The following is a 243611-nucleotide window of genomic DNA, read 5'->3' as shown; positions in this document are numbered from 1 at the left end:
TCGGCAGCTTTCAATACCATCAACCACGGTATCCTTCTACACCACCTCCAGAGCTTGGAAATTGAGGGCACCATTTTAGGATGGTTCTCTTCCTTCCTTCAGGGCCAGTGTCAGTGTTGACAGAGGCAGAGGTCGCTTCCAGGGCCCCTCCTTTGCGGGGTGCCACGGGGCTTGACACACCCTCCCCTCCTATTTAACATCCACATGAAACTGCTGGATAAGGTGATCCACCGGTTTGGAGTTCAGTATCATCGGTATGCTGATGACGCCCAATTATATTTCTCAACACTGGGTGGGTCAAGTGAGGCTGTCATGGTTCGGTCCCAGTGCCTGGAGGTTTTGCAGGCTGGGATGGGGAGGAACGGTCTCCAACTCAGCCTTACCAAGACTGAGTGGCTGGGGTATTCAGGCAACCTAGATCCAGGGATACCCTGGGTGGGGTTGCACTTCCCTGTTTTAGGGTGATGCACAATCTGGGGGTCGTCTTGGCTTCACAGCTCCTGCTCAATGAGCAGGTGGCCAGGAAGGCCTTTGCACAGTTCCATCTTGTGTGACAGGTGTGCCCTGTCCTGGATCAAGAGGCCCTTCAGACAGTCACTCATGCCCTAGTCACCTGTTGGCTTGACTACTGCAATGCACTCTACATGGGGCTGCCCTTGAAGACCACCCAGAAGCTTCAGCAGCGCAGGCAGTGATGGGCGTGCTCGGTATGCCCATGTGACAACTCTGCTCTGCCAGCTGGCCTGGTTGCCAGTATGTTACAAAGTCCTAAATAGCATACAGACTAGTTATTTGATGGACTGCTTATATCTTGTGTCTGCCTGGCCAATACAAGCTGACAGGGTCAGCGCACCCTGGGTTCCTTCTATCAAACAGTGTCATCTATCAGGACCCTGGAAGTGCGCCTTCTCTGCCATGGCCCCTGCCCTCTGGAATGAGGATGCCCCTGAGATCTGTGTGGCGTTCCAGAAACTGTTCTCCCAAGCCTTGGGCTTGAGCAACTGGAGCCCCTCTCTGCATGTTGATTGTATATGTTCTTGTGTTGTCAACCCACTTTGTCATCATTTCCTTCTGGTTTGTTTTTTTCTCTATATTATCTTGTTCCTATTTACGTTGTTTTTTATTCTGCTGTACTGGGAACCACCCAGAATCATTCTGGAATCGGGCAGCATCAAACTGAATAAAATAAATAAATCTGTATGAAACACACACCTCAGTCCAGCATCTTCACCAACTTATACCCCACCCTGATTCTTGGGCTAAGAGGGAGGAACTGACCCAATGTCAGCCAAATGGTTTCAGTGGCTGAGGGTGGACTCGAATCCGAGTCTCGCCAGTCCTACTCCAGCCCCTTTCCCACTACATCTGATTGGTTCTTGGTTTAGAGGGAGAGACTGGCCCAAAGTCAGCCAATGAGCTTCTGTGCCTGAGGGAGGACTAGAACCCAGGTCTTTATTAAGTCTAGCCACTTAATAAAGTAGATTTTTTTTTAAGTGGCAAACGTCAAGTTGGTTTAAAAGATTATGGAGGGATTTGATTTGATTGTTTTTACAGCCCACACTAGAAATCACTTCCTTTTCACTGGAAATGTCTAGACCAGTGTTTCTCAGCCTCAGCAGCTTTAAGATGGGTGGACTTCAACTCCCAGAATTCCCCCAGCCAGTATACTGGTTGGAGGAATTCTGGGAGTTGAAGTCCACCCATCTTAAAGCTGCTGAGGCTGAGAAACACTGGTCTAGACATTTCCTTGTCTGGACCTTTCCTTGCTCCAAGAAGAGTTCAGTGCATATGGAAGATAAATTATTTATTCTTTTTGACCTTTTTTCAAGATTATATCCCCACCTGCCATCTAAAATTCTTCCTGCTCAATTGAGTAGAATTTGGGCTTCTATAGCATTATAACTGTTCCTTGGTCATCTCTGCCAACCGCATCTTATATTCTGACATCTAGATAAAACAAAAGTTTTTACTAGTCAAAACAATCATACGGGCTGTTAAGTGTCTCAGATAATCAGAAAAGCCCCTTTTCTTTTTTTCTCCAACCTTTTCTCAGCATTTTTCATTTATTTGAAACATTTTTAATCTTTTTCTTCCGCTGAAAACGTTTCTAGACTAGCTTGCAATCGGTAAAATAATGGAATATCTATCAGCAGCAATCTAAAACACATGACATGAAAAGGAATGGGACTGGTAGGGAAGAAGAAATCAGCAAATTCAGCTTTCAGAGACCTTTCATCTTCTGTGCATTCAGATCCAGATTAGTCTTTTAACTTAAGGATTATTTAAAAAAAAAAATTATGCTTCTGCTACGTGTCTTGATCTCTTAAGTCTACTGTTACACACACACACTTTTTTTTTGTATGTGGGTAATACAAAATTCGGGAAACTTTTTTATCAGATTTTTTATCCTGCCTTTATTATTTTTATAAATAACTCAAGGCGGCGAACATACCTAATACTCCTTCCTCCTACTATTTTACCCACAACAACAACCCTGTGAGGTGGGTTGGGCTGAGAGAGAGGGACTGGCCCAAGGACACCCAGCCAGCTTTCAGGTCTAAGGCGGGACTAGAACTCTCCTACCACTCCTGATCGGCTCTTGGGCTGAGAGAGGGGGACTCGCTCAAGGTCACCCAGCCGGCTTTTGTGCCTGAGACAGGACTAGAACTCACAGTCTCCTGGTTTCTAGCCTAGCACCTTCACCACAAGACCAAACTAAGTGGTTTTAACCATCTTCTGTCAGACTTCTCCACAAACAGCAGTCTCCTAAGGCTCCCTTGGTCATTTAATGGAAGCTTTCTCTGTACTGACATCTTAAGAGATTCATCTTTCAAATCCCCTTGTTTTGACACGATAGAGGTATATGCACTCATGCAGTGCATGGGAAACATTAGAACCATAGGATGACCTTTCACTTGGTTACAACTTGGGGGCATTCACTGCGTGGAAATTCAGTTTCAGACTGATGTAAGAAAATGTTGTGAGGTGCCCAGAGTCACTGGGAGTTGGGTGGCATATGTTGTTGTTTATTCTTTTAGTCGCTTCCAACTCTTTGTGACTTCACGGACCAGCCCACGCCAGAGCTTCCTGTCGGTCGTCAACACCCCCAGCTCCCCCAGGGACGAGTCCGTCACCTCTAGAATGTCATCCGTCCATCTTGCCCTTGGTCGGCCCCTCTTCCTTTTGCCCTCCACTCTCCCCAGCATCAGCATCTTCTCCTGGGTGTCCTGTCTTCTCATTATGTGGCCAAAGTATTTCAGTTTTGCCTTGAATATCGTTCCCTCAAGTGAGCAGTCTGGCTGTATTTCCTGGAGGATGGACTGGTTTGATCTTCTGGCAGTCCGAGGCACTCTCAGAATTTTCCTCCAACACCACAGTTCAAAAGCATCGATCTTCTCTCAGCCTTCCTTATGGTCCAGCTCTTGCAGCCATATGTTACTATGGGTAATATGGTGGCATATAAATTTAATTAATTATGATTAATTATGATTATTAAATAAAAACAGTGGTGAATTCAGAGGCAGGATGTTGCAATCTGATTTAGCCCCTTCCCCTGTACAGAGTAACCAAAATGTAGAGAATTGCACTGTGGTTGTGTGCCCTCAAGTCATTTTCAACTCTGGCAACCGCATGGATGGATAGATTTTCTCTATGAAGTATTGCACTGTAGCATATTTATCCTGGCGTAACTTGATTGATCATATGCTAAGGGTAAAGCAATCCCCTTTAAACGTCTGAAGGGCGACAAAAAAATTGAAGTAACAGCTTTTGGAAAGCATCTTGAGAGGATAACGTCAACATTTTTCCACATAGCTCTTGGGAACTGTAGTTTTCTCATTTCGTTTTCTGAGCGTTACTTTACTTCGCAACCTCCGTGTGTATTTGGTGGTGGTCGGTAACTAAATAATGGAGTTCCCTGAGGAGCTTCACCGCCTCTCTACGAGATCTGGGATCTGATGCTGCTCATTCCCCCGAAACTAAACCAACACGTTTGGCGGAGCGCCGCCCGTTGCTTCCTCTACAACTGAAAACATCTCGGTCGCTTTCCGTGCATAAAACAACCTCCAAAGGAGACCCAGGAAACATCTCAGGGATTACTAAAACCATTTAAGAGGGGGGGAAAGTTTGGCGCGCTTTGTAGACCCGAAATTAACAAACGTTTTTGTCTCGGCGGGTTTAGACGCTACGGTACGTCTGAACGTACTGTAAATGCGGTAAAGTCAGCCGAGCTGCGCGTGAGACCGTGAGATGCACCAGCACACGCGCACAAGGTGTGATGACGCACAGCAGCTTAACAGGGCCAGTTAAAAGATGGAATTATTGCATTCCTGCTAAAGCTCCTTAATTGTAACTTTGCGTAGCCTTTTGTTGTATAGAGTTGTGCGGATCTAGCCCGCTTAGTTCATGTAGGAACCTATTCAGCAATTTTCATGCGTGTTGGGTGAATATTGTCAAAATATCTCTATATGTTGTACAGGTATGGCACACACATCCTTGTGATACACGTTGCACACACGGGGCACGGGTTTACTGTCTGATGCTGTGAAAGTCTAAATCAGTGTTTCTCAACCTTGGCGACTGTAAGATGTGTAGACTTCAACTCCCATGCTGGCTGGGGAATTCTGGGAGTTGGAGTCCACCCGTCTTAAAGTTGCCAAGGTTGAGCAACACTGGTTTAAATAAACAACTTGGACCTGGATTCCCAAGCCGAGCGAATTTTCTCATCAGCGCGCGTCCGTGTTCAAGTTCCACCCCTGCCCCGTTTGCTATCGGGAATTGTAGTCCAACACAGCCGCCCCAAGTTGGGTGGAGGAGGCTACGTGGAAAGCTCTTATCCCAAGGGTTGCTGGGAAGTGTAGTCCTCTCCACGCTCTCCGGGCCACCCTCTCCGGAAATCCGGCTCTCATTGGTGGTTGCGGGTGGAGGAAGGCGGGTCTGGCGGCGGTTTCCCCTCCCTCCCCTGGAGAACTACGCCTCCCAGGGAGCACCGCGCGAGCGGTCTGGGTTGTCGTGCCGCCGCCTTTCAGTGGTGCGGTTGTTCGTGGCGCTCTTTCGGGTCCGCGGCGCCTCCGTTCTTTCTCCCTTCCTCTGCCGGGCCCGGCGCTGCTTCCCGCCCGCTTCCCCCCTCCCCCCTCGCGGCCGGCGCGTTCACGCGAGTCCCCGGCTTCGCTCGAGGCCTACGTCCCTTTCCACCCCCTCCGTCAGCCGGTGACATGGCGCGGCTGTCTGTGCCCAGCTCGCAGAAGGCCCTGCTGCTGGAGCTGAAGGGGCTTCAGGAGGAGCCCGTGGAGGGGTTCCGAGTCAGCCTGGTGGACGAGGGGGATCTCTACAACTGGGAGGTGGCCATCTTCGGGCCCCCCAATACGCATTACGAGGGTGGCTATTTCAAGGTAAGGAGAGGGGCTGCCTTTCTGGGGGGTGGCTGGTAGGGAGGGCATCCTTCCCCACTTGGTGGCCTCCAGACGGGTGGGATCACAGCTCCCATCGTCCCCGGCCAGCCCGGCGGGAGCTTGATCGTCAGTCTTGGTCTTGCCACGGGAGAGATCAAGTCCGGAGACCATATTCGGGGACGGTACAGACCGTGCTGGGTCAAAATGGCAGATTTCTGTGAACGGGGCAGGAAGGAAGAGGCGACCATCCCCGAAGTACAAAACAGGAAGCAGCGGCGTCAGATCCCGGCAGGGTGGCCAGCTGAAAAGGGGTCAATGAGGGAGTAAGAAGGTGGCAGGGAAAAGAGCAGAGCGGGGAAAGGTCTGCTGAAAATCTCGGTGTGGACTCCCCAGCTGGGATGCCTGCCATCCGGTGTCCCATCTGAGGAGGAGGAAACGGAGGGACTTTCTCCTGAGTACACACATACACGGCGGCGTTATAAATCCGTCGGTCTAGAAGTAAACAAAACACCGCAGTCCTGGCTTGGTTCCTGTTGAGAAAGTGCCACCAAACTCAGGAGATCAAACCCTGTTCTGAGAATCGAATTTCCAGGAATAAATCTTCCACCGGGTACCAAATTACTCCTGATAAACATGTGCACAGTTGTTCTGGCTGCTGCTCATTTTTACGTTGGATTAAATCGGGGGTGTTCCTTGTGACAATAATGACACTTTTCATTGCACGAGGGTTTTCAGGTGTTGTGTTGGCCAGGATTACTGTATGAGTGTTTGATTTCCCCCCCCCCTTTTCCTAATTTGTACCTCTCCTTAAAAGACTCATGGGCAATAACAGGAGCAAGTGGCGGGGCGTGTGTGTGTGTGTGTGTGTTCCTGTCCCATTTCCTGTTTACCGGATTGCTTTCCAGATGTATGGGTCATTGTATGAGAGAGGGAGTGATAGTCCAACATTGAGGGAATAATGTTGAGGAAGACTGAAAAAGGTTTAGCTATTTAAACTCCTCCCCCACTTTCCATAAAAAAATTTGAATTATTGAAAGAGTTGCTTTGGATTACCACAGTGTCTCCCAACAGTACTAGAAATTGAGCAGGATAATTCTTTTTACTTCTTATACCCCCACCCCAGTTTTGTTTCTCCTCAAAGCACAAACATTTTTTAGGGTAACTTTGCAAGGTTTAGAATCATTCCTTCAATAATAGAAGCAATTTTATTTATTTATTTATTTATTATCAAATCTTTACAACAATAATCAATAAAACAATAAATATGCAATAAGTATACAATCTATAAAAACACAATATTTAAAAACAGTTACAAATAAACGGTAATTATAGATAAAAGGGGTAAATGGGGGAGTAAAAAGATGAAAGGGAAAAGAGCTGGTAGTAGATATACTATACCTTTTCCTCTTCTCTTAATTAATAACTAACTAACTAACTAACTAACTAACTAACTAACTGAAGGAAATGGTGTCCTGTAAATCATAAGGATGTGAATAAGCTATTATCTTGTCCGTATTGAAATAAAGAGCATTGACTTATATGTCTTCAAAATAATGAATTGCTGGAACTTTTCTGTACCTTCATTATAGAAATCTTGTGCAAGTTTCATGCTGATGTTTGCTGTTTTTATGAGATCTTGTTTATGGTTTTTATTGTTAGCCATCATGAGTGGCCCACGGGTTTACTCAGAAATCCATTTTCAGGAGAACTTTGCTCCAGCGTGTATAAACTTTCAACCTTTCGTTTTCTACGAAAGGTTTTCATATCATTTATGAGTAACTTCTCCTTCTTCCTTTACAGGAACTAGGATGATGGTATCTGATTACCACAAATTAAATAAGATTTTTAAAGCAATTTTAAAAACTGCTTTATTAACAACCAGATTAGGATGGCTTTTAATTACTGAAAGAGTAGTTAATTCTGGACACCTTTTAATGGGTGACACCTTGTTAACATGGTGAATTCTGCATGTGGTTAACATCCTTTAATGATTAGGGTCAGTTGATTAAAGGACAGCAGGGCCTGCATCACTGGGGTGATGGGTGGAATTATAGCAGGAAGAGGAAGAACTCCTGGTGACTTAATGGACAAATCTGTGTAATTTTCTTGGCCCCCTACCTTCCTACTTCTGGGAACTATCTGGCCGACAACCTGGGATTTCCATTTCATTCCCCACCCAAGTACTAACTAGGTCCAGTCCTGTGTTGCTTTTTTGAGATCAGCCAAGATCAACTAGGTGCTGCCAGTGCTGTGGCATTTTAGCTGGTAACAGTAAAAAAATAATTTCTGGATTTCGAACATCCACTCCCAAACCCAAATGGCATTTCTGGCCAATAGTTCCCCTAAACCCCAACTATTGGCTAGAAAGAGTGTGGAATCATCATCACCACCACCCTTCAAACTGCCTGAAAAACATCACATCATATGCTCTGATGCTGAACTATGCTGAAGTGCAGCCAGCAAGTCAAGAAGGCATTAGATTGGTGATGGTGCACCAGCAGTAGGTATGAAACGACCTTTTGTTTCATTACCTGTCTGGTAAGAGGACTAGAGTTATGAGTAAGCGAAGGCTTGTTTTCTGGGCAAACAGGTACTAGGTCATAGAAGAATCTAAGGGAAGTAAAATACGGGCTCTTCCTCTGAATAAAATCTGACTGAGAAGGACCTGATTTCCAGGGTTTATAGGCTTCTTTTGCAATTCCCTACTTCCTGCCATGGTCTCATTTCCTTTCTCCCAGGCCTAGGTGGAGTAACGGATGAATCACCCCAGAGTCGGTTGTGATCAACTAATAAAGGCAGGTGCTGTTTTCCCTCAACTGTCTCAGCTTAAGCCTCAGGGCACACAGCAACCTGTGGTGATCCGATAGGTATCATGATGGCTCCTCTCATTTGGCTGGGCAAGGAAGATATATTTTGCACATTGATACATTGCTTCAGTCGTTTCATGTGCACTAAAGAGCATTCAAAGGTCCTATAAAGTAGGCCAGGTACATCACCCTGATGTAGCAGGGAGGAAGGCTGGGTCTGAGCCATAACCCTGCCTGAGGTCATCTAAACGACCTAGTGTTTGTTGCAGAGTAGTGCCTTTATTATAACCAATATAATCAACCTGAAGGATGTACAGAAGAGTGGAAGGGCGGAGTTCTCCAGAAGCTCCTCAAGCAAGATGTTGAAAGAAACAGGATGGGAAAGAAGCAAGAACATTCAAAACTAGCCCAGATGTTTCAACCATGAGGTCCCAGGATCTTGATGGGAAGTCACCTCTTAGAATGGTGATTGGAAATTGAATACATTGGTCAATAGGACACGTGGTTGGTGTCAGGTACATCCTGATATTCAGGGACAAAGAACAGTGCCTGACTCCAGTCTAGTCTAACTGTAGCTGCAGTGAAACCGAGATTTCCTAGTTCACCCATTCTCACTGTAGTCTGTTGATGTTTTATTTTGGGGATGGGAAGTGGGGCAGCTGTCTCTGTAGCCTGATTAATTTACTGCAATCATCCAGAGCTGGCCTCTTCAATATGAGAAGAGCTATAGCCCAGGGTTCAAACACCTCCAGAAGATCCCAGATTGTCATCTCATTATCCACCCACCCCATTGCCTTGGGACCAAGAAAGACCATTTGAAATCCTACTGGCCTGCTGCTAATTGTGGAGCTCCATGTCCAAAGAGGTGAAGTCAGCCACTCACTTCTGAATGTAGAGGGGGAATTGTACAGAGGCATTTGCCTGTGGCTTCCTGTTAACAACCACATTAAATCTTTAGATTCAAAGCCAGCCTGCCATTGCACACCAGCTTGTTGTTGTTTATTCGTTTAGTCGCTTCCGACTCTTCGTGACTTCATGGACCAGCCCACGCCAGAGCTTCCTGTCGGTCGTCAACACCCCCAGCTCCCCCAGGGATGAGTCCATCACCTCTAGAATATCATCCGTCCATCTTGCCCTTGGTCGGCCCCTCTTCCTTTTGCCTTCCACTCTCCCTAGCATCAGCATCTTCTCCAGGGTGTCCTGTCTTCTTATTATGTGGCCAAAGTATTTCAGTTTTGCCTTTAATATCATTCCCTCAAGTGAGCAGTCTGGCTTTATTTCCTGGAGTATGGACTGGTTTGATCTCCTTGCAGTCCAAGGCACTCTCAGAATTTTCCTCCAACGCCACAATTCCAAAGCATCGATCTTCCTTCTCTCAGCCTTCCTTATGGTCCAGCTCTCGCAGCCATATGTTACTACGGGGAACACCATTGCTTTAACTATATGGACCTGTGTTGTCAGTGTGATGTCTCTGCTCTTAACTATTTTATCAAGATTTGTCATTGCTCTTCTCCCAAGGATTAAGCGTCTTCTGATTTCCTGACTGCAGTCAGCATCTGCAGTAATCTTTGCACCTAGGAATACAAAGTCTTTCACTGCTTCTACATTTTCTCCCTCTATTTGCCAGTTATCAATCAAGCTGGTTGCCATAATCTTGGTTTTTTTGAGGTTTAGCTGCAAGCCAGCTTTTGCACTTTCTTCTTTCACCTTCATCATAAGGCTCCTCAGTTCCTCTTCGCTTTCAGCCATCAAAGTGGTATCATCTGCATATCTGAGATTGTTAATGTTTCTTCCAGCGATTTTAACTCCAGCCTTGGATTCCTCAAGGCCAGCTTGTCGCATGATGTGTTCTGCGTACAAGTTGAATAGGTAGGGTGAGAGGATACAGCCCTGCCGTACTCCTTTCCCAGCACACCAGCTACTGAAAAATAAAGACAGGAGGAAGCTGGTGCTTGTTGTTGTCTTCCCAAAGGTCTTTAGAAGTGTAGAGAGGGTTGTTTTCCTGTTGCTTCTCTGACAACAAAGGATTGTTGTTGTTTTTTGCCAACTGCGTCTTTTGTTGTATTTATTGGGCCTGTGGTCTTTTTCTCACACTGGAGAAGATCTGTCTAACAGCTGACATCGATCTGATGGCCCATAATCGAGCTGTGGTCTTTTTTACTCCTGTGCAGGATTGGGCACACTCCCAACCATCACAAAACATTTTAGAAACATTAGAGAGAAAAAAATCAAATTTACAAAAAGTTGTGGCTTCTGACTTTGAACAGCAAGGATATACAAAAATTTCCTTTATCTATCTATCTATCTATCTATCTATCTATCTATCTATCTATCTATCTATCTATCTATCTATCTATCAAATTTGTCACTGCCCATCTCCTCCCACCAGAGGGACTGTCAGATTGTACAATCTTACAACAGATTGTAAGGGACAATCTCTTATTCTATATTAAACCAAAACACCACATATAGAAATAAGTCATTCCATTTTAACACATAAAAATCACTAAGTACAGTTACTCCTCCCCCTTACATTAAAATAAAGAAAACAGAATTCATATAAGCCTCCTAAACATCTTTCTCCCCTCCAAAAGATAGAACATATTTAATTATTCCCTTCCTACCACTATTCTATACATTTCTGTCTACTATAATAAGAAGCAAATTAAAAAGCACATAAGTTGTCTGCTATTATACTTAATAGTACAACAATTTTAATAATTCCAGTCTTAATGAACCCAAAAAACAAAGAATTCGAAACAGTAATGCCATATCTTCAAAAGGGAATAACATCAATCAAATCCTTAAAGCAAACCAGATAAACATTCTTTAACCCTAATATAACAGTTTTAATCATTTTCATCTTCATAAACCCAAAAAACAAAGCCAGTTCAAAACAGCAAATCCAAATCTTTAAAGGCATCAATCAAATCCTTAAAGCAAACCAGATGAACATTCTTCAACTCTTACCCCACTTCAAAATAAACCAAAGCAGTTACGTATTCCCCACAGTGTGCACAGAGCTTTTATTCTTCTCTTGAAACCTAATAAAATTTACTATAACAAAACATTTTAGAAAAATTGGCTTTCTCACTCCCACTCAAGCCAGGTAGTCTTCATTCATCTGGTCCTACCCCTCTCCCAAAGTGTTTGTGGCAAATGGACAGGTCTTGATCCTCAAAAAGGTACGTGAGGTAGATACCCAGGAACATTGAAGCGCATTCAGAACTAAAGGCTTCTATGAACTTGATTGTTTATTCACACAGATCTGGTTCACACAGTGTGGTGGAGTGTGGTGGCTCATCCATTACATTTAATTAATTCATATATCCCATTAAGCCAGGCCTGCTGAATTCACTAGAGTTTGCTGCATTCACCCAACCTCATACAGTAAAACCCAAAGCTGTGATTACAAGCCGCAGCGGCCTGCATCATGTGGAAATTTTACATGGGTGCTCTTCTTAAATTAATAAATGTGCAGCTAACAACCAACCCAGAAGAAAAAACAATATAATAAACAGAAGAAAAATGCAATTTAAAATAATCATAATATCAGCAAAGGTCTGCTTAGAGTATGAGAGTCTTTACCCTCATGTTTTGGGGCAATGAATTCATTATGAATTTGAAGTACTGTCGTTCGGCGGCTGAGATTCTCCTAATCTCATCTTAATGAAATTGGTTAAAGAAGTTCCCGAGAATCTTGCTTGGAAATAAATGATTAATTCTGGTTGAGGCAGTGGCCGAAGAGCCTGACGTCGCCCTTTCGAAGGATCCTAGGATTGGGAGACAGACATTGGCTCACCTAATGGTACAGAACGGTAGAATATTCAGGACAGACGGAACAATCTTCACATAGCATGTTGCTAATTTCTATGAAATTAGAACCAAAACTTCTGCCAAATGTTAGAACTCTCCTGCACTGTGATCCTTGGCTATCTAAGGCTGTGGTGTCTTTTGATTTGAACGTTCAGGCTCAGAGGCAGTCAGCTATTAAATATCAGGTGCTCAGCAGACATGGGAAGAAAGAACTGAAGCCTCCAGTCTCTTAATGGGATATATTAATTAATTAAATGTAATGGATGGGAGCTGGTCTGATGACTCATCTGCATAGTCACAGTGGTTAGATTAAAGAGTAGCTGCTGTAATTCAGTAGGATTTTTATTCACCCAGGTTCCTTTCTCACTGAAAACCTGAAACTTTGGCAATGATTAACAGATCTGATTTTTTAAAAAATTATGCCTCCCCCGTATACCTGCAGTACATTGCTGTTATACCACATTGATAGTTGGTACAGGGAGATGAGAAAAGAATCAACTCTCTCTTAATTAATGAAAGCTTGGTTGCCCGATCTGTTTGCCACAGGCAACTAGGTGTGTTGACAAGCCTGGGCAGTGTATATAATTGACAGAAGTTGAGAGAACCCTGGGTGGTGCTCGAAACTTAAAAATACTAAGGTTAGGAGGAAGTCAAAAAGTGTTGTGTTGGTGTTTTCTCTGTGTGACTCACTGTGTTTTTGAATTTCGGATCTCAGCCCTGTGTTAAGGTAAAAACAGGAGGGCTCCTGGAAGTCTATCCATAGATTGAGCTGCTGTGATGTCATAGAACGTTTACAAATAGCCAGCAAATAGTATTCAGGTAGTCCTCGACTTACAACCATTTGTTTAGCGACCATTTGAAGTTATGATGGCGCTGACAAAAGTGACTTATGTTCAGTCCTTGCACTTATGACTGTCTCGGCATCTGCACAGTCACATGATCAAAATTTGGGCGCTTGGCAACCAGCATGTATTTATGACGGTTGCAACATCCTGGGGTCACATCATCGCCATTTGTGACCTTCCCGGAAGGCTTCCGACAAGCAAATTCAGTGGGGAACTGTGTGATTTACTTAACGACTACTGCAAAAATAAAATAAAATCAGGTGCAGTCACGTGATGCCTTGCTTAATGACCATACTACTTAACGATGAATTTTCCAGCCCCTATTGTGGTCGTAAGTCGAGGACTACCTGTAGTTTGCTTTCAGAACAGTGTATCACAAGCTCTGAGAACAGATGCTGTTGGCACAAAATTAGATGCTGGGTCAGAGGAGTTTAGAAAACTGGGGAATATGAGAATAAGTGCACAATACATTAAAAAAATCTCAAGTCATTTTTTCTACCGGAACTATATTTCAATTATCCAAAAAATAGGAGCCAGGCTTTGTCAGCCTTTCAAGGTAGGCGTGGTCTGGAAGCAGCAAAAGAGATACTAGAACTCTCCTTTATTGATATGGGCTATAATAACAGTATCTTGAAAGCCTGCAGTGTTTTCCCTACCCTCCCTCCTCTACCTAAGAGAATCAAGGTGGGGCGGTCTTGAGTTTTTTTCTCACGCTTTCCTGCTTTCCCGGACGAAGCTCATATTTTGCTAACAGTTGCTGTGTATTTCCTCTAAGGTCATCTCTGCCCCTTTACCCATTTTCTGGGAAAGTCTGTACAGGTTTTGTTTCTTTAACCCTAAAGCGATTTCTGACTGATGACTCTCTTTAACAGCATTGTATCTGACATCTTTTTTTCCGCTATCAGTTGATGGTACGACAATTTGCCAGATCTACTTGTACCTCACCGTATAGTTTACTATTCTTGTATACTCCTTAGGCACCTATTTTTCATTGCCTCCTGACAATATAAGTAAAGGTAAAGGTTTCCCTTGACATTAAGTCCAGTCGTGTCCAACTCTAGGGGGCGGTGCTCATCTCCGTTTCAAAGCCGAAGAGCCGGCATTTGTCCGTAGACACTTCCGTGGTCATGTGGCCAGCATGACTACACGGAACGCCGTTACCTGCCCGCCGAAGCGGTACCTATTAATGGACTCACATTGGCATGTTTTCGAACTGCTAGGTTGGCAGGAGCTGGGACTAGCAATGGGAGCTCACCCCGTCACACGGATTCGAACCGCCGACCTTCCGATCAGCAAGCTCAGCAGCTCAGCAGTTTAACCCGCAGCACCACCGCGTCCCTCCCTGACAGTATAGTTAGTAACAATATAGTAGACAACGTAGTGGGCTGAGATCCTGTGCTCCGAATGTGTTTTTTTTTTTCAAAATTTATGATATAACCCTTTACTAAACTGTAGTAAAATTGCGTCTGTTCTTTTGTGCAAGACAAACTTGAAGTTGATGGGCACTTTTTAAGGATGCCAGTTGGTATGTAGCACTTTACATGCCTCTTACATACACTTTTTTCTACTAGTCAAGGAATATACAGTATGTTTTCCCTTGGCACAGAGTTCATGATATTGCATTATATCATTACTGAGAGCCAGTGTGGTGTAGTGGTTAAAGGCACCAGGCTAGAAACCAAGAGGTTGTGAATTTTAGCCCTCCCTTAGGCAGTGAAGCCAGCTGGGTGACTTTGGGCCAGTCCCCCTCTCGCAGCCCTAGGAAGGAGGCAATGGCAAACCACTTCCAAAAAACATTGCCAGGAAAACTGCAGGGATTTGTCTATGTAGCTGCCAAGAGTGACTTGAAGGCACCCCCCCCCCAAAATAATTGCTAGTAATGAAGCTGTGTAGGACTTTCATTTTCTTTGTAATGTTTCAATTGCACTTTCACTGATGAGCAGCCACAGAGCAAGGAAGCTACAGTACAAATCTTTCTTTAGGACTTAATTGCTGTCATAGGGTTTTTTTTTAATTACTCCACCTCAATTCTTTTCTGGTTGGATGTTATTTCATGGCAAGGGTGTGCAAAACCTTTCATTTTAAACCAAGCGGAGCCTGAAACATCAGAAAATGTCCACTGGGCCAAACAGGCCTCTGGAGCGTTTGAGAAGTGGCCAAGCTCCAGCCACTTCCAAAATACCCAAGCAGGACATTCCACAAAGCTGGAAATGGTTCAGACTGAAACATTTTGCACAGACCTGTTTCTGAGACACTTTGAGCAGAAACAAGGAATTCTTAAAGAGCGTAATAATCTTTGTTAGAACCACACGTCCCAGTCCCAAATTCATTGGTTAAAGTAGTTGATAGCAGGCTACATTCGTTCCAAACTGTGATGTTTCCTCCTATGCTATTCCCAAAGGCCTCCTAACACCCATATGAGCACAGAGACAAGGAAGTAGGCTCCTGTAGGGTGTGGCTAGACAAACTGGAGGCTGGGCTGCTCCAACTCAAAAATAGCTTTTTCTGCTTGTGTTGGGTGGCAGGATCACCGGCTGAGGAGAAGTGGGTTCACCCAGCTCGACAGGCTGAGCAGGGACAGCAAAACCTGCTAGTGAGGTTCTCCAGAGGAGCATTCACAGCTCCAGAGAGTGTGGCTGGTGGGGGCAAGCAGTTGTCAAGGACCTGTTTTGACGTTCACGGCCCCTAACGTTGGCAGACAAGCAAAATGTGTCTTTGGTTTAAACCAGGGTTTCTCAACCGGGGTTCTGTGGTCACTAGGGGTTCCCTGGGAGATCAAGGTTTATTTAAAAAATTATTTCCAATTTGGGCAACTTCACTTCCCACAAAAAGAGGGGTGTTTCGTTCTTTATTTTGAGTTTAAGAACACTGTTAGTGCATCTGTACAGGCCTACCCATGAAACAAATGCAATCGTTTTGTAACTTCTGGCCTGTATTTTGAGCCTGGGGTCAGAAAGTTGAGAAAGTCTGGTTTAAACCTTGCACAGACTTAAGCCTGGCCTGTTTTCCTGGAGGCTGGAAATATTTGCAACGCAAGGTATGGCTAAGGGAGTGTCAAGCCATCTGGGAAATTAATCTGGGTTACAGGAGCTTTTACTAGCAAGCCCATTAATCAGAGACACACAGGCTTTTGGTCTGCGTGTGTTTACACTGTGCACGTGTTATGTGTGTGCGTTTACATTAGAATGTCAGGAGCTAAGTCCAAGGGCAAAACAGCATCAAAGAAGGAGTGCCTATTCCTTAGCTCAGATTCACACATTACGATATGCCATAATGTGATGCCTTTGTTCTGGCTCAGTGTGTTGCCTGAATCCAGCCAGGTTGCTTCTCAAATCCAGTTTATGGCTTAGCATGGTATCCATCTGTGTGGTCCCTAGGAGTTGAAAATGACTTGACGGCTCACGATCACCAATCACGGTGTGACAATGCAGGCAGTTTGATTTATTCAGCACACCTTGGTTAAATAAGCCGTGGTTTATTGTGTTGTATGAATCTAGCCATAGAAGGGAGCAACAGGGTGCCTCTAAACCAGCGTTTCTCAACCTTGGCAACTTTAAGATGTGTGGACTTCAATTCCCAGAATTCCCCAGCCTCCTGGTGACTTCCTGGGCAGAGGCACCCACAAGATCCAAAGGTTTTGTCAAAATGACGAAAGCAGCATTGTGCTGTCAAGAACACAGACAGCACCCCTTTTGTTTGTGTGTACAAAAGGGGCAGAGCTGAGGACAGAATGCTGCTTTTTTAATCTGCACCTCCTTGGCCTTCCCAAGGACACCCCTGTTCATGGGCAGGGCTTCGTGGTTTCCTCGTCAGCAACAGAAGGTGTTGCATTGCATTCTTCTCCGATGGACAATTTTCCAACTTCCCGGTCTGACCTACGGCCATAAGATTTCCTGGTGGTCTCCCATCCAGGGACTAACCAGGCCTGAGCCTACCTATCCAGGGGCTGCCACCAACCCAGATAATCTTTCTACAGGAAACCTCTGTACAAGTATTTGAAAGGCCTGTTAAAGATGGCCGTCAAGTTTCCTCCCCACCCCTTTTTCCGAGAAGTTAATGAAGCAAAGCTTTGAATGCCAGATCTCTCCTTCCTGGGAAAGCTGGAGGCAAATTGCTCATTCTTCGGCCTAAGCATCTTGCAAGGATCACCGCTGCAATGCTGCTGTACAACTGGGATGGTTTAATTCTGGGCTGCCAGGCTTGGCAGCTGAGCTGGCTTAATACCCTGTACTAGGCCAAGCTCTGATTGGCTGGCTGGATTATGGCTGTGGTGGATTATGGCTTTAGTGCATTGTGTGAATCGGACTGCACTTTTAAGTCATTGTCTCCTTTATTGGTTTGGGCGCAGCGTGTGCTGCAGAAACTGTGTTTTGTTACCCAAAGTTGAGAGTTTAGCGTATTATGGGAATGCAGCCGGTATGTTTTGAAGGGAGAGGTTCTGCCTTCGGGCAGGATGCAGAGTCTGATGAAAGAGCCAGCGTGGGCAGGAGGGGGTCTCAGGCTGTTCTTAGATTAAGGGGCTCAGGCATTTGGCAGGATGGGTTATGCCCATATTGCAAGCACCTGGGATTGCTTTCCTCCCTTTGTTACTCCCACGTGCCTCAGCATAAGGACGGCAGGGCTGCTGTTAAAAAAGCCCTGTGTTTGGAACAGCTGAGTGAGTGGGTGGGTGAGGAGGAGGAGGTAAGAGGCAGGAGGGAAAAAGCAGTAAAGGTCTACAGAAACGTGAGAGAGAAAGAACAGGTGATTCTGTCCTCTGAAAGGAATATTGTATTCAGGAGCAGAATAGTAGTAGAAGTGTTAGTGTGTAGTAGCTACTGCAGTAGAGATTAGTTGTAGTAGAAACTACTCTAAGCAGTGCTTATTCCTAACTAATACATTATATCACTAATATAGGTCAGGAGACAGGAAATCATATAATGTATTAGTTGGTCACTTAGATAGGCAGAGCATTTTTATACTACAAATAGTTGGTTACAAGTAAAGAACCCCCCCCCCCAATATAAAAGGGGAGAACCAAAGTTTTTTCTTGACAAGATTTTTCAAAAGTGGTTTGCCCTTGCCCCCTTCCTAGGGCTGAGAGAGAGTGACTGGCCCAAGGTCACCCAGCTGGCTTTGTGCCTAAGGCAGGACTAGAACTCACGGTCTCCCGGTTTCTAGCCCAGAGCCTTAACCACTACACCAGACTGGCTCTCACAGTAACTGTAGAAGGTTGTTAAAGAGATTAACTGACTGCTCTGTCTGTTGCTGAACAAGGACAAGATTGACCACCAGCACTTACCAACTGCACCCAAAAAGAAAGAAATAACTTCTGCTTTATTTAGTAACCCCATCACACTTTTTTTTCAGGAAACACTAGACCTCTTGTGTGTCATCCCCAGCTAGCATGGTGTAAGACACTGGGTTAGAAGGTTGCTCAGTGTTGCAGACAGTTCTCTTTTCCATCCTTTTTATATTCTCCTAAACACCCTGCGAGGTGGGCTAAGCAGAGATCAAGACTGGCTTGATGGATTCTGAGGTCTTTGCATTCCTAAGCACCCGCCTGCCTTGGCTGGCAACCTCTTTGGCATCTGCCTAAAAGCAACAGTGATTCTTTTACAAGCCTAATTCTTGCAGAGTTGTCTTTAGCAAGTTTTACTGAGAGAAAAGGGAGGGTGTTACACAAATCCCAGCAACTGAATTTGTTCCCATTTAGAACCTGTGTTATCACCCTGTATATTACGGCACAGTTGCTGATTCTCCTAACTGATTCTGCGAGGAGGCTGGTCTCTCCACTGATAACCGGAAAGCTGGTCTCCTGAATCTTCATCAGTCTGAGGATCAAATCTTATTCTGGCTGATGGGCTTAGGTCTGATTACGACCTAGAAGGGGTTGTTGTGAGCAGGGGCCAAGATGAGTAACTGGAGGTTACAGGACCCCCTGTGCCCCAAAGACCTCCAAATCTGCTGCCAAATTGTAACCTCAGTGGGATAAATGGGGGTAAAATGACTCAGTAGATGACTGCAAGGTAACTCTGAAGTATATTTAGTTGGAATGAAATGTACATGTAAATGAAACAAAAGTGTGTTCAGTATTCCCCCCCCCCCACCTGGCTCTGGCATGTCTCTACGGCCTAATGCAGCCCGTGGCCCCAAAGAAGCTGCAATGTCACCTTCACTCTAGATGTTTTGCTGGCAGGATGTCTGGTGCTGCTACTCCGCTCTTGACATGTCTTCTCCCTTCCTTCTTCCTCCCTAGGCTCGGCTCAGATTTCCCATTGATTACCCTTATTCGCCGCCTGCCTTCAGATTCCTGACCAAAATGTGGCATCCCAACATATACGAGGTACGCTGTTGTGCCAGGGCTGGGCACGAGCCAGACGTCGTCCACGGTCTTCTCTTGCAACGTGGATAAAGGACCTTAGTCCCTTTGGCTTTCTCATGCCCAAGTATCCTACTAGAATGCCTGGTCAATCTTCAGTTCCATGTCTCATTATGTCTCTTGGTGGCCCGGGTGGTTGACCCAAATTTTGCCCTGCACATAGTACCCTCCTCAGGCAGGGCCTCCCAGCAGGCTTTTCCAGCACCGTGGTAAACCTTCCCACCCAATGCCATGGACCGGTGGGTGGTTGGAAGTTCCTGTCTGCCATCTTAATTTCCTACAATGCCCTAGAGAAGAATACAGGGGATTGTGGGAAATGGAAGCTGCTTGGATACTGGGCTTGAATGTCTGTTTTTTTTCTCCAATGTGTTTTGAAGCTGACCGTGTTAATCAGCATAGAGCTCTGTTAACCCTTAGTTCTCTTCTTCAAAATAAATTCCCGGCTCCTTGATTTTGGTTTCTAACACGCTTTGATCAGAGGTCAGTTGCTGGATTTCTGAGTTCCCATGAGCAGAATTTTGCTCACTCCAAATGGACACGTGAAGGATATTTAGCAGCTGTAGGTAGGAAGGAATTGCATGCAAGTAAATATATGTGGAGCTACAAGTGATCCTTCCAGCCCCACCAAGCCAGTGAAAATGGCCCACTTACAAGCTAGTAAGTTCTCTGAAGTTCTTTATAAAGCTGTTGCAGCTGCTTTCATGGCTTCTTAAAAAGGATGCTTCTGGTAATGGTGGTTTTCGTCTTCCCCCTTTTGATGTGGTCAGCTGTTTGTTAAGCAACTTTGTACAGCCAGATATCTTCCAGAATCCAGCGCCCCTGGAGGGCTCCAGCCTAAGGAAGGCGGGCTGGAAGATGTTCTGGACAATCAGGGAAAGTGCAAAACGGGACACGCTAATACTTTCCAGTTTATGAATCGAGCCAACGTGGGGGGAAAGGTGGCTTTTTAGCAGAAAGGGCATTGTAGGAATAGTAATAATGAAAATGCAGTGATTTATTTATCACGTTCTTAGGACTTTGGGTGGCATGATAGAATCTTCTCCAGGTACACATACTCCAAAATATTCTCACAGCACTGCTGTCGGCTGTCCGGAGAACTTGGTGGGAAAGGCAGGGATTTGAACGTGCTTCCCACCATCCAGGCCCTTGTGCCTTTTCCCCCATAAGCAGCTGAGAGAGGAAGGCTGGCCTGGTGGGCCCAACCTCACAGAACACATAAAAAAGTTGGAGAGGAAGGGATCTGACCCGTTCATACTTTCTGCTGGGAGCAGCCTACCCTTCCTTTTGCCATATACAGGCTGAGTTCACACAACAGGCTAGGCTACAATGGGGCTTTTAGCTGGTTTGTGGCCTAGCCTGATATGCAGACGCATCCACTGAGAACACAGTGAGGGATACCCAGCTTTCCAGCTGCCGTGGCCATCAACTACACGGCCACTGTGGGGAGGGTTGCTCCAGCATTAAACCCCACAGAATTTAGGGTCAGGATTTCCACAATTCTCAACGAAGCACTTTCTCAAGATGCTTGTTCAAGAAGATAGGAAAATCCCTGCACTCTTCTTCTTGGCTAGCGTTGGCTAGAACAGTGTTTTTCAAACTTGGCAACTTTAAGATGTGTGGACTTCAGCTCCCAGAATTCCTCAGTCAACTTTAAGATAGGTGGACTTCAACTCCCAGAATTCCCCAGCCAGCATGCTTGAAGATGTGTGGACTTCTACTCCCAGAATTCCCCAGCCAGCATGCTTGAAGATGTGTGGACTTCAACTCTGGGAGCTAAAGTCCACACATCTTAAAGTTGCCAAGTTTGAAAAAACACTGATCTAGAAGGAGACAATAGTCCTGATCTTTGCTTACTGATGAAGGGGGGCTTTTAAAATCCTGCCTTTAAAGATGTGCAGGGAGATTCGCTCATTTTACCAGTCTTGGGGGACAAGCAACTTCTTCTTACTTCCCTTAATAATATAGTTGAAGGCTGAAGTATACACTTAAAATGTAAAATCCCCAAAACTTTGGCTCTCTCCCACCCCATCACCACTTTTCCAGCGGGGGGAGATCCCACCACACCCTCCCCTACAAAGTTCTCTGCACACTCCCCAAAGCGGAGAGTGGACCCTCACTCAGGAAATAGAGGAGAGAGCCCAAGTGTTGTCCTCTTGTGCCCTGAGGGGCCCAAATCAAGACAGGGTCTTTCTTCCCTTTTAGAAATGCCTTTGCAGGCTAAACCTTTGCTCATTATGAGCCACAATCTCCATTCCCACCCTGACTTATCAAAAAGTAGGAGTCAGATTTTGCAATGCCAGCAACTGGATCTGTATTAACTTACAGCACAATAATATATTATTAAAATACAGTATTTTAATATATAGTATTAGCTGCCTTGGATTCTCTCTGGGCCAAGGAAAACTGGCTGGGCTCACACATAAACACTAGACCAGGCAGAAGTGTGGCTGGGTAAATTTGGGGTCTGAGCCTTGTGAGAACCTGGCCATTCTCTTAGCACAAGGTATAACCTGGTCCATCCCCTTAAGCCATCATACTTGGACATTGCATGTTCTGTGAATCACGTCGGGTAAATCATCTGGATTTAGAAGTAATGTGAGAATGCAGCCTGTGTGTGTGTGTGTGCAGAGCAGACACATGTGATTTATGTGTTTCAGACAGGCGATGTCTGCATTTCAATTCTACATCCTCCAGTGGATGACCCACAGAGCGGGGAGCTGCCTTCAGAAAGGTGGAACCCTACCCAGAATGTACGGTGAGTTTCCTTTCCTCTTTCCTTCTCCCTCCTCAGCCACGTTTAAAAAATATTTACAGAAAAATGGATCCCTCAGTTTGCTACGGAACAATACTGTAACCGGAAAAAGTGGGATATTAGTAGCTGGAATGCAACTGCAGAAATGAAAACCGTGCCAACATCTAGCCACTTTTTTCCCAATTTAAGCCCTACGTAGCTGAATACGTTAATAAAGCCCACAGAGCAGAGGGGCACAGCTTTCGTGGGCCAAGGGTCCAAAGTCTCTTGGGTTGTATATTGAACAGGTGATCACAATCCAGGAACTAAGCAGGGCTAGGACAAAATCTAAATTTGATTTAATTAAACTTACAGTTAGGATGCATTGATTTAATACCGTTACTAAAATTCATCCCCATGTTCTGAATAGTTTTCCCCTTCTGAAAATTACAATTTGATCACCGCTTTTAGCAGGGACCTGAGGCCCAGGTATTGGATGTCTAATACACCCTGCGTGGGGCAACAGCAAACTCTGTTCTTTGTGCACAGAAGGTGTATATATGTCACAGAAACCAGAATTATTTCCACTTAGTTGGTGTAGAGGGAAGAAGGAATGGCCTTGAGGGACAGGAGGAGGAACTGTTACCAAGAGAATGGTCAAATAAAAGAAGACTAAGTCCAGGGCAGGAATGTAACCTGAGTAGATCTCTCAAAAAGATTCCAAAAAGGTGAGGAAGGGGGAAGCACATTCAGACTTGCAAGATTCTGTTACTGTAGGTAAAGGTTTCCCTTGACGTAAAGTCCAGTCGTGTCCGACTCTAGGGGGCGATGCTCATCTCCGTTTATAAGCCTTAGAGCCGGCGTTGTCCGTAGACACTTCCGGGTCATGTGGCCAGCATGACGACTCGGAACGCCGTTACCTTCCCGCCGAAGCAGTACCTATTGATCTACTCACATTTGCATGTTTTCGAACTGACCTAACTGACATTGGATTCCCAGTCTGATCAACCTTGAAGGAGTGACAGTAGGTAAGGGCTGTGTAATGGTATGTGGGAATGACCTTGGGAGGGTGTGTGTGGAAGAGATGCTGCCTAGGGAACAATCAGATAAGAGAGGGCACAGCCCACAGCTGCATAATGGGTGAAGAAAGAGGCTCAGGAGGGACCCTTCTTAGTTTTTTGGGCTGTAAAGGAGATGGAGGGGATGAGTCTGAAGGGGAGGATGATGTCATGGTATGTGGGAATGACCTTGGTAGACTGAGCCCAGAGACACTGTCTAGGGAATGGTCAGATAAGAGGGGGGGGGGAGCCCACAGCTGTATAGTGGGAGGTGAAAGAGGCTCAGAAGGGACCCCCCCTAGTTTCTCAGGCTGTAAAGGAGACGGGGGGATGAGTCTGAAGGGGAGGGTGATGTCATGGTATGTGGGAAAGACCTTGGGAGACTGGCGAAGAGATGCTGCCTAGGGAACAGTCAGATAAGAGCCGGCTTAGCCTACAGCTGCATAATGGGCGGAGAAAGAGGCTCAGAAGGGACCCTCCCTAGTTTTTTCAGGCTGTAAAGGAGACGGTGGGAGATTTGTACTTTCAGACTCACAAGATTCTGTTGATGTAGCCTCACAATAAAGTAGAACTAGCTCATCTATCTGGTCTACTTGGGAAGGCTGCTGGGTTGTGTGTTGCTTACCTGAGGATTTTTTGGTGCAGGCAATACTGCCACAACCTACCGTAAGCTGCCTTCACTATCCTTTCACGTGCCTTCAAAATTAAGGCCAAGCTGTAGTTGATTGATCCCCAACGCCAACGCTCTCTAAGCATTTATGATCCCTAACCCGTGAGGCAGGCCTTCCTCTATGCCTATTTGCAGTTCTTCCAGGGTTCCCCTTTCAGTAAACGTAACTTTTATAAAAGTAGGGCATCTCCAGATCTTAACAAGCGATCCTACCAGTTTTACCAACTGCTTGTGGGATAACTTTGGGCCAGCCGTTATCTCTCAGCCCTGTATACCTCACAGCCCTTTTTTTAACTGTGTGGTAATCGCCAACACAGCTCTTTTCAGGAGGGAACTTTCTTCAGAGGCTTTGCTTGATTAGAATCCTCCAAATCTGCATTTCGCTTTCGGTGATGTGTCTGCAGATTGGTTTCTAAAAATCAAAGCGAAGGATTTTAGGATTCTGGGCCTGGTTTTCAGAATGCTCTAATCTGATTTAGGAATGTTTGGCGGGATTCCGTTTGTGTCGTTTCCCACTTTTCTGCTTCAGGAATTTCCAGCCAGATTGTTGTTTATTCGTTCAGTCGCTTCCGACTCTTCGTGACTTCATGGACCAGCCCACGCCAGAGCTTCCTGTCGGTCGTCAACACCCCCAGCTCCCCCAGGGACGAGTCTGTCCCCTCTAGAATGTCATCCGTCCACCTTGCCCTTGGTCGGCCCCTCTTCCTTTTGCCCTCCACTCTCCCCAGCATCAGCATCTTCTCCAGGCTGTCCTGCCTTCTCATTATGTGGCCAAAGTATTTCAGTTTTGCCTTTAGTATAATTCCCTCAAGGGAGCAGTCTGGCTTAATTTCCTGGAGGATGGACTGGTTTGATCTTCTTGCAGTCCGAGGCACTCTCAGAATTTTCCTCCAACACCACAGTTCAAAAGCATCGATCTTCCTTCTCTCAGCCTTCCTTATGGTCCAGCTCTCACAGCCATGTTACTACGGGGAACACCATTGCTTTAACTATGCAGACCTTAGTCCTGCACAAATTTGGAAGGGTATAGGCTTCCAAGATAACCATATTCTGTCAGGTTGCAATTACACACACACACACACACAGTATGGTGAAGCAGAAGATATTCCTTTACAGTTTTGTATCCAAGTGAAGGGAATGTAAATCTGCCATAAAATCATAAAATGTAGAGTTGGAAGAGACCACGAGGATCATCCAGGTCAACCATCTGCAGTGTGCAGAAAAAACAATTAAGCCATCCAAGGGAGGAGGCTGTGTACTGTGAAAGTTTGTGTGACACCAGCGCAATGAGATTATTACCCCACCTTGAGCAGGTTTAGGCTCATAATTCTGTCTCAGCAATTGCCCTTGCTCGGATGCCTCTCACAGAGGGGCTAACCTGAGAATACATCCCATCTCCAGATGTTGCCTGCACAAAAGCGTAACGTTGAGAGCTTCCACCGTGGGTCTAATACGTGCCTTTGCAAAGGGTCCCATTGATTTGAGCCAGATATGTAGACTTTCAATTAAGGTCAAATAACTACAGTGTGTTACATACATAATTGTACCTGTTCTCCAGCCACTAAGCTCCGGGTCCAATTCAAAGGGATGGTTTTGACTTTAACACCCTGAATGGTTTGCTCTCCTCCAGGTGGAATCTGCCTGGTCCGTATTTATAGGCAGGAAAGGGTATATTGTGGGCCCTGTCCCTACAAAACTTCAGGGGGGGGGGGGGCTGAAGACTGTCCTTCTGGGTGGTACCCCCGTGGTCTGGAACACCTTGCCCCAATGGTTTGCTGGCACCTTCTGTTCTGTCCTTCTGCAAGTTGGTGAAAACTTGTCTCATTTGAGCAGGCATTTGGGGTTCAGTTGGTTGGCTGATTGTGTGAGTGGCTATTTTTGTTCCATATCACTTCGATTGATTCCTATATTTTCTATAACTTTCAGGAGTCATGACTGGGCTGGGCAGTATAAAAATGCTGTCCATAAAATAAAAATAAAATAAAGGTAGTCCTCGACTTACAACCATTCGTTTAACGATGGTCTGAAGTTACGACGGCCTCGGAATGGGTGCTTTACAGCCTGTAAAGCACTTCCGAGCATCACAAAATGTTGCACCACCACCCCCGCGGTCACACAATTGCATTTTGGGCAGTTGGCAACCGGCTCGCATTTACGACTAGTTGCAATGTCCTGTGGTCACGTGATCATGTTTTGCGACGTTTTTTGCTGTTTTCTGGCAAAAAACGCCCATGGGGGAAGTTGGATTCGCTTAACGACTGCCATAAAAATGGTCGTAAAATCGGGGGCGGTCATATGGTGACTCGCCTTACGACTGCAGCAACTTACGATGGAAATCCCAGTCCCAACTCTGGTTGTAAGTTGAGGACTACCTGTATGTGTTGCAACTTTGCAGAAGCCTCTGCTGGAACTGGCCAAGCTCATAATGATTCTCCTGCCTTTTTTTTTCTTTGTTTGCTTTTCTTTTTCTTTTTCCCATATCAGAACAATTCTTCTTAGTGTGATCTCACTCCTCAATGAACCAAACACATTCTCTCCTGCAAACGTCGACGCTTCGGTGATGTACAGAAAGTGGAAAGAAAGCAAAGGGAAGGATCAGGAATATACGGACATCATCAGGTTGGTGGACCACCTAGCTTTGGGGATGAGCTGGTTTCCTTGGATTTATCCCAGTCCCAGCTGCGCATCCCTACAGCTGTCTTGGAGGCAGGTTATCAAGGTGTGTGGTAAAAAGGGGGACTTCAACTCCCAGAATTCCCCAGCTAGCCATTAAGTCCACACATCTTAAACTTGGCTGGGGAATTCTGGGAGTTGAAGTCCACACATCTTAAAGTGGCCAAGGTTGAGGAACCCCGGTTTAAGGTAAAGCCACCAATAAGCCAGAGGATACGCCACCTTCTTCCGCCAGAGCATCAGATCTCCCCTAGACTTGCACCAACCAACTTTTCCTCCCCCTTCCAGGAAACAAGTCCTGGGCACCAAGGTGGACGCCGAAAGGGATGGAGTCAAAGTCCCCACAACGCTAGCCGAGTACTGCGTCAAGACCAAGACGCCCGCCCCAGACGAAGGCTCCGACCTTTTCTACGACGACTACTACGAAGACGATGAGATGGATGACGAAGTGGAAAGCTGCTACGGGGATGAGGACGACTCCGGGAATGAAGAGTCTTGACGAGGGATACCCTGCCCAGCCCCCTCCTCCCCTTTTCCAACCCCCCAGCCCCCTCCCTCCACCGCTGCCTCCTGCTGCTGCACCCGATAGTAGCAATAAACTACCTGACTCATACTTGAACCCCGGATGCGACCGGCTGAGACGTGGAACCCCGTTTGACCCTGAGACAAAAAGAAAGCAAAAACTCTACCTCAAAAGGGAGACTCGGCTTCTGTTTGGCGGAGGGAGGGGGTGGGACATCTCCCGTTTGGCTTCAAGTGCTGTGTGTTTGGGCTTCGTTTGCTTTTTTTTTTAAAAAAAATTTTATGGCGGGGCGGGGGGCGGATGGAAGCGATTTCTGCTCCATCCTGAGCTGTTCGTTGGCCCTGCTGTCTGGCAGGGAGCTCCGCACCCTTGAAGACCAGTGCCAAGGAGGTTGCGGGAACTGAGTGCGAGGTTTGGGATGGCTTTTGTGATGTTGTTGGGTTCCCCCCCCCATTTAAAAAAAAGAAATTAGGCCAAGGGATTGGGGGACAGTTCCCAGCAAGGGTTTCCTAGCTGCACCCGATGGGCCGGGGGGAGGGAGGCCTTGGGGACAGCCTGGGCCAGACTGTGTTTCTCCAGCAGAGGCAGGGGTTGTCAAGCGGGTGTTTCCCTCGCGTTCTCTCCGGAGACGGGGCCCAAAAGTCTGCGGATGTTTGCTCCACAGGAGAAGAAGGCTTTCTTCCTTCGTCCCAGCCCCACCTTGCTCCAGAGCACAGGCGTGTTGGCTCAGGGGCTCCGCCACCCTTCCGCATGACCAGGAGCCCCTCGATCATAGAATATCCGCTTTTTCCCCCCTGTCTTTTGCCTGACCGCCCTCCCTCCCCCATCTTCCCTTCCACAAAGTCTTGGATGCTGAGTTGGGGGTGGCTGCCTCCTGCCCACCGAGCTTTGACTTTCAGCTTCTTGTTGGGGAGTCCCCCGCCCCCTGGCCCAGCAAACGAACAGAGATCAAGGCCCTGCCCTGGGATCCCTGGAGCTTCCCAGCAACAGGGAGCAAATGAGGAGGGTGGCCGTCAGTTGCACAGCATTGTGCATTCTCGGTCTACCCTTGAGGGTACGGCTAAAACAGTTCTCGAATCAGCAGCCATGCCCCTCAGTCACTAGAGAGCTCACTGCTGGACGGCACGGGCACTGGAGTGGACAGAAGGCTAGTGGTACAGGGTGCACTCCGGCCTCTGCACCGGCTTCACCAGTAGTATCTCCTCCTGAAGCCTCAGCCCCCCCCCCCATTTCCAGACACATCAGGCAAAAGCCACGTAGTTCCTTAGCAGGCCTCAGCTCTGCTTGAGCAGGCCCATACCTGCAGCCACACATCCACGTTTGGGGCCCTCCAGCCAGGAGAAACTGGGGGGGGGGAGGCATGGAAGGGGAAGTGGCCTTGGTCCCTGTCCTCCTCTTCCTCTTCAGGGGATTCCTCTTCTGATCCCCGTTGCAGAGAGAAAAGACCAGGCCACTTTCGCAGATGGAAAAAACAAGCCACTGGTGGAAGAGAGACACTCTGTCCAACTTGGGTGTCTTCCCTTGAGCCCCAAGAGGGAGGATGGAGAGCAGATCAGCAAGACCAGGAGCCAATCCTTGAATCCATCAGACGCTCCAAAAAGCAGATGTTCCACAGCTGCTCAGGAACATCTGCAAGGCCCTGGCCCTGAAAGGCTCCCTGAGAGACCCACTGGTGGCAGAGGTTACCATAGCTAAAAACAGCCCGACCACTCTTCCTGTCTTGCCTTTGACAAAGTCTTTCACGCTGAGTTGGGGGCGACTGCTTTCTGACCACCAAACTTTATGCCTTCCCTCAGCAAGCTCTCGGGCTGTTCAACTCCTCTCTGGTGGATGGAGGTCCTGCAGGGCAGAGCATAGCCATAATCACAAAGGCCACCTCAGGATCTACCAGGGCTTCTGTCCTCTGGATCAAAGAACTAGCTCAGCTCATCCCTCCAGAGCACAGGGAACTCAGATGGGATGAACAAGCTAGCCAAGACCACCATCGTTGCTGCTGGTCTGAATGCCCAAATCTCAGCCAGAGGCCTGGTGGATAGCATAGCCGCTAACAGACAACTTTGGCCGGAGATCTGAAGAACTGGAACTTGGTCCTTTGACCTGTTTGAGGAAAACAAGCCATGCCAGGGTCTTCAGGAATGGGAGGCCTGCAAGCAAAGTAAATAAGTATATGAAGGCAAGGGCAGCCGAACAAGCTATGCTTCCCATTCCTTTCGTTGCTACCTCACTCAGAACGGAATCTTGGACTGCAAGTCACAGACTACTCTAGGAGAGAACAAGGGCCCCAAAACAAGCCACATCAGCTGCCACCCAGTTGGAAGTCTTCCCAGGAGAAGAAAGAAAGAATGACTGTCTGAGCCTCTCTGTGGGTGGGAGGACCTGCAGACTCAACATCAGACTCATGGTACCTAAAGGCCATCTTACATAGTTCCACCATCAAATTTTCCTGGCCCCAGAAGACTGTTTCACCTCTTTCTCCAAGTCACACGAAGGGACCAAATGTTGGTTAGTCCTGAGAGCGATAAATCACCTTCAGAGCATCAAACAAGTCCCATGTGGCAGCTGATTATCTGGTTCCTATTCCATATTCTTCATCCTCAAGAAGAGCAAGGAATGGCATGTCATCCTGGACCTCGAGGGAGTGAACAACTAGAACAAATACAACCAATACTGTAAGCTTTGGATGGAATGAGATCCTTTGTAGAGACACCAGGGGAAAAAAAGCCCTATCTTAGAGGAGCCTTATCTGCACATTCTAATCCAGCCATCGCACAAGACATTGCTTGGGTTCAAGTGCTAAGATGGCTGTTGCCAATTCGAGGCCCTCCCATTTAGTCCCATAATTGCAAATGTGTTGGTGGCTGTTGTAGTCCTCAGATCTCAGGGAATACACATGTACCCAACCCAGATCTGGTTATTCAATCATTTTACAGCACATTTGGTCTGCTGCACCAGGGAGTGATTTTCTCTTTCTTTTTTTGCCAGTCCCAAGAACAGGGACTGACTCAATGCAATGTCAGATGAATTATCAAAAGGTACCTGAGCAGGAATTCCATGTTTTGGACAGTCTCCTGGTTGCCTATCAGCAGCCACAACTGAGCCACAAAGCCTTCCCAGTCATGATCTCCAGGGGGATCAAGCCAGCCTACAAGACTCAAGTAGCAGGTTCTAGAATAGCCCACAAGAGATTGTAAGCCATTCTAGGAATGCAGCCACCTCAGCTGCCCTCAACACTAACGTCCCCCAGGGAAGATCTGCAGGGCCTCCACATGGTAGTCCCATGTCTTATAAAAGTAACTATTGCACCTTGCTTGAAGTCTCTCTCAGCAGGAGGTTACCACAGAAAATAGTGCCCAGCAAGAGGTAGGATATCCTAGAAGATAGGATTCCACCCCAAGGACATCTCTTGCTGTGTTCTATTCAGTGCCATGCCTCCATTGTAGGAAAACGTCATACCAGATGTAGCCGTGAGCGTCCTTTCTACAATGGAAAAATAGGGGACCTGCCAGCACCAGCACGTTGTATGGAATCTAATATCTTCTATGTTCCTACCTTTCTAAGTTTTATTTCTTTCAGCTCTCTCCTGGCTTGTCCCTCCCATTGGTCTTGATGTCCATCTTTTCAGGCCTTGCCTCTTGGGTGAACGGGAGGGAAATGCCTGCTTCAAAATGTCCTCTCTGCTGTAGAAAAAGGGACTGTCCGCTAAATCCAATGTACTGTTCTCCTTTTTGTGAGCAAATACTTGGGGGGGGGTCTTTTTTATTTATTTATTTTTACTGGTCAGTGTCCTGCCAAGCACTGAAACCAAATCCACCCTGCTTGCCTTTGACTTCACTTTCCTGTTTTGTGAGATTACACCCCTTTCTTTGGGGTGGAATTTGCTAGAGTTTGCACCTCGGGGGGCTGATAGGAAGTGGTGGGAGTCTATGGGCAGAAATTGACTGTTTTGTAGAATTGGTGGGGAAATGGGAGGGGGGAAATGGGTTGGCAGGGGGTGGGATATATACTTTTTGCTTTTTTTCTGTTTTGTTTTTCTGGTTTTGAAGCTATTTAATAAAAGGATTTTGAAAGGAAGCGTCGTATCATGTTCGACAGCGTTGCCAGATTGCAACCTCTTGATTCTGGTGTAAGAAAAAACAGTTGATCTAAAATGGTAGCATAGAATCAGTTGTGAGCAACAGGTTTTTGCCAGCTAAAAACTTAAAGAAAGACCTTAGTCCCTAGTCCCCCAAAGGCCTGAAATCTTGGGGGGCTGCCAAGTCTCATGTGAGAATGGTGAAATCTCATGAGACCTTGGTATATGCAAGCCCTTGCAAGCTGTTTGAGATTTCTCAGCCATGTGAAATTAACTATTTATTGGAGGGCATTTGTGACGTAGGAAGCCCTGAGTTTCCTAATGCCAGCCTTTAACCTACAGTACTGAAGGAGATTGTAAGGACTATGCACTTATACAAATATCTTTGAAAGATGTCCATCCAGCTTCTTGTTGAGGGAGGCACCCTTTTCCTGAGCTGGTTTTCTGCACTGCTGGGCTGCCCCAGCACTTCAGATGTTTCTCTGAATGTTTCACTGCAGCCTGCCAAAAAGACCACATGACGGACCACTGTGTTTTGCCAACCGGGTCATGCTCTGATCTGGTTTAATGCAGCCTCTGAATTACTAGGAGAAAACAGGCTCTTTTGAGACTGACAGATCCATAACACACAGAAAAGGAGAAGGGGAAGATGGTAAAGAAGGAACAAAAGGGATACAAGTAGTCCTCGCTTAACAACCATTCATTTAGTGATGGTTTGGACTTACAACGGTGCTTGAAAAACCAACTTGCAGCCAGTCCTCACACTTAACAACCGTTGCGACATCCCCACGGTCATATGATCAGAATTTGGGCGCTTGGCAACCAGTTTGCATTTATGACCCTCGCAGCATCCCGTGGTCACATTATTGCCATTTTTCGCCTTCCTGGCCGGCTACTGGCAGGCAAAATCAATGGGGACTGCATGATTCACTTGATGACCATATGGTTATGCCTGCGGTGATTTGCTTAACAACTGCCACAAAAAGTAAAATTGGATTGGATTTGCTTAATTACCGCTTTGCTTAGCAACTGAAATTCCAGTCCTAGTTGTGGTCGTTAAGTGAGGACTGCCTGTAAATTCAGGCAAAATGGAAAGTCGACTGGGGAACTGTCCTGAATGCTTAGCATCTGTAACTCTTCGCCTAATTCCAACTGTGTCTGCAAGTGATCAGATTTCTCATGGGAGAGCTTTCTCCTGTTGGTTCATGGGGTCTAGAGTGTCCTAACAACCAGGAAACACAGAGACAAGTCTCTAATATTTATTGCTAGTACTTAACAGGAATCCTAACAAACTGAAGAAGCGTGGGAAAACCCAGCCATATAAACCCCAAGGGTTAAGGCGGTCCCGATCTGTGTCTCTTTGAATGGCTGACCAATTCCTCAGTGCTACGCATGCGCTTGACAGGCTGGATGGGAGCCCCCTGCGCGCCATCCTTACTCATGACATAGAGTGACCCAATCATAATGTGATTGGTTGTGGAAATACAGCCAATTGTGCCTTGTATGTTTTATGTTTAGTGTGCTATGCAAACCTAGCTAACTGAGAGTTATCGCAAACCATGTTTAAGCAAACGAGATTTGTGCAATGATGTGAACCTGGTCCCAAAGTCACCTTCCTGTGGACTTTGGTGTTAATCTTACTCTGTATTGGACCCCCAGCTCCATTTCATAGGCTTATGCCCCTTTAGGAAAGTGCAATTAAGATGGGAATATTTGGAGTGTGGGCAACAGGCATCAACCTGTTTGAAGGAAGTTTTTGAAGAATTGCCACCTTTAGAAGAATTAAGACAAAACAGGTAGTCCTCGTTTAACGACCACAATTGAGACTGGAATTTTGGTTGCTAAGCAAAGCAGTCATTAAGTGAATCCAACCCGATTTAACTACCATTTTTGCAGCAGTCATTAGGCGAATCACCGCAGTCGTTATGCGAAGCATGTGGTCATTAAGCGAATCACATGGTTCCCCATTGATTTTGCTTGCCAGAAGCCGGCCAGGAAGGTTGAAAATGGTGGTCACATGACCACAGGATGCTGAGACAGTCATAAATGTGAACTGGTTGCCAAGTGCCCAAATCACAACTACTTGACTGCAGGGATGCTGCAACGGTCCTAAGTGTGAGCACTGGTTGTTTTTTTTTTCAGCACTGGTGTAAGTCTGAACCATCACTAAACGAATGGTCATTAAGTGAGGACTACCTGTAAGGCATGTTTGAATGTGGCATGAAAGGCACATGGTTGCCGAGAGTGGGGTCTCTGAGAGACAGCTACTTAAGCCTTGGCAAGGATATATGCATTTTGCAATGCCTGCACTACGGGAGTTGTTATGGGCTGGGCTCATGCATCCAGGCCCACAACTGGGGGGGGCAAGCGAGGCATGTGCCCCAGGCACTGTGCTGGGGGGGCACCAAAATGACAAAATAGTATTTGTATACTGAATGTTTCCTGGCACTTATAATAATTCCCACAATAAAACTTGCTAACACCTCCCCCACCAACCCATGGGGGGGGTGCAGAATCCATGTTTGCCCTGGGTGACACAGACCCTAGTTGCGGGCCTGCATGCATCACACTCAGCCATAATGTTCGTGTGTGAAGCCAGCAGCTTGTGGTTTGTTATCCATAGATCATGGTTTGGTGCCTTGTATGTAAGCCCAGCCTATTTTGGTTTGTTCAACAAGTCAGGGTTTAAACATGGCTTAGCAAAATATGTGAAGACAGTTACGTTTGTCTGTTGCCTTATAACACAAAATGGTGTGTTCTAATAGGATCTTTCCCTGCAGCATAGCTAGAACTGGGAAATAAAATGTTTTTCCAGTTACGGAAAAGAGTTATGCAAATCAACAGCAATGCAATGAAAATGGTCTTGATATACAATACGGCTTAGTTTTGTGCGGAAATGTATAACCTGACATTGCAAGTTGGATTAATCAAAGAGATTAATCCAACTTGCAATGCCAGGTTATACATTTCTGCACAAATGTATATACTTCAACCGAGTCAATGGGGATAGAAGCATTTGTGTGCTTTTGCTACAAACAAGATTTGGACTCCCCTCTTGAGCTAGTCAGTCTCTGGAAGCAGTGTCTGTGATCGCAGGTTGGCAGAGGTAGACTGCTCCTAAACACAGAGGCTCTCTGAAACTGCAGTCGTTTGAAAGCTTTTCTCCTTCGTGGATGTATCTTACCATTGTTTTTTTACATCTTTCTAAGGCTGAGCTGGCTTATGAAATCATAGTTCCTTTTCGCTGATTTTATTAAGCTTCGTGGTCGCTGAGCAGTGTGATTTTTATATGCAGCTAAAACCTCTTAATTTGATGTTCATTTGAATAAGTTTATTTTTATGAACTTGATCGACGTGTAATTTCATAATTATTAATTACAGTAATTTCCATGCAGCGTGATAAACATTACGCAACGCCCCGGTATCACCCCACTCGCTCGTGCTTAATAACCTCCAGCGAGGTCAACGCAGCGCCTTTGACAGTCGCGTGTCCTTCCGCGCGACCCATAGTAAACAGCAAGGGAGGTGCTAGTGAGCGGGCGGGGCCGCTATTTCCTCGCCTTCTGGTTGGCAGTTAACATCCGTTGATAGGCGGGAGTAGGCTGTACTTGTAATATGGGCGTACTTGTTTCAGTGGAGAACGCTGTTTGGTCCGGGCAGCTATCAGTCTGCAGAAGACATGCCTTGATTGGGCGGCACAGGTGAAGGCCCAGGAACCTTATTGGTCGTTGCTGTTGGTCGTTGCCTGTCCCTTTGCGTACGTGATAACCTAGAGGTCAGTAGTTTGACTCGCGAAATCATGAACATTTTGAAGAGTTAAGGCCTGCTCTGTCCGGAGGGCCTTTCGAGGGCCTTTCCTCCTCAATCTCACTCTTTCTGATCGCTTCCCTCTGCGCCGATCCTCTTTCGTCGCTGCACCACACAATCGCTTACTTCTCCTCAAGCTTCACCTTCTCCGTCAGCGTCCAATCATCAGCCAGGCCGATCTCCCCGTCATCTTTGATTGGCTTTGGCGCATGGCCATCATCTTAATGTCGTCTAACCGACTCCTGCTCGCCCAACCGACTATCCCCGCCCTCTCGAATCCCCGCGCGCTCTCGAATTCTGACTGGGCAGCCTTTGTGTCCTTTCAACGGGCTTGGGCCAATGGTTAACTCCGGGATCCTCGCGCTCGTCCGCTATTGGCTGCCGCCTCGTTGGCTCGCCCCTTTCGTTCTCTTGAAGGGTGAGTGCCTCGGGCAGACGGAGCGAGTCCGGTTGGAGTGGCGGGGACGTGTTCGGAGTGCGCGAGGCACCGACGGCGGAGCGGTCATGGCGGCCAGGCTGCTGATGCTGATGCTGGGCTCCTTGCTCTGCGCCATCGGAGGGGCCTCAGCGGCAGGTACGGCAGAAAAAAGGCCTGTCTGAGGGGGCTCCACGACGACCTCCAAGCTCGACATACTGGGGAGGGGGTTAGTTGTTCCCACTTCAGTCCCGAGAGGGAGAAGTGGGGGGAATCTTTAATAAAGAGGGTCGGGTAAGGAAGCCCTCGGTCGCTGTTGGGGAGAAGGGGAAAAGAACCGCCTCATACGTTACTGGGGAGGGAAAAGGGCCCCTCTCACGTTAATGAGGGGAGGGGGACTCTCCTTGCTCGGTATTGGGGGGAGGGAAATGCCCCCCGCATGTTAATGAGGAGAGGGGGAGCGTCCCTCGTATATGGGGGGCGGGTGGAGTTGGAGAAACTCCCTGAAGGGCTGGGGGGGCATTGCCCCATTGCACACTAATGGGGGAAGAGGTCCCCTGGTGCGTTGGTGGGAAAAGTTGGGGAAGTCCCCTCATTCCTTCAGGGGTGGGGGAGTAAGTCCTATCATGCATTAATGGGGAAGGGGCTGAAGAATCCCCCTCCTCCATTAATGGGGAGCGGAGAAGTACAGGGGTAGCCCAAGCTGACATACAGTCTGTTCTCAGGCAGCACCCCAAGCTGAAGTAGAGTTGTGTCGTTTGTGCTTCAGCGTACTGTGGGAATCAGTCAAGTGTGTCAGGCTCTACTGTTGTTTATTTTGGGTGGCCCATTAATCTTGGTGTAAGCCTAGCTGTGTTGTGGGAAGAGGTGTTGGAAGGAGCAGTGGAAGAGATTGGCCTTGTGCTACGTACGGGGCCTGTTTACGGTCTCACATACTTTTTCTATGGAAAGAGAATAGCTGAGAAGCTGATACTTCCTTGTATGGGGAGGTGGGAATGCTGAAAGGGAGGGGAAGAAGTTGAAATGTGTGAATGGGTTTCTGTGCATAGAGGATATGTTCATAGTATGGGATGGGAGAGGCTGGAGAATACAGATGCTGTGGTTTATGCTGACCACTAAGAAAATTTCCCTGCTCGTTTATTATTTGCTTTTCTCTTTGATACTTGTTTGATTGGCTTAAATATTAACAAGGTATTTGTATTTTTAAAAAGAAGTTATGAAATCAAGGGAGGTTTTTTAAAAACACCTATTTTTTAAATTTGAATTTGATTACTTTCCAGACTCTCTTCAGTATTGTAAAGCGATTTTTCCCAACAGCCTTCCAGTCATAGATAAAATATTATAAAATGCTTTCCAGAATTACCCATGGAGAAAAACAAACCAAAAATATTGTACAATAATTACCAGTAATAAAATGTCTTAAGAATGAATTGAAAAATTGAAATGAATTTCAGAAACAGCGACAATGTATAAAATATAGTATACAAGGAAACATATTGTCTTCTCCCTGATGTGCAGATTTCTGTATGTAAGGATTTTGGGTTTTTTTTTAATCCTGGACTGTTTGACATGTAGTTCTCATCAGAGCTATCTCTGACTACCATGCTTGCTGGCAATGGAGGAGTTCCTAGAGTTGGGAGCCACTGCAGGTAGGATATGCAAAACTAAAGCAGTATTATGTCTTCATCTGCGGTCTTCTTTCCCCCATGCCCCATTTCCTATTCCAGTTTTGGATAACCCTGTGAATGAATTTAGAACTGATAGCTTATATTAACTAATGGAATGTAAAGGAATTTGTGCAATAAATTCATACAGGTCTTTTGTACAGAAAATTTCTAAGCAAGTAAAAGCTATATTATATCTTTGCTATTTGGTTCCTATTGCAAAGATAGCACACACAGTGGGGTGGCTTGTGGAGGTGATGAAAGAAAAAGGTTAATTTTTTCCCTTTTTCAGATTCTGAGGGAATGTTTGTGGGTGCTGATAAGGAAATAAAATATTATTCTAAGGGTAATTGTTTGAAGTATGAGAACAAGGAAGGAGACTGAGAAGCCCAAAGTTCTGGATGCACTAGGAAACCGTGTGGGTGCAAAAAGAAGTAATACGCTACATGGGTGAAGTAAAAGTTCATCTGAATCAGAGTTCAGGTTGCCTTTTGAAAATAATGCTAGATCTTTGGCACATGGATGTGGGGAGAATTAGGATATATTTGTCTACCATCAAAATTTAAATGTAAAGGACATAATTAATTAGTGTGCCTGTAAAACAAAGGAAGGGTAAGAACTTTTATTATGAGCTTCATAGGGTACAGTAGTGTGAAACTGCATGGAGGAATATTAGGAGAGATTCCCCAAGTCAGGGTTAGATCTGAGATAACTGGCTATGTTGGTACAGCATACCTACTTCTGAATTGGTTGCTGCATCTTAGTTTAAAGAGATGTGTAAACCACAGAAGAATGGTACATTTGTGGCTCAATGACTTGTATGAACCGCCAACATTGGGCTAATTCTGTAAACCATGAGTAATTGGCTTGTGCAAATAGATGTAGTGAAGCACTAGGGAAAAGTGTGTTGCCCTAGAATCTTACCTAGAAGGAGGAGGGGAATAAAGGAGGATGACAATAATGGTAAGGGTAAGCATACCTCTTTTTTAGATGCTTAAAAGAAAACAGTAATGGGATGAGGCAAGTTTAGATGGCTTTGTGATGAGGGATGTGTCTCATACATCTTAATTGTTCATTCATTGATAAAAATTGTCCCCCTGATGTGAATCATGACTAACTTTTCATTTTAATTTAAAACTGCTTTGATGTTTTTCTCTCCTCTTGTCTCCCAGTGTAGAATTTATTTTCCTTCCCACCTTCCAAATAATAAAATAAACAACATTTTAGCCTCTTGTTAATAGTTTAACAACTAGGCAGGATGATTTCATCAAACAGTATAAAGTTTGAACAACAATAAAAAGCAAAATAAACTCTTCGAACTTCTTTTTGATATATTCATGTAGGGTTTCATGGCTGGTATCTTTTGGACAGTATTGGACTTCAGGGTTTGATGACTGTGGTCTAGAGCAGTGGTTCCCAACCTTTTTGGCACCAGGGACCAGTTTTGTAGAAGACAATTTTTCCATGGACCAAGGGGGGATGGTTTTGGGATGATCCAAGCGCTTCCTCTTTTTCCCGACCTTTTATTCTTTTTTCTTCGCACCGTTTGGAGATAGCAAGCAGCCGATGGGCTTGCTTTCTCTGACAGGAGGCGGAGCTCAGGCGGTGATGCGAGCGATGGGGAACAGCTGTAAACACTCAGGCTGTAAATTTGCTCGCTCACCCACTGCTCACCTCCTGTGCGGCCCGGTTCCTAACAGGCCACGGACAGGTACCGGTCCGCGGCCCGAGGGTTGGGGACCCCTGATCTAGAGAACAGATTTCCTGATGTTTCACCGGCAACTGTGGCCAGCATCTTCAGAGGGGGCACCGATGAAGCGTCAGGAAAACTGTTCTCTAGACCAGTCACTAAACCCTGAAGCCCAATACTGCCCGGCAGTCTTTCTGATGCTTGCACAATCCTTCCTAATCTAACGGAAGAATGTTCCATTCCCATATCGTGGATACTGTTAATGTGTTCTTGGTTTCATCAAAATTCCTGTCCAGTGCTACTAGCTCTACAGGCATATGCTAATATGGTTTTTAAATTAGAAACTGCAGATCTTGTAGTTCTTACACCAGCTATCTTTGGTATTTCATATATTTTTATTGTTTTTCAGCTTGCATTGAAGGTAGAGAAGTGAAAGGAGTCTTGCAGTACAAATAAGTTCCATCTTCCCACAGTTCTTTTATTTTTCAGACTAAACACAGCTGGGAAATGAAATGGGCAGAAGTCTTTTGCCTCATGAAGTTCCCTGCAGGATTGGGTCAGACTTAACAGTACGTTCTTCCTCAGTTTAGACAATACTGCTCTTGAAAATTGATTTCCTGAAATATAGGTGGATCTGAAAAAACATGATGCTAACCATTTCTCTTCATTTTTTTTAGTTTAGAAAACCATTAATTCTTTACTCATATCTTTGGTAACTATGTTTTTGTTGAATTAAGTGTTTTTGTTCTCAATTTTTTAATTTTCAAGGAACAAGATACTGTTCAGAAAAGTCCCTATTGCAGTTATCTCTGACTGTTATATCTTGGGTCAAAAGTTGGCAGCCTATATATGCAGGTCTCAAAGCCTTCCAAGATCTTCCCACTGAAATCTGATGACAAACTGCCAACACCAGCAGTCCAGCTTCTGGTGCAAAATAAAATGAAAACTGCTCGAAGAGTAGGGAACCTTCCTCCCCAAAATACAGCAAATAGCTGGAAATAATTAATGATATAATTGTATCATTACACTTTGGCCTGTAGCTACTGGTTAAAAACAACAAAATTGTTATCGTTAAAATACTGCAGCCTTAATTTAATGCTCTGTTGTTTGTTTTGTCTAATACTGTTGCTTTTTAGATTTTATAAACTCTGTTGATGTTGAACTTAAATACTAATCATTCATATATATATATATATATATATATATATATATATATATATATAATTTTGATTAAGAATTTTGATGCTTAATTTATTGATTTGATTTATTTATCATATTCCTATGACCGCCCAGGGTCCCCTGTGCAGGGGAGATGGGTGGTCATAGAAATATGATAAATAAATAAATAATACAAGCTAAACTTAAAGGAAAGAAAATGGAGTGGAGTAGGAAGTGCAAGGAAGAAGAGAAGAAAGAGAAAAGAATATAATAAAAAGAAATATATAAAGAAGTGACTTCCAAACTTCATCACAGATACAAGCAAATTTAGTGACCCTTCACCCCCTCTAAGGCTACAAACATTTATCTCTTCATCTCATATCCCAACATTTAACTATAAACAAATACATAAAACACCATCTTTTCAGTTCTGGCATCAACAGAAAGTCCGTAAAGGGTTGCCAGAAGTAACATATCTCATTTCAACCTTGATCAGATAAACCAACTTTATACTCCTTCCTTTTATTTCTAACGAGGATGATCAAAATTTTGTTCAGGGTTGAAGGCAGACTCACCTGGCATTTTCAGACTTGTCGGTCTGAAGGTCTTTAATAGCTAGAAGTAGTTAATGAGCAATTTCCAAAAATGCTTAGAAAGTGAGGTTTGGGAACTTGGTGTCCTTTAAAAATCTCTGCCACAGCTGCAAGCAAGATGGCTAGTCCCATCCTGGTGGCTCAGACCTGTGGAAAGCTGCTGTCCTGTGGTTGTCTCGTAAGGAGCAGCTGCCCAGAGCTCGTGTGGATGATCTTCCACCCTCTCCTTTCTGCTCCCTGGGTCCTTGGTTTTTGCAGTGGTCACCTGCTCCACTTTCCCAGAGCTGTCTTCGGTGTGCCGTTCCTCCCCTGCAAGCCTGAATTTAGATAACAATCCAGAGAAGCTCTCTGAAATTTCAGAATGTGTAAATGTCACTCGGTTTTTCATATCTTAAATAGTTCTGCTTCTAGAAGGTTAGAGCCTGCCTGATGTTGGGAAACCTAGTGTGGTATTTCTAGAGGTACACCGGATTTGTTGAGGTTGAAACACTTCCAGTGAGATCAGGATAACTCCTTTCAAGTTTGAGATAGCTGATTGGCCTCAAGATATTTTATGTGCCTCTTTTGTTCCTCCAGAGGCTTCACAGGATATCTCAAAATCTCTAACTGACATTTCTGCTCTTGCTGTTAGACCTGTGTGAAACTCTGGTATCTAAAGCAGAGTTACAACGTGAAACGATGACCGTGCTTTCATTTAATCAATGTGTCTTACAGCATTAGTATATCGTAATAACTTTTTAACATTCAAGGTCAAAGTGGATTGAGAAATGGGAGTTCCTGATGAAGTGCTTTACAGCAGTATTGCATAATGTTTCTTCATTGTACTTTTGCACATGCAATGTTTAACTTGTCAAATTTGATATGTGTTTTGTGAGATGGCCAAAGATTTATCCTTGATTCACTTAGGCATTTGTTTAAGCAATGCTTAGCCCTTTCTTTTCGCATTAGAACTCTGGATCATGCAGTGAAACCAGTGGGTGATAGATTCAAGGCTGATTTGCAGAATTCATAATTAAGGTGAATGATTCGTAGTTATAAAGTTCTGTGATGACACCCCATCAAGATAACCTTAACAAACTATGATGGAAACAACTATCAGTGCATAAGGTTCCTGGTTTATCTCTGAAGTGGTGCTAGAAATTTGCAACCAGAGATGATCTTCGTGCCATGGTATAAGTAGTTTTGTAATATTAGAAGACATTGATGTAGCACTGGCAGGTTACAAAGTGCTTAACGTTCATGTTTTTGTGCACACACAGTTTGAAGTAAAGTCTGCATCTGAGATCTCTTGTATTATTTTGGTTAGAGTCAGAACAAGGCATTGATTGGCAACAAGAAGTTGAGATCTGTAGTTGAGTAGGACTTGAGAATGACAAGTGATGCTGTTGACAAGCCATAAGTGGTAGAATAACGCCACTGTATCAAAGATGTAACAGAGAATTGAGAACTTTTAAAAACATGTTTATTAATTTGTGATCTAAACTGATTTCTTAACATACCTCAGATGGTTTTCTTTGCCTCATTCAGGGTCATTTTTCTGTTTATGCTTCTCTCCCTGCCCCAAGTCCAAATGCTGCTGATAGATTGACTGATTTTGAGATTTCTAGGGCTGTTTCATGTATGTTTTCTGCTAGCTTGGAGGAAGACGAGAAGTGGTTCCTTGAGTTGGCATCTTCTCTCAAAAATATTTGATGGCGTACTAGAATGTTCATTTCCACATATCCCCACAGTCCATTTCCAACTACACACACACACAGGCATATGCAAAAGCTATCCATGCTTCCGCAAGATTAATAGATATGCATATGTGAAACATTTGAAGACCTAGCAGTAGGCCACATGCCACTTCAGATTCAAAGGCAAAAAAGATGCTTCAGAGTGCGTATGTAACACCTGTTAGTAGCTTCTTAAACCAAAATGCCCCCTTTTTTTGACATTGCACTGCAGTTTAGATTATCATTTCCCCTTTAAATCCAAAGCATAAAAAAGATTGAAGAGAGAAATAACAAAGCAATGACAGAAAGAAAAAGAAAAAAAAAATCTGTGTGTGTGTATAAATATTTAAGCTTCTTGAATAGAAGTTTTACATAACCTTTAATAAAGGTTGGCCATATTTCATTGTAATTGTCTATACTAATCTAGTCTATAAGCAGCTGATTCATAGGTGTCAGTTAACGTAAAGTCTTCAATCCACTGAGTAATTAGAGCCAGAAATTTGTCTGTCCAATGCTGAAAGACTAGCTTCTTAGTTGGTAGTGTAGATGCTGACCTCTGTCTATAAACAGATTAATGTTTGATTGGACTAATCTTCGAATAGATCATTAGCTTAGCAGCCCTGGGAATGTTCATGTGACACATCTTTAGAGCTGCCATCCGGCTTTTACTGGACATGCTAGAGATGCAAACTGGAAGCAAAGAGCAGCAGTCTTGTGAAATGTTCCTCTTTATCTGTGCAATTTAGGTTACAGTTGGCTTGCGTAGTAGCTTACCTGCTTCAAAAACACCCTATTATCCTTACCACTTCTTTGGAAAGCCTTAGGTCTACCTTATTTATACTGGACATAGAACAGATGAAGCTGCTTTATGTACTAGATTTTTAAGTTAATCCAGCCCAATGTTACCTTAGCTCTGCAATGTTAGAAGAAAATTGCACTTACGGGAAAATGCTAGGAAGAAAAAAAGTTTAGACATCAGTGTCTAAATAAAGCTAAAATTCTAATCCAAAGTAGTGAAGACTTGTGTTATTAAGGCTTAAGATGCATTGCTTATGGCAGCCAAGTACCTTTTTAAAAAAAAATGGGATGTGGTGACATTGTTTAGTGAATGGAATGTCTTTTAAAAAGCCAGTGCTTTCTGCTGTAAAAGAGCATTTTTCTTGGCCAAAACCAGCAGCCTAAAGATGAGTAGTTAGTTGTATGTGCCGGGTATTATATACAGCCCTGTAGTTCCACCCTCTGGTCAGAGGAATGTTTTTTAGTTGAAGGCGATTTTGGCGCAAAGGAGGAATGAGGTCTCGTGTTTTTCCTTTGGGCAAATTATACTGAACTAGGTACAAACAGCTGAAAAATTGGTTGTCTGCCTCTGTCTTCAGACAGTGCCCTGCTGTTTTAGTATAGCTCTTTTTCTCCGTCCTAATTAAGGGTCTTAATTGAAAACTAAGCAGGCTTTTAATGTAATCGTTTACTTCACTGCCATCTTACATTCAGAAGACTACTACTATTTCTTCTCTGCTTTTAATTGGAAATATAAATATCGCAAATGTGATTAAAGTTAATATGTGACGGCTAAGCGTAGAACCGTTGTCAGGACTTAATATATCTGTGTTTCCTTGTTGATTTCTGCTGCTTCTCTCCTATCTAACAATCTCTTGGGGCATCCTTGGAAACATTCCTGATAGCTTGGCCCTTGTTTCAATTCATCTTGTACTTTATATAGAAGTGCTATTTTAAATTGTCTTCCATGTGAATTCTAAGTTTTATTGAGAATGTGAACCAGCAACTGAACCAGTGACTAAGCTGTCTAGGCAGTTTGACCTATAAAGGAACTGAAGGTTTTAACAGCTTGCTTATTTATTTAATGCATCTGTCTACCTCCCTTTAGCCAAAAACTGTTTCCAAAGTGCTGCAGAAATAATATAATAAAAATAAGCTTTGTAGATTATACTGTGAGCTATGCTTGCTTTGAAAGCTAAATATCAGTTATGGCTGCAATTAAAATATAGTAATTTCACATGAAGAGACAATCTTCAAAAGTGGAAGATTACAGAATGCATATTTGTAACATACATTACAGATTTTCTATTTTTACCGACTTTTTTTGTATATCCTTTGTCCTAGAAGCTATCCCAAAGAGCTATACTCTGCACTAATCTTTGCTTCAATATTTGCTTCTCTTACTAATTGATACCTGTCGTAAAACCATCCAATGCCACATACTGTATATCGCATATTAAAACAAAAATAAAACAGTTTAAAATAACCAGTATTCAAACTCATCTGGACAAATATCTGAGGTGCTAGTATAAAAACAGAGAAATAACCATTAAAAAGCCTGTTGACATAACATGTTAAATGTTAACACATAATGTTAAAAGTCCAAATTTTCATTCAATGGGAATTCACCCTTTGCCTTGCTTCCAAAATGCCCTGTACTTATCAGTCAGATCATAGCTGGTTATGGGTCAGAGTGCAAGGTAATTTTTCCTTCTTGTGGCCTCTTTGAAGGAAGTCCTAAAAACAGATTTTGGTAGGGTTTCCATGGGTTGCTGTGGTGGGCACAAACTATGTTTACCAGCTTGAAAAAGTGAGTGAGAAATGAAGAGCAGAAAGTACGGTAATTTGTAATTAATAGGAATCTTTCCCCGAATACTTGCTTCGTGTTGCTGAGTGAGTTTATGCGTAGAGCCTTCTGAATTTTCCCTCCACAAGCCATAGGAGATCGGTGTTTTTGTGAACTGCGGTTCAGGTGTTCTCTGACACAGTCTCTTTTCAGGATTCCTTGTTCAAAAATAGTTATTTCTGAGGTTGATCATGGAATGTCCCAGGCGGTTGCACATACATTACTTAAATCCCCTCTGTATGTGCGCACGTGCACACCCACAGAATAGCAGCAGGTGATCTTTTGTGTGTGGTAGACTTACTTGGAGTACAGAGTATATCATGATTATCTCACAAAATGGCTGCCGGTGGGGAGGGTGCTTGTCTGTTCCTAAATGGCTTGAAAGATAAATCACAAAACACATGTTTTTTCAGAATTTCATGAGCCATGTATCATATGAAATAGTACTTTATCTTTCCCAATGATTTTATTTCATGACCTGAGTCCCTGCATCTCTTTTTTTTTTTGCTCCGAAATGCAGCAGTTTCCTTATTGTTCATGCATACTCCTTCCCAAATGCTTGTGATTAGTTGGTGTCTATTTTAAAAGCAGTGTTTTTATGACTGATTAGGATCCTGCACGAGGTAACCTCAGCGTGGCATGCTGTTTTAGATCAAGGCACCGCATTTATGATGGCTTTAAGTGTGCGGATTCTTGTTTGTATTAACCTGGTATTATGGGGTTGCATTTTATAAACGGTAGAAACAGCCCTTTGGACATCTCTGGCAAGTTTGCCCTTTGCAGGAGTTCTCTGGGAGCGGCCATGCCCGAGTTCTACTCCTATATAGGCATGACTGGGCAGAATACAATGTATCTGAAGCAATTTAAGTTTCTCTTGGAAGGTGGAGGGAAAATATGGCTCAGTTTTACCTAAATTTCATTAAGCAGATTGTGACGGGAGGGGGGTTATAAAGAGGTGGATCGAGGCAACATTTATGAGGGCATCACTGCATTAAGAAAATCAAATTCTGTGTTTGAAATCACATAAGCATATGAGATAAATACTGTGTAGAGTAATTAAGATACAGGGGTAGCAGTGAACTAGAGTGGCTAAACAGTGGTGGTTTCCCTTCTCTTGAGGTAGTCCTCAATCAAACATTCTGAGTTTTAACGGCAATCTTTTTATCGCCATTTGGAGCAATGTAACCTTGGCTCTGACTGTGGAAAAAAAAGAACAACCCCGGCCCTTGAAACAAACTTACTTATTTCTTACTATGCCTCATCATTCCAGATTCTGAATGGCTAATTTAGAAATGTTACTTCAGCCTCAGCACACACAAGAAATTCTCCCCCACGTTTCATGTCACTTTCTGATCTTCTTAAAGGGCTTCAGCGGATCCTGTCGCAAAATCTCAGAGCTGGTTGTGGCTTCTCTTTTTCCTTCTGCAAAGCCTTGTGTTTACAGAACCATCGTTAACAGGGAGCCGATAGAATAAGCGAACGCTCTGAGCACAACAGAAATGAACTATAAATCTAATTGCTTCATTAGTGTGGTGCTCTCCTACTGTTCTTGGTAGGACTATCTAAACTGTGCCATGTTTTGATTTTAACGCTAATTGCTTTAGGAAAGGGGTGCATTACATTTTGCAAGGCATGTGGATCTAGTTATGTTCCTGAGCGCGTGACGTTTTAAAGGCCCAGAAAGCAAATCGCATTAGCTAGTCCAGAAAAAGGAGGCTTAATCCATGTGTTTTAAAGGAAACCGGTGCAATGCGACTCAGTTTCCAATTCCTATGGCCAGGAATTACTGAGTTTGGATCAGCTGACCGTGTGATTACAGTGAGGGTGAGCAAGGAAACGATGCTTTTGGGTGGTGCACGTGAGGACCTGTTCCTTTGTGACATGCACCATCTCTATAATTTTATGAAAGGCCTTATATTTGTATTTTTGCATACTTAGAAAGAAAAACTGACTGGATTTGCCATGAGAACAAATTCTCTTGACAGTAGCATGATTGGCAGAGACAGCACTGCAGATGTGCTGTTCATTAACATTTCTCTCAATTCCCTACATTGCTGTTCTTTCCCCCTTTCATGGAGAAGAGAAAGGAGACAAATAGTCTGAACTGTTGCACAGGTTTAAGCAGGAGTGTAAACCAGTAATACATTGTCACAATCCTGATATACCTGCACATCATCGTTACTCAAGATAACTACATCCAAAATTGGAATTGAGTTTGTGTGATGCTCTGTGCAGATCAAGTGGGTGTTACACTGGGGCAAAATGCTCAGTCCCAGGCCTTCCTTACCAGCCTTTTGCTGGAAGCAGTCTCCTGTACGGAAGGGTGACACTTTAAGAGGACTCACTGGGTTTACTAAACTGCCTGTCTTGATCATGCTTTAATGGCGGTACACAAATACACATAAAAGGTTGGTCTGTGCCTTTTCCATTTCTGCAAGATTCTTTTGAGAGCTCTGTAGATGCCTCTGAGACTACATTGCTTTAGGACGTGGTGATGCAGCAGAGACTGAACTGTTACTTACTAAATATCCAGTATTGCTTTAAACCAGATACAACAGTATTGTAGCCGCCATGTATGAAAGTTAAACACCAAAGTAAATGGATTCTGGTGCACCTCTTAGCTGGAATATTTATTTTAAAAGAAAATTTTTTATTCTGACCATAGGCAAAGAATATGAATGGAACATATTAATATCTCTAGTGATACTTTTTGCTGGAAATTTGGTCCATCCTCAGCCATTCACTAAGGAGGAGGAGAAGCTTTCCATGCTGTGCTGTTTCATTGCTTTCTATTTCTTGTAATGTAAGCAACCATTAAGGAATGAGTGAGTTACTATTATCCCTTTTTAAAAGCACAAGTATCTTCTCTTTGAATGCCCTTTTTTTGCACTAACCCTTTGTACTAATGCCTCTTCAACTCATAGCTGGCTTTATAAAGTCACCTCTCTCCCAAAAGAAACTGACAGAGGAAAGTGTGGAACTGCACTGTGAGGCTGTCGGCAGCCCCATCCCAGAAATCCAGTGGTGGTTTGAAGGAGCCGGTCCCAATGATACTGCCACACAGCTATGGGATGGTGCCTGGCAGGACCGGGTCAAAATCAGCGCAACCTACCAGCAGCTCTCCTCAAGCACTGTCTGCATCACTAACCTCACGACTGAAGACTCCGGCACGTACGAATGCCGGGCCAGCAACGACCCTGACCGCAACCACTTGTCGAAGAGCCCCAAAGTCAAATGGATCCGTTCCCAGGCGAATGTCATTGTCACTGAGCGTGAGTGGCAGCCCTAAGTGTTGGCGTCCACTTGGACACAGAATGTCTCAAATGTTACCATCCCTGTGCCCACCTCCCTTTCCGTCCGTGTCCTGTGGCTTCCCAAGACCCTCTGTGCGCCTCTCCCCCCAAGCTTTCCAACCCTTGTGAATCCCACAGGGATCTGCTATGGCCTTGCTCAAAATGGAGTTGTAACCTCTCCATTAAAATGTTTCTCCCAATGGTCCTGCCCTTTTGAAGTCTGTTTGAATGCTGCCTCTTTCAACCCAGTGTTCCTATTAGAAACACGGAATAGGCTGCTTTGGCTCTGCTCCCACCGGTCATTTCCAAGCCTAGTTTTTCCTTCTGCTTTGATTTTCCTTGCTGCACATACGTGGTTAATGCTTTTTTGCTTTCTTACTTAACAAGGAGCAGAGTTTGTGGGGTGAGTTAAAACTGTATTTGTGCTTGTTGTAATTGCAACCATTTCTGAAATGGCTGAACTTTCTCTTTGTCACGCCGGTCATATGCTTAGTTCTTCTTGGCTATGGAATGACCAGTCAGTTGTCTTCCTTATGCAGAGCTGCAAGTCAAATTTCTTTAAAAAAATAAAATAAAATTATATGGCTAATGGCTGAAATACTGAACTTGCATTTACAGGCTTCAATTTGGATTTATATGCAAGAGTGTTTTCACTCTTGGTTTTCAAATTCTCCTGAGGTTTCTTGAAAGCTTATCAAGGATTTCTTCATGAGATCAGGAATGACTTTCTCATTCCTGATGCTAGGATATGTCCTTGGTTCATATGATGTGATGGTGCAGCCCAACAAGCCTAGCCAGCGCATCATATGAACAAGGTCCATGCTGTAGAATGTGCTTCAAAATCCTTTGCAGTAGATTGGCTTCACTAGTAGATGTTCAAGGTGTCTGTGTGAGAGACTGTTCCGTAACTGAAGGAAGTTTGCAAATCGCTATTCCATTAATGGCTTATTTTTTAAAAATGAAATAATTATTGATAAATGGAAGCTCTAATTTTTAGGAAACAGGTTTCAGGAGTGTCTTTCACCTTATACTCTATCCCATGGGAAATGGCTGAGTTGGATGAATTGGCTTGATTATGTGGTGGAAAATATTTGTCTTTTGAAATGAAAATGGTGATTAAATATGACAGCTTGGATAAACTTCTTTCAGTGCTCAAAATCTTTGTTTAGATGGTCAGGTGAAAGCTCAGTGCCTCTTTTGAAGGTATAGGTTGCACACTCACTACATTTCATACTGTTTACTTGTAATTGAGGGGAGTTGGGTCTAGTGGTTAAGGCAACCGGCTAGAAACCAGGAGACTGAGAGTTCTAGTCCTGCCTGAGGCATGAAAGCCGGCTGGGTGACCTTGGGCCGGTCCCCCTCTCTCGGCCCAACTCACCTCACAGGAATGTTGTTGTGGGGAAAACAGGAGAAGGAAGGAGTATTAGGTACGTTCGCCACCTTGAGTTATTTATAAAAATAATGAAGGCGGGATAGAAAATAAAATATATAATAATTAATTATTGAACTCCAAAAGAAACCAAGCATGAAAATAGCCACATGCGCCTCTTGGGTACTCTGTGCATACAAACTGGGGTGCTGTAGTTCTATTGTTTCTCCCCAAAACAATGCCAAGAAAATAGCTATGACAGCTATGACTGACTCGTGTTTATACCTCATCAGGTGAGAACTTCTCCTTCGTGGCTGGTGAAGGCTGATATACGGTCTTCTGCCATTATTAAACCTGTGAACCTCATGTAAGCACATGCCTTTCCTAGGAGGCAAAGAAGCCTATAGGAAATTTGCAGTTTCCCCAGTCTCTGTGGTTGAGCTGGGGTCAACTTCTTTACGGGGTCAGGAAGAAATACCACCCACTGGCTGCTGATTGCTGCTTTTATTTCTCTTCTAGAACTGGCTAAAGAACCTTGATGCAGTTTCTGCTGCTGTCCTGAAATAGAACTATATCGCCATTTAAGTTTATTAAAAAATATACACCATTAGTGCACATCACTAGTGGTGATGGTGAGAGAATGCAGCTAAGTGTTTCTCCCTGGCGATTGTTCAGAAAGGAGAAGACTGTGCACATGTATTTGCTTTATTTTTCTGCTTAATACATTTACTCCAAAACCACAAATAAAGCACCCAGAATGTTTGAACCATTCAGTAGGTCTGTATGCATACAGTAGATACACTGTTTTATTTATTCTGATAGATGTATTTGTCGTTAGTTAAGATTAGAATAACGATACACATAGAAGACGTTGTGCTGCTTAGAAACCATTGTTACCTCTGTTTCCTAATCTCTTTCCCTTCAAATCCATCTGGTAGTTGTATGGATGTTAACTCCATGGTGTTTCATGATTTGTACAACTGACCGCATTGTTTAAAATCTCAGAACCTTGATGTTAATATTAGGAGTTAAGTTACTATGCTACAATCAGGCTGTTTTTCCCAGGCATGCAGGTGACTGAACCCTGTGTCAAAAGCCAGGGCTCTTTTCTTCTTTTAAGAGGTGTTAAAAATGTGCTGACATCTCCATGACATCCTAACCTAGTTTTATTTTCTTCTTCACAACCAGAGCCCAAAATCTCCACCTCTCCTGAAGTAACTGCTGGATCAGATGTGGTTATTTCATGTAACCTAACAGAAGCACCCACAGCTATCAAAGGCCATTACTGGATGAAAGGGGAGACAAAGCTTGACTCCAATGACACTGCTCTGGACTTTACCTCATACATGTAGGTGGCTTTGAAGTAAGGCATACATGAATGGAGTGTGATGTATCTTGGGTCAGCAACATCCTCCAAATGCAGAAGGGGGAACCAGTTGCTTTGGCCTGCATAACAACGGCCAATATTCAGCGAATCCTTTTTCACAGTGTTGCAAGACGTACCTAAAGTCAAACAGAAATCTGACTGCAGGACAATCACTCGGAAGTAAATTGCTGTCTGTTTAATGGAGATTATTCCCTAGCAAGTATGCGCAGGATTATAATCTGTCCTTGGCAGTAAAAGACGTTAACCATCATTTCCTGCTCCCCTCCCTGGAATCTTGCCAGCTGGGTGGAGAAGGGAGCAGTATGAGTTCGCCTAACAGCAAGCCTGAAATGCATTGCCTGCAGAAACAACAGTTCTTAGCTGACTGGCACTGCATAGAAATCTCTGGTTCTTACCTCAAATGTTGGATGGTGCTGGCTTCTTTCTGAACTAGAGAGGACGTGGGGCTGGGTAGGTGTTCTTCGCCTGAGAACGGTGTAGCACTCAGTGGCCGGTGTAGCACACAGAATGGGGAAGTGCAGTCTGCGATGAATTGATTTTGTTGATCTGGTTTCAATCCAACTGGTAAATACTGCAAAAGCCCACGGTATTTCAAAGGTATACATCTCCTGAAAAGGAGGAAGCACACTTTAGCCAGCCGCTTATAACGAGAACAGTAGCTACTGTATATAGTATTAATTACTGAAGATTTATCCATCAAACTTAGTAAAACAAAGAGAAACCCCTTGGGAAGAGGGCGGTATTCCACCGGGCAGGCAATCCGTAGAGATTTGCCCATCAGGCCACCTCGAAGAACAGTGCCTTGTGCAGTGAACAAGAGGCACAGTCTTAGGAGGAGCGACTGGTTTGCTCTCCAAACAAACCAGATTGCTTCCGGTTTGTTGTTCTTCGGTTACATCTGCCCATGGAAGGTTCTCGGACATCCAGGATCACTCTGTCCACTGTTTTGTTTTACTGTGATAACTTCCTGGAAAGTTTCCTCTCAAGAGTCACAGACCTGTACCAGAAAGTTTTAATTAGGTGTGGCTCTGCCGGTTTCAGGGTGTCGGTTATACCCTCTGGTAGAAAATCTAATCCAGCATTTCCTCCGAGATGATTGTGGAATGTAGCTCCCATCACTCCCTGACCCCATTGTGTTTGCTGGCTGAAGCTGTGGTTGGGCAGTATCCATTCCCAGTCCTCCCCACTGTAACGGCTCATGTGTTCTGCTCTTTACCTCCTGGTGTGTTATTTTTTGTCCTAGGATCCCCAAAGTGGATCATCAGACCTCGGGAGAGTACCACTGCATCTTTGAAACGGTGCCCATCGCAAAAGGAACCGTGTACGTGAAAGGTAACTGCTGTGGATGCTTCAGCTCTTTGCCTTTCCTCTTTCTGTTGGCGAAGCTGTATGTAGAAGGGAAGGGCTTATCTCTTCGTGTTGCCAAATCCATGGGGAACAAGCCTCTGTTCATTGTTTCTCCTGGCTTCCTCTCTAGTCTGAGAAGGAAAGCAGCACCCCATTTTTCATCACCTGGGGGGACCATAAAGGTACCCAAATATTTTTCCCCTGGAAGACCTGAGGAAACCCAAGCATTCCCAGGTACAGCCCCCACCCCCACCCCCCAAAAAAATTTGTGGAAATTTCCATTGATGTAGGCCAGCCTGGTATCCTCTAGGTGAATTGGATTACAACTTCCATACTGGAATTACAGGATTCATATCCCAATAATCCTGAGGACACTAAAATGGGGAAGGTTGGTATGATAACGAGCTAGATGAACGTCCTGGGTTTTCCCGGCATTGTGCAAGTCTGTCCCCAAGAGCCAACTCCCAGAGCTTGCAGAGCAATCCCCTTGTTGTCACCTTCTGGCAAATCTTGTTCGCGGTAGATGAGTTTCTGGGCCGGCGTGTTTGCCTGACCAGCATCTCCTCTGACCCCTCTTTGAACTGATTACAATCTGCTGGCCTGTCTGTCTCCTGCTGCAGTTCCACCCCACGTGGTGGCCCACAAGAAGACGGAACATGGAGGCGAGGGGGATGCTATAATGCTGGCTTGCAAATGCAGTTCTTACCCGACTGTCACCCAGTGGACTTGGTACAAGGTGACGGATGAGGGGTTTCAGGTTAGTGTCTTTTTTGTCATGAGCCCTGCATCTCTCTAGCTCACCCCAAACAGAAACCATGTTAAGAAACCACACGCAGCCCCTCCAGTTAGTGGCCTTGCTTCAGGGATTGCGTGTTGAAGAGATCAGCATGCAAACCTCTAAAAAGAAAAACACACTTGAAATCAGGAAATACAGCATTTGCTGCCCCCTGCTGATGGCCAGAAACTTGGTGCCTGTTTTCAAACAACATTACTCTGAACTTAAGAGCTAGAGATGGCTTTGGTGTAAAAAGCCAAAATACTTTCCTTTTGTTGAAGGGATCTGACTGGCCACCAACAGAGCCTTGACCCAGTTGATTCCTTTCTCTGGTTATACAACTGGCTGGCAATTTTTCCCAACTGGCGGTGTCAGAGCGCGTAGGGCTGTGGAGCGCATGCGAGCAAAAAGGGCCCCAGTTTCAACTCTTGTCATGTCCTTGGAAGGGCTAGGAAGCCCCTCTCGAAGAGCTGGTGCAGTCAGTGCCATGAATACTGAGCTAGGCGGGGCGGTGATTTGACTTGCCATCAGGAAGCTTCCAGACTCAGATTTTCAGGTTTGGTGCCCAGAATGGATTGGACATTTTGAGAAAGCGACTGCTGTGGGCTGTTCGTTCTGCAACCGTGAGTCATCTTCAAGAGCAGCTCTTCGCAAGGCTCTGTCTCTGTGGCTGGTGATACCCCCCTTCTCTCCCCTCTCCTCCAGCCCATTGTCAACGGCACTGAGGACCGGTTCTACATCACATCCAACAAAACCAGGACAGATCTTTGGATCCTCTCCTTGAATCTCGAGAAGGACCCTGGAAATTACGTGTGCAACGCCACCAACCAATTGGGTGACGGGAGCGCCGTGGTGGACCTGCGGGTGCGGAGCCGCCTGGCTGCTTTGTGGCCATTCCTGGGAATTGTGGCAGAGGTGCTGGTCCTTGTCACAATTATCTTCATCTATGAGAAGAGGAGAAAGCCCAATGAGATTCCTGACGGTGAGGCGCTGGGGGTGGGGAAGGAAGATGAATGTGTGAGTAGAGGAAATACCTGGTTTCCTCCCAAATGGCTCTGTGAGCCCAGCCTTAATTATTGAAGACTCTTTTAGCAGGTTTTGGTGCCTGTGTAAGGTAGTCCTCGCTTAACGACAGTAATTGGACCAGAATTTCCATTGCTAAGCGATGTAGTCGTAAAGCGCAACGTCATGTGACTGGATCACTTAACAATGGCAATCCTGACAGTCCCCATTGCTGCTGTTAAGCAAAAATCACAGGTCATTAAGCGAGGACTTCACATGACTGCGACTTGCGACTTCCTGCTGGCTTCCCACAAGCAAAGTCAGTGGGGAAGCTGGGTGGAAGTTGCAAGTCCCAGGCAGCTTGTAAGCAGGCCAGAGGGTGGGTGAATATTACAGAGCGAGGCAGGAGGGTGCTACAGCGAGTGCATGCAGGCTGGGGAGGGGTTGCTGAGGCGCGCGTGTGCTACGTCGTATGAAATCCCTGGGATCTCATACTCGATAGGGGGCTCCGTGGGAGAAAAAGCGGGAGCGACTTGCAACCTTCCCTGCCGGCTTCCCCATTGACTTTGCTTGTGGGAAGCCGGCAGGGAAGGTCACAAATGGTGATCACATAACCTCAGGATCCTGCAACCATTGTAAATGTGAGCCGGTTGCCAAGTGCCCAGATTGCAGTCACTTGACTGTGGGGGTGGTGTGATAGCCAGAACTTCGAGGACCAGTTGTAAGTACCACTCGTTCAGCGCCGTCACAACTTTGAAGAGTTGCTGAATGAGTGGTCATTAACAGAGGACTACTTGTAGCTTTCAGTGACAGGAATTGAAACTGAGGAGAGAGGTGCATGGTATAGTCCTCCTCAGAGTCCTGCTGGTCCTATTCCTGAATAGTTCTGTTAAATTTACCAGCTGAGAGATGATCCCATCATCTCTGTCTCCCACGTCCTGAGTGGAGGATTTGTGAGATCCTTGTGTGGTTTCACTTAATACAGATCACTCCTTCCAGGGGAGCCCAGCCCTGTTAATCTCTCTTTCTTCTTCATGTGACCACTGCCCACATATCCCAGGTATAGAGGAAGCTTCCTTCTTATGCATTATGGTGCCAAATCAACTAATGTCTAACAATATAAAAGACTTTCAAACCTGGTCCTGCTTTTGACTTTGGGGATTTCATTCTTCAGTGAGTAAATCAATCCAGAGTTTAGAAAATCATGCATGATCACTGCTGGCCAAGTATCATCTGGCTGGATTAGGCAGAAGTCTGCTTCTTTCAGCATTCTTGAAAGCGTCCCCACAAGCAGCTGGTGCAAAGGTGCTCTTATTTTCATCTGAGGATTTCTCTGCTAGTGGAAGTTACAAAAGTGCCATGAATTACAGTGGCTGAAAGTGGAAAGCTTTTTGTAAATTTGCTGTTGATAATTTTCCCCGGGGCGGGGAAACGGCTTTTCTGTGAGTTGAATCATTCTAAGTTAAATAAATACCACCCAGAGTCATTCCATGCAAGATGGGCGGTAGAGAAATATGACAAACAAATAAGTTGCCGCTTATAATTTGGAGAAAGTTGTTTGAGTCTGTCTCTTAAGATGACAGGTGATTCTGCCATGGGTTGAAGGTCTGTAAGGAGTCAGGTTCTCTAGGGTTGAGACGCATTAAGAGGCTTCTCCAGGTTCTCCCATTACCACGCTGGCTTTGTGACTGACTTAAATTGCCTGATTATGCTGAGTGTGGGTTGGACTCCTCACCAGTGGTCTGAAATTAAGACAAGCAGGAAATTGGTCTCACTTGGGCCATGGCCGTTCACTGGTCTTAGGCGTTGTGGAAATGCTGCTGAATGAGACTTTATCTGTTCCCCTTGTTCCTCGTCTCATGGGGGGTGGGGGGAACCCCTGCTGCATAAGTCAATTGGCAGGAATGCTTTAAGTCCCTATAGGAGTCTCTTGGTCATTGTCAGCCTTCTCATTTCACTGCTGTCAGCATCTAACATTTTAATTTATTTCTGCTGTTACGGAGCATTCTTGTTAAATGTTTTTCCCCTCCACATGTTTGCCATTGTTTAAAATACTTTACTGAAATACCTGAGATGCCTAAGCTTCTAAATGCTTCTACCTATTTCAGAAATCCAGGATCTCTTCCTGCCCCACCCCCCACTCTTTCCTTTTAAAAAGTGCCTTCTTTGGTGCAGAGATCTAAATCGTTACATTTTTCTTGGTAAATAGCAAGACGTTCCTCACTTTCTCCACCCTTACATGCCTTCCCCAAAGAAACAACTGAAGGAACAGTTCCCACCCATCCCGCAGTGGAACTCTGTCTCTCGTGGGTTTGTGGGGGAGTCCAGTATGCCCTCTGCAGCGGGTGTCCATTCCAGGTAGCCTAGAATAGCTTGTGACAGATGAATTGGGGCTGAGGAAGGGTAAGCTGGGGCGGTGCGATGTGCCCATCAACCAGAACCTGCTTTCTGACTTCCGCCTTTCTTGTTCTCTCTTCCTCTGCTCAAAGATGACGATGGAGGCTCCGCACCCCTGTGAGTATAGACGGCCTTTTCTTTTCCTCCTGGGAAACCACCTCCTGAGGCCTCTTGTGGGTGGGAAATTAGCCATCCAGCTGGAGGTGCCCAAGTGGGACTACTTGAGCAGGCGTGGAAGCTCTCCAGGAGGCTGCATCATTCCTGACGGAGCCAGAGTTAAGCCGGATGCTGCTTACTGACGCTGGCGGGTCATGGAAGACAAGCAGCAGGAAGCACAGAGGGGAGGAAAGATCTCCCCACGTGGCCTAAAGTGAGGGTGGCAGCGTTAGTGGGTGCTTGGGTGGTGAAGACTGGGAAGCCCAAGGGCTTGATTGGCCACTGCCCGAGCAGATTGCCTTAACCCTGGCTCAGGGACATCCGGGGGCTGCCTGCTGTCTCCAATGGCTGCTGTTCAGAGCGTTGTGGGAGAGGGAGACCTTTCTGAATTGGCGGGCAGGGGGGTGTCAAGTATCAGCACACGTCCTGGACTCAGCCTACTTACTGCTCTCAGTTAGGGTTTCTCGCAGATGTTCTTTAAGATCTCTCGCATGGAACTGACTGACTTTTCCCCTTGCCTCCCAGAAAAGGCAACACTGCAAATAATAAGGACAAGAATGTGCGTCAGAGGAATGCAAATTAAGCACATGGCAAGGTAGGGTTCCTGCAAGGGCTGGGCAGGGGTGGTGGGAGCCCCGAAACGAGCCTGAAGGTCCAAAGACAAAAAAGAAACCTGTCCTTGAAACTCTCTGGTTTTGCTTTAGAAAATGACAGTGACCAAGAAGGGAGTCTTCTCAGTCAGGGTGTGTCACGGTTCTCACTGATGCACCCTCCAGAAGTGCTGGACTGCAACTCCCATTATCTACAACAAGTGGGATGAAAGTTGCAGTCCAACACATCTGGAGGGGTCCAAGTTGGGGAAGGTTCATATAGATGGAGCATCTGACAGGACCACGAAGGCCCAATTTGAACCACCATTTGTGTATTGTATCTACTCAGCCAGGTAATGGTCACCAGGTGTTACTGCCCCATCCAGCCTACCTCACCAGGAATATTGTGAAGATTCAATGTATTGATCCCATAATCAGTGTTATCCAGAACCTGTCCATATAAGAGGTGTCATGGTTCAGCATTTTTAAATTGTTTTCCCCTAATCTACTTCCTTTTTTTTTTTTAGTACACAGGAACTTTAGTGTTTGAAACTTGCATACAGCTAGTCCTTGACTTACAACCACAATTGGGACTGTAACTTCTGTCGCTAAGTGAGGTGTTCATTAACTCACACTGATTTTATGACTTTTTTGCCATAGTCGTTAAGCGAATCACCACAGCCATTAAGTGAATTGCATGGTCATTAAGCGAACCTGGCTTCCCCCATTGACTTTGCCTGTTGGAAACTGGCTGGGAAGGTCACAAATAGCAATCACATGACCCCGGGACACTGCAACCGTTGTAAATACATGCTGGTTGCCAAGCACCTGGATGTTGGTCATGTGACTGCGGGGACACCATGACGGTCGTAAGTGCAAGGACTAGTCATAAGTCATTTTTTTCAGCGCCATCATAACTTCAAGTGGTTGCTAAATGAATGGTCATAAGTTGGGGACTGCCTGTGGTTTCCAGTCAGCATTCTTTCATGCTGTACTTCGAAGTCATCCTTTGTTGGGGTTTAGATATTAGGATTTGCCCCTAACTATATTATGCCTCTTCGTATATAAACTCCAGCGACTTTAGTGTTAATTGTGCCTAATTACATATTGTGTCTCTCTCCTCTCTCTCTCTCTCAGGTGACACGAGAGCTAAGCAGATGGCTTAGATGTTTCTTCTGACTCTCTTGTGCTGTAACACCAATATTCTAGAGCAGCCTTGCCAAGATTGGTCAAATTCCCTTTTTAAGAGAAACTTTTGTAGAGTAAAAGTGATTTCCTTTTTTAAAAGGGAAAAAACAGTGAGAGATGTTTTTACCCATTACGTTTTAACCACACATACAGTTTTTCTTCTAGTCCTCACTGTTGAATCTTGAGAGTTGGGGGAAGGAAATGTAAAGAGTGAGGAGATTGTATTGCACAAAAACGTTGCAGGTTAGTTTAAGATCTATCATCCACCGCTCAAGAACGTGCTCCTTTTTTAGCAGCAGGCCAGAGGGGAAGCTAGTAGATCTGTCCCGTTTAATGTCGCAGTAGTGTGAAGCAGCGCGGAGTTTAAAGCGGCCCTCAGCTTTAGGAAGGACCCTGCTTCAGCACCGAGTGCGTTCGGCCAGTAGAAGACTTTGCATCTCCTCCTCTTCCTTACTTGGTCTTCCTAGACCAGAAAGGCCTAGATCTCACACACCGTCTTTTCCAAATCACGGAGGGAAGATGCCAAGAAACAAGTGGTGCTGCTGCTTGTGTGTGTGTGTGTGTGTGTGTGTGTGTTTCCTGTCTGGCTTCTTGAGCCCAGAAGACAACACCAGCTTTGCCTCCTTCTTCTTCTCTTGTCACTGGTTCCCTAGGCAGCATTTCTCTCTCCAGCCACTTGGGCCTTTGGCGGCTTTCTGGAGACACTTCCTGTGCACTCACACACAAACAATGATGGTGCCATAATTGCCCAGAAAAGAAACACAAGGACAGTGGCTTCTTTTCTCCTGCCTCCCCACCCTCCCCTCCCCACCCCACCCCACTTACATCAGAGTGTAAAGCCAGAGCTGAGGCAAGAGGCTGAGGCTAATGTAAGTAGGGTTAATCTTCCTGCCTATCTGGTGGTGTCTCCTTTGAGTCTATCAACACATTAAAAGGCAATTAATTGCAGAGGTGGAAAGACGGGGGTGTAACACCCACGCAGCTACTCCGTCTCTTCCCAACAGCCGCTGGAGTCTGCCAAGGAAGGGAATGTCCTTATAGCCTGTTGGCCACCCTTGTTTTGGTTACTGTTGGAATAGGTTGTTATTTTAAATAAGCCAGCTTTCTCTCAATAAAGCAGACTCACTTGTTTCAGTTTCTTCCCCTATTCTTGTTTCTCATTTTGAATGATTGTTAGCTCTGGTTTGGGATTTTCTCCTTGGTGTGAAACTTAAGGCAGTGTTCCTCAACCTTGGCAGCTTGAAGATGTGTGGACTTCAACTCCCAGAATTCCCCAGCCAGCTAGCAAGCTGGCTGGGGAATTCTGGGAGTTGAAGTCCACACATCTTCAAGCTGCCAAGGTTGAGAAACACTGGACTAAGGGCTTGCCTTGTTCTTCCCTCAAGAGGGTTACCCTGCAATAGGTGAGGCTGGTGCGAAGGTTCACAGTGAAGGGCAGCCAAGGCAGAGAAAGGAAGATGGTGGTATGGAGTTGCTGCTCTGTGTGGGCCTTTAAAGGTACCTGCCAAGGTTGTGATTTGGGCCTTGGAGTCTGCCAGTGGCCCTGCTGTCACTTTGAAATAGGCATTGTTCCGCACTGGTGGGCTTGTCCTGCTCGGGGTCTCCCTGCTGCATTTGGTGCCAGCAGCAGTTCCTGAGGAGACTCCAAAGAGCACATTGTGGTGGTCCAGCCAACTTCCCAGTATTGATTACAGGTAGTCCTTGACTTGCGGTCACAATTGGGACCAGAATTTCCATCGTAAGTCGTCGTGGTTGTAAGTCTACTTGCCACGTGACTGGACCCAATTTTACCACCATTTTTACGATGGCCGTTAAGCAAATCACGGTCATTAAGTGAATCCAGCTTCCCCAGTGGACGTTTTTTGCCAGAAACCAGCAAAAAAGGTCACAAATTGTGGTCATGTGACCTCAAGACACTGCAACCTGTTGTAAACGCAAGCCAGTTGCCAAGCGCCCGAATTGTAGTCATGTGACCGCGGGGGGCGGTACAATGGTCATAAGTGCAAGTACAGGTGGTAAAGCACTTTTTCCGAGTCTGTCATAATTTTGAACCATCGTTAAAAGAACGGCCGTAAGTCGAGGACTACCTGTAGCCTGATAGCAAAATTAATGCAAGCTAAGGCCCACAACACTGTCGACGCAGCTTCCTTTCTGAGGGCCGATCGAAGCTGCATCTCCAAAGTCATCTGAAGCTTTCCTCTGCCTGTGGATCTCGATGACATTCTTAACTGGGCCTCGCCCAGGCCCTCCGCACAAGCCAGGATCCTGCCGCCTGCTGTGTTGTGGGCATTGTTTGCAGCAGTAACTTCCTCAGCCACCTGCTGTGAATGAGTGGAACTGTTAAGAGCTGAACCTGTCAGGAATGTAAGAAAAGAAGATGCGTGGCAACGCGGGGATGTCTGAATACAGACGGAGAAACGGCTGCCCCCTCTTCCGTAAGGGGAGGCGCGTATGCTGGGACTGGTCCTTGTTCTGCTTTTTAAGAAGAGAGAGAGGCCAGGGAGGTGGCAGCTGGCCTGGCCCAGTATAGAACAGGTCATCCGTCGCTGGGAGTCAGGCGGCGTAAACATTTATTTATAAATTATCATTATTTATTGTCTTCACCTTAGGAAAAATGTCTCTGGAGCAAATGCACTAGAAAATAAGTGCTTACAACTCCCATTCCCCCACCCACTTGCCGACATATGCTTTTTCTTTAACATTTACCTGGATTGTGTATTTTATGCTGCGTGCAATATTTTTTGCACCACGAAAAATTGGGTGCTGAGTGCCTGAGGGCGTTGTTCGAGTTAAATGAGCTTAGACCACTTCTCTTCCATGCAAGATGCGGAGGAGCAAAAAACCCAAGATCCTGCAGGTCAAAATTAGTTCAGAAGACGCATTTGCTTTGCATTGCTTACTGCCCTGGAGCAGGCTCCCAGGGCTCTTTGTTTGCTTTTTTTTTTTTTTCTGTAATGCGAGGAAATGTGCTTGCATGCTTGAAGAGGAGAGCACAAAGGGGGGGGGGGGAGAAACCAGATCAAAGGAGGAAAATGGATTGCTCTTGGCAGCTCTGCCCCCTACAACGAAGTTGGAAAGCCTGCAATTGCTGAACTAGCCCTTGCGCTCGCTGCAGTTGCCCCAAAACCCACTCAGAGCAGAGATGATACTCGGCTTTTGTCATCCATGCTTTTCAGTCAACGGCTAGTAGGGTTTTAGTGACAGAAACACTGGATTTAGGCTGGGCTTTGCTTCTGCCTAGTCCTGGTGTCACCAGCTTCAGGGGAAGGTTTAGGATGTGACGAGAACAGTCCAAAACGCTTCCTTGGGCATTTTTTTCTTAACAAAAATAGCATTGAGCAAAACCGGTCTCTGCTTTCAGCAGCGTTCCTCCGCAAGAGCGAGGTTTTTACTTACGTAAGCCAACAGTGGGATTTTACTGATAACCAGGCAGGGAAGGAACCAGCCACGCCTGGAGATTTCAAAGGCCTCATTGAGGGTACGTTTTATCTCTGTGGAACACGATGCAGCTTACACACACTAATGATACCTACGTGTGTGGCAGTCCTGCTGTCACACCAAAGCCGGCCCCGCGTTCAAGAGCCGAACTCCCCGCCCCCAGATTTTGAAAGCCAAGTCTCCAGCTCCTGGTGTCGCTCCTTCCATCCCACAGGGGGGTTTCTAAGGGGTGTTCCTCGCCCCTCCCCAGAGCCAGGCCCCCAGACCCTTCTAGCTATGAACAAACTTTTAAATAATGACTGCTTTTTGACGTGTTCATTGCTTTATATCGTGGTCGTATGCCGCCCAGAGTCACCTCTTGTGAGGTGGGAGGCCATACAAATTTGATAAATATTTTGCATTCAGAATCAAGGGTGGGTACAGCCACATTAAACAATTGCCCTCTTGATCAGTGTTTCTCAACCTCAGCAACTTTAAGGTGGGTGCACTTCCACTCCCAGAATCCCCCCCCCCGTGTCTTAAAGTTGCACAGGTTGAGAATCACAGCTTTAGTTCTGTAAAGCTTGACATCCAGATGTAGACTCTTCTCAGAGTGCAATAATTAATTTACACAATAGTAGCAATTAAATTACATGTAGTGGTTAAGGCAGCAGGCTAGAAACTGGGAGACTGTGAGTCCTAGTCCCCCCTTAGGCACAAAGCCAGCTGGGTGACCTTGGGCCAGTCACACACACTCAGCCCTAGGAAGGAGGCAATGGCAAACCACTTCTGAAAAACATTGCCAAGAAAACTGCAGGGAGTTTGTCCAGGCAGTCCCTGAGAATCAGACACGACTGAACAGATTAAAAAAAAATCCTAACTAAGCTAGCTGCTACTTACCTGGGAATAATTCCTATGGTTCTCAGCTTGCTAGAGGAAGGTGTTTGTACCTGGGTATTTCCAAATTTCTGGTTTGTGGGAATAAGAAAGAGGTGATGTATTTTTGAGAGCAGTAAGGGTTGAGAGAAACCAGAGTCAATTCTGGCCTTGCTGAACTGGAACAGTTTGTACCAAATAAAATGGCATTGATCGGCCAATTCTCTGCAACCTAATGCATCAGCTACTGGGCTTCAATGTTATTGCTACAGCATTGGTTTTTCCATGGTGTGGAGAAGATATATCAAGTATCCCTGTTCGACAGCAGCCACTTAGGAATTACTGTTCCTACTCCCAAGCCGGTGACTGTGTGCCATGCAGAAAGGAGGAGAGAATAATTCTCTGTGGGTAGCTATTTCCAAAATGCACAGATCCTTTTTTGGCCCCTTCTTCGAGCTAGTCTTGCATCTCCATCAGGCCAACAGCAAACGCTATGCCGATGGTGGGTATAGGTATCTTTTCCGGAACAGAAAGGACTTGCAGATCTATCGATTCCAGGGTAAGCTGAGTTTCAGCCTGCAACCTCTTCAGCTACAAGACTCCAGTGGCCAGGTGCAAGAACCGCTTTCTTCCCTGCAACGGTGGATGCTGGAGAACTCCTGGCAGTCGGAAGTGCTGGAGAAATAGCACTTGATGGCTGCAAAGTCTTCTGATAATGAGCCGTTCCCTTTTTATCACCTGAAAATTAACAGGTTCTGGAGTCCTTGGTGCTCTCTGAGCCTGGTTGCTTGCTTGCAAATGTTTCATTACCCAGCCAGGTAACATCATCAGGGTGAAGGAGGGTGGGGTTGGCTGCCATTTATATATAGTAGCTTGCACGTCCCCACCAACACTGGCAGGGCAAGCTGCTGTATATAAACGGGGCCAACCCCACCTTCCCTCGCCCTGATGATGTTACCAAGCTGGGTAATGAAACGTCTGTGAGAAAACAACCAGGCTCGGAGAACACCAAAGACTTCACAGTTGAACCCTGAGCTATGGATATTCCCTTTAACTGGAATTAAGAGGGTATGGAATTGCATTCCAAGCCACAGCCCTATAGGATATATAACCCTATAGGATATATAGGATCCTCTCCATAGAAAAGCATTGGGGGGGATTTTTTTCCTGGATTTTTCCCTCCACAGTCCCAAGATGGATGCAGCCCATTTTTTACTCTGGTCTTTCTCTGCGCAGATCCAGATTTAGTCCTATTTTGTTAAGTTTTTGGAGCGTTAGCCTGCTGATGGACAGTGCTAGGCCCTTTTATGATTCCTTTATGCTGAAAAGACTAAAAAAGGTGGTATTACAGTAAATTTGCTCCTTTTGTGATCATGTTTAACATGGCGTTTATCAGTCTTGTGTAGGGTAGGAAATTTGGGCACCACAAGATGGCAGCAAAGAGTCAGGATAGGTGCAGCTTTTAGTATATTCTTACTTCTTTCTTTTTCCTTGCACTTTTTACTCCTCTCTATTCTCCTTCCTTTAAATTTAGTTCATATTAGATTTTACCATTATAATCAAAATTCTTAATAAAAATTACACACACACACACACACACACACAAAGATAGGTGCAGCTCAGATTTGCTGGCCCTCCGTGAAACATGGGCCAATTTGTGATTGATGGGAAACACTAGAGGGCACCCTTTGGCTGTTTCAGTCTCTCTTTGGATCATCTGGAAGCATCCTGGACATATCTGCCCTTTTTCTAGAAAGCATCAAGATTCAGTTGGGGGAGCGGGTGATGGTAAGCTTTTGCATATTACTGTTTCTGGAAGGAAACCCAAAACAGAACTCATTATAAGTTATGTAAATTATAATGCAGGTAGTCCTCACTTAACAACCATTCATTTAATGATGGTTTGGACTTACGACAGTGCTGAAAAAACAGCTTATGACTGGTCCTCACACTTATAACTGTTGCAGCATCCCCACTGTCACGTAACCACAATTTGGGCGCTTGGCAGCCAGTTTGCATTTATGACCGTCGCAGTGTCCCGTGGTGATGTGATTGCCATTTTTGACCTTCCTGGCCAGCTTCTGGCAAGCAAAATCTGGGGAACCATGTGATTTGTTTAATGACTGTATGCTTTGCTTAACGACTGCCACAAAAAAGGTGGTGGAATCAGGTCAGGTTCACTTAACTGCTTCACTTAGCAACCAAAATTCCTGTCCCAATTGTGGTCATTAAGCAAGGACTACCTGTACACACTTCTTATGCTGATGGAATGAGGAACATTTTCAATCACTAATTGGGAGGTGACTGGGATTTTTAGCAGTAACACACTCTGGAAAAGGCTGGTAGCTCCCTGAATGCGCCCCCCTTTCCCAACCCCCCTTGGGACCAGTCTTTCTTGAGGGCCTCTTCCCAGATGCATGCCTCAACTCTCCTTCCTCAAGATGCTTTTATCTTAACTGGGTGGCACGGTGCACAGATGTCTGCAGGGGAGGGCCAAGCAATGACACGGTCATCTGAACACCATCATGCAAATGACAAGATTCAAAACATTTGCATGATTACATCATGAGGCACATCAAGGCTTGTTCCAGAGGCCTCTGCCAGCATGTCCCTGAAGGCACACTGGAACAATGCAGAGGATTGTTGCACCTCGTGGCTCTTCCTGAATGCGCAGATCCTGCAGCTGAGCATCTGGCGTCTCAGGCTGTCTCACTGCCTTTGGCATACTAGCCCTCCCCCCACCAACTCCTGGGTCCCCACTTAAGCCCCCTACTCTGATTCTTGGTCCTAAGAGGGCTGGAGCAATGCTGAGCAACACAGAGGCAAGATGCACTGTGGGTGCCAAGCTAGGGAGAGGCGGTCACTTCTCAAAGCATGCTCTCCTGTGACTCAGACAGACGCAGCACTCGGGTGCCCTTGCACGTGAAACGGTTGACTCAGTGTCAAGTGTGCGCGCAGGAGTTTTCCTTGCCCGGTGTTGCTGCGACTTTTCCAGAAAACTTCATCGCCAGTGGGAGATGGCATGACTCACTCCTCCAGGCCCCTCTTCTTCCTCCGCCTCCTCCTTTTCAGTTCTCACTTGTAAAGAAATGGAAAATGTGCACGCACAGAGACACGTGCTTGATACTTTTAAGGATATGATGATGATTTATTAAATGTATATGCCGCCCTGGGGGGTTGGTCTTATAATACTTGATGGTTTTTGAATCGGTAAAAGTGTGTATTAGCTTAGTATGATGATAATAATACAAAAATAAGGCAGAAAATAAACACTAAAGCAGTGTTTGTCAACCTTGGCAACTGTAAGAAGTGTGGACTTCAACCCCCAGAACTCTCCAGCCACCTATATGTTGGCTGCGGAATTCTGGGAGTTGAAGTCCACACTTCTTACAGTTGCCAAGGTTGACAAACACTGCCCTAGATCTGAATTTAATTCAGATTCAATTTTTAACAGGGCAAGGCATTGTTCTAGATAGAGGTGTTCTAGAACTGATTTTTAATATCTAGAACACTGAAAAGAAGGCTGCATCCCCCCAGATTCAGCATTATTCAGGCCTCCAACAATCTAGATCAGTGTTCCTCAACCTTGGCAACTTGAAGATGTGTGGACTTCAACTTCCAGAATTCCCCAGCCATGTTGGCTGGAGAATTCTGGGAATTTAAGTCGACACGTCTTCAAGTTGCCAAGGTTGAGGAACACTGATCTAGATCCTCACCTCTCTTATTAGCTGTTCTCTGTTGCTTAAAACAGTTGGAACAAATCGGAAGGACTGAAACCTGGGGACCGAGGACGTGTTTTGCATGCTGACAGGGCCTGGCTCAGGCCACATCACAGCTGTTGGATGACCAGCTGGGAAAACCTTCTTGAAGAAGTTTGGTCTCCAAAGCAGATGGCCAAGTGGAGTGTCAATAATTCAGCCATCTGCAGGCAGCTTCCTTTGCAAACGGAAATGACGAGCCGCCACTTAACAGAAATACAGCTGCCTTGCGCTCTTCCACAGTGGTCAAGAACATGTTGATAATTAAAATGCCACCCATGTTTTTAATTAACCAAACAAGGCCCCCCCCCCATAGGCCTGTGTTTCTGCCTGCCCCGCTCCCCCCCCCCCCACCATGGCAAGTTCATTTAAAGGTTGACTTACTGCGTGGCAAACACCAGGTGTGCAAGATAGTGAGTGGGGGGGGCAGATTCTACTTATTAATGGCATTTAGCAACAGGCTCTTGAAGTGCGTCTCCCCAAAGAAATACGGTTTATTTATAGCTCTCAGGGTTGTCTTCCGCTCTCTGGGCATCATCCTCACTGTCCCCATGCTGTTGCTCATTTGGGCCAGCTAGACTCCCTCAGATGTGGGAGAATCATAGAATCATAAAGATGGAAGGGACCTCAGAGGTCATCTAGCCCAACCCTCTGCCAAGTGTTTTGGACAAATGGCTACCCTGCCTTAGTCCAAAGATGAGAGGAACATATCACTTCAGGTGGCAACCTGTACTACTACTGGATCACTTTTAGCATGAGGTTTCCTCCTAATACTGTAGTCTGCATCTATTTCCATGCAGTTTCAATTTGTTTATTTATATATTTATTAGACAAATTTATAAGGCCACCCAACTCACACACGGTGACTCCGGGTGGCTCACAGAATTAAACATCATAACACAGTACACACCCTTTGGCGGGAGCAAACACATTCATACCAGCCACCTGATTGGCTCTGAAGCAGCCTGGGGTCCCCAGGTCCGCTGACGAAACCATGTCTTCAGGGCCTTCCGGAAAAGGAGCAAGGAGGGGGCCAACCTTATCTCTGGGGGAATGATGTTCCAAAGGGAGGGAGCCACCACAGAGAAGGCCCTTCTCCTGGGCCCCACTAGATGTACCTAACTGAAGGGACCTGCCACACACCCTGCCTCCTGGCTCTGGTGGGCCGGGTGGATGTCACTGGGAAAAGGCGGTCCTGCACATAACCTGGCCCCAACCCATGTAGGGCTTTAAAGGTGATAACCAGCACCTTGAACTGGACCCAGAAGCAGATTGGCAACCAATGCAGAGGTGGCACATGGGCAAATCTAGACTTGCTGCCGCATTTTGAACCAGCTGAAGCTTCCGGATACTCTTCAAGGGCAGCCCCATGTAAAGCACATTGCAGTAGTCCAAATGGGAGATGACCAGGGCGTGGGTGACTGAGCGATCCATGGTTTCTGATCCTGTCTCCCTCTGTTATGTGACACTCAGGAGAGTGTTCTCCTATCCCCCCTCCCTCTTCTTTTCTGCAAGATAAACCCACCCAGAGGGTTTAACTGTTCCTAGCAGGGCTTCATTTCCAGACCCTTCACCAGGTTGGGAGCTGCCTTCCGGACCTGCTCCAACCTGTCACTTTTTTTGTTGAACTGTCTTGTCCCAAACGGGGCATCATATTCCACACAAAGCCTGGTCAAGACAAAGCAAAGCAAGACAATTGCTCCCTGTGCACGAAATCAAAGTCGGGGTGTCTGCAGGATATGATCAAGAGTTAAGACAGCAGTCATGATAGTGTGATCGAAACCCTGCCTGTTTTTTATGCGCGTGGCTACGATAGGTTGCTGGTCTCTGCCATTAGCCTGCCCTTCCATTCAATTCTGCCATGCCTGGCCCTGGCCTTTGCTCCTGGCCTTCAGATGCATGGCCCAGGCTGGCTAAGAATTGTGGGAGCTGAAACCCCAACACATGTGGAAAACATCTGGTGACTGGCCTCAAAATATGGTGCTTTGCTCTTAGGATCCTGCTGATGATGAATGACTGCAGTGTTCAGTTGTAGTTGTAAGCAGATTGCTACGCAGACAAGGTCTTGTAGGTTTTTTGGCAACAGCCATTGTCCCCTTCCTTCCAGGATGCAATTGCAACTTCTTGCTCTAGCCCACAAGCCTGGGATTCTCTTGTGACCTAGTCCTAAGTACAGGTAGTCCTCGCTTAACAATCATTTGTTTAGTGACGGTTCAGATTTACGATGGTGCTGAAAAAAGACGACTTGCAACCAGTCCTCACACTTATGATGACTGCAGTGTCCCAGCAATCACATGATCACGATTTGGGTGCTTGGCAACCAGTTTGCATTTATGGCTGTCACAGTGTCCTGTAGTCACACAATTGCCATTTTTGACTTTCCTGGCCAGCTTCTGTCAAGTAAAATCAATGGGGAACCGCATGATTTGCTTAATGACAGGTGCAAAAAAGGTCATGAAATCGGGTCAGATTCGCTTAATGACTGTTTTGCTTAGCAACCAAAATTCTGGTCCCGATTGTGGCCATTAGCAAGGACTACCTGTATTAACCAGGAACCTAGCTTTTGAATGGGTAGGGGGGCATCAGCCAAGGGTGCTAAGTGCTGCCCCCTGCTGTAGAGAAAACAAACCTGTCCATGGCAGGGGGCGGCACCTAGCATCCTTGGCTGACGCCCCCCTCCCTGTAATGCTGGAGGGGACGGACCTTAGAGACCATCTGCTGGAGGTAGGCAATGCAGAATGAACTCACCCCTGGCAGATTGCACTCAAAGTACTATTTATTTAGATCAGTGTTTCTTAAAGGATGGTCCTAGGACCCCCTGGGGATCCCCCAAGAGCCTCTCAGGGGTCCTCAAAATCAAAATTATTTGCCAGTCTATGCTGAAAAATAATACAATACTAAAATCCCACCAAACAATCCTGAGAAGCAGCAGCGACAGCGAATGTTTATTTTAATTTTTAATATGGTAAATATCAATAAATATAACCCAGACAAACCAAAGTTCTTTTGGGATCCTGCATAATTTTTAAAAGTGGAAAGGGGTCCTGAGAGAAAAAAGAAACACTGATTTAGATTATTACTATTTAACCTAATTATTCGATTTATATCCCAACTTTTGTTCCGGAGCACAAGGCAGCCAATACAGGCCTCCCTCCTCCTATTTTAACAAAAGTATGAAAACAGTAAATACATTAATAAAAAGTAAAAGTCAATTTTTTTTTCTGCCCAGCAGCTCTGGACAAAGTACGCAGGGCTAAGAGAAAAGGATTGGCCTAAAGTCCTCCAGGGAAGCTCCATGACTTGAGGAAGGATTCAGACCTGGGTCTCCTGATTCTAGTCCAGCACCTTCACCTTTACACCCCCTGGTCCTCTACATCAGAGGTCCCCAACCCCTGGGCCGTGGACTGGTACCGGTCCGGGCCTGTTAGGAGCCGGGCTGCACAGCAGGAGGTGAGCGGTGGGCCAGCGAGCAAATTTACAGCCTGAGTATTTACAGCTGCTCCCCATCGCTCGCATCACCGCCTGAGCTCCGCCTCCTGTCAGAGAAAGCAAGCCCATTGGCTGCTATCTCCAAACGGCGCAAAGAAAAAAGAATAAAAGGTCGGGAAAAAGAGGAAGTGCTTGAATCATCCCGAAACCATCCTCAACTCCCAGCCCGTGGAAAAATTGTCTTCCATGAAACCAGTCCTTGGCGCCAAAAAGGTTGGGGACCGCTGCTCTGCATCTTTGTTTCCAAATAATTTCAGGACAGCTAGGCTTTTCCCCACAGCTAAATGGTGGAATTTCCTACAGGCACATGCGGTGATCAGTCCAGAGGGCATTTAGACCAGTGTTTCTCAACCTTGTCAACTTTCAGATGCGTGGACTTCAACTCCCAGAATTCCCCAGCCAGCAAGCTGGCTGGGGAATTCTGGGAGTTGAAATCCACGCATCTGAAAGTTGACAAGGTTGAGAAACACTGATTTAAAGAAGTCACAAAGGAGAAGACAGTTGGAGGTCCTTGGTGGCCAAAAGCTATTCCCAGGAACCTGCTGCAAATCTCAGGTGGGAAACCCAATGGCCCAGCAGCCATAGGCGAGCCACTGTGTCCCCACATCTTAAAATTGCCAAGTTTCTGTTCTAGGCCTTTGAGATGACTGTTGGGTACCTCTTAAACCCTCAGGAAAACTCATTTTTCACCTTCTGAGCGGTCCTGAGTTCCATCCTGTCTTCTGTGGATCAGCCTGCCTAGAATTTGAGAGAAGCTGTTATATCTTTCTTGCATCTCCAGCCCAAACATATCCACTTCCTTAACTTTTTCTGCCAGGACTTCTTTCCATATTCCAGACTGCCTTCACTCTCTTCTTTGAAATGGTTCGAGTTTATCTACTTCTTCCAAGTGGCCAGCTCAAAATGGACATTTAATCCAGACGATTAAAGAAAGAGAACCAGTCAAAGGGAAGTGATTCTCCCCTTTACTGGATGGATTTAAGTAGAGGCTGGGTGGCTCTCATTTGGAGATGTTTTAATTTGGATTCCTGCATGAGCAGGAGTTGGACTGGATGACCTCAAGGGGACCTGCCAGTCTATGATTTTATGACTTGGCAATCTAGGAATTCTGGAAATATGTTGATCCACTTGGGCTGTCATCAGCTGCAATAATCTGACTGACTCCCTGGATCATTTGAAGGAAAAAAAAATCTTCCTTTTTCCAAATGTTTTTGGAAAGCTGCTGGCTTGAAGTCCTGATTCAGAGAGACCCCAGTACCAGGCTAGAAAACAGAGGCATCCCTAGGGGAGTCAGAAAAGTCAAGATGGTGGCTGTGGACCATGCAATGCATCACCTATGGAAAAGGAGCAAGTCTTTGACTGAACTGTCTTGGCTGTCATTGTGACTTCTTTGACTCCCTCTGCAGATGCCAGAAGACTGCTTGGAAAGGAAGCGGGAGAGGAACAGAGAAGGGAATTGATTAGCCAGAGACTCTGTTACCAGGAAGCTCCTCTTCTAATTATTTGCTGGTGACACGGAGAAAACCCAGCAGCGCTTTCCCCTGCCGTTCTCCCATGCACACAGATTCTTTTGCACCGGAAAATAGCTGTTGGTGTAACATAGATAAGGATAGTAAAAATAAAGAGATAAATCTGTTAAATTAAACTTGCTCAACAAGGAGGGTTGGGGAAAAGGATAGTGTAGGGCTGGGGTTGAGGGTATAATACATCAGATATATTACCTTTCTGGGGTGGGGGCAAAAATCTAGACAACCATAGCAAAGAAATACAGAAATCTTTCTTTTCTGCCATTTTATAGTTGTCAGCCCAGGTACCACACCCTTAAGCCCGTCACTATTTTGAACACCCAGTCTCTGTCCCCCTTCTCTGGAAGGGCTTAGTCTCCCATAAGCCCTTGCACCAGGAGCGTACAGGTGGTCCTCAGATAATGACTGCTCATTCAGCGACCGTTCAAAATCACGGCAGTGTTGAACGAGTGATGGCTACGGCCAGTGCTCAAAGTTCCAGCCATCCCAGCCCCCCTGTGGTCATGTGATCCCGATCTGGACACTTGGCCACTGGCTTGCATTTACGACCGTTGCAGTGTCCCATGGTCACGTGATCGCAGTCTGTGACCTTCCCTGCCGGCTTCCCACAAGCAAAGTTAATAGGGAAGCCGGCAGGGAAGGTCACGAGGAGGTGCTTGCTTAACCCGGGATTCTTGCTTAACGACGGCAACAGGGACTGCAGGATTGCTGTCGCTAAGCAATGCGGTCACATGATGTCACACTTGATGACCGCATTGCTAAGCAAAGGAAATTCTAGTCCCAATTGCTGCTGTAACTTGAGGACTACCTGTCCTGTTACATCACTGGCCCTTCCCCACTGCAATAAACCAGCGTTTGTATTTGTGGAGTATGTTCTGGGCTGCCAGGCCATGGCAGTTGAGTTCTGTATCCAAAAGTTTCCCTTTCAACCACTCCCTCTCCCCCCCGCAACTCTTTCTCCTGGAAGACTAAGTAGGCAAACTAGGGCAATGGACTAGTTTAGATGTTCCTTTCACATGGCTGTGTTATGTGCCATCAAGTCCTCATCAGCCCTTGGCAACCACAGGGGTAGGCCAGAGAGATGGCTGACTGCAGTCACGTTTTTAGTCCGGTACAGGACTGGATTTGCCTGGGGCTAAATGTAAGCTCTGGCCATTAATTCACTGATTTGACGGTCCCCCACTATTTATTTTTTTTTTGCTTTTGTTGTATGTTTCCATGGACCCCGCTGAGCATCTTGTGAGAATAGGGCAATATCAGGCTTTTCTGAGAATCTTACATAGATGCCTGCGCAAAATCTTACTTTTATTTTTTTGTTAGGTTTATATCTCACCATTCAGGAGCTCAAGACTGTGTACCTAGACACCCTCCTCTTCCTCCTACCCTCTACCCCATCAGTAATAATTCTGCAACTGGCCCAAAGTCCCCCGGGCTGAGGAGGGACTGGAACCCGGGTCTCCTCCCTCCTAGTCCAGCACCTTCTCCATTGCACCCGATTGGCCCTTGGGCCAAGAGGGAGGGACTGGCCCAAAGTCAGCCAATGAGCTTCTGTGGCTGAGGCAGGACTCGAACCTGGGTCTCCCTACTCCTAGTCCAGCCCCTTCCCCACTACACCTGATTGGCTCTTGGGCTGAGAGGGAGGGGCTGGCCCAAATTCAGCCAATGAGCATCTGTGGCTGAAAACCCAGGTCTACCCCTTAGTCCAGCACTTTAACTGCTGTGTACAAACATGCAAAACTCAGCTTTCCTGAGAATTTTTGCAAAAATCAGATAGGCAGTCCCTATGTCACATCTGTCTTTTAGCTCAGTTGCTATTTAATTTAAAACAGACATCGATCGGAATAATTGTAGGCCCCACATAAACCCTAGAGCTGCCGTTAGAAAAACTGCAGGTACATGAAACCCAGGGCTTCCTTTGAAAATGTGAACGCCTGTGCAGTAAAAAGAATGACAAACTGTGGTAGGAATCATCCAGACATCATTGCTAGAGGGGAACGTCCCTTCTGGTAAATGGGAGTTTTATGAAATTGGCCATTAAGTGCCCACTTTACCCCTGACAAAATTCCAAATCTGCCCGCTGGTGCCAAAATGTTTCCTAATCCATCTTCTAGATAATTGGAGGGCAAAATGCAGTGGAAAGTATATGCAGAAAACGACTACTGAAATCTTGGTTTCTTTTCGTATCAATCTTATCCAGCTTGGCATCTTTCAGATGCACAGAGACGGGGTTTCCCAGAATTCCTCAGAAGGCATGACTTGGAATTCTGGGATTTGCAGTCCCCACCCGTCTGGAATATACCAGTTTACGGAAGACCTTCCAAGTTCCTTCCTCCCAGTTCCTCTCTCCTTCCCTTTGCAACAGGTAGAATCAAAGCAGAGAACAATGGAATTGCTTATCCTAAACCAGATAAGCCACATTCAGGCGATAGATAACTTGCATTTGAGCACCTACTTGCTTCAGACTGGAGGGAGGGTTTTCTGGGCTGAGAGGGAGGGACTGGCCCAAATTATTATATGGATACCCTTGCTGTGTCCCACCACCCTGTTGGGAAAAATGAAAGATAACACCATAATGCATCATTCAGCTCGGTCATGTTTATTACGTAGGATGGGTCCAGATGAACAGCTGTTCTGGGACAAAAAGCAGCCAGTTTGGGGGAGCCAGAGCCCCACCCCTTAACCACCAAACATTCAATCAATTATTGGTTGCACATTCAACATAAAAATGGACACAAGTGCACAGGAGGGCTCCCAAAGACAAGGACCTCAATTTGGTTTCCATGAAAGAGATCAGATTTGCCCACCTACAGCCATCAGCCATTTACCCTGCCCTTGCGACAGGGGGACAAATATTTAAGAGAGAGAAATGCCATCCATTTCCCCGGCAGGCTAGGCCAGAACGGGCAGAGCCCAAGGAGTATGTGTGTGTGTGCATGTGTGTGTGCACATAACGCAAGGATGAACACAAGGGCTGGGGTTGGCGCACAGCAACATTCAATGTCCAATCCCCCGAGCAAGTCAAGTGGAATCACAGAATCCCACATATCTTTACTCAAAAGTAAGTCTTATTGGGGTCATTGAAGGCTTGGCCCCCCCTTTCGAAATCCATCATTCCCACATGTAATCCAGGCGCGAAACAACAGTTGCTCACCAAGAGTGAAAGCTGATTGGGATGAAGCTTAAACCAGCCTGAAATGTGCAGATGCAATGACAGTACGAAGTATACCTCCCTCTCGCCAACTAGATTCAACCAATTCTCCAGAGTTTTGAATGGTTTCCAAGGTCTACCCTTCTTGCTCTTCCCACCTGCCCATCTTCAGAAGTTGACCAGGATCTCAAAGTTTATCTTGCATGCTCAAAACAGTTTATCTTGTAAGAAGCTTTCTCTTCCAGGCTCATGACAAGTGAATCTTCCGACTCTTACCTTCTATAATTCTGTGAAATTATGAGATTTTGGCTGGCCATCAGATGTAGTTTTCTAACAGCTGCTAGGGGCTGGACTAAGAGGGGGGAGACCAAATCCACCCTCAGCCACAGAGGCTCAGTGGGTGAGTTTGGCCTAGCATGCCTCTCTCAACCCAGCCTACCTCGCAGGGTTGCTGTTGTAGGGACAAAGAGGAAGAAGCACTATGTACACTGCCTTGAGCTCTGTACACTGTAGAAAAGTTAGAATATAAATCTGAATCAAATATACAGGTAGTCCTCGACTTACAACCACAATTGGGACTGGAACTTTGGTTGCTAAGAAGACAGTCATTAAGTGAGGCATCACGTGACCGTGACCGATTTCATGACCTTTTTTGCCACGGTTGTTAAGCAAATCTGACTTTCCCCATTGATTTTGCTTGTCAGAAGCCTGCTGGGAAGGTCGCAAATGGTGAGCAGGTAATCCCAGGTCGCTGCAACTGTCATAAATACAGGCCAGCTGCCAAGCGCCTGATCATGTAACCGCAGGGATGCTGTGATGGCCATAAGTGCGAGAACTGGTCACAAGTCACTTTTCCCAGCACTGTTGTAACTTTGAACAGTCACTAAACGAATGGTCATAAGTCGAGGACTTCCTGTAAATCTAACCAGTACGTGTAATTTTTAATACCTTTCCTTCTGTGAATGAGGCCTCTCCTCCTGGCTTGTGCTACAAAAGTTCCGCAGTTGTGCAAAACCCGCACCTCCACACAGTGACAGTTTGTCCAACGTATTTAACTCAGGTTATCAAATTAACCCCTTTTTGAGTGTGCAGAGTACACAGAAACCTAAGCTTCTCTCTCAGATTTACACAGCTGTTGTGCATTTTATAAGTTCTCACACCACACCCCCCCATGATCTCAAAAGTGAGCTTCAAGCACGTCCTCCTCCTGAGCTACATTTCTCTCTGCCATCAAATAGAACAATAAATGAGGACTGATGCCCCTTTTCTTCCCTGTTCCCAACCCGTTTTGTTTTGCCAACAATACAAAAAACACTAAAAAACCATTTGTTTTGGGTTGTGTTTTTGTGTGTTTGTGTTTTTTGTATCGTTATTCGTTTTTTAAATCTTTTTAATGATTTGTAAACTGCCCAGAGTCACAAGGAGTTGGGTGACATACGAATATAATGTATTATTATTGTTATTATTAGCTGAAAGATGGGACAACATGGATCTTGGGGGAGGACTGATTCAGGCAGGCCAGCTCAATCCACAGGTTTCAGTAATTTCCTGGTGCAGCAAAGTGCTAAATGCAATCAGAGTGACAGTTCTTATGACTAGCAGGGGAAATGATGTCTCTCTAGAGCAGTGTTTCTCAACCTTTGGAACTTTAAGATGTGTGGACTTCAACTCCCAGAATTCCCCAGCCAGCATGGCTGGCTGGGGAATTCTGGGAGTTGAAGTCCACACATCTTAAAGTTCCAAAGGTTGAGAAACATTGGTCCAGACAAAAACACAGAACCTGAGGCTTCGGGGAACCTGGAATTTGATACCAGCTTCTAGGGCAGTTCCTCAATAAACACACTGTTGCTGAATTGTCCCACAAAGGAAAATGTATCAAATACACAGGAATAATCATGCCAACCACAGCTAGGTGACAGGACCCAACTGGCCTTGCTGGAGTTCCAAAAAGCAAAGCAGAATCGGTCTGGGTTGATACTTGGATGGGAGACCACCAGGAATGCTAGGATGGCAGGCTAAATATTGGGAGTTGAAAAGAAATCCTGGTTGGAGGCCACAGCAAACCACTTCTGGATCGTTGCCAAGAAAACGGCATGGGTGTCTCCAAGTCGTCGGCAGTTTCGCTCGACTCCAAGGCATCTTTGCCTTTCATCATACAGAGGGTCTAATTACATCTAAAATTCAAAGGAAGTCTAAAAATTTTTCTTCCGCCCACCCATTTCTTTGTCCTGGAGACTGTGCATGGCCCAGTTGGTCCATGAGAGGCCGAGCCCCCTGCTTGGCAAAAACATCAGAAAAAAGCCCGTCCCTCTTAGCCCACCATTCCCAGGATGTCTTGACCGGCATTTCCTCTTCCCAACCCGGAAAACACATATGCACACACAGTGTTTTGTTCTGTTCCACCTACAGAACCACATCAATCCCAAAGCTGCAGAGGAGCAACGGGAAGACACATTTGTACACCAAACGCACCCCCTTATGACTCAATGCTGGCAGGACCAAAGCTGATGATCAGAAACACACAGGGGTCTTGCGCGGTGCAGCCACGGCATGACTGTAACTCCTGCAGAACCACGATTTTGCTTCCTCCCTATTCTTGGCTGGCAGGAGCACAGATGTGAGCATGGAGGAGCATCTGTCTTATTGCCCCACACCTGCCAACGGACATTCCCACTTTACACAAGGCCTGTTTCTTTTCAGATCTCCCAAGAACGACCGGCAAAGGAATACTGGGATTCACGTGTTGCACAAGGACCGCAGAGCTCCACGTCCATGACGTTCCCTAACGAAGCCTGAGAAAGGGACAGATCCCTCAGCCAAGCCCACCTCCCGGGCTATTCGCAGGATAAAGGAGACGCAACTAGTCCATTCTGAATTCTTTTAAGGGAAAGTCATTTGAAAAATATAACACTTTAATAAATAAATAGAACTATCTTTTTTCCCTGAAATATATACACATCCTGGAAAGAAGTTCATTCACGCGCTGTCCACGGAGACGCCCTTCATTGTGGGAGGGGGGGGCACTTGAGAGAAGCAAGAGAGTGTTTAATTTGCTATTTCTACTTGAACCCAGAGTCCAACTGAAGAGTGGTGCAAAATGGGCTTGAGCAGAGCATGGTATGGAACAAATAGGGAAGTGGGGATTTGGACAGCTGCAGCACATACGGCAAAGGATGCTTTATAGGAACACTGATTCGCATTCCTCATGTGCCCCTTGAGAGGCAGGAGGAGAAAATGAGGAAACCTGGAACAGATATAGAGCAGAATATGCAAAACGGAATGGAGAACCTGGAATTAGGGGACCACTAGGTACAGAAGTTACATTCCTTAAGTTACAGAAGTTGTATTTCATACTTCTTGCTGGCCACCCAGCGTGAGAGGGGCAGCCATATAAATCTCAACAAATAAACAACCCACATTTTGGTCAACCCCCCTTTGACTACTGTAATGCGCTCTACGTGGGGCTGCTCTTGGAGACTGTTCAGATGGCAATTTCCCGAACATGCAGCGGCATGCGCAGTTCTGGCATTCCATGATTTTCCAGGGGTAATTCAAGGTGCTGGTTATTCACCTTAAAGCCAGGTTATTTGAGGAAGCACCTGCCTCCAATTGTTTCTGCTCGCCCCAGCCCAGGTCCCTTTTGATAAGCAATGCCATCTCGTGGCACCCAGGAAACATGCCTTCTCAATCCACACCTGCCCTGTGGAAAAGCATCCTGCCAGAGATCTGATGGCCCCAACTCTGCTAGGCTTTCGTAAGGCACGCAAGGCCTGCCTCTTCCCTCTGGCATTTTTTTAGATGAGCTTGATTTGTGTCTTTAACTGGGTAGAAGATGATTTTTTGGATCTCTAGCATGCAATGTATTCACTGATTGTGGATGTAATTTCTCGGTAATTAATTGTTCTGTTTTCTGATTTCTTGTTCACCATTCAGAGTCACAATTGTGAGGAGGATTGCCATAGACATTGTTTAAAGCAGTGTTTCTCAACCTCAGCAACTTTAAGCTGTGTGGACTTCAACTCCCAGAATTCCCCAGCTGGGAAGCTTGCCAAGGTTGAGAAACGTTGATCTAGACTAAAGTCAAACGTGCCTGGAAAAAACTCCCCCAAGCTGGTATGTGAAAGGAACAGCCCATTTCCACTGCTTCTCCCAATGTCTGGGCCATTTTAATGTACAGGTAGTCCTCGTTTAGCGACCACAATTGGGAATGGCAATTCAGTCATTAAGCAAAGCGGTCACTAGGTGAAACTGCCCCTGTGCTTACAATCTTACTTCAGCTTTCCTTTGCTTTACAGACCTGCAAAGGTCGTAAACGCATGGATTGGTTGTAAAGTTACTTTTTCATCACCGTTGAAATTGTGAACGGTCACTGTACAAGTTGGTCGCTAAATGAGGATGACCTGCATTGAGTGTGTGGATTGCTCGTGCATACTGCCCAGAATTGTTCGGACTGGGGTCACTTATGAAAGACTGTCAAATAAATAAACGTTCAGAAGTAGATTGCTTCTAAACACAGAGGCATCCGTTATTATCTTCCCCTCCTGCAAATAAATAAAGATATGCAAAACTGAAAATGAAGAGTATGATTCTGACCAGTAATGGTTGGGTCTTCCTTCCCTCCCTTATTCAAGCTTTATTCAAGCTTTTTCCCCCACAAAGTTTTGCTGAGGAATGCCGAAGTATGAAGAGGGTGCTTTTCCCCTGCCTACCAAAGGCCTTTTTTCTTCAGACCCTGCCAAGTGAGCAGGACTCTGCACATGTTTAGGAAAGTCTCTTCCAGACACCGATGCTAAGTCTGGATTCCGAAACTTAATCCAAAAGGCACAAGGGCCTCCCCTTTAAAAGGAACCTTAGTTCAAAATTAAGGGAAAAGACCACATAATAACCACAATCACATAAAATACCCTTTCTCCTGGGGATATCAGGCGTTTGATTTTGGAAAGCAACTTCTAAAATCCAGGCAATCCGCTGACCGCCAACCTAGCGAAGGGCAAACACCTATAGCACATGTTCTCCCATTTCTTTATGGCCAAGTTCAATCATGCCGGACCCGGATCAGCACTGAGAGCCACAAGGAAAACCATTCCACTTGGTGAGGAGAGGGAAAGGGGGCCGCTCCAGAATGAAGGAAAAAAGGAATCCATTGGTAGGCACCACGGGATAGCAAAAAGGAACAGGAGCGAAGGGAAAATTGGGGAGGGGGGATGCTTCAAGGCCAGCAAAACTTTTTGTGGCTTAGCCACTACTTCTGTCTACACAGCATGGGGAGCCATGAAATGTCAGTCCTGGGGCATCTGGAGGGCAGCCGATTCCCTTCTAAAGCGGGGGATATCACCTCCATGTGTGCACGTCTTCCTCCGTGCCGCCTTGCCTGCTTCCAACAGCCGTGCGACCAGGTGAGGATCGAATTCCTCTGAGCCCATTGCTTCAAACAGAACCACCCCCGCACCCCAGAAAGCATCTCTCCAATTTGAGTGCTGGGTGTCCGTTGCATTTATGCTAAAAGTACTTTTACAAAAGGAAGAGGCGCAGCACAGGCGCTGAAGGGTTAGATGGGTGAATAGCGCCAACGTTGCAAAACAGGGCCACAGAAACGGAGTTGATGGGAAGGATCAAAAAGGAGCTGCTTGGCCATCTAGATTTTCATTGGCACGAACATGTCTTTTATTTAGGGATGCTAGCTTGGATGGGCAGCATAGGCTTGGCTGCAAGATTTGGGCTGCCCAAATCCAGACAGCCACTAACAGCAGCAAAGAGATACTATTTATTTTTATTATTATTATTATGACATATAGTCCTCATTTAGGGACTGCCTCGCTTAGCAACCATTTGCAGTTACGACAGTGATGAAAAACTTAGCATGCAACCCTCGTGTTTATGGCCTTTGCAGGTCTGTAAAGCAAAGGAAAGATGAAGTCAGATCGTAAGCAGTCGCCGTTTCACTTAAGTGACCATTTTGCTTAGCAACAAAGTTGCTGGTCCCAATTATGGTTGCTAAATGAGTACTATGAAATAATAGTACTACTGTACTATTATTTCAAAATTTATTGGCCACCCAACTTCAGTGGATTCTGGGCAGTGTATAAAAAATTCTTCTTTACTGCAACCAGTGGCCACCTATTTTTTTGCAGTGCATAGCGGATGGCCCAACATACACACTTGACACGTCCAAGGCCCCAGGTTCAACTCTTGTCATTCCAGGGAGGATCCCAGAGAATCACAGCCAGCCCCCGACTGCATTCCCGCAACACAATCTCCGTCCTGAATTCACCCATTTTCAGATTCACCCAATACACCATAAAGTAACGAAGCAGGCTGAAACGGGACAACAGAGTAAAGACAGCAAATAGGGAATGGCTATCTAAGTGCTTCCCTGGTCCTGGAGAATGAAGTCAGGACTCTCTGCCGAAGGCTGCTTGGTGGCCATGTGGTGTAGTGGTGCTGGACCAGGAGGGGGGAGACCCGGGTGCTAGTCCCCCCTCAGCCAGAGTAGCTCATTGGCAGATTTTGTGCCAGTCCCTCCCCCTCAGCCCAAGCCAATCAGGTTTAGTGGGGAAGGGGCTGGACTAGGAGTGGGGAGGCCCCAGTTCTAGTCCCCCCTCAGCCATGGAAGCTTGTTGGCTGAAAGTGGGCCAGTCCCTCCCTCTCAGCCCAAGCCTGAGCCCAGCTGTTGTGGGGAAAAAGCAGGTCTAAGGTGTCAACGAAATGCTAATCTTCAAATGATCCTCAGAGCAATGGCTGCCAGGCTCACCAAAGCATCCTTCCTTCCTTCTTGGGAAAAAAGCGTCTAACTAAGGATTAGCATTCACAGCTGCTTTCTTTTCACTAGTCGACCTGACGGCAAGGGGAACTGTGACGAATGATCTCTGCAACTCTCCCCCAAAGCTTTTGGGGGGATGAAAATTAAAATGCTATGCTCCCTCCCTCTGATCTCCCTTAATTCCCTCGTCCTTTCCACAAAGACACGGAGGCTAGTTGGCCAATGCCACGTCTTGCCGCAATGAATGACAGGTTCCGCAGAAAAAGGCACCATAGGGGAAATGAAGAATTAAGCAACTGCCCCAGGGAAGCAAAATGCAAACTGATCTTTCACATAACAGAAACCAGCAGGAAAGAAAGAGAACTCCACAAAATGGTGGCTTTAATCCTGAGCTCCAACTCCCTTTTGGTCCTATGGTGTAGCCTTTCACACTGCGCATACTTTAAGACGGGTGGACTTCAACTCCCAGAATTCTCCAGCCAGCATTCACAGTCTTCAACTCCCAGAATTCCCCAGCCAGCATTTGTGGAATTTAACTCCCAGAATTCCCAGAGAGCATTCGTGGACTTCAACTCCCAGAATTCCCCATTCTGATTTCCCCATGCTGGCTGGGGAATTCTGGGAGTTGAAGTCCACACGTCTTAAAGTAATCAACGTTAAGAAACACTGCTCTAGTGGGTGAGCAAAGATTGGCCTTAAAGCTTGACAAAATGCTCTCTTCCACACTGTTCTCGTCTCCCCTAACCTGCCCCTCCCCTTTGGGTTCAGCACGGAACGTGGCATATAAGGCATTGCGTATGTGGTTTATCTCCTAGATATATATAATTTCTCTGTCAGTATTTTATATATATATGTATATATTTTACACACACTGGATTAAATTGCATGATAATCTAGATATGGCTTTCCACGGAATGGTCACGGCAGGGCGAGGCGGGATGACGATGATGGCAAGACAGGAGCCAAACTTTGGTCAGGAAGTGGATGGGGCGGATGGCTCCCTCGTCCCTGGCTAGAAAAAAACACCCACGCGTGTCGCTCCTCCTGCAGAGGCAGAAATCCCGCTGAGCTTCCCTGAGCCCAGATCCGATGTGCCTCAGTCCCACCTGGTGAAGCACGTGACTGCAAGGCTCTGGAGCCCCTCCCCCCTCCCCCCCAGTATTGCAGAGCAAGTGATGGTCAGCATGAGAGAAAGGGAGCCAAGAGGGGTGCTGCAGAACTGCCCCCTTACCAGTTCATGCTGCCCCACAGCTAGGGTGATTGGGGTGCTGCCCTCCCCGCCCTACAAGGCCCCTTGCTGATTAAATCGAGGGTCACAAATTGGACGGAAGCTTAGACTTTGCTGAGTCCGTATCAGGGGCACTAATGATGGAATCCTTCCGGGCACTACCCGAGTCCTGCTGGATGCCCGCCGTGGCAGCTGTCCCAGGGTATGCTGCAGCCATGGACATCTGGTGGGGCACCCGGGCAGCTGGCCGCGATGGGGCTTGCGGGGTGTTACCAGCATTCTGGGTCGAAGTGGCAGGTGACGACGGGGAGGCTCCCTGCCCAGTGGCGATCGAGGCGGTGGACTCGTGAGCCGAGGACGGCGGGCTCTGGCTCAGGGTCTGAGAAACGCCGTGGGGAAGGGAGGGTTGGGAGGCAGAGAGCGGCCGAGTCTCCTGGCTGAGACTGCTTGTGTGAAGGGCCTGGGTGCTCTTGTGGGCTGCCAGCCGCTGTGGCGAACCGGGCGGCTTCTGCTGAGTTAGCGAGAGCTGGGAACCCGACTGACCCTTGGCACCCCCATATGGGAACGTCCGGCTTGCGTGAGGGCTTTGGGAAGGGGGACTGGACACTACGGAGGGGAAGGGGCCGGCGGAAGAGGCTGGCGGAGGCTGGGGAGGGGGGGGCTGCTGCTGGAGTGGGGCATTCTGCTGCAGGGGCCGTGGCACGTTCTGTGGCATTGGGCCACCCTGCTGCTGCTGCTGCTGCTGCTGCTGCTGCTGGTGCTGGTGGTGCTGCTGGAGCAACGCCGGCGAGATGGAGAAGGCCCCGGAGATACCTCCCTGGTATTGGAGCCGGCGGACCATCCGTGGGGACCCGAGGCTGATTGGGCCGACCAGCGGGCTGGCCATCTGGGGGCAGAAGCTCATGGCCACCGCCTGCTGGAGCGTGGCGATTGCCGAGGTCACCTGGGGCTGAGCTGGGGCGTACATGGCGGTGTGCTGCTGGAGCTCAGCCTGCTGAACCATCTCCCGGTCGTACTTGACGATCTCCTGGATGATCTCGTTCTCCTGGTTGTTGAAGACTCCTGAATTGAGGTCGTGCTGCACCTTGTGCAGGAGGGTGGAATTCTTCTTCCCTGCAGGGAGAGGAGCAACGCGGCATGGTTTCCTCGCAGTCCAAGTCCACTGGCATCGGACCTACTTCTGCTCGCATAGCTCTTCCCACAGCTATGAAGGCTATGCAGCACACCCACAGAAGCCAAAATGGCAATACAGGTAGTCCTCGCTTAACAACCATTGGTTTAACAATGGTCCAAAGTTACGACCGCCCTGGAAAAAGTGCTTAACGGCCTGTACTCGCACTTACGAGTGTCGCAAACCTTCGCACCACCCGTGGTCACATGATCGCAATTTGGGCACTTGGCAGCCGGCTCGCATTTATGACCAGTCGCAGCGCCCTGCGGTCATGTGATCGCAATTTGCAACCTTTTTTTGCCGGTTTCCAGCAAGAAACGTCCATTGGGGAAGCTGGATTCGCTTAACAACTGCAGTGATTCACTTAACAACCATTGCAAAAATGGTCATAAAATCAGGTCTGGTCACATGGTGACTCACTTAACGACTACACCACTTAACAATAATTTTTTTCTGGTCCCTATTGAGGTTGTTACGTGAGGACTACCTGTAGCTACCTAGCTATCATTTCTTCACTCAGGTTTTTAGCCAAGTTTCAAGTCATGTTTCCTAAGATGACCTACAAAAGTTAACAAAACATGCAGCTGATAGAGAAGAGCTGCTCCTTTCCATGTGGAAGGAATGCTTCTTCCAAGATAGCATGCTCCCAACTATTTGGACAGTGAATCATTCAAAACAGTAAGAACTATTGTTTAATATATATATTAAGTGCAGAACTGTAGTCTGAGATATCTTAGAAGAGGCATTCCAGGAAAAGGAGAATCTTTTTCTGAGTTGTTGTGCACCGATGTATATATGAAGCTTTGCGCAGATATAGATGTCATGTTTGAAGAGGCATGCCTTCCTGCCCTAGAGAAAGAATATCTTCTGCTGCAACATAAGCTTATACCATAATATACTCACCAGTAAGTAGGTGCTGGAACCCTCTTAGAAAAGGCATTCCCTCTTACATGACAGCAAAGAGGGAATGCCTCTTCTAGGATACGTGCACTTCTTCTGATATATCTTCTGATATATTAGAAAAGGGAGAGGTGCGGACTTCCGTTGGAGGAAGTTGGCGGAGTGATCCGTCCTACCGAATTCTGGGTTTAGGACTGACAACGCGGCATTCGTCTGGTGGCTCAGGCAGGACCTTAGAGCCCCAAAATACTCTCCAGGAAAGGAGAATTCAAGGAATTATTTCCTGTGCCCTCTGGACATCTGCTCCTTGCTGGAGGATTGCAAAATGGTATTCCAGTGACCAAACAGTGAGTGATCAGCTGAGAGGTGGGATTGCCATCTCTTCCAAGCCACGCTGAAGCCAAAACACGGACATTAACTCTGACTACCCCACTTCTAAAATCACCTTTTCGCTCTTTTTGAAGAGGCTTTCTCCAGTATAGAAGTATTGATTCTCTTGGATGATCTTTCATTATTTTGGGGACTTCTTTTTTGTATGTTTTAACTGCTTTAAAGGATTAAAGTTTGAGCAAGGAAGCTGAAAGTTGAACCGCTTTACTAAAATTCTTTTTTAAGGGAATAAATGTTGTGAGTATTTTCTATTAAAAAAAAATTAAGTAAAAGATTTTGTTCGATTTGGGACTTTTTTTTTTTAGTCGCTGTGGGAAAGTATTTGCTGCGGTCATTTTTTCAAGCTGGGATCGGTTACTTTCTTTAAACACTGATAAAGAAAGACTTCCAATTTCAACTTGTGGTTTTGTAACGGGATATTTTGTAATTGGAAACTTTCTCCCCCCTTCAACTACTTTCTATTACTGGAGTCATCTTTCATTATAAATACTATTGTTGGACACTAAAGGGAGCCAAAGTATTAAATTTTAAAGCATTAAAGCTTTAAATCAATATGTATGCATGCATGCATGCATGCATGGGGGAGAAATTTATTTATTTAATTTTTATTTCATTTCTATCCCTTTATTATTTTTATAAATAACACAAAGTGGCAAGCGTACTTAATACTCCTTCCTCCTCCTATTTTCCCCACAACCACGACCCTGCGAGGTGGGCTGGGCTGAGAGAAAGGGACTTGTCCAAGGTCACCCAGCCGGCTTTCATGCCTGAGGCGGGACTGGAACTCTCCTACCACGCCCGATTGGCTCTTGGGCTGAGAGAGAGGAACTGGCCCAAGGTCACCCAGCTGGCTTTCATGCCTGAGGCGGGACTGGAACTCTCCTATCACGCCCGATTGGCTCTTGGGCTGAGAGGGAGGGACTGGCCTAAGGTCACCCAGCCGGCTTTCATGCCTGAGGCGGGACTGGAACTCTCCTACCACGCCCGATTGGCTCTTGGGCTGAGAGGGAGGGACTGGCCCAAGGTCACCCAGCCGGCTTTCATGCCTGAGGCGGGACTAGAACTCTCCTACCATGCCTGATTGGCTCTTGGGCTGAGAGGGAGGGACTGGCCCAAGGTCACCCAGCTGGCTCTCATGCCTGAGGCAGGACTGGAACTCACAGCCTCCTGGTTTCCAGCCCAGCACTAGAAGAGTACAAAGACAAGCCTCTGGCGAATTTGAGGGACTAAAGAGCATGTTTGAGGAGTTCACGGCTAAATGTACATAGTCTATTGCCCAATCTTTTGAGGTTCTTGACAAAAAGGTGGATACAAGATTTACTGACTTTGAAAAAAGATTGGAACAGAAATTAGAGAAAACGCAAGGAGGTGTGAAACAAGTAACTAGCAGAGTTGATGTATTGGAAAGTGAAAGGGAAAACAGAATTGCACTGCTCGAATTAAGGATTAAAGAATTTTGCTTAAGGCTCAGGGGGATTCCTGAAGCCAAGGAGGAGAATCTTAAAGATAAGATTTCACAAGCTCTGGCAGCCTTACTTGAATGGGAGGATGACAAAATGATGGAAGAAATAGAAAAAGTCTTTCGCATTAACTTAAGGTATGCAACTACCGCCCAGAGTCCCTCTTTTGGGGGAGATAGGCGGTAATTAAATTTGAATAATAAATAAAACTAAAAATAAATAAATAACAAGCTGAGAGATGTTCTGGTCCAGTCTGCTAAGAGGAAAACAAGAGAATTGGTCCTACAAGGTCACTTTGACTCTAAACTTAATATTGACAAAGTGGATATAATTGTACTGAAAGAAAGGCTTTTTTTACCAAAGATTTTCTCTGGTCATAATCCTGTAAGTATGACAATAAAGAAAACATTTAGGGTATACGGATGGAGACTGAACGAATTAATTTTAAGGTCGGAAGTCACTTTCTGTTTCTGTTCTCTCTCTGTTCCGCACTTTTATAGGGTTTTTTTTTCTTTTTTCTTGTGTCCTGTAGACTCTCTCTTCTATATTCTATATTCTGTACTTTAATTATATTCTGAAAACTAATAAAGTTCTTTAAAAAAAAGCAAAGCAAAGGGACAGCTGCTTAAATTAGATGGGCAGCCATACAATTGGAAGAAATCAACATCAGCATCATCTCTAATGGTGTCCGGTACCTCTCATTTTGATAAGTACCTTGTACCCCCACAGTGGGAAAAGTGGAAATTAAAGGGGACATACGAAACAAGCAGGAAGCATTGTTATAGAAGCACTGCGCTTCCTCTCCTGCAAAGACCAGGGAATGTCTGCTTTTTAAAAAAAAATAGCATGAACCATATGTAGATTTTACAAGTAGCTGAATAAAAATAGTTATTCACCATATTTTAAACTGGAACATATTTTAAATCAAAGTATTTGCAGAGACGGCAGGTGGTAGGTCTGTCTCACGACTGGGTCCTCTCTGTCTACACTCTTTCAAACACCATGTTCATTGTTACAAGCATTAGAGGGATGCACACTGACATGTATTCACTTCTTTAACAGGTTGAAGCCCTCCAAAACTCAAGAGAGTTTTAAAAATCAAAACCTTAAATTGCTAAATACTAAATTTAGTACATCCAGCTAAATCCAGCACCGTGATTCTCAGTGGAGGGTGATATCCCTCATATATATTTTTGCATGAATATTTACCTGCATTGACCATTTTACAGAAAGGAACACTCCTCTTTAATAATTCCAGAAGAATCTATGACGACATACATGCGTCTATATGTATGGGCATGCTGGAAGAGACCTTTGCGAAATTCACTCTTCTTGAATGTCCTAGAAGCCATGTAGCCTCAAGATAAGAGGTTTCCTGCTTTGGAATAGCTGCTTTGCCTTAAGATACTTTCAAAGTGTTTGAAACAAGCTGTTTCACACTCGAGTTGTGCTGGAAAAAGTGAAACCTCTCAAATACCTCTAACAGGCAGCTTATCCCTTCCAAATGATAAAATCTGGATGCCTTTTCCAGAGTTTTGAACTGGGACATTGTGGCCCATCAGGCCCCCGCCCCATTCCAGGTCTCCCAACGTACCAATGCGATCCAAGCGATCCAGGGCAACTGTTTCGAAAGCCCGCCTCATCATGGGGTATTCCTCCAGGACTTCATTAAAATTGTCCACCGAGAGGGAATACAAACGACAATACGTGTCCGCCCGGACACTTGCGGTTCGCCGCCCTCTGGTCAGGAGGCAGATCTCTGGAGAAAAGATAGAAAAGTGAATCCAAAGCCAAAAGCTAACGCTGGATTCCAAACAGATTTCCCCTCAATGATAGAAGAATAGATACATCCCTTGTAGGGTTAAACGCAACGTCTTCCTGTTCTTCACAAAGCCCAACTAGATGTCTCCTGGATCCAACAAAGACACTGCCTTCCTTTCCTTCAACTATTTCCAGTCAAGCTGGTTGTTATGAATACCATATAATTTTAAACTCAGTTCTTATTTTTCTTTTTCCTTCCTTCACCTGACGATCAAGATTCTCTGAGGCTACTTTGTCTTCTGGACAGTTTGAGAACTATCATAGCGGCCATTCTGGGAAGAGTCAAGACTACTGTGGCAGCCATTTTGGAAGCACACCCAACACCTGCTCTCCAAATGCCAAATGTGCCTCCTCTTAGGAAGAAAGCCTACCCCTGCCCCTTAGAATGCCACAAATACGTGAATAAATGAAGGCTGCCTCGATCCACCTCACCTCCAAAGTAGGAACCATCCAAAAGCTTCATCTCTTTATTGCCTTTTGTGAGGACACTGACCACACCATGCTGGATGAAGTACATCTTTTTCCCAATGGTGCCCTCTCGGATGATGTAGTCGCCCGGTTGGAATACTTCAAACCTCAGTTTGGTGAGCATGGCTGTGACAAAATTGGGGTCAGCGTTGGCAAAGAGGGGCATGGAGGCCACCAGTTTCCGACAATTGAAGTTGACGATCTCCTGGAGGGCGACAGACAAAATGATGACAGGAAAAAACGGTCCCAGCATCATCCATGCAAAGATAGCGCAGCTTTTTCTTAAATGTTCCTTTGAGTCAGCTCCCCCCTCCCCCAGTTTGTGAAGTTTGGGGTAGCTTTAAGGCAGGAAGTTCATACCTTAAATTTTGCAGAGGCATGAGGCATCCATTTCACTCCTATCCCCTGAAACGTCCTCCCAATCTTTCTAGACTGTTCTTTTCCTTGATTTAGGCCAGTGTTGTTGAACTTAAACTTGGCAACTTTAAGATGTGTGGGCTTTCAACTCCCAGAATTCCCCAGCCAGCGTGCTGGCTGGGGAATTCTGGGAGTTGAAAGCCCACACATCTTAAAGTTGCCAAGTTTCAACAACTCTGATTTAGACCAACCAGCTTTAGTTAGCAGGTCCCAGAAAGAAAAAACCCTTAAGTTCCTCTATCTGGCTATGAAGGTGTTTCAGACACGATCTACCCTTTGTCCACTTTTTCAAGGTGCATCTCCTTGTGGGGCCCAGATGAGGCTTACCTCTCTCAGAGGTTCATTAAGTTCCCCAAGGATGCTGTCCTCATCAAACATTTTGCCCTGGTAGCGATGTTCATAGTAATCATGGATCTTTTGCCGGAAGTCAGCAGGTAGTTTGTGAAAAGACATGTATTGTTCCACTTGTTTGTACTGCAAGAGGCAGAAGGTGGAGGAGAAATTAATTGGGAGAGATTAATTAGCACATCTCACTTGAGGAATACAAAATAAAGGAAAATCAAACCAAGGAAAAGAATTGGGTCTGTTGCATCCATCTGGCAACAGCTGTTTTCCTGGCTGCTGACTAGGCAAGAGGCTTCTCCGAAAAATAAAGGCAGGAAAAAAGTAACTATTTATTTATTTATCCATCCAATTTGTCCTCGCCCATCTCCTCCCATCGGAAAACTATCCTAAAGAAAGAGAAAATGAGAGGCCAGATCAGGTAACAAAGGATTAGAGGAGTCCAAGACATCCTAAGGGACTGGAGGAAAAAAAGACAATTTTAATCTTTGGGCCATCCAAGAGAAAAGGGGAACAATTACTACCAATTAAACAGATAAGGAAATTGAAAAAGATAATTCAGAGTATCACCTAATCAGGGAGGGAGGTGGTCTGAGACAAAGCCAGCTGACCCTTGCTTTCAGTGGGATTACCTGAAACTCTTCAATCATGGCAGAACAATGGGCATATGTCCCAAAAAGGAAAGGAGGGAGACTTGACTTGGAAAAAAGTAACAAATCAAGACTTATGTCCACATCTTTGGTCTCTTACTTATCCTACCCAGACAGGTGTTGCCCCGTCATTGGTGTTCTAACCCAAGGCACGCTGCCGGCTTCACTTTTTTAAAATTTGCCCATCGTGTTTCAACACATGGCCCCCAGGATGGGGGCCTGCCCTTAAATGACAATACATGTAAAAGGAAATAAGAACAAAGACATTTGAGTCAAAACTGTTGTCAGGGCCCTGACGAACCTTTATCCAACTCTGACTTAACTTAAGAGTCAATCACAGAGCTGGCAAATTAGACATCAAATCATTTTGAATGTATGCAATAAAACATCTGTTTCTCCTGAAGGTGCCAATAGGCTGTTCTGTTGCAAGAAATGGTTAACTGCTCGGCCACATTCAGAATCGTCTTGAGTTGTGGAAAGAAATGGATGGTTCCATTTGTTTGCACTGGATTGTTTGTGTCTTCTGAACTTGATGGTTTTCCTGCAGACATTCCATCACCAGGCTAGGTACCATCAACAGCGCATGGAGGAGTGAAATTTGCTGATGGTTTACATATACAGTAGTAGCTGGCTTGTGTGGTGTCTTCCTGAATGGCTCCTTGATATGGCTATTGTTTCTCTGTTTCTCTGGACTGTTTCCTATTTCAATAGAAGATAATTTCTGTAGCTCGGGGTTGAACGGTGGCATCCTTGGTGCCCTCTGAGCTTGGTCGTTTGCTCGCAGACATTTCATTACCCGACTAGGTAACACTGTCAGTGCGAAGGAGTGTGTGGTTTGCTCCCTGCTTATACACAATGGATTGCCCTGATAGTGTTCTCTCCTTGACAGTACCCTTGATTGGGGTATTGTTTTCTGTTTGACCGTTGATCTCCTTCGTAGTTCCTTCACCAGGGCATTGTTTTATGCTTGACTGTTTGTCTGCTTGACTGTTTGACTCCTTGGTAGTTCCTTGATTGGGGTATTGTTTTCTGCTTGATTGTCGGCTGCTTATCTGGGTGTTGGCTGCTGGAGAGGATGTGTTCTGATCTTTTGGTTTCCTTCTCAGCTTTTTTTTATTGTCTCTTTCAAATGGTGCATAAATATGGTTTATTTCTATGTGTCTATTGATGGCTGATTTGTCTGAATGCCAAGCTTCCAGGAATTACAGAGCCAGTGTGGTGTAGTGGTTAAGGCATCAGGCTAGAAACCGGGAGACTGTGAGTTCTAGTCCCACCTTAGACACAAAGCTGGCTGGGTGACTGTGGGCCAGTCACTTTCTCTCAGCCCTAGGAAAGAGGCAATGGCAAACCTCATCTGAAAAACCTTGCCAAGAAAACCGCAGGGACTTGTCCAGGATCGGACACAATTGAACGGATTAAAAAAAACACTGATGGCTGATTTGTCTGAATGCCAAACTTCCAGGAATTCCCTAGTGTTTTTGAATTTTGCTTGGTCTAGGATGCTCACAGTTTCCCTATTTACCTGGGGAAGACATACTCTGGGAAGAGGCTGCTGGGGTGGATGTGCTCAGGAGAGAGACAATGCCCTCACCAAGGAACTATCAAGGAAAAAAACACACCCCAACCAATACTGGCAAGAGAAGCCATTATATATAAACAGCCAGCAAAATCCACTCTCCCTCGCACTAATGAAGTTACCTAGTCTGCTAATGAAATGTCTGCAGGAAAACAACCAAGAACTCAACTGATCAACCTTGAGCTACACAGATTCTCTGCTATTTGACTGAATGGTCTGGAACCATGTCGTGCAGGGACACGACAGAGACCATTCTATAGGGGATGATCATTCTGTGCCAATGCAAATGATCCAAACGCCCGATCCATCATACCCAGATAGGGAGAAATGATAAAGTGAGGCCAGAGGCAGAAGGGAAAGCAGCAAAGACTGAGTCTCTACAGAGAGGTAACCAACAGCTTTTCCTAAACATTTTGAAATACGAGCCAACAACCCTGGTCAGAGATTATTTGTATTCTAGAGGGATAATGGTCTAATGCAGTGTTTCTCAATCTTTGCGACTTTAAGATGTGTGGACTTCAACTCCCAGAATTGATAATGCTGGCTGGGGAATTCTGGGAGTTGAAGTCCACACATCTTAAAGTCGCAAAGGTTCAAAAACACTCCTCTAATGTAATAGCTGTATAAGAAGAGAGCAGTTCTCACTCTTTGCTACCTCTTTCCTCTGAGGAAATTAATACAGGTAGTCCTCGCTTAATGACCATTTGCTTAGTGACAGTTTGGACTTTAAAATGGTGCTGAAAAAACTGACTTGCGACCTGTACTCACACTTACGACTGTTGCCGGATCCCAGCGGTCACGTGATCACAATTCGGGAGCTTGGCAACCAGTTTGCATTTACAACTGTCACAGCATCCCACGGTCATGTGATCACCATTTTCAACCTTCCCAGCCAGCTTCTGGCAAGCAAAATCAACAGGGAACTGTGTGATTCGCTTAACAACCATGATGATTCTCTTAATGACCATCACAAAAAGGTCATAAAATTGGGTCAGATTTGCTTAATGACCGCTTCACTCAGCAACTGAAATTCTGGTGCTAATTTTGATTGTTAAGCGAGGACTACCTGTACTGCAGTTCTAGAAACATACTTGTGCCATCTGATCTGCTCCCTGGAATTCCGATGCCCGTCACCCCTGCCAACGAGGGAAGTTGTTCAGCCATGTCTGGACATTATCAGATGCCCTCAAGGTCCTTTAAAATCAGCCCCCAAATGGAAAAACAGACCCCCTAGAAACTAGCATGCATAGTACATTATATTATTTGGGTGCAGCAGTAATTATACGGTACAGTATTAACTACAGATTGTTAACACTATGATGGTTTGGGTAACTTAAACCTTTAAAGATATGGGGGGGGGAGTTTATATCAATATCCACCACGGTTTCTGAAATGTTAATGTGAATGAACCGGCGGTTGCTTAAATTGTACACTGAAAGTGCAGCATTGATAGACAATTGTAAAATGCATTCAATTATTCTGTAACCTAACTAACGCTTCTATGTTAAGCTTCATACGAAGGTCTCCACTGTACTGTTATTTCTTGTTGTTTATACAGATGCAAAAAGGAAAAACAAGCAAAGCCAAGCCGAAAGAAAGAAGGGGAAAAAAACGAAAGAAGCTACTTGAAGAAGTAAACACCAAACATCGCATACCTTTTCTTGATACTGGCGCCGAGAGGAATCTAGAGACTGGATGAGGGCTGTGGCATGGCCGATGAACATGGCATAGCAAGTGGCCCCCACGATCATGCTCAGCATTGTCAGCCAGATGTCAGTCATGCTCTCTGGTGCCTGGCGCCCGTATCCGATGCAAAGCATGTGACTCATCGACTTGAAGAGGGCAAAGGAATACAGCTCACTCCAGGAATCATTCTAGAATGGAAAAATAAAAAGACTGCCCTTCAAAGAGAATTAGGCCCATGCTCGTTTTTTAAAAATTCATTCTTAGCCTATGTTATTTCAATGTTCAATTTTTTTTTTTACGATCCAAATTTTTGAGGATAGTTTAGGATGGGTGACACCAGAGATTAGGGGGCCAAAGCTACTGAAGGGGATTATTGGAAACTGGGAGGGAAAGGAGGAAGGAATATAACTAACATTCAGCAATACAGGTAGTCTTCATTTAATGACCATTTGTTTAGTGACAGTTCAGACTTACGACAGTGCTGAAAAAAAGCCAACTTACAGCCGGTGCTTACACTTACAACCATTGCAGCTCCCCTGTGGTCACATGATCACAATTTGGGCACTTGGCAATCGCTTTGCATTTATGACCATTGCAGCATCCTGTGGTCATGTGATCACTATTTTCGACCTTCCTGTCCAGCTTCTAGCAAACAAAATCAGTGGGGAATTGTGTGATTTGCCTAACGACCATGTGGTTCATTTAACGACTATGGTGATTTGCTTAATGACCACTGCAAAAAAGGCTGTAAAATTGGGTCGGATTCACTTAATGACTGCTTTGCTTAGCAACCAAAATTCCGGTCTTAATTGTGGTTGTTAAGCAAGGACTACCTGTAAAAGCAGACTAAAATTATATGGCAGAGTTTTGTTTTTTAAAATCCCAAGTTATTAGAATTATATCCTGCACTTATTTTTTTTACAATTCAAGGCGGCATACGTATTGCTTCCTCCTTCTATTTTCTCCACAACAACCCTGTGAGGTGGGTTGGGCTGAAAGTCATCCAGCTGGTTTTTATGCCTAAGTGAAGGCTGGAACTCATGGTCTCCCAGTTTCTAGTTCAGCACCTTTACTATTACTCCAAATTCACCCAGTTTCTGGAATTCTGTCTGTGCCACTGCAGGTTCCTCTGGCTTCCAGGTACAATTCAGGGTTCTGGATATTGTCTATACAGGTAGTACCCAACTTACAATCATTCATTTAGCAACTATTCTAAGTTATGATGGCACTGAAAAAAGCGACTTATGACCATCAGAGCATCCCTGCAGCCACATGATCAAAATTTAGGAACTTGGCAACCGGCGTGTATTTATGACGGTTGCAGTGTCCCAGGGTCACATGATCTCCATTTGCAACCTTCCCAGCCGGCTTCCAACTATCAGAGTCAATGGGGGAAGCCAGATTTGCTTAATGACCATATAATTCACTTAACGGCCACAGTGATTTGCTTAATGACCATGGCAAAAAGTCATAAAATCTACATGACTCACTTAACAACCGCCTTGCTTAGTGACAGCCATTCCAATCCCAATTGTGGCCATTAAGTCAAGAACTGCCTGTGACACCCTGCAAGGCACAAGGCATGATTATTTGCAGGATTGCCTGTCTCCAGTGGTTTCCACCCAACCCACCAGATCCAACTGGGTGGGAAAGCTCTGAGTCCCTTCTGTTTAAGAATGTCATCTGGTTGGACCTAGGAGGTGTGCCTTCTCTGGTGTGGCACCTGCCCTCGCTATGCGAGGCAGTCATTAAGTGAGCCATGTATGATTATATGACTTTTTGCCATGGTTGTTAAGCAAATCACTGCGGCTGTTAAGTGAATCATGTAGTTGGTAAGTGAAACCAGCCTACCTTCTGAGGTTTGGAGGGCACTGACCTATTGGCCTTTTGGAAGGCCTTCAAAGGCTGGCTCTTCTCTAGGGGTTCAAAGCCAGGATCCTAGAAGAGCCTGGCCTGTGGATTTCATTTTTAAGGAGTTGAGTATTTTAAGGAGTTTAAGGAGTTGATTATTTTTACCTGGCACTTCCCATCGTTTGTTCTTTGCTGCTTTTATGTGTATGTGTTTGCTTTGTGCTCTGTGAGTCCCCCAGAATTATGCCACGAAGATGGGCAGCCACTCATTAAATTAAAAAAAAAACTTGACTGAGAAACAGAGCTACTTTTTCATCATTTCAACGTGGGGGCTCACTGTCACGTGTGAGGTGGCTGCTAATTGTAGTGGACAGCCTTCGGAAAACAGCAAGGCCGTTTGCTCTGTGGCAGAGATTCTGTGAACTCTTAACTCAGAAGGAGTCTGGTAACACCTTTTCCAACTAACACATTTTATTAAAAGCCATACGCTTTTGTGGGATAGGCCTTAGCCAGCTGAGACATTGTGAGCCCCAGGAAATGACTTGGAGGACCTCAAAGGGCCCACAAGCTAGAAAATTGAAAGTCTTAAGCTAAACCTAGCAAAGCCAGGAAATAGAGACAAGTAACCAGAGTTCACTGTTCTTTTCCTACCTGCAAGGCAAAGATGCTGGAATTGGGTGCCTACCATAGCTAAGGTGGTATTTAAATTCAGAGGATTCTGAATTTAAGACAGTCCTGCCCCCCCTCAAAAAACAAAGCATAAATAGAGAAAAATATAAATACAGACAAAAATGTTCAGCTTCCCCACTTCCTCAACATTTTTAGCAGAGGTTTTAGAGTAGAAAACTGTGAGGCAGACAGTTTTAAAACCCCTTTAAGAATTCTTTGTTTTGTTATTTGCATTATGCTATAATCCACTGCATCACAGAACTGCAGAATTGAAGGGGACCCTAAGGATCATCCAGTCCAACCCTCTGCAATCTGCAGGAAAACAGTTAACCCATCCTTGAGAGGTGGCTGTCCAGTTTCATTTTTGAAACCTCCAGAGATGGAGAACCCACAGCCTCTGTAGACAGACGGTTTCCATTGTTGTGCAGACCTTCCAATCATGAAGTTTTTCCTTATATTTAAGTGAAAGTTACATAGCTGCAACTTGTTCCCTGTGAGCTCGGGGAAGAGCTCCTGAACACCTTCCCTTTATGAACCTGAAAACTGCTATCATGTCTCCCCTCTGTCTTCTTTTCTTCAGATGGGACTTCCCAATTCCTTGAGCCTGTCCTACTAAGGGAGGCTCTCAAGACCTTATATTATCTTGGTTCCCTCCTCTCTCTAACCTGCCAAAACCCAGTATCAGAGTTATGAAAACAAGAGGCTGGCTCCAGAGCTCTCTAAGCATGGCGCTGCCCAAAATGCTTTAAAGTATGATGGAAGAGAGAGGTTCTGAGATGAGAATTTTTACAAAACATTTCAGGATTTTTACAAAACAAGAGCAGAAGATTTGAACACCAAGGGTGGCAGGGCCAAAGAAATAAAGGCAGAAGGGTAAAGAGACCAGCAAGCATGTTTCTAGTCCTCAGCGTGGTCCTTGCAGTGATCGAGACCCCTTCGCCTGTTTCCTTCTAACTCACCACCATGCCATTGATGGAGACCCAGCAGTCGCTAGGGAAATCCTGCAGCATCGGAACCAGGAACTGGAGGCAGCCATCCCAGTGACAGAGAAGTAGCATCATTCCAATGAGGTTGATGATTCGCATCACGGCACTAGCCAGGTCGTACGTCATGTGGAAAATCTGCCGTGGGAGAAGATGGAGAAACAGGTTAAATTGCAAAGGGTTCCCATTCTTGGGAACGTGAGACACTGCTGAGCAGTCTGGCACTGGAATGCTGTTCAAGGGCTTGCTATTCTGTATTGTCCATTCAATCGTGCCCAATTCTCGGAGGCTGCCTGGACTAGTCCCTGCAGTTTTCTTGGCAAGGTTTTTCAGAGGTGGTTTGCCATTGCCTCCTTCCCAGGGCTGAGAGAGGGTGACTGGCCCAAGGTCACCCAGCTGGCTTCATGCCTAAGGTGGGACTAGAACTCCCAGTCTCCCGGTTTCTAGCCTGCTGCCTTCAACACAACATCAGACTGGCACTCTTGACAATTAGGAGTCAGGAACACAAGGATCAAGTCAATATTGGTCTATTAGTTTAGGTGGTCCTATTAATTGGAACAAGAGAAGCCCAGGGACTTTCAGAGAAGCAGCCCTGTGGGTGGTGGGCCACCTAAAGACGACTGAATGATTCAAACCTGTCCTGAGGACACCTGATTGGAGAAGACTGCAGTGATTCATTCAGAGAAGCAACCGGCAGCTTTTCCTATCAATGGGTTGATCATTCTCCTGTGCATCTCCTGTGAGTGACTGACTGACCCAATCACAGAAAACCAGCAGGCCATCTGGGAAAATAGCAAGCCAGACCACTACACCATGCAGGGTCACAGCGGGCAACCTCTTCTGCAAGGAACTGAACTTCAGCCTTCCCCAAATCCACCTGTTTGGGACTATGATTTCTTTACCCATTTGTTGGATATGGACCCTGTCTTTTTTCTTAAGAGCAAAAGGCAGGGTATCTGGCAGTTTTCCTGGAACAACCACCTTGTGGGGTAGGTTGAGAGAGAGAGAGAGAGCTCAAGTCACCCCACAGGCATCCATGATGCTGGGCGAGTGTGAGCCTGTGTCATAAATTGGACAGTGCCAGGCTGGGGCACTTGCATTATTTATTTTTTATTTATTCGTCAAATTTGCCACCGCCCATCTCCCCCCCGTTAGTCTTGATGAGTGGAACTCTTATTTAATCTCGCTGAATTACAGTCAATATCGTCTGAGATCCAACCCCTAATATTCAACCCAGCCCAGTTTACAAGCAATTCATCTTGGTAAATGAGCACAGGGAGCTCACTCAGTTAAAAGAGCAATTAAAACAAAGAGAGTGTTTAATGCGTCCAGCGCCTCTGTCAAACCACAGAAGTCATCTGTCACAGCAGTGTTGCTCAACCTCAGCGGTTTTAAGCTATGTGGACTTCAACTCCCAGAATTCCCCAGCCAGCATGGCTGGCTGGGGAATTCTGGGAGTTGAAATCCACACAGCTTAAAGTCGCTGAGGTTGAGCAACACAGTTTCAGAGAGATGGCAACCAGCACCAAATATGTGGAATCCCATCTTCCTGGGCTTGGGAACTATTCGCGTGGCTTCAATTTCCTCTTATACTTTGATGTCCTACGGCGGAATGGGAATAGATAGGAACTGGTCAACCCAATGCACTCAGCTTGCTGAAGGAATCCATCCTCTGGGTTTGCAAAATGGCTGCCTCGCAAACCAAGCAAACAGACTCAGCTGGCGTGACGTGCTAAGTCATAAAAGAACAAACCAGGGTGACAGCAAGATCTGCAGGGGTGCCTGTGCAGCCCCTTCTTTAACCAAGATGTATTAGGAAAAGAAAACTTCATGTATTTATTTTTTAAATCATCTCCTGGCTTTCTTCCAGGACATCAAGTAAATAGCTTTCTCTCCTCTAGTTTCTCCCCACAACAACCCTGTGAGGTTGGTTGGCCTGAGAGAGAGGCCTTGCCCCAAAGCCCCTCAAGGAGCTTCGGTGGTCTCCCCATTCCTCATCCAGCCCCTTCCCCGCTGCACCCGATTGGCTCTTGGGCTGAGAGGGAGGGACTGGCCCAAAGTCAGCCAATGAGCTTCTGTGGCTGGGGGGAACTAGAACCTAGGTCTCCCCACTCCTCATCCAGCCCCTTCCCCACTGCACCTGACTGGCTCTTGGGCTGAGAGGGAAGGACTGGCCCAAAATCAGCCAATGAGCTTCTGTGGCTGGTGGGGACTAGAACCCGGGTCTCCCCACTCCTCATCCAGCCCCTTCCCCGCTGCACCTGATTGGCTCTTGGGTTGAGAGGGAGGGACTGGCCCAAAATCAGCCAAGTTTGGGGTTAACAACAACTCAAAGCAAAACACCACCACCACAAAGGAAGAAGTATTTGAAAATCCCACCCCCTTTCTGTTAATACCACTTCATTCCTGCCCTCTGCACTATGGCTCTTGCAATTTAAATAAAGGAATAAGGATGCTTGCTAGCATCCCAGAAGTTTATCTCCATCCCATTCTTAGGCCGTAATAATAATTCATAATAATAACGTGGCATCCTTGGTGCTCTCTGCGCTTGGTTGTTTGCTTGCAAATGTTTCACTGCCCGACTAGGTAACATCATCCGTGCAAGGGAGCGTGCTCAGAAATTATAAAAATAATTTACAAAGTATGTAGGCCACCGACTCTCAACAAATCTGGGCGACTCGCAACGATCAATCAAAGAAATTACAATAAAATCAATAAAAAATAACGATGAAAATGGCAAGCACGTGGAAGTGAGGGATCTCTCTCTCCCCGGCCAAAGACGGGGGGCGGGGGCGGGGGGGGATGGCCAGAAAGCCATCATTCTCACGTGTGCAAAATCCCAGATTCAGTCCTTGGTGTTCTTAGTTAACGGGACCAGGAGAATAGGCGGAGAATCCGCTCTGGAAGGATGCAGTTGAGAGGCCTGAATGCAAGATTTTTTTGAATTGCCCCCAGGATCACGGGCATCCAAGGGAGTCGGATTAAAGAACGGGAAGACTGCCCTCATGACTAAGGAGATGATCAAAGTCCTGCCTTGTGGTTTTATCACTCCTGATGGAATTCTGCCTAAAGACAACCCACTGATAAGTCCATAACGCTTGTTGTGGCAGCCAGATATTTTGAGGGACAGAAAGTTGACCATTTGATCTTCATCTTCTCCACATTCCTTTCCCATCCCTTTACATTAACCCCAAAACTTGGGTTACAGTAAAGTCAATTTTCCTCTGAGTCAAGCCTCGTTCTTGGTGACTTCATGGTAACTTCATGGTGTTTCTTTGGCACCAGGATGGGAAAGATTTGTGATTGCCTTCTTAAAAAGAGAACCCCCCAGGAAATGTCAGGGTTCTCACCTAGACTGGAAAATAAAGAAAAAAGAAATATTTCTTTTTTCTTTTGTTTTCTAGTCTAGGTGAGAACCCTGACATTTCCTGGGGGTTTCTTTTCTTCTTTTTTGATTTTTATTTTAAAAGAGTTTTTTACAGAATAAAAACAATACAAATTTAAAGGAAAAGGAAAGGAAAAGAAAGCTGTTAAATAAACAAATAAAAGAAAAAGGGGGAAAAGAAAAAAAGATATAAAGGAATACCTTCTGATCTTCTTTACAGCAGCTATAAATGCATTTATATTTTATCCTCTCCATTTCCTTGTGGTTTCTCATCCAAGTCTTAACAAGCTACAAGCAGCCAGAGGCTATATCACTTGTTGGATCAGCAAAGCACTGTTACTTCAGACACAACATCTGTATCCAAAATAAACAGTATTATGGCTTAATGCAATGTGCTGACTTATTCATGCAACGTGTTACAAGGGGCACCGCAGAGCCAAAATGACTTGCCACGCTGAAGCACAATGATGAGGCATTTTACATTCCTTCTGGGGCCTCCTCTGGTACCACCAGGACATGGAACAAACCTCTGCACATGCCCAGAAGCCTCTTCCGGTGCTTCCAATGGGCAACTGGAAATCCTGTAAAAACGCCCTCAAAGCAGAAACAGCGTGATAACTTTATTTCACTTTTTCTTACTGGGGGACACCAACAAGAGGTTGAAGCACTGTCAAAGCAAGCAATCTATCAGACCCCTAAGGCTAAGCTTACTGTTCATGTTTTCGGCAACAACAACGGAAGACAAAATCGTGTTTCCATAATTAAGTGGCACGATGTTGTAGCTCTGGAGCTAATTAAAAAAAAAAATGATCTGAGAGTCACAATCCATCTGCAGGATGCTCACCAATCCCCACTGGAACTGAGCTTGTTTGCCTCCCAACAAAAAAGCTGCCACAACATTTGAACTGGTCACCTCAGTGATTCAGAGGAAAAAAATTCCCTTCCAGCTCCTAAAGCTGCGTGGAGAAATGCAAAGCACGTCCACAAACCACGGTGGTCCATGCAAGACCAGCGGAGGGGAGAGAAGCATTTCAAAATGAGGGTCTTTTAACGTATTCAGCAATCAGTCCAGTCCAACCGGGTAATTATGACAGAGGCACAAGGGGGCAGGCAGTTTGTGTCAGAGAGAAGGGACAGCTGGTGTCCGTGTGTTCTCCTGGAGATGGGATGAAATTCACAGGCATTTCCGGACTAGGCACAGCAAGAACACATTTCCGTGCACCACCGTGCTTTCCAAAATTCCAAAAGATTTCAGAGGCATGCACGCCTGGACCCATTTGGTATATCAGCAGGATTGACACGGCCACCACTGTGATTTCGACAGCTGGAATCTGCTGTTTCCTGAAGCTGTCCATTTCTAAAAAAAGATTATTCCACTGTTCTTCCAATGACCTCATCTGATAGTCAGGGTTGCTCACAGTATGGGTGGAATAAGTTAAGGAGGCAAAGATGAACTTCGTAGGTGAACAAGTCCTTGAATATGGTTTCCCATCATGCCCATGCCTAACACACTAATCCAGTGTTTCTCAACCTTGGCAACTTTTAAGATGTGTGGACATCAACTCCCAGAATCCCCCAGCCATGATGTGTGGATTTCAACTCCCAGAATTCCTCAGCCAGCCATAAAGTTGTCAAGGCTGAGAAACAGTGCACTAACCATTATAGCATACTAAGGGTTTGGGAAGAATCAGAAAAATCTCTGCCTTAGTGAGGTAAAAAAAAGAAGAAAAAGAAGATGAAGGAGTAGGTTCTCCATCTTTGGAGGTTTGTAAGACTCTGGACAGCTGCATCTCAAGGACGGTTTAATTGGTTTTCTTGCACCCTGCAGAGGGTTGGACTAGATGTTCCTGGGGATCTCTTCCAACTCCACAGTTTTTATGAACATTTCCCTTTGCTGAATACATCAAACATGTTGTTGTTGTTTATTCGTTTAGTCGCTTCCGACTCTTCGTGACTTCATGGACCAGCCCACGCCAGAGCTTCCTGTCGGTCGTCAACACCCCCAGCTCCCCCAGGGACGAGTCCGTCACCTCTAGAATATCATCCATCCATCTTGCCCTTGGTCGGCCCCTCTTCCTTTTGCCTTCCACTCTCCCTAGCATCAGCATCTTCTCCAGGGTGTCCTGTCTTCTCATTATGTGGCCAAAGTATTTCAGTTTTGCCTTTAATATCATTCCCTCCAGTGAGCAGTCTGGCTTTATTTCCTGGAGGATGGACTGGTTTGATCTTCTTGCAGTCTGAGGCACTCTCAGAATTTTCCTCCAACACCACAGTTCAAAAGCATCGATCTTCCTTCTCTCAGCCTTCCTTATGGTCCAGCTCTCGCAGCCATATGTTACTATGGGGAACACCATTGCTTTAACTATGCGGGCCTTTGTTGTCAGTGTGATGTCTCTGCTCTTGCAGGATCTTGAGCATTACCTTACTGGCATGTGAGATGAGTGCCACTGTTCAATAGTTTGAACATTCTTTATTGTTTCCCTTTTTTGGTATGGGGACATAAGTTGTTTTTTTCCAATCTGATGGCCATTCTTGCGTTTTCCAAATTTGACAGCATCATCTTGCAAGCTTTTGAACAGTTCAGCTGGGATGCCATCATCTCCTGTTTCTAATTTTCTGGAAGAGGCCTCTTGTCCTTCCTATTCTGTTGTCTTCTTCCACTTCCGCGCATTGCTTGTTTAAAAATAATTCCTTATCTCTTCTGGCTAACCTCTGGAATTTTGCATTTAATTGGGCATATCTCCCCCCATCACTGTTGCCTTTTGCTTTCCTTCTTTCTTCGGCTACTTCTAGTGTCTCAGCAGACAGCCATTTTGCCTTCTTGGTTTTCTTCCTCTTTGGGATGTATTTTGTTGCCGCCTCCTGAACAATGTTGCGAACATCTGTCCAGAGTTCTTCCGGGACCCTATCTACTAAGTCCAGTCCTTTAAATCTACTCTTCAGCTCCACTGCATATTCCTTAGGAATATTAGTGAGCTCATATCTAGCTGATCTGTGGGTCTTCCCTAATCTCTTTAGTCTGATCCTAAATTGTGCAAGAAGAAGTTCGTGATCTGAACTACAGTCAGCTCCAGGCCTTGTTTTTACCGACTGTACAGATGTCCGCCACCTTTGGCTGCAAAGGATGTAATCAATCTGATTTCGGTGTTGTCCATCTGGGGAAGTCCATGTATAAAGCCGTCTCTTAGGTTGTTGGAAGAGAGTGTTTGTTATGCAGAGTGAGTTGTCTTGGCAAAAATCTATCAGCCTATGTCCTGCTTTGTTTTGTTCTCCCAGGCCATGCTTACCTGTAATTCCAGGTGTCATTTGACTGCCCACCTTAGCATTCCAGTCTCCTGTGATGAAAATAACATCTCTTTTAGGCGTGTTGTCCAGTAGGTGCTGCAGATCCTCATAGAACTGCTCTACTTCAGCTTCTTCAGCATCTGTGGTTGGGGCGTATATTTGGATCACTGTGATGTTAGATGGCTTGCCCTGAATTCGAATTGAGGTCATTCTGTCGTTTTTTGGATTGTATCCAAGCACTGCTTTCGCCACTTTACTATTAATTATGAAGGCTACTTCATTTCTTCTGTGGTCCTCTTGTCCACAGTAGTAGATCTGGTGGTCATTTGATGTGAAGTGGCCCATTCCAGTCCATTTCAGTTCACTGATGCCCAAAATGTCTATCTTTAATCTTGACATCTCACCAAAACCACATCCAATTTGCCCTGGCTCATAGATCTTACATTCCAGGTTCCAATGGTGTGTTGATCAGATTCGCCATTCACCACCAGCACCATCAGCCGCTAGCTGTCCTTTTGGCTTTGAGCTAGCTGCGTCATCATGACTGGGGCTAGTTGAACTCATCCTCTGTTCCTCCCCAGTAGCATTTTGACCACCTTCCAACCTGAGGGTCTCATCTTCCGATGGTATACCGACGTATCTCTGGTTGTACTGATCTATTTAGTTTTCACGGCAAGAATACTGGGGTGGGTTGCCATTACCTTCCCCAGGAATCGCATTTAGTCTGACCTCTCTGTCATGACCTTCCCGTCTTGGGCGGCTCTTCGTGGTTTAGCTCATGGCATCACTGAGGTGCTCAAGCTCCAGCACCACGACAAGGTAACGATCCTTTGCTGAAGACATCAAACATGCAACTGCCCAAATTTCACATCTTCACCCCGTTCTTACGGATCACAGAAGGTCTGGAGAGAAGATCCAAAGGACCGGATCAAAATCTCTCCAATTCAACATGGATTTTCCCATCATAAGAAACTACAAGAATCCAGGAAGACCAAAGGACAACAGCTGTGGCCCTCAGCACCTTGTATTGAGAGCTAGACTATCTTCATACTGAGGTCAATAACCAACATAATCATTTTACCCTCTACAGATTTGCCCAATTGTGCTCTAATAGATCCAACTGAATGGCCAGGGTTCTGGAAGTATATTCCACAGTTTAACTATGTCCCTTGCGAACTGTGAAGGAGGAATTCTTCAGCAATGTATTTTGGAAAGCACCACAACGTGCAGGGAACACTCTGCTAAACGCCTGGGGTAGCCCGGGGTTTACAGCCATTTCTCCCAATTTGGCACCTTCCAGATCGTTGAACTTCAATTCTGTCACCCAAAGTGAGGCTGGATGGGAATTCTAGGAGTTGACTTCCCACAGATATGGAAGTTGCCAAGTTAGGGAAAGGTCAACCAGAGTGACAGGCTGGGAACTTTAGGTTTAAAAACCACCACTTTTAGAAAAAGGAGAAAAAGCATTGTGGATCACAGAAATCCATCCTTGCCCTCTCTGGCTCCTAAGAATCACCAGGAGCTGCAAATATGGTTGGAGAAAAAGCGCATCCCACTTCCAGGATCATTTCTTAGAGAAGAAAGCACAACAAGTAGAAAAACTCTAGGCCCAGAAGATGGCTGTTTTTAGGAAAAGCCAATTCACGGAAGCAAGATCTGCGGCCCATTAAACTCTACAGCCAATGGTCGAAAACTCTGCTAAAGGCTGGGAATAACCATTGAACAGTGCGTTTCATTATCTTTCTACCTAGCAGTTAAATTCATGCAGGGTGACAAATGGAGAAATCTCCTTCTAACCTTCTCATTTACTGACGCAGTGGATGGACAAGGCATACGAGTTAACAGTAAAAAGGTCAAGGATTGATCTCAAATCTATGATTCTGAAGTACAAAGGTCTCTGAAAGTAAAAAAAGACAATGAAAGCTAACATTTCCTTTCCTCCTTTTGCTCTCTATTTTTGGTTTGCATTTTCTTCCCTTTTCTTTGGATCTCCTGGGGGAAAGAGAAATATTCCCTGCGGATTTATGCCTGTCGCCATATATTGACTCTAGACACATTAACTTCCTATAGTTTATCATCTTTACAAGTCAGCTGCAAGTATGCGGATGCTCCCTTTGATTGAATTGAACTTATTGAAGAAATAAATGTGCAGCTGTTGCTGTGCAATTTAGGTTTTTCATTGCTCTTCACAGGGATACGTTTATGCTTTCTTTCTTGCGGAGTTTGGCATTGCTCCCCTGGCACCCCAGATCTTGCACAATGATACTGAAGACCACCTAACCAGAAGGAGGCAAAAAATGTCAAGGCACCAATATTCCCAGGCCTACCTAGGCTGCAAAGCTCAATCCCACCATTAGATGACAGCAGTGTTGGGACCAGCATTTCTCGACCTTTTGACCCTGGAGGGACCCTCGAAATATTTTCCAGGCCTCAGGGAACCCCTGCACGTTCAGGCTCAAAGATAGGCCAAAAGTTGCAAAATTATTCTATTTGTTTCATGGGTAGGCCTGTATTTATGCATTAACAGTGTTCTTAAACTAAAAATAAAGAATGAAACTTGCCTCTTTGATGTGAAGTTGTCCGAATTTGAAATAATTTTTTAAAAGGATTGTGATTTCCCAGGGAACCCCTCGTGACCTCTTGTGGAACCCCAGGATGCCACGGAACCCTGGTTGGGACTTTCTGTCTCTCTCAATTGCCACCTGGTGGCTGGACAGATTTTGACAATCCCACCCTATAACAGCCTTCTTGTGTGTAAGCAAATCTCCCCTGGCAGCTGTTTTGTGTTGTTGTTTATTCATTTAGTCGCTTCCAACTCTTCGTGACCTCATGGACCAGCCCACGCCAGAGCTTCCTGTCGGTCGTCAACACCCCCAGCTCCCCCAGGGACGAGTCCGTCACCTCTAGAATATCATCCATCCACCTTGCCCTTGGTCAGCCCCTCTTCCTTTTGCCCTCCACTCTCCCTAGCATCAGCATCTTCTCCAGGGTGTCCTGTCTTCTCATTATGTGGCCAAAGTATTTCAGTTTTGCCTTTAGTATAATTCCCTCAAGGGAGCAGTCTGGCTTTATTTCCTGGAGGATGGACTGGTTTGATCTCCTTGCAGTCCAAGGCACTCTCAGAATTTTCCTCCAACGCCACAATTCCAAAGCATCGATCTTCCTTCGCTCAGCCTTCCTTACGGTCCAGCTCTCGCAGTCATATGTTACTACGGGGAACACCATTGCTTTGACTATGCAGACCTTTGCTGTCAGTAGCTGTTTTGTACCCGTTATTAAAATTCCAGAGGTGCCGTGGTGCTGTCAAAGTTGCCAATCCCTGAGACTCCCATGTACCTGCCTAGCTCTTAAGAGCAGCCATTCCATCAAGATCAACATCACAGATTTTTGAAGCCAGAAGGACCTTTGTGATGCCAATCAGTGGATCACTAGAAATACTCAGATATATATATGAATATGAATATGTGTGTGCCTTCAAGTCAGTCTTGGCTCCTGGTGGCTGCCTGCATGAGTCCCTGCAGTTTTCTTGGCAAGATTTTTGGAAGTGGTTTGCCATTGCCTCCTTCCTAGGGCTGAGCGAGAGTGACTGGCCCAAGGTCACTCAGCCAGCTTTGTGCCTAAGGTGGGATTAGAACTCATGGTCTCCCAGTTCCTAGCCTGGTGCCTTTAACTACTACACCAAATTGGCTTTCAACAGATTATAACAGAGGCAGTTTGGTCTAGTGGTGAAGGCAACGGGCTAGGAACCAGGAGACTGTGAGTTCTAGTCCTGCCTTAGGCACAAAGCCAGCTGGGTGACCTTGGGCCAGTCACTCTCTCTCAGCCCTAGGAAGCAGGCAATGGCAAACCATCTCTGAAATCTTGCCAAGAAAACTGCAGAGACTAGTCCAGGCAGTCACAGAGGATTGGACACAATTGAACAAGGAAAAAAAATATATATAAAGTACATGTCTGGGCACAGGCAGGAAGGCGCTCTGCCCCCCTGCCAGCAATCTCGCCACAGCTGTGGTTAAAGCCTCCTGACCCCTCTCTACTTTTCTTCCCATTTACCAATGTCGCAACCATTTTTCGCTTTAGGCTCTGCAGCCAGCAAGTCCTTTCAGTGCAGAAATGCAGAACACAGAATGTGCCAGCTTCTTTACTAAAAGAAGGTCACTGCACCTTGCAGAAAAAGACCAATTTTCTGAAATGCTCATTCCCTTGATAATCTGATAATCACAGAGCCGATTCACCGGGGGTTCTCTGGCTTCTGCATGGAGCGGCCTCTACAATTATTGAACCCTTTAAAAAAACAGGAGCTTCAGGGGGGAAATGGTGCTGACTACAACTGCTGCGATGTGTTTTTATTGTATGTGATGTATTTTTATTCCTTTTTCTCTGCTTTATTGTAAGCCACCCAGGGTCACTTATCTGAGATGGGTGGCTATGTAACTTAGATAGATAAGATAGATAGATAGATAGATAGATAGATAGATAGATAGATAGATAGATAGATAGATAGATAGATAGATTTTGTTGTTTATTTGTTTAGTCGCTTCCGACTCTTCGTGACTTCATGGACCAGCCCACACCAGAGCTTCCTCTCGGTCGTCACCACCCCCAGCTCCCCCAGGGACGAGTCCGTCCCCTCTAGAATGTCATCCATCCACCTTGCCCTTGGTCGGCCCCTCTTCCTTTTGCCCTCCACTCTCCCTAGCACCATCATCTTCTCCAGGCAGTCCTGTCTTCTCATTATGTGGCCAAAGTATTTCAGTTTTGCCTTGAATATCATTCCCTCCAGTGAGCAGTCTGGCTTTATTTCCTGGAGGATGGACTGGTTTGATCTTCTTGCAGTCCAAGGCACTCTCAGAATTTTCCTCCAACACCACAGTTCAAAAGCATCGATCTTCCTTCTCTCAGCCTTCCTTATGGTCCAGCTCTTGCAGCCATATGTTACTACAGGGAACACCATTGCTTTAACTATGCGGGCCTTTGTTGTCAGTGTGATGTCTCTGCTCTTAACTATTTTATCGAGATTGGTCATTGCTCTTCTCCCAAGGATTAAGCGTCTTCTGATTTCCTGACTGCAGTCAGCATCTGCAGTAATCTTCGCACCTAGGAATACAAAGTCTTTCACTGCTTCTACATTTTCTCCCTCTATTTGCCAGTTATCAATCAAGCTGGTTGCCATAATCTTGGTTTTTTTGAGGTTTAGCTGCAAGCCAGCTTTTGCACTTTCTTCTTTCACCTTCATCATAAGGCTCCTCAGTTCCTCTTCGCTTTCAGCCATCAAAGTGGTATCATCTGCATATCTGAGATTGTTAATGTTTCTTCCAGAGATTTTAACTCCAGCCTTGGATTCCTCAAGCCCAGCTTGTCGCATGATGTGTTCTGCATACAAGTTGAATAGGTAGGGTGAGAGTATACAGCCCTGCCGTACTCCTTTCCCAATCTTAAACCAGTCCGTTGTTCCGTGGTCTGTTCTTACTGTTGCGACTTGGTCATTATACAGATTCTTCAGGAGGCAGACAAGATGACTTGGTATCCCCATACCACTAAGAACTTGCCACAATTTGTTATGGTCCACACAGTCAAAGGCTTTAGAATAGTCAATAAAACAGAAATAGATGTTTTTCTGAAACTCCCTGGCTTTTTCCATCATCCAGCAGATATTGGCAATTTGGTCCCTAGTTCCTCTGCCTTTTCTAAACCCAGCTTGTACATTTGGCAATTCTCGCTCCATGAACTGCTGAAGTCTACCTTGCAGGATCTTGAGCATTACCTTACTGGCATGTGAAATGAGTGCCACTGTTCGATAGTTTGAACAGTCTTTAGTGTTTCCCTTTTTTGGTATGGGGATATAAGTTGATTTTTTCCAATCTGATGGCCATTCTTGTGTTTTCCAAATTTGCTGGCATATAGCATGCATTACCTTGACAGCATCATCTTGCAAACTTTTGAACAGTTCAGCTGGGATGCCGTCGTCTCCTGCTGCCTTGTTATTAGCAATGCTTCTTAAGGCCCACTCAACCTCACTCTTCAGGATGTCTGGCTCTAGCTCACTGACCACACCATCAAAGCTATCCCCAATATTGTTATCCTTCCTATACAGGTCTTCTGTATATTCTTGCCACCTTTTCTTGATCTCTTCTTCTTCTGTTAGGTCCTTGCCATCTTTGTTTTTGATCATACCCATTTTTGCCTGGAATTTACCTCCAATGTTTCTAATTTTCTGGAAGAGGTCTCTTGTCCTTCCTATTCTATTGTCTTCTTCCACTTCCGCGCATTGCTTGTTTAAAAATAATTCCTTATCTCTTCTGGCTAACCTCTGGAATTTTGCATTTAATTGGGCATATCTCCCCCTATCACTGTTGCCTTTTGCTTTCCTTCTTTCTTGGGCTACTTCTAGTGTCTCAGCAGACAGCCATTTTGCCTTCTTGGTTTTCTCTTTCTTTGGGATGTATTTTGTTGCCGCCTCCTGAACAATGCTGCCAACTTCTGTCCAGAGTTCTTCCGGGACCCTATCTACTAAGTCCAGTCCCTTAAATCGATTCTTCACCTCCGCTGCATATTCCTTAGGAATATTAGTGAGCTCATATCTAGCTGATCTGTGGGTCTTCCCTAATCTCTTTAGTCTGATCCTAAATTGTGCAAGAAGAAGTTCGTGATCTGAACTACAGTCAGCTCCAGGCCTTGTTTTTACCGACTGTACAGATGTCCGCCACCTTTGGCTGCAAAGGATGTAGTCAATCTGATTTCGGTGTTGTCCATCTGGTGAAGTCCATGTATAAAGCCGTCTCTTAGGTTGTTGGAAGAGAGTGTTTGTTATGCAGAGTGAGTTGTCTTGGCAAAATTCTATCAGCCTGTGTCCTGCTTCGTTTTGTTCTCCCAGGCCATACTTACCTGTAATTCCAGGTGTCATTTGACTGCCCACCTTAGCATTCCAGTCTCCTGTGATGAAAATAACATCTCTTTTAGGCGTGTTGTCCAGTAGGTGCTGCAGATCCTCATAGAACTGTTCTACTTCAGCTTCTTCAGCATTTGTGGTTGGGGCGTATATTTGGATCACTGTGATGTTAGATGGCTTGCCCTGAATTCAAATTGAGATCATTCTGTCGTTTTTTGGGTTGTATCCAAGCACTGCTTTAGCCACTTTACTATTAATTATGAAGGCTACTCCATTTCTTCTGTGGTCCTCTTGTCCACAGTAGTAGATCTGGTGGTCATTTGATGTGAAGTGGCCCATTCCAGTCCATTTCAGTTCACTGACGCCCAAAATGTCTATCTTTAATCTTGACATCTCACCAATAACCACATCCAATTTGCCCTGGCTCATAGATCTTACATTCCAGGTTCCAATGGTGTGTTGATCCTTAGAACATCGGATTCGCCGTTCACCACCAGCACCGTTGGCCGCTAGCCATCCTTTCGGCTTTGAGCTAGCTGCGTCATCACGTCTGGGGCTAGTTGAGCTCATCCTCTGTTCCTCCCCAGTAGCATTTTGACCATCTTCCGACCTGGGGGTCTCATCTTCCGATGGTATACTGACATATCTCTGGTTGTTCTGATCCATTTAGTTTTCACGGCAAGAATACTGGGGTGGGTTGCCATTACCTTCCCCAGGGATCGCATTTAGTCTGACCTCTCTGTCATGACCTTCCCGTCTTGGGTGGCCCTTCATGGTTTAGCTCATGGCATCATTGAGGTGCTCAAGCTCCAGCACCACGACAAGGTAACGATCCTTTGCTGAAGAGATAGATAGATAGATAATCAGGGGGACAGAGGGAAAAATCGAAGGAAAAGAAAAGAAAAAAGAAACAGAAAAAAACCCAGCCCACCTCCTTGATCACAAGGGCAATGCCTATCTCCATCCCTGGTCCTGTTAATCATGATTCGCTTGCTCAAACCCATATTCCCCCTACCCTTAATTTCCCTCTTATCAACCCCAAGAATTAGATGCTTTATCCCTCATTAATTCAATCTCTGACCATCTAACCATGATGATGCATGGAAGGGCAAATAGAGAAGCTCTAAGTATCCTGGGAGAACTGGAAAAACTCAGCCTACCCTGTCAATCATCACACCACTGTTCCATACCTGCCATTTGGGATTCCATAGGAAAGTGGAATTTAGGCAATAAAATGTACGCACATGGGCACCCAAGCAGGAAAGAAGGAGAGATTTAACGCCCAGGACCTCAGTTCTTAAGATCTCGGAACTAATCTTGAAAACTAACCAATACTGCTGGCTTATCTGTAGCAAGCACCAGTGGTCACTGGCCGTAGGGTGCTTGGGAAACCACCTGGACAAGCACTCCATATTCCTAGCCCTTCCAAAATTGAGCTGGTAACCTCACATCAGAGGGCTGTCTGCAGCATTCACATCCCGCCAAGCACCCAAAGAAATATGTCAAAATAAATATTGTGGCATAACATGGCTCACAACACTGGCTCACACATCCTAATACAACAGCTGGGGCCCTCCCAATGAGCGAAGCCGTACACTGCCCAACTTGATTTCAACCTAGTGTTGTGCAAACACACCACCGTTCCATTTTCTACAGAAACGTCTAAGGCTGCACTTGAAGTGCACTCAGGATCTCCAGGTAACTTCATGCAGAAGCAGTGCACCTGAGGGACAGAGGGATAGGAACTGCAAGGGTTGAAGTAAAAATGGGAGGAGGGCTGAGAAAGGCAGCCTCATGAGAGAATGGGTGATCGCTCCATGGCTTCTGTGACCCTCTGCATTGCAGAATGCTTCTCGACGCACCTATGGTAACATGAGCCAATTCCAACCCCCCTTGCAAGAAAGCTGGTGCCATCTACAGATGCAAAGCCAAACACACCCTTGTGTGCCCATCTCTGCCAAGTTCTCTTTCAAACGTGAGAGAAGGTGACTGGCCTTTCTGCAACAGAGCTGCCCTGGGTCACTTGCCGAGAAGGGCAGCTATAGAAGTCGAATAAATAAAATAAACATCTTGCTTGAAGACAGGAGAGATGAGAAAACAGCACAATCATTCCTGGACCTCTTTGCATCTGGAGGTGTCAAAGTTGGCTTTCAACCTTGACATACATAGAGGAACACCAAGTCAGAGCGAGAGCTGTGCCCGACTCCAGCAGAAATGCCCCCACCGGTCTGTATGACCAAGCGGTCTCCAAAAACAGAGCTCAGTAAACTTCAACATAGTTGAGAAGGAAAGCTGGGTCAGAGAAAAGGCCCACCCAGCCTTATTCTGCTTCCACAGTAGCCACCCAGAAGTTTAAAAGAAGTCCCACCTCCCTGAATGTGTCTAATCTGCTACTAAAGGCAGCAAAGGCAGAAGCAACTGGAGATAAAAGAGTTCTGAAATGTTAATTTCTTCCTCCCATAACAGGGCTGGCAAACCACAGCCCTTGGTCACACGCAGGGAGTGGCTTGATTTCAACTTCTCAGCAAACATGTCTGATCTACAGTAACAGTTTTTGGTTCCCTCCTCAGCAACTGCTTTGGGAAGGAAAAAGGGAGAAGCTGTCGAAGTAGAAAGAGACTGAGAGAGGGGGAAAGGAGAAAATAATGCTGAGCCTCTCTCCAACCAACCACTAGCCAACCTCACTGGCTCCCAGGAGAAACTGTGGCCCTTGATAAGGAAAAAAAAAAGGCTCAATCCTAGGCAAGGAGACGCCATAAGGGAAAAGCATTAATGCATTATGGGCTATCAAGTTGTGGTTGACTCTTAACAACTACACAGACAGACTTTCTCCAGGACGATCTGTCCCAACCGGGAGCTTCCAGTGGTGCATTCACCACCATTGTAACTGAGACCATCCATCTTGCTGCTGATCCCCCTCCTCTTCTCTTCCCTTCCACCTTTCTCAGCTTTATGGACTTCTCCAGAGAGCTAGGTCTTCATATTGATTGATTATGTGCCATCAAGGTGGTGGTGGTTCTTAGAGGCCACATAGACAGACCTTCTCCAGGAGGATCTCCCCCTAACCTGGTCCTTCAGGTCTTCCAAGGGTGCCCCCATCGCCCCTGTAACTGTCCATCCATCTTGCTGCTGATCCTCCTCTTCTTCTCTTTCCTTCCACCTTTCCAATCAATATGGACTTCTCAACAGAGCGAGGTATTCCCACTGACTGATGATCAAGTTGGTGGTGATTCTTAGAGGCCACATACATAGTCCTTCTCCAGGAAGATCCATCCCAACTTGGCCCTTCAGGTTTTCTGTCTACCTTGGTGCTGGTCGTCCTCTTCTTCTCTTTCCTTCCACCTTTCCCAGCATTAGAGCCCCCTCCAGAGAGCTGGGTCTTCACATCATTTGTCCATAATGTTCTAATTGCCACCCATGTGGTTTTCTTAGTAAAATACAAGAGCACTTTGAAATGCGCAGTTTGAAATGAAGCCTTTGCCGTTGCAACTAAAGGGATCGTCCTCCTCTGGCATCTTCCTCTACTGCTGCTGCCCCATAGAGGTGCCCACTTGCTTTATCTGGGCAGCTGGGATGACCATCACACCTTGGGTGACCCTCCAGGGAGTATATTCTCTTGGCACAAGCTTCCAACGTTCTTTGCTCATCCTTCCCAGGAACAGCCCCCACCATGATGAGGCAACACAGCAGGACTTGGGGGGAAAAGGCATCCTAACCAGTTTTAATCTGACTAAGGTCACAATCTACACTTAGATATGGCTTTAGTATCTTATATATGGTTTAATTGGGGGGGGGGCACGGCTTATGGTCTATTATTAATTGTAACTGCACCATCAACATTTTATTGATATAATCCTAACCTGCCAAGAGTCTCTCAATTACAACAGGCCAAAAAATCAAATCAGTAAATAACATGCACATAATATCACATACAGTATATGCCAGTGAGTCTACAGTATGTATGAGTAATATATATAAACATGAAACATATATGCATGTGAGATAGTTATAAAATTAATGTGTGTGTCTTTAATTATTACATTTATATCCCACCTTTATTTTATACAACTCAATAATACATAATGCTCCCTCCACGTATTTGCCCCACAACCACGACCCTGCGAGGTGGGTTGGGCTGAGAGAGAGGACCGGCCCAAGGTCATCCAGCCGGCTTTCATGCCTAAGGTGGGTCTAGAACTCTCCAACCACGCCTGATTGGCCCTTGGGCTGAGAGGGAGGGACTGGCCCAAGGTCACCCAGCCGGCTTTCATGCCTGAGGTGGGACTAGAACTCTCCAACCACACCTGATTGGCCCTTGGGCTGAGAGGGAGGGACTGGCCCAAGGTCACCCAGCCGGCTTTCATGCCTAAGGCGGGACTAGAACTCTCCTACCACACCTGATTGGCCCTTGGGCTGAGAGGGAGGGACTGGCGCAATGTCACCCAGCCGGCTTTCATGCCTAAGGCGGGTCTAGAACTCTCCAACCACGCCTGATTGGCCCTTGGGCTGAGAGGGTGGGACTGGCGCAAGGTCACCCAGCCGGCTTTCATGCCTAAGGCGGGTCTAGAACTCTCCAACCACGCCTGATTGGCCCTTGGGCTGAGAGGGAGGGACTGGCGCAAGGTCACCCAGCCGGCTTTCATGCCTAAGGCGTGTCTAGAACTCTCCAACCACGCCTGATTGGCCCTTGGGCTGAGAGGGAGGGACTGGCGCAAGGTCACCCAGCCGGCTTTCATGCCTAAGGCGGGTCTAGAACTCTCCAACCACGCCTGATTGGCCCTTGGGCTGAGAGAGAGGGACTGGCGCAAGGTCACCCAGCCGGCTTTCATGCCTAAGGCGGGTCTAGAACTCTCCTACCACACCTGATTGGCCCTTGGGCTGAGAGGGAGGGACTGGCCCAAGGTCACCCAGCCGGCTTTCATGCCTAAGGTGGGACTAGAACTCTCCAACCACACCTGATTGGCCCTTGGGCTGAGAGGGAGGGACTGGCGCAAGGTCACCCAGCCGGCTTTCATGCCTAAGGCGGGTCTAGAACTCTCCAACCACGCCTGATTGGCCCTTGGGCTGAGAGAGAGGGACTGGCGCAAGGTCACCCAGCCGGCTTTCATGCCTAAGGCGGGACTAGAACTCTCCTACCACACCTGATTGGCCCTTGGGCTGAGAGGGAGGGACTGGCCCAAGGTCACCCAGCCGGCTTTCATGCCTAAGGCGGGACTAGAACTCTCCTACCACGCCTGATTGGCCCTTGGGCTGAGAGGGAGGGACTGGCCCAAGGTCACCCAGCCGGCTTTCATGCCTAAGGTGGGACTAGAACTCTCCAACCACACCTGATTGGCCCTTGGGCTGAGAGGGAGGGACTGGCGCAAGGTCACCCAGCCGGCTTTCATGCCTAAGGCGGGTCTAGAACTCTCCAACCACACCTGATTGGCCCTTGGGCTGAGAGGGTGGGACTGGCGCAAGGTCACCCAGCCGGCTTTCATGCCTGAGGTGGGACTAGAACTCTCCAACCACACCTGATTGGCCCTTGGGCTGAGAGGGAGGGACTGGCGCAAGGTCACCCAGCCGGCTTTCATGCCTGAGGTGGGACTAGAACTCTCCAACCACACCTGATTGGCCCTTGGGCTGAGAGGGAGGGACTGGCGCAAGGTCACCCAGCCGGCTTTCATGCCTAAGGCGGGTCTAGAACTCTCCAACCACACCTGATTGGCCCTTGGGCTGAGAGGGAGGGACTGGCGCAAGGTCACCCAGCCGGCTTTCATGCCTGAGGTGGGACTAGAACTCTCCAACCACACCTGATTGGCCCTTGGGCTGAGAGGGAGGGACTGGCGCAAGGTCACCCAGCCGGCTTTCATGCCTAAGGCGGGTCTAGAACTCTCCTACCACGCCTGATTGGCCCTTGGGCTGAGAGAGAGGGACTGGCGCAAGGTCACCCAGCCGGCTTTCATGCCTAAGGCGGGTCTAGAACTCTCCAACCACACCTGATTGGCCCTTGGGCTGAGAGGGAGGGACTGGCGCAAGGTCACCCAGCCGGCTTTCATGCCTAAGGCGGGTCTAGAACTCTCCAACCACACCTGATTGGCCCTTGGGCTGAGAGGGAGGGACTGGCGCAAGGTCACCCAGCCGGCTTTCATGCCTAAGGCGGGTCTAGAACTCTCCAACCACACCTGATTGGCCCTTGGGCTGAGAGGGAGGGACTGGCGCAAGGTCACCCAGCCGGCTTTCATGCCTAAGGCGGGTCTAGAACTCTCCAACCACACCTGATTGGCCCTTGGGCTGAGAGGGAGGGACTGGCGCAAGGTCACCCAGCCGGCTTTCATGCCTAAGGCGGGTCTAGAACTCTCCAACCACACCTGATTGGCCCTTGGGCTGGGAGGGAGGGACTGGCGCAAGGTCACCCAGCCGGCTTTCATGCCTAAGGCGGGTCTAGAACTCTCCAACCACACCTGATTGGCCCTTGGGCTGGGAGGGAGGGACTGGCGCAAGGTCACCCAGCCGGCTTTCATGCCTGAGGTGGGACTAGAACTCTCAGTCTCCTGGTTTCTAGCCTAGCACCTTCACCACTACACCAAACTGGCTCGCTGTCATGCTCTCTCTCTCTAATACATATATATCTGAAATATGTATGTGCAAAATATATCTGAAATAGAAGTGTTATATATTTCAGTGCGTATATATAATACTATAGCTATACTATTGTATGTGTGAAATATGCATATCACATGCATTTTGTGCCAGTGTCTCTCTATATTTCACACATGCATGCACATACGTATATATATTTCATATATGCATACTGTATATATTCCTGTGCCTCTCACACATCTAGATTTTTGTTTTACACCCAGCTGACAAGAGCATTTTGTGGCTGCTGAGAACCCTATTAGCTCAGGGGGGAGAGGAGCTAGATCTTGCCCACGCGGGTGGCTTATTTTACATCATGAGGTTTCTTATATTTTTGCAACGCCAGGCCAACATCCTTATTTAGGCTCCAGATCTGTCAGGCCTCGCCAGCTCAATGTGCAATTAAACTGCTCGGTGGACCTCCCCTAGAGCAGCAGCGGGTTCAGCCTTTACCCTAAGCGCACAGGCTCTAACCAATTCCACCAGAGCAGTGTTTCTCAACCTTGGCAACTTTAAAATGGGTTGACTTCGACTCCCAGAATTCCCCAGCCAGCCATGACGCACTGCTGCTCTGGGTGAAGTTCACCAAGCAGTTTAATCGTGAATCTCATCCCTTATTTTTAAAATTAAAGTTCCTAGTCCTCATGGAAACCAGTCCGCTCTCAGCCATGGAAACTTTTGGCCAGTCACTTCCTCTTGCCTCAACTACCTTGCAAAATTATTATTGGGGTGGGGGGGAATGAAGGGAGATCACCAGTTAAGAGCTCTTGGAGGAAATGTAGCACAGAAATCCAGAAAACAAATAAAAATAAATATGCAGAGATAGAGGGTAACCACAAAAAGAAAGATTTCCAATCATTCGTAGGTGGAGCCTCAATCTACTTTTCTTTGGCTCTTCCTGGGACTCAGTGCCTGAAAATTGCAAATTAGATACATACAGGTAGTCCTCGCTTAACGACAATTGAGACCAGAATTTCAGTTGCTAACCGAAGCAGTCATTAAGCGAATCTGACCTGATTTTATGACCTTTTTTGTGGAGGTTGTTAAGCAAACCACACAGTCTTTAAGCAAATTGTGAGGTTCCCAATTGATTTTGCTTGCCAGAAGCCGGCTGGGAAGGTCAGAAATGGCAATCACATGACCACAGGACACTGACGGTCATAAATATGAACCTGTTGACAAGTGCCCAAATTGTGATCATGTGACCATGGGGATGCTGCAACGGTCATCAGTGTGAGGACCGGTTGTAAGTCAGTTTTTTCAGCACTGTTGTTAAGTCCAAACTGTCACTAAATTAATGGTTGTTAAGCAAGGACTGCCTGTACAGACACAGGGAACATGATTGACTCAAGATCACAGAATTCAGATTAATTGCTATCAGGCTTAAATTGGGGGGATCTGACCCTGTAAGGAAGGCCCTAAGTCCTTCTGTGCATCATGCAGCAGGCCTAAAGCTGGCTCAAGGAAACAAACCCTAATTATGGCTTAACGTGACAGTTCACAAAACACGGCATGATAACCACTGAGTTATCGCAAGATACTGAACTACAAAGGATTCAGCCCCACTGAAATCTAGTCTTTTGTGTCGTGTGAACCCCTAAATCAGGAGGAATCGGTTAGTACCATTTAAGACTCACAAATTAAAAGACAGCTGCAGCTTTCAAAAGCTTAGGCCTTTTAATATCATTTGTTAGCTTGAAAAGGTGCCACCTGACTCCTGATTTTTTACGGGACCAGTGTTTCCCTTGCATTTTTTTTTCACCGAGTTAAACATAGCCACACTCTTTCTTGAAATGGGATGGTTTTTAAATATATCCTTCCCAACAGGATGCAGCATAGTGTTGGCATGAATGTGCTCAACCAATTCTCCATTAAAGCTGGTCCCCCCGCTTTTTAAAAAGAATTCTTGAATAAAAACGAAGAAACAGCAAAGCTGAGCTGCTGACAATCAAAACCCCAGGTTCGCTTGCTGCATTTATTTTCAGAAATGCTTCGGGGTCCCCAAATGCCCCACTGAAGTGGGAGGGAGCATCCTGGAGAGGAAGACCCTTCTGGTCAATCTGTGCTTGGTGAACGGCCACACCTACCGTGGTGGCCATTTTCTGAGTGTGCCCATGGCACACTCCCCAAATTCCAAATGGGCCCCTCGGCTCAAAAAAAAAAGGATGGTTCTCTCTTTTTTAAAATCCTCCAAAGAGCAAAAAGGTTGTTCTCCTTTGGGAGGGTCTGTGAAAATTCTGGGCTTGGCTTCAAGCTCAGCTCTTACCTCTTCCCACTGGTGAATGTAGCGAATCAGACGGGAGAGACGCAAAAGCCGCAGGAGACTCAAAATCTTGGTGAAGCGGACGATGCGCAAGGCACGGGCGGTCTTGTAGACCTCGGAATCAATGCCCTTCTCCACAATGAGAAAGATATAATCCACCGGAATAGAGGAGACAAAGTCCACCACAAACCACGTCTTCAAGTACTTCTTCTTGATCCGCTCGGGATCCAGGATGATCTCCGTATTGTCCTCGATGACAATGCCCGTCCGGAAATTCATGACCAGGTCCATGAGGAAGAAGGTGTCGGACACCACATTGAAGACGATCCAGGGAGCGGTGGTCTCATCTTTGAAGAAGGTGATGCCAACAGGGATGATGATCAGGTTGCCCACCATGAAGAGCAACATGGTGAAGTCCCAGTAGAACCTGAAATGAAAGGAAGAACACGGGAATCAAAGACACGTGAGAACACGGGAGCAAGCCCTGGGTCAAAGCTAGACTATGGTTGTGTTTGCCCACCACACCCTGAACGCATTAATCAGCAGATGCCTTCACACAACATACTTAACTTAGTCTGTGTTTACTTCAAGTTTGCTTTTTTTTTTTTCAAGAGGATCTACAGTATGTTGTCTGAACCAAGAATGTTAATTTATGTTTTTGTCTTGTGTGAATCCAGAAAATAGGTCAATTCACTAACTATGTTAAATGCGTTTGAGTTACATCCTTTCCTCCAGAGCAAAACGCAGCATACCCAGTGCACCCTCCTCCAATTTTCCCCCAGAACAACTCTGTGTGAGGTAGGTTGGGCTGAGGGGGGCTTGAACCTGAGTTTCCCCAGTCCTACTCCACACTGGTGTTGTGTGAAAGGAGACCATCTATACATTTTGCCCAAAAACGACTAGCAGGTTTTTCTCCTCCAGCCTCTGCTAGCAGAACTGATTCTCGATAATTGGCTACAGGTAGTTCTCACTTAATGACCACAACTGAGACCAGAATTTCAGTTGCTAAGTGAAACAGCCATTAAGCAAATCCAACCTGATTTTACAACCTTTTCTGCAGTGGTCATTAAGCAAATCACACAGTTCCCCATTGATTTTGCTTGCCAGAAGCTGGCCAGGAAGGTTGAAAATGGTGATCACATGACCACAGGATGCTACAACGGCCATAAATGCGAATCGGTTGCCAAGCGCCCAAATCGTGATCACATGACCACAAGGAAGCTGCAACACTCTTAAGTGCAAGCACTGGTTGTAAGTCGTTTTTTCCAGCACCTTTGTAAGTCTGAACCATCACTAAATGAATGGTCATTAAGTGAGGACTAGCTGTACTCTTTCTCCCTAGAGCTGCACATTTACTCCCCCCACCCCAACTTTAAGTAAAGAAACAAGGAAAAGGTTTGCCTTCCAGAAGCTTCACTTTTGCCTTTTAGGGATTATATAGAATGGTGCTTTTGTTGCCATTAATAATATTAACCTGCAACTTAATATTATGTATGTATTTATTTATTAATAAGATTTACAGGCACCCAACTCTAACAGTGTGACTCTGGGCAGCGTATAGCATTAAAAAATAAATACATAAAAAACAACATCAACAACAGATAAATATAAAACACAAAATATAAAAGGGCAAATCAAGCAACATAACAAAACTCTCGCTCAACTGTCCCCTAATTCCTGGGGGAAGAGCCAGGTCTTAACGGCTTTCCTAAAGACAAGCTAAGTTGGGGCTTGTCGTATATCGGGGGGAGAGATTGTCCTGGAGAACAAAGGCAATGCTTCCTAGGTCCCATAAGATGACAAGATTTAAAAGAAGGAATCTGGAGCATGCCCTCTCTGTGGGAGCATGTGGGGCAGGCAGATGTTCCTGGGAGAAGGTGGCCCCTCAAATAATCTGGTCCTATGCCATGTAGGGCTTTAAAAGTGATCACCAGCACCTTCAATCACACCTGGAACCCTACTGGAAGCTAGTGCAGTTTGCGGAGTAGTGGCATTACGTGGGCATAATGAGCTGCACCCATAACTACATGCGCCGCTGCATTCTGGACCAACTGCAGCCTCTGGATGGCCTTCAAGGGTGCCCCATGTAGAGCACATTGCAGTAGTCTAGTCCAGAGACGACTAAGGTGTGGGTGACCGTAATCATTAGAATAATAGAAAGAGTGGGGAAAAGAGTCTGATAATCCGATAATAAACAGAACTACTTCAAAAGACATATTGCTCAACTTATTTCTTAAGGCAACATATTTCAGCAACCCATTACTGCACATCAGGTGTGGATTCTTCTTCCTGTGTTGCATGATAATATTTTTGGCCAAACTCCAAAACTCCCGACTGCACCGTGGGACGCGGTGGCGCTGCGGGTTAAATCGCTGAGCTGCTGAGCTTGCCGATCGGAAGGTCGGCGATTCGAACCCGCGTGACGGGGGGAGCTCCCGTTGCTAGTCCCAGCTCCTGCTCACCTAGCAGTTCGAAAACATGCCAATGTGAGTAGATCAATAGGTACCGCTTCGGCGGGAAGGTAACAGCGTTCCGTGTAGTCATGCCGGCCACATGACCACGGAGGAAGTGTCTTCGGACAAATGCCGGCTCTTCGGCTTTGAAACAGAGATTGAGCACCGCCCCCTAGAGTCGGACACGGCTGGGCTTAATGTCAAGGAAAACCTTTACCTTTACCTACCATGTCCTCCGAGTCAATAATTCTTGATATCTTGATAAACTCTAAACACTGTGGATATAGTCAAGAAGAACATACTCATCTTTACACCTCAGTGATCGATCCAGAGTTATGTTAACAATTCTGTCGAGGGTGGCTCCATCAGATGACAAAATATTGAGTTAAAGTTCCAATTCCAACAGGAAGACAATCATGAATAATCCTTATTAAGTGTTCTCTGTTGTATTAACTTCATTTTAAGAGCACAGGAAAGTAATTTCATGTTGTTTAGAATGACCCCTCATTGATTCAGCATGATAGGACGTTATTCTACAGTTTGCAAAGGCTTCAACAAAATAAACACACACACACACCAAAAATTTACAGTGCTGAAAACTGCAATTCTCCTGCTGAATTCTGGGGGTTTTAGGTTGCCCATTCCTCCCTTAAGTGAAGCATCTGAATATCAAACATTATTTTCTCTGTGCAAAGTAGGTGTTCTCCCACCAGCCAAGGGAAATATAAGAATCTGCCCTGAATTTCATCAACTTATGTTCATCTAGCCCAATTTTGTCCACTCTGGTGGGTTATAACAGCTCTCTAGGGATTTTCTCCTGAGCTGCGATCTAATCTTTGTGATTAGATAACCAGGGATCAATCTAGGGGCCTTTTGCCATTCGAACAGGTCCTGTGCTGTTGAGCTATGATGCTTCCCTGAAACCTCCAGCTAGAAAGACAATCTATAACACTCTTAACTTGGTTTCTGAACTGACCTGTTTTTAGGGTCCTCACAGTACCCTGAACCTCAAACTAACCAACTGGGTTGGATTCACACACGCTAAGCCCTCCCCCAAACCTAACTCAGATTAAAACCATCAAGCTCAGCATGCTGCACGAACGCAGCCCCTTGGTTGTGAACTGGCCGAGTGTGTTAATGTTCACAGCCATCTTCTGTTTGTTCCGCTCCTTCTTCAAGGCCCTTGAAATCCACATCCTTATTTTTTATTAAGTCCAAGTCAGCAAGCGTGCACAAGGAAGGGAAGGCTTGGAACACCCTATCTACAAGTCTGGAGCCATACTACATTATAGCCAAGCTTCCTGTTAAAATGTTAAAATGCAGCAACTTTGTAAAAAAATAAATCCAGATATATATGCCATCCCCGAGATGACGGCAGCTCCCATCACCTTCTGGGCTCAAACAACCTTGGATGATTTTCATGGGAGGAATGCGGAGTCCCTTTCCAGTCCCCCCATCAGGAAGTGCCCTTGCAGAATCCTGTTCCACTTCCCCCTTTCGCTGGAAGCCTGGCGTCCTTCTCCAGAAGCCTGCAAGGTCAAAAGCAGATAGCCAAGGTTTTTGAATTCCACTTTAGCCATTGCTTCAGCATTGCTCTACAAGCTGTCAGCCAAAATTAAAAGACAGAGTTTCTCCCTTGTCCTCAATCCACCCCCAAGATGCACATAATTCAAATATGGACAAATCAGAGGAAGCCGGGGACATGGTTTATTTATTTCCTTACTTTTCACATTTTTTTAGTACCGCCCTCTCACTGCAGTTATAATAAGATCGCCTTTATTTCTGCAGGAAAGGAAAATTTATTTCCCCACCACTTTTTTTTTTTTATGGTGTTGGCTTGCTCTTTTTGCAATAAACTGGGGCAGCTGCTGGGGTTGAAAGAAATATGTACAATTGAAATAACTGTGGGTTGTGGTTTTTCCATTTACCCCCCGCTACCTCCATTCCTGTTTGTTTCTCTGTAGGGCATAAAATATTTGCCTGGAGCCATCAAGAGAAGCTGCCATATTTGATTTCCTGCAATCATAGCTCTTGGAATGGGAAAATAATTCTTCTAACTGCCAGTCATGCCAGAGAGAGAAAATTAGGATTTCAAGTAGGCAGCCTTGGGTCCTGGATACTCTTCCGATCTCCCCAGTAACTACTGGTACGAAAGAAGTTTCAAAGTGCAGTGCAGGAAACAGGGGCACGTTACGACCTATTATTAAAAATTATGGTTGATCACACAGCCAGCCAGATGTTTAGACTGGATTTAGCATTTTTGTCCTATTATTATTATTATTATTATTATTATTAATTTAATTTAATTATTTTCTATCCCACCTTTATTATTTTTATAAATAACTCAAGGCAGTGAACATACCTAATACTCTTTCCTCCTCCTGTTTTCCCCACAACAACAACCCTGTGAGGTGGATTGGGCTGAGAGAGAGGGACCGGCCCAAGGTTACCCAGCCGGCTCTCATGCCTCAGGCGGGACTAGAACTCTCCTACCACGCCTGATTGGCCCTTGGGCTGAGAGAGAGGGACTGGCCCAAGGTGACCCAGCCACCTTTCATGCCTAAGGTGGGACTAGAACTCTCATACCACACCTGATTGGCTCTTGGGCTGAGAGAGAGGGACTGGCCCAAGGTCGCCCAGCCGGCTTTCATGCCTAAGGCAGGACTAGAACTCACAGCCTCCTCGTTTCTAGCCTGTTGCCTTAACCACTATTATTATTATTATTGCTCTTTCAGATCGACAATTCTTATTAATCAGCTTTCTGCTTCCCATATCAACTAACTAGTTGCCCTTGGAAAGCCCACCACAGATATGAGCCCAGTTGCACCTCCCCACATACTCCTACTTTTTAGGGTAGACTGCCTCTATGCTTGGAAGTTTCATTTAGCTGTTATGAGGAACCACAGTAAACTCTCTATAAAACTCTCTAAAGTCCTCCTTAAAAGCCAAGTAAGCTGGTGGAGCCTACCTAATTCTGGGCTGATTTTTGTATGCAAAAGTCAATCCATTTGGGGAGGACAGGAGGAGAAAGAATCTCTTTTGACAAACAGGTTTCCAAAAAAAATTTCATTTCACCAAGATTTATCATGCCCTCCCTTGCATTTTGTAGTTTTTCTTCTAAATTGGGAGGGGGGCGCTCTGCAAGAAGCCTCTGTGAGATTTATCACATTATACCCACCCCTCGACCCTTCCCCGATGGCAAAATTTAGCCTGAGATTGAGTAACTGAAACTCTCATAATTAAAAAAGCTGCAATGTTGCCAACGTTGGCACATTAGCCCTTCAAATGTTGTCTATCCCTGTTCTAAGTTGGGGTGAGCCGTTTTCCTTTATCGTACAACTCCCCTGCCATGTGCCCCAGCATGGATGAAGAGGAACGGATAGAATAGACTCTTTGGGCCAAGCAAAGCAACTAATTCCGTACAAATTTCTGCCCCTTTTTGCTCAAAAATGTCTCCAGTTCAGTGCCAGTTTGTAAAGTTAACTGAGCACTTTTGAGGAATAATAATAATTTTAAAAAACTCACTTCAAAAAGGTGAAAAAATACATATGCAAAATGCAGCTTGGTTCAAAATACAATGCAGCTTGGTTCATTCCAAGTGGAAAAATCCCACTGCCGGTGTGAATTAGTACTAAACATCTGCATGCATGTCTTGAATGCCATTTCACAGATGAGGAAAACTGAGGCACTGCAGAATCTTCCATCAAGCGGTGCCAGCACTTAGCGGTTAGATCAGAATTTGAGCATCACCAACCACCAGGCATTACAGTCTCCTTTTTGCCTCCCTTTTCCTCTCCCTCTGCCTCTCTTTGAAAAGGAATACAACCAGATCCCAAGGAACATGTTACTTAATATGTCCCATTGCACCAGGCCAAAACAAAAAGTCAGAAGTTCTTTTAAGAGTCATAATGGCTATAATTTGTCCTTGGATTGTTGCAGACTGCAGCTCCCTCCCTTCTTTAAACTAAGTCTGATCTGTCCATCTGGTAGGAAAGGAGGAAGGGGGGGGGAGGGGGAAGGGGGGAAGGAAGGAGAAAGGGAGGGAGGGAGGAGATGGATGGGAGAAAGGAGGAAGGAAGGAAGGCATACAACCAGCCATGTGGCAAGATAATAGAGCAGCATTTCTCAAACTTGGCAACTTTAAGATGTGTGGACTTCAACTCCCAGAATTCCCCAGCCAGCCATACTGGCTGGAGAATTCTGGGAGTTGAAGTCCACACATCTTAAAGTTGCCAAGTTTGAGAAACCCTATAATAGAAAAAGGTGCAAAGCTACTGGTGATTGGCTTTCTAAAGATTCACCAGTCAAAACTGCACCCGGTGGCTTCTAGAAATTGGACGTGATTCCAACAGAGATTTTAGTTTGCCCACTTTCCAATCTATTTTCAGCAAAAAAGGGAGCACAGAAGACAACGCAGGAAACACAACTGTTCTGATGACCCCAAAGGCCCATAAGCACTTGGCTCCGGAAGAAGCTTAGACACGAAAAGTAAAGAGCACCGGCAGGGTGCTGTTCTGTAAGCAATGAAGGATGGAAGCCCAGATTCAAAGGAGCTGAAAAAGATTGGGAACAAGAGCCTAAAAGACCAATTTCTTTCCTATTAAAAATGCATCTTCCTTAATGTTATGGACAAACATCTTAAACTCCCAGAGAAGTCTGTTGAGATTGGCCTCCATTTCACTGTGCTGCTCTCTGGGTTCTTCCCAACTGGCATTTGTTCCCCCAGGAGGAAGGAGAGAACTGTCACAGTCATGAAGCAGAATATAGATTTCAGGAAAATAAAAATAGGACACTTAAAGTAGAGGCTGGGGGAAGGAGGAAAAGATTCTTGGCTCTTCTATAAAACCAGGCTGCCAGTCAAAACCTCACGGAAAATCCAGAGGATTCAACTCTCAAGGCCAAAAAAGGTTGGGGCAGATCACAACATCAGTTGAATTGCCAATGCCGTTGTTTTAGGCACGCAGGAATCTCAGTTATGAGCAAAGTCGTCAGGATTAAGGTAAAACTTGAAGTCTCCAAGTCAAGCTTGGCTCAAGGAAATGATAGGGGCCAATCTGTGCAGTTTTCTTGGCAGCGTTATGGAAGTGGGTTGCCACTGCTTCTTGTATGGTCTCTAGACTACATCCCCAGGATTTCCTGGTGGTCCTCTATCCAAGTACTATCCAGGCCCAATCCTGCATAGCTTCTAGCCCAGAAAAGATCAGCCACGTGCTGCATTCACAAAAAGGATCCTGGGCAAATCTTGCATCCAAGTTGCAAGTTTGGGGAAGGAGGGAGGAGGAGGGCAACAGATAAGTTGCATCAGGCCTGCTTCACTGGGCAAGAACACCAAAGCATGGTCTGGGCACATATGCCTGTGTGTCTAAGATGTGACAAATCTCAAAGCTTCATGCTGCCTACCAACTGCATGCCTTCATACCCTCTTCTCTGATTGCTGACAGCTGCCCTGCAGCCTTCTCTAATTTCCCAATTTCCACACCAGCATGGCTTCAGATTGGCTGGCAATTCTGGATACCATCATTCCAGCATGTCTGGAGGCTACCCAAGCTGGGGAAGGCTATCTTACTAGGCTGAGCCAAGCTCCAGATCTTAACATCTGCAAGGCCAATCCATGCCTCCCTGGCAGCACTACCACCTTTTCTGTTTCTGTTTTGGCAACTGCTAGTAACACCACTGATTTTGGACTCTGTCACCATTCCACAGAGAAGTAGTTTTCACATTTAGGACAGCTGGTGTGCTGTAAGGTGCCAAAGGATTCAAATCGCAACTGTGGATAGCAGAGCTCTGAAGAGTTACTCTCTAGTTGTGTGAATGCAATTCTCGAGTCAAGGAAGTTAAGTGCTTGCTGCAACCTCTGGTGGAAAATGGGCAGGTAAGATGGTGTTCCTCCCTAATCCAGCTACACTGAGTGGGCCATTCACTGTCCAGCTAGGTTCACACAAGGTGCTAGATTAGGCAAAAATGAGGCTGGGCAATTTGACTCTACCAGTCACCAGTACAGCATGTTGTATGAAGCAGACCTTCACAGTAAGCCATCTTTGAGTACTAAAAGTTGCAGAGCCATTCTCTTTCATTAACCTGATTTAAGGCTCAGCATGTTCGGCCTTCTTTTCTTCTCTTGCATGCATGTACAGACCAAGAAGGGAGGAAGAAGGAAAAGGCTATGTGGGATCTCCATGTTTGGTGACATTCTACTACAAACTGTGATATTCTGGGCAGCAATAATAAAGGACATCAATTGCTTTCATGACCAACTAGCTGGAATCCTGAGGACTGTTATTTAATACATTTGGAGGTCACAAAGTTGGAGAAAGTGCATTAGAGACAGACATTACACTCTTTGGAAAAAGTTGTCTATCTGTTTTCAGCACCACAGACAGCTCCCTCTGCAATATTACCCCTCTTACATTAAATTAACAAGCAGAGATCTGCTAAAACCAGCTTACATTGGAGAGATTTCAGTGGCAGACAAAACCAGTTTTCCAATAATGTATGGAGGGCATTTTTTTGCAAAAATAACCATATATATGTTTGCCTGCTCCAGTTTTTTGCCCTACAAAGGATCTGCAAAACAGCTTGCAGCAAAATGGAAACCATTAAAACCTGAATGTTCATCTATTTGTTTGCTGACACCATCCCAGTTTTCCCTGAATGATGAATTACCATTCTGTGCACATTTAAGTTCAATGGAATTTACCCATTAGAGGTGTTTTAAGATTGCAGGTGTTTTGGCAATATAAAGAAAGTTACCAGATTTGATCATACCTAGGCCACAAGCTAATGGAGTCCCTACTAATGAGCATCCATCAAATTTGGAACATTTTGGCCAGTAAGACACCAGTAAGAAAAGGCAATTTTTATAATTTTTATGCGGTGCATGCTCACACTACTCTGTGCAAGCTAAGATCACTAAGCTGGAGTCTATATTGCAAGTCAAAGTACTGCTGCTTGTATCCCACTACAGGTAACAACCACTCATTTAACAACCACAATTGGGACCGGCAACTCAGTCATTAAGTGAAGCCATCGCTAAGTTGAAATGCAACTGTGCTTACGATATTTCTTCAGCTTTCCTTCACTTTAACAGACCTGCAAAGGTTGTAAATACAGAGTTCAGCTTCAGTTGCTGAATGTAGTAAGAACAGGATATGATGGAAGTAAAGCATGAGTGGAAGTAAATGGAATTTTTAAAAAGTGGTTCAGCACTGAACTGGGAGTTGAGCCAAGGATGTGATTATTTTCCCTTGATTGCTTAATTTATTGACAGATGAACATGCAAAGAGTGCTTAGAGGTGTGTTGGGTGGTGAAGTAAAATATGCAGATGATGGCATATTGTTGGCTTGGAACCCAGATGATTTGCAGCGAATATTAGGTAAGTTGCATGATGCAATGAGGAGAATGGATCTAGACATTAATGCATCAAAGGCCAAGGCAGCTCTGTTGGGCAGGGAAAATGGAGTGGCCAATTGCAACTTTTTCAACAATAGCAAAAAAAAAAAAGAATGTGTGTACAATGTTTTCTAATGCAAAATTCTAAGACATACACATACTGATAGAAGGGCAGTCAGTAGTTATGTGATATCTTGCAAGGAATAAACGTTTGTAGAAAGAAGCAAAAATGGCTGTAAGAGCATGCTTCTGCCCAGTTTGTAATCTGGAAGTAAGAATGGGGTAACTTAGGAGAAATGTAAAAGTAAGTGGAATGCAAGTGGAAATGGGGCATTTATGGAATGGTCAAGTATGGGCACTCAATGAATGGAAGTTGAGATGGTTTGATTATAAAGAGAGGAAAGATTGGGCACCTATTGTGCTTATTTATTTGAAGGAAGAGCCAAGAGAAAGGAGAAGATTAAGAACTGATGAGATCTTCAGAAAGAGAGAGAAATTTAAAGAAAAGGCAAAGAATGAAGCAGTGTGGAGTTGTGATGGAAGCAAGGATAGTCTGTAAGGATGGGCAGATATGGAAAGGTATGGCAGATGACACCAGTACTTATACTTCCTTTCCTTTCCTTATTGCATGCCTTTAATTTCCATGCCTTGCATTTTTTACTCCCTTTCTATGCTTTGATGTGGCTGGGGAATTCTGGGAGTTGAAGTCCACACACCTTCAAGGGGCCAAGGACCCTGCCCTACAGTGTCCCTGCCCTCGCGAAAGAAAAGAAGAATCACTCAGCAGCCATTCTTTACTGTGGAAAGGGCAGTGTATAATACCCAGGTATTCTGTGAGTTGCAAGTTCAATTCTACCACTGCTGTGTTCATTTTACAAAGAGAAGGTGCTCAGCTTCAAAGAATGCAGTGTCTTCCGAAGGTCACAGAACAGTCTGTCTTGGGAAGGAGTTAAGCCTTAAATGTCAGAATTCCAAATTCTGGGTCCTGCAACGTTTCCTTTCTCAGGTGAGGGAGCAGGACTCTGGACTGTGTGATGAAAAGAGAACAATTCTGCATCATGTGCTTGTTTTATTTCTTTATCCATTCAATCATTTTAAATCCTACCTTTTTAGTTAAGCTTAGAGGCATATAGAATAGATTGGACCAATGCTCTAAAAAATGGCTTGCTATTCAGTTTGTATTTATTTAGGGCCAGCTTGTTTAAAAATGTAAGTAAATCTGCAGAGGCAGATCTATTTGCTAGATTCATGTCCTGGCTAAAATAAGCAATTCAGGGAAGGGTAAAAATTCTGCCGATAATGCTTTCTGGCTCCTGTTTAAGTATGCTTCCCACAAGGGCATCAGTTGCTTGGTTGCTCCTGGTTTAAATGAAAGAATTTTAGAATAAGGAGGGACTTGAAGGTTCTTTCATACAACCCTGTGTTCAATGCCGGATTTTTGCGGCTGTAGAGGCAATCCAGGTTCTCTTAAAAATGTCCACTGAAAACACAATCTTGAACCCTGCGAACTTGCTTTGTGACAATGAAGGGCTTTAAAAACATAAAGACAGGACCTCTATTTTAATTGAAATTTTTGAAGACAAGCATAAGACTAATGCAAACTAAAATAGAGTGAAAAAGAAAAACGGGGAAAAAAAACTAATGGTGGAAAAAGAAAAAGTAGCAGAAAAATAGAAAAGAAAGAAAAAAGATATAAAGAAATGGCTTCTGATATTCTTTACAGCAGTTATAACTATAAATTGACCTCTCTCTCTAAAGTTACATCTCTTCTTTCTATAATTTATCCTATCTAATCATCAAAGCCATAAATCATAAATTATTATTTTTTTCTTCTTTACGCAAAAAGTCCATAAGGGGTTTCCAGTCACCAATAAATGTAGATACTGTCTTATTTCTAATCCAGTGTTTCTCAATCTCATCAATTTTAAGATGTGTGGACTTCAACTCCCAGAATTCCCCAGCCATCCATGCTGGCTGGGGAATTCTGGGAGTTGAAGTCCGCACATCTTCAAGTTGCCACGGTTGGGAAACGCTGCTGTAGGGATTTTCAAGGACCATGCGTGAATGCCTGATCGTGTTTGCCCCAAGGAATATATGGAGGTGTTTGTTCCTCCCTAACTCCACGTCAGTTCTTCCAAGGAGAATGGATGTCACCTCTTTGCGGCAGCTGGTTATCACTAAGCTAATAATGGTCTCATTAAAAGTTACGTACTAAAAAAGAATCCTTTGATACGACCTGAAAGGAATTTTTGCTAGCTCCTAATGTGGCAGAATGTCCTCTTGAAATGGTGGGGGCACCATGGACTCCACAGATGGTTTCCTGCTGGATCCATAAATTCCCAAACTATGTATCAGAAGCATATTCACCCATGTATTCGTTCTGTCGGGTTCCCCTACCCCCAGCCCCTTTCCTTCCAAAAGACAGTCTAGCACAGCAAATGCAAATATGTAAGCACAACTGTGTAAATATGTAAATATGTAAATATGTAAATACAATCCTATTTATAACAGAAAAATACACGGTCATGGAACAGTGATCTAGCCATAATAATGTTACTGTTTTGACTCCTGTCCCCCTGTAACATTTCAATATCATGCCTTAAGGAACGGGGAGACTCACAGCGAACAATGAACTACCCCTGCCCAATTTATAAACATGCAAATTGATAATTCCAAACCCAAAAAACGTGGCATCAACAAACAAAGGGAAGAAAGAAAACCTGAGTGAATAAAAATAAACCAAATCAATGTGAAATTCATGGGAGTCCAAAGTTCCCACATTCAAATGAGCGTGGTGTATTCTTCCCTCCACTTACAAGGAGATGAAAAAACTGAAGGACTTTATGCACGGCCAGCTCTGCTGGGTTTCTGCGTTGGGTGCAATCTGATCGGTTGAGTTTTTCAAAAGGGGCAATTATGAGCAGGGTGCAAAGCAACTGAAACAGGAATCGCAGTGGTTCTGAAGCAGGCTGTTCCAACCTGCTTCACATGCACAAGCTTCACATGCTTGAACAAGCTCAGAACATCCCCAGTGCGCTGGAACAGCTCATTCTGAGCCCAGTCAGTTCAAACGCAAAACGTTTCCCACAGTAGAAGTGAAATGTCCCTCAGCGAATGAAGTCACCGCTCAGCAATAGAGCTCCTGTTCCATTGCAGATGCTTCCGGCTTCAATTTCCAGGCATCTTCAAGCAAGACCAGGGGGTAGGGGGGAAAAAGACCATTTTTGATATCCTGAAGGACCCTGCAGGCTACTGCTGACAATGCCAAGTCAAACAGAACAGTGCTTTCGCTCAAGTTAAGGCAGTCCTCAGAACCATGAGGACGAGAATCTTGGTTTATTTTTAAGGGAGTTGACTATTCCTCATTGGCATGCTGGCCAATGGGAATTCTGGGAGTTTATTTGTTTATTTATTTGACAAATTCCAGAGCTGTCCACATACCTTAAAGTTGCTGAGACTGCTGTGTTATTTCTCTTATTGTATTTTTTATTTATGTTATTCTATCTATATTCTATTTTATCCTGTGAGCTATTCTTAGTTGTTCAGGAGTCAGGCGGTGCCAAAATCTAAATAAATAATGTTTCTGGTACCTATGTCAAAATCACCTCCAGACTTGATTACTTTTTCCAAAACTTTATTAACCAACATATGAATCTGGAACCAAAACAGAATCGTAGTACGGCAGGCCCATGTTGCATGCACAGATGCTCCCTCTATCATTTTACGCTTCTCACACAAGGAAGCTGACTACCCTTTTTAAAGATTCTCCAGGTTGTCCAATGAACATTTAAAAAAAAAAACACCCTCCAAATCACATCCAGCTCCCTGGGCTTTCTTGGAACCAACTGGGGCTCTGGAGATTAGAAATGGCACACAGATTTGCCTCTAAGTACAATCTTCCCCTGCATTACTCAGCTGCAATGGAATGGGGCTGCGCTGTAGGGCGCACACAGCCTGCTCGTGCGCAGGAACGGTGTGGCAAAGTGCATGAAACATTCAGGTTTGTTCCCCAGATTCTCTTCTCTCTTCAGAGTAGCTAATGCTGGGCTGGAAGAATGTGCCTATAAAGTCTTGTAAGCCAACATGGGGCTAAATTTAGTGCACGCCCTACCACATTTCCCAGCAGCCTCCACAGCACACTTGGTTCCTTACTGATATATCAATCATGCTATTTAGCAGACAATGGGAGTAGAGCGACCAGCAATCTTGAATTTAGAGCAGTAGCAGAAAGGCCCAACTTAGAAACCTCATTCAGACACAGAATTGAAGATGGCGACTTTATTCATACTTCCCTTCCTATACAAATAGTCCTCGCTTAACAACCATTCACTTAGTGACAGTTCAGACTTATGACAGTGCTGAAAAAATCAATTTGCAACCGGTCCTCACACTTAATGACTGTCACAGCATCCCCACAGTCATGTGATCATGATTTGGGCACTTGGCAACCAGTTCACATTTATGACCATCATAGCATCCCATGGTCACATGATCGCCATTTTTGACCTTCCTGACCAGCATCTTGCAAGCAAAATCAATGGGGAACCGCATGATTCGCTTAATGCCCATGGTGATTTGCTTAACGACTGCTGCAAAAAAGGTCGTAAAATCAGGTCAGATTTGCTCAATGACTGCTTTGTTTAGCGACTGAAATTCCAGTCCCAATTGTGGTTGTTAAGCGAGGACTACCTATAAGGACTTTCATTTATAATACGTTATCTCTCTACTGCTGGAATACTCAGAGAGGTAGAGGAATTTTGGATCATTCTGCTCCTTTTGGACATTAAATATCACATAACAGAGTAGGCAACATCTACAGAGCTGCTGTGAAAATGCAACACAGATTATTCAACATAATGCCATGGATGGGACAGACTCTCTTTAGAGTTTGACAGAGTCTTACAAATGTGTGCCTTATCTTTGATCATAAATAAAGATACTGTATTTCTCATATCTGTATGCCACTATAATCAGAGATTCCTAGTGGTTAAGAATATAAACTTTAAAACAGAATAAGAACAAGACAATAAAACATTCACTATAAGAAGTAACTAAATCCCTAAACCTAGGGGCCTGCTTCTGTTTCCCAAAAGTTATCCAAAACCACTTAGTCTTGCTAGCTTTCTGAAAACCATCAGGGTAACCCTAACTCATCAACAGGTTCCACAGGACAAAGGCCATAATCTGCTCCCCAGTAAGATTTTGGTCCAGCAATGCCACATATTGACTTTTGCTACCCAATCTATCTCAAAAAGCTGTTGCAATGTTCAAATGGGAAAGAGACTTCAGATGAAATGGATTTGCTTGCTCCACCAAGGGTTGAGTCCACCCCACGTGCAAGCCTAACACAGAGCGGGCTAAGTTGTGCATGTGTTCAGCAAACCCAGTTCCTGTCACTACAGTACTTGATAGTTCAAGCGTGTTGCGTGAACCCAAGCAACTGGGTTCATTGAATAAATTCTGGTTCAATTCCTTATGGGTTGGGATATGTTGTGTGAATGCAAGCAAAGGCAGGAAATTTCGCAGAAGTAGTGAAAGCAAGTTCAGCTGTGAAGCAAGTGGCTAATGATCTGAGTTGTCTGCCAATATAAAAGATCTGCTTGCAAGGAGACGTATTTTCCTTCACTGCTGATATTCAGACCGATGCTATCTGTTGGGGAAACTGTCACAGAGGGATTTGATGAGCCACCCTCCACGGTCCCCCACCCCCTCCACCTGACACTTTTATGACTCCTGGCCATCAGCTGACAAATTTGCTTGTGCAAATCTGCTCCAAGCCCAGAGTAAAACCTCTACAGGCCCAATTTCTAGCCCAGCTTAATGGCATACAAATCTATGTGTTAAAAGCTTGCCAAAGATGATCAGAGAAATCCAAGGGGAGAAACCATCCCCATCTCCTGTTTGCCAATCGACAAAGGTGCACTTTCTAAAATTAACTTTGGAAGGATAAGAGCCATCAAGCTGAGGCTGCAGACAAATGAAACATTTAAAACGGAAGGCACAGAAACTTGCTCCATCCCGCTGTGGGGAGCCGGCTTCCTAACTGCTCTATAGGTGCCCTAACTAGCAGATCAAATACTCTGATGTCCATGTTTTCTTTCTAAATTCTTAATTACTGCATGTGTGTTTATTGCTCTAAACTTGCCCTTCCCTTCGTTTATTGAACCTTTCCAAACATAGCCAATCAGTGCTAGCCAAAGCTTCATTCCAGATCTCTTGTTTCAGACTTCAATCATTGAGAGTGCTGGTCTTCAAATCTCTAAAGCAGTGTTTTTCAAGCTTGGCCATGCTGGCTGGGGAATTCTGGGAGTTGAAGTCCACACGTCTTAAAGTGGCCAAGCTTGAAAAACACTGCTCTAAAGGGCCATCACAGAAGAGGTGTTGCTGATGGTTGGAAGTTAGATGTTATGGAGAAGAAGACTATATATTGTCATTAGGGAGAATATTTTAACCAGCAGAAGACGAGGCAGAGTAGCCATCTGTTGCAAATGCTCCAGTTTTACAATTCCTGCATCCAAGGGGCCGGATAATCTTTTTTATTCCTATGCTGCCAAAATTCCTATAATATATTTTCTAGCAGAAGCTGCGACAGTCCAATCCCCCTCCCCCTGTTTTTTTTCCTTTCAAATTGGATTTAGAGCTTCCTACATGATAATGCTTGCTTAATCTACCAGCTTCCTCATAATGCCATGCTTTTTTATATTTAAGTATGCTGCAGGAAAACGACAGCCCCTTCCTTCATGCTGGGAATGAGCAAGGCCACTCACTGTGAAAGATTCTGAATGACTGCAGCAACACGGATGCTAATTTCTTTTTTTTTTAGCCTTAAGAGCAGGAAAGAAATCATCACAGATTCCATTATGCCGATCAGATTCAAAGAGAGTTAGGCAAAGAGGCAGCTATTAATTGTTCATGCCTGCTTAATAATCTTACTCTGCTTCCGCAGAGCATGTTTTTTCTTCTCCATCACAGTGCATGACTTATGCCATGCTGGATGACAACTGCCAGCCAAAATGCCTGGTTTAATGGCCAGAGATAGACTGTTTGTTCATATAATCGAGTCAACCTGCCCCTGTTTGGCTCCTCCAACCAGTGGGCATGTCTAAATTAAGCCAGAAAAAAAACCACTTCCGGTTATTCCTGAAATCTTCCTAGTTTGCTATTCTTGGTTTGTTGGGCAAGCTGCAGCTAGGATCTGGGTTCCAATGGAGAGGAAGTTTTGATTTTTCTTGTTCATTCTGGATTAATTCAGCTAATCAAGTTAGCAGACAACAGAGATATCACTAGAAGTTCATCAGCAATGAGCCAGAATTCTCTACAAGTACTGAACAAAAATAGGTTGTTGCTTCCAAGTCAATACAGAGAGCTTCTGAGAAAGACAACCCTGGTCTTTGCTACTGGAGAAACAGACAATCTCCTGACAATGCATGTGCGCATGGATAAGTACAGCGAATCCTCACTTAACAACCATTAGTTAAGTGACAGTTCAGATTTACAACGGTGCTGAAAAAATCAACTTGCAACCGTCCTCACACTTACGACAGTCCTCACACTTACGACTGTCACAGCATCCCCGCAGTCACGTGGTGATCACGATTTGGGCGCTTGGCAACCGGTTCACATTTATGACCGTCACAGCGTCCCATGGTCATGTGATTGCCATCTTCAACCTTCCCAGCCAGCTTCTGGCAAGCAAAATCAATGGGGAACCGCGTGATTCGCTTAATGCCCATGGTGATTTGCTTAACGACCACTGCAAAAAAGGTTGTAAAATCGGGTCAGATTTGCTTAATGACCACTTCGCTTAGCAACCAAAATGCCAGTCCCAGTTGTGGTCATTAAGCAAAGACTACCTGTAACCACTTTGAAAGACAGCCAGTTTCGTCTAGTAGTTAAGGCACTGGGCTAGAAACCAGGAAGCTGTGAGTTCTAGTCCCGCCTCAGGCCTGAAAGCCAGCTGGGTGACCTTGGGCCAGTCCCTCTCTCAGCCCAAGAGCCAATCAGGTGTGGTAGGAGAGTTCTAGTCCCGCCTCAGGCATGAAAGCCAGCTGGGTGGCCTTGGCCCAGACACTCTCTCTCAGCCCAAGAGCCAATCAGGCGTGGTATGGGAGTTCTAGTCCCGCCTTAGGCATGACAGCCGGCTGGGTGGCCTTGGCCCAGCCACTCTCTCTCAGCCCAAGAGCCAATCAGGCATGGTATGGGAGTTCTAGTCCCACCTTAGGAATGAAAGCCGGCTGGGTGGCCTTGGGCCACTCACTCTCAGACCAAGAGCCAATCAGGTGTGGTATGAGAGTTCTAGTCCCACCTTAGGCATGAAAGCCGGCTGCGTGGCCTTGGCCCAGCCACTCTCTCTCAGCCCAAGAGCCAATCAGGCGTGGTATGAGAGTTCTAGTCCCGCCTTAGGCATGAAAGCCGGCTGGGTGGCCTTGGCCCAGACACTCTCTCTCAGCCCAAGAGCCAATCAGGCGTGGTATGGGAGTTCTAGTCCCGCCTTAGGCATGAGAGCCGACTGGGTGACCTTGGGCCAGTCCCTCTCTCTCAACCCAACTGGTGCAATGTAGACCAGCCTCCTTGTGGTGCACCCCGGGCAATGTGACTTGTCACGGCTAAACAGTCCACACATCCGGCAGCTGGACCTCACAAGGATTTCCCAGCAAGAAAAAAGCAGCATGAACACCGAACTGCTACGTCATACGATAAAAAAAACACTCTGGAAAACAGAATCTTGACTGAGAGATTACTTCATTCACCAACATCGAAAGGTTTCAGGCTATCACAGGTGTCAACAAACACTACGGGTTTTTAACACATTACAACTGATGGTTGACGAGGTTCTTACACTCTCTTGCCACCCCACCCCCCCACAAGCTACATCCTCTGCATAACCAACCTGTGTCCCCCTTCCCAATTTAAATCCAGCATCTGTTGTACCACTCCAGGAGCCTGATAAAATTTGCTGCAGCTCATGAAAGATTATGCTTTTTTAATAAAACGGGTTAGTCGGAAAAGCTGCTATCAAACTCCTCCTGGTGTTTGGCTGTCATAGACTCACCCGGATTCCCCTTTAGAACAGTTCGGTCCAAATCTCTGCCAAAAGCATTCGGTCAATGGGAAGACCTCTCTCTGCCTCAGAAAGTTGGGGTGAAGAAAATAGCATCCTTGGGATACAAGCAAGCTACAGACTGACTTTTTTGTGGTTTTGGCCAAAGTATCCTTCTAAAAGCCACGCAAAAGTATATTCTGTATTTCTTAACGGATGGAAGGGGAATTATTAATAAATATATGGAGAATGATTCGGTTTGCTGTGTTTAATTAATTTAGTATTTCAGTTAATTCAGACGATAAACTGGGTTTTTGTTTTGACTCCACCTACTTCTGTGTCCTGTCCGTACCTGTTTTAATGCAACCCACTATAACAATGTTTTGCAATCTCAGAAAAATTAAGATGCGTGGACTTCAACTCCCAGCATGGCTGGCTGGGGAATTCTGAGAGTTGAAGTCCACAAATCTTAAAGTTGCTGAGGTTGAGAAACACTAACCTATAAGGTGGGTTTTGGCCTAAAAAGTTGCATGCCCCTAGGCTAGAGGGGCAAACAAGGCTAGCGCATCATGCTCAGCCACAATTTCATCATAGCGAATTGAACGAACCATAGTTATCTGAGTGCAGATAGCACATTAATCATAAGCTATGGTTGTGAACCACAGGAAGTGGTTCACAGCACAGTACCAAACCACCCATGTTACAGCTTAACACAGTATGGGAACCCAGCCAATCTGATTTGATTTAAAGCAGCTTCTTGTAGAGGAACCCAACTATTGTTAATTCAGATGTTGTAGTTTAATCTCAAGTCACCTCCATGACAGTAATGGGCAAATCTTCTAAACCAGAGGCAAGCAGTCTGGGGACTAAGATACCCACAATCACTTGTGCTGGACAAGATGCCCACAGCAGATGGAAAGTAAAATCCAAAACATGCAGAAGACACCTTGCTACTTTAAAGGATGCTACAGAACGTAGTGGTGTTTCTCCAAAGTGCCTGATCCTTAGCTTCCAAGTCAACTTTAACTCTGAGTTCTAAAGGAGGAATTCAGAAAGTACACTGGAGATGGTACAGAAACTGGAGGACACACCTAATGAAGATAAGCTGAAAGGTAAACTGGGTTGTTCAAGGGAAAAGTAGATTAAGGGTTGACATGATCATTCAGGTCCATAAAGAGAGATTAATGGAGCACAGAACAAGTCAGCCCAGAGTTCTCACTGCAGGCACAAATGTCCAGGCTCAAATTATCCTACTTTGGACACATGATGTGAAGACCCAACTCTCTGGAGAAGGCTCTGATGCTGGGAAAGGTGGAAGGAAAGAGTAGAGGAGGACAACCAGCAGCAAGGGGGATGGACTCAGTTACAGCAAGACCTGAAGGGCCAAGTTGGGACAGATCATCCTGGAGAAGGTCCTTCTCCAGGGGCCTCTAAGACTCGCCACCAACTTCGTGGCACATAGTCAGTCAATCAACATGAATACCTCACTCTGTTGAGAAGTCTATAATGATTGGAAACTTGGAAGGGAAGTGAAGAAGAGGACAACCAGCAGCAAGGAGGATGGACTCAGTTATAGGAGTGACGGGTGCACCATCTGAAGGCCTGAAGGACCAGGTTAGGGACAGATCATCATGGAGAAAATGTGGTCACTAAGAGTAGACAACAACTTGATGACACATAATAAATCAATCCCTCATAGGGAATATGATCAGGAACTCCTTGCCATAGACACTAGAACCAGAAATAGCAGGTTATAAGTTGCAGCTACTTTCCTTAAACGTAAGGAAAAACTTCCTCCTGAGAAGATCTGTAGAACAATAGAATAGCCTACCTGTGAAGGCTGTAGTTTCTCCAGCTCTGGAGGTTTGTAAGAAGAGGTTGCACAATCACTTCTCAAGGAAGATTTAATTGGTTTTGCGGAAGGGTTGGACTAGGTGATCCTTGGGATCCCTTCTGACTCCAGAATTCTATGATTCACAATTCCAGGTAAAATACCCAGTTCACAGGCACCTACTGCTGTCTTCCTTAAAGGCCTGTGTGGATTTTCTTCTACAAACATTCATCAGCTAATTGCACTCCATGCAAAAATATCAGGGAGGCTCTTCTGACCTTCCCCGCTGAAAATTAACAATACCTGTCACTTTGAGGAGGGAAAACATGAAAACTGTAAAGCCAGCTCTAAAATAGGTGCCTCGAGAAGAAGTGGGAGGGAGAGAAGAAGGAAGGAATCCGGGTGGCAATGACAATGCAAGAAAAAGTGGGAAACGAGGGAAGAAGGACATCCCCCCTCTAACGGTCCTGCCCCACAGTGCAATGGGATCTCAACCACTCCTGTCTCCAATGGCAAGGATGACCCTTGGCCCCTGGAAGATTTCCTACCCCTCAAAAGATGGAGGAATCCAGGCTAGGGAGAAACACTGTCAAAAAGTGTTGGAAGGAACAGCTGTGACAAACAGGACTAAGTTGGTCTGGTCTGGTGTGTGTGTGTGTGTGACTTCCTTAGCAATAGAGTCAGACTCACCAGCTATGGTTCCTTCACTAGCATTGCACCCCCTGAAGCTTAAGACCAAGGACAGGGATGGAAAACTATAACTCCCAGCATCCTTCACCACTGGCTGAGGCTGCAGGGAGTTTCATTTCAGCCACATTCAAGAAACTGTGGCTTTCCCAGCCTGCATCCAACGGCTTTTGCTGTCATATCATCACTCGGTGTTGGTTGTTTCCCCCAAAGACAACTTTAGCTTTCCAGAGCAGAAAAATACCCCCAGAGACAACTTGTTATAATTCCCACAAATGTGTCACTTTTCAAATCAGTCCATTTTGGATTGTACACATCTCTCGCTGCCTAAATCCCTAATCTTGTCATCTTTACATTGAGGGAGATACAATCGTTTTTTAAAAAGAGCTCCGAGTGCCGGATTTGTCGGTTCTTGGAAGGCAATCTTTTCAGCCTCTAGGATAATAGCAAAGAAGGCTTGAGAGAGAAGTTGACTGGCAGCAGATTCAGTTAGTATAAAAGCAAAAGCAGATAAATAAACAAAAAAAATCACTGTATATTTTAGAGGACATTTGTGGAATGCACTGATACAAGAATGACAGCCAGTAACATTTTTAAAAAATGTAAAGAGAGAAGAGGTTATGTTACTTGCATAAGAGATACCTATGAAAAAGCTGCATCCATCCAAATTGGCCATCTCAAGCCTTCCAAAAATGTCAGTAAAACACCAAGAGATACATTCAGGGTCACCAACAAGTATCTGTAGGCCCAAATGTCGGGCTTTTTCACAAACTAAAAGAGAAAACAATCCAAACACATCCACTTTTTCTCAAATGGGATCATCTTGAAAGGTTCTCCCTTCATCACCCCGATGCAATGCCCATTTTACAGATCTGACTCTCAAGGGGAGCAACCAAAACAAGGGGGGGGGGGAAAGGCAGATAAAGTGAGCAACTTTTACAACATGGCTGAATCTTCTCCACCTAAGAACTGAAGGGGGCACAGGAGAACCAGCACCGCTCCAGACAAATAGACCCATGGCAGTAACTATCAGGCAAGCATCCTCCAGTCCCAAGGCTGCAGAAAAGCACAACGCAGAACCCATTGGCTCCAAACAGGAAGAGAATGAGGCCTAAGATTTAAACCTTGGGCTTGGCATGTATCTAGGAGTGATTTCTGTGTCCTGCATCAGGCACACTGCTTGCTTAAGTATGAATTCTTGTTGCAGTACAGCAAACAGGATCAAGTCAAAGGATCAGAGAACGGGAAGGGACCTTAATCTAGTCCAGCCATACCCAGTGTGGGATCCACCAGAGCAGTATTTCTTAAAGTGTGGTCCTAGGACCCCTGGGGGTCCCCCAAGACCCTCTTCTCAGGGGTCCATGAAATCAAAATGACTTGCCAGCCTATGCTGAGAAATAATATTAAAATCCCATCCAACAATCACGAGAAGCAGCAGTGGCAGCAAAGGCGTCAATTTTAATTTTTAATACGGTAAATATCGACAAATATAACCCATACGAACAAAAGCTTTTTTGGAGTCCTCCATAATTTTCAAAAATGGGAAGGCGTCCTGAGAGGAAAAAAAAAGTTTAAGAAAAATTTCACTAGGGCAGTGGTTCTCAACCTCAGCCCCTTGAAGATGTGTGGACTTCAACTCCCAGAATTCCCTGGCCAGCATGGGTGGCTGGGGAATTCTGGGAGTTGAAGTCCGCACATCTTAAAGCTGCTGAGGTTGAAAAACACTGCACTAGAGCCTCTCTGGCAGGTGATCATCCAGCCTCTGTTGGAAGAGGTCCAGAGAAGGAAAATTTGCTATTTCATGTGGCAGTCTGTTCCCCTGGCTCGTACAGTCAAAAAGTTCCTTCTCATGTCTAGCCTGAATCTCCTTCTTTGTGGGACATTTTATTCCACTGACTCTGGTTCTGCCCTCGGGGGCAACAGAGAATAGACCTTCCTTTCAAGGGACAACTCTTCACAGCCGAATCTTTGACATGCCTGAATGCAGGGTTGAGTTTCTGAAAGAGTCGGGGTGTATAGCTGTGCCTGTCCTTAAGTCAGATCCCTCCTCTTTCCAATACTACATTAATACTAAGGAATAGCATTCCTGATCCTGTGCAGAGTGGCCTTGACGACAGTTTCAAGGACATAAGCGGTTTCCCCCCGTCTCTGGAAAGAGACTGAAGGACATTTAACCATTGTCTTCTATATTATTATTACTAGCAGCAGCAGCAGCAGGAGTATCACCAATTCGTTTTTGAAGAAAGGAACTAAGTGTGGAACACATGGCTTATTTCAGTGTTTCTCAACCTTGGCAACTTTAAGATGTGTGGACTTCAACTCCCAGAATTCCCCAGCCAGCATGGCTGGCTGGGGAATTCTGGGAGTTGAAGTCCACACATCTTAAAGTTGCCGAGGTTGAGAAACACTAGCTTATTTAATCATGCAACAGCCCTATAAGGTAGGTACAAAGCCACCCAATATGTTTTTGAACGAAATAAGAATTCATACCCTTTTCTTTCTAAATTGCCTTCAGTAGCTTAAAAAAAAGCACTTTAAAAGCCTCTCTGGAGTCAGATTGATTTCACAGACAGAGCCACCTCGTTCTCTTAGTAACAAGGTGGAAGTGGTTTGCCACGACCTCCTTCTGTAACTGGCGATATTTAACTCTGGAAGCCAGAGATGTTTCTTGAGCAGCCAAATAACCTTGGCATATGATATTGTTTCTTTGCCCGTTCATCACCTCCAGCTCCCTCCAGATGCAAAATGTAATGCTTTGGTTCCCAAAATTCAAGGCACAGTTGATCTAAGGTGGGGGATGATGAGATGGAGAAGGAAGCAAGGGAGGGGGGGATCAGATGACCATAAGCAGAGAGCACTGGGGGGCAGCCCCCTTAAATTTCCTTCATTGAATAATTTTTTTCTGGTTAAAAGGCACGACCCAGGCTGTCTCAAACCCCAAGAGTTCCGGGCTTGTTGTAGGCCTGGGAGGAATCCTACCACCGCCCCACCTCCAAAATAGTGGCAGCTGAAAGTGCAGCGAACTTAAAACAGCTCCAGATGCCAAAAAGGTTGGCATCTGTAAGTCTGCTACAGAAATAGCAACCGAGCCATCAAAACCGTCCATCCAACATGCACACAAACTGATTTACAGGCAGTTGAAGAGAATTTAAGATGAGGGGAAGAGGGATTTCATAGCAAACAACCATATTTCTTGCTCACTGCTCTTCCCCCAAAACTGACAGCACTGCCAAGCTCCCCCCCCACCCCCCAGCCATCCTGGTTTGCTTTGCAGCAAAAGACTTGCTCATTATTCCTCCCGCCTCTCAGCTCTGTCACCTTCTAAGGATGGAAAGAAAGAAAAAAAACCACGGGGGTGGGGGGGAGGAATGTCCTTGCTTCCAAGGCCAAGTCAAAATGGATTCCTCCCTCCTCCATTATAAAAGGGGCACCTGCTGCCCCTCTCAAAGGTGGCATTGCAATAATTGAGGGACCATTTGCAATCCAGAAATCCGAACCAGCTGTAAATTTCACAGAGCGAGGGAGGGAGGGGATAAACTGCCCCTAGGGTGGTTGCAACCATTTCCCCCCTTGCCAGTTCATAGTGGGGAGCAGGTTTGGGGGGGGGGCAGAGGAGGAGAGGAAGCACACAGCTCTCAGACCTCTTACCCCATTGTGCTTTCTCTCATTAAAAAGCAACAAGCATTTTAACTTTTTTTTTTTAATCTGTTCAATCATGTCTGATTCTCAGAGAATGCCTGCCTGGAAAAGTCCCTGCAGTTTTCTTGGCAAGGTTTTTTGGAAGTGGTTCACCATTGCCTGTTTCCTAGGGTTGAGAGAATATGACTGGCCCAAGGTCACCCAGCTGGCTTTGTGCCTAAGGCGGGACAAGAACTCTCAGTCTCCTGGTTTCTAACCTGATGCCTTAACGCAGTGTTTCTCAACCTTGACCCCTTGAAAATGTGTGGACTTCAGCTCCCAGAATTCCCTAGCCAGCAAGGCTGGCTGGGGAATTCTCGGAGTTGAAGTCCACACAACTTCAAGGGGCCAAGGTTGAGAAACACTGCGTTAACCACTACACCAAACTGACTTTTAAAAAAAAACTTTAGTCAGCAGCTAATCACAGGCCACTGTTTTCCAGGGACTTCACAATGCACTGGGGTCCTCCCTGTCACTTAACTGCCACCCCCACCCCTCTCCATTTCTGAAGCTTTCCTAGAAAGAATAGCCTTCATTTCCTCCCTGTCTGAGGTCAGTCTGCTGGTCCCGTCTCAGCAATTGCACCAAACTCTTCCCAACTTCTCCAAGCTGGCGCTCTCCAAATTTTTCGCTCCCACACTCCCCACGAGCAGCCAATCCAAGTTATATCTCTAAGCAGGCCCCTGAACTGTATGCAAACGTCCCCAATTCTCAGAATGGAATATTCTCCTAGGCACAAACCAGCCCTTTTGGGGAAAAAAAGTAGAATGACAAAGCTGAAGTGCTGGGAAATTAGATTCTTTTTATTGCCAGTAACCCCTTGCTGCTGCTAGAAAAAATCTGGCACCCTGTTGAACTCTGAATTCCCCTCACACTCACCCAGGTTAGATTTTTGAAACAATTACAAATTAAACTGCATCTGGATGACTCCTTGGTCCAGATGTGGCACTTTCCGTTTTTCCCAATGTGGGCATTTTGCCCCAAGCTGTAACCACATCCCAACAGAGGGAATTATTAGAATGTCTGCAAAGGAGTATTTACCCATTCCCCAGATGTGGCACCACCATCCACACCCACCGATACTTACTGGGAATCTCACAACTAGTACCAGGGTGCTTAACCAGATTTAACCTTGCCTGAAATTATTCCGAGTGCAATTATTGGATGGACTTTTGCACAAATTAAGGCGGTGTTCACCCAACATGCTAACCTAGGTTGGCTGAGTTTTTCAGCCTATGATGGGAATCTTGGCAAGTTTTGTGAACTATGTTAAGCCATAACAGGGAACATTAGTTTGTGTGTAGCATATGAACACAGTAACGGTGTTTGGTTGATCCAGGTTTAGGGAGTATGTGTCATGCTAACACGGGCAGTGGGTTTTCAAAGGCTGTGAACTTCCGTTTCAGTCTTGCTGGTCTTAATTCAATCCTCTAACTGTCTCCTGATCTGCTTGATGCAAATTATACAAGTTAGGATCCAACAGCTCTCGAAGGACCACTTTGGGAAAGTCACTAAATGTGGTCTCTTCCTCAAAGCAAACCCTGACAATGACTGATGCTACAATCTTCCAGCGCAGCGTTTCTCAACCTTAGCCACTTTAAGATGTGTGGACTTCAACTCCCAGAATTCTAGGAGGAGCAAGCTGGCTGGGGAATTCTGGGAATTGAAGTCCACACATCTTAAAGTGGCTAAGGTTGAAAAACACTGTTCCAGTGCATCATAATAATGAAACTACCAACGTCCTTTCTTTAATAACTACAACATTCAAGTTACATCAATATTCTGGTCTATGACCGTAATAAAGACTTGATTTGAAAGTTGCATCAAATCTGCTTCTTCTAGTCTTGGCTTTTCTGGGGATTAAGTCATTTAAAGTGAAGTACTTAATTAACATCCTTTCTCCCCAGAAGAACCCCACTGAAAGTATTGACTTTTATTCCCACCCCACCCCATAAGGTCACCTTTACTAACCTTAACATTTCTAGCTTCAAACTGAAAACAGACTTCAACCATGCCCCTCCCCCTGAAGGGTTGGACTACTTCTCCCATAGATCTTTGCCAGCAAATTGGCAGTGTGGATTCTGGGAGATGGGTACTATTGTCAACACTGCCAAGAGGCAGCCCACAGAAGGGAAGAATTGAACTATAATTCTAAGCCTCTATTCCAGCAACATAAATCTACAGCATATCCCAGTTTGGTGTAGGGGTTAAAGGCACTGGGTTAGAAACTGGGAGACCGTGAGTTCTAGTCCTGCCTTAGGCACGAAGTCAGCTGGGTGACTTTGGGCCAGTCCCTCTCCCTCAGCCCTAGGAAGAAGAAGGCAATGGCAAACCACTTCCAAAAAACTTGCCAAGAAAACTGCAGGGACTCATGCAGGCAGCCACCAGGAGCCAAGACTGACTTGAAGGCACACACACATATACCTGTATCCTAGATTTAAAATCTCCCAAGCTAAAATTGATATAGAGAAGGACAATGAACATTAACCATACTTCTGTCAGTGTTTGCCTCCCTTCCAAGCACCCTCCCCAGATATTACTTGAAAGAGCCTTCAGGTTTTCTTTCCAATTGGCTTCTGAAACTGTTTATCCCAGCAGCCAAAAAGTGCTTCCCTTGTATCACCCAAAGCAACGAAGAATCTTGCAGTAGTTTACAGACTAACAGCTTAACTACAGGCCACAAAAAGCTTGTGACAGCCTTTTCCAAGTCCTCAGATGTGCTGGACCCCATAATCCCCAGATGCTGCAAAGGCAGAGGATCATGAGGGTGGCCCAACAGTATCTGGAAGGAAGGCAGGTGCTTTGTGGTAATCTTTGCAATGCCACAAGATTATTTTTTACCTTGGTCGAATGGTTTAGCCTGTTGTGTGAACCCCACCAACTGGGGTTTGATTCACTCTGAGTAAGTCTCCCATGCAGCGAACAGTGAATGCGCTTTAATGCACAAAATTTATGGCATACAGTAGCACTGCTCAGAAGACTGACTGCAATCTAGCTATCTGGATAACTGGCAAGAGATTAAGGAGAATTTTCAGTCTCCAATAAATTCGTAACAGTGAGTTCAAAATGGGACTTTAAAAAAAACAACCTCTTTTTAACCCCATCTGGTGTTATGCTATGCTGTCTTTCAAGTTTCATGCTGCGTTCACGGGCCACTCTAAGCCACATGACATTAGCTCGGCTCTAGTTTAACATGCCTGTAAACCAAGATTTATGTCTTAGCTGTTTTGTGAGTCTGGCTCAGCGGGGTTCATTCACCAACCGTGGTTTAGTGCAATCCATGAAAGCGATCCCAAACTATTCACTAGCAAGTTGGAAATGGTACGAAGCATTCCCAGTTAGGAAATAGCTCTGGAAATCTAACTTTTTTTTGCAGGTGTCTCTCTTGGAAGTATATAACTCACAAGATCCAAGGAAAAAGGGCTTTACCCCATAAGTTACTATTGTGAATCTGATCCTGACATTCCACAACCCCAACTGAGAATTCTCACTTGCTTGAGAGATAAAAGGTAAGGTTAAAAGGGTTCTATTACTTGTCCTGAACCCCAGTTAGGTGTCCTGACAGCTATTTCCTCTTTCATCTGTTCCTGGCTTGTATTAAAACAACCACAGGAGCAGCTCAAAGGAGATCTTAGCCTTGGCTTGAGGCATATATCTATAATTTATTTAGAAAACCAATATGCTGCCCACTCCCTGAAGATACAACAAAACCCTCTTTAAAAACAACACTGGTGGCATAAAACAGTTAGGAAATGCAAAATACAAATCAAAACAATAACTTCAGAGAGACTTGGGTAAAGCAACAGGCTTTAAGCCCCTGCCTAAAAATCCGTAAAAAGGAAAAGGCCAGCCTGAAAGCCAGGGCAGCTGTCCTCCTAATAAAGAAATAAACTGTTTCCTTCCCTTCGCCCAAGATCTCTGCCTTGCCTTTCTGGAATCCATCACAGACGCTGCCCAAATTTCTTCCTCCCTTTTGTCACTGTGCCCAATTTTGCCTCAATTGTCACCTCCACCTCTTTCGGATTTTTCGCCCCTCTGTTGGGCTGGCCAGGAGTCTAGCCTTTTTTCTACCAATCCTTCGCACGACAGAAAGAATGACCGTTTCCCCCCACCACCACCTGTCCCACCGTTGTGCTTTGCCCCAACCGGGCTGCACAGATTCCACTTGGATTTCCATGCCCAGAGAGAGGGGTGGATTGATCTGATTCATGCCCGCTGCAACTGAGGTCTCAGCGGCTCTTCCCCCTTGCTTGAAACCAAGGGGGGGATGCAGCGTCGGGCTATCAGCTTGAACTGCCCCTCTTCTGGGGTGGGGTAGCTGCCTCGGATCCTACCCTAAGGTAACGACCTCCGGCCTTCCGCCCCAACCCCCATCAGGGGAGAGGGAAAAACTCTGCCTGGCCGAAAGTTGCAGAAAGCTCATCCTCCCTTACTTCTTCTGAAAGGCCAACCTCGCAAGGGACTGAGGAGAAGTTCCCTTCCTGGTCTGCAATCGCGGCAGGCCAGTGACCTCCTCCCCGCCCGATGGGTTGAGGGGGCTCCCTGCTTCAGTCGGGCGGAGGAGAAGCTTCCACCCGTCCAGGGGGCGGCCGCGGCCCCCTCCCACGCTCCCCGCCGCCGCCAGCCGGGCCGAAGCCGGCCGCCCGGCCCGCCCCCCCGCGGCAGGGACCCCGCGCCTTGCCTGAAGTCGCTGTAGGGGTGGATGATCCACGCGCCGGCGGACTTGACCCGCTCCTGCTCGCGCTCCACCGCCTTCTGCGAGCCGAACATCCGCAGCGAGAACTTGTTGACGCCCGGCTGGAGCATCGCACTGAACTGCCGCTGCATGAAGCTCGTCTGGCTGCCGCGGGGCTCCCCGCCGACCGGCCCCGCCTCGGCCCCGCCGGCGCCTTCTTCGGCCGCTTTCGGGGAGCCGCCGCCGCCGCCCTCGGTGCTGCAGGAGAAGGAGACCTTGGGCTGGGACGGCGGCGGCGGCGGCTGGTCGGGGCCCCCCTCGTCCCCGCGGCGGCACTCCCCGTTGGGGGAGCCCCCCTTGCCGGCGCGGCCGCCCATGGTGCACCCGCGCTGCAGCGAGAGCAGCGTCCTCTTGGCGCCCTCCTCTTGCGACGGCGAGGCGCCCGCGGGGGCGGCGGGGACCCCCGGCGGAGCTGCCGGCGGTGCTGCAGTGGCCGCAGCCGTACCCCCGCCGCCGCCGCCGCCGCCGGAGCCGCTGCCTCCGCTCCGCATGCTGGACCTGAAGGCGCCCCGACCCGAGCAGCCGCTTGCGCGCCGGGATGCGGCAGCGGCGACGGCGGCGGCGGCGGGGGTGGAGCCCAGCAGCCCGGAGGAGGGGCCGCGGAGGAGGAGAGGCGGCGGCGGGGGGGAGTCAAAGGTCAAGGGGGGAAGCAGGCGAGGGAGGGGAGAGGAGGGGGAGGAAGGAAGCGGGGAGAGGGGGAGGGAGGGGCGGAGCGGGAAGAGGTCGAGAGGGGAGGGGGCGACTCCAAAGGGGGAAGAAGGACGAGGGGAGGGGGCGGCACCTGGAAGGGGGGGAGAAGGGCAGGGGAGGGGGCAAGGGGCGGCCGAGGGAGGGAAGAGGAAGGCCGAGTCCGACCCGCCCGGGCTTCCCCCGGGCACGTCCCCGTCGCCGGCTTTCTGGGCTGGCCCCAGCCGGAGCCGGGGAGCCGGGCGCCGGCGGCGCTCTCAGCACGCGCGCGGGGGGAACGCGGCCTGCCGCCCGGGACCTCTTGGGAGACCACCCCCCCGGGGAAAGAGGAGGGGAAGTCGAGGGGTGGGAAAAACAGACGGGGGGGCGGCGGCTGCGGAGGAAGAAGGGCGCGGACGATAGGCAAGGGGGTTGCTGGCAACGGGCCCCAGGCAGGGGAGGGAGGGGAGGGGGAGAGGCGAGTGCGAAGGGCAGCGGGCGAAGGTGGGGGGACGAAGGAAAGGGGACGTGGAAGTTAGGTCAGGAAGAAGTTGCGTGGGACAAGAGTCCGAAGAAAGAAGGCGGCCATGAGCAAAGAGAAGGACGAAGGATGAGAGGAGAAAGACATGGAAGCGTTCACTTCATTTCTTTATTGGCATTCTTTATATAGCCACCTGTTCAGCACACACCGGGCAGTGCGCATCATCAGTAACAGCAATAAATCAATCAAAACCATGTAATCAAATACAAGAACAGTCCAAAACCAGAACATGCAAACATATACAGTACAGATAGTCCTCGACTTACAACCACAATGGGGACCGGAACTTCCGTTGCTAAGCAAGGTGGTCATTAAGTGAGTGGTGCGCAATTTCACAACCTTTTGCTGTGATTGGTAAGCGAATCTCTGTGGTATTTATTTATTTAATTTATATAGATGCGCATCTCAAACCAGTGACTCTGGGTGGCTTTAAGTGAATCACATGGTCGTTAAGCGAATCTGGCTTCCCCCATTGACTTTGCTTGTTGGAAGCCCAGCTGGGAAGGTCACAAATGGTTATCATGTGACCCCCAGGATGCTGCAACTGTTGTTAATACATGCCAGTTGCCAAGCACCTGAATTGTGATCACATGACTACAGGGATGTGCAACAGTCGTAAGTGCGAGGACCAGTCACAAGTCACTTTTTTCAGCGCCATCATAACTTTGAACGATCACTAAATGAATGGTTGTACATCGAGGACTACCTGTAAATTCCAGGTGGGGGCTTGGGAGCTTATCCAATCCTCATCCAGCTCCTGAAACCAAGGACTGAAGAAAAAAGGCAGGTCTTTAATGACTTCAGAAAGGCAGGTGTCAGCCCTTCAAGGTAGTCCAGACAAGAAGCACCAACTGTGAGTACTGACGCTCCCTTTATTGTAAGGTTGCAGTAACAGAATCCTGCAAGTCTGAAAATACCTCTTCCCTGCTTTACTTTTACTTTCCAGAGAACTAGGGAGGGTCCCTTCTGAGATGCTTCCCACGTCCCTTTCCCTTCTGTGGGCTGGGATCCCTTTTGCATAACAGTTCTTTAGTCTGCGGCTCACCCTCCTGTCTCCCAGGGCCATTCCCACGGACCGTTACATCAGACAAGCTCTTCAGAGGCTCTTCTAAAGGGCAAGAACACAACAGAGAAGACGCTAAGCGGGAACATGTGGGGAGATGAAAGGAAGAGGAGAAAAACGGGCCCAGAGGAAGGAGAAACAAATGGCAGCACAGGAAAATGAAATTGCGGGGACAAAGGGAGTGAGTTGCCGAGGTTGAGAAACACTAGCTTATTTAATCATGCAACAGCCCTATAAGGTAGGTACAAAGCCACCCAATATGTTTTTGAACGAAATAAGAATTCACACCCTTTTCTTTCTAAATTGCCTTCAGTAGCTTAAAAAAAAGGAAGAAGAAAGAATGAAAGGTGGACTCTAACCGTGGTTACCCATTAGGAGAAGGGATCTTCCTTCAGATGCTGAACGACCATCTTGGTTCAGTTTACCTACAGCATTGCCCGGGTCTGGGCTGCCACACCTATCAGCCACAGCCAACATAGGGAGGGATTCAGGATGGAGAAGACAATGCCTCTTTTTCTTTCTTGTTCCAAAGTGAGGCTCAAATGGCCAGTCAGGGCCGAAAATAGCAAGTTAGTAAATTGGATTACATTTGCAGAGAGCAATCAGATCAAACTGAGTGAATACCATTGCTGCACTCAGAAAGTGCTGTGAACTTGGGGGGCTTGGATAATACTGCCCCATGAGGAGAAACCGGTTTCCTTCTCTTCTAATTTAGACAGCCCCAGGGATGCCAAACGAGAATCATATTAATGTCACAGCCCGTAATACTCTCAAGACCCGAGGTGGAGTTCAGCTAAATTTAAAATGCAAATGAGAAGTCATTTCCAATTTTTAAGCAAAATGAGGGAAGAAAAAGTCAGCCTTAAGCCATTAATATATTTTGGAAAATACGTCTGTTTTCATTATTCTTGTTTCTATTCTTATTTACATATTTCCACAAATATTATCCTTTTTACAGTCACCCTATGGCCCCAGCACACAGCCCAGAAAAAAATTAAAAAGCTTGCACGTTCCATGCTGCGCAGTATTAAGATCACCCAGAAGCTTCCACTTTTATCTCTGTTTTAACTCCCATTTTACAGATAGTATAGTTGAGGAGACATTACTTTCCAAAGATTTGTTGTAGGTTTTATGTTGTGTTTGCACAAATTGGGAGGCTGCAGTGGACTTGATTAGTTTGTGGCTCCGTGTATGGTGCAAAGCCAGGCCATGTGATAAATTCCCTAAACTATGCTTAAGAATATGAGGGTTTAGCATGTCAACTGAATCCAGCCGTTGCAGGTCGTAAATGGCTTATGGCTTAGCTGAGACGCAGGAACGCGACCATCGCAGTTCTTCCACTAACTTGCCTTGGGGTCATTTCTGGATTTGCAGGGTCCCCAAAACGAAAAACGCATTGTGCCACAAGTGTAGTTTCAGCTGCCAGGAAAGGTACGTTAGCTGTGGCCTGTAGGTGAGACACAGTCCCACCCCAATTTTAATTTGAATTTAATTTCCTTAAAAATCTGGTGCTGAGGAATACATTTAAAGCCTAACCGTTGTTAGATGTGCAGTATATCCCACCTGAGGCAGCACCCATACCTTTCCTTCCTCCTGTTTTGCCCCACAAAGCCCAGACTGGGATGGGAGGGAGGGACTGCCCCAGAGTCAACCAATGAGCTTTTCTGGCTGAAGAGGGACTCGAACCAGGGTCTCCCCACTCCTCATCCAGCCCCTTCTCCACTGGAGTACTCCTGATTGGCTCTTGGGCTGAGAGGGAGGGACTGACCCACAATCAGCCAATGAGCATCTCTGCTGGAGAAAGACTAGAACCTGGGTCTTCCCACTTCTAGACCAGCACCATCATTATGATACCATATTGGCTTTCACTACCTGGGTATGGCTCCAGCACACAGCCCAGAAAAATGAAAAAGCTTGCCTGTTCCATGCTGTGCAGTATTAAGAAGGAAAATTCAGTTAGAATGTTCCCAGGTGCAAAATATCTTCCATAAACCTGGCCATTGGGGCAAGGCAAACAAAAGAAAATGGCCTTATGTTCAACCCCAGATTAACTTCTAGTACTCATGGCTGTGAGCTGTGGAAGTGGCCATTAGTTGCTTTAAACTGAGTTCGATCCATTGATGGCAGGGAAGGATAGAAATGGCTCAAATGAATAGAGATCGGACGACACACCTCCAAAATAACAGTTTGGGGAAGAGATCAGGTGGCTTCGTGTCCAACGTTCTAGGAACATCTAGTTTAGGAATGGGCAAGCTTCGGCTATGCCTAAAATACTCTGTGTTTGTGTGTGGGCAAAATGGGTGTGGCCCTGATGCAAAGTGACTGGGCTCCAGTCAGTATTTTTAAGCACTTGCTTTTCAGAGCTTGGAAGGAATGGGGGAAATATTCTTTGGCTATAAAAGAAGCGAATCTCTGAAGCTCAGGGTTGAACGGTGGAGTCCTTGGTGCTTTCTGAGCTTGGTGGTTTGCTTGCAGACATTTCATTACCCAACTAGGTAGCATGTTCAGTGCACTGAAGATGTTGCCTAGTTGGGCAACGAAACATCGGCAAGCAAACCACCAAGCTCAGAAAGCACCAAGGACTCCACCATCTTTGGCTATTGCAAAGCCTATTTTAGAGCACAGACTGTGCGGTTCATTTAATACTGCTCACCTCACTTCCGAAAAGATGCCACCATTAGTTATTTATTTTTATTTTTTGCAACCATGAGGAGGAGGCTTGGGTGGCAGATTCCCCACCTTTATTTAGCTGGTTGCAGCTGGACGACCTGTGCCTTTGACCCGTTCCAAACAGATACCTCTTATGCCCGCTTTGGATCGGATCGGATCTAACACCATCTCCCCTCTGAGCCTACGTCTTGTGGCAGGGAATTCTACCAGGCCGTGCCAAAGGGCTGCCCTGGCTTGACTTCACCTCAAATCAGCCATTGCCCACGCAGCCTCTCATTCCCACAGCCTTGTTCCGGGTGGAAAAAGACGCATTAGACTGCCAGCTGCGTATGCAGTGCGGTGGATCTGCTTGGTTTTGCTCGGCACGTCCCGCTGTCTGCCTTTCCTTGGGCAGCTGTCCCCTAAGTCCGTGTTTCAGCCGGGTCTCTAGTGGATAATGAGCCGAACGACAAGGAGAGTAACGTGCTGAGGCTGTGGCGGTTGTGACTGTGTGAGTGTGTGTGTGAGAGAGAGTGAGTGATTGTTCATGTCTGTGATGCAGACAGCGCAGCGTTCCGGGCAAGAGGGGGAGGAGAGCACTGGTGTGAATTGGCATGGCTTTCGTTCAGAAAGAGCCAGTGTCAGCAGGCAACTAAAAAGGATTTATGACTTTGGAGTCATAGGAAGGAACTTTAGAGGTCATCTAGTACAACCCCCAGAGCAGGATCCTCCTGACCATCTCTGACAGCCCCACGCATCTCCCTGTGATGTAGTTCTTGGCCTGACAAAAGGAAACTCTAATCCATCCTCAACAAAATAATTTGGGGAACTTACTGCCACAGGATGTGATCACAGATGATTGTTTGTAAAGGATGAGACCAATTCAGGAAGGATTTCAATATCACTATAACTAGCTCTGAAATAAATTCCTTTTTTTAATCCCAGCTCCGTTTCCCTCCTTTATTTCATTTATACACCACCAGAATTCTCTTCTGCTAAGACCTGTAGATTGTAAGATACTTGGGGCAAGTGCCTATAAAACAATATATACATTTTTTTAATCCATTCAATTGTGTCCGATTCTAGGACACTGCCTAAACTTGTCCCTGCAGTTTTCTTGGCAGGTTTTGCAGAAATGATTTGCGATTGCCTACTTCCTGGGGCTGAGAGAAAGTCAGCTGGCTTTGTGCCTAAGGTGGGACTAGAACTCACAGCCTCCTGGTTTCTAGCCTGCTACCTTAATCACTACACCATACTGGCTCTCATACATTTATGTTGTTGTTGTTTATTCGTTTAGTCGCTTCCAACTCTTCGTGACTTCATGGACCAGCCCACGCCAGAGCTTCCTGTCGGTCGCCAACACCCCCAGCTCCCCCAGAGACGAGTCCGTCACCTCTAGAATATCATCCATCCACCTTGCCCTTGGTCAGCCCCTCTTCCTTTTGCCCTCCACTCTCCCCAGCATCAGCATCTTCTCCAGGGTGTCCTGTCTTCTCATTATGTGGCCAAAGTATTTCAGTTTTGCCTTTAGTATCATTCCCTCAAGTGAGCAGTCTGGCTTTATCTCCTGGAGGATGGACTGGTTTGATCTTCTTGCAGTCCGAGGCACTCTCAGAATTTTCCTCCAACACCACAGTTCCAAAGCATCGATCTTCCTTCTCTCAGCCTTCCTTATGGTCCAGCTCTCGCAGCCATATGTTACTACGGGGAACACCATTGCTTTAACTATGCGGGCCTTTGTTGTCAGTGTGATGTCTCTGCTCTTAACTATTTTTTTGAGATTGGTCATTGCTCTTCTCCCAAGGATTAAGCGTCTTCTGATTTCCTGACTGCAGTCAGCATCTGCAGTAATCTTTGCACCTAGGAATACAAAGTTTTTTACTGCTTCTACATTTTCTCCCTCTATTTGCCAGTTATCAATCAAGCTGGTTGCCATAATCTTGATTTTTTGAGGTTTAGCTGCAAGCCAGCTTTTGCACTTTCTTCTTTCACCTTCATCATAAGGCTCCTCAGTTCCTCTTCGCTTTCAGCCATCAAAGTGGTATCATCTGCATATCTGAGATTGTTAATGTTTCTTCCAGCGATTTTAACTCCAGCCTTGGATTCCTCAAGCCCAGCTTGTCGCATGATGTGTTCTGCGTACAAGTTGAATAGGTAGGGTGAGAGTATACAGCCCTACCGTACTCCTTTCCCAATCTTAAACCAGTCCGTTGTTCCGTGGTCTGTTCTTACTGTTGCTACTTGGTCGTTATACAGATTCTTCAGGGGGCAGACAAGATGACTTGGTATCCCCATACCACTAAGAACTTGCCACAATTTGTTATGGTCCACACAGTCAAAGGCTTTAGAATAGTCAATAAAACAGAAATAGATGTTTTTCTGAAACTCCCTGGCTTTTTCCATGATCTAGCGGATATTGGCAATTTGGTCCCTAGTTCCTCTGCCTTTTCTAAACCCAGCTTGTACATCTGGCACTTCTCGCTCCATGAATTGCTGAAGTCTACCTTGCAGGATCTTGAGCATTACCTTACTGGCATGTGAAATGAGTGCCGCTGTTCGATAGTTTGAACATTCTTTAGTGTTCCCCTTTTTTGGTATGGGAATATAAATTGATATTTTCCAATCTGATGGCCATTCTTGTGTTTTCCAGATTTGCTGGCATATAGCATGCATTACCTTGACAGCATCATCTTGCAAGATTTTGAACAGTTCAGCTGGGATGCCATCGTCTCCTGCTGCCTTGTTATTAGCAATGCTTCTTAAGGCCCACTCAACCTCACTCTTCAGGATGTCTGGCTCTAGCTCACTGACCACACCATCAAAGCTATCCCCGATATTGTTATCCTTCCTATACAGGTCTTCTGTATATTCTTGCCACCTTTTCTTGATCTTTTCTTCTTCTGTTAGGTCCTTGCCATCTTTGTTTTTGATCATACCCATTTTTGCCTGGAATTTACCTCCAATGTTTCTAATTTTCTGGAAGAGGTCTCTTGTCCTTCCTATTCTATTGTCTTCTTCCACTTCCGCTCATTGCTTGTTTAAAAATAATTCCTTATCTCTTCTGGCTAACCTCTGGAATTTTGCATTTAATTGGGCATATCTCCCCCCATCACTGTTGCCTTTTGCTTTCCTTCTTTCTTGGGCTACTTCTAGTGTCTCAGCAGACAGCCATTTTGCCTTCTTGGTTTTCTTCCTCTTTGGGATGTATTTTGTTGCCGCCTCCTGAACAATGTTGCGAACTTCTGTCCAGAGTTCTTCCGGGACCCTATCTACTAAGTCCAGTCCCTTAAATCTATTCTTCACCTCCACTGCATATTCCTTAGGAATATTAGTGAGCTCATATCTAGCTGATCTGTGGGTCTTCCCTAATCTCTTGAGTCTGATCCTAACTTGTGCAAGAAGAAGTTCGTGATCGGAACTACAGTCAGCTCCAGGTCTTGTTTTTACCGACTGTATAGATGTCCGCCACCTTTGGCTGCAAAGGATGTAATCAATCTGATTTCGGTGTTGTCCATCTGGTGAAGTCCATGTGTAAAGCCGTCTCTTAGGTTGTTGGAAGAGAGTGTTTGTTATGCAGAGTGAGTTGTCTTGGCAAAATTCTATCAGCCTATGTCCTGCTTTGTTTTGTTCTCCCAGGCCATGCTTACCTGTAATTCCAGGTGTCATTTGACTGCCCACCTTAGCATTCCAGTCTCCTGTGATGAAAATAACATCTCTTTTAGGTGTGTTGTCCAGTAGGTGCTGCAGATCCTCATAGAACTGCTCTACTTCAGCTTCTTCAGCATCTGTGGTTGGGGCGTATATTTGGATCACTGTGATGTTAGATGGCTTGCCCTGAATTCGAATTGAGATCATTCTATCGTTTTTTGGATTGTATCCAAGCACTGCTTTAGCCACTTTACTATTAATTATGAAGGCTACTCCATTTCTTCTGTGGTCCTCTTGTCCACAGTAGTAGATCTGGTGGTCATTTGATGTGAAGTGGCCCATTCCAGTCCATTTCAGTTCACTGACGCCCAAAATGTCTATCTTTAATCTTGATATCTCACCAATAACCACATCCAATTTGCCCTGGGTCATAGATCTTACATTCCAGGTTCCAGTGGTGTGTTGATCCTTAGAACATCGGATTCGCCGTTCACCACCAGCACCGTCAGCCGCTAGCCGTCCTTTCAGCTTTGAGCTAGCTGCGTCATCACGTCTGGGGCTAGTTGAGCTCAACCTCTGTTCCTCCCCAGTAGCATTTTGACCATCTTCCGACCTGGGGGTCTCATCTTCCGATGGTATACCGACATATCTCTGGTTGTACTGATCCATTGAGTTTTCACGGCAAGAATACTGGGGTGGGTTGCCATTACCTTCCCCAGGGATCGCATTTAGTCTGACCTCTCTGTCATGACCTTCCCGTCTTGGGTGGCCCTTCACGGTTTAGCTCATGGCATCACTGAGGTGCTCAAGCTCCAGCACCATGGCAAGGTAATGATCCTTTGCTGAAGACAACATATACATTTATAGGGCTAGATAAATACATTAATAATGCACCATGATGTAACATGATGCTAGTAATAAATCATACATAGCCACACCAACAGTATGTATTTTTAATCATTCAATTTCCATCTGGTCATTGCCGCTAGAAACTCCTGATGGCATATATACAGCATTTGGTATCTTCTTACCATACCTATCTTTGCAATGATTTTGTGAGGTAGGTCAGTTTGAGAGATTGATTGCCTTTAATAAGACTGGATTTGAAAATGGAGCCTCCATATTTAGAGATAGCATATCTTAGCCAACCTTGGAAGATTTGGGAAGTTAAGTCAAGTTGAACTAGGTCAGTCTTTGGATGGGAGATCACCAGTGAATCCCCAAGCTAGTGGGTAAACTGGGAGGTGAAAAATCATCCTGGAAGATGGGAACAACAAGCCATTTCCGTAATGCTGATGGATGTAATCCCCAGCAGTTTTACTGGGGACAATTTCCCATTTTTAACCTCAGAAAAGCAGAAACGGGGGCAAAGCATGGGAGAAGGTTCTGATTTTGGCTATGATGTGCTAGAGGCCAATGGCTGACCACTGCTGGAAATCTGATTATATGCCATCAAGTCATTGTCAACTCTAAGTGACCACACAGACTTTTTCCAGATGATCTGTTGCTAACCTGGCCCTCCAGGCCTTCCAACAGTACCCCATCACCCCTGTAACTGGGTCCACCCCCCTTGCTGATGGTCCTCCTCTTCTTCTCTTCCCTTCCACCTTTCCCAGAATTATGGACTTCTCAAAGGAAGGTGGGTTTTTCCATTGACTGATTGATTGATTACATACTATCAAGTCAATGTTGACTCCTAGCAGCCACATAGATTTTCTCCATGATGATCTCTTCCCAACCTGGTCCTTCAACTCTTCCAACAGTGTCCCCATCACCACTGTAACTGAGTCCATCCACCTTAGGTGGAGCTTTGAGCAGACCATCTAGGCTGCCATCTTGACTCCTTTGACTCTTTTCTCTCCTCTTTCCTTCCACCTTTCCCAGCATCAGAGCATTTTCCCGAGAGCTGGGTCTTTGCTTAATGTGTCCAAAGTAGGACAATTTGAGCCTGGCCGTTTGTGCCCCCTTGAGTGAGAACTCTAGAATTGTTCTTTGTTTTCTTGGCTGTCCATAAGATTCTCAGGCATCTTCTCCAACGCCAGAATTCAAGGGCACCAATCCCCTTCCTATCCTGCGTCTTCAGAGTCCAACTTTCACTTCCATAGAATGCCACAGGGAATACTGTTACCTGCACCATTCTGATTATAGATGCTGCATGCACAGATCACTGCATCTGAGTATCTTTTCCAAGGCATCCCTGCCACATGCTGGTCCACTGCACCTTTCTTGACTGCTGCTTCATTTGCTGTTGATCGTCAATCCTAAAAGGCAGAAGCTCTCCACCTCTTCAATGTTTTCACTGCCAATTTTAAGGCCAGTTGTTCTACCTGTTGTCATTAGTTTGGTCTTCTTTACACTTAATTCTAGTCAATTTTTTCCACTGTGAACCTTGATTTTCATTTCTGGAGCTTGCAGAGTGACATCAGCATAGCACGAGTTACAGATGTTTCTTCCTCCAATTTTAAAACCACCCTCATCTTCTTCCAGTCCAGGATCCCCATATATTTGGATGAGATGGGTAAAATGTGGTGTTTCGGATGTCATTAAATTTGCAACTTGCATTCCTCCAGCATACTCTATAGCAAGGGATGCTAGAAATTCAGAATCCATAGAGAAAGTTGACTCCCCCTAATGTCATCTTCTATGTTCCTGCCTATTTTCAGGATACATTGAATAAATGGGAACATTTTAGTGTCTGTCATTTGATCTTTGCTTTCATGGTGTGGCTGTATTTGTTACTGTTTTTACATTTGCTGATTGACTTTCAGATTCTCTTTGGAGAGTCAAAAGCACCATCAAAATCTTTTAATTCATAAATGAGCTGCAAATGCCTGCTCAACCCCCCCCCCTTTTTTGGGGGGTCATGCTGTAACGTGATGGAATTTTAGCAACTGGCAGAGATAAGTAGTATAGAGATATTAGGAAACTCAGCCTCTACAAGTAATTAAATAGCTTTTAAGCTGTCGGCCCCAGCAGAGAGAGCCAATAATAAGACCTCCAAGGCTGCAGCAGCAGTCAGAATAAAAAAAAAATTGCATGTAAAATTTAATTATGATACGAAGGATAGTTCCATTTCCGAAAACAAACTGGTGTTCCCTTTAAGCAGATGTATTCTAAATTTAGATACTGCGGAAGCAAAAGATCGACAGGTAGAGAGAATTTGGAGGCATGGAACAACCAAATCCCCATTAGCATAAATAAAAATTGAATCCAAGTGGGCCTTTTTTCAAAACCGGTTGAATTTCAAAGGCCACTGAGGGTATACAGATGCTGCCTCAAAATCTGTAGGGGCCCCTCATTCAAAGGGAGTTTTTGCTTTCGGCCTTATTATTTATTAGATTTATTCTAGATTTATTATAGCCGCCCACTCTAAAAGACTCTTACGCTCAGAAAACTTGAGAATTGCTTTCCAACTTTCCTAGGCATTTCTGGAGGCTCCCTTCCTTGTTGAAAGGGGTGAAGGAAGATGGTGATGCGGCTTCTGTTTTTTCCTGCATGTCTGTCTGAAGCCTCCCTCATACTTCCAATGTATCTAAAAGAACCTCCGTGATCTTCCAGAGGTTGAATTGAAGCCCAGGAAGCCAAGGGGATCATGGGCTGATGGAGAAACAGGACTGTATTACGAATGGCAGGCTGTTCAGACACCCCTTAGCTGCTGCATAACTTACTAACACTGGCTGGGGAATTCTGGGAGTTGAAGTTCACACATCTTCAAGCTGCCAAGGTTGAAAAACACAGAGGTAGACCAAACCAAGAAATCAGTTCCACAAGAAGGCTAAAACTACTTCCATAAAAAATGCAGGGAAACTATTTTGTTTCCCGGGAAGGCATGTGGGAGGCAAATTCTCACCTGGTGCTAGATTATGGGGAGGATGGGAAAGGGAAAAGAGACAGAACCATCAAGAGACGGAAGGGGAGCCTGTTGGCAGTCTAGCTGATAAATGGCAACTTGGCCCAGGTGATGCGGAATCTGGGAAGAAGCATTTCAGAGTAACTGGGGAGACTCTGCCTTAATGAACTTAGTATAAACAAGGCTGGGGAATTCCTCTTTAACTGTCTCCAAAATTCTGTATTTAGCCCAGACTGGCATTAAAGATACCTTGAAATTTGTGTAGTTCCATTTTTAAATCTTGCCCCATTGTGGGGGTTTTTCCTACCATCTCTCATTCAACTTGAAGAACGATCAGGTGAGGCTTCCATTTGGCATTAGCTTGTATCATGATATGAATTCTTGTCCCAACCAAGTGAGAAATGAACAGGTTGGCTGAACTAGTCCCAGGTCTCTGGAGTTTCAAGCAGATAGTTTATACTGCAGGGGCTGGGAATTAAACATGGGCATCTTTGCAAACTGTGTTACTAAACCAGTGGTATGAACTTGAGGTCTCCCCCATGTTGGAGCCTTCCAGATGTTGGTTCCCAACCATCTCAGCTGGCATGGCCAGTACAGGTTGTTGAAAGACATAATTCAGCAAGATGGCATAGGGACTGATTGAGGGACTGCCTGTCTCCCCTATTATCTGCCCAGCTGATTCAATCTGGCAGTGTTGGTGGGCTCTACATTCCCTCCATTAAACTAGACCATCCTTTGGGATTCCAGAAGTGTGCCTTCTCTGTCGTGGCATCTGCCCTCTGGAATGAGCTTCCCCCCAAGATTCTAACATTCCCCACCCTGCTGGCCTTTCGAAGGGCCTTGAAGACCTGGCTCTTTACCCAGGCCTTTGGCAAGGGTGAGTGAAGCCCCCTTTAGATTTTATGGGTTGTTTTCCATTGCTCCCACCTGGACTTTATCATCTTTCCCAACTTTACTCTTCATTTTTCTCTCATGTTTTTAATGTTTTAAGCGGTGTGTAAACTGCCCAGAGTCACTGGGAGTTGGGCACCATATGTGTTTAATTAGGTCATCATCACCGTCGTCTTCATTTGGAAATCCTTGCTGCAACCTGGAGGCATGAATAATTTACCCTGCAAGGTGGGCCTAGGTGAGCAATTTGAGGCCCTCCAGTAGTTAGTTGGGCTGATGGAAGTTGGTGTGATCCTCCTAAATATGCTGGACTGGATTTTTGGGTGGTAGAGTCAAACATCTGGAGGCTCATGTGTTGCGCATGCCTAATAGATGGCCGAGTTTTCCAAGCTCCCATTTGGTGAGACATGCTTCTTCTCTGCGTGTTTCAAAGAGAAGGTCTCTTTTACTTTTTCTCTAGAAAGGGTTGCCATTTGAGTGTGAAAAGAGTAAGGCGTCGCCATTTCTCCCTGCAGGAAAACTGTCCTGCTCTTTAGAAAGAGGCACAATCTAAGCAGAAACGCATGCCGAGATGCGAGGAGCGGGCAGTCTTGAGGATGCTGCGTTGCTGCGGAGGTGTGTCAGCCCGTGACTGGCAGTCAAAACGCCGAGACAGGGAGAAGGGGAAGCCTGCAGGAGCCTCCTTCCCCAGCATTTTATTGTAAACCGCCCAGAGTCCCACTTTTGGGGGAGATGGGCGGTGGCTAAATTTGATCAATCAATAAATAAAAGACTTCTTATTATGTTTATTTCCCACTGTACCCAAATCTAGAATTACTAGTAGAAAAGCTTGGCCCAGATTTCAAATATTTACTTTATTGGCTGTTGCAAGAGGAAATTACCAGGATGGAGGGTGGGGGCTGTGCAAGTCCAGCCCCCTCAACTGGAACAAAGTGCGTAAAAAGTGAAGGAGGGGGAATGAGCACAGTGATGGATTCCGTAACCCAATACTCCCAACGGTGAGAACAAGTGCCGACTGTTTTCTTCCAGAAGAGACAGGAAGGCCAAACTAAGCCCTTTCTCCAGGCTATCCATGGAGCAACATGCTGTTTGCACACTTAGGCACAAGTACCTTTGTCTTCCCTTGTAAACCTAAGAACACAGTTCCTGGGGAGACACGACGCCCCTTCCCCTCCGGGTGGAAGGGAGGCCTTGCCAGGCTGGCTCCCTCCAGAAGTCAGAGAGAGGGAGAATATTTAAGGAACCAAAAATATCTCCAGTCCTGCTGAGGTGGAAGAGAAACAGGAAATGGCTCCTTATTTTGCCCGGCAGACACCACGGCCTGGTTGGAATTCAAATCCAGAGGAGGAGGACAAAGGCGCGGCAGATGGTCTTGCAGAATCAGTTGAAAAAGTAAGTTGATTTCTTCACTTCCTCTAAGTCGAAATCACCTGACGGGGGGAAAAGGGAAAGATCAGAAAAACGGTGAGAAGATACTGGTTGGGAAAACCAAGCCGCTGAGAGTCCAGTGGGAGTGTTGGTAGGATATGAATGAATGAATGAGGGAGGGAGGGAGGGAGGGAGGGGAGGCCCAATTCACTCCCCAGAGAGAGCTGAGAAAGGATCAGGCACCAAACCCCAGTATTCAAGGGCTGTGACTCAGCCCCCAGCGCTCTAGGATACTGCAGGAGACCAAGCCAATGTCACAGAAAGAGGGGAGACTCAACAGCCCCAAACTGAGCTATCAACTTCAGCTCCAAAATGGAAGAAAAGAAAGAGACTCTTTTGGCCCGTTTTTCAAGGTTTTAGGGGTAGGCATAGAAACTAATGGCCCTCCACTTCTTTTCCCACCTTAATTTTTTAAGTAGAGGGGGATGGTAAATATAATGAAAAACTGGGCTGCCCCAAAGTGCCCATTCTGCCACCAAATTTCAGCAGAGCAATTCAAAGTGACATACGGCCCACGGATGGTCCATTTCTGCTTTAGTTAGGTAGACCCATGTTAACTAAACATAGGAAAAAAAACCTAAAGTAAAAACTAAAAATGATTTAACGTCATTCAGCAAGAGTTGAAGATGACTATGATGATTCCATTCCCCCCCCCCTTTGATTTCACCGAATTTCAACCCCCAGGAGCAGTAGACGGTGTGGCCAGTGATGAGGGATGCAGGGAGCTGGAATTTAACTCTGTTTAGAGACTTATCGCTCCCCAGCCTGGTGCCTTTGACTGAGACTAGTGGGAAGAACGCTTCATTTTCCTTGACCCTTCCTTCTAAGATGCCTTTTTCTAATGTTGCTGCCTGGTGAAGAGATCTGGACATCACAAAAAGGTCTCACATTTTGGAGGCAGCTTTCAAGTTATACAAAGACAAGGACCGAAGCAAAAGAGCTGTGTTAGCCTCCAGCAGGCAAAAATCAGGAGGCGTCACAGCACCTTTTCAGACGAAGAAATGTCTGAAGAAAGGCCTCAGCTTTTGAAAGGTGCCACCAGATTCCTTCTGTTTTTTGCTTAACGTAAAGGTATCCTAGGATGAACTTAAGAGTCTCGGCTTTGAAACCAACAAGGAAAAAAAAGGAAGTGACAGACTCTGGCAGTGAGCCATGGATTCTCGTGGGGGGGCATGTCTGACAACAGCGGTACCACTGGGACCTCACAGGATATGCCGGGGTTCAAACAATGAGACAGCCACTGCTTGCTTCACTACTGCAGACTGGGCTGGGGGAGATGGTCCTCGGCACACCTTGAGAAGCAGTTTCCTTGCCAAAACTGGGTGCAGCGAAAGCAGAATAAGTTGGCAAATGCAGCATGGCACAGCCTGTTGGTCGAAACGGGAGGTCATATGGCATCAGGCCCAAACCGCAGTTCTGTGCACCCGGGTGAACTGAGATGCTTTGGATTTATTTATTTATTTGTTTGTTCATCTATTATTCAAATTTTATTACCGCCCATCTCCCGCAAAAGAGGGACTCTGGGCGGCTTACGATAAAATCAAGCCACAACAACACATGTTAAAATCCCATAAAAACCAAGCACATTACAAATATAAAATGCAATAAATATAAAATCCAAGAGGCTATAAAATTCCAAGCTGGTGGGAGGGGCCCTAGGGTGCGAGCCACCCCCAGGAATGGTTACCCACTTTCCCACCCCAGGTGAGACGGCAGATGAACTGCAGAACAGCCTAAGGGCAGTGGAAGTTTTGGAGTTACACCGTCGCCTTCAAAAGGAGCAGAGTTTATGAGCTGGTCTTCTTTATGTTCACTGACCTGGGTCCAGAAGCATGCATTATTCTGGACCTCCATTGTTCCTCCCACATTGCCTCCCTCCAAAGGGCTCTATGCTGGTTCCCTATTAAGGCCACAGCCCAATTTAAGCTCTAGTGTCAGCCGTTCCCCAGCACCTGCCGCAGGCCCTGTTTTGCACGATCCCGTTTATCCAACACAATCACTGGAACAAGGCCTTCTTTCCACTGCTTTTTGCATGGGCTGCATTCAGTTTGAAGGCATTTTGGCTCCTGACTCCCCAGTTATGGGAGTCTTTCCCCCCTGCCCCCCAAATCCCTGTCTCTACCTATCCTGCATGCATTAAAAAAGATTTGAAAATATGTAGGCTTTCACGGCAGTATCTGTTGGGCAGCGTTGGGCTTCAGGATTTAGCGACTGTGGTCTAGACAACAGATTTCCTGACGTTTTGCCAGCAACTGTGGCTGGCATCTTCGGAGGCTAGGTGTCCTGGGCTGTAAGGTCCCTGCTCAGTTGCCTGTGCTCTGCATAGCAGATTACTTTGCCTCCGAAGATGCCAGCCACAGTTGCTGGCGAAACGTCTGGAAATCTGTTGTCTAGACCACAGTCACTAAATCCTGAAGCCCAACACTGCCCATCTGAAAATACACGTAGTTAATAAAGCAGACTGACTGGTAAAGGCAGCTGTGGACAGAAGCTGAGAATAGTGGTTAGCAACAGATAGTAGAGTTGGCTGGGGAATTCTGGGAGTTGAAGTCCACACATCTGAAAGTGGCCAAGGCTGAGAAGTACTGAGTTAAGAGGATCTGGGTTTCAGGTATTTAGGTTTAGGAATTTATAGCTGATTGTTTTTACTGTGACCAGTATACATTATGGAGCTGTCATGGCACATAGGGAAGAAGTGGCTGAGGACACAAACGTTGTAGAAACCTCAGAAGAGGGAGACCACGTGATCCTCAAAGTCACCATATTGCAGGCAGGAAGATCAGAGAGTAGCCAGGTGAGTATTCTAGACTCAGAGAGAGCTGACTTCAGTCAGCTAAGAGAAAAAGCAGGAGGGATTCCACGGATGGAAATCCTGAAGGGAGAAAGAGTAGAGAAATCCTGAAAAACGGGAAAATGAAGGCCCAAACACAAAGTGTACCAAGGAGAGAGGAAAAACAAGACAGCTGGTGAGACTGGTGTGGTTACAAGAAAGCTGCCCAGAGTCACTAGTTTGAGATGGGCGGCAATATAAATTGAATGAATGAATGAATGAAAAAGCTCTCTGATAACCTGAGAGTCAGAAAGGACTCTCAAAAAAAAAAAGAAAAAAAAAAAAGGACAAGTTGAATCCATGGAAAGAGGGGCATGTAACAAAATCAGAATTTCAGGAAATAGACTGAATCTGCCTGACACCCCAGCTACGCTCACCGTGGACAGAGCCATTCACCTCGGCACCGAGTACCTCCCGCATCCAAAAATTAACATTTGCAACACAAGCAACTATTTTTCATCCCATTGGCATGAACAAAAGTTACACCTGGTATTCCTAGCAAAAGGATGGGGAACAGGACCAGGACCAGGACGCGTCAGTCTTGATTAACGGAGAGCGTCTACTTTTCAGAGCCAGTCCTCAACTCACCTCAGCACACAAGGAAGTCCCACTCCCAACCCCCAGGGCCTGGGATGAAACGTGATGGGATGCCAAGGATCTTTTGCGGCTCTGGCTCAGGGGAAGTGCCACAATTCTGTATGCAAAAGGTCCTGGAGTTCATTTCCCACAGACCTCTGGGCAACACCTGTTAAAATGATCAGGGAGCGGGTGACGGGAAAAATGTTTCCCTGCAAAGTCCCATCCGGAGTACAGGTAATCCTCAACTTAAGACCACAGCTGGGACCGGAACTTCTGTTGCTAAGTGAGGCGGTTGTTAAGTGAGCCATGCCCAATTTTACAACCCTTTTGCCATGGTCGTTAAGCGAATCATGTGGTTAGTTAGGCGAATCTGGCTTCCCCCATTGACTTGGCTTGTCAGAAGCCGGCTGGGAAGGTTGCAAATGGCGATCGTGTGACCCTGGGATGCTGCAACTGTTGTAAATACATGCCGGTTGCCAAGTGCCTGAATTTTGATCACGTGACCGCAGGGATGCTGCGACAGTCGTAAGTGCGAGGACCAGTTGTCACTGTTTTCAGCACCATCGTAACTTCGAATGGTTGGTAAATGAATGGTCGTAAGTCGAGGACTACCTGTACAGCCTGGGCAGCTGATCTTTATGGGCTGAGGACACAGCTGGCATTTTGAGGGGGCGTGGCCCGGCTGTCCTCCAGTCCCGGCTGTCCTCCAAGAAGAGGCTGCAGCTATGTAGAATTCATGTCTATTCCAGCATACCAAGCCCAGGTCAGACTACAAAAGGCTGGGCCTGGGAAAGATTGCCAGGGCACCCAGTCAAACCAGTCCCCGAGACTACTCCTGCCCATCTGCTGTACTGCTGCAGGCACTTCGCCAGTAACAGTTGTTAGGTGAAAAGGGCCATCTTGATCACCGGCAGGAGAATGTGGAACTGTATTTGCTATCGCCATGAGGACTAGCAACTAGGGCTTATCTCAGTTCCTTTAATTTTCTTTTAAAGAGCCATGGTACACCCTCTTCAAAATTTGAACTAATTGAGGTAGGCAGTGTCAGCCCGCCTACCATTCCAAAGAGTAATACTACTGGGTTGTAAACAGAGTTGCCCTGATTGGCGTAACAGGGAAGTGTGGGGAGCAGCAGAGATTAGACTGGTCAGCTTAAGTCTGGGACAGCATGAAATAACTGGGCGTTGCTGGGATCCCAGCTGACACAAAGCCAGATGTGGTTCTCTGTAAACAAAGTAGGACCACAAAGGCCGTCAGCGGCCGAAGCAAAGAGGCTAACAGATAAGATTAACAAGTGCTACAAGATGCCCAGCAGAGGAGTCGATGCACCGTGCCAAGTCTCCGGAGGCATTTTCTCCTAAACCGCCAGCACCCACGGGGTAGGGTGGAGGCATTTTGGACCAAGACTATGTCCACAGTTGCAAAATTGATCCCAAGGTGGAGCCTGATTTGGTCACACCAGGAGAAGCACCTCTGGATTAAAACAGAAGCTGCCCCAGGAATTGACCCTGGATTGCTGCCAACCTTGGTGTGTTGCTGCACATGATCAGGCAGCTTGACTCTTCAAAGGGAATTTCTCCCACTGGGGGAAAGTCAAACGCCAAAAGGCCTCTAGCCAAAGGCGCCCTGACGTTGCAAGACGTTTGCTGGCTTGGAAAGGTAATGAGATCTCTGCTAAGGTATTTAAAGAAAGGTTGCAATAGCAGTGGACCAAGGAGCAAGTGTCAGGAATCTTCCTGCCTCAGGGTCAGGATGGATGGAGAGGTGGATGGCCCTTGAGATCCTGTCCAGCTCCCGAATTTAGCTTTCAGCTCCTAATTTTGAAGCAAGGAATGGTGTAAGCAAGACCAGCAGCCTTCCAGTTTCAGAGGCAGTCTACCTTAAACAGCAGTTGTTGGGAAGTAACTGCCTTTGCACCATCCTAATTCAGGGAGAGTTAAACAAGTAATTACCCCCAGAGAAAACTACAGGTAGTCCTTGCTTAACGACTGTTTAGCGACCATGCAGACTTACGATGGTGCTGGATTCGCTTAACAACTGCATCACTCAGTGATCTAAATTCTAGTCCCAACTGTGGTCGTTAAGCAAGGATTACATGTAGCATTCCTTTGAAGATTGGGGGAGTGAACCTACGGTACATATGTTGATCACATTCATTGGCCCATGCTGAAAAAAAAGCTACTCCCGTGGCATCTCACAGGTGTGTTGGGAGGTCTGCTTGGAATTCTGGGAATTGAGGTCCCAACTCGTTTAAAAGATGCCAGATTGGCACAAGCTGTCCTCATCTAAAGCAGTTCAGGATTTGGAAAGCTTTGGAGCTCCAGGCCAGTTGCTTCTGGAATCAGGGAGAAGGGAAGGAAGAGGCTTGCCAGATGGGGATGAATTTACTGTGGAAAAGAGGCACAGAACTAATTTTTTAAATGTGTTTTTCAACGTTTGTAGCAAGGATCCACAACTTTTGTAGATACCTTTGATCTGAAGATATGGTACAGGCATACCTGGAAAATGATGGCCAAAGCTGGCACGTCCAATCACAAAACATCCCACAATCAGAAAGCAAACAAACCCACCGCCACCCTCCCATTTTATTTTGTGAATCCCTCCAAGGAATCTTACGTAGGGCCCTGAAGTTTTCAGAACTCAGGCTTAGCAGGGACTGCAGGGTCTACTCCAGGCTGTTGCCCTGAGCCAAGATTGCCTCAAAGACACAGACACACATACCAAAACCAAACTGGACAAGGAAGGTACCAGCGGGCACATTGGTGCCGGAGGGTGCCATGCTGCAGATCCAGACTCTCTCTCTCTCTCCACCCCGCCCACTACCCCATTGTCATGAAAGGTGAATGATATCAGTTTTGATGGTTGCTGAATGAGGTTTTCATCTTGGAAAGGGCTAAGCAGGGACACCCACAGGGGATTGGCCATTTGCACAGCCTTCCCTTAGAATTCCCCAAATCCCCGATCCCACAAATCAATGGCCTTTGTATTCCTACCTTTCTGAGGAATTTTAGACAGTAACTGTTTCAGCTCCTGGATCCTGAGAAGTATCTCATTTTTCTTCCTTCTGTTACATGGGGAGGGAGGGGGGGAGGGAGGGAAACACGTCAACCAAAGAAGAACTTAATGCCAGTTTCCCCCATCTTCCTGGATAAAGTTAGTTCCCATCAAGCCTGCCAGAGTGCAGTTTGAGCCCAGCAATGCCAGGCAGAGAGCAGGATTTATGCACCAATTAAAAAAGAAAGGATTTATGTGCCACTAAGGGAGTGGTGGGCCACTCATTCACATTTCCCATCGCTAAAACCCCCACCCAGTGCTTTCGTTGGTTCACTGACTGGGCCTGGTGACACCCACGCACCCACCCACCCACTGGGTGACTTTCAAATGCCTGGAGCTCAATGCCCCATCTCCGCCTCGCTTGCAGCCCAATAAACCCATCAGTCAAAACTGAGTGGGTCTGGCTCAAGAAGAGATTACCCATTCCTGAAAAAGCAGGAAGGGTGAGAAAGAAACTCAAAAGAAGCCCGCCTTGATTTTCTTTAGTACAAGATGGGACGGAGAGAAACTTGGGCCGGCTTTCAAGTTGATGCCAGCCCTGAGAGGGAGGCCAGGTCATGAAGCAGGCACAGCACACTCTTTATTGTGTAGGAAGGAATAGCAGAACCTTGAAAGCCTGTCTAAGACTCCCCTCTCACACTAAACAAAATCAAGGCAATTTTTTAAAAAAAGTTTCTCACTATTCCCTCTTTCTCAGGGCCGTGCAATTTCTTCTGCAAATCCTCTCTTCACAGATCACTCTTTCCTTCCCCAAGGACAGTTCAACCTTCCTTCAGTGGGTGTGTTTTCTTTTCCTGCTCTTTTTTTGAACCCACCCCCACAGATTAGTTAGTTTTGCTTGGTCTCCTGGAAGAGTTGGGAGGGAGGCTTAAAAAAATGTATTGTTTTATTTAATGGGGACTGCTCCAATCATGTTCATAGCTGGAAAAACAAGGAAAAGCATTAAAAGGAGGGGGGGAAACCGCAAATTGGGTAAAATAGAGCTACTGCTCAGAAGAGAGGACAGAACCCGGCACGGAAAAATATCTCCCTTGTTAACCTGACTCTCTCCTGCTATTGGCAGCATCTGCGAAAACAAGACGCAGATTTATTTTGTGCCCTTCCACAAAGAAAGGAGATTTCGACTCAGTAAAATCTCCCCGGCAACACTGCCCATGTGGAAGGGGCTGTCCCCTCGTGGAAGTGCCACAACACCATCAAGAGAGTTGAGCCGGGTGACCGTTGAGCCAGAGGACCGTTAAGCCTTTTTCCATTCTGTCTCCCAGTCAGCCAGATCAGCCCATCAACCAATTTCCAAATCAATCGATCATGAAGGTTTTCCAAAAGCAGTTCAAATGTTTATAAAAATAGCAGAGGGCAAGCATCATCTTAAAAAGAGGTGTTTCCCTCTTCTCTTACATGCCAGCAAAAAGGCTTTTCTATGTCGGCTACTCTAAAAGCAGTATGAAATAACCTTTCCTGCATTCAGTAAGATTTACTCTGGAGCAAACTGGCATAAGATTGTACCGCACAGCGATGCCCGCTGTGGCAAGGGCACATTGCCAGATGCACCGGGGCCTCAATTCCTAAAAATCCCAGCAACCATGCTTGGTTGGAGAAAGGGGGTGTGTATCACCTGAAAACAAAGCAGGTAAGCTTTCTGCAGAGAGCCAGTTTGGTGTCGTGGTTAAAGCACCAGGCTAGAAACCAGGAGATGGTGAGTTCTAGTCCTGCCTTAGGCACAAAGCCAGCTGTGTGACCTTGGGCCAGCCCCTCTCTCTCAGCCCCAGGAAGGAGGCAATGGCAAACCACTTCCAAAAAAATCTTGCCAAGAAAACTGCAGGGACTAGTCCTGCACTGACTCAAAGACACTCACCCCCAAAGCTTTCTGCTTCGTTTCTTTTTCTTTTTTTTTAATTTTCAGGCACATTCACATGGACCCCCACTTGGGGGAACCCTCTCTTGGCAGAGGTACAGAAAAAAGTCTTTTTCTGGTGCTTTCTGAATAGGGAGGGGTTGGAATCCCAATCAGGAGCATTCCACACAGCAACCTTCTGCTGCAGAGGCTATCTGGAAAGATGCCTTTGATGGTATGCAAAGAGAAAATAAATGTCCCATGGTACAGAGAACTTACCGAGTATCCGAACAGTATTTCTGCAACATAAACTTCGAAAGCTCCTCCAAAATGGGTTCCTTGTGTAGTGCCACAAACTGTTCACGGCATATCTAGGATTCAGAAAATAATCACTTAAACATTCCGGTCCTTCCTGAAACATGTAGGAAAACCCACAGAGCAGAAATGCAGCTAGTAGCTCCATAGACTGGGCATCCCCAATTCTTGACAATCCCGAGAAGGATGATGGGACTTGAAGTTTCTGATCCAAACAAGCAAGGAACATTCCGAGGGGACAGGGAATCGGGAATACTCAAAGCAGACTTGGAAATAAATTATAATAGACAGCTAAAACGATACAAATCAATAAAATAAACGTCAGCGGCACACAAAGCTTTTACAGGATGCTTGATAGCCAAGAGGAACAATAAAGCTCTCTCAGTAAGTCAGGGGTCTCCAAAGTGGAGGGTATGCATCCCAGGGGTATGGAAGACAGTAAACTGGAGTACAGGAAGAAAATATTAGAATGTTTATTTATACATACTTTCTATCTAAAAAAATAAGAAATTAAGTTATACTAATGCATAATAGGAGATCCAGTTTGGTGTAGTGGTTAAAGGCTAGGAACTGGGAGACCATGAGTTCCAGTCCTGCCTTAGGCACAAAGCCAGCTGGGTGATCTTGGGCCAGCCTCTTTCCCTCAGCCCTGGGAAGAAGGCAAGGGAAAATCATTTCCAAAAATCTTGCCAAGAAAAGTGCAGGGACTTGTCCAGGCAGTTGCTGGGAGTCAAGACTGACTCAAAGGCATGTGCGAGTGCACATGCACATACACAAGACCTTTTAGGGAAAATCTCGCAAGAAGGGCTTCCCATAAATAAAACAGCAAAAAAATGTAACACATTTTGATTAAAAAAAACCACACTCCAAAGTAGCCAATGCTACTGCCCTCCATATAGGCTGGCAAAAATTTCAGACCAGGTTGGGGAAGTGGGTTTTAAACCACACACAGGCCAAAAATCTAAATAAACTCATTAAAAGTTATTAAAAGTCTTATTTATATTGCATTTTATAAGATCTTAATTGTCTATTATTATAGTCTTAATTTTACTGTAAACTGCCCAGAGTCCCTCTTTTGGGGGAGATGGGCGGTAGCAAAATAAGAAAGAAAGAAAGAAAGAAAGAAAGAAAGAAAGAAAGAAAGAAAGAAAGAAAGAAAGAAAGAAAGAAAGAAAGAGAAAGAAAGAGAGGGAGAGAGAGAGGGAGGGAGGGAGAGGGAGGGAGAGGGAGAGGGAGAGGGAGAGGGAGAGGGAGAGGGAGAGGGAGAGGGAGAGGGAGGGAGAGAGAGAGAGAGATGGGGGGGATGTTTTCCGATCCAAGGCAGGTCATGCTATAAAAGGTTATGGCAAAGTGGCTTCAAATAAGATGACTTTAAAAGCCTGTATGGAATGGAAGGTTGCATTTTTCTTGAAACGGAGTCTGTCAGCACAGGGCTACTGCAAAAAAGCCCGTCGTGTGAATCTGCTAATAAACAAGAGAAGATTACTCCTTTGTGTAATCTGGCCCCAAAGCTCTTGGGACTACAAAGGCAAACTTTTGGGGAATGGTTGTCTTAGACCAGTGTTTCTCAAACTTGGCCGCTTTAAGATGTGTGGACTTCAACTTGAAGTCCACACATCTTAAAGCGGCCAAGTTTGAGAAACACTGGCTTAGTCCAAGGAAGGATACCGTGAGATGCATTTGCGTGGCAGCATCTTACCTCTTTTGGGGGAGATGGGTGGTGACGAAATTTGATAAATTAATGAATATAATAAATAAATACCTTATTCATCGAGTCAACCGTGGCCGCATGTGTCCAGAAGCAGTCATGCACAGAGACGAAAGTTAAACCTTCCCTGAAAGAGAAGGGAAGCAGATGAGCCTCACAGCACAAGACAATGCAGATATCTAGAGCACATTTTTAAGGGGGCCATATTTGATTTAAAGACAGTAACCAGAAGCAATTTCAATGTTTATAAATAATTTGATGCAATCACCAGCCGGGTACGATGGGAGATTTAGAACTTAATATTGTTTTTACTAATTGTTCTTAGTACTTTTAAATTTTTTTCTTGTCCTTATGAAAATAAATTTCTTTTCATAAGATCATGGGCATTTATTTTAGAGTGACATCAATATAAATATCCCTGTTTATAGAGTTTTGTAGTGACTTACAATTATTTCTCAAGATGATAGGATAATTTACGGTTGATATAGTCAATTAATTTTATAATCAATGTAATAATGAATTCTAAATTGCATGACAACTTTAAATTGTTCATTTACTGATATTTTATTTTCCAGCCACGATGTCTTTTTTCATTCTCTTCTTTTTTATTTTATGTAGTTATTTATTTTATTCTTTAAATGTTTTAAGATAAACAAAACGGAAGAAGAGGAGAAGCAAATGAGTTGGCGACTAACTTCCCTGAGTTAGTTATTGCTAGTTGCAAACTGATAGCACAAAGTGGTAGATGGTGAAATGCACAGAAATTGATTATTGAAATGAATTGCTATTTAACACCCTTGTGGGCCTTTACAGGTAGTCCTCGCTTAATGACCACAACTAAAACTGGATTTTTGGATGCTAAGGTAAAGTAAAGGTTTCCCTTGACGTAAAGTCCAGTCGTGTCCGACTCTAGGGGGCGGTGCTCATCTCCGTTTCAAAGCCTTGGAGCCGGCGTTGTCATAGACACTTCCAGGTCATGTGGCCAGCATGACTCACGGAACGCCGTTACCTTCCCGCCGAAGTGGTACCAATTAATCTACTCACATTTGCATGTTTTCGAACTGCTTGGTGTGCAGAAGCTGGGACGAGCAACGGGAGCTCACCCCGCCGCGCGGTTTCGAACCACCGACCTTCCGATCGACAGCTCAGCGGTTTAACCCGCAGCGCCACCGCGTCCCCTAAGTGAAGTGGATGCTAAGTGAAGTGGTAAATAAATAAATCTAACCTGATTTTACGATCTTTTTTGCAATGGTCATTAAGTGAATCACTGTGGTCATTAAGCAAACCATGTGGTCATTAAGTGAATCATGCAGTTCCCCATTGATTTTGCTTGCTAGAAGCCAGCCGGGAAGGTAAAAAATGGCAATCATGTGACTACAAGATGCTGCAATGGTCATAAATGTGAACTGGTTGCCAAGCACCCAAATTGTGATCATTTGACCATGGGGACGCTGTCCCATAAGTGTAGGGACCAGTCGTAAGTCAGTTTTTCAGCACCGTCGTAAGTCTGAACTGTCACTAAACAAATGGTTGTTAAGTGAGGACTACCTGTATAGGCCTTTTTTAGGCAGCCAAATTGTTTTCACCCATCGCTGATCTCAGATCTTGCATTCTTTTCTATTTGCTGTTTATATATGGTGGCTACTTAGGCTGCTGTTTTGCTACTGTTGTATCTACAGTACTGCTTTTTTCAAAACCCTGCTCTTCTTTCGGGAGGGGGAAAAACATGGACTGTAAATATGAAAGGAAATGACAGCTAATGGAGAGGATGCGCTTCTTACTCAGGCATGCCAAAACAGAACCAGAGGCAGAATTATTAGGGATCTGCTGAGGCTCATTTCCCTTACTGACTGGGAGGAGAAAGAGACAAGCTGGAACAGTAGTAAGATGACAGAGAAGGAAGTGGGCCCAGTCAATGAGAGGGTACAGAATTTGAATGTACTCAGAGGTCATCTAGTCCACCCTGAAACACTCAGTGCGGAATCTGTATCCGGCATACATCCTCAACACACATAATCTAGTTCATCTTCCACCATTCAATGTAAAATCGCTACACACCATATACTTTTGACACACCCAGAGGTCATCTAGTCCACCCGCCGCCACTCAAAGCAGAATCTCTATACAGGAGATGTATTTGTCACACTCAGACATCTACTTCACCATCCACCTCTCAGTATAAAGTATCTACACAGGATAGATCTTCGATACACTCAAGAGGTCATCTAGCCCACCCCCACCATCAACGCAGTCCCCCTCCCCTTCAGTGCAGAATCTGCCCACAGGATACAGCTTCCTCTTTTTTTGACCACTGTCCTCTCTCAATTCCAATACCTTTGGGAAGTCTACCCCTGCCCTCCCATGCAGACTTTTCCCCCGCCTGTTTCTGCCCGGGTCAAGCTCTTCTGCAATTTTAACACCCCGGATCCCACTGGTGCAACAGGAACAGGCCCTTGTGCCTCCCTTTCTTTAGGTGAACCCTCTCAGCTTTATTAGCTCTTCCAGGTTGCGAGGGACGGGTGCATTTACTTCCAAAAGGCATTCAGATTTCTGGAAGACCCTGGCTCAAAAATATCGCCCCCCACAAAGAAGCCTAAAGACCCCCATTCTCGGCCTTCTTACTTCTGACAGTGCAGAGCCGTCAGCATCATGTGGCTGGAATCCAAAGAATGGATGAAATTGGGTGGGAAGGCATTTTTCTGTTTCCTTGTGTTTGGCTTCCTGCAGGGGAACAAGGCAGTGCAGAAAACAGTTTGAATTCCAGGCCCTCCATTTTACCCACCCCAACCGAGGCCCATCTTTAGCAGCTACCAACGTTTCATTCAAATAATCCATTAATTTAGCCGAAGGTACGAAAGGTGGCGTCTGCGTGCCCTCGTCCACCCTCAAGGGCCTCCTTTGGTGCCTCTCAAACTTCCTGCCTCTCCTGCCTTAATTAACAGGAATTTCAACCATCCCAACCATCTCTATTTACCCAAAATGCGTCCTGACCTGGCACTGGCCTCGTGAGCAATCTTAGAATACCCGAACAGGGGAGGGTTGAAGCTCAGGGTTTCGTTTGAAGAGAAGCTTCAAATCCACTAGCAACAAGCAGCGCATTTCAGGTTCAAAACATTTCAAGGTCAGAAGCGTTCTGTCTCCATGGCTTGGCCAGAACCACCCCAGCAACGCTGCACCAACCGATTACCAAACTGTAAAGGTTTGCACGCGCCTAATGCTCGCCTGCCTAGGGAAAAGGTAAAGGGAAGCTAGAGTATGGCAGGACACACTGGTACATGGCAGCTATCTTGTGCACACCCATACTGTTCTCAGAAATTCCAAATATGCCCACCAGCCCATAGGCTGCCTCCCTCAGTTGATTAAACGGGGCATCACCGTGTATATATTGCTTACATTTGTAAAAAAAAAAAAATTTTTTTTTTTACAAATTTTACAAGGGAGCAAGCATACTTCTTGCAAGCTCGAGAATGCCTCTTCCAACTGGCCCCAATTCCTCCTGGTTCAGCATCATTTCCCAAGAGGCACTCCCTTCCTTTGATGCAGGAAGAGATGCTTCTGTTAAAAAGAGGTTTGCTGCAATGCAATTGTGGGTCATTATGCAGAACAAAGCAGTTGTCAAAATCATCCTGAAAGAACGGGTGTTCTAAAGGTAGGATTTGCTGGGAACACGAATGTATCAGTGTTCAGGACCAGAAGCTGCTGGCATCCTTAGAGAAAGTAAACAAAATTGTCCTTTGGCCAGCATCGTGTTTCTCAACCTTAGCCACTTGAAGACGTGTGGACTTCAACTCCCAGAGTTCTCATGGCTGGCTGGGGAATTCTGGGAGTTGAAGTCCACACATCTCAAAGTGGCTAAGGTTGAGAAACACTGGGCCAGAGCATTTCTGAGAAGCACGTATGCACCGACAAGAAGGAATTGCAACCATTTTAGAAGAGGCATGCCTTTTCGTGCAAGAATACAAGGAATGAGAGCATGTTGTGAGACACACAGGCCTTGCCATGAAGCATCCGAAGAATTAGCATCACTAGAGAAAAGTGACGCCCCTCTTCAGATGCCCCATTTTGGTATCAGGTAGGGCACACACAAGCTAGTGCTGCAGCAATGCATACCTGCAGCATCTGAATACATATTTCCTATTTCAGAATCAGGGCTTGAATAATTCGGAAAAAAAAAAAAATAGTCCAACCAATCCTTAAGCTTATCTGATCGGTGGCACTTTCTTTTGAAGTCAGATGAGAGTCCAAATCACGAGGGAGGCTCCTCCCTGACCTCTGACCACGCCGGCTGGAATTAAGGACAGCTGCAGTCTAACAGGACTTGGATGGCTACAGATTTCCCCCATCTGGATTTTAGAGGGAAGTGTTTTCTTCAGAGAAAGATACTCACTGGTCCACACAGTGGTTTGCTTTTATGTAAAGGCTCTGCATGTCTCCCTTTATCTGGTTGTGAAGAGAGAAAAAGCAGTCTTGGTTATAAGAGGACGCTCCATGTTTTTAGAAGCGAGCACAGAGAAGAACAGAGACACCCAGAGCACAGGTAAGTGTTCTGCGATCCAAGCACAATTCCTGGCAACCATCCAGATGCATCCATATAATTTTTGTGGCTGAAATACAGGGCTGGTTTCCCCTTGCCTTTTCCCAGGACATACAGGGAGTCCTCGACTTATGACTGTTCGCTTAATGATGGTTCAAAGTTACGACAGCCTCGGAAAAAGTGCTTTATGACCTGTACCCGCACTTACAACTGTTGTACCACCCCTGCGGTCATGTGATTGCAAGTTGGGCACCTGGCAAGCGGCTCGCATTTCCAACCAGTCGCAGCATCCTGTGGTCACGATCGTGATTTGCGACCTTTTTTGCTGGTTTCCGGTTTACTGGTTTCCAGCAAAAAAGTCCACTGGGGAAGCTAGATTCACTTAACGATCCATGGTTTGCTTAATAACCATCATAAAAATGGTCATAAATCAGGTCCTGTCATGTGGTGAGTCAACTTACGACTGCAATGACTTACAATGGAAATTCTGGTCCCAATTGTGGTCAAAAGTGGAGGACTACCTGTATTTTCAACTGCCCAGTCTAGCCTACTATCCTCTGCTTTCCTGTTGTGTCCCATTCAAGTTCCAAACGAGTCGGGCCCTGCTCAGCTCATCTGGAGATCAGCCAAGGCTGGCTGGGGGCTGCCACACAGTGTGGGAGGAGCTAAATGTGAAAACAATCTATCCTAACAGCCAGGAAACACGCTGAGACAAGGAACTGGTCTCTAATATTTATTGCTAGTACTTAACAGGGATCCTAACAAACTGAAGAAGCGTGGGAAAACCCAGACATATAAACCCCAAAGGTTAAGGCGGTCCCGATCTGTGTCTCTTTGAATGGCTGACCAATTCCTCAGTGCTACGCATGCGCTTGACAGTCTGGATGGGAGCCCCCTGCTCGCCATCCTTACTCATGACACAATCTGCGCAAACATCAGCGCTATGTGCATTTCAAGGATCCCCACTGCACCCAAGGTTAACAGGTATGCTTGGATTTTGATTTTTTTAAAAAAAGAAAGCAAGAGGTTCTCTGGATTCTGCATCCAATCCCACATTCTCTTATTTCCTCTGGCAGGCAGGAAGAGGGTGAGCATGCGCAAGGTGTGCGGCTTTGTGCATTTGGGAGGGCGGAAGGCAAAATAAAACTGACCGGAAGCCCAAATCTCCCTCTTTCTTCAGGAATCCTTGGCAGATGTTGGCTCCGAATGCAACCACCACCTTGGCTGTCCTGCCTGCTGAGTCATCCTCCCCAAGGGCTGACTCACCCCTTCGCCACTGCAAAATGCTGAGTCATGCCACCCCTCTACCCCCCCCATCTTGCTTTGAGGCTCCAGAGTGGGCACCGGGGGGGGGGGCTTTGCCTGCAAGCCTCCCCCCCCCAACCCCCCCCACCCATCACTTTTAATCTGGCCTCCTCTTGCTGGTTCCTGCCTCTGTTTCCAGAAAAAAAAGAAAAAGAAAATGATAGAGCTCAAACGCGTCTGGGGAATGAATGGCTTTGGTGTGTTCAGATGGCCAGTTAAAATCTCAAAGGGAGATGAGAGGAGAATTAGAAACACCCATAAATTGCAGGGAGGGGAGGAGGAGCCTTTGCAGAAAGGGAGAAGTCTTGTCACCTAGATTCTCTACGGCAGGGTTTTTCAACCTCAGCCGCTTTAAGATGGGTGGAGTTCAATTCCCAGAATTCCCCAGCCAGTTGCTGAGGCTGAGAAGCGCCGCACTAAAGGTGATTCCCAAAATCTGCAAGGCGCGCACACTGCAGCGACCAATGGGGCCCCAATGAATTTTATTTCAAAATGCTAATTTTTTTTAAAAAAAAATCTCTTTGCAAAGGACCAAGAGCTCCAAAGGTCTGGAACTATTCTCCTGGGAAAGGGGTGCAGGCGGGAAAGTGTTCAACAAGGTCCTAAGAGACGGATCACACAGTAGGGGAAACTTCAGGATTTGACCCCATTGAGGTTTGACAGGGTCAGAAGAATTGACACAGTGATGAGTCTCTGGGGGAAGATTTGTGCCACAACCCCAAACCATGGAACAGAGCCAATTTGCAAGCTGCTACTACGATGTTTGGGGTTGGTTAAGGCACCAGGCTAGAAACCAGGAGGCTGTGAGTTCTAGTCCTGACTTAGGCACGAAGCCAGCCAGGTGACCTTGGGCCAGTCCCTCTCTCTCAGCCCCAGGAAGGAGGCCAGGGCAAACCACTTCTGAAAACCTTGCCATGAAAAGTGCAGGATCTTGTCCAGCCAGTCTCCAGGAGCCAAGGCTGACTTAAAGGCACAAATTAAACAATGATGTTGACCAGAGAGTCAAATGCAAATCACAGGAGAGCCAAGCATCCCTTCCTGGCTGAAGCCACCCACTTTCTGTCCAAGCCACCTAGAAAGATTGTCGGGAATACAGCCCAAGTCCTTGGAAGAAGACATGAATAGAAACTCAACCAACCAAAAGACTGACACACTACCCAATAAATTGTGACTTAATTTGCGGGGTTCTTGGCTGCAAAACGCAGTGAAAATTAAAGAGGTTCAAAAACGCCAGGAAACAGCTACTCATGGTTATTGACTATGTGAGAGAAATGAGTTTTCAGATGAAAGGTCTCATTTAAACTAAACGGAAATGTAAAGATAGGTGGCAACAACCTTGGATGCTACACCCAGCTTCTGCAGCTTTTGCTAACTTTTATCAGGACATTCCTAGAGCAACCCACGAATCCCTGTATTCAAGAAGTTTGCTCCCTCCCTTCTTCCCACTAAGACAATGGCTTTCTTCAGAGTAGATAAGTAGGACAGAAAGTAACTTGAGATCTATTGCTTAGGAATATGTATATATTCCTGCATCCTCATATAAATATGTATGCTTACATCATTTCCTTTTCTGTAATGCATAAATATCAGTGCATTTCTTTTGTCTGCAGGGGAGGCACCCACCACCTTGGTGAGGACCCCTCTGGTGCACACTGTATCAATAAAGACTGCAGTCAGCCTTGATTATTGGCGCTTTGAGCCCTGTGTTGATTCCACAGCCACATAGAACTTACAGCAGTTTAAGTAACAGGGGCTGGGGTGAAACAATAGGACTGCCGGATGAAACCAGAGCTGTCGATCTCAGCAGTTTAATCATCCATCCCCATTTCCAGTCTAAAAATAAAGCTGCAGTTAAGTCATAGGGTTAGAGTTAGCCCTCTTTAGCCTGGTACAGGTAGTCCATGCTTAACGACCACAATTGGGACTGGAATTTTGGTTGCTAAGCGAAGTCATTAGGCAAATCCGACCCGATTTTACGATCTTTTTTGCGGCTGTTGTTAAGTGAATCACACGGTTCCCCATTGATTTTACTTGCCAGAAGCCGGCCGGGAAGGTTGAAAATGGCGATCACGTGACCACGTGATGCTGCGACAGTCATAAATGCAAACCGGTTGCCAAGTGCCCAAATCGTGATTGCAGGGATGCTGTGAGGGTTGTAAGTGTGAGGAACGGTCGTAAGTGGGTTTTCCCGGCACTGTCTTAAGTCCAAACCATCACTAAACAAATGATTGTTAAGCGAGGATTACCTGTAACTTCATTCCTATTGGATCAGTACAGATTTAGCCAAGATGACTCACAAAAATTAAAAAAAAAAAACATGGAGAACTCTAAGCCCCAAGGTCTTTTGTGCAGCCCAACCAGGGGGAACAGGAATTTACTGATTTAAACCAAAGGTATCTCTTTTTTGGAATGTAGCTCAGTGCCATGCCCCTCAAAAGGCACACCTCTGGATTTTGATTTAACATCTGTCCTGTCCTTTGACTGACATAAACGAACATCCTTGAGAGTCTTACCGTTATGGATTTCTTGCGATGGTAAGGCTGAATGATGGGCAGACCCAGGGGGGTCACCCATTCCACCGTCTGGCCAATCTTGGAAATCAGCCAGGCGCTTTCCGTCAGCCAGTTCTGCAAGGCCAAAGGATATGGTGAACAAGATGGTCTGGAGCAGAGGGGTGTGAAAATGGCTTAGGAAAGGAACCATATTTGGAATTTGGGAGGGTGAGGATGAGGACCAGGAAGGTTTCCACAGCCTGTTATCTGCCTCTTCAGAGATGCCTACAACTTCCAGAATTCCCCAACCGGCACCCTGTTGGTTATGTGGGCTGAGAAATCTGAGAACTGTTTTTCAAACACATAAACTAACATGTATCAGGCAGAGAAGGCTGCATGTATTGTGAGGAAGTGAAAAAAAAAGTTAGGATGTGGGTCTTAGAGAGAGGAAACCAGCTGGCTGGACACAGGATTAGGTGAAAATCTGAGTGTGATCTGGGGCTGCAGGGAGTCAAAATTTCAAAGGGGAGAGGGCAATGAAAAAAGTAAAGAGCAATTTATTCGTAATTTGCCAGCTTTAAAAAACGGTAAGAAAGCAGAAAATGTAGGGGAATGAGCCTCTACGTTCCTGGTACTACAGGCCTGGTACAAGCCCTAAATATGACTTAGCAAAGCTAAAGAAACCAGACTCCTCCCCCCAACATCCTCCCCCCAAAAAACATAAACTCTGACTGCCTTGTATCATCACCCCACTGAGCCCTTCTGCCCCACAATAAATGTAACCTCTGATCATGCAAAGATTGCCACCTCCTGCTAGTAGGTTCTGCAAAGTTAAAGGATTTTGATTTATTCAATAAACCACCACTAAACTATTAATAGGTTTAGCCTGGTGCATAAACCAGGCCAGAGAACAAGAGGTTAAAGGGGAAAAAAGGGCGCAGGCCAGTTCCTTTTGCGTACAGCCATGAGTTTACCTGAATTTCCCGAGACCCTGAGAACATTTCGGTGAGGCTTTTAAAGACTTGCCGGACGAGATAGTGAGATGCTTCCCAAACATCTGCCTGCAGGGAGGGAGGAAGATTCCGTAAGAAAGGTAGACAGGCAGGCTCAAAACCTTGGTCTAATTTTTTTAAAACTGGCAATTTAAAAACACCTCTCAAGGCAATCGACAGAAGACAGGATTAAACTATTCAAAATTTCAGTAGCGTATTCAACCAAGGAAGCAGACAAAAACTTCAGCAGGAAATAAAAAATGTTCAGAAAGCGAGAAGGAGTATAGGGGTGGGTTCACATGATATGCTTACTTGGGTAATCGATGTGGTGTCCTGGGGAATCAAGATCCTAACCCACACAGCTGACCAAACCCACTCACTCTGATGGGTGGGTTATTTTCATTCCCTGGGGCTATCTAAGGTCAAAATAGCCAACCTTGGTCAGCCATGTTGTCTGAATGGCTTACTGGGGTTGCGAGGAGGAATTAATGATGTTTGTCAACTTACTATAAATTGCAAGAATCTCTTGAGGGTGGCAGATATCCATCCAGCTAGACAGACTGACGAACCAGAGGAGGACGTGACCGAGTCAGCCTTGAAGTCCATGGAGGGTTTGTGAGTACGCAAGTGGGTGGGGGGGGGTGACGAACAGATTTCCCAAGGGCGGGAAGTGCAAAGGCACTGGGGAGCTTTTTGCTGTTTGCAAGTGAATCAAATCAGCAGAAAAGTGTTAGGAAGTGGATAGGAGCCGCCTGCGGCCCTCAGCCCAAGAACGCTGGGTTCTGGTAATCTTGGACCAGCCTGGAGCTGCCTCAAAGGAAGAAAGAAAGAAGAGGGGGACAGAAGAAGGCTCGCCTTGGGGAAGTTGTCAATCTCCCGGAGCTGTTTCTCAATCTGGAGGCGCCCCCCGTATTGGGTGACCCCATACACAACCGTCATCACTGTTTGCTTCACCACCTTCCGAACAACGAAGCCATCCAGGACTTGAGCAATTCTGACCCCTTTCTCTGCATCTTGCTTCCGGAAATGCTCCACCTGCATTGGAGAAAGTATTAAGAGTAATTTTTTTCCCCCTATAAAAAAATAAAATAGTAAAATGGTAGAAAATGGTGGATGCTTCTAAGCAGGCTGCCAGGGCCAGGGATTTATCTTGCGTTGGACTAAGCAATGTGTGATGGTTGCCTTAATTCCAATAAAACGCTCAGACTCAAAATGAGAATTCAGGTTCTGAGTTTATTTAGAAAAGGGTGCAAACAGGTGAAAAGCTGAGAATGAGAAAAGCGCGCCTAAACTCAAACTAAATAGCATCCATGCAAACAGCAGCCCAGCCCCTCCCTCACATGCAGTTCACCCCACATTCCCAGGTGCTCCTAACGAGCTCTGCTGCTCAACGGGCAAAGAGACCTTGACATTTCAGAGATAGTCTAAACACATTCCTCCTGGCACAGATCAGCACGTCTTCAGTACAAGGCTCGCAGCAGCACCCTCCCAGCCAGGACACATATCAGCACCATGGCAAGCGAACCGTTACGATGCAGAAACATCGGAACGGTGAACATGACACAATGCCACATGCACAGGGGAGGCTCAATTGTTGCAGCTAGTACTTTGTTAACATACAGGTAGTCCTCCACTTAAGACCATCTGTTTAGTGACCATTCAAAGTTACGACGGCACTGGGAAAAGTGACTTGTGACTGGTCCTCGCACTTATGACCGTCGCATATCCCTGCAGTCTCGTGATCGCAATTCAGGGGCTTAGCAACTGGCATGTATTAACAACAGTTGCAGCGTCCCGGGGTCATGTGATCGCCATTTGCGACCTTCCCAGCTGGCTTCCAACAAGCAAAGTCAATGGGGGAAGACAGATTTGCTTAATAGCTACGTGATTCCCTTAATGATTGTGGCAAAAATGGTCATAAAATTGGGCGTGACTTGCTTAACGAGTGCCTCACTTAGCGACGGAAGTTCCAGTCCCAATTGTGATCGTAAATCGAGGATTATCTGTATATACCTCTTGGATTTTATACTTATTTATTGCATTTTATATCTGTAATTGTTTTTATAGATGTTAATTGTTATTATTATAGTCTTGATTTTATTGATGTTATTGTAAACCGCCCAGAGTCCCCCTTTTGGGAGAGATGGGTGGTAGCAAAATTTGAATAATAATAAAATAATAAAATAAAATAAAATAAAATAAAATAAAATAAAATAAAATAAAATAAAATAAAATAAAATAAAATAAAATAAAATAAAATAAAATAAAATAAAATAAAATAAAATAATAAAATAAAATAAAATAAAATAAAATAAAATAAATAAAATATAAGTAGCACAGTCCCTTGGTGGTTGTGAGATTCTGGAAGATTCTTTTAACCTCCTTTTTTGTTGTCTCTGTTACTGTTCCCTTCTTTTTTCTCATGGTATGATCACACTGAATACTGCCTTTTCTCCTATTTCTTTGTGAACGCTAGTATTTTCTAAACTGTGTGTAGAGTACCTGTTTGTTTCTATTAAGATGGTGTAATTTTTTTAAAACAGGCAATTGGCTCAAGAAGGGAGAGAGAAAGGAGAGAAAGGAAGATTAAAAGCAGAGCTGAGACCAGAGAAAAATAGTAATTACAAGACCCTCCAACAACTTCTATTTTTTGCCGTGCATAGAATAACTCACACCGCATGACATCCTGGAGAATGTATTTTCAGATTATTTATACTGGGCCTGTTTGCGCAACAAATTTAAATGGGCCGAGCCCACCTAACTAAGCTAAACGTAATCAGTGGGAGGAAGGGCAGGGAGAATAACTTACTTTTAGACCAAGTCAGTCCTGGGACTGTTTGAGGCTACATTAGCTCCTTCCTAGTTAGCTTTGTTGTGAGAGCAGGCATGAAAAGGTTAATAAAAGACGATCCTATTCAGCTAGCTGGTGGCATAAAGATGAAATCCTTGAGTGGCTCCAGAAAGATGTGTTGGTTCTAGGAACTCCATCTTGCTGCTCTTTCATGTTCTTGCTCACCCCAGCCCAACCCCATGATAGCCGCTTGAAGCATGGGAAGAAAGGGGTGGAGGTGGGTAAGACCCCAACTCTGGCACGGTGAATTGAACAAAGTCCAAGAAATGACAGCTCCAAATTTCTCTGCTGATGGCCACTCTGTAACTGCCTGTGCTGGCAAGGGTAGCACCGACTGGGTCAGCCAACCTTTGTGAACAGTTATACAGTTCCTCCTCGTTTAGCGGCTGGAATTGGGACCGGCAACTCAGTTGTTAAGAGAAGTGGTCGCTAAGTGAAATGCGAACTTCAGCTTTCCATTGCTTTACAGACCTGAGAAGGTTGCATATGCAAGGAGTGGTTGTAAAGTTACTTTTTCATCGCCGTAGTAACTGTGAACAGTCGCTAAATGGGCAGTCACTAAATGAGGACTACTTGTAATGGAATTCTCTGAGCTTGGGAATGAGAATGGGTATTTCCAAATCTTGCAGAATAAGAACTGATGGACATTCCTTCCATATCTCCTAAATGGGTATCAGTCTCCCCAGCGTCAGGAGACAGTTAGAAAGAGGATCAAAGGCATCAAGAAAGGCCTTCTACACAGCCACCGTCTTGACTTTTCTGACCTGCCCTGGGGACACCCCAGTAATGGTAATAAATGTAGCCTCAAGTCAGAGTAAACTAACAACAAAATGCTAAAGTTCTAAAACACAAATATCGTTTTTAAAACACCTGGGAAAATACAGGCATCAGTCAAGCCACAACCTCACCTGCAGAGCCACTGAACTGTAGACGTCCTGAGGAGCATCAGATGGGGTTAGATTTACTGAGATGGCGCCAATCACATCACGGCCGAGCGCTGCGTAGTGCTGAAGCCCATTGCAGGAACCATCCTGAAAAGGCCACAAGAGAGAATTAGCCAAGGTAAGTGATTTAGAAACATCAAAAGGTATTAGCCTGAGTCGCATAACACAGTAAGGTCTACTGTGGCCCCTGGGATCTGCAAATAACTGTTTATGATTAATAATAATAATAATAATAATAATACAGGTAGTCATCAGTTAATGACAGCAATTGGGATGGAACTGCTGTCGCTAAGGGCATAACATCACATGACTGTGCTGCTTAGCAGTGGCAATTCCAGCATTCCCAGTAGCTGTTGTTAAGTGAGGACCGCATGGGTTGTCAAGCGAGGACCTCAGGTGACCGTGACTTCGAACTTCTTGCTGGCTTCCCCAGTGACCTTGCTTGTGGGAAGCCATCAGGGAACGTCAGAAATCATGATCATGTGATCACAGCTCGCTGCAGCGTCATAATTGCAAGCCAGCAATCATGTGACCATGGGGACACTGTGACAGCCAGGAGTGCCGAGGACCGGTCGTTAAGTCCCCTTCATTCAGTGCCATTGCAAGTTTGAACGGTTGTTGAACGAGTGGACACAAGCCGAGGACTACCTGTAATTTATATATTAAGCTTGCATGCCACCTGACTCGCAATGACTCTGGGTGCTCACAACAATCAAAGAAAGAAATTACAATAAAAGCAGTAAAACAGGAAAAATAAAGATAAAAGATGGCAGGCACAATGAAGTGAGGGGCCTCACTCTCCCTCTCCAAAGGCCTGGGGGAAGAGCCAGGTCTTCATGGCTCAAAACAAACACAACAAACAAATTGTGGGGTTTTTTGGTGGCCGCCGCTGTAGCTTGAAGTCACAGTTGGACATTCGATGAACACCCAATCAGTTCATGAAGGGGAAAGGAAAGAGCAGCTAAAAAAAGAAAGAGCCACACCAGGATCTGATCAAACAAATCTTGATTACTTCGTTCATCTGCTATAGTTCAATAACCTACAAAAGAACACAACTTAGTGTGATTTGGGAACAAAGCTGGTCTACCTTTCCATTTTGCAGTTTTAGGCCAGCTTTGAATAAACTCCAAATATAGCTTTGTTACATTTCAGTGTAGGAAAATCCTAACCTCCATCCCTATTTAAAAGCTGCCTGAAGTAGAAAAGTTTCCACAGCCCACTTTAAAAAAAAAAAGACCAAAACAAACGTATTTATATATGCCTTTTTCAGGGAATGCCTCCAATCTCACAAAATCTCAAGCACAAAGGAATCGGTGTAATTTGACTATCTTGTGGTATTTTGGCCCCTTTTCTTTTATTCCGGAGTAGGTGCTGTGGGATCTACGGATGCCCCTGGGCTTCACATCCCTGATTCCCTGCTTTAGGAAGCAGAAAAGGGTAAAATGTTGCCCAAAGAGCATGCAATCTATATTTTGATGCAAGAAGAACAAAAACAGGAAGCAGGCAAAAGAAAGCGATCACTTCGGTTACATCTGCTGTAGTCCAAGCCAGGCCAGGAATCAGGGAGCGGCATCAAAGCCTCATGAGGGTCACACCATCACTTACCCCCATATAAAACAGAGGGAGAAGAACCTGGTTCTGCCGCCTTGCTTGGGGTGGGAGGGGTAATAGCTCGTCTTGGGGGTGGCTAGCACCATAGATCTTTCCCACCGAATAAGAACACTGCCCCTTGGGTTTGGTATTTATCTTGTTTTCATTTATTGGCGCATTTATTGTAATTTATATTTTATTATTTTAATCTGGGTTTTATTGTAAACCGCCCAGAGTCCCCCTTTCTTGGGGGAGATGGGCGGTAATAGAATAAAGAATTTATTTATTGAAGAACAAACAAACAAGCCTCCAAGCACATTCTGATTCACGTACCTGATGGACAGGGAAATGGGAGACGTATTCAGCAGGACTGGGAGACCGCACGGCCTTTGCAATCTCCATGGAACACGCCAAAACTTGCCACGGTTCATCGACGTCCATCCACCACGTCCTGCCCTGCACAGGAGAAAGAAAAGCGAATTTAAAATAGGACTGCAGGGAAGAATCAGCAAGTTTGGTACTAGTCACAATACTCCAAGGAAGAGGGTGCTGGAAAAGGGCAACCAAAACAGCAAGGGGGCACCGGAGGCATCACCACCATCATCATCATTTGACAGACTCCAGAATGAATCTGGGTGGCTTACGCTTTAAATTTTTAGAATTTTTTTTATTTGTCATCAAAGACTTGCACACCAACTTGCAAAGCCTAAGAGGGTGGAGTTAACCCAGGGCAACAGGAAGGGTGAGTGCTACAATAAAATAACTCGTGCAGTTATCTTCTACGCTGTGGTGTGTCGAGTCCTTGGAAAACAAAGAACACCCACATACGATCATTCGTTCAGCGACTGTTCGAAGTTACGACAGCGCTGAACAAACGGTAGTTACGACCGGTCCTCGAAGTTCCGGCTGTCGCAGCGTCCCCACGACCACATGATCAAGATTGGGGGGCTTGGCAACCGGCCCACATTTACAACTGTCGGAGCAACCCAGTCATGTTCTCCTGCCCCGTGCAAACGGCTTCAGCTCCCCCCACCCGCCTATCTCCCCCATCTCTGCCCTTTGGGCTGCCCTGAATTCCACCGCCTACCCCTGCTGCCACCGCTGCCCCCAGCTGACCATCACCCTCTTCTTCCTCCCACTGCTGGTCTGGGATCCAGGGGCTGGGAGAGCCGCAGTCCCAGGATACACGTGGCTAGTGCGGCAGGGCGGTGGAGCCTCATCTGCCAAAGGGAGCTTGCCAGGCCTGGCCAGGGAGGAGGCAGCAGGACAAAGCCGGCGGAGGAGGTATGGCAGGGGTGTGAGCAGACAGGCCGTGTCTTCTGCCACTGGAACACAGAGAGAGAGAGTACACGGACCGTGGAGAGCACAGTGAGATGGGCCAGCAAGGTATGGCACCCTCCGCCACCAGGCAAGGCAGCAGCTTCCAACCAGGTCAGCAACAGGAGGGGCCAGATGGCAAAGATCAGCTGGGGGTGGCAGCAGCGGGCGATGGGGGGAGGCGGTAGGGTGCAGGGCACCCGAAAGGGAAGAGATAGAGGTAAATAAGCGAGTGGGGGGAGCCAAAGCAGCAGCAGTTTGCGCAGGGCAGGAGAAGCACGAGGTCCTGGCCGAACAACGACAACCAGGACTGCTGGAACGGCTGTCGCTGAGCAGGGCAGTCCCACAATGTTTTGCTTAAGGACCGCTTCGCTTAGCAACAGAAATTCCGGTCCCATGCTCTATGTGGGGCTGCCCTTGAAGACTACTCAGAGCTGCAGCTGGTCCAGAATACCACAGCACTAGCAATGATGGGCAGAACACGGCATGCCCATGGGATGCCTCCGCTCCTTAAGATGCCCTGGTTGCGATCTGGCTTCTAGGTGCAATTCAGGGTGCTGGTTCCCACTTACAAAGCCCAGCATGGGCTGAGGAACTGAGGAATGACCTATCTTCCAGTTTCTACCTGTCCTGCATGGTCTGACAGAGTTGGAATACTCTGGCTGCCATCAATTAAACAATGCCAGCCGGTGGGACTGTGGAAGTGTGCCTTCTCTGTCATGGCACCTGCTCTCCAGAACACCGTTTCTTCCCCAAGATTCGTATGGCCTCTACCCTGGACTTATTTAAACAAGCCCCTAAAACCTCAGGCTCTGGGTTAAAATGAGTGATGGACCCCTTGTGAGATATTCTGGTTCTTAAATGATTGTGGTTTTCTTCCAGACTTTTTGATGGTATGTTCTGTGTTTTTACTGCATTTTTACTGTTGTATTTTGTCAGCCACCCAGAACTGTAACAGACTGGGGCAACCTATAAATTTCATAAATGAATAAATGAGGGAAAGAAAGAAAAAAAAGAAAGAGAAAGTAAAAAAGGAACGAAGGAAGGGCCCCCAAGCTGTCTCCAACAAGCAGGAATGTGCAAACCCCAGTTCCGCTTACACTGCCCCACCTCTGGCATATTTCCTCATTCACCAGTGCCCTTCCTCTGCCCATTTTCACTATGGGGCCCCAGACACCAAAAAGTTGTCCACCCCTGGAACCCTACAAGTGCCCAAGAAGGGCATGCTTGACTAAAAGATGGCCCTCCCTGTGAATGTACCGTTAGTGGATTGTCTGCCGAATCCAAGATGTCTGGCATGATCTCATTGGCATAGTCCAATCGGTCCTTCAGAGAGCTCTTCTTCCTCAGACCAGTAAGGTTGACAAGATGGATCTTCAGCCAGTCAAGGCCACGTGGTCCGAGTGGTTTCCCCTCGGCAAAGAGGAGAATGCCCCTGGTGAAGTCACTCCCAAGATGATTGAAGTGAGGCGGACACGGGTATGTTCTCCCCCGGAAATCCAGATTGTGAGGGAACCAGAAAACATCGTCTTTCATGTGCTTGGCAAGGGACAGCTTATACAGCATGTCCATTCGCATGCTGTACGTCTCCCTGGCCTTCTTGCGGCACTGCACCATCTTCCACTTCATAGCCAACTTGGACATTGGTGCGCTTTCAGCAAGCTGCTTGGCAAGCTCCTTGGCCTCCAAAGACGGTGGTGGCGGGATGCCCAACTTCTCATTGCCCTTATCATTGAAGATGGAGATGATCAAATCCAATATGGGTTGGTTGACTTTCCAAGGGCAGTTGCCCAGGAAGTTGAGAGCATCCAGGACAAAACCGAGGTGGTCATGGGGACACTGTTCTAAAAGCAGTTGGTGCTGCACCACCCCATTAGGGCATCGCATCAGCTTGACTGGAGACAGGGTGTAGGCACCAAAGTGGGAAGAGACCCAGGGCACAGGTGGACATTGCACGGGGAGGACAAAAGAGTCGAAGGTGAGAGTGGTCTCAGAAGCCTCCTGAAGAAGCCGGGTCAGGATACAGTGAGGTTTAATGAAACCTATCTGCAGAAGGAAGAGAAAGAAGATTAAAAAAAAAACTACCAACCTTAATACTGTACTATCACTACCACCATTATTCTGACCACATAACTTAAGGCGGTATATATAATCTTCGCTCTGATTAAAAGCTGCAAGCTGGCCCTGCAATCTAAAGGTTGCTGCAAATGCAGGAATACAGGTGGTCTGTCAGATCCCCCGATTAAAGGTTTCACAGAAACCCTTATCAGGGCATTTCCCATCATTTCATTCTCTCATGTTGCCAGATGGGAGGGGGTGTGAAGTTGAAGTGTAAAGTGGTTTATTATGGCTATGGAGCACATCAAGGACGCAGGGTTGAGATACTGTCCTAACAGTCAGGAACCACGCTGAGACAAGGAATAGGTCTCTAGTGTTTTATTACTGCTACATTAGACAGAAGGTCCTACCAAACTGAAGAAGCGTGGGAAAAACCCAGACAGATAAACCCCGAAAGTTAAGGCGGGTCTGATCTGTGTCTCTCTGAATGGCTGCTCAACTCCTCACTACTATGCATGCGTTTTCTCCCCTGGATAGGGGCCCCCTCCTGCTCGCCATCAGTACTCATGACAGTAGTGGAGCTGATTTCCTGGTCTGATCTACCTTGTGCAGCTGACAGCAGGTGGCAGCTGTGGTGAGGGGCCTTTGTGAGCCAGTTGCACCCTTTCCTGGACCAGCAGACCTTGCTCACCATCACTCACGCTTTGGTCATCTTTTGGTTGGACTACTGAAACACACTACGTAGGGCTGCCTTTGAAGTCCACCTGAAAGTTCCAACTGGACCAGCATGCGGTGGTTCGTGTGGTTTGGGGCACTTCACATTTTGTCCACGTTACACAGATGCTGTGTGAGCTGCACTGGCTTCCAGTTACTTTCTGGGTGAGTTCAAGGTGCCCGTCACCTTTAAGCCTTACATTGGATATAGCCAGGTTATTTGCAAGACAGCCTCTTCCTCAGGGTACCATCCCATCAGGTCAGATGGGGTGGGCACACTCCAGGTCCCTTCCCTTAAATGTTACCAACTGGAGGGACCGCAGAGATGTGCCTTTTCTGTGGCTGCCCCAATCCTCTGGAACAGCCTCCCCCTGAGATTCAGAGGGCCCCTACTCTGCTAGCCTTCCAGAGGGCCCTGAAGACCTGGCTCTTCCCCCAGGCATTAGGCTAGGCTAGAAGTGAACCCTGCAAATGTACAAGCATGGGGAGTCCTCGTGATGTTGCGGCCCTGTGCTTGGGTACATGGTATTGTCATGGGGTTGGCTGTTTTATTATTATTTCATATTCTTCCAAGCCACTTAGGGTCATCTCTTATCAGACAGGTGGCATATAAGTTTCGAAATGAATGAACGAAGAAAAGCACGTCCCAATTTTGTGCTATCGTAGGCACCGTAAAAAGGAAAGGCAGACCCTCTTTGGCAAATTAACTGAGCGTAAGTCAGCGTACGCTCCCCAGATGCTTTGCACACCTGGCCAGCTCTCCGAGTCGCTCACCTGCTTGGTGCCGCGGAAGGCATAAACATGATACAGGACGGGGATGACTGACTTCTCCGGGAGCGAAGGGAGCAGCCTTTTGTCGAGCTTGAGCGTCTGGACCAGCAGTTCCACCAACTGGAAACCCAGCTGCATCAGCAGGCTCGGGGGCCAGACGCACTGCTTGCTCGTCAAGGAAGGACTGTAACCGGCTTCTGCTCTCAGCTTCTCCCAGTATTCCCGTGGCAAATAATTATTCACCTGTAGAGGCAAGGAAAAGGGGGAAATTTAAGTTCCGGATGCCAAGTCTGATGCCCGACCCCGTTTGGACTCATGCCCTGCATTGCTTATGCAACTGGGTATGCAGACTTCTCTGGGTGGCAGGAAAGGCTGCGGTGGAGGACAGAGATCTTAGGAACATGGGTTGCCAGGGGGAAGATTTTTTGGAGTTGTTTGGGGGCAGGCAGGAAGTTGGGTGGGGGGCACGTACGCATGGGAAGACAGAAAACCCAAGTGACAGAGAGGGAAAGGGACAGCCACCTTCTGTGTGGAGCCCTTGCAAACGCTGGGGTCGTACAGCTGATAAGAGCAGCAGGGAGGCAGCAGCAGATGGGATGGCTAAGTGTGCATTCAAGGCCAATATATTTGTGGGTTCCTTCCCCCCCTTAGTTCCTTGAGGAAGATGCTCACATTCTCGCTGAACTCTAGGGTTTCAGGGGACCCCGTTTGGAACCCCCTGATTTAGAGCATTTGCCTGCAGATTAACTCCCTGCTTGACTAGCTGAGCAGGTTAAGTGACCAGGAACCATTTTTAGTGCAGAATCAGAAGCCGGTCAGAGAGTCGGTCTGTCTAGTTAAACGTCAGAGATTTGGGGAACTGGGTTCTTGGCCTTTTGAGTACTGAGCTAGGGCAGTGTTTCTCAAACCTGGCAACTTTAAGGTATGCGGACTTCTTAAAGGGGGAGTGTCATGACCTCGTTGCAAGGCACAAAGAGCCTCACAACGTGGATCATGATCATTAAGGAAAAGGAGGAAGAAGATAATCAAACCAGGGATTAACACAAGCACCCAAAGACACCCACACCCATGATCCCATAAACAACTGAAAGGAGAGACGTCAGAGGAGTGAAGATAAGGAGCACATGGTGCCCCGGAGGACACAACCGTTGCAGGGAGACAAAGAGGACACCGGAGAAAACGCCCAAGCAGCCATCAAGGGTCCCATCAAGAGGGATCGGGGCATTGAGGGGTGGGGAAGCCCGGGGCAATACAGGAGGGTATAAAAGGGGCACCCCCACACTACCTACCCCGTTCCCGTTTTTCGTTCTGTCAGCTATCATTCCAATAAACCAGAAATCCTTAATATCCATTAAGTGAGTCTGTGTCTTATTGCGAAGCGAGGCTGGCCCTGACATAAAAACGGGAACCCCAAAAAAATTTTTTTCCACCTGGTACCTATCCAACAAGTTTGTGAGGGACCCAGCCAGGCATGGAGAACCAGGAACCGAGGAGGCGCAACCCTTCGGCGCCCGGCGACGAAGCCCCGCTCTCGCAGGGCGGGATACAGCTGAGGTCCGGGCGATGCAACGCCCCGGTAAGTATGGGACCCAGCTGGGGGGAAGCAGTGGGGGAGGGACCCACCCCGGCGCCCCGGAGCCCGCGAGGCACCGGGGGCGAGACGAGGGGACCCTCTCCAAGCCCGCAGGCAACCCCGGAGGAAGCGCGAGACGAACCGCCACCTTGGGCGCTCGAAGGCGAGGGCGCGCCTGGCACCGCGGCGGGAACGAGGGACGATCCGTCCTCTACCACGGCCAACGGCGAGGGCGAGCGGAGCGGCGAAAACCTCGGCGGGAAGCCGGGGACGGCGGAGAGGCTCGACGCGTTGGAGGAAGGGATGCAGGCGGTGCGGCAGATGCTCCAACAGCTGACGGCGGCGCAGGGACTCTGCGACGGAGGCGGCGCAGAGGCACCCCCGGACGAAAGGCGGCAGGGCGAGCGGGGCGGCGGTGACGGCGGAACCCGACCCAAGGAGCCCAACCGACGACCGGAGGCGCACCGGGAGGCGAGACGGGGTGGAGACCCAGCGGACGGCGGCGACCACGGCGGGACCCGACCCCAGGAGGCCACCCACCGAGCGGCGGCGCGCCCGGACGTGAGACGGCGGGACAACCTCGGCGGCGGCGGCGTCCGGCCCCAGGAGCCCACCCCACGACGGGAGATGCGCCAGGCTGAGAGGCGGAGGGACGACCCGGCGGGCGGCGACGGCGACGGCGGAGCCTGGATCCAGGAGCCCGACCGAGGGAGAACACCCCGCCCTCCCCCCCGAGCGACGGGACGACGACCTTGCGAGGAGACCCAGAGAGAGGCACCAATGCCGCAAGAGAACCGGAGACACCCCGACCCGCAGCAGCTCCCGCAGAGCCCGAGGCACGACGCAGAGGGGGCCAGGAGCCAGACCAGGACACCCGCCAAAGACTTTGGCATAAAGTTCGATGGGGACCCCTCGAAACTTTCCTTTTTTTTGACTAACGCGAGGTACTACCTCGAAGAATGGGGTCCCTGCTTCAGAACTGAGCGGGGAAAAATCAATGCCCTGGCCATAAAATTAAAAGGGCGGGCCGCCGATTGGTACGTCCAATTGTGCCAATCAGGCGCCCGGGCGCTGCAGGACAGCACTGAATTCCTGCAGGCACTAGAAAGGCACTTCAGGGACCCCCTGGAGCAAGAAAAGGCAAAAAGGGCGCTAGAGACACTTAGACAAAGCCCGTGCTCCGTGGCTGAGTATGCCATGGAGTTCCAAGCCCTAGCCGGAAAAGTGGACACTTGGTCTCAATCGACACTGATTGAGAAGTTCAAACACGGACTCAACTTAAACGTCCTCCGGTGGGCGCTTGGCCGCGACAACCCCAGCTCCCTCACGGGGTGGATCCAGCTGGCAGCGGAAGCGGAGAACGCTCATGACACGTTCCTCCACGCAAGGAGGGAAACGCAACAGATGGAGACAGCGAGACCCCCACGCACCAGCGCAAGGCAGGTGAGGGCGAGACCCCAACCCTGGAAGGAGGAACGGGACAGACGCTTCGCTAAAGGGCAATGTTTCACGTGCGGCAGGGAAGATCACAAAGCAGCCGCATGCCCCAAAACGACGCCCAGAGAGAGCCCAAGGAGGGCACAAACAGCACCAACCCCAGCGCCAAGAAAGCGACCAGCAGCAAAGGGGGAGTACCGACGCAGACACGGCCCCTACAGTTCAGAGGAGGAGGAAAGCAACCCCGATGAGGCGGCGGGAAACGACAACCACCTGGCCTAAGGGGCGCCGAAGGACAGGTGGAGGACACTGACAGGCGCTTCGACAAAGGGGTGAGTGAGGAATGCCCCACCCTCTACGTCCGTGTCACCCTCACCCATCGAAATAAAACCGAAAAGGTCTGGGCACTCATTGATTCGGGTTGCTCCAAAAGCCTCATGCACCCTGACCTGGCAGCCGCACTCGACCTCCGCTGCTATCCACTTCAGCACCACCTGGTGTTCTCGCAGCTCGATGGATCTGCAGCGGGAGGGGGCCCGGTCACCCAATACACCGGAGAAACCGCGCTACGGCTCGGCAGCCACGAGGAAAAATTGGCTTTCATCGTGGCACCGGTGGGGCAACCCCGACTCATACTGGGGATCCCATGGCTCGTGCAGCAAAACCCAGTCATCAACTGGAGAACCAGAGAGATTAAGTTTGCTGACGGGCGTTACCAAGCACCTTCAGGGAACAGGGTTCCCCGAGCAGCCATGGGGGGGGCGACGACGACTGCGGAACACAGAGAGACAGCACTGCCAGAGGGACTGCCAACCAAATACGGGGATTTCGCCGACGTTTTCGGTGAGAAAGAGGCGGACAAACTCCCCCCCCACAGAAAGACGGACTGCACCATTGAACTGGTCCCGGGGGTACCCCTACCCAAACCAAAAATATATGCTATGACCCAGCGAGAGCTAGCTGCATTAAGGGACTTCATAGACAAAAATCTGGCGAGAGGTTTTATCGAGCCAGCAAACTCTCCAGTGGGAGCGCCAGTCCTCTTTCGCGAGAAAAAGGACGGGTCATTGCGGCTCTGTACAGACTACCGCGGATTAAACGCAGCAAGCATTTCAAATAAATACCCCTTACCCTTAATAAAGGACATTTTGTCCCACCTGGTAAAGGGTAAGGTATTCTCCAAACTGGACATAAGGGAAGCCTACTACCGCATACGGATACGGGAGGGGGATGAGTGGAAGACTGCTTTCAATTGCCCATTGGGGGCGTTTCAATATAAAGTACTCCCATTCGGATTGGCAGGAGCACCGGGGGTATTCATGCAGTTAATTAATGAGGTCCTGCGTGACCACCTTTTTAAGGGGGTTTTGGTTTACCTGGATGATGTACTGATCTACACAGAAACAGAACGTGAGCACGAACGCTTGGTAAAGGACGTGCTCAAGAAACTTCGCAAGGCAGAGCTGTTTGTAAAGCTCTCCAAGTGCGAGTTTCACAAAAAACAAATTGATTACCTAGGGTATAGGATTTCTGCTAAAGGGATAGAAATGGACCCCAGCAAGGTCCAAGCCATCCTGGCGTGGGAACGCCCACGCACGAGGAGACAACTGCAAAGCCTCCTGGGATTCACTAATTTCTACAGGGGGTTCACGCCCAGGCTGGCAGAGACTATTTTGCCCCTAACTAACCTGCTAAAGACTAAGGGCTTGGGGGACACGCGCAAATCGAGGAACCCGGGGGCGCTACTGAATTGGACAGCTGACTGTCAAACGGCTTTCGAGAGACTGAAAACCCTCTTCACAGCTGAGCCAGTGTTACAACACCCCGACCCCACCAAGCCTTTTGTGGTGCAGGCAGATGCCTCCGACTTTTCCATCGGAGCCATCCTGCTCCAAAAGGACTCCGACAACCACCTAAAGCCCTGCGCCTACCTTTCCCGCAAATTCTCCGAAACGGAGCGGAGATGGCACGTATGGGAAAAGGAGGCGTTTGCAGTGAAGACAGCCTTGGAAACGTGGCGACATCTGCTGGAGGGGGCCTCCTGCCCCTTCGAGGTCTGGACGGACCACAAGAACCTGGAGGCACTCAGCACACCAAAACGACTCAGCCCGAAGCAGGTGCGATGGGCTCAGTTTTTCAGCCGGTTCAATTTCACGCTGAAATTCATACCGGGCAAGAAAAACTTCTTGGCAGACGCCCTTTCATGACGGCCACAGGACGACACGCAAGCCTCCGACATCGTAGGAACAGTATGGACCGAGAAACAGCTCGGCTGCCCAGCTGTCACACGGAGCCAGACAAGGAATCAGTGCACGCCAGCACGAACGGCGGGGAGCGATCGGAGCCGACGCTCAATTTCACCGAACTGGCAACAAAGACTCACACAAGCACTACAGCAAGATACATGGTTGCAGAATAACCAACAACATGTATCTTTCAAAGACAACATCGCCTGGAAAGAGAAAGCCTTGTACGTGCCTGAATCACTGCGGGGGGAAATCTTACACAGAGCGCACGATGACAAATCTGCAGGGCATTTTGGGTTTGTAAAAACCCTCCACCTAACGAGGAGGCAATTTTGGTGGCCAAACCTCAGAAAGGACGTAAAAGACTACGTAGGCAACTGCCCCATATGTGCCACCACCAAACGTAAAGGAGGGAAACCCCACGGGCTGCTGCAGGCGGTAGCCAGCCCCTCCCGGCCATGGGAAGAAATTTCCATGGATTTCATTGTGGACCTCCCACCCAGCCAAAGAAAAACTGTGATATGGGTGGTAAAAGACTATTTCTCGAAACAAGCACACTTCATCCCGTGCGCGACTATCCCCTCCGCACAACAGCTGGCACGTTTATTCCTAACACACATATACAGGATCCACGGCGCCCCCTACAGGTTGGTGACCGACAGAGGCACACAATTCACGTCAAAGTTTTGGCGGGAATTTTTAAAACTAATCGGAACCAAGCAAGCACTGTCCACTGCGTGGCATCCAAACACGGACGGATCCACAGAGATCCTAAACTCAACACTTGAACAGTTCCTGAGGGCATTCATAAATTATCAACAGGACAACTGGGTAGACCTACTACCTTTTGCAGAGGTGGCCTATAATAACGCGGTACACCAGAGCACTGGCCACACCCCTTTTAAGGTGGTCTATGGAAGGGACTTTGTACCGATACCAGAATTGCCGCAACCTGAAACCCTGCCCTGCTCACCAGATGATTGGGCGGCACAGCTGGCAACAACCTGGCCAATCATCCAAACGGCCCTAGCAGACGCACAAACAACGTACAAAAAATATGCGGACAACCACAGGGCGGAGGCACCGAACTACAAAGTGGGAGATAGGGTCTACCTCTCCACTAAGTTCATAAAAACCTCGCAACCCTCGAAGAAATTGGCACCGAAATTCATTGGACCTTTTAAAATCATACAGGTAATCAACCCAGTTACTTTCAAACTGGAACTGCCTTACAATTTGAGACGGGTCCACCCAGTGTTTCATTGTGCACTACTGAAGCCAACGAGCACATCCAAATGGCATACGGAAGAACCTCCACCCCCACCCATAATGATAGACAACCAACAACATTTTGAAGTAAAAGAAATACTGGACTCAAGAAAGCAAAGAGGAACACTACAATACCTCGTGAGATGGAAACATTTCTCACACCCAGAGTGGGTCCAGGCACGACACGTCATGGCTAGACAACTAACAAGACAGTTCCATGAGGCATACCCGGAGAAACCAGCACCATAGAACATCTTTGGGGGGGCAGCATGTCATGACCTCGTTGCAAGGCACAAAGAGCCTCACAACGTGGATCATGATCATTAAGGAAAAGGAGGAAGAAGATAATCAAACCAGGGATTAACACAAGCACCCAAAGACACCCACACCCATGATCCCATAAACAACTGAAAGGAGAGACGTCAGAGGAGTGAAGATAAGGAGCACATGGTGCCCCGGAGGACACAACCGTTGCAGGGAGACAAAGAGGACACCGGAGAAAACGCCCAAGCAGCCATCAAGGGTCCCATCAAGAGGGATCGGGGCATTGAGGGGTGGGGAAGCCCGGGGCAATACAGGAGGGTATAAAAGGGGCACCCCCACACTACCTACCCCGTTCCCGTTTTTCGTTCTGTCAGCTATCATTCCAATAAACCAGAAATCCTTAATATCCATTAAGTGAGTCTGTGTCTTATTGCGAAGCGAGGCTGGCCCTGACAGGGAGGGTGTGGGGGTGCGTGCGAGTGGCTGGTGTGGCGTGAGCTCAGAGGGGGTGAGGGTGGGGAGGCTTACCCCAGTGACTTGCAACATTCCTTGCCAGCTTCCCCATTGACTTTCTGGGGGAGCCAGCAGGGAAAGTTGCAAATGGTGAGCACGTGACTGCGGGGTGCTTGGCAACTGGTCGTAAGTGCAAACGGGTTGCCAAGAACCCACATCATGATTATGTGGCTGTGGGGTGCTGGGATGGCTGGAACTCCGAGAAGTGGTCATAACCACCATTCGTTCAGTGCCATCGTAACTTGGAATGGTCGCCTACCAAACGGTCATAAGTCGAGGACTACCTGTAAATATTTTTCAAGATAAGGATCATTGGCTATTAATTCATATAACTGCAGATGGTATAGAAAGAGGTGAAAACAGGAAAAAAAGCAAGACAAATTCAGTGCTTCTGCTTCTTGAGAGATTAACATCAAGCACAAGTAAGAACTGGACATACATTCAGACTTTTATCACTGTTGGGTTTTACATGGACTGCAAGAAAGATACACCAAACAGACTGGGTGTGGAACAACAGCAAGTATCGTATGAGGCAACAATAGTCTGAATCCTGCAAAATTATGAAGACATCTGGAAGCCAAGCATCCAATCCTAAAAGTCCTGAATATTTCAAAAGAAAACATGCAGAATTCCACAAGCAGAAAACAGCACTTCGAAGATTTTTGTGTAGCAAGAAAAATAATCAAAGAATCGATTTGTTTGGTTAAAACATTAGCCTCCAAAACACAAGTTTAATTTTTTGTACATTGGAATTACTAATTTTGTATTTACATTAAATAGTTCGGTTCTCATTATATTGCCAGTTTTCTAATCACCAGTGCCTTACTTCTTGATCAGAAGTTCCAGGAATTTTTATTTTTTAAACGAACAGGTACCGTGGCCTGAGAAAGGTCGAAAAATTCTGCTCTAGACCAATCATCTTACCCTAGAAAGTAACCTCGAAAAAGCGAGTTTTAGCCCCAAACTGCCCTGAGTTGTTGGAACCCAAAATATTAGAGGATGAGAGTGGTAAATCAAGGAACTCGGGATGCGTTTAAAGGTCACCTAAGACAACTGAGAGAGCCAGTTTGGTGTCGTGGTTAAGGCTAGAAACTGGGAGACTGGGAGTTCTAGTCCTGCCTTAGGCACGAAGCCAGCTGGGTGATCTTGGGCCAGTCCCTCTCTCTCAGCCCTGGGAAAGAGACAACAGCAAATGAGTTCTGAAAAACCTTGTCCAGGCAGTCTCCAAGAATCAGACACGACTGAATGTATTAAAAAAAACAAAAAAGACAACTGAAGTTGGATACCTGATTATCTTTGGCAAAAAGTTGGGCATAGCTTTCATAGGTCTTCTCAAAATTCTCCACTGAAAGGGTCCGGCTTTTTCTAAGAATGGTGTATTTATTGTAGACTCTGGTACCTAGATCCTTCGCCAGGATGTTGAGGCTCTCTCCAAGGGTCGGCAGGCTGAAAACCGTCTGAAAAGAAGGGACGACAGAGCAAAGGCAACCTTATTTATTTATTTCTTTAACAAAAGGGAAAACACACGAAGATACATATGTTGTCAAAAAAAAAAAAAACACTTAGAAGTGCTTAAAAAATAAGTGAAGAAAATTAAAAAAAGGTATGTTGTTGCAATAGTAAACGATTAGAATTCTATATATAATTATCTAATGCAAACATTATGCAAGAGTATGTCTATACACACACACACACACACTCTGTGTGGGTTAGTGTGTGTGTGTGTGTGTGTGTATTCATACACAGTATATATGTATATAAAAAATAGGAGGAAGAAGCAGTATTAGGTGTGTTTGCCGCCCTGAGTTATTTCTAATACACTTATATAACTATGCTTTTTTGTTGTTGCTGTTCTTAGCTGCCATCCAGTCATTTACGACTCATGGCGACCCCACGTATGACAGAATGAAATGCTGTTTGGTCTTGCGCCATGTGCCTGACTGTTCCAATGTTCGCAGCCTTTGTGGCTGTGACTGTATCAATCCATCGCATCGAAGGCCTTCCTCTTTTCCGCTGGCCCTCGACTTTACCAAACACGATGTCCTTTTCAAGAGCTCGGTCTTTCCTGACGATGTGCCCAAAATATGAGAGTCTAAGCCTAGTTATCTTCACCTCTAGGGAACATTCTGGTCGTATTCCTTCTAAAACTTATTTGTTTGTTCTTCTGGCAGTCCCTGGTATTTTCAGTAATCTTCGCCAACCCCACAATTCGAATGCATCGATTCTTCTTCTGTCTTCCTTTTTTAATCTCTTCCTTCCAACTTCCACAGGCATATGTGGGAACTCAGAAGACCATGGCGTGAGTCAGACGCACCTTTGTTTTTAAACTGACCTCTTCACTTCTGAAAACTTTAGATGGGTCTTTGAGGGCAGATTTTCCCAGCGCGATACGTCATTTAATTTCTTGACTACTACTTCCCTTGGCATTGATCGTTGATCCAAGTAGAATGAAACCGTTTGTTCTTTTTCTTTCAGCCTACTATATTTTGTATAAATGAGTCCCATATTTCATTACACTCATCCATACAACGTCTACATCTTATAGGCAATCCGCTCATAGGTAGCAAGTATAATCAGATCTTCCATCCATTGAGTAAATGTGGCCATACCTTTCCAATGCTGCAATATCAGTCTTTTGGCCATAGTAAGGGTATGGAGAATCCATTTACATTGTCCAGTTGTTAAATTCCATGTATTAGGTATATAATTCAAGAGAATATTATCCTCTGAAAATTTTAGCTTTTGTTGCACAGTAACATTTATATAGGTGGTCCTCGCTTAACGACCACAATTGAGATTGGAATTTCAGTTGCTAAGCGAAGCGGTCATTGTGCAAATCTGGCCCAATTTTATGACCTTTTTTGCAGCAGTTGTTAAGTGAATCATTGCAGGCATTAAGTGAACCATGTGGTCATTAAACAAATCACATGGTTCCCCACTGATTTTGCTTGCCAGAAGCCAGGTGGCAAGGTAAAAAAAAATGGTGATCACGTGACCACGGGGACGCTGCAACGGTTGTGAGAACTGGTTGTAAGTCAGTTTTTTCAGCACTATCATAAGTCTGAGCCATCACTAAACAAATGGTTGTTAAGTGAGGACTACCTGTATGGTCTACTACTTTCTCCCAAAACTTGGTAAGTATAGGACATTATAAAATGTGTTTTAAAAAAGCATCGTCCTTATTATCTACTGTCTAAGACAGCATTTTGCTGGAGATGTAATAAGGACAGAGCCAAGACAATCTTAAGAGACTGAAGATGTGGCCAGTAGAGGTTTTTAACTTGAAGAAAAAAAAAAGCTAGAGGCAACATTCTAATTTTTTGTTGATTTTTATTACTTAGTATTTTTATAACTGTATTACTTACCAGCAAAATTTAGGTTTACCCCAAATTAACTGCCGTTAATGATTTTTTTTGGTGATATTTATTTATTACGTATTATTTTTATTATTGTATTACTTATCAGCAAAATTTAGGTGTAGCCGGTGGTATGATCCCAGGCAACTGCAGTTGATTCAGCAAACCAGGGTTAAACCAACGATGGCTTTGTGTAGTATGTGAACTCAATCTTAGTCCCCTCTTCTCCCAGAATCATTGGCTGGGTTCATACATGGCACTAAGCACCAAGATATGCATTATTCCATTTGGCTTGTCAAGATGGTGAGCACAACTGTGCAATCAGAGCTCACTCCCTTATACGTGGGGCTTCAATCCCACGGCTTTGGCCAACAGCTTGCCTTTTCTGACTCCTCCCTGTAGACAACCCTTATTAATCTACTGGGTGGATCCAGTTATTGTGGCTGGTAAATCATAATATGTAACTTACGGTGAAGCTAAGCCATTGCTGTTTAGTGAAAAAAAATCCTTAAATTAAGCCAGCCATGGCTTAGCAAAATGGACAAAACCAGGTCTATGCCCAAATTTGTTGCCCATTTTGTGCCAGGTCAGATTGTTTGGTCCTTATTTTCAGTAGCCACTAATCACCAGCCGGGAGTTCTCTTGCCTCCCATGTATTTATCAGATCTATACCCTACTGCAATCTGTTTGGACTCCTGGAGATCTTACCAACCAGAATGTACAGCAACAGAATTAAAACATCCGCAGTTGTAGAAATAAATCACCCACAGTCGTAGTAATAATAATGATAATAATAATAAACCAACAAACTCACTCTTTGAGTGAGATAGGCGGTGACTAAATTTGAAATATAAACAAACAAACAAATAAATAACAAACAACCTATACAGGTAGAACTTGCTTAACGGTCACTCGTTCAGTGACCATTCAAAGTTATGACGGTGTTGAACGAATGGTACTTTTGACAGGCCCTTGGGTTTGTGGCTGTCGCAGTGTCTCGGCAGTGATGTGATTGCAATTCGGGCGCTTGGCGACCGGCACACAATTATGATGGTTGTGGCGTCCCACATCACGTTGTCGCCATTTGTGACCTTCCCTGCCAGCTTCTGACAAGCAAAGTCAATGGGGGAGCCAGCAGGAAGTCGCAAACGGCAGTCACGTGACGTCGCGCTTAACGGCAGCATGGGATTCGCTTAATGACGGAAGTACCGGAATCGCGGTCGTAAGTCAGTATGGTCACATGACATTGCACTTAACAACCGCGCTGCTTAGCAACAGAGTTGCCGGTCCCAATTACTGTTGTTAAGCGAGGACTACCGGTACATAAAAATTCACAGACCAATGCACGTGCCCAAGTGGGGGAGAAATCTAAAGAGCCACAGGCAAAGCCCTGTTGCATTGAGTCATGCAAAAAGGAGTAGTGTTTGGATGGTGCAGGTGCCGTCTTGACTTTTTTGACGCCCCTGTCAACGCAGCATCCGATCTATTAGCAAAGGCTGCCTCGCCAGTGCTCCCCGGAAGAGTCCTGTTTACAGTAAGGAGAGAAACCGAAGTGGGGGGACAGTATTACCTCCACAGGGGGACTGACCCACTGGACCAGTGCTTCTCCAGAGAAACAGCCCTTCTCGACCTCCTCCCCTCGCCAACGGGGAGAAGCCACAGAGGGGCAGCCAACACAATCTACCTGCATCAGGAGATCTACATATTCCTTTTCCTTCAGCACGCAAAGGAAGGGATAGATGTCTAGCTTGGCGGAATGCCAAATTTTCTCCCGGTCCTTGAGTTTCTTCAGGTTGCGAAGAAGAGCTGTCTGCCAGTGGGAACGGATCTTGCTCAAACTTGTCCGCTGCGGAAAGGGAGCGGGAGAGAAAACGTAATTCACTACACTGCAAACGAAACGTTTTGCAGCGTGCAAAATGTTGAGTCAAACTCTTCTGAATTTGAAACAGCGGGTTGATCCTGAGTGCAAAACACCCTGTCCTGAGAATGAAACAACTGCTCTGGGCATGGATGAGGCGCTCTGCATTCAAAATAGGGCATTCTGAATTGGGAACAGGTGGATTTGAAACAGAGTGCCCATCCTTATTAAGTACCATTAATATGAGTTCTCTTGGATTGAGGCAGCAGATAAATCTAACGAGTAAGTAAAAATAAATACTATATTTGGGCAACATAGTAAAAAAAAAGGGCTTTGGATTCACACTGTGCAGCGTGCCATAACGTGCTTTGCATGTCTGTGCACTCAGCCAATGGCAGTTTATCCAATAAGCTGTATAGGAGTCATCTGCAACATATGGTATAAGGACTGTAACAGCCACTATGCAGGACAGACAGGCAGAAGACTAGCAGAGCCATCCACGAACACCAACTGGCAGTCAGAAGACACGATGGGAACTCCTTAATCTCACCACACAGGGACAGACTCAACCATAGTTTCAACTGGGAAACGGTGAGCATCCTAGACAGAGCCAAAGCCAAAAAAGCTGGGGAATTCCTGGACGCTTGGCCTTCAGACGAATCAGCCATCAATAGACAGGTAGAGATAAACCACATTTACAGACCATTCAAAAGAGACAAGGGATGAACACCAGCAAACAATCGAGCGGAGAACATTGCCCCAGCCAAGGAACCACCAAGCAGACAAACAGTCGAGCAGAGGACATCGCCCCAGCCAAGGAACCGCCAAGCAGACAAACAGTCGAGCAAAGGACATCGCCCCAGCCAAGGAACCGCCAAGCAGACAAACAGTCGAGCAAAGGACATCGCCCCAGCCAAGGAACCGCCAAGCAGACAAACAGTCGAGCAAAGGACATCGCCCCAGCCAAGGAACCGTCAAGCAGACAAACAGTCGAGCAGAGGACATCGCCCCAGCCAAGGAACCGCCAAGCAGACAAACAGTCGAGCAGAGGACATCGCCCCAGCCAAGGAACCGCCAAGCAGACAAACAGTCGAGCAGAGGACATCGCCCCAGCCAAGGAACCGCCAAGCAGACAAACAGTTGAGCAAAGGACATCGCCCCAGCCAAGGAACTGCCAAGGAGAAAACCACACCCTACCAACACTGGCAGGGCCAGCTGCTGTATATCAACAGGGAGCCAACCCCACCCTTTGGGAGCCCCCAAAACTGGCTGGGGAATTCTGGGAGCTGAAGTTCACACATCTTCAAACTGTCAGGGTTGAGAAACACTGCCCTAGAGGAAAGAATTAATCTACTAGCCAGCATAATCAATGGGGCCTTGGCATTGCCCAATCTTGTGAAAGTATCAAACTGTAAAATCATGCCAAAATCATTTGCTGTCCTTTAAGAGAACCCTGATGATTCGGATCCTTCTCCAGATCCTCGGCCAGGATGCTGTCAGCCCACTATGGAAATTTTGGTTAGGAATTGGTGTGGTATTTTCCCCCCATGAAATGGCCTCTTTACTGTTGCTTTAAATCAGCGTTTTTCAAACCTAGCAACTTTAAGATGGGTGGACTTCAGCTCCCAGAATCCCCAGCAAGCATGGCTGCCTGGAGAATTCTGGGAGTTGAAGTCCACACATCTTAAAGTTGCTGAGGTTGAGAAATGCTGTTTTAAGCTGTGCTTTAAACTGGTTTTAACCCTTGCAATCAGCTCAGAGTTTTGTACCAGTGGGTGGCCCTGGAAATTGAAATTGTGAATGAGGATTTCAGTCATTTTCATTTCACTTCATTTGGGGTAGCTGCAGACTTACCAACTTGATGGTAAGTTCTGCCATCAAGAATTTACCACTTAGTTTTCCATATTACAGCTTGCTTACAATAAAATAGCAATATGAGATCACCTAAACTCTTCACGGGCAGGTAACGGCGTTCCGTGTAGTCATGCTGGCCACACGACCACAGAGGAAGTGTCTACGGACAAACGCCGGCTCTTCGGCTTTGAAACGGAGATGAGCACCGCCGCCTAGAGTCGGACACGACTGGACTTAATGTCAAGGGAAACCTTTACCTTTACCTAAACTCTTCCTAGCCCGTTGTTTTAGACAGCCACTCCTTCAGGGCACAGCTTACCAAACTCTGGACATTAATGCTTTCCCTTCCAAGGACTCAGCCATGGATCTCCTTAGAAACACGATGTATTTGTCATTCCCCCTTTTATTCTGGCCAGAAACACAACCACCTCCTCAAGAATGAATTTTACCGCTTTGACAGTAGTAGCCGTGATAGGCTTAGCGGCTTCCACCGACTCAATGGTGACCCTGTCGGAATTCTCCATGCTGTATTGTTTCTGAAACCGCTGCTGCAGATCTTGCACTGTGAAATTGAGCTTGGCGTAAGAAATGGGCTTCTCCTGGGGGAAAAGAAAGAGGAAAGGAAGCAGTGGGGATGTCTCAGCGCTTGCCTTTCCAAATCAGCAGAAAATTAAACCACCTAAAAAAATTTGCCATTGCAAGATGTGCAGTGTTTGGATCCAAAATGGACGCAGGTGCTTTGGATCCAGCGCAGGCGCCCTCTTTCAGTCTGCCAGCTGCTCCTTAAAACAAATGCGTGTTTACTGAGCATGAAATGTGGTTGCTCCCTGCCACGGCCTCCTTAACTCAACCATGCTTTTCCTGAGCTCACGTGACTATGTGCCAGCCAGGAAAGGGTGTGGCTGAAGGCTGTTACCTGTTTCACCAGGTCAGATAGGGTGGGTACCCTCCAGGACCCTTCCCTTAAATATGGTCATCTCCTGAAGTGTGTCTCAACCTCGGCAACTTGAAGAGGGGTGAAGAGAGTCCAGCCCTCTTCAAGTTGCCAAGGTTGAGAAGCACTGATCTTGTGGGATCTAGGAAGCCAACCTTTCCTGTAAAACCGTTCCCCCTGCCCTGTGGAACGCCCTTCCCCCGGAGCGTCAGCCCTTCAAGGTAGACCAGAGTATTAGGTATGTTCCCCACCTTGAGTTATTTATAAAAATAATACAGGCAGGATAATTAATAAAATACATAAATACATACAGAGATACATTAGTGGTTTGTCTCTGCCTTCTTTTGAGCTACTTTCCCAACTTTTCGGGAAAATAAATAAATAAATAAATAAATTGCCTTCTTTTGAACTATTTTTCCAACTTTTCAGGGTAATAAATAAATACATACAAACATACATGAGTGGTTGTCTCTACCTTCTTTTGAGCTATTTTCCCAACTTTTCAGTTTAGACCTGGACTTTTGGTGGCCTATCCTCCAAATACTAACCAGAGCCAACCATGGTTAACTTCTAGACATGGTCAACAACGTGCCACTTTTTGCTGATAATTTCACAGTCATTGCCCACCATTCAACCGGTTTAATTTGAATGAAGGGTAAACATTAAGCTAAAATCCAAATTTATTATTGATGTGGCCCGGCCCAGTTTCTGCCTTGGCCTCGCTCACTCCTGGGGAAGGAGGCCTGCAGACTGCAGAAACAGAGTGTCAGCGCCTGATCATTCAAGCATTCACACAATCACAGTCAGGAGGCTGGCATTCCTTTAACTGTTTTAATGAAGCGTAATGAACAGTACAGAAGGCAAGCTGCAAATAAAGAGTTCCGGCTCAAACCTAACTTAAAAACTACATTCCCTTAGTTAATCCCCTTTCCCATGAAACCATGTCACCCCCCCTCCCATCCAGATGGTATTCCTGGCATATCTCAACCCCGGGTCCTTGATGTCCACCATAGCCACAATAAACCACTTCACACTCCAACTTCACACCCCCTCCCATCTGGCGACACGGAGTCCATTCCTTGGAGAAGGAAATGATGGTAGATGCTCCGATAAGGGGTTTTGTAAAACCTTTGATTGGGGGGATCTGACACAGAGCCAGAGAGAGGACACTGGTAGGTGATGCATCCCTGCCCTACGGGACACGGCTGTTTATGGCAGGCCGCAGCCAGATATCTACGGTCGTGCAAAGACTCCAATTTTACCTTCTTATAGAATTCTTCCAGTAGCGGCACCGTACAGGTTTGAGGGGAAAAGAAATGTGGTTTGAAGTCTGGCTTGACCTTCTGGATGGCTCTCAGGATCATCCTCACTTCACTGTCTTCGTGTGTGGAATCCTGGAAGAGGTCTTCCAGGGAGAAGCCATCACTTTCCAGCTGCTTGATACACCTGTTGGAGGAAGGACAGCATGCAGGGTTTGCCGTTGGGCTTGGGGATAGAGCATATGGGTGTTTAGCGGGTGCACAGCAACCTCTGGACAATTACAAATGTCATCGCATAAAAAGCATCTGGTAGGATCAGAGAAATAGGTCATCTAGAATAAGGAAACCCTTTAGCACAGCTTGCCAACAGCTCCTATCCTCCTCAGCTAACGTTATTCAGAGTCAGACCAGGAGTACGGGACGGATTCACTGGCAGAGTGATTGTGGTGAAGGTCAGGACTGTGTAGGCAACAGTTTTCTCTGTGGTACCAAAAGGTGAAGTCTGAAGAAGCAGGATAGAAAGAACATTGATGCTTTTGAACTCTGGCGTTGGAGAAGACTCCTGGGAATACCACGGACAGCCAGGAAAACCAACCAACGGATCATGCAACAAATCGGTCCCAAGTTCTCACCCAAGGCACAAATGACCACGCTCAAATTATCCTGTTTTGGACACATCTTAACTTCCCTGAGAAGCCTGTAACGCTGAAGAAAGTTGAAAGAGAAAGAGAAGAGGACTCCCAGCAGCCAGGCGAATGGACTCGTTTACAGCAGCGATGGGTGCATCGTTGAGAACAGATTGCAAACAGATCATCCTGGAGAAAGTCTATTTATGTGGGTGCTAAGAGTCAACGCTGACTTGATGGTGCATAATCAATCAAAATCCGTCAATCCATCCATCCAGCAATCAAAGTTTGTGGCGAGTACTTATTTGAGTACTTTGAGGCCCCCCAGGAAGCATCTGAAACGTGTTTTGGCTTACCCACTGTCAGTCTTTTTCAGATATTTTGAAAGGACATTTCGTCCCCCACCCTACCTTCTACAATCGACGGATTATGTGCCATCCAGTCATTTTCGACTCCTAGCAACCACACAGATCTTCTCCATGACGTTCTATGATTACCCTAAGATTAAAGGATGGAACGCTGACCAGAGGACAGTATTTCGTTCACGGACTGCTGCAGGTGATTTATCTCCCCAGATGTTTGGGACGGTATTTTATATAGATGTTTAATGTATGCTTATCTTTTGTATCAGGATTCAATACTGAGTAATTTTTCTGCAGTGTTTCAACTGTGGAACAGCATCCTCTCTTGAGAATTGTTTCTACAGCATCTAAATCGGTGTTTCTCAACCTTGGCAACTTTAAGATGTGGGGACTCCCCACATCTTAAAGTTGCCAGGGTTGAGAAACACTGATCTAAATGGTTTTCTGTTAGCACTGCAGCTCATAAGGAGCTAATCTGGTGCTTGCTTTGCCTGGAAACACCTCCCACCATTCCCCGGCAGACAGTATTCTGGGAAAGACTTTCTCCGAACTGAGGTCTCTATAACCTTCAGAGCTACAAAGCCAGAGTGCCATTTTCATTTCACATTGTGGGTGCTCTCCCCAGTTCAGAGAGACACCGCATCCTAAGGCTGTCCTATTTGCACCGCAGCTCCTCACCTTGAAATGATATGGGGCTCACAGTTCATTCGGCCCATGCAACTCAGCACAGCCATGTAACAGTCCTGATTCGGCTTGAGTTTATTTTCCTCCAGCATGGAAAACAGCGAGCCAACTTTCTCAAGCTCAGCCTAAGCAGAGAAGGAAACAGGGATGGCATATACAACCACACAGTCAATCCCATTAATCCTGTCTACCACCCAGCCCTCAAAAAGAACTGTGAGATGATCCAAAACGTAACATGCAGCTCAGCTTCTGCAGCCTTGCAAACAAATTGAAAACACCCACTGACCCTTTTCATACAACACACTAAGCCGTATCATGGTTTAGCCTGTTGTCTGGACCCAGAAATGTGACTGAGGTGAGCCCAGAAGCAGTTAGCTATGATCAGTAGTCTCTAGCTTATGCTTAAGCCACCACAGAGTGCAGGAATGGCTGCCACATGAAGCCTCTCTGGCAGCTGTGTCTCTACTGCTCCGTTTTTCTTTTGTTTCATTTTGTTCTCCTTTTTAGGGTCTTCACAAGAACAAGACCAGAAAACAGCTTGGCTTAAAGACTGCTAGGAGCCAGCCTAAAAGACAGCAACTAGCAAACTGGGGCTACACAAACACACACACACACATTTTCACACACACACAGAATCTATATATTCTGCATACACACACACACACACACACACACACACACACACACAGAAAATCTATAGATTCTGCAGATATATAAACACAGAATCTGTAGATCAGAGCTTTCCAAACTGTGTGCTGCGACACGTTCGTGTGTTGGCTGCAGTGTGCCGGTGTGTCGCACAGCGAGGGATCATACAAATGGGCGTAAGTCAAGGACTACCTGAAAACACATAACCTATATATGCTGCATATAAATGCACATAATCGAAGCCTCCTGCATATATATAAATGCTTTTTATATACTGCATATATATATATGTACACACAAAACCTATATATTCTGCATATATATAAACACATTATCTATGCATGCTGCATATACCAATGCACACAATCTATAAATTCTGCAATGACAATAGCAAAGGCAGGCAAGACCTAGTTAGAAGACAGGGTGCCCTCTTCCTGTTTTAAGTTGCATACCCCACTCACCCCACCCCACTGTCCAGCTGACAGGCATATTGTTCCCCATCCCAAGCAGCAGAGAGCTACGGGCATGATGTTTATGTCAAAAGATGCATGGTTGAGCCAGGATGTCAACTCAGCTCTCCCCACCCCTGTGCTCTACGGCCAACGCCATGCTTCCTCTTCTCCTGGCGCAAGGGGAACAGCAGATCCTCCCCCCTCAAATAGGGTGTCCTTTGGATAGCATGGACCACCCTTCCCTTCCCCACAACAGCGGCCAGGCTGGCTGAGAGCAACGAGTGTTCGGTCCAGGAGATCCGGATTTGAATTCCTCCCCCAACTTGGGAAAGGGCATCACCTGCTAAGCTGGAACCTCCCAGGCAGGGCCATGGGTGTGAAAAGAGGCAAAAGGAATACCTGCTTGGCGTAGTGGCACATGAGAAGGCTGAACATCTGTGCACTCAACCACTTCTTCAGCTGCAAGGAGTTGTGGAAGTACAACAGACACTGCAGGGCTCTCTTCTTCTGGCTCAGGAAGAGGCAAGTGTCAATGTAGGCCAGGATGCTCATCCGAATATCATCCTGGTAGACTCCCATTTCCTGAAGCAACCTCTCGTTAAGCTTCGGCACAGGCTCATTGGAGCCCTTGGTGGTGGAAGAAACAGGAGGCCGGGCTGTTCCCCAGGCCAGACTCACAGCTGGGTCAATGTCTCCATTCGACTTTTCAGTTGCCTTGGAGCCGCGTGCTACCGATTTCCAGACTGACGCTGGGGACTGTTCGGAGTTTTTGCCCTCCAGAGTTTGATGAGAACAGAGGATGGATTCTAAGACATTGGTATTCTTTTTCAAATGCGCCATGCTGTTTGCATATTTTTCCATCTTCAGCTTGGTCTTCCAACTCGTCGACTTGATGGTACGGATGGCTTTATCCTTTGGGACTTGCTTGCTCTGAGCTGATAGGGGTGCAGCGGTTTCCTGCACCCGGGGAGGCGGACAGTACTCCAATTTCCTGACCCGACATATTTGGATCTTGGGCTTCAGTAGCTCCGATTCGTGATCAGCCCGCAACTGCTTCACCCTGGCTTCCAGCACTGGGGGGAGAAAACAAGAACAAAATGTATGATCTAGAGTGGCGTGGGGTGAACAGAAACAGGGACTCAGTTTTGAAGCTGAAATCCAAAATATATGGCATTTTCCAAACACGTTGGACTTCACCTGCTGCAATTCCCAGCTAGCACAGTGTTTCTAATTTGCTTTCCAATTCTGAAAGTCGAAGTCCAACTCAGGGCACCAGGTTGAAGGATATATAAATGTGCAAACATTATAAAACAAAGTATCCTGGGCACTGCGCAGAGATTTAAAGGAACAATCCCTTCTCCAAGACTCATGATCTGATACAAAAGGAAAAAGGACCAGGGAGGGAAGAGGAAAATAAGCAAGGGCAGGCACTTGAGCTTATTGGAAAGTGCACCGTTGTTTTTCTAGCATCCAGCATAAAAGAGATTCCTAGAAGAAGTAATGCATGCAATGGAATGAAATATACTGCTCCTCCCCTCCTCTCCTGTAGCCAGGCAGAAGGATTATGAATGGAACACACAGAGATTTATTTCTGAATGAACGGGATATATCTACTCACTGACTTAATGTTTATACCACTATACTCCACATAGACTTCTGGCAGCGTCCATCGCAATAATAATTTCAGGTAACACAACCACAGCAATGCAACAATGCAAAATTTAAAGCCCCAGTGTAATCAATTCAAGGACTCCAACAGAAAGACAAAATAAGAGGTCCATGAGTGACAGATCTTAGCCAAAAGCCCTTTTGAACTGCTCTAGCTGCCTCTCAACCTGGGCAACTTTAAGATGTGCGGACTCAAATCCCAGAACTCTCTAGCCAGCATTAAAGTTGCCAATGCTGAGAAACACTGCTCTAAAGGACAGGAAGGAGAGTGCCATTCAAATTTCCAGCAGCAGGCTGTTCCATTGGCCTGCCTTCTCTTGGGTCTAAGAGAAACACTGTCCAGCTTTCAAGATTCTAACCTTATAGCCTAGAGCAGTGTTTCTCAAACTTGGCCGCTTTAAGATGTGTGGACTTCAACTCCCAGAATTCCCCAGCAAGCTGCGCTATGCTGGCTGGGGAATTCTGGGAGTTGAAGTCCACACATCTTAAAGTGGCTAAGGCTGAGAAACACTGGCTAGATCAATAAAGGGGAAGTCTGGTATTTCTTTTGGTGCCTGTTCCCTGACCTGGCCTACCACAAAGGGTGGGCACCATCCTTTTATCCTTTATAAAGCAGCTGAAGACCTACTAAGTGAGCTTGGAAGAGAGCAGAAGAGTTTTTAAAAGATGTTTATATTTTGGATTTATGTATTCTTATTGGCTGTGAGTAAGGAGTTATGCAAATTTCAGCGTACGAATCACAGTAATCGGTAAGTCAACTCAAATGCATAAACATCCAGTCCTGAATATGAATTGCCCATAAGCATCTGCACAGACATTTATTTTGATTCATTTACCGCCTTACCCTCCAACAGTTCCACCTGCTCATGTAACCATAGTTTCCTGGTTTCTTCTTTCACCCTGGCCGAGGAGTAACATCTCACCCCAACACAGAGACTCCCTAAAAGAACGAGAGAAGGTTGACTGTTCTGGGAACTGGTTCGAAAGTGCCAACAGGGAGAGAACAAACCAGCATCTCTCCTTCCCGCTTTACCTCCCAGGTAATGGAGCCTAGGAGCAAGGCAGGCAGTTACCAGAGAAAAGCAGTGATTTGTTTACTTATTGCTCACATTTATATGGCTGCCCATCTCACACAAGGCGACTCTCTCTTGTTGATCCTCCAGTTGTAAAACACACTCCACATTGTAATTCAGCTGATGCCTGTGTGATGGCCTTTCTATCACCAAATGAGGTCTGTTTTATTTTCCAAAGCATTTGAGAAACCATTTCAGTGTTTCAGAAATGCAGAGGGTTGTTACTGTTTTACTGGGATTGGCCTCCCTCCCTCCCTGGCTTCCTTCCTTCTTTCGTATAGTTTCAGAAGATATAGTATTGATAAGCAGACAAAGAAAACAACCTACTTTTATTGCTGCTCCAGATTTGTACTTATCTATTAAGCTAGTTTCAGTGTGGCTTTTTATATTGTTGACACAACAATTCTATACTGGTTTTATAAGGACTTTACTATCTATCACCCTGAGAACATCTATTTCTGGGCATTACAGATGTGCAATCCATGTTTCAGGTTGGTAAGGAAGTATATAAGCTTGACAAAGCAGGTACAGGTAGTCCCCGACTTATGACCATTTGTTTAGCGATCGTTCAAAGTTACAACGGCACTGGAAAAAGTGACTTACAACCGGTCCTTGTACTTGCGGCCATTGCAGCATCCCTGCAGTCAGGTGATCAAAATTCAGGAGCTTGGCAACCGACATTTATTTACAAGGTTGCAGCATCCTGGGGTCATGTGATTGCCATTTGTGACCTTCCCAGCTGGCTTCTAACAAACTAAATCAATGGGGGAAGCTGGATTCACTTAAAGACCATGTGATTCACTTAATGACCACAGCAAAAAAGGTCATAAAACTGGGCACGATTCAACAACCGCCTCGCTTAGTGATGAGAGTTCCAGTCCTAATTGTGGTCAAGGACAATCTGTAGTGGAAATGGAGTATACGGCCTCCTCTGAATTGCAGAAAAGCATTTCATATCTGGCAAGACTATTTATTCATGGGGGTCAAGGCTGCTCAATCTGGATGGGGCTGGCACTCCAGAATCTGAAGAGGTTCTTTTTCATATATGTGGCAGAAAGTCAAGGATGGGCACTTGATCCATTACATCACCCTTTCCCCAACCCTCGGTACAGGTAGGAGATCAATTCCTTAGTTAAGGAAGGTAAAACATCCTCTTAATGGCCATATTCACACCTACTTTTCTAGATTATCAAGCTCCTCAAACCAAATGAGTGGAGTTCTTCCAATATGCCAACCAACCCCACCCCCCAGGAAAAATCCTAACCAAGTTTAGAATATTCTACAAATGTAGCTGTTGCAGCTTTCACTGGTCAGGTTAAATATGTTGTGGGAAGAAGTTCTGAGAAAAAGCCCTCCACCCCCACCCCCCAAATTGCAGGAAGGGTCTGGAGGAGGCTATATGAGAGGAGCTGGAATCTGTTTGGAGACCCTCTTTTTATTATTTATTTGTTTATATAGCTGCCCATCTCACGTATGTGACTGGGTACAATAAAACAATCAGGTAAAACAATTATAAAAGAACAATATAATACAATTAAAAAATTAAAGCAATTTACAAACAGTTAAGTTTGTTCGTGTTAAGTGGGGGGGAGACAAGGCTTTGCTCCCTTCTTCAATAGGGAGGGGAGTGAATTTCACCGGCATTTACGGGAAATAAGTAACAGGCAAGATCTCCCTCGAGCCTGGCTCTCCATGGCCTCAGGGACATCACGCCCCGGCAGGCTTCTTAGCGTCAACACAGAAGCGGCTGATCCCAGCATTCTCCCGAGGCATCCGTTTCAACCTCCCCCTCTAGACCACCTTCGTGGCTCTTCCTGGTGGTCTCCCATCCAAGGACCAACCCGGGCCAACCCTGCTCCGCTTTTCCGAGATCCGCCCAAACCGGCGAAGTGTTGCCAATCAGCGAGGCCATGGAGGGGATCCACATTTCAAGGGGGTGTTCCCCCAAAAGAGGGGGAGAGTGGCGGGTTCAAATTCATCCCCCTCCCAATAGAGCAAAGGGCCTTTCCCCAGAGATCCGGGGCGAGGCGAAAGGCTGCCTTAAGTAATTCCCATCCGCTACCCCCCCGCCCCGCCCCGGTTTCTGACCCACCGACCTGTGCCCCGCAGCAGCGTCCCTTGCAGCTTCTGCATCGGTTCGCCGCACCGCCCTCCGCATCTCACCGCCCGGCCGTGGTAGCCCACATGCTGATCCCCCTCCTGCGCACGCGCGGCGCTCTGCCCCCGTCAGGCGGATTCCTCTCGCTGGCTCGCTCGCTACCCAATGGGCAGTCCGCGCAGGCGGCCGGAAGAGGATTGGAAACGAGCACTCCCGGAAGGCATTGCGAGGGCCGCGCCTGCGCAGGGCGGCGATCGCGAGAGAACCTAGAGATAAGAAAAGGCAAGAGAGGGCTGTTGCTGCCAGCCTTAGCCATCTGTCGCCGTGTTCACAGGCAGCCTTTCCCCCCCTCCTTTCTTTCGTATCATTTCTAAGCCTTTAGGGGGAATTGAGGGGGATAGGAATCGCAGTAAAAAAAAAATCATAATTAATTTATTAAATATTAAATGGTGGGATTTTGTAGAGGGTTTTTTTTTTTAATTATTTCAGGGTTTGGGCAGGGCGAACAAGTTGGTAGTCTACAGATACTTTATTTTATTTTGTTGATTAAATTTATATAGCCGCCCATCTCACTGCTGCAACTCTGAGCGGCAATACAAAGACAACCACAAAACAACAGCAACAAAAATCATTAAAAAAACACAAAACAATATGACTGTGAATAAAACTGTGAGAGGAATAATATAAAAAAGTACTGTTTAAAGAAAAACCCCTGTACGTGCCTCACACTCAGGACTGTGAGAGGAAATCAGGAAGTTTCAGAAGGGCGGTGGTGCCTCAAACTCAGGAGAATAGAGATGTGGTCTGCAGATACACCCTGCTAGTCAGGGCTCAACTACATCATCTGTTTGCAGAGAAGGAGACATAGCAAGAAACAGGGAGGAAAAGAAAATGTGTGTATGAACGATTAGATGAGAATGTGAGCCAAGCCCTCGTGGGAGGGGGAGGACAGTTAGGGTATAAAAAAACATTCTGCATCAATATTCAGGGTTCCTTCACACAGGAGGGAACCCGCCTTTGCAAACGCGCTACCAATAAATCCTTTTCTCTGGACCAACGAACCTTATTGATTGAAGTTCTTTTGGGAGGTTTTCCCGCTGACAATTTTGGCGAGCCAGCCAGGAGGCCTTGGAGAGACGTCGGTCCGGTAGGACCCGGGTGGGGTAAGTGGCCACCGCTTCCCGTTGATGAAGTGACTTCGCCCGGTCCTCCTAGATCGGCTCCCAGGGTTCCGATATAACGAGACGGTCCAGAGAAAACGAGGCGACTCCGATGGAGTAATTAATCGGAGTGGGTGATCAGATCTGAGTTTGAAAGTCCAGATGGAGATCCCTGGGGATCCACCTAGAGCTAAGTGACTGTTCAAGGGTTGAGTGGAGGGATTCAGAGCGTGTAGACGCTGAGAGGGTAGCTAGAGGCTAAACGGCGGGAGACGTAGTTTTGAATGTTGACCATGGGGAAGGGACAGAGTAAACTGCCTAGGAAGCTGGAGGGTGCTGGTGCGAGTGCATCAGGTGGGGGGGCCAGTTCCGGATGTGCCCCTAGGACAACCAGCGGAGCATGCCATGGCTGAAAAAGTATACTAAGGGACTATGCGCGCAACAGGGAAGACCGGAAGGGCGACAATGCCCTCCAGACCCTGATTCCCCTTTAGGGCAAGTTTTGATAGAAGAAAATTGGGGGAGGAAGTTGTAGCCCCGAGACACCTTTGAAGTGCATGTTAAAGCATTGGAAACACTTCTCAAAACTCGTCTCGATGCCATAGGTTGAGGTCGGACTTTAAAACTAGCCAGCGCTTGCTGGGAGGCCGGCCCGGTTTTGCCCCCGACAGTCAGAGGCTTAAAATTGCTGGAAAGCAAATCCAGCGCGGGCTGGAGGACTCTACCTTGGGTGTAAAATAATAAGAAGGTCGAGAGGGGGCTAGTGCTGATCAAGGATCAGGGTGAGAGAAGGCAGTAACCAAGATGGGCTGAGGAGTATAGAGGATCTCTTAAAGGAAACGCAGAAAATCTATGTGCAAAGAGAAACAGAGAAAAACATAAGCAGAAGGGCAGGATCATGGTAGCAACAGTAAGGGAGGTTATGGAACAAAGGGAACACAGCAGGACGCCACCACTCAGAGATGAGGAAAGTATAGGTGTGGAAATGGCGGGGAAGAAGAGAACCAGTAGGAATCAATCCTGGGAGTCCTTCAGGACTGTCAGAATTTGTATGAGTATGTGAGAAAAAAAAATGTTTTCCGTTTGTAGGTATTTGTCTGTGTATTGGTATGTATATTTGTTGAGGGAAATGGTGCAGAGCGTGTGTGTGTGCTCATGTGTGTGTGTGTGGCACGGGCATCTGTCCTGAGCTGAGGAGAGAAAGTCCGAAGAGGGAAGGAAGGGAGAGAAAAGCTATGTGAGCTTGTCCCTTAAGGAGTTAAACGTGAGTCTGTCCCTTTAAGGAGCTGAACTCCTCCACAGTAAAAGGGGAATGCTTCAGGTTTTTGGAAATCCATAGATTTTGTGCCACTTCTGGTGCAGCCAACAACTCTTAGTTAGCAAATCATGGATTAACACTACACGTAGCTGTCCAGAAAATGAAAAATGCTGCACTAATGGCATCTGAAAAGTCAAGATGGCAGCTGCAACCATGTGATCGAAACCCTGCAACATTTTATGTGTATCATGGCTTCTGTTTTGTTTCCCTAATCTGGCTGCGCTTTACTTACCTCCACTGGGGCTTTGATAGGATCAGTCTGAGCATGATCTGGCTCACTCAGAAATGGTACTTCCTTTCAATCTATTCACAAGCAATATTGTTGCATCTATGACAGGTTATCATGCTGTATGGTTCAGTTATATTGCTTGTTTGTTAGATCTGCATCTCACCTGGGTCAAATTCAGCCAATTAGTTTTGTGGCTCAGGGGGGACTAGAACCCAGGTCTCCCTCCTCCTAGACCAGCCCCTTCCCCACTACACCTGATTGGCTCTTGGGCTGAGAGGGAGGGACTGGCCCAAAGTCCACCAAAGAGCTTCTGCAGCTGAGGGGGGACTAGAACCCAGGTCTCCCATCTCCTAGACCAGCCCCTTCCCCACTACACCTGATTGATTCTTGGGCTGAGAAGGAGGGACTGGCCCAAAGTCCACCAAAGAGCTTCCGGGGAAGGGAGATTAGAACTTAGTCCAGCACCTTTGATAGGTTCAGTTCAGGGAGAAATAACATGATATCAAAAGCCGTCAAGGAAAGGTGACCAGATAATCAAAACACCTAATTAGATTGCACATTAAAATACTGCCTTCGCAGCGAAAAAGTTGCACAGGCCAGCTGCCATTGCCCACCCTGTCTCTAGCTTTGGGAGGCAACTGAGCTTGGGAGGCAACTAACTAATTAGTTGCTAATTAGTTCTCTGCCTAGGCTATGTCATAGGGATCTTTTTTCTCACATAGGTGAGAACGTGGCACAGACCCTATTTTGAAGGAAAGGAAAGAGTAACAGGATGATAACAACTCAAGAACAAATAATTAGAAAATAATTTTAAAAACGCCTCCAGGTATATTCTATATAATCATTACAAAATCGCTCAGATTCGTTCCAAGTTGGACTCTGAGTGTGAGGGGGACGTTCTTACTCTGTTATCTGGGAACGGTTCGAGCCTGTTGAGCCTGAGGAAGTGGACAGGATCCTCCAGACTGTAAACGCTACTACTTGTCAACTGGACCCATGCCCCTCCTGGCTGGTGAAGGCAGCTCAGGAAGGGATGTGTGGTTGGGTCCAAGTGGTGGTAAATACTTCCTTGAGAGGGGGGGTATTCCCGGCAGCCTTCAAAGAGGCACTGGTGTGCCCCTTCCTCAAGAAACCATTGCTGGACCCTAGCATATTGGACAACTTTCTCCCAGTCTCCCACCCCCACTTTTTGGGGAAAGTGGTTGAGAAAGTGGTGGCGCTGCAGCTCCAAAGGATCCTGGATGAAACAGATTATCTAGACCCCTTTCAGTCAGGTTTCAGGCCCAGTTATGGGACAGAAACGGCATTGGTCGCACTTATGGATGATCTCTGGCAAGAGCGGGATGGAGGGAGTGCATCCATCCTGGCTCTTCTTGGCCTCTCAGCGGCTTTCAATACCATCGACCACGGTAACCTTCTGGGTCAGCTCAGGGAACTGGGGGTGGGTGGCGTAGTTTTGCGCTGGTTCATCTCCTTCCTCCAGGGCTGGTCCCAGTCGGTGGTAATAGGGGAGGTCAGCCCCACAGCCCCTTCTCTGTGGGGTGCCGCAGGGATTGGTACTCTCCCCTCTCCTTTTTAACATCTACATGAAACCGCTGGGCGAGATCATCTGTCACCATGGGATGAGGTATCATCAGTATGCTGATGATACTCAATTGTATATCTCCATCCCTGGTGAAGTAAGTGATGCTGTGACCACCCTTTCCGAGTGCCTGGGGGCTGTGGAGGACTGGATGGGGAACAACAGGCTTCAGCTGAACCCTGGTAAGATGGAGTGGCTGTGGATTAATGGCACCTCACATGCCAGGAATTTGTCATCTTTAGTGCTGGATGGGGTTGCACTGCCCCAGACAGACCAGGTGAGTAACTTGGGGGTCCTCTTGGACTCACGACTCCTGCTCGAAGAGCAGGTGGCAGTCATGGCCAGGAGGGCCTTTGCTCAACTCCGTGTTGTGCACCAGTTATACCCGTTCCTGGACAGAGAGGCCCTTCGAACAGTCACTCCTGCCCTGGTCATCTCCCAGATAGACTACTGTAATGGACTCTACATGGGGCTACCCTTGAAGAGTATCCGGAAGCTTCAGCTGATTCAGAATGCAGCCGCGCAGACAATCTTGGGTGTTCCAGGATTTGCACACGTAACACCTTTGTTGCATGAGCTGCACTGGGTCCCAGTTTGCTTCAAGGTCCAATTCAAGGTGTTGGTTATCACCTTTAAAGCCCTACATGGCATGGGGCCAGGATATCTGAGGGACCGTCTCATCCCTATTACATCGACCCGCCCCACCCGGTCATGCAGGGAGGGCATGTTACGGACCCCATCTATAAAAAAATTCCGTCTAGTGGGGTCTCAGAAGCATGCCTTCTCTGCTGTAGCTCCCGCCCTTTGGAACATCCTTCCCTCAGAGGTCCGACAGGCCCCTTCGCTCCTGGACTTCCGAAAAAGACTGAAGACCTCGTTTTGTCAGCAGGCTTGGAATGGGAGGGGGAATAGTTATACCTGGGGATGGCTAGTGCCCTAAGTGATTTTGAGGGGAGTCCTACACTCACGGACTGATTAAAATCTCTTGCCACTTAGATTTTACTACATTCTTATTTTATTGTATTGTTGTACTGAAATGGTTTTAAGTTTTAACTGCATTTTATTGTAAACCGCCCAAAATCCCCCATGAGGGGGAGATGGGTGGTGAATAAATTTATAAACAAATAAAAAAATAAATTTTAAAAGCACTTCCAAGTATATTCCAAAGCAATTTATTGCTCTCTTCTTCAGCCTTGCCAATCCTTCGCCTTCTTGCCTGAACACCTTGTGGGATGTTGTTGTTTATTCGTTTAGTCGCTTCCGACTCTTTGTGATTTCATGGACCAGCCCATGCCAGAGCTTCCTGTCGGTTGTCAACACCCCCAGCTCCCCCAGGGACGGGTCCGTCACCTCTAGAATATCATCCATCCACCTTGCCCTTGGTCGGTCCCTCTTCCTTTTGCCCTCCACTCTCCCTAGCACCAGCATCTTCTCCAGGGTGTCCTGTCTTCTCATTATGTGGCCAAAGTATTTCAGTTTGGCCTTTAATATCATTCCCTCCAGTGAGCAGGCTGGCTTTATTTCCTGGAGGATGGACTGGTTTGATCTCCTTGCAGTCCGAGGCACTCTCAGAATTTTCCTCCAACACCACAGTTCAAAAGCATCTATCTTCCTTCTCTCAGCCTTCCTTATGGTCCATCTCTCACAGCCATATGTTACTACGGGGAACACCATTGCTTTAACTATGCAGACTAACTATGCGGACCTTTGTTGTCAGTCCTTGTGGGATACTTTTTTGTTATCTAAGTTAAGGCTATCCGGTCTGGGCTGCAAAAACGTGGTGGGTCGCTTGGGGGGGCGGGGAGAGCAGAAATAGAAAAAAACTCTAGTACTTTGCTGCCATTTGGTGGACGCGCGCATTTTGGCAGCCACCAGACGGCTTAATCTAAGGATGCTCCAGATGCCTAACGGCTGAACCGAGGCAGCTGGGATGCAGTTCTTTCGGATTAGCTCGCTGAGCTGCCAATCGCGGGAGCCCTCAACCAATTGACGACCGTGTTTGGAAGGGCGGGAAAGGAGGCGGCACCAGGCCCTCCATTGCGGCACGCGACCCCGCTCGCCGCGGCCTCCTATTGGTCAAACGCTCAGAACGGCGGCCCTGATTTGCGGAGTTGGGCGGGCCAATGAGGAGGAGCCACCTTGTGATTGGCCGTGGTGGGGCGCCAGAGGGGCGTGAAGGGCAGATTAAAGGAGGAGCGGAGCGCCTCGGCCGGTGAGATGAGTTTTCGACGTTTGGCTTCTAAGACGCTCTTTTGCGGCTGCCTGGTAGGGCGCGGACTCACCAAGGCGATGGTAAGTGGCGAGCTGGGGTGGGTCTCCCGGTGAGTACGCTCTAGTCATGGTGGCTTTCTCTATGGTCAGATCATAGAGCACCTTTGAGGGCGACGGCGGGTCTCTTTGGAGGACCCAGATGGTCCCCTCTTAAGAGTCCCTGGAGGACCTTCCCGCGCTTTCCCTTGAGGTTGTCTGCTTCGCGACTTCTCTTCCGAGGGATATAATTTTCCCACAAACGTTAGGGTAGGGCGAGGCTGGAGCCCAGTAAAATAGATGTGGGTGTATGGGAAACTTGCCCTGGGGTGCCATGAGTTTTTATCAATTTTAATTTAAGTAATTTGGAGTTTGGGGGTTGTTTTTACTGTTTGGGGTGGTTGTTACAATAAAGGTGTACCTCAGTCTTGTAAAGTAAATAAAATAAAATTTTTCTGCAGCAGGTATCTTCCTTGCAGGCAAATTGGGCCAAAATTCCCAGGATCTCCTTGGAAGTGGGGCAAACACCATGCTTTTCCCATAATGCTTTGATTGGGCTAGGCTAATTTTCCCAGAGTTCTCTGGGAACAGCTTTTCCTGGGAGGGCTATCCAAGCCTCCTACTGATTTATTTCAGCTTCCCCCCCTTCAGTCCTCCCCTCCTATGTTCCATTGTCCTGGAGAAAATGGATTTATTCGGGCCTCAGGGTTGCTGCTTGCCTGCCCCAGTTGGGTTAAAGCAATACAGAAGACCGACCATGAAACTGAAAGCTACCCCTTCCCAGAACGGGCATTGTAGTTTTAAATTGATGCCTCCAGGTACCTTTCAAGGATGAAAACTGTGTTGTGTTCTGGCTCCTTAGAGAACGGAGCTCTTAAATGAAAAAACAGCTGCAGCTGAGAGCTGCATTGAGCGCATGGGATAGAATAAGGTAAATTAAATGTGTGCAAATGCATTTGAAGTGCTAAACAGCTTGGGTGGTTTGGTTTTTAGATTTTAGTTAGCAACAAGGGTCGCAAAGTTAGACAGGATCCACTGGACCTCCAGCTCAGAATAAGTGTGCTGTAACAGAAAATATATTTTGTGCCTTACATGTATTAAACAACTCAGCCATCCCAGTTGCCTAAGCGATTCTAGAGGGTATACAAAGAATACAAATTAAAACTACAAAAATATGAAGCAATAGATATGTCAGGCCATATTGCTTTCCTCAGGGCTAATTAGATAAGCCAGGCCACCACAGCTCTTCTGAAGGGCCATACAGACATGGGGGGGATATTATTCCATAGGGCTGGTGACTGTTTAAGGATCCTGCCTACTCCCCGTCCCTTGCCCTTTTGTAATGTGGCTGTCCTCTGAAAAGCTTTGTGTTTTCTTCTTTGTCTCCCTGATTCTGTGGACCAGCTCCAGTTTGCTGCTGCTTTAGTATAATGAAATTTACACTCTAGAATTAGTGCTTCCAAATTTGGAAGTATGGACTTGGCTAGTAGCCTTTCCTGCATACAAATGTGCCAGAGCTAAAAGTAGTTAGGGATCTGTGCTGAAACTTCCTAGTGGAAGCAATTAAGTGTTGCTTTAATTATTCAAAAGCAAGCCACCTGCCCTTAATGCTGTCTTTTCTGAAGACACTAATGCAATTAAGCCGAGGCTTTGTTACCTTAGAACAAACATTAGAGCCACACAAAATGATGGCAGTTCTTTGGGCTATGATATCTGCTTCCTCCTGTTTGGAAAGATTGTGATCCTGCCAGAAGATGCCATGCAGGCTGAGCGTTGCAGCCCCAGCACATTTGGCGGGCGCCTGATTGGAGAAAGCAAAGCTCTGCAATGTTGTGTCAGATCTTACCAAGCAGCTCTCGCCAAGATTCAAGATTGAAACATTTTAAATGATTAAACATTGAAATGTTTTCAAGAGTATTTTGAGTCTTGCTTTGGGTGTTCGCATGAAGCTCTGAGATAATTTAAACATTTACATATGAAATGTTATTAGGAGTTGAGGTCTACAAGCAGATTATTGTATGTGCAAAGATGGAAAGACTTGGCACTACCACAATGGAAGAATGGTTAGTGAAGGTGATGAAACTTGATGAGATGGCTAAATTGGCTTCTTTGATCAGAGAAAAGACAACATCTACATTTATTGCTGACTGGAAACCACTTACGGACTTTTTGCATGAAACAGAAAAAATGAAATTATGATTTATGGTTTTGATTAGACAGGCTAGATTATAGCAAGAAGAATTACATTGTAACCATGGAGTAAGAGGTAAATTTCTAATTGTACTTATCACTGCTGTAAAGATCAGGAGGTACTTCTTTGTATCTTCTTCCTTTTTTCTTTTTTTTTCTTTTCTGTACCTTTAGCTTTCTCTTTGATTTCTTTTTCTTCCTTTATATTAGTTTTTATCTTCCTCTTTAAAATTTTACAATTATATGAAAAGAGGATTTCAGGTTTACACTCAAATCCTAATTACTTTCAGCCATCAGTCTCAGAATGATCAAAGACAGGTGCAGTAAACTGGGTTTCCATTTTCTGACAACCATCACCTTCCCAGCTGAGGGAGATCCCAGTTTTTTCAAATCTGACATCCTGAGAATTAAGAGCCACTTGGATCATGATTATGGCTCATAGCTGTTATGATGAGGATGTAAAATAGCTTCTTCACATTACAGCTTGTAGAAGTGAATTCTGTAAGCTGAGTACACTGTGGCCCTTCTGCTTTCTGTTCTTCCATGGTTTTTCTAGACAGACAGTAGGAAAAGTTTCTCTGAGCTCCTCTTAATGTTAAAACTTCCAAGCGCTTCTAAATCAGTTTCCATGGAAAACAGAAATCCTGGCAGAACTGCTTTCTTTTAAACTCCAGGAAAGATGGAGCAACTTCTGGCTGCAAACTGAGCCTCTGAAATGGTATCGCTGTGGACTAATGAGTAACCAGAACCATTTATTAAATTTTAACAATTTGTTAAAAATGGTATTTTGAGCAAGCAAGGGTGAATTTACATGGTACAGCATAGCTTGATCTTTAATTACGGGGAAAGATATGTCTATACCCATTTTTTTTTCTTTACCTTCTGTTAGGTGCAGTCTGGGGTTTTTTTTTTCTGGGCTGAATGCAGACAAAGGCTAGTTTTGACAAAGCATTGGAAGTGAAAGCAGCCATTTCTGTTTTAGCCTGCAATGCAGAAGTGAAATTCAAAAAGGGCAGGGAAATGGTTTACCTTTGCCTAGTTTCTCTCCAGGCCAGTGGGCAGATGTGAGCAAGTTGCTGGTGCCAAGACTTCTGCCTTGGATCCCGGTTTATCATGGATTGATAATTTGGGGCTATAAAAAACTAAGAGTAGAAGCCAAAATCTCCCTTCTGGTGCAATCTCTTGTTATCTGTCCCTTTTGTACTGCTAATTACATAATCTGAGGCTTGTGTAAAGGGTTTGTTCCTGTGGGGAGGGTGATACAATTCAGCAGTGTTGTAGCTCATGTGATTGTGATGAGAAAGCAGGCAAAAGGTATGGGCAAAGAAGTGGGAAGAAAATAACTTGCATTTCTGTTTCCCATCATGGAGTTTTAGTAGGGCCAAAGCTATAGAACTTCTGAGTAGCAATTTTCAAGTAGAAAGCAGTTTAAAAAAACCCACCAGAAATTCCTGTATCCCTGGTTGAATGTTTTATGTGTTGTGCACATTACTTTCTGGTCTAAGTCCCAAGGTCTAGGAAAAGTTTAAAAGGGGAATGAATCCAGGATTGTATGCATTCAAAATGGATGCATAGTTTACCAGCTGACATTGGATAAGAACAGATTTCCCCAAATCAGTGTTCCTCAACCTTGGCAACTTTAAGATGTGGGGATTTCAGCTCCCAGAATTCCCCAGCCAGCTAGGTTGGCTGGGGAATTCTGGGAGCTGAAATCCCCACATCTTAAAGTTGCCAAGGTTGAGAAACAGAGCCCTAAATCAATGTGGTTCTTTCTCCTGTTGCCAGAACCCCCGTATAACATGCTCAGCCATGGGAAGGCAAACCTGGTAATGCTCAGATGTTTTGACCCTATTTCCCAAAATCTCTTGCCATTGACACTGCTGGCTGGAATGAATGGGAGCTGGGCTTCAAAACACTTGGAAGGCAAAATGCTGCCTTCCCCACTGCTAAGCCATGATCTGCCTTGGTGGGTTGGTTTTAGGGTGTGGCTCGAACCTGGCTATTGTAGTTTTGTAAACCTAGGCTTTGTGTGTGTGGTGGGGGGATTAGCATATTGTGGTTGACTTAACAAACTTGTTGTAATGAATGCCTATTCCACAAATATTCAGACTCATAAGGTAAAATAAGATCTGGTTTATTATAGAATAGAATGCAAACACAATGAAAGCTGAGAATGGGAAAAGCACACCTAAAATCAAACTAAATAACCCGATACAAATGAAGTCCCACCCCCTACAATCGTCTCAAATTCACAACCCCAGGTGCTCCTAACGAGTTCTGCTGATCAATGGAAAAAGACCTTGAACAGAGAAGATAACCCAAACACATTCCGTCTTAACGAACACAGAGCTTGGTGCAAGGTCCCTCAGCAGCTCCTTCCCAACCAGAAACGTGCGTCAGCGCCCTGGCATGCAAAACATTACGATGTACAATGCACATTGAAACGGTGAACGTGACACTTGTAGCTTATTGCAATGTGTGACCCAGATCACAGTTCATAGATTTCAATGAAACAGTTGTGGGGCCTTCTCCAACCTGGTGCCCTCCAGGTGCATCTTTGGGGCTGCAGCTCTCTGAATTCCCAGCCTGAATGGCCAGCAGTCCCAGTGCATCTGGTAAGCCTCAATCATGCCTGCTTAAGATCTTTAAAGAGGGAAGTATAATAAATGTGTAGGTTGTTCACACCTTGAGCTATAACTTGGTTCTTTCTGGGACCACCTCATTTCTGTGATACCTGAATGTAGTCTGTGCTAAGCCTCTACTGTTGCTTAAGAAATCCTTAGTTGGATATGGGTGGCACTTCTCAGTCCAGCTTTTTCTAAGAAATCTCTGAGAAGGTGGCTAGGATTCTACTGCTGCTTTATCTTTCCTGCCTGAGTCTTTAGAAGCAGGCATCTGGAAGGAGGTGGGTTGGACCCTGGCTGAGAGAGCATGCAGTGTGTTGCTGTCCCATGCAAAGTAATTGCTAAAGTCCCTGGGATCTAACTGAGATGAAAACAGGCTAATTTGGGCTTCTTTTGTCCTCTCAGTAACTTCCACTTTAATGGCAATGTGAAATCCTTGCTGGGAGGGTTGTGGGAGAGCTGTGTTAGTCTGTGGTAGGCCAAAATCTGACTAACCTATTTTATTCAAAGGGATAAACTTTTTGTGAGCTGCTGCTCATTTCATCAGCTGAGTGGCTTAACTGATGTTGGATTTAAATTGGTGAGGAGGGAAGGGAAGACAAGATGGTGGTTATACAGATGCATGTTATGGGTGAGACAGATTACAGGCATCTTATTGGTTAACAATTATACTGTGCTGAAATCTATGCTTGTTGAGACCTTCAGAGATAGCTTTGTTAGTCTAGAGAAAGCATTTCTCAATCTTTTGACCCTGGAGGAACCCTTGAAATATTTTTCAGGCCTCAGGGAACCTCTGCACATTCAGGCCCAGATACAGGCCAGACGTCACAAAATTATTCTATTTTTTTCATGGGTAGGCCTGTATATATGCATTAACATTGCAGTAAAAATAGAGAATGAAACGTACCTCTTTACTGTGAAGTTGCCCAAATTTGAAATAATTTTTTAAATAAATCATAATCTCCCAGGGAATCCCTAGTGACCTCTTGCAGAACCCTAGAGTTCTGCAGAGCCCTGGTCAAGAAACCCTGGCCTAGAGCAGTGTTTCTCAACCGTGGCAGCTTGAAGATGTGTGGACTTCAACTCCCAGAATTGCCCAGCCAGCATGCTGGTTGGGGAATTCTGGGAGTTGAAGTCCACACACCTTCAAGCTGCCACGGTTGAGAAACACTGATTTAGAGCAATGTTTCTCAACCTCATCCATTTTAAGATGTACTAGACAACCAGTGACCAGTTGGGTCATTGTTTCAGAGATATTTCCTTACCAGATTCCTCAGTGCCTTCTAATGCACTGCCTTCACTAGCAAGTTCTTAAATTCAGGGAGATATTCAGAAATGTATCTGCCTTGAAAATAGCCCATGTCGTTCATATTGAGCTACTGTATATAGGTCAAACATCAGTTGACCACAGGAAATGTTTTAAGACATTTTGTATTGTCATAAAATACTTTATAAAATTTGCCAAATTTCTATTCCATGGGAGTCATGGGTCCCAGATTTTGGATGTAGTCTGTAAGTTTGAGGTACCTTGGTTCAAAAATTGTTGGTCTACGATGCACTGTTTCGCCCAGTTAAAGGTTATAGTATCAAATAGACAGAGTTTTAGTAGTAGGTAGATAGATGGAGTTCAACTCCCAGAATTCCCCAGCCAATGTGTTGAAGTCCACACATCTTAAAGTTGCTCAAGTTGAGAAACACTGGCCTAGGGTAGCAAAAAAAATCAGGAGCTGGCTGGTACTGTAGCACTTTTCCAGATTAACACATTTTATTAAAAAGCTTAAGGCAGGAAGCGAATGCCTTTTAATAAAATTTGTTTGGCAGTGCTACCAGATTCCTCCTGATTTGGAGATATCCTGAAACCTTTTGATGTTTGTGAGTTTGCTGAGAGGTTAATAAGATGAATAATTATTACTTAATAGGGTTAAAAATTAATTAGTTTGCATGTATCCTGCGCTGCACCTGCATAACCTCTCTGTCTTCCCCATCTCCCGTCCCCCCCAGCCTCAACCCAATGTAAATCCTGCATCAGTTTAGCTCCTTCATGCATCTGATAACGCACGAAAGCCTAGGCCTTTGAACACAATTTTTCAGGGAGTGAAAGCTTTGCTAATGACATGGCTCAATGCATCTTAGTCTTCGAAACAGGATACCTACTAATTACGTTTCAAAGGTGGTGCCTGGCTGGCACTCCTTGTAATAGAACCAAGCAGTGTGTTTGAAAACCCAGGGAGGGTTTTTGTGATCTTCCCATCCAAATCTGCCCCATCCACAGAACGCCTAAAACGTATTACAGGCTTAATGTCGCCAGTGAAACCAGCCGTGGTATCAGTTCTTCTTAGGGATGTTTACCTACAGCTTCTTAACACGCCTAGGGGAAAGATACAGATGAACATCCAACTGAAAAATTGACTGCATGACTTACCAGGGTCTGTCAGGATACATGTTTATCAGCCTTCTCTAGTTGGGTCAGACGTGGGGCACACAGGAAGAGCAACTCATGAGCCAACTTGGTTGCAACAGCCAGACCTGAGATGTCACTGTTCTGATGTCTCTTAAGCATGCGTGTTGACAGCTTTCCGTTTCTGTACGCCTCCTAAGATAAGATAAAAATCTCCAGAAGGAAAACATGTTCCCAGAAGGTATCCTGCCCTTGCTATCCCTGCATGAAGATCTTGCTAATGACACATGTCAGTTGAACAAAGAAAGGACAAATTTGTTGTGCAGGCACCTGCACCCTCTAGGAGAGGCACACAGGGAAATGTACAGTTGCTTCTTCTAAAATCCACAGCTGTGCTCAGCAGGGGAAGACTTACATCCATGCTGTGGGATTAGATTTAACATTTAAAGGCTTAGTATTGGTTATAGCAATTCTTTATTAACTCAGTATTTTACTTTTGCAGAGTATTTTCCATCCTTCTTTTTGAATTCCCCCTGGAGAATCTTTGCTCACTGAATGAACTGTGTTTCCTGTTCCTCTGTTAGTGGGGGTAACACTGAAACCAGCAGCAACCCAGCTCATAAGCTTCTCCTGTGAAGTAAATTGTCTTGTGTGAGCCTAATCGACAGAAGGCCCTGCTCCTTAAAGCAGTATTTTTCAACCGTGGCAAGTTTAAGATGTGTGGACTTCAATTCCCAGAATTCCCCAGCCAGCATGGGGAAACACTGCCTTAAAGCAACATTATCAAGTGGGCCCCTTTGGTGGTGGTGGGGAACTCTTCAACCCTTGGACCTGCAGTTCATATATGATGCTGAGTTGTGGTTTGTTTTAAAAGAGGTTTGTTTGGGGCTTGGCATAAAGGGTAAGCCCAGCCTTGTGGTTGAGAATTTGGGGTCTCAACGTTCTGGCTGAAAACAGCATTCCGTAATGGACTGTCCTTCTGATGTTTTGTAATTGCAGCTCCCAGAATTCCTCATGTAGCATGTTGCTAGGAACTCTGGGAGCTGCAGTCCCAACATACCTGAAAAATGCTGGGCTGGAGATGCCTGCTTAAAACATTACAGACCGGGTGACCAGAGTGCCCCCCCGCTTCGTTGTGATGTGTTCTGGGTGGGACATGCTCTCAACCTGCCTTTCTCTGCTCTCTAGTGTGCTCAGGCAACCAACTGGCAGTCAGCCAAGTCAATTTATGAGTTCCATGCCAGGGACATTGATGGCAATGATGTCTCGCTGGAGAAATACAGGCAAGTTATTCCCATCTGGGTTTGTTTCGTTTGCCATCTTTGTTTTGTGTTTTTGTGTTCAAATGTTTTTAACCAGCTACAAACCACCCAGAGTCGCTGGGAACTGGGCAGCCTATACATTTAATAGATGATGGTGATGGGCCTTGGTTGGGGATTGGGTGGCCCAACCCAGTTTCTGGCCAGGTTGAGTCCTGGACTGGGTTTCATCTGCAAGCCCGCAGTGTTTGTCTGCTTGTTCGTTTTTTTCAACTGTGTTTGGGAGAAGAGACAATTCCGGCTCCGAAATATCCCATCTTTCCCAAAGAACTCAGCAGGACAGCAGAAATGAGCAGGATGCAGAAAGTTTCAGGTTGCCCTGCTCTGAGTCCAAAACGGTTAGTTCAGCATTTCAGTGTTTTTCTGCCTAGACCCCAGTCAGCATGTGTGGTGAGAGGAGGTTTTACATATATAGAACTTAAATATGAATATATTTCGTTGTCATATATTTTGTATGTAGTGTTCATATATTAGAGACCTTTGCACTTGAATTATGGCCCTGAAGCTGTCGTATTCCCTAGAAGAATTTCGTTGGCTTGCTTACTCTTCCTTTCTAGCAGGCCTTGATTGATAGCTGGGCCCACAGAAGCAAGGTAAGGTGTACATCCCAAGGACAGCTGCTCCGGAGGAAAGGCACTGTTTGAGAACGGTCAAGGCGCCCTAGCGAGGGATGGAAGGAAGGAAGTCCCTTATATGGAATGATGATAGAGGGAAGGAAGGAAGGAAGTTCCTCATGTGGAATGAGGTTACGGTGGATCATGGGCAACTGAGTAAGGGGTGGTCTTCTGGAGGAGGTGTTGAATGGAATGCATATCGTGTGCTGCGAGGAGGGGGTCTTGCGCGGCCGCCCACCCAGCCGCTCGCTGTCGTTGCTTTTGCTCTTGGGTGAAGAATAAAGAACTTCATTTCGTGCAGCTGCCTGTGCCTTTGGTCCCGGCTCAGAAACGAACCTGGTGAGGAAATATAAAAAATTCTAGCGGTGGAATTCCAGGTGGCAGGTACGAGTAACCGTCCCTCTTGTTCCCTGTCGCTGTTCTGTTCCCCCAGGGGCCACGTCTGCATCATCACCAACGTGGCTTCAGAATGAGGCAAGACTGAGGTAAACTACACTCAGCTTGTCGAACTGTACAAGAGATACGCTGAGCGAGGTTTACGCATCCTGGCTTTCCCCTGCAACCAGTTTGGCAAGCAGGTAGGGAGCAGGAGATGGTGGGCTGTTGGCCGGGTGGGGCGGCACTGAGGGGAAATCCTCCCCCTCCTCCTTGGGCTTATTGTTAATTATCCTTCGAAGGTGAGCCAGCGTAGCGGGGAAGGGGCTGGCCGAGGAGCGGGGAGACCCGGCTTCTAGTCCCCCCTCAGCCGCAGAAGCTCATGGGCTGACTCTGGGCCAGTCCCTCCCCCTCAGCCCAGGAGCCAGTCAGGGGTAGTGGGGAAGGGGCTGGCCGAGGAGCGGGGAGACCTGGGTTCTAGGGCCCTGACGGGGGAATGCCAGTGTGGCAAAATGGGGAAGGGGCTGGACTGGTAGTGGAGAAATGACCCAGGGCTCTGCGATGAACTGGCAGATTAAAAAAAAAACCTAACAACCTGATTGCCTCATGCGCTGATAGGTTCCCTGTAAACACCGGCTGAGCGCCGTGCAAAACCACGCGGATCTGCAGCTGAGCAGTTCAGGTGCTAAGTGCAACAATGATAACCTTGTTATCACCCTTCTAAGGCAATTGTCTGTCTCTGTTTTTGTTTTTTTAATAGGAGCCGGGCACAGACATGGAGGTTAAAGCATTTGCTGAAGGTTATGGGGTGAAGTTTGACATGTTTAGCAAGATTGAAGTCAATGGGGACAGGGCTCATCCTCTCTGGAAGTGGATGAAAAACCAGCCCAAAGGCAGAGGCACTCTGGGAAAGTGAGTCCTTGCTACTTCCAACAGAAAAATCACGACTAATATGCTACACACATTAATTCATTTACTCCCGTACTTAATTAAACTCAGACTGCTTCAGTTTCCACTCTAGGCAGCCCATATCACTGCGTATCGTGGGCTTTCAGCTTTTTTTTTTTAATTAAAATTCTAAAGCAGTGTTTCTCAACCTTGGCCACTTTAAGGTGTGTGGACTTCAATTCCCAGAATTCCCCAGCCAGCACTGCTGGCGAGGGAATTCTGGGAGTTGAAGTCCACACACCTTAAAGTGGCCAAGGTTGAGAAACACCATTTTAGCAATAAGGTTTTGAGTTAAACTGTAGAACAAAAGACCTAAACAAACTAAAACTTTAAAACTAAATGATGTCCTGTTCTTTTTTTCAGTGCTATAAAATGGAATTTTAGCAAGGTGAGTATCTTCAACTCTTGAAAAGAGCTTATTTGACTGTATCGTACAACAGCTATTTGGATGGTAATTCCCGATATAGCAACTGTGGCTGTTTCCCCTTTTTGGGCATCAGCATTTTAGAGCCCACTGGCTATGCTGCAGGGACACTTTCCAGAATTCCTAATCAACATCTGCAGCATCAATTGAAAAGGCAGGTGCGAGGGCCGAGTGTGATTTCAGGGGGAAAGGGTGATGTTGCAATGCCCATCTTGGTCCTCTCTGGGGCTGTCCAATTCAGCATTTTCTCTTGGGCTCTTTTGCCCCAGGGACTGGTACACTCTCAAAAGATGGAGGTTCCGTTATTCCAAAGGGGGGGGAAATCTTTTGAACTCCAAGCCTGCTTTGAGCTCAAAACGGCCAATTTGAGCCAGGAACCCTTCCAGTGAGGTTGGACGGCTGTTGTTCTGAAAACATTCCTGTTGGGGGTAATGGCTGCTACTGGCCCACTTCCCTTCTCCAGGCACGTGAGAACATACATTTTATGTTTAAAAATGTGTCCTTTTTTCATTAATTATCTGGGCAGGAGCCCATTGGCCTTCTTCTTGGCTGCAAATGCCCTGTGTTCTTGGCCTTGAAGTGGCTGCCCCACAAGGGCCATTGAGCAAGTTTCAAGGTTGTGGGTGAAGCTCTGTCCTTCCTCTTTGCCACAAGACAGATTTGGCCCTGTCCCCCTCCCTTCAGCTTGTATTCCTTTTTATTTATTTTATGTTTTGGATTTGCATCACTGCCATTTTGTTCAGGAGTGTAGCACAAGGCGATATGCATAATGATTCCTCCTGTTTTCTCCCCAATAATCACCCAGTAGGGTAGGGTGGGCTGAGAAGAGGCAATGGCCCCAAATCCCCCTGGAAGCTGAGGAAGGACTAGAACCTGGGTCTCCCCATTCCTAGTCGCCCTTCATCCCCCTATGCTGGTTGAGTCTTGCTTCTCTGCTAAGTTGGCCAATCAAAGTGTTTTCAAAGCACATACTGAGTTACAGGTAGTCCTCGTTTAACAGCCAGAATTGGGACCACAATTTTGGTTGCTAAGCCAAGTGGTCATTAAGCAAATCCAACACAATTTTACAACCTTTTTTGTGGCTGTCATTAAGTGACCCACACGGTCATTAAGCAAATCACGTGGTTCCGCATTGGTTTTGCTTACCAGAAGCTGGCCAGGAAGGTTGAAAATGGCGATCACGTGATGCTGCAACGGTCATAAACATGAACCGGTTGCCGAGTGCCCAAATTGTAATCATGTGACTCTGGGGATGCTGTGAGTCGTAAGTGTGAGGATTGATCAGAAGTGGTTTTTTTGGTACCATCATAAGTCTGAGCCATCACTAATGAATGGTTGTTAAGTGAGGACTACCTGTAGTGTCTACCTTTTCTCTAGTTCTACAAGGTCTCCCAGCCTTGAATAAACAGGCTTGCACTGAGTTTACTTCCTGCTCATAAGGATCGAGGGGTCTAAGAGCAGGGGCAGAATTTGTTAATAAGGTACACACAACCCTGGAAAGCCTGAACCACGTTCCAGTGTAGCGCTAGGCCTCAATCCAGCCCGAGTTGGAAGGTGGTCTTGCGGTCTCTCGCAAATCCGTGCTGTCTTCCTGCCCCACTGAAAATCAGGCCCTCTTGTCGTTCACCGGCTCTCCTTTTCTTCCTGCAGTTCCTGATCAACAAGGAAGGACAAGTGGTCAAGAGGTTCAGTCCAATGGATGACCCATTAGTAAGTTTGTGTATATTATTATTACTGTCTTGAGTTAAGAGAATACATAAAAGTTCCTGCTTAAAGACTGCCATTTATTTTACTTCAAGAACCCTCCGTGCTCTCACCCAAGGCTCTCTGGCCTCCTTAAGTGTAATGGAAGCCTCTGTTAGGGCGGATTTTGTCCCCTTGTTTTGGGTTAAATCTAGGCTCTCCTTCAGAGAAGATGGGCGTCTGGGATGTGTGTGTGGAATGTCCTGAAGGCATTGCATTGCATTGCATGTAGAAAGTGGGCAGGGTTTCAACTGCATGGCCCCCATCTTGACTCTTTTTGTCTCTCGCTGTCCTTAACTGTTAGGGAAGGCTCTCCTGGTCTGCTCTGAAACCCCATCTCAGAGCAGGGTTGTGATTCATTAAACCCCATTACAGTCTGGTTTAGGACATTGCCCAGTTGCAGAGCTGGACCAGCATGTAGTTCAGCCTGAGTATCTGGTCACAACCCTGGGCTAGGTGGTTCGCACAGCATGCCAAACCCACCCAGGGTGGTGGCAGACCATGGTTTATAGCAGCCTTTCCCAGTCTGGAAGTTGGAGACCCCTGCCAGTTGCAGTCCCAGCCCAGCTGGAGGGCACTAATTTGGAAGAGAACCATGGATGGTCTGATGTAAACTGAGCTAACTGTGCTTTATTCAATAAAGCACGGTTTAGCATGCTGTGTGGACCCCCACCCCCCAGTGTGACTGCTAGGAGGCTGTTTTTGATCCAGTTACTGCTAATTTGCATGTGTAAACCTGGCCAGATGCCACCGCCTCATCCCCCTGTTGTTTTCTCTTGCCTCTTCCTCTGCAGACGATGGAAAAGGACTTGCTCCGTTACCTGTAGGCCCTGGCTTGCCTCCTGCCAGCTCCGACTGTGCTCGGCTGGCGTTCCTCTGGTTAGCCCGTGAATTTTGCCCGGATGACGGCCTGTCTCCAAGCCAAGCCTGTTTGGTGAGGCAGCCCTGAGATATTTGGCACAAGTTCACAGGGAGGGCTAGGTGGAACGTCTATATTTGCACCCCAGACCACACCATCCATCTTGTAGAAATAAAGGTGTGTCGGTTTTTTTCAGCGGATCCAGTGTCTCAGGATTTGTTATGTAAAATCCATCAAGGCTGGGCTGAGTTGGGTGAGCGGGGCGGCTCTTCTAGAAGCTCAAAGCTGCTTGGGCTTGGGGTCTGTCTTTCAAGTAAAGAGGATCTGCGGGTGAGGCGGTTATTCTTCTGCCGGTGTGATCTGGATGGGAAGTGGAAGTTAACCTCCACTGTCAGCCTTGGGTGGGCTGGGGCAACCTCTGGCTATTCAAAAGTCGTTGAAGCTGTACTAAAAGTGGGAGTCGGAGTTTGGCAGCAGCCACTGTCCCGGTTCCCAGCTCCTGCGAAATGGTGTTGCCTTGGGGAGGCCTCCTGATTTTTCTGGTGAGCATTATGCCACATGCCATTGCAAGAGCAAACAAACATGAGAGCATAATTAGTGGGAAGTGAGAACTTAGATAGATTTCCTGCCTTTCAACTCTAGTGAGGACTCAATGCCTAAAGATTAGACAATAAACAAAGGCTTAGTGGAAGACATGCTTTTGCAGAACTTCTGAGAGTACAGGTAGCCCTTGACTTACGATCGCAATTGGAACCAGAACTCATGTCACTAAGCGAGGTGGTCCTTAAGTGAGTCACGCCTGATTTTATTACCTTTTTTGCTGCGGTGGTTAAGCAAATCTGGCTTCCCCCATTGACTTTGCTTTGTTGGAAGCCGGCTGGAAAGGTCGCAAATGGCAATTGAGGGACCCCAGGATGCTGGAACTGTCACAAATACATGCTGCTTGCCAAGCGCCTGAATTTTAATCACGTGACCACAGGGATGCTGCGATGGTCATAAGCACAAGGACCAGTCACAAGTCACTTTTTTCAGCACTGTTGTGACTTTGAATGGTCGCTAAACGAATGGCCGTAAGTCAAGGGCTACCTGTAGGAGCTAAGTCCTAAAGTGAGAATTTCCTAGCCTGAGAGCAGAGTGGGAGGAAGCTTTCTTCCCCTGCTGGAAGGACCAACCTCTGATTACGGGGACATCTTCAGAAAGGCCTCTTCTGCAGAGCCAGCGGCAGGATGGACTTGGGACTGTGGCTGAGCTCAACCCATAAACCCAGTCTTGGATCCGAATCAAGACTGGAAGGGCTGGGCTGGGCTGGGCTTTGCTAGCGAAACTGCAGCCAAACATTGGTCTCTTTCAGCTGCTTAGGAAGGGCACCCCCCCCCCCGCCACGGCTTTTTCTGACTCTCAGAGTAGCGCCTAGAATGCAGAAACTGGTCTGAGACCTTTGGAAGGGAGGGTCGGGATCAATATGCAACCAGTTCCACTGCTTTCAGTTGCAGGCGCCTCTTCCCAGTAGCTCGGCTGCATTACTGCTGACCATTCAGCATCTCCTGCTGTTTCTTAGGAGCTCAAGGCTGATCCTGCTAGATTAAAGCGAGAGGCCGTCTAATCTCCTCCTCCCCCAAACCGCCAGAGCAGTGTTTCCCAACCATAGCAATGTCAAGATGGGTGGACTTCGACTCCCAGAGCTCCCCAGCCACCTTTCCCAGTGTTTTGGCCATAAGGGCCACCCCACGCATGACGGGTACCACAACTGTTAGTTAATGCGAGCTGTCCTTTGCTGGAAGTTGGTTTAGTCTTCTCTTGGGACCCCCCCCCAACTAACATCTGTTCCCACATGTTGCAGCAGAGAACATACTAAATGTCAGGCTGGATGAGAGGCGCGCTCGTTTCTGAAACTCCTTGGCGAATGACCCTGCATTATGGATGGGAATATTTTTAGCAAACCTTCCCCCCCCCTTACCCTTTGCTTTGTCAAAAGGTGGCTCTGAACAAAGTGAAATCGTAGCAACTTGAACAACTGATCCTCTTTTCAGAAATGGGGGCAGCTCTTCTGGCTCCTTCCTAAACAACTGAAAAGGGAGATAAACGCTCTTTCTCCCTGCTTCGGTGACAAAATTCTTGCAATTGCTCTTTCTCTTGAGTGATATTCATTCTATTTCTTTGCAACCTTGGTTAAGTGGTACACCTTTCACCTGAAGTGTTAGCAACTTGTGGCACATGCTGGCAGATGGTGCAGCTGTGGGTACAACCTTGAGTGGGATTTAAAACATACAGGTCGTCCTCAACTTAATGACCGTCTGAAGTTATGACGGCCTTGGGATGGTTGCTTTATGGCATGTAAAGCACGTCCGAGCCTCACAAAATATCGCACCACCCTCTGTGGTCACATGATCGCATTTTGGGTGTTTGGCAACAGGCTCACATTTATGACCAGTTGCAGTGTCCCACGGTCACATAATAGCATTTTGTGACTTTTTTTGCTGCTTTCCAGCAAAAAACTCCCATTGGGGGAGCTGGATTTGCTTAACTGCTGTAAAAATGGTCGTAAAATTGGGTCCAGTCACATGGTGACTCGACTTCCGACTGCAACGACTTCCGATGGAAATTCCAGTCCTAGTTGAGGACTCTCTTATCTGTGCACTGAGTTACACCTATAGTGAATTGGAGCAAGCAAGCCTTTATGTGTCTCTCCTTGTGGGAGGTTCCACTCAGCTAATGTGGAGCATGGAAATCCCCCCCGTGTTACATGGCTCAGGCTGTGTTTCAGCTCAGGAAGACATGGAATCCCATTACAGCCTCTGATGAGAACAGCTTATCTCCAAAGCTTTAACATTCGTTTTGCTGGGTTGATTTGCATCTTTGCATGTGTACCTACTGGGCAATTTTAAAAACTGCACATAAGCACCTGCCGAGTCTTGACATTTACAGGTGTGAGTGTGGCTGATGAACTGAACCTCTAAGTAACTCCTTTGCTGGGCTCTGCCTGGTACAGCTGGGATGCGGTGGATTATCCCTAGCACGACAAAACTGCCAACAGTGAAGAATCAATTTCCAACCTGGCTATTTTTCTCCTCGACGAGCTCCTGATGAGACCAAAAGCTTCATAATATGGAAAGCTGACCAGCTTGATCCTGCTCAACCCGGTTAGCAGCAGCCTGCCCACCCCAAAGGCCCCTGGGCACTTTGCAGCCTCTCCAAACCATGGGTGTGATACTTTTTAGGCCAAGATAAGTAACATGTTTCTCAACAGATTCTGAATGAAAAATGTGTGAGCAAGACAAAAGTATACCAATGTTTGTTCTGTTTTTTTTCATCTCCCCTAACCTTTCGCACAGAACCCCCAAATGCTTCATTCTGGAAAAGTAGAGCGTGCCTTGGAATATCAACCCCAGCGCATGTTCATACTGCGCAATTTAACAAGAGCTAGCAAAGATGAACTTTCCAGGCCGTGAGTTTTTCCAGGGCTTTCTGACTTAAGGGGGGAAAAAAAACAGTCGCAAAACATCTCACACTTGAAACATTCTGAGGTTACAGGGTGTTGTTCTGTCCTTACTAGAGGTGCTCCGAATTCAAAACACAGGCATTTTGAATGTGAAAAGTTCAAAGTACCACTAAAAAAAAAAAATAGAATCAGTTGAGAAACTCTAGGCAGGCCGACATTTTGACTGCGCTATTTATTTTTGCATGCAAGGTAGGCCTTCCACATCTGAGCCCACGTCTGCAGAAATCTCCGCAGGTCACGGGTTCCCCGACCACACTCACGCACGTAGATACACAAATCTTTCGTTTCTTCCTTCATTGAACTGAAATGCCAATGTTTTAATCCTTCTGATGCAAGTAGAAAATTCTGAAATCATTAGTCAAAAGGCACATTTTCAACAACAAAAAAAAGGAAAGAATCCTCTCCCCACTCTTTACATATATACAATTTTCAATTAATTATAAATATGCATAGGAAAAAAAATAAGGAGTCATTGAAGTTGGTTACAAAGTGCCACGGGGAAGGAAGGGGTTTCCATTTATAAAATACAATCAATAGAACAAACATAATAATTTAGTTAAAAAGTAGCAATTCTTCCTGACAAAAATGGAGACAGGCCGCTCGGGAGGGGTTGGATGTCCTCAGTGGGGCCTCCTTGGCCTTATTATCCACCTTCCCAAGAAAGCAGGAAGGAAAATTGCATATTTATTTTCTTAATTTAATGTAAAATAGCCAGATACCATTCTGAAGATAGTTAAAGCATTTTTTGAGGTGGAATAGCAAGGGGGATGGGAGGCACTCAAACCATAAAATCTTTCCTGAGTTGTAAGGCTTTTTAAAATTTCTCTTGCTGCCACAGGCCACCAAGCCATTCCAAGCAGACTAACTGGGTTTTTTAATGGCTATTACATTTTAAAACTTACTGGGGTACTTGGGTGATGGGGATCCCTAGTTCAGGGGGTTTCAAATCAAGATTAACACTCTGCACTCAGCGTTTTTGCATAGTTTTCTGATTTTACCCCCAATGCCCTGCTCTTCCCAATCATCATTTTCACACGGAAATAAGTCATAAGGGCTAGAAAGCTAGCAACTAAAGATCTAATCCCAATGCTCGGCTGTTTAGAATTTGCATGCCGGCGACCTGTGGCAGTGATACGGGAGGGGGAACCGTACAAAGGCGTCCAGCTTCACAGGAAGAAACGCCAGTGAGTTTACTGTTGTACTTACTTGATAACCACCATGCTAGATAGTTTTAAAAAAATTAACTAGTTTTTAAGAACATATAAAATACCTGAATGGCAGGGGCTATCTGAGAAGAGCAAACTTCCTTCCTTTCTTATGCAAGGAATCCTTTTTCGAAGACAGCACTAAAGCCAGCCAGAAGTTTCTCTGCAAATACTATCTTGGCTGAGGCCCAGCTTAATCCCTGCTGAAATGCGCATTTGAGCCCTCCCGCCCTCTAAGCATGAAACGTGTGCATCCTCTGCCCCCAATTCAAAGCCATCTTCCTTCTGTGGCAGGTTTATGCCAATCTCAGAGATGGTGGGGAAAATCTGGAACCACCTGCATCGCGAGGAGTTTGGGGCAATATCCAATGGTTTGGGAAGCTGTTATGAAGCTTTAATGCCCAGGATCATAGAGAATTTGGCCTAGCAGCAACAGCAGCTGTGAGTCAAAACGGGAAGATATTTGCAGCAGAACAGGAGTTCTAGGGCAGCCTGCCAGCTGTGTTAGAACTGGGACTTCTCAAATTCCCACCTGGTGTGCTTTTTTGCTGTGGAAGTCCCAACACACCCGGGGGAGGCCACCAAGTTGGGCAAGGACAGCCCAGAGCCTTAGCAGCTGCAGCAAGGGAAAGGCATGCTGAAGAACTAGCACAGGGCAATCCACTTTAATGCCAAAAATGAGGAATTCCAACCTCAGGTATGTGCACTCAAGAAGGGACTGAATGAAGCCTGCTTTTGAAAAATGTTTCCGAAAGGACAAAAGCCATCGCTCTGGAGATACCAAGTCCTGCAGTGCTACACCCTGAACTTCTAAATGGGGAGACAGCTGGCTGAGCCATAAAGCTTACTCAGTAACCCTAAACTGGTCACACCTCGGCTTACCTTCCTTCACAGGGTGAGATTAAAAGCTAGGAAAGCTCAGCCTGCCCTCTTGAGCGACTCAGAAAGGGGTGGAGGTAAAAAATAGGAAGGTTCAAAAGCAAAGTGCTGGAGATTAAGGATCAAAGCACTTTAAACTGCCATTGATGGAAAGCAATTAAACTCAGATGGTGCCTTGACAAAATCTCTGTCTTTGCATGGACACTCAAGAGCAGTGTTTCCCAAGCTTGGGAACTTTAAGCTGT

The 243611-nt window shown here is 46.2% G+C and overlaps 5 protein-coding genes across 6 annotated transcripts; 3 read left to right on the top strand and 2 right to left on the bottom strand.

The window, feature by feature from the left end:
* The first annotated feature begins 4985 nt into the window (after nt 1-4985).
* CDC34 (cell division cycle 34, ubiqiutin conjugating enzyme) lies at nt 4986-29532 on the top strand. Its single transcript, XM_063290887.1, has 5 exons — nt 4986-5390; nt 19097-19183; nt 21877-21974; nt 26163-26297; nt 26640-29532. The coding sequence occupies exons 1-5, from the start codon at nt 5214-5216 to the stop codon at nt 26848-26850; spliced, it is 708 nt and encodes a 235-aa protein (XP_063146957.1). The 5' UTR covers nt 4986-5213; the 3' UTR covers nt 26851-29532.
* Nucleotides 29533-35077: 5545 nt separating this feature from the next.
* On the top strand, nt 35078-59249 carry BSG (basigin (Ok blood group)). Of its 2 annotated transcripts, XM_063290885.1 has the most exons (9): nt 35078-35327; nt 47536-47883; nt 50462-50621; nt 51904-51992; nt 52628-52764; nt 53488-53764; nt 56274-56298; nt 56863-56932; nt 58065-59249. In XM_063290885.1, exons 1-8 carry the CDS (start codon nt 35093-35095, stop codon nt 56918-56920), a joined length of 1329 nt encoding a protein of 442 aa, XP_063146955.1. In that variant the 5' UTR covers nt 35078-35092; the 3' UTR covers nt 56921-56932; nt 58065-59249. The 2 variants fall into 2 exon arrangements, with proteins under 2 accessions (XP_063146955.1, XP_063146956.1); XM_063290886.1 differs by lacking the exon at nt 47536-47883.
* A 22853-nt stretch (nt 59250-82102) lies between these two features.
* HCN2 (hyperpolarization activated cyclic nucleotide gated potassium and sodium channel 2) lies at nt 82103-149272 on the bottom strand. The gene is made up of 8 exons (XM_063289289.1): nt 148902-149272; nt 119145-119568; nt 96678-96839; nt 93168-93386; nt 89272-89418; nt 88492-88732; nt 87833-87997; nt 82103-83430 (listed from the first exon to the last, which is right to left on the bottom strand). Exons 1-8 carry the CDS (start codon nt 149270-149272, stop codon nt 82403-82405), a joined length of 2757 nt encoding a protein of 918 aa, XP_063145359.1. The 3' UTR covers nt 82103-82402.
* Nucleotides 149273-163449: 14177 nt separating this feature from the next.
* POLRMT (RNA polymerase mitochondrial) lies at nt 163450-217878 on the bottom strand. Its single transcript, XM_063290895.1, has 21 exons — nt 217752-217878; nt 215427-215522; nt 213314-213987; nt 211809-211939; nt 210146-210329; nt 208399-208548; nt 205922-206083; nt 202168-202338; nt 193583-193822; nt 191297-192082; nt 189053-189175; nt 187094-187216; nt 184186-184369; nt 183317-183399; nt 182364-182477; nt 178399-178451; nt 176634-176732; nt 174066-174138; nt 172268-172359; nt 170094-170164; nt 163450-163693 (listed from the first exon to the last, which is right to left on the bottom strand). The coding sequence occupies exons 1-21, from the start codon at nt 217786-217788 to the stop codon at nt 163644-163646; spliced, it is 3696 nt and encodes a 1231-aa protein (XP_063146965.1). The 5' UTR covers nt 217789-217878; the 3' UTR covers nt 163450-163643.
* A 6366-nt stretch (nt 217879-224244) lies between these two features.
* Nucleotides 224245-237956, top strand: GPX4 (glutathione peroxidase 4). Its single transcript, XM_063290894.1, has 7 exons — nt 224245-224334; nt 232690-232784; nt 233868-234012; nt 234570-234721; nt 235121-235145; nt 236832-236891; nt 237719-237956. Exons 1-7 carry the CDS (start codon nt 224260-224262, stop codon nt 237749-237751), a joined length of 585 nt encoding a protein of 194 aa, XP_063146964.1. The 5' UTR covers nt 224245-224259; the 3' UTR covers nt 237752-237956.
* The last annotated feature ends 5655 nt before the right edge of the window (nt 237957-243611 follow it).

This window comes from Candoia aspera, chromosome 1, assembly GCF_035149785.1.
Source record: "Candoia aspera isolate rCanAsp1 chromosome 1, rCanAsp1.hap2, whole genome shotgun sequence".
In the NCBI taxonomy this organism is placed as follows: domain Eukaryota; kingdom Metazoa; phylum Chordata; class Lepidosauria; order Squamata; family Boidae; genus Candoia; species Candoia aspera.
Note: the sequence above shows the minus strand (reverse complement) of the source record. Positions and strands in the feature narration are given on the sequence as shown.

Excerpts from the sequence above, each read along its gene's own strand:
- CDC34 (XM_063290887.1), top strand. The coding sequence starts at position 5,214 with ATGGCGCGGCTGTCTGTGCCCAGCTCGCAGAAGGCCCTGCTGCTGGAG. Across the intron at positions 5,391-19,096 it reads ACGAGGGTGGCTATTTCAAG|GCTCGGCTCAGATTTCCCAT; the intron begins GTAAGGAGAGGG and ends CTTCCTCCCTAG. Across the intron at positions 26,298-26,639 it reads GAATATACGGACATCATCAG|GAAACAAGTCCTGGGCACCA; the intron begins GTTGGTGGACCA and ends TCCCCCTTCCAG.
- BSG (XM_063290885.1), top strand. The coding sequence starts at position 35,093 with ATGGTTAACTCCGGGATCCTCGCGCTCGTCCGCTATTGGCTGCCGCCT. Across the intron at positions 35,328-47,535 it reads CGGAGGGGCCTCAGCGGCAG|CTGGCTTTATAAAGTCACCT; the intron begins GTACGGCAGAAA and ends TTCAACTCATAG. Across the intron at positions 51,993-52,627 it reads AGGAACCGTGTACGTGAAAG|TTCCACCCCACGTGGTGGCC; the intron begins GTAACTGCTGTG and ends CTCCTGCTGCAG.
- HCN2 (XM_063289289.1), bottom strand. The coding sequence starts at position 149,272 with ATGGGCGGCCGCGCCGGCAAGGGGGGCTCCCCCAACGGGGAGTGCCGC. Across the intron at positions 119,569-148,901 it reads CACCCCTACAGCGACTTCAG|GTTCTACTGGGACTTCACCA; the intron begins GCAAGGCGCGGG and ends CTTTCATTTCAG. Across the intron at positions 96,840-119,144 it reads ACATTCACCAGTGGGAAGAG|ATTTTCCACATGACGTACGA; the intron begins GTAAGAGCTGAG and ends CTCCCACGGCAG.
- POLRMT (XM_063290895.1), bottom strand. The coding sequence starts at position 217,788 with ATGCAGAAGCTGCAAGGGACGCTGCTGCGGGGCACAG. Across the intron at positions 182,478-183,316 it reads CAGGGTCTCGGGAAATTCAG|AACTGGCTGACGGAAAGCGC; the intron begins GTAAACTCATGG and ends TTGGCCTTGCAG. Across the intron at positions 172,360-174,065 it reads CGGTTGACTCGATGAATAAG|ATATGCCGTGAACAGTTTGT; the intron begins GTATTTATTTAT and ends TCTGAATCCTAG.